Genomic DNA, 288,358 nt, shown 5'->3' with positions numbered 1-288,358 from the left:
TTATGGTCATATTTATTTAGTTTGGTTTGGTTGATTCTTTATTTTTGATCAATATTTAAATTGGTTTCAAATTTTAGATTTCTTTGTGTAAAATATAGTTTAAAATAAATAAATACTGGACCAATATTCTAACTTTATTAACTGCATCTAAAGATTGTTGATTGTTATCGACAGTGCGTGGGTTACTGGTTCTCTGTGCTGTGTCCTTTGTTTCTGTAATCTTCTAAATATTAATGTCTGTATCTTGTAAAACAAGACGGAATGAGACAGAAAGTCTTGATTGTTAAAAAAAAAAGATTGGAAGATTTTTTGAAAACAAAAACTGTTAAATCAGAGATGATTTTCATGTGTATCTAACACTTCAATTGCAGTTGCAAAAGATATTGTTTGCAGTCATAAATGGGTGTGATGAATAATACAGCTGGCTAACAAAGCCTAAGATTGCCTGGAATAAAATCTTCTCTCCCATAACACACACACACACACACACACACACACGGCCACTGCCTGTCACACGTCGTCTTCCCCTATTCTCAGGAAAGTGAGACATAGAAAGGTCAAGGATATTGCTGGTGTCGCTATTTTGTCCTATTGTAGAGAAAGGCATGAGGTGGGGGGGTGTGTGTGTGGGGGGGGGGGGGGGGGGGGTGTATGATAGAATAACTCCCAGGAGGAGGGCAAGAGAGAGAAGATGGAGTCCACTGTGTGAAGAACGGATGGATTGATATTCTGTTGGAGCCGGCAGAGACTGAAGGAGACATCACTGTCAGTCTGTCAGGTCATAAAAACCCCGGAGAACTGACGAACACTCACTGCAGTGAGGCAGTTGAGCTGCGGACAGCCTTAGTTTATTACTGACAGCTACACACACACACACACACACACACACACACGCACACACACGTGCAGTCCGAGGTCCGCCGGTCTCCAGAGGCGTTACCTTTTTTTTTTGCCATTCTGTGTGTGCAGCCATCTGAGTCCAGAGGTTGTCATGGTCTCGGGTTTACACAGCTCCAGACACACACATGATGAAGACCCCGAGGTCCCGTTAGCGTGTGTGGCCACCATCCAGCTTTTTATTTCCCCCGCGTTCCAGTGACCTGACCAATCCCGCGTGTCACATGCAGCCTGCTCAGTCGTGTGTCTGCAGCGCTCCGTCCTGTCGGAGAAACACTAGCGCTTATCTCTGCAACTTCACTTTACGATTCAGCCCTAGAAAAAGCCCAGAATAGGGTTAAATATATTGATACCGTTGGTCAGTTTTATGGCAAAATACATTCACTTAAACAAATGGCATCACAAGCACCAGGTGTCTGCTACCTGGCTTTGAAGACGGGTCCTCGGTGTGCTGCAGAGGGAGCAGTAATTGCTGCTACAGCACTGCTAAATGTCACAGTATGCACACTGAGCAGGTATGTATACACTGAAGATGTACAGACGGTTGTCAACTTCTTCGACGTATGATTTGGTTTAAAACAAATCAATATCTACTTAGTTGTGACCCTTTGTCACAGGTAACGTCTGCTGGTCCAGGTAGGGGATTCTCCAAGATTCATTCATTCATTCCTCTTATAGTTCCTCCCTTACTGCATACGCCAAGAAAGACTTCAGATTCCTGAATTTCCGAGCCTATAGAGCAGTGTTTCTCAAATGGGGGTACTTTGGACCACAGGAACATGAAATGTTAATTTCAAAATCATTCATGAATCCCAATATAATTGTACTATAGTAGGTTCAATAACAAAATGTAAAGAAACCTCTTTTTGTATTCAATATTCCTATTTTTTAATGCAATAGTTTACTGTCGTAAACAGTCAACTGCTGTAAGAAACACTATCAGGTTTACAAGAACGTTTGCTCTAATATTTAAAATATCTGAGAACCTCTGTTATAGAGCGTTAGAGTCGTCCTCCGGCTGAGCTTCTGGAGGCTGATGCATCCGTTGAACTACTAACTTCATGACAGGCTGCTTTTTATTTTTTATTTATTTCAGAATAACACACTGGAGCCATTAAGGCTTTAATGAGCACCGAGTGTATCCACTCAGCTGTGTTTGTCTTTCCTTCCAGCCCCGGGCGTTCGCCTATCTCCTTCGACCATGAGATCGTGATGATGAACCATGTGTACAAGGAGAGGTTCCCCAAGGTTTGTACTGCAGAGACACACTTCCTGTACAGAATGAAGGCGCTGTGGAGGTAGCAGAAAGAAAGGGGGAGGAAGGGAACAGGAAACAAGTGCTAATCGTCTTAGTAATGAAGTTTGAGACTAACACCATATTGTAATCAGGATTTACAATATGGTGTTAGATCTGCTCACAAAAAAGAGTTGATTTAACTTCAGATTGTGTAGCTTTAGACATAAAAAGGCTCGATTGCTGCTCTTTCCTGAAAGGCTTTTACTGTGAAGCAGCTGCAGGAAGTGCTCAGTTTTCAGTAACAGCAATGTTTTTGAAAACAACAATATTACGGTGGTTCTATACGTGATCTGGTGCAGTCCGAAAGGGCTCATTTGAAAATGTATGTCTACATTTTATAGATATTTATTTATGTTTGATATATGTGTGAATATGGTGTTCTGACTGTATCAGGATGCGTATAGAGTGTTCTCTCTTGTGTTTCAAACAGGTGTATAAGTAAGAATGGATTTACACTAATATATGACATCATCCTGTACACATGCAGTTTTTGGTCACGTACGTTCCTCCACTGTGACTCATCTACCACCCCCACCCCCATTGCCTCCCCCCCGCTCCCCTCCGTCCCCTCAGGCGACGGCTCAAATGGAGGAGCGTCTGGCTGAGCTGCTCTGCTCCTCGGCCCCGGACAAGGTGTGCCCGCTGGCCGACGGGGTCCTGAGCTTCATCCACCACCAGCTGACAGAGCTGTCCAGAGACTGCCTGGTGAAGAGCAGAGAGGGCCTCGTCACCTCCCGCTACTTCTACGAGCTCCAGGAGAACCTGGAGAAGCTGCTGCAGGATGTAAGTGGAGCAACAGCTTGCTTATTTACTGCCGCCGCAAACAGATACTAATGTGTTTAAGGTACAGCAAAGAGTCAGAGAGAGAAAAGAGAAACAAAAATAGCACTCAAAGATGGAATATTTGAAGAAATAATTGTAATACTTTTTAGAAATTTGAAACAGCTCCATGTCAAGGCATGCTTATTTATTTGGCACCAGTACAATAAAAAGCCATTGAAAGTGCTTTGGCTGAGGCACAAAAGGCATTAAAACAATATTTAAAAGACAAACTCAATGAAGAGAAAGTGGAATTAAATGAATTAATTAATCAAAAAACTAACTAAAAAATACAAGGATTTAATGTTTAAAACACAAAAAGTACCAGTTCAGATTAGATTAGATCCGCCTGGGGTGTTTTCATCCTTTTACATTTTTGATTTTATGACTCCCATAGTTTCCTAATTACTTCCTCGACAATAACCGGTAATTCATGTGCAGGCTCCTGTGAAGGATTAGGTAAATTGGTGTGTTCAATTTGGAAAACTTCCAATTAACTGCTAATTTAACGACGGTTAGTCAGTGCAAGGTCAGCTGAACATGTCAAATTCAGCACATATGAAGAACCGCTTTCAAAAATGAGTCGATGTTTAAGTTAATGGAACATCAAACCTTTGTCTTTTTTAAATTCTGCGATGTGGACCAAACTCCCTCCAATATCATTAGGATGTTACAGACCCCTAAAATAACACGTCCAGATGTCCGCTGTGTAAAAAGTCTGTCCTGGGCTTTGATGAAGCCATCATGATGACGGCAGCCTCCCGGTCACGCTCGGTTTACCGCGGAGCAACATCACGGTTACGAACCGCCGCTGCCGTGTGATGTCATACGAAGGCACAAAGACCGTGGCCTCAGCTCTCACACACATTCCTTCACACGCGCTTGCATTGTTTATTACTGACCAACAACTCTGACTCGCTAAACGCTGCTTGGCGTGATGGGGCCGCTTCGGACAGGTTTGGCGTATTCACGCGTGTGATTGTATGCGTGTGAACACAGAAATATATTTACATGTGTGTGGCGGTGGTGACATCTCTATTAGCTCAGTTTTCCAGTGCCGGGGGCCTGTTATTGACCTTCTGTTCTACTGGGACACACACACAAAATATCTCTCCATCATAGACAAACACACACACACACACACACACATATATATGCAGGCGGGCACACACGCACACACACACACACACCCTTCTCGATTTTAATTTCACACTCCAATAGTCACCGGGGGCTGACAGATGACTCTCCCAGACGAGCAGGAGGGGTGACGGAGGTGCAGTCGAAGGGTTTTTGGGATGGGAGGGGATTCAAGGGGATTCCTCTGTTTCCGATTGGCCGACGGGCCCAAGGGGAGGGAGGTGGAATGTACGTGCGTGAAGCCCGTTCGAATGCTTTTGGAGGGTGTGAGGAACTGGACTTGAACACATCTGGACCAGACGCCGAAGCTGCAATGCAGGGCTGGATGATGACATCATCAATTAGGAGGCGTTAGGCTGTTTTGTTTTTTGTTTTTTTTGCCGGGTGGCCAAGCAGCAGGTGGAGCAGACCCACAGAGTAGAGGAGAGGATGGAGGCCATGAGCGGGTGGACGGAGGAGTGAAATCAGCCTCCATGCCTGCGTTGTTTTATGGAAAATCCTCCGTTTCGTGGTTTTGGGCTTTTTGGTGGAAACATGTCTCGCATCTCGTGGCAGAGGAGGCTGGAGGAGGAGGAGGTGCTGGAAGATGTGATGATGAGGAGCAAGTGGAAGGTGTTCACTCACAGCTGGGAGGAGGAGGAGGAGGAGGAGGAGGCGGCAGACGCAGACTTTACAGTTGAGTCAATTTCGGTTCGATTCTGTCAGGCTTTATTGACACGTCGGAACTTGTTTACGCTGATGATGACAAAGACGAGGAGCCTTGCAGCTTCTCTGTACTTTCTCTCTGACTCCTTTTTAATGCTGTTGAATAAATCGTTACAGTATATCAACTCACTCTAACTTTGAAGTCCGTCTCAGCTCAGCTTTGGTTCTGCTTGAAGTAGTTTTGTAGGAGCTGCCTTTAACTGTTCGGGGGTTGTTACTTCCTGTCAAACTCAGGCAAAAATAACAGACTCAGAAAGTCCTCAGAATTGTTATTTTATTATAATTTACTTGAAACAAAAATCGGCTGAATAGACGTGCGACCGCTTTTTGAAAATGTTCCAAAGAGATAATTTTCCAGAGTTTAATGACGGATACATGAATTATTAAATCTTCTTGTAATCAGTCAACTGCTGCGGGTGTTTGTATCTCTGGCCTGTTAATAATTCAGACTTTATAATGAGTCATCAGTGCTGGTGGCATGACAGTGTGATGTATAGTATTTTGATAGATTCTTTTGGATCAGTTATTAATGGAATAGTAAAGAATCAAAATGCTTTTGGAGTACACTTAAAACGAGTATACGCATTCATGTTTTATTTAGCTCTCTTGGATGTTCTGCAGCTCAATAGGATGCCCGAGATGTAGTTTGTGCGTCTTTGGGACATTACGGGCTGATGAATGATGCCTTCACTGCTTGGCTGTGTGGGTTTAGTTGGACGACTCTGAGATGATTGAGATTTCAGCCCAACTCTTCAGTATCCGGACCGTGATCTAAACTTGTGTCTCGTATGCTGGTGTTGATCAGGTTAAAGGGTCATTTCACCCAAATCACATAAAGAAGTGATTTGCTCACTTTCCACTTGTGGTTTCAGACCATCACATGGACATTCTTTGTAGATCTCTAACGTCTTATAGTTTATCATGGTAGATGTTACTTTATACTGTATCATGATATTAATATATGTGATATGGTAATTTTTCAGAAGATTGCAGACATTTATAGAAAAAATAACCAAATGTCTCATTTTTAATATTCTTAAGACTTTAAAGGAGCAGTTGTCCCTCGGCATAAACGGTGTCAGACTATTTACATAATCATTTGGTAACTATTGTCACATATCAGCCTCTCCAATTTAATGGAAGTAGTGTTAATGATTTGGGTGAACTGACCCTTTAAGTGTAAAGAAAAACAAAAAGTCTTCGAGTTTCTCTGTGGTGAAATGTTGTTAAAACACACGTTTCACACATGAGTTATGATATCTGGTGTGTTTTCAGTGTATAGAACCGTTTCATCAGTCCACTCCCTCTTGTCTTGGAACGTCTCAGGCCTTTGCCTTTGCCCTTGTTGCTTATCCACTCCTTTATTCATCCATCCGTTCTTTCTCCCCTCGTGTCATGACCCCATTACAGAGCTCGCAGGAGGCCGGCTCACCTCTCCTCCTTCCATCCTCCTCTCGTCCTGGTCTCGTCTTTTATCTCTCCTCCCCCCCTTTACCCCGTCCCATCCTTCGTCTATCTCTCTCTCTTTTCTCTGCCGCTCGTCCTCTCTCCCTCTCCCTCATCCATCCCCGTCAGGGGGCCTTAGTGACCTGCCTGGCGGTTACCATGGCAACCTGCATCCAGGCCATCCTCCGCAGGAACCCCAGGGAGACCCTGTTAGACCCCCGTAGGTCACCTGAGGGCGGAGGGCTTGGCAGAATGCTAACTCAGCTCTGGTTATCGGTCAATCGGTCAGTCTGAAACTCCAGCGTGTTCATCAGGGCTCAGATACAGCTGCTAACATCTGGGCTTGACTGGCTCTCAGCCGGACGCAGGAAGTGATGAGGCTCTGCAATAGGTCACATGTCGTCGTGCACGTTCACATGGCTGTGTGAAAGAACGAGTGAACATATTTTTACCTTTGACCATAAATCAAGAGTGTGTACTGACTGTTTTTTCAGTATAAAATACATAAATTAATAATCATTTTTATCCTCTGTGGTTTGGACCTTAACCCATTTATTCTAACGATATAGGTTTAATAAACTAATGAACAATAGAAACATTGATGTTATTTATTTTAATATTATCTAAAATGCTAAACTATCACAGTTCACACTCGTACACCAGGTGTGACAATATTTTACAAAAAGAAAATCTGAAATATAGCTAATCGTGTATGAAACCCATTCATAATATGAGTTACCGAGCGGGACATTTTAAAATAGCTACATTAAAAATATGTTTAAAACGTGACTAACAGCAAATACTGAATTAGTTTTGTCTAAACTGTAATCTTCCTCAGAAATTAAATTAGTACCAATTAAGATTACAAGACAACACAAATATAAAAAGACTGCTGTCTTAAAAACTCAAACTCAGTAGCAATATTACATTAAACTGAACTATGATGATATCAGACATTAAGTCATTTGTTTTTGAATTTGCCTTTATTATGACCTTTCAGTTATTTTGATAGTTAAAATAGCCTTCATGTAAAAGTTTATCCTTCCTTTACAGATTTTCTTGTGTCTAAACAATGCAAGGAAAGCTTTTTATGTGGTCGTATATTTATGTCAAAACATTGAACTCTGATTTACTCCATGTGTCGGTTTATACCACACAGTATACACATGCATAAAAAGCTGTTACAGCACATTTTCTATACTGTGTAACTCACCAGGGAATCTCTCTCACATTAGACATGCAGAGTGAATGAGAGTCTGTCTCTCTCACACACACACACACACACTCACACACACACACACACTCCCTGTCTCTGACTGGTTAATTAGCCGCTGTGCAATGGGAGTCTGTCCCTCAGCTGTCCATTACTCACCGATCACTGGCCTGTACAGTCACCTCACACACACACACACACACACACACACACACACATTCAGTCTCTGTCACGCTTACATATATACACCCTATTGCATATTTAGCGTGCACATGCAGTATACAGACACCCCGCCCCCCCTCCAGCTCTCATTACAGTTATAAATAATTCAGGAGGGGGTCGGGGCCGGCGTCTGTCAGCACAGCTCTGTTAGACAAACGGCAAGGAGCTGCACATGCTTTGTTTATGAACCACCGGCCAACTCTATGTTAGCCCGTCTGCCACATACATACATACATACATACATACATACATGTACATACATACATACATACATACATACATACATACATACATACATACATACATACATACATACATACATACATACATACATACATGCATACATACATGCTGCATTCATACACACACACACACACACACATTACCCCCCTGAGAAGGAAACATATTTTACAGTGGGTGGTTTGTAATTGTTACAGCTTCCACTTTGCACTCACACACACACACACTTTACTTCCACCCCATTTCTTTCTGGGGATCAGTGTTTGCTCCAGATGCGTTTCCAGTCGGTTACAGTGGATTGCTGGGTAAATTGCTCTGTCTCCACACTGACAGACATTTCACGGTGGATATCAGGGAGCGAGGCGGAGGTCACTCTGATTTAGATTACCTCTCAGGTGTCACCGCGGGAAGGACTCCAGCATCCGTTTGTCCTCAAACTGTTTGTTTGTGAAGGGCAAACACAATACAAGTGACATTCCCTGCACAGCTCCAAGGACAAAGAAGACTTCATGATGATGAATTATTAAAAATGGGATTAAAGATAATGAATGTATATATTATTATGAGGGGTCAGACGTCTCCCAGAGAGAAGCTTCCTCGGGATAGAAATTAAAGGTGAAATGTTTTTCCAAGCTAACCTTCCTCCTGTTGCTCTGTTGTCTTTGTGTGTCCAGGCTCACGAGCGCTCAGAGAGCGTGGAGGTGACCTTCGTCACGCAACTCGTCAGGAAGCTGATGATCATCATCGCCCGGCCAGCGCGTCTGCTGGAGTGTCTGGTGAGAGAAACGCACACAGTCGATGAATGTCCCGCACTCACCGACGGACCGACACTAAATATCTGCAGGTGTGGAGTCAGAAAGGAGTGAGCTCACCAGACTTCTGTAGCCCGCTCCTCACCTCTGCTGCAGGCGTCGTCAGCTGCTACTAGCATAACGCACCCGAATCTTTGACCAAATCCAGTTGCATTGTGGGTAATGTAGCTGCTAGGTTTTAACTATGCGTGGACTGAAAAAAGACAACATCACTGGTTCTGTTTCAGCGATTTTAATACTTGGAGACATTTTCTGCCACTTAATAAATAATACAAACATTGTACTTTTTGCTACACTTCATTTATCTTTCAGCTGGAGCCAATAACACAAAAATATTTGAATCGGCTTATAAATATATTATAAGAATATATATTGTACATTTTTACAGATGGAACTACCAACGGTATAAAGTACTTAAAATGAGCTCCATCTCGGCCAACTGCTGCTTACATATTTATGAATCCACTAATAATAATGCAGAGATATGATGTATTATTATATACAATCATTTTTCTATGTAATACTTAATTATTATTTTTTAACAATGCATTGTGGTAGTGCTACGTTTACTCAAAAGTATCTGACTACTTCTTCCACCACTGATATCATTATGGTGTGCCACAGTAAGAGGAAGACAAACAACATGAAACCATGAATAAAGTAACCCGGAGCATAACACAGGTATGTGAATTCTCACATTAAAGCAGCAGAAAACAAGAGGGCTTTTGTATTCATAAAAAACACACAGAAATCATGCAAATACGTCTTGTGTTAGATTTACGTGTTAAATTATGTTTCAATCATGCGTCATATGGATGTAGTGTGGTTACATTTTCTTGACAGTTTTAATCAGCCTCGTTCTGGTTGGTTATCCTCAACGAGTAGTTTTTGCATTTTAATCACGCTTACTGCACTGTGGTGTAAATTACAGTCTGTTTGAAATAGCGCCATGAAAGATATGACCAGTATTATCTGGAATAGCTTTTTCATATTGTACAGCTCCACTGCACGCATGGTTAATAAACAATTTAGAGCTTCCTGCTCCCTGTTGTGAAATGATTTAACCACAGCAATTCATTTATGGACTTCCTCTGAGCATTTTAAATCAGCCTGATGTAAACACACACACACACATACACATTAGCACCTCTCAGCTGGGGGGCCAGGGTTTTATATATGAATTGCAGAGGCACTTTCTTCTTCCTCCACACTGAGCTCCATCCGTTTGGGTTGAGATGGTGCAAATTTGGTTTGAAACAGGTGAATCCAACCTCGTCTGAGCCCAGAAATGAGGCGAGGAGGGAGACGGCGAAGAGGAGAGAATAGATAAAGACTGAGTGGAGAGAAAAAAAACAAGTGTGGAAGACAGAGGGATAATTGGAGAGGCAGCGGAGGGTGAGGAGGAGAGTGGGAGGACAGTAGGGGAGGCTGCCCCGGTGCGCACAATGGTGGTTTTGACTAATTGTGTGGTACTGAAGCCGTGACAGCGTACAGGATGGGTTTTTACAAATGGAAGCACACAGATAGAGGAGAGGGCAGGGAGTGTGTGTGTGTGTGTCTGTGTGTTTACATGCACTCTGTGTGTGTGTGTGTGTGTGTGTGTGTGTGTGTGTGTGTGTGTGTGTGTGTGTGTGTGTGTGTGTGTGTGTGTGTGTGTGTGTGTGTGTGTGTGTGTGTGTGTGTGTGTGTGTGTGTGTGTGTGTGTGAGGGGAACAGCAGTAGTCTACACGTCTTTGCTAGAGGACACAAACCTCGGTTCACTTCTCATATTGTTGTCTATCCAGTCATCCCCTCTCACTCTGCTGTTGTTCTAGAGGCCACAGTTTTATTCTTGGACGCTGCGATCTTTATGCATCACATCTATGATCTATTCCTTAGTTGAACATAATGTAGCTCTACTTGTAATCAAACAGTGACTGGAAGTCACCACATGACTTGCAAAATGATCCACGCTGGAGCTTGAGGAGATAAATGCTCCTGTCACTCTATTCATCTTTCAACATAAAACACTTACTTCTCAACTGTTACAACGCCCAAGACCATCTGCCAACAGGGATTTGCACATGGGCCAAACAAAAAACAAAAAAATCCACTTTGAAGTGAAGTTAAAGTCAGAGTGGAAACCGAACTAGTAACATACTGCAGCATTGCTGGTAATACACTTAATTCTAAACAGTTCAAACATTTAAACAGCCTTGAATCCAGCTGCATTTCAAACAGAAGCACCAAAAAGTGATGCAAAATTACGTTCATGACGTTAATGCTAGGGTTTTCATTTTAGTAAATCTTTATCGTTGTTTGTGGGGTTTTTGTTGCCATTTTACACGCTTAAATCTTTGCCTTTCCTTCCTTCCTCCTGTCTCCCTTCACTCCATCCCTGCTGCCTCCCCCCCGTCTTTCTCCCCTTCAGGAGTTTGATCCGGAGGAGTTCTACCATTTGTTGGAAGCAGCAGAGGGCCATGCCAAGGAGGGCCAAGGCATCAAGTGCGACATCCCCCGATACATCATCAGCCAGCTGGGCCTCACCAGGGATCCCCTGGAGGGTATTTCATTTTATTTTTATTTCATCTTTTTTATTTTATCTTATCTTAAGTTTTATTCCATACATTTTTTTTGTGTAGTGAGACCTTATTTAAACATTTTAGTCTTTCTTTCTTTTCTTGTTCTGCTCAGTGTGGTAACTTGTGTGTCTCTCTGTAGAAATGGCCCAGCTGAGCAGCTATGACAGTGGGAACCCAGAAACCCCAGAGACTGATGACTCCGTGGACGTGAGTACATAATCTGATCATTGTCATGTTTAATAGATGTTGTGTCTGTAAGCATGAAGTTATTAAAACACTCTATCTGCAAAAGGAACCGATGTAAAAGGTTTACTTTGTCTTCTTTCTTTTTATAAAGTAAATTCTGAACAAATATAAAAGGATGGTCCTAGTTGGTGCATGAATGAATAAGCTTGTGCCTTCCATCCACTTATTAATTATGAACACGGCTGATGTTTCATGTGTTTCAGGGTCAAGGCACCCCAGTCCCAGCAGCTCCTCCACACTCTAAAGCCAAAGCACCTCGTGAGGAAGACTTTGAAAACATCAAGCTCATCAGCAACGGAGCCTACGGGTGAGACAGAACAACATTTACATCTTTTGATGTTCTAATATTAATACATAATTGCTGCAAAATAACAAATGAAGATGCGAAACGAAACTGTTCGATGGTTACACATGTTTGGACTGAAACCTCTTGACCTCTTGTCTCTTCCTGTGTAGCACCGTGTTTCTGGTGCGTCACAAGGAGACGCGTCAGCGTTTCGCCATGAAGAAGATCAACAAGCAGAACCTGATCCTGAGGAACCAGATCCAGCAGGCCTTCGTGGAACGGGACATCCTGACGTTTGCCGAGAACCCGTTTGTCGTCTCCATGTTCTGCTCTTTCGAGACCAGGAGACACCTCTGCATGGTGATGGAGTACGTGGAGGGTAAGCTAATCGTGATGGTAGTTTACTGTTACTGCTAGCAGCTGTGTTGTGTTTAATACGGCGGGTGTCCTCTGTAGGTGGAGACTGTGCCACGCTGCTGAAGAATATCGGAGCTTTGCCAGTCGACATGGCCCGTATGTACTTTGCAGAGACCGTCCTCGCGTTAGAGTATCTTCACAATTACGGCATCGTACACAGAGACCTCAAACCTGACAAGTAAGACCAACTCATTGTCACTTAAATGCATAGCCCACCTTTATTTTATATTCACCGCATTCATGAAATGTAAGGATGTGTTTTCTAATTGGATTACGTATAATCACAGAGGTATGGTAAATGGCCCTGGAGCGCTTTTCTAGTCTTGCTAGTCTAGTGTTTCTATTAACTCTAAACCTTTCTTATGCTCTCAGTCTTCTCATCACCTCCATGGGACACATTAAGCTGACAGACTTCGGTCTCTCAAAGATCGGTTTGATGAGTTTGACCACAAACCTGTATGAAGGACACATAGAGAAAGACACCAGAGAGTTCCTCGATAAACAGGTACGAGCTAACGTCTTCACATTGTGTGTGTGTGTGTGTGTGTGTGTGTAATAATTTTCGTTATTTTGCGATAAATGGGATGATAATTCAAACTGCATAATTGCAGCTGATTAAAGAGATGAAGCTACAGATAATCATAATAATCATTAACCTGCTAGAGAGTTAAAAGCACCTCTGTAACTTTGCCCCCTGATGTGATTAGTAAAATTGATACGCTTTCTTCCAGTTTTCTTGTTTTTGCTGAAAAATTGCAAGATCATGTAAATATTTTGGGGATTGGTTTAATTTGCCTTAGTTGTGACGACTGTGAGCTGATTTCCTGTGTGCTGATGTCTCTCCAGGTGTGTGGCACTCCAGAGTACATCGCCCCAGAGGTGATCCTGCGTCAGGGCTACGGGAAGCCGGTGGACTGGTGGGCCATGGGGGTCATCCTGTACGAGTTCCTGGTGGGCTGCGCTCCTTTCTTCGGAGACACACCGGAGGAGCTGTTTGGTCAGGTCATCAGTGGTGAGTCGCAGTTCTGACAGACTATCACTGCAATTAAACAACAAATGCTGCTTTTCTACAATACGGATTCAACCATTATCGCAATCAGTTTACGTAACATTTTACGCACTAGCAGCATCGTTGAGCAGTTGAAATCCACTTGACAGCCCCCACACAAGACATCAGGAGTCTATTGGTACAAATACATTACTGTCCGCAGTTAGCTTGCCAGCCAGAAAAGTTCACCGTTATTACAGCAAGTGCTAATGATCTAAAGCAGCGTTTCCTGAGCTGGCGGTTGGGGTTCAACCACGGAGTCACAAGGTAAATGTGAGGAGTCGTGGACTAATGGGATCTGAAAAATCACAAAGCATATTGTCACTTGAAAAATTTAGATTTCTATAATTATCTGTAATCTTTTTAGCTTTTTTTATTTACATTCTTTTAAATCAAATAAACAGAAAAGGGAAAATCACTTGTTTCAGATCTCAAGCAGACGTTTAATTTAAGGGGTTACAAACCAGAAATGTTGGCCACCACTGATGGAAAACAGTTCATTGTAAGATTCAATGAACTGCCCATTACAACCGCTGCCACTGTAATTCTGAATAAACATTTACACACAATAGAGCTAGATTACAGGTTCATATAACAGTTCATATATAAAACTTCATCTATCCTTTTTCCCCAGAAGGAGTCGTTTTCATCACTGGTGTTTTCTGAACTTTAACTCATTGTTTGCAGAAAACTTTGTTGTGCAGAGAAAAAAAAAGAGAAAGCATTGTTATAATCATCACATGATCAAATTCTCAATAATTGATGTTGTGTAGTTCCTATTCTCCAGTGGAGATGCTGTTACAGTATGTCTGTGCTGTATAGTGAATGTTTTATGTTGGAGCCTGAGGGCTTCCAGGCTGACTTGATAAGATCATCACAAACAGACAGATAGAGATGTTGCTCTACAGCAGAGAGGCGCAGCCTTGACTTACAGGGAATGAAATCAATTGTGATTCCTCCTCTGCGTTCTTTTCTCCCTCAAATTCCCTTTGATGAAAGGGCAAGTCAATGATCATAAACCTGCATTGATCCCCGCATATCTCTTTTATGAAAGTCCGTATCGTATCGATGCGGCGTGGTGATAAAGAATCGAGGGCCTCGTGTGCCTTGAATGTATTTCTCTACCCGTCTCCAGGATGATCATCAGTAGGGTGCATCACGTAGGGCAGAACTCTCGGGTGCCATCTGTGGAACCACTGAGACTAAATGTGGCAGGATTAATGAACACAAACGACATGTTAGTTGGTTGATGTGTTTGATAGGATAAAAGAGAGATTTCTGAAACTGGGAGCCAGTGATGGAGGAAATACTTGAAGGATCATTTTTTCCAACGTGTCTGATTGTCTACTATTGTCTTATTCTTTCTTGACCTGTCAGGCCAGGATGATGCCTTCATATCAGGCATCCAAGCATCACATTCAAGACATGTTTCATGAGGAAGGATGCTGTTATGTGTGTTCTTACAGTATATGACTCTCCGATGCCATTTTGGCCGGGTCACTCCTGTAAGAGAGGTGACCCATCTCAAGACACTTGAATATTATAATGTCATCAATGTGAAGCAAGTATGACGGCCACAACCACAACATTTGTGTATTTGCTATATGTAGTCCTATATATTAGAAATGGGTGAACAATGAATCATGTCTGTTTTTCAGCTTCCAAGCAGGGCTGACAGCAGTCAGAGAACCAGCGTGCTCCTGGATCATTTCTTATTTGTTGTCTCACTGATGAAGACACCAACGATCCATGTGTTGACGCTGTGTTGGTGTGTTTGTGTTAGATGAGATCATCTGGCCGGAGGAGGACGAAGCTCTGCCTCAGGACGCTCAGGACCTCATCACCAGACTGCTGAGACAAAATCCTCTGGAGCGACTGGGCACAGGTAACACACACACACACACACACACACACACACACACACACACACACACACACAGACTAGGGTTTCTAAGAATGTAGTAAACCTTATTGATGAAAACTTTTTCCAGGACCCTGACTCTCTTTGTCCACACTTTTTACTTGCCCTATTGTGTCGGAGTTCGTACGGTCTTCCTCTTTGTGCTGGATGGATTCTGCAGTCTTGTGGTTAGCTCTTTGAATCTGACGTTTCTTTGTTTATTTTACACCAAGAGTTTCAAAATGAAGGTGCAACCAGACTCCACCGGCTGTTTGGTCCAGAGCTGCTCAAATCAGATACTGTAGCTGCCGCTGTGTGTTCTCATCTGTTTCCTCCCTCTCTGTTCCTTCACTTCTCCTCCCCCTCATTTCTCCACCCTCTCCTTCATCTCCACAGGAAGTGCCTTTGAGGTGAAGCAGCACTCGTTCTTCACAGAGCTGGACTGGAACAGCCTGCTGAGGCAGAAGGCCGAGTTCATTCCCCAGCTGGAGTCTGAGGACGACACCAGCTACTTCGACAGTATGTCTCTCGACGGCTTCGTCCAAATCTCATGTGCTCATACTGTAATCAACACACAACCTAATCGCTGCGTGTGTCTCTCTCTCAGCTCGCTCCGACCGGTACCACCATGTAGATTCAGAGGAAGAGGATGACACCAACGATGAGGAACATGTGGAGATTCGGCAGTTCTCCTCCTGCTCGCCTCGTTTCAGCAAGGTACACCCTAGTTAATACATCCAGACAGTCACAGGTCCAAAAAGGGGGCAGCTGTAAAGGCAGAGAGTGGCACAATGTCCGGTAATGACAGTACCGCCATGTTGTGTGCAGGTGTACAGCAGTATGGAGCGTCTGTCTCTTCATGAGGAGAAGAGGACTCCTCCTCCCACCAAGCGCAGCCTCAGTGAGGAGGGAGGAGATCGCATCGACAGCCTGTGCGGACTCAAGTCCAGAGATCGATCCTGGCTGGTGGGATCTCCAGAGATGTGAGTTCTTCACCTCCGTGTGTAGCACCACACAGCAACAATCCCCTGTTCTTTGAAACAAAAACAAAAAGTATACTCTTGTGCAGTTGTTACCTGAAACAAGCTGGGGTAGTAAAAGCTTGATTTAGGTAGTTTTGTTCTCCCGCAGCCATATAGGAGTTTATTTATTTTCAGGAGCACCTCCAGAGTCCATTATGGCTGTGTGTTAGAATCCTCCTCTATGGTTTAAGGTATGCTGATAGTCAGTTTAACCCATGGTTAGTCATATAACTGCTGTTTTCTTTGTGTTGGCTCGCTGTGTTTTAGACGTGTATTTCGGTTTCTCATCCCATCTCCAACTTTACCTCCCCAGCCTGCGGAAGCGTCTGTCTGTCTCGGAGTCGTCCCACACAGAGAGCGACTCCAGCCCACCACTGACCGTCCGGAGACGCTGCTGTTCAGCCATCATTGAGATGCCCCGCTTCGCCATCTCCTCAGAGGAAGAGGGGGGGCAAGGTAAAACGCAGGAAGGATGCTGTGATGGCCACTACGTGCCTTAAACTCCTAAAATGTACAGGCGTTTAGTTGAAGAAAAGCAGGGGATCCCCCTGAAGTAGTAGCCAGGACATACAGAATATCATGAATGAGCTGTAACACAAGTCCTGGGTCTGTCTTGTTGGTCTCACAGGTGCAGCTGGAAGCCGCAAGAGTCCCAGCCTGTTTGGTCTGAGTGCAGTGAGGGGCCCGCGGTGTGACGAGCTGCCCCTCGCCATCCCAGAGCTCCCAGTGGAGAGAGAGCTGAAGCTGGATGAGTCTCCCACCACACCGAGCTCCACCTGCAGTCAACTGAGCAAGGCCACGCTCACATGTCAGTACAAACGCACACTGTGGAGACACAGGGATCATGCAACAACACAAGACAAAGGTCTAGGTGTGGTTTTCACTGTTAAATCAGCGGATGAAAACATGCAGGTTGACCAAAATTAAAATGTGAATCTGTGAACAGCAGTTCTACGAATGTTCTTTAATAACAAATACTTTTTTATATGAGTCATTAAATTGTCTAATTTGAATTACAGTTTATTTAGCTGATTTCATTTCTCTTTTACACTGATCCTGAGTATTCTGACCTTGATACTTCACATCTGTTCCTCGTGAAACTGTGAAACTTCTTTGCCTGTCAATTCAACTTCAGAGAGAAATCAACTGATAACTTTCTGCAGGATTCGTCCAAAAATACGTCTTGAATTTGGCCAGAAAGAGTATAAAATGGAATATTTGCTGTCACCATTATTGATTCTCTGAACTCTATTTTAACTACATTTTTTTTGTATTTGACGGACACGCTGTCTGAGCTTCCTCTCTCACCTTCCTCTCACCCTGCAGCGGGTGGTTCAGGCGACGTGACTGACCGTGGTCACAGAGGTAACGGCAGTAACGGCGGTGCCAGTGCAGCTGCTAAAGGTGCAGCAGACAGCGACTCTCCGTCCACTCCAAGAGCCATCAGCGACCTGGCGGCTCGCAGGGCTCGCCATCGGCTGCTGTCTGGGGATGCAGACAAACACACGGCGCCGCCAAGCTCCAGACCGCTCAACAAGGTCATCAAGTCGGCGTCTGCCACAACGCTGTCACTGATGATCCCTGCAGGTCAGTGTGTCAGGCTGGGAGCATGAGGGAGGAGGTACAGCTGCTGAATGATGAACACCAGGATTTAATCTTCTTTTTCCAAGGTTAAAGGAGTTCTATGCACAAATATTGTGGCTTTGATGTGCTCACTAGATGGGATTTACTTTACAATCTAAATGTGATTTATTGGAGAAAAATACAGAAGAATAAAATAATAGAATAAAACCAAAAGTAAGAAAATAGACCAAAAGACAATTAAAGGATCTCTGGATAATCATTTATGAAGTATGATCCTTTCCTGACGAGGAAATTAAAGTCTGTGATTGTACTTAACGGGCTCCACATAGCCGCCAACCTCACCGACCCAAATGTCCATTGTCTGTCGGCCTTTAGACCACCATGGAGCCTCTCCATTGGCCAGCCCGATGTCGCCCCACTCACTGTCGTCCAATCCGTCGTCGCGGGACTCCTCCCCGAGCCGCGACCTGTCCCCAGCCGTGACCAGCGTCAAGCCCCCCATGGTGATCCAAAGAGCGGGCAAGAAGTATGGCTTCACCCTGAGGGCCATCCGAGTGTACATGGGAGACTCTGACATCTACACTGTGCACCACATGGTCTGGGTGAGTCCCGCAGAGAAAAACTGATGCTGACAAAAATACTCAAACTAACATCTTTAATACATTCAGTACAAAACAGCATGTACTGAATGTATTAAACAGAGGAGGTCAGATATCAGGTGCAGTGTATATTTGATTCAGGATGCCTGTAGTCAGAGTGGGTGCACTGTGTTGGGATTCTTGTTGTTGACAGAAGATGGCAGTAAACACCAGAAGAACAGGCCCATGGGTCTTAAATACATTTCCATTCCTTCCATCGTCCTGCTTCTCTCCTTCTTTTCTCTCTCGACCTTTCTTTCTATCTCTCATCTGACCACCTCTCTCTGCTCGCCCTCAGCATGTGGAGGTGGGCGGTCCGGCCCACAATGCGGGGCTGAGGGAGGGAGACCTGATCACCCAAGTCAACGGAGAGCCGGTTCACGGTCTGGTGCACACAGAGGTGGTGGAGCTCATACTGAAGGTACAAACACACAAAGCACATTTAGTTCTACTCTTTGGTTTCAGAAATTCATGCTAATTAATGCTAATTTTGAAAAAATAATGTGAATTTATCCTTCAATATTGTTTATAATGCATGATATACGTACGTATGTTGGTGACATACAAATAGCTGTCCTGAAATATTGTTCCACTCCTGCCAAAAGTGGTGAATAGCAAATTGTACAAATTACATGAATTAAAGTGAAAAACATGAAACATATAAACATAAAAGTAAGTAATATATATATATTACTGTGAGGAGCTTTTAGCTGGTCATGAAACAGTCTTGATTTAATATGATTGCAGTCCCAGTCTCCATTGTATCTCTGCATCTAATTGGTCACAATGCTCGTCTTTGGATAAACCGGATATCACTCTGACACAGACGCCAGGTCTGTTAGAGGTGGTCATCAATCCGCCACTAAACACTTCTCCACTACATCGCCGCTACATTTGCTTTGAATTCACTCCATCATTCTATTAGAGACAATGTGTGTTTGATAGTCAAACTGTGACAAACAGCTCAAAGACACTCGTTGATCTTAATTGATTAAAACATGATGCGATCATATTTAATCACACTGCTGTGTTTACAGAAGAGATATAATGTAGTTGTATATAATATGAGCAACAATTTGGACCTGCTCAAAGATCTGGAGCCAAGATTAGGGCCCACTGTTTGTATATTAACTGTTAAATCACTGACAAGTAGTTAGTGGATGAAAAAGTATTCAGATCCTCACTGCAGTAAACGTACTAATACCATACTGATGAAACAATAATCCACTACGAGTAAAATACCTGCATTCAAAATCTTAGTCAAGTATGTTATTATCAACAAAATGTACTTTAAGTGCAGAAAGTAAAAGTACCCGTGCAGTAAAATGTACATTATTTGCCCCTGACCTGTAGTGCAATCTGAAAATCTCCCCCTGACGTCTGTGTCAGAGTGATATCCGGTTTATCCAAAGACGAGCATTGTAACCAATTAGATGTAGAGATACAATGGAGACTGGGTCCGCCCACTTACTGTCAAAAAGAAAATCTACTCGAGAGCGAGAGGAAAAAAGACTTGAGAGCGGCCAGAATAAAGTTTCGCGAGCGAACAGGTTTAAGCTTCTCGAGCGACTTTTCGCTGAGTGATATAAAAGCGCTCGTCAAAGTAAAATACGCGCTCGCATGGATCTCATTTGCGCTCTTGGATTTTGACAGTGATTTGCCTTCATAGGTACGGCAGAACCAGAACAAGGACTGAGCAGGGCAGTCTGTCAAACCCTGCTGCAGTAAAATGAGACGTTTTCTAAAAGGAATCATGTGCTCGTAAACACTACCACTTTTGTCCACAGGGACCGCCAAAATCAACACAAAATGTATATTCCACGTGGTAGCTTTAATATATATTTGCACCAATAGCTGAGTAAAGTGAAACTGAAACAAAACATGTACATCAACATCTGTAATGTCTGTCCTCCCTCAGAGTGGTCCCAAAGTCTCCATCTCAGCCACCCCGTTTGAGAACACAACCATCAAGGTCGGCCCCGCCCGAAAGACGAGCAACAAATCCAAGATGGCGAGACGAAACAAGAAGACCAAGACCAAGGAGGGACAGGACAGGTGGGGGACTCACCTGTGTTGTATCAAACATCACTTGTCTGTATTTAATGTGGGGCTTCCTTGAGTGAGCTGTTGTGTGCTTTGTATCGCAGTAAGAAGAGGACGTCTCTGTTCAGGAAGATCACCAAGCAGGCGTCTCTCCTCCACACCAGTCGCAGTTTGTCCTCTCTGAACCGCTCTCTGTCCTCTGGGGAGAGCGGCCCCGGCTCACCCACACACAATCTCTCACCACGGAGCCCGACGCAGGGCTACAGGTCCACGCCAGACTCCGCCCACTCAGGTGAGAGACAAACACTCACCTGTACTGCAATAATAACTTGGTAACATGTATTCTGTAGACATCAGGGGTGTCGGTCTCACAGATCAGTATGATATTTGAAAGTTTGAACTAAGATTTCGATCCAGTTTTGAGCTCTATGATGCATCTTATCTTTCATTTATTATGAACAAATGACACACGGAAAAAGACTGATTGAAAATGAAAAATATAGACATGTAACACATGTAGATATTTACACACCAGGATATTGAATATGATATTCATATATGTTGTTCTTCCTCTCTGCCCGTCAGTTGGTGGAAACTCATCTCAGAGCAGCTCTCCCAGCTCCAGTGTCCCAAACTCCCCGGCGAGCTCCGGCCACATCAGGCCCAGCTCCCTGCACGGCCTCGCCCCGAAGCTCCAGCGCCAGTACCGCTCACCCCGACGCAAGTCTGCCGGCAACATCCCCCTCTCCCCTCTGGCCCGCACACCTTCGCCCACCCCTCAGAGCTCCTCGCCACAGCGCTCACCCTCCCCTCTGCCCAGCCACACTCTGGCACAGTCTGCGGTGGGTCAGTCGTTCCCCGTGAAGCTCCACTCCTCCCCTCCCCTGGTGAGGCAGATATCCAGGCCCAAGAGCGCGGAGTCTCCACGGTCTCCGCTCCTCAAGAGGGTGCAGTCCGCTGAGAAACTGGCCTCCTCACTCTCCAACCCCCCCTCGTCTCCGTCCGGGGTGGCCGCCGTGGGAGCGACTGTGGGGAGCCGCAAACACAGTCTGGACATCTCGCATTCTGAGTTTAAGAAGGAGATTCTGCAGAGAGAACCGAGCCTACAGAGCCTTCAGGTATGAGTTCGGCACGCAAAATACAAGTTGCCAATAAATGTATTTCATAATAATGTCTTAATGTCTTAGATTAAGAAGTTATAGTTAAAACAATGACATTTTAAGTGTTTTGTACGGGTTGTCAAACACCTTATTCTGAACGAGTGTTATTCCTCACTAACCTTCAGGAGTCAGCCAGCGAGGGGCTGCTGTCCTCAGCAGGACGCAGCGTGGAGACGGGCAGCCTGCAGAAACACTCCTCCTCATCCAGGAAGTTAGGGCGTCAGGAAGGGGACGGCGCCCTCAGCACGGTGTCCGGCTCGCTGGGCCTGGCCCCCGGGAAGAGCAAGCTGAAGGACAAACTGTCCGCCATCCGGCAGGACAGAGCCGAGCGGAGGGAGTCGCTCCAGAAGCAAGACGCCATCCACGAGGTCGATTCGTCTGAGGACGAGACGGATGAGGGCTCAGAGGACAGCCAGGACGGACGCAGGGGGGCGACTTTCACCCCTCCTCCCCTGCTGAGGCCCACCACTGTGAGAACGGGCCCCGGAGGCACCCTGCCCTCCCTCTGCCTCTCCCCCTGCACCCCTCATGCCACCTTCACCCACACAGGGCCCACCCAGATAGGCAGGCCCACTCCCTCGCACACCCTCCCCTCTCTTGCAGAAACGAAGCATGATCAGAGCACCCCCTCTCTGGGAGTAAAAGACGCACGGTCTGCTTCATCTACGGAAGACAGTGCAAAACAAGAGAGGAAGGTTCTAGAACCGAGAGGTACCACCAAACCCACTCAGGGCCCCCTTCCCTTCTCCACCCCAGGCAGTGCGTTCATCTCAGTCAGCAAGGACACTTTCCTCAAGCCAGCTCCTCCACAGGGCTCAAAGAGTCTCGGGGGGAAGACTGCACCATCAGAGCCCAGGGCAGAGGACCAAACCCTGGACAGCCCTAGCACCACAGTCCCCTCTACCACGACCACCACAGATACTGCAGAGTGCAGAACCAACATGAATAGCACAGACTCCAGAACTGCCACCAGTGCTACTGACTGCCAAACTCCTGACAGCCAAGAGACTCCCCGCTCCTCCTGCTCCTCTCCTAGCATCCCCAAGGAGAAGAAGGAGGCAGACAACCGGAGACTCTGTGCTGCGGCTGCTGCGAGTCTAAATGCGTCGCCCTCGTCCACTTCTGGCTCCAGCTCCAGTTCCAGCTCCCCAGTTCCGGTCCCTGAGAGTGCCGTGGAGAAAGTTGTGTCCCAGCTTGCGACAGTAGCTAAGAGCGTTCTGGGTCCCGTCAAACTGAGCACCGCCGCAGACAAGAGCCAGAAGGACCAGAAACCATCCACAGGTGGCACCCCAGAAGTCACACCAACTGGCCCCCTCTCCTTCCCCTCTAAACAGCCCCCAACCCCTCAGTCCCCTCACCCTTTGGAGTCCCAAACAAGACAGACAACTGAGCAAGTTGCCTCACCAACCCCCTCACTGAGGTCGCCCAAACCCTCCACCCAGAAAGACTTTGCAGCCCTGCCGCCGTCATCCCGCAAGGATGTCCCAGAAAGGCCCACATCAGGGTCTGCATGTAGGGAGAACGCTGCTACGTCTGCATCTGCACCGCGGCCGGTCGCAGCAGCCGCTCAGCCTGCCCTCAACACTCACCCAAGCTCCTCTGCAGCATCTGAGCCACAGCGCAAGAGCTCCGAACCCCAGACGACAACTGCCAACGCCGTGTCCGCCTCCGCCTCCGCCTCCGCCTCCGCCTCCGCGCAACAAGACAAAGCAACCAGCAAGAAGACGTAGCAGCGAGAAGTACCAGAACAAAACAGATCACACACCTTAGTGCTGGCTTGAGGTTTTAGAACTCACACAAACTGCATGTTTGGAAGACATATTAGTAACTTGGCACCAATCAGAGACTTTCAAAGCAAAAGAAAGAGCGAGACGCAAAGACAGATGTGGTAATCCTAGTTCCATTCCAGCTGTTCTGTACTCCTCGTGTTCATGTGAGTTATATTGGTGTCCTGATTATTTGGTTCCTGATTTAAGACTAAATGCCACGAGGAGTTGGCGTTTTATTTTTATTTTTATGCAAACATGTTCGGGGCTAGAAATAAAGAGCTCGGTGGTCCGTGGACATCCAATATATGACGCAGACACTTTGCACACACCTCTCTCGCTCACGATCACGCTTGTGTGGCCTCATTACCTCCACGCATGTTCCTCTAACGGATCAGGGGGCGCCTTATTGAACACACACCCTTTTCCCTCCTCCCGTCCCCTCCTTGCCCAACAATATGGAAGAAGATTGTGTCTCAGCAATAAAGTGCAGCGTATGTTTAGCAGTCTGTATAAACGCATTACAGTGTTTTTAATAGGACTAAATCTGCACCGCCAATGTACACTCAGCACCCAGCTAACTAGGCCAAATTAGATTCTCCTCTTCGCTGTGGTCCCCGCTGATCCGACGCCGCAGGCCCACACAAGGGGAGATGAATTCCCTGAGCTCAGATCCCAGACATGGTTCGGTGATTTGAAGAGATTCCTTGGAATGTCAGTGCTGGATTAGATTAGTGTTTGTGCTGATTTATCGAGTCCGCGCTCAGGCGCAGAACTTCGACTGATTCTGCAGTTCGATCGTTAACTCGGAACGACTTTCCTCACTCCTCACCCCGCTGCAGCGCCGTCCCTTCCTAGTTTTTGAATGCGTTTTTCCGAAGGCCCAGCTCTACGAACGTATCCATTACAATGAACAATAGGGTTCATGCAATCTGATTCAATTCTTTCCAAATTGATTTTTAAACATTTGGAAAGCTGTGAGCTGTCTCATTTTACTTGTAGTCCAAGCTGCAGCTAATTAGTTTCCTAGAAATGCTGAAAGCTAAACTAAATGCATTCAATGAGTCTTCATAGTTGTGGTTCACTTTTATGCCACCGTTAGCAGCCAGGCTTACCGGATATGTTTTAACTCCGAAACTTGAAATGAAGCCAAGGATTTGAATGCACACCTGATTCCATTGGTCGCCCGCACACACCTCCAAAAAGCTTCACCAACATTCAGCTGAAGAATCCAAACTGAGCACGCTCAGACCGACTGTGGTCGTTTTAGAAACGCTGTTCTGTTTGGACCGCCGCCTTTTTATTTCTAGCTCCATCAGCCTCTGAAGGCTGCGCTCGTTTTATTTTGGTATCTGGACCAACTTGCTGTGTTTTCTTTTTGCCTCTGATCCTGTAAAGTCATCAGACTTTACTTTGTGTGTGTGTGTGTGTGTGTGGGGGGGAGAGAGTGTTCATTGATATGTGCATGGTTATGTGTGTACATACATACAGTACATATATATATATATATATATATATGTATATATATATAAGAATATTTAAAGTTCTGTTGTGCATCTGTTTTATACCCTGTGTGTGTGTGTGTGTGTGTGTGTGTGTGTGTGTGTGTGTGTGTGTGTGTGTGTGTGTGTGTGTGTGTGTGTGTGTGTGTGTGTGTGTGTGTGTGTGTGTGTGTGTGTGTGTTTTAGGATTACCTTTGTTGAGGACACCCTGCTACCTGTGTATGTGGCCGGGCTCTGCACGTGTCTGCGTCAGGCTTCGCACAAATCTTTTATCTCAACTGTCAAATGAAAAAGACAAAAAAAAATGGTGCAAAGGAGAAGCCGGTGGGGATGTTTGACGGCTGAGTGTTGGGTTGGAGCTCACTCCTGCTTCGCTCGGTAAAAACCTAAACGCAGTTAGCCTGTTAAAATCAACTCCTCGTGTTTTTCTTTTTCTTGGATATACCACCTTTAATTTCGTCTGTGTCATCCTGAACTCTTCTCTGATTCCTACTGTACATTTGAAAAGCGAGAAAAAAGAAAAAGAAGTTTTAGTTTGTTCCTGTTGGTTTCTTAGACATTTTTAAGAACATCACCTTTCATTGAACGCGCACCGAGCCCAGCCCTGGTGTGAGTCCACTGGTGTCCCTCTCATGAGCTTCAGGTGAACTTAACCTCCTTCAGTGTTCTGTGTCTCTACTGGGCTCGCGTGCTCACCGATTTCAGTTAAATGACGAGCTTTCAGGCTCAGTTTAAAGGACACTGTTAAACTGACGCCAACACTGACTGTGGCAATCTCTGTGATATGTTTACATGTTGTTGTTTTATATCTATGTGTTTGTTTCGTTTGATGGAACTTGTTGCCTGTAGCAATCAAACCTCCTCTGACAGGCGATGATAATTACCAACAGCGTGTTGAGGTCACTCCGGATCGTAAATGTGGTGTGTTAATAATATTTAGCTGTGTGACGGAAGAGGTTAACCTGTGGTGGAGGACGTGCGGAAAGACCATCTCCGGTTCTCTCTCGTGCGCTGTCCAGATGTGTGTTAACAGGCATGTGTGTGTGTCTGTGGAACACATCAGAGTTCCTCTGTTGGGAGGAAGCACCTCCCGTCTATCCGCAGTATGCTTTTGGCCAATCCAGGCGGTCGGGAAGCCGACGGCTGATCCGTCTTTGGTGGCGTCAGACTTGAGTAGATTCGTCGATTAACCGACCACGTTAGCGTCTTGCCTCTTAGCGCGGTTTCACCAGGAACAGGAGACGAGAGAGCCGAAACTGGACTGCAGCTCAGATTCGTAAGCACTGAAGAAGTCTTGGAGCAATCGACGACAGAATTGTGATCGACTGTAAGGTTTCAGATTCAACGACAATCGAAGAGGAAACCAAGCAAAAGGTTTCCTCTTTTACCGCTTTTCTCCGGTTCAACCTAGAAACCAAGTGTTTTCCTGCTGAACTCCACCTTCTCAGAAACCAGCGAGTGCACGAGGTTGTGGAATTAAAGAGATGTTGATACTTTGTGCTCAAATGTTCAAAATCTGAGCGCTGATTTCAAACTGGTGGCTCCCAAAATCTTATCTTGAACTAAGAACTAAGACTTGAACAGGGCCAATATTGTCAGCTGAATTTGAGCTCATCACAGATATGTGTGTGTGTGGTGATAATTTACAAGAAACTGCATCTCCCATTACATCGTTTTAAGTGGTACTTATCGAAAAGAAACAAATAGTGGTTGATGTAGGATACCAACCAATCGGATATCAGTACCTCGTCGCTGGTTGCTTAATGGATTTGTCCCTCTGTGCTCTCGAATCCTGACTAATTCATTATTAAATCCTGAAATTTGGTTTCTCGCTCAATAGTTTTGTCACTAAAAATCTTTCGGTTGGAGTCGCGATCGACGCTTTAATCTCTTCAGGCTGTCACAGTTTTGCATTGTGATTAAAGCGCCGTCGACTGCAGCTGCAGTTGTGATTTTCTGTGTGTAATTGGAAGCTGAGTGTGTGTGTGTGTGTGTGTGTGTGTGTGTGTGTGTGTGTAATCGCACACACACACACACACCAGTCCATCTGCTCTCAGCTGGCTGCTATTAGTGCTACATGGACTGCTGCCTCACACACACACACACATTCAGATCAATACTTGTGCCATCTAATGTGGCGGTGCCAGTTTCCCCGTCTCCACTGACATTTTTAACATACACATACATACCAACACACACACGTACACACACACACCTTCTCCCGTGTGTAAACATGATGGTCCAGCCATCTGCTGGAGAGTGAAGCATGTGTCAGGTTCCCTGGTGGAGTCATTAATCTCAAGCCCTGAGCCTGTTGACCGCGCACACACACACACACACACACACACACACATATGTAGGGTCAGGTTGGCCAACACAAACACTACCCATGCTCCCACAGGCTCCCCCGTCCAGTCCCGGTCCGGTCGGTTCAGCAGATACATTATTAGCAGTTTGTTCGACCTCCAGCCTGTGTTTACCCATCATGCACCTCTGCTGCACTCTGGCAGAGGCCCGCAAACCGCGTCGCTACGGATGTTCGTTGGCAGATGTTCGTTAGCCAGCTGAGAAGTCAAATTGGAAGTCAGGATTGGAGAGCACGTGTGGCACCAGTTTTAGCGAGCTTGCTGCTCATTAGTAACGTTTGTGCCAATACGATACGCACGTTTCGGTACAGACACATTTTTAGTTGTGAAATTTCTCAAATGTTAACCATCGTACAACACAAACATCTCAAGAACACATTTTCTGAAACAGAATTTAAAATCAAAAACCATCTGATCAAAAAAAACGAAGCACTCAAGATCATAAATCTCTCCTGATCATTTGACTCCAGCTCCCAGTGCTGGACCGTCAACAATACTCTGTGAACTACCGTTCTCACACTGTAGTTACGACGTTAATTAACTTCCTTACATGTTAGTGAGTCCTGTCAAAACGGCTGTGGCAAACTCTCCAGACTGAAAGTTGAAACTTAGTTTGAGCGTGGACCAAATCAGGATTTTGAGCGTTGAAAACGTGTGCAGAAGACTCTGTCCCTGCCTGCTACCGGATATCAAATCATGGAAGCTTATCAGTGGTGGTGTTTGCCACTGATAAGCTTCCGTACGCCTCTGACTCTGAGCATGTAGAGTAACCAGCTTCTGTCTATGAGGCACATCGATGATTCAGAACATGTGACTTTGGGTATGACGAGGTGAAGCCTTATTACCACTAATACACACACACACACACACACACACACACACTCTGAACCACGTTACATGAGATTCAGTGATGTTTCAATGTGCAGTCCGTTAAGCTCGTATCTGTCTGACGGGGTCCAACCGCCTTTCATGGACGTGACTCTTGCAGACGAGGGCAGTGTTTTGTGTTTGTCTTTAAAGAGCGATGATGAGGAGGAGGAGGAAGCTTGAGAAAGACGTCAAGAGAGAGAAAAAAAAACATTGCTAGAGTAAAACCAGTGCAATATCTTTTTATTTTTTATTGTGGTAAAAGCATGTTGTTGTCAATCTTACCTTACAACAATAATAAAGGTTTTTTTATGTACGCTTTGGTTTCTGCAGCGTCTTGATTGTGTTTTATGATGTTTTTTCGTCACTCTGCTTTATGTGGCACATCATGCTTTTAACATTAAGGCAGCATTTTTTTTTCTAAAGCAATTTCTGCCGCTGAACTCGCATTAAGTCAGAAACAATAAATGATAAGTGGCTCCGGGTTTAATCCACGCCTGAGGCTGCTGCTACACTGCAAAAACATCTCTGTCTTATCAAGTCACCTCTATCTGTAGTCGAGTCTTTAATTTGATGACATTTTCCGGTAATAGTCAGATTGACTCTCCGTGTTAATTGCATTAGTTGAGATCCAGGAGCACGGACACGATGCTATGAAGAGGCCCGACTCCATCAGAAACACTACGAGAAATACAACTAAAGCTAAATAAAGACAAGTGCAAAATAATTGTACCGGTTTCCACAAATTCTGGAGTAATTTTGTCATATTCGAAACTCGACGCCCGAGGTTCCCTCTTGCATGCTTGTATCTCCCTCCGAGCCTCACCTGGTAAACTCACACAGCTCACTCAACACACCTGGTCTCGATGCTGGATCCTCATCAACCACATGTGTACAGCATAACCTGCAAGTAAGGTAAACTGAGGTAAGCTCTTTTCATCTAGCAATGTTATCTTCACCATATCAACTCTGACTTTAAGTGAGCTAACTTTAACTTTTTTTTTGGCTGACGTGCCAAATACATTTTCCAAATTGACGAGGCAGACGTTTGTGCAGTAAAGAGGTGCCTGTGAATTGGTAACTAGTAGGCAGGGAAACGTACAGCGACAGTGTCTTGATGCACGACAGGCTTCACCGCTGTGCTGCAGCAGCAATGCTCGAGAGAAGCAGCGATGTTACCCCCACACATTGTGGCTTCAGTGCTCTGTGTGAAACGTGTCTGAGTTTAAAGGTACCCTGTGTGGTTTTTATGAAACCAGGCCTAACAAACGCGTTGAATATATTGTACTGTGTTCCAGTTGATGTTGTATTGACCTCTTTCAAGGAATAATAACCCAGTAGCTAAAATAAAGATACATATAGAATAGATTGGTAGTGCACCAGAATGCTTCAGTTACATGTTAGAATTGTAAAAATAAAAAAGAGGTTCTTCCCAGGGACAAACTATATTCTACCGAAAACAATGGTCCCAAGCAAAGCTGTCCCTAGTGTGTTTTTCATGTAAGTGCGTCAGTGTGTGCCCTGGACTATTATGGTCTTGGTCTTGACTCAGCCCTGCCCTGCCTCGGTATTCTTGGGTGAAATCAGTATTCAAGAAAATCTAATTCAGGTCTCAGTCTCAGAGTGAAATGACTTACGGTTTCTTTTCTTTCTTTTTGTTTTACAGTGTATTACACCTTTTTGTTCTCAGGGGGGAACCGTAGTGCCTCGCTCTCTCCAGTTCTTCCGTCTAATAAACGTGATGTTAAATTGCACCCCCCTCTTTCCTGGTTCATGCCGTGCATTTGATTCTCAGTCATTTGTTCTCATCACGTCCCGGTGTCCGTCTGGAGAGTGTGAGAAGAAAAGTGGCAGTAAATTATCTGTAAACTCATTTTCCCTTCAGTTCTGCGTGCTATCAGTAAAGTGGCTTCATCCAGTCAGTTAAGCTGTGGTTTTGCAGCGCCGGGCTCCCTAATGGGGCTTCAAATGAGCCGCTCGGCTGCTGGATGTGTGTCCGCCGTGTGTCTGTGTCTCTGCGGGAGATTTCTGGCATCTTAATGGTCTTGAGAGACAGCTTCAGTGGGGCTTGCGGTGCTTTTATGGGGGCTAATGGCTAATCTGTGCAGCGCTGCAGGGCCGCCACGCCTCAAGGAAGAGATGATGGTAAAATGGAGCTCCATTAGCTTTCCTTGCCGCTCCTGCAGCAAGGAAAGCTTGCTAAAGCACCTCACTCTTGCTAAAGCACCTCACTCTCCCGCCAATGGACTGCTGAGGTCAGGGGTCACACCGCCTGATTTAAACACCACCTACCTCTGCATTCTGGGATAATTGGGTCCCTTTCCCCCCTTCTACCTTACCCTACTTCCCTGTCTTGATTCCTTCCATCCATCCAGGCGTCCGCAGGGAGCTGTCAGAGCGGAGGAGGAGAGCGAGGGGCCTCTCTCAGTCTTTACTGGGGGTCCTGAGGGGACGGGGGGGGGGCACATGGTGGTGGTGAGGAGCTCTGACAGCAGGCAAACAGCCGTCCTACACACACAGAAAAGAGCGCGGAGGAGCAGTGACAGGCAGGCAGCACAGGGTGATGAATTGCCAGCTTCGCCTCGCTCTGACACGGCTCTACATGACCGGGCAAATTCATTCCAGGCTGCAGGGGAGGGAGGGGAGAGAGGGAGAAAACTAGGATGGGGGAGAAGGGCGGATGGGGAATGTAAACGGAGAAAACAAGACCCAAATATATGGACTTGGCCTGTGTGGGCCTCCTGCCATCGGTCAAACGAGACAACTGAAGCCATCAAGATGCAGAAGTGCCTTTAACTTTAGAATGACTGCTGCTTGTCATACATTTTGCAAAATATGAGGGGTCTTCGGGGGTCTTTGACCCAAGAACCCTCGAAAACCATCAAATCGTAATAGTTCTCACATATTAGGCTACTCTTCATCTATTAACCAATGCTGTAGTTTCTTTGCACGTTGAAACGAAGGCTGATTACTGCAATCCACTTAATTCTGGTTCAATTTTTTTCAAACTTTTTTTTTTCCCCTCCACAGTCTGATACAAATACAAACCCACGAAAAGAAATAAACTGTTGTCTCCAGATCCTCATCTGACTGAATAAGATGGATGACGAGAGCTGAATGTTCCTTTGCAACACACTGCACCATGAAACTGGATGAAGCCAACAACTGACACCAGAGGGAATAAAGAGAGCCGCGTAACATAAAGGTGTGTGTGTGTGTGTGCGCACGCTTCATTGATTTGATTTTCATGTTTTCCACTCCAACCTGAAGTCCATACTCTGTGAGTTTACGGTCTCCTGCTGGTCCACTCTGGCCCGCTGGGATTGAGGGAAATAAAATAAAATAAACAACATTATCATGCAGCTTTCAAGCCGGTTTTTCACCTAACAGAAACTGAATGCTGAAAGTTGAATCTTTTGAAGAAAAAGCTTCAAAGAAATACTTCAAGATTTTGGAAATGCACAATGGATTTAAGATGAAGTTAGCCTAGCTTAGCATAAAGCCTGGTAGCAGGGGGATACAGCAAGCCTGGCTCTGTCCAAAGTTAAATAAGACATATCGACACCTTTAAAACTGACTGGAAAAGCCTGATGTATCATCTTTGTTTGACCTGCACACAAACAGAAATGTAAAAATGTGGTTTTGGCAGTAATATGCTGCAGTTTTTCGAATGGCCACTATGGGCTGTGCAACAAAAGCTGTGAATGTAGACTTCCAGGTCAGTCTCTAAATGCTTTGCTAAACTAGAGACTGGGTTTAGGACTTTAGGGCGGCCCTTCATATTGCAGCTGTGACATGCAGAATTCGTGTAGCAGAAACACATGCACGGACCTGTTGCTGCTAGAGCTGCTCTGCTAACATACTGACAAAAACCTGGTTTACTCACAGTTGCTGCCGTTGAAAGGGTAGAAAATGTAAATAATCTCGGCGTTCTCCTCCCTCATGGAAATGGGGACGAATTTCTGGCTCATTCCCGGCATAACAGCCTGTTATCCCCACGTGGCAACCCCGCATGTTCTCACGCATGTAGATGAACAGTTGTGATTCGCCTGTCCAAATCCAGGAGGTGCAAGGGCCCTCGGTTTGTTAGCGGCCCCAGACGATCGGAAGGTCTTAAGGTTTTACTAACTAAATTGAACAAAAAAACATAGAAATTTTCTCTTGAATGCTTATTGTGTCTCAATTAATCAACCCGAGTTGAATATTCGTCGAGCCCTGCTTCCGTTACTGTTGCAACACCTGACGTGACAAGAGTATAACATTTACAACACGCAATGTGTGTACATTTTTAACCAATGGTTTAAGCCACAGCTGCAGTGTCCATGTTTTTCTCTATTTTGTAAAAGTTACGTCGTTTAATTTCTTTGCACTCGTTTTGAAACCAGACCTCCCCCACCTTGCCCGTTCATTATCAGCCACACGGGAGAACAAAGAACAAAGTTGCTTCAGCCTCAGCTTCCTCACCCTCATCATCATTAATGAGCGGACTGAAGTGATTAAATTGTGATGTGCCGGATCCTGGTCGAGAGAGATTACATCCCATTGCTCCCGCTGATCTAATTGGTCTCTGTAGGTAGCAGGTGCCAGTTACTTAATGAGGCCTGTTGTGGCTGATGTATGGCTACTGTAACGTCCATCCCACCGCACCCGATATGATGATACCTAAGAGACTAATAGCACATGAAATAGCTGTCATTGTCGGGAGGAAAGGAGAAGGATTGTTGGAGAGGAAGAGCGTCCATTTCTGTTCAAATTGATAAATCTGTTTGAAAAGAAAGACAGCTCAAAGTTTCTTCTTTGTAAAAGGTAGTGGCGATAAAGAGAAGTCTTTCCAGGACTGAGCCAGTTATTGGTGATGTCATCTTCAATTTTCTGTCAGTACATTAGTGCACCTCCAACACATCCTCCGACCTGGTCTCCCTCGGACTCTTTTCATTCACCTACTCCCCAAAACTCCTGTCCCGTTACCTTAGAGTCATAAAGAGTCAAAGTAAATCTGTGATTCAATCCATTTATAGGTCCATATTCTAAACAGCAGCACTTGGCATCAGTCTTTGAACCCTTTGTGAGTTCAACAATAATTCATTTGTAACCGTTTAAAAAAAAATACCGCTCTCATTAAGTTTTTTTTCAACGTGGCAGTGTGTGTATTTGAAGTCCTCTCCCTTAAATACCTCCATGATAAGGGGATCTTTACCTGCGATGGTCTTGGGCTTCTGGGGAAGATGATACTGAGAGCCCCCAGGGGAATGGTATGGTATGTGAGTTTCATTCCCATTCATTGTCTATGGAGCATTTTCACACTTTATCCTTGATGTCACTTGATGACTTAACTTACTTCTCTGGACTTTGAGAGAGAGAGGGTATCTAATTTTCCAAAATCATGATTGGACTTTACCAACACATGGACATACAGTAGCAATTTTGTCCCATTTTAACAACTACTGAACTGTTTTGCACCCATGACCCTGCAGTTTGAGACAGTGTAGGTGACGTGACCTCTTTAAAAACATCACATTCAGACCGTTTTATAACTGAAAAATGCTTCTTGTTGTTCATCTGACGTGACCTCTGTGAGCTGTTTACATTACTTTATTCCCCCCGTCAGATTTAACAAAGGACATCATTAAAGATTTTACCAGGATCCCCCCCCCCCCGAGGACCACACTTGTTTGGAGTAGCGTGATAGTCCACTGTTGGTGATGTAGGTATGGATGCATGTGTGTGCGTGTTAAAGGTGGGAGCACAGACACACAATTGGCACCTGACAAAGACCTCCGTCCTGACTCTGTGAACAAAGAGGCTGCTGTTCGACAAAGGACAGATAGGAAAGGGTTAAGAGCTCCAGATGTGTGTGTGAGTGAGGAGTGTGTGAGGAGTGTGTGGGCACCCTGGGTCTCCATCAGTGTCTGGCTGATTGATTGGGACGTCAGCCAAGATAAAAGATCCCGTCCTCACAGCGCGGCTACGCAACGCCCCGGGGAGAGAGGGGCACACACACACACACACACACACACACACACACACACACACACACACACAGAGGCATGCACTTGGATACCTGTACTGAATACAGATCTGCCTCCCTCCCGCTGTCCTGGCTGTGTTTACACTCCTGGGGCCAGGTGCTGTGTTGGTGCATGACTAAATGTTCAAGACACAGAGATATTCATGTGCATTCTTTCATCAGATTCGTAAGGCATCTGCATTTTATAAATCTCATAAACCTATCACATGTGAAACCTCATATTACATCATATGACCACATGTGGTTTGGACATTTTACAGGTGGAATGTTGAAGAAATGTGAAAACATACATACATCATCTGACATGACATTTGAAAGTCCTTTCAGTGTGATACATTCAAAATGTGGTTTTTCAAATGTAAAAAAAGCATTTAACATGTGAATAGTTGAGTATATAGTATATATATATGGGAGTGTGTAGTTTTGGGACTTTTCACTCATGATATCGTTTTTAGAAGATAAATTACCATCATCGGCTGAACATAAGGGAAACGGTAACAAAGTAATGTCTCTATAGTGAATAACACTAATACAACTGAGCACACTAAAGTGTAATAACTGAATCAAAACTCGGTTTATAAATGTGCTTGTTACTGTCTCAGACTGCTGTGTAAACTGCAGAAATCACAGGCAGTCAAATTGGCCAACAATATGAACAAATTTCACTTTTTCCCGCTGCTGTCAGTCAGATCATCTTTGGAGTAATTACGCCCACACACAGGTGTGTTTTTGTAGTTTGTCAGGTTTTTTGTATGCCCTGGTCCTGTGAGAAACAATATTTCAGCTTGCTTCTCTATGGCTGCAGTGACAAATTAATATTTCATTATTAGACCAGCAGTTCCCCCGGTCAGTCAGTGTGCGTAAAAAGCTCACATCCTTACAGCGTGACCTGGTTTTATACCAGTTCTTGAGTGGAAACTGGTGTCTGCATAATGTTAATGTGGCCGCAGTTCTTGCTTCTCCAAACCTGATCCATATCTGATTGATTTATCGCCCACTTCTTCAGAGAGGGGCAGGGAGAGATGTTTTGATTCCCATGTTTTTCACCCTGCATGTGTGTAAAACGCATCAATACAACTAAAGCCAGTGAAGCGTCTGAACTTTGTCATTTTTAGTGGGCAGTGTGAACACGAACCTCCGACAGACTGATCATCTTCAGTTCACTGTTTGACCGGCAGGGGCTGCTACTGGAGCACATTTCTCTTTGTTTGGACTCTGTTTTCTCCTCATTCATTTTTTCCCCCCACTCCAGACATCTCATTCTGCTTTTCAGAGGCCACTCTATCATTCTCTTTATCTCTTTCTCTCTGTGTGTTTTTGGAGCTGTACACTCACACCAGCCTCCGACCCTCCACCTCCTCCACCCTTCATCAATTCAAACTCATGTTTGCTTCTCTCCCTCTCCCTCTCCCTCTCCCTCTCCGTCTTTCTGACTTCTGTTCGTTTGTCCATTCATTTTTAACCTCCCTCCCTCCCTCGTTCCTCTCTGATCATGCGGTGGAGGAGCTGTTTCATGTGTCTGACATCTCTATCAGAGAACCAGCGAGGACTTCGTCTGCGGGGAGCAACAGCCTGAAATATAGGAACTCTTCACACATATTTAAGTGCCTGCAAACACACAGATATACCAGAATATACCAGAATACGTAGAGCACACAGAGCCCAGAACTCCGGAAATGATTTATATCCAGAAATAACATATGTTGTCATATTTATACCCTTAAAAGTAAACTTTCTTCCACGTTTGAGGAGTAATGGTCTCAAAATCCTGTCAAGCATCATATATGCATATCAACCACACATTTGGCTCAGAATCATGTTACATTAAGCTAGTTAAGAAGAAGAAAAGACCTTTAGTTGCACAAAGACTAAAAAGTGTCAATTTCTGATGAAATGATTCGACAAAACGTCTAACCTGAAAAAGAAGACGTGATGGACTTTTAAATTAGTAGTTCGATTTAAAAAAGATTGTAAGTAATATTTTGTTTTGGCAACTAAGGATTTTTTTGCCGGCATAACCTTCTAAACATCTGACTCTGTGTATTTTTGTAAAATCATCTGAAAATACATACACTACACGCTACCCTAGCTAGGCTGCTACTGTATCGCTGTGCAGTACCTAGTAGGTCTACGTCAGCTGATCATCAACCTCTTCATCATCATACCATCACATATATGTGTAAAACTTAGCCTTTATGTATTCAGGGGGGAGTTTCACTGAGAGCAAAGCTCACTTTTCCAGGACCGCCCTGATCACTTGGAAGCCTTCCAGCACAACCACAGTCCGACCTGGTGGCCACGGAGCAGCTCCACTGGAGCAGTTGGGATCAAGGGCCTTGCTCATCCTGCTGGTCCCGGGGGGGGATGATTGAACCGGTGCACAAGCTCGCTTCTCTAACCTCTAGGCCTCCGCTACTGCCCCCCTGAGGGCTCAGCACGCTTCAAAAGAAGTGCTTGTTGGATCGCCTGGAACCGTGTCCTCTCACGTCTCAGTGAGGCTGGAGTCAGAAGAGTCTGCATCCCTAACTCTCCTCCGCCGCCAATCCAACAAGCGCGTCCGCTTCCTGCAACGACCGGTGGCCATTCAGAACGGGCTCAAACACTTCGGGCTTTAGAGATGGACTGATACCACTTTGTACATTTGAAGAAGCATGCCCATGAAAACAAGTCTCACGCACACACACACACACACGCAAACCTAGCATGCACTCAGTCATCAAAACACGACATACACACTCCTGCAGCTTACAAACACACACACACACCCTCCTGCAGAAAAAACAGCCTTGATGTAGCAGAGACTGTGTGTGGTGTGTGGTGTGTGTGTGTGTGTGCGTGTGCGCTGGGCTACAGTGATCAATAATTCAATGAGACTGTATAGACCTCAGTCTAGCCTCTGGCTTCACACACTGTAATGAAGGAATAAGTTTAGATTTTTCTCAGTAATCGCTCCCCACCAGCCCTCTGAAAACTTTTGTCCTCCCTCAACACATTCTCTTTCTCTGCTTTTTTTTCTTTTAAATCTGCTTGTTTTTCTTCCTCTGTCAGTTCAACATCTTCTTTGTTGTTTCCTCCGTCCTGCTCTGGATCCAAATCAGCCTCATGAGATAAACAGAGAAGCAAACGCTTCGAGATCAGAACAGCAGATCAGCATGTTTGTTCTGTGTTTCTCGCTGCAGCTCTCCCTCGTCTCGGATGTGTTTTTTCTCCTCGGTGCAGCTGAGCTGGCAGTCCGATCATTACCTCCACGCCTGCCGCTGTTCTCTAACTGTAATAGTGTTGTGGCAACGAACTCTCGCCCTCTGTGCTTCATCAATGTCACTCACTGAGCCGGAGAACAAGTAGACATTCAATTACCAGCAGGGGTATTGGTGGCGTTGTGAGCATTAAAATGTAGATTACCCAATTAAGCCATAGGAGGGCACTGTTTGATTAGATTAAGACGCGCACGGATCGTTATAAAAGATGATGCTTTTCAAAAAAAGATTATTAAAAAAGCGCATTTGCAATCCGCTGTACATGCAGGACTGCACTGAAGTGGTTTATTTTCATCATTTTGTTAGCTCTACATCATTGATTCGTTCATTTTTGGAAATTATATTCCAGTTCACTCAATTAACCAATTTTGTGGGCTGCAATAACTAAAAAAAAAGGTGCTCAGAGGTTTGTGCAGGAAATGTAAGCAGTCGTTCCTGGTTCGGGGGCCCTTTAGCTCAGATGAAGGGAAATCTCCATGTGACATCACACGGTGATGTTTTACACAATAAAGAAATTGTTTCCCCAGGTTGGTGTGGAGGAACTTTCCACAGAGCTCTTCTGACCTCAACCCCCATCCAACACCTTGAGGATGAACCGGAGCCAGACCTGATCACCCAACATCAGTGTTGGTCCTCAGTAATGATCTCAGTAATGATCATGGTGTAGTAATCACATGTTGATTGATATTTGGGTTTATTGTTTGGATGTCCACATGCTTCTGGCCATTTAGTGCACAAAGTAGAACCGTCTTCATCAGGTTAGAAATGAATAAAAGTTCAAAAATGTTCAGGTTGTGTGTCCGCTGCACACCTCGCTGCCTCAGCTCATATCGGATCCCTTATTTACTCATCTACTGCTAAAAAACATATCTGACACTTAAACGTGACTTGATAACTGTCTCTCTTTGTGTACTTTAAAGCTGTTGCAGCTGTCTTTCCTCTCATTCTGTCATAGTTTGTCTTCTTATGTAAATCTTTGAGATGTATTTTTATGTTTGAAGAGTGTAACTAATGATTCATCTTCCTCTCCTTTTGTGTTTTCAGCAGACATCAGCAGAGTATCCTCGATCCTCATACAGGTTTTTTTTCTGCATCAATTCTTCTTAAAACCAAATAACAGACCCAGGTGCATTTTGACTGCACACACACACTCACACTCCAATCTGATCTGTATCACTGCAAATAAATCATAATCCGCTGGCTTCATTTCACCAGGTAGTGTGATGCATCGTAAGAGGCCATTGTTACCCCCCTGGTGGACATCAAGGGACTAACACCCTCTGACTCCTTTGTCTCCACTGATTGCGGTCAAACCACAAGCACATCTGTTGCTGTATTTTGAGTTTTCCCTCCGTGCTTTGGTTGGTGGTGAAGTGACACAATTACAGATGTTTGTGAATGTGCTTCATCCTGCTGCTGTTTATTGAATCCTGACTGATTATTCTCAACCTCATGATCCCTCTCCCGCTCTGTGTCTTGACTCCTTGCTCCTGAGAAAGCAGTTGTAGAATACCTGCATGAACTTAAACTCCACTAACGTAGAATCACAAATTAAAACAGCAGCCTCTGAGAGCTGCTTCCAGATCATTTCTACAGGTACCTTTCCCCCCAAGCGCTCATAACAAAGACATGCACACAAGGAAAGGAGAATTAGAGTTTTCAAATGCCTGTCTTCCCCTAAGTAAAGAGAATAGTTAAGGTAGTGGCATGTTGAGATTTGCTGTCACTAAGTGAAGCTCTTTGGTGACGAGCCTTTGGTAAATCCATGCTTCATCTAAAGGAGGCCACAGCTCTCAGGAGAAGCTCAGGGAAACAAAACCTCCCCGGCGAAAGCTAACTTTAAAATGCCCCATTAGCTGCCATCTATATGCAGATTAGATTCACTGGGTGGCCTCATTTCGTACAGTAGATCATGAATTGATCATGCGTGGAGAGATTGTGCAACGCTGCTCAAGCTACAGTCAACGTGGAGCGTCACAGCAGAGCCCGCTGCACGTGTTCACATCCGTGTTTGTGTTAAAATGTGTCGTTCACCAGCGCTGTTTGAGCTGCTGAGGATACGGAGCTGTGTCGCTCACGCAGTATTGGCTTTGAATCCGACAGTATCATTCTTGTTTTCTTGTGTTTTTTTTTGTACCACTTTGAACAAAGGTCCACTTTGAACTGTGGAGATGTGGTGGATGGAAGTGACATGTGAAAGTTGATGTAGTTTAGTCAGTTCTAGTATTATGTTGGTTGTTAAATTATTGTTTTGTTTTGGTCTCTTTTTTTTATCAGGTTGTTTCTTTAAGGTCTACTGAAACTTCCCTTTTTAGATGATCGATATCTGCAACAATTTCGATAATCAATGCATTGTTCATAAAACAATAGAGGCCGAACATTCTTTAGCTCTTTAGTGGGAGGACTTGCTGCTTTTCTTTTATCACGTTACTTTGACTATTGTTGGTGTTTGGACTGTTCAGTGGACAAATCCAAGCAATTTGAAACTGCCACCTTGATCAGTAGGATATACAACAAAAAAAAGAATATATTAATCAATAATGAAAATGATTGTGAGGTAAAGCCCCAAATTCGATTGTCATTATGAACCTTTAGTTTCGATGACCTCAAAGCTTCAGACACTGCTTCTGTCTTCGATGTGGACAGTTACCTCGTGTGCTGGTGTATTCTTCTTTTTGTCCCGACTCGCCTCAGTGTAGTTGTCGTTACGAACTCTGGCTGTTTGAGGAGAGTCTCGCTCTCTCTCTCGTTCCTGCTCACTTGACATGATGTTCTCTCCACTGCAGAGCAGCTGTCTCTGCTCACTTGTTCACTAAGATGCACTGCCTGGGTTTAGATTGACATGAGCAGCTACATTTTTAATGCAGAGCTTTTCCTTCAGAGAACACGCAGAGTAAGATTGGGATGGATGGATTAATTCTGCACTTATTCCCACTGATAGCCTAAAAAAACGTGAACAATAGCAAACTGAACTTTGGCCACCGTTAAAGCTTTCCTCTTCATGAACATCGCTGTACGTGCTGTCCTGCGTGTTCTCCTGATTAGTTCCAGCTGTTTTGTTAATGCTTCTTTAATTTTCAGTGGGATTGTGGAAGCTTTCAGCAAATAAACCTTTTGTTCTTTATAAGATCTGCTAATGTTGGTGTTCACTGCTGGCAGAGATGAAACGTTGCTGAAAATCAAGATGCTGATTGTTTAACAGATCACAAAGTAACATAGACTTCTGAAGTAGATCATGATGGTATATTTCTGAAGGTGCATTCTATTGAAACGTGAATTACTTAATTTGTCAATTTTTCACCCAATTTAAACTGTAATCATACATTTCAGAATGTAGTTTTGGTCGTATCACCATATGTTTTCCTCGTGGTTTTCGTCGACCACATTAACGCTCACGAATCATCGTAACCACATGAATCATCTTGAGGATGTTGAAATCAGTTGAGTTGCTCTTTTTTTGCACGAAGCCAGAACGACTCCCGGCTTCACTCTGTTAAAGAGCGCCGGCCCAGATTCACTCTTATGTCACATGCTGTGAGAGCATTTCAGTGTACATATTTATATACCTGTTTACTGAAAGCGTGTGCAGAACGATTTGGGCGGCTCGCTGACGGCTGTGTTTATGAAGATACATATTCTGGGATGTCAGAAATGTGTGTTTGGACGTCTGTTCGTGAGAAGCTTTCTCACTCTTTGCCATCAGCAGATTATACAGAATATTTGATTTGCTTCTCCAACTGGCACTCGTGGGGATTTGGTAATGCTGTCAAAAAAGATGTGAGGAGAAGTTGAGAGAAGAGATGGAGAGCGATAGCAGGAGAGAGACGGCCTTTGATCAACAGATCTCACTGGCTCTTTGGCAGCCAAAGCTCGCTCTCCTGAAGCGCATCTCTTACTCTCTTTCTCTTCCTGTTGTTCTCATCGTCCTTGACTTTGCCTTTACTCTCAAACGTACAACTCTTTGCATTCCGATCTACAGTACATAGACTCTGCTTTTAACTCCCGGCTTCGTTCTTTGTCTTTTGCCTCTTTGTCTTCCTTACAACTCCAAACTCCTCAGCTCAAATAAAAGGAGAAACTGTCACCCAGCTGAACAGTCCCACCTTCTCAGCTGGAAACCGTTTTTTTTCTAAATGACATCGCATACTTTGGTTTTGACAGACTGCAGCGTTACGGAGCCTTGTGGGACTGGATTGGCATGGAAACATTCATCCCTAACATACTCTGAGCCAGACCGGGCTATGAGCCATTAGACTGTCGCTGGTTCAGAGTGTCCCTCTTTGATGATGAGCTGTGGGGATCTGGACGGGTAACTCCAACATTACAGTTCACTTGGAGGTTGGAGGAGATATTTGGATTAAATTAGATGTGAAACACTTCTTCCTCTCTCATCTACAGCCCATAGAGCAACCGCCTTGACCAAAGCTTTGGGCGCTGCTTCTATAGCGAAGGAACTGACACTTTGTCAACTCCACCAGCGTCTATACTGCCTTCCTGTTGTACGGGAGTTACCCTAACTCCCATCAGTTCCCAGCATCAACAAATGAGAAGACAACATTAATTTGGCCTTTGTAAACTCAAACAGTTGCTTATTTCCACATTCAGAGCCAACATGAGGCCAATATTCTCTCTTGTAGCTTTGTTTTTGATCTCTACCAACTGGCTCTTTAGCTGCTAAATGTTCACCAGCCGGTCCATCTGTTTGCTGCTGAGCAGGTAGTGTGTAGAGCGAGTCTCTGACTGCCTTTCCTCTGAACACTATGAGCGCTGTATCGGCTGAAAATTCTCCGCAGCTCACGAGCGAAGCCTCTCGCATTGTTCCGCCCGTTGTCATTTCATACGTTTTTTGTTTGTATCCGCTTTTAGAATATGCACCAAAAGCATGATTGTAAAGATTTTTAAGATTTTGTCATGGGGTCCCTCTATGAGACTCGGGTTAAACAGTCGATCAAATGACTAAAAAACTCATTTCTAATCTACACAGTGAATGTTGGGTGTGTGGGGGTCCGGCCCGTTGTACAAGGCAGCTGTGATGTATGGCAAGTGCAGATATTTGAGCTAACCACAATTTGGGTTTAGTTTTTTACATAAGGAACAATGTTCCCTTCACCTAAAAAGTCAGAAAGCGCTGTTCTGCAGAATGATCAAAATGTTCTCTCACTCACACTTAACAGTTAATCTGTAGATTGAGGGCATGTGGGGGAGGCTGCATCTCTGCAGCGTGGAGGCAGCAAGATTGAGGTCGTGCTCGTCGATACTTGACTGTGGGAGTGTGTGAGTGTGTGTTTGTGTGTGTGTGTGTGTGTAGGTGTTGTTCTAGTTCTACTAGGTGCTCGACTGTGTGTTGATGGGCTGAACTCCATCTGTGAGTTCACAAGTGCTTGTTTGCTCTCCAGTCAGCCAGTCTGTGATGTGAGATATACCTTCTTTGTCATTCTCCCCTGAAAGCACCTCACAAATTAAGAGTCTGCTTTATTATTTAAGACTATGGCCCACATACACAGTGTGGTAAACTCAGAGCATCAGCCGGCACTGTGCTGTGCCGCATTTCAGCAGTAGCTGTTAATTAATTCAGTTACATCATAATGCCACAGGGCATGTTGGCAGATATTCTTTCCTATGCATTGTGAATAGAGGTCATTTGCAAATGGCATAATTTTATGTAAAACTAAACTACTTTTATTGTTTGTATAAATTCTGCTTCTGTACATCCTTGTTGTGTGCTGCTGGACGTGACCCTTCTGTGGAAACATTTCTGTTGTTGACAGTCAGGGTTAGAAGAGGCCTGCTCCACTGGGTGGGTCAACCAAACACAATCAACCAAAACTTGAAAAATATATTAAGAGAGTATATTGACGTTTTGTGGCCTTTCAACGCCATGTTCCCTTGCTGCTATTATGTCATATTGGGGCTTTTTCATGGAAGATGTTTTGACTTATTGCAGTAGGAACAGCACAGGTGTCAATAGTGAAATGAGGACAGTTTCCTCCTGATTGTAGTTGGATTCAAACAACCCAAAAAAAAAAAAAATCATATTTCTTCACAAACCTGAGCTGTGAAAAATGATGTGTCCAGCTACATCATGTTGAAATATTGTTGTATGCCTTGTTGGCCTTGCAGAGACGGGAGAGGAAGGACAATGGCCAACTAAATCCTTTCTCCTTCCCGTCCTGTGTTTAAGAGACAGCTGTGAAATGAAGGTGTTAATTATTCATGGGGTAATATGTATATATTTAAACTGCAGGGATGGAGACAAGCATCCATTATTCAGCACGCTGGGGTCTTTTCTGATATTAATCATTATTAAATGAGACTGCGTGGGTGGTAGAGTGGACGCAGGAGCATGAGTGTTAAGATCCACGTATATATATATATGTGTGTGTGTGTGTGTGTGTGTGTGTGTGTGTGTGTGTGTACGCTGGGTTCAGAATCATAAATCACCAAGTTGATCTCAAGTGTGTATTTAATTACATTTTACCACTGTTTAATTATTGCAGGAGTGTCTCAGTATTAACATTCAAAGCACGAGTGATCGTGTTTTCACAGGATGTATGAGTTGCTTATTTGCACTTGGGAATATTTTGTGTGTGTGTGTGTGTGTGTGTGTGTGTGTGTGTGTGTGTGTGTGTGTGTGTGTGTGTGTGTGTGTGTGTGTGTGTGGAGCTCGGCAGTCAGATTACCAAACAATCAGGACTGCAGTCCACTGATCAATACTTCCTCTTACCAAGCTAGTCACACCTTACTACCTCCTTAGTGTGTGTACTTCTAAGTCTATAGAAATGCAAAATTAGATCCTGTGTGTATGTGCATCAATAATTGGATATCCCTGATTGGGCCTTTTATTCAGCCGTGCAGAGCAGTAATGAATTTACTGATTTTGTAATGCATGAAATACTGTGTACTGAAATACGGCAGTTAAAGGTTTCTCTAAGTTTTAAGTGTGCTCTTTCCTCCTTATTGTTATTCAGTGTTTTATTTATTATTATTTTTATAAACGAACAAGAAGAAAACAAGAAATACAATAGTTTTCAGTTAGAGGTGAATGTATTTTCATATAGTCCATAAACACAGATGTTTCTGTTGTTACTGCGACGGCGTATGGCTGGTATTGTTTTTACTGTGTGTGTGTGTGTGTGTGTGTGTGTGTGTGTGTGTGTGTGTGTGTGTGTGTGTGTGTGTGTGTGTGTGTGTGTGTGTGTCATCATGGTGAAACATGGATCTACTACAGAGGTGGTTGTCAGTACTTTGCCAGTTGTTTTGTCTGTATGTCTACGGACAGATTTTGTGACGGCAATGAGCGTCTCGACTGTAAGATGCAGTCACAAAACAGGTGAGCAGTTGAGATCAGAATGACTCTTTGAGTTGGAAGGTGGGTGTGGTCCAAGCAAGGGTTGCTGGAAGTAGGGGGGGGTAGGAAGTGAGAAAGGGGCCATTGCCGCCCCCCCCCTGACTTTGGCAGATTTAGTTGGATGTGAGTGAGCGCTCACCTTCGTGGCCCACATGGGGATTTCATTTGCTACAAATCAATTTAGTCAGCTTTTTGGATCGGCCAGCCGATCAGTCAATTGATCAGGTCCCCCATCAGATAATCAATTCATCAATGTGTGAACCTCTGACCTTTTTATGGAGTCGTGTACAATGAAGGATGAGCCGACAGCGGGATCCATTGAGAAACATGTCGGATACTTCTTTCTACAAGTCCCCAGACAGGAATCTCTCTGCAGTCCGATCACAAACGAGCATCAAATCTCTTCTGAAAAATCACTGATTTCTCTCAATAACCCGTGTCAGCTGAATTTTTAATGTAGATGGAACATCTTAAAATTCCCTGTTTATTTCAAAGTGGAAAGAAAATGATTGACTTGATTTAAAATTTAAATAGCTTTCTGAAAAACACTGCTGTTACTCTACTTGCTGGTGTAGAGCCTGAGTGACTCTTGTCCCTCGGAGCAACAGTTACTCAAGTTGTGATAAAATATTCTGGGTAATTTTCGGCCTCCGTAATGAATTCAGAGTAATTGGTTCCTCTAAGGAGAACCTGTCATGCGGATCCGGCTTATTTATGCTGAAACCTTCAAAGAGTGAATCAACTTTTGTTAATTCTGAGCTGTGGAATAGTACAAGTTGTGGAATCGCTATGAAAATTAAAAGTGACGGCGCAGACTTCTGAAACTTCCACAGCTCAGGACTCCAACTAGATTTTAAGACTCTGGCCCCCAGGACTGAGGTTTATTAAAACCGGCTTGTTATTACTCATGTCATGTACCCGACTGAGAGAAAAAAAGCCTGGATCTGAACCTGAAGTGAATATAAAGAGATGAGAAACAGTATTCATGCTCCTTGTTTCTAGGGGCTGATAACGTTCGGTTTAATTCTCACTTCTTATCGCTGGTCTTGAATTTGTGGGAATCTTGTGAGAAGTAATACAGGTCATTTAAGTTTGTAGTTAGCATCACTAGAAGTTCAGTGGCGGCTCCTAGATACCGCAGCATCCAGTACATACGATGACTACGTGTTTCCAACAAGCACGGCTGCGATGCGGTTATGTTCCGTTTTCTGCACGGCCTCATTCCTCACCGGAGGCATTGAAGAGCGTGTCGCCTGCGCAACTTGCAGATTTTGTTGATTTGGTCATTTTTCCTGGATATTGGTGCTTCCGCCAGGAGGCTACTAAAGGCTGGTTAAATGGTTCCTTCTTTGAAGCTAGATTGTACAGTTTGTTTTCAACATGACGCTAAAGGAAAGGTCAGGAGGCCATTACAATGAAAATGGATCATCTGCTGAGGTTTACACTTCTTCTCGGGTTCACTATTTTGTTTTTTGGTGTCTGCACAACATAGATTAACCTTTAGTACCCAAGCGAGCCCCATGTGGGGTTCAGAGCGAGACATTTAATCGAAGAGCGTCGTAGAAATCAAAGTTCATAAAGAAATTTAAAAAAAAGAAATTAGTTTTATTATTTATTTTTTTCGAAAAAAGTCTCAGCAACTTAATCATGTAAACCATTTTACACACTGCAAACACCATTATAAACTATTCTACTAACTAACTAAGAAGATCCGCCACAATATCATGTATTTTACTCCGCCGCCGGCGATCTAAGAACTCGGAAAATGCTTCTGAAATGCGGCCATTGCATCCCCACCGGACAAATAACGCATCAGGAAGCATGAGAGTTCCACACAGATTCCAGCGATAACATCCAAATTTCTCTCCGTCAAAGCATTCAAAAGTTACATAGAAGAATCCACCACAAAGCACAACGCCAACACTGCCACGATTAGAACTGCACCATACCCTGAGACGGTTTTCAGGGCGAAAACGGAGAAATCCTTCCGAAATACATCCATGTGAGAGATGTTCGCTAGCTCACTGTGAGTGTCTGGAACCTAAAATGGCGATTTTCCGTTCATCTGACACAAGATGGAGGTCAATATGCTGGCCGGCGAATCATATAGGGGCTTGGTGGGGTTGAGTGGCACGGTTTTGGAGTTTTAGTGGCTGAAAATTCTGTCAATCACTTCATGGAACTTACTGATGTGCTCGAAATAACCACCCGGTTCGAACAAGATGTCACATGCTAAGATCCGCCCACCATAGGCTTATCAAGGGCTCCATACACACAGAGACGAGGAAATTGCATGGAGGAGAGATATGATGACCCCCAGAGAGGTCAAAATGGCTCAAAATGATGCCAAACAGCTCTGTTATGATAGATTGTACAATATGAGTGATAAACAAAGTGAAATATAGTGAAATATATAGTTATATAGTATATAAATGTACAATGGAACAGCTGCAACTCCTGGTTCGAAAATGAGAATTTGGCGTGTTTTTTCGTGCATAAACTTCTATAACTGGGGTTTGCTTCACTTTATTTACACTAAATCTTTTTGTGAGGCACCTGCACCCTTTGTGCTATGAATTGGGAATGTTTTTAGGCTAGCCAGGGCCTCATTTAATACATTACAGTGCTTTTTCTTCAGGCAAACCTGGGAATTTTCCCTGTTTGCTGTGTTCTGTCTTCAGCTACTATTAACCAGTAACATATACACAATATTTACTCATCTCAGCAAATCTCACAATTCGTAGTGTTATTCAACCATCTAAATTATTAATATAGACCTTGTAGTTACAGAATTACAGTCTCTTTTAGTATGGGTTACAATTTTTGAGTAGAGGCCTAAAACTAGGCCTAGGGTTCAAGAGGTTTTAATACACCACTTCTGTGTTACGCCATCTCCTTATCATAGCTACGAAGCTCCGCTAGAAATACTCAGTGATTTATCGGCAAACCAACATGTTTGGGGGAGATGAAGATTTTTTTGCTGAGGTAGTTTCTGGGGATATTTTGTTACTGAAGAGATGCATGGATTTCTTTTGGCTGTGACACGATCATCCTTCTTCACATACCATCCTGCTTGCTGTGTGTAGCTCGAGGCCTAAAACGTAAAAAAAATTACCGGCACCAGAATATTTTCCATTAGAACTGATTTTGTACGAGGTAACATGTCGCTGTGTTTAGTTGCAGGTCTCAGAAAAGAAATAGTGCCTTCTAAATTCATGAATTTAGAAGCGTTTTTAGCCTTTTATTGTGAACATGCACTATTAAAGTTAATCATGTGCATCCAAACAATTTAGAGTATATATCCCCGGCTTAATCCAGCATATTGAAGCACTTCAGTTGGTTGCCGCTCTGACGGTCACCAGTACAAACTGGGATTCCTCTTTTTGTGTGTGTGTGTGTGTGTGTGTGTGTGTGTGTGTGTGTGTGTGTGTGTGTGTGTGTTAAACTCAGACAAGTGACTCCGTCTCAAAGAGGTGTGTGTGTGTGTGTGTGTGTGTGTGTGTGTGTGTGTGTGTGTGTGTGTGTGTGTGTGTGTGTGTGTGTGTGTGTGTGTGTGTGTGCGTTCCTCCCTGCCTGCAGTGTGTCATCGTGACAGGACTGTGCTCTGCGCCTGGCTTACGGTTTGTATTCTGAATGAACTACAGGAGGATGTTTATACAGAGTGAGAAACTGCAGATGATGCACTCGGGTCGGCAAGGCAACCGTAGCGTTTACCACCTCACCTTGAGGCTAACAGACGGTAACGTATGCAGGAGGGGAAGACGGATATAAAGTTAGGTCGCCCCTCAACTGTTCCCAACAATATGGGAGCAAGTTAAATCACACACACACACACACACACACTTGGATGGGGTCACATGATCCATCCAATCTGTCATCATTGGATCAATTGCAGAGCAGAGGTCAATTACTCTACACCTTTCTTGATGGTCACAGAACTATTACTCCCTCTTCATATCTCCAGCCAATGACGGATGATGCCTAGAGTCGACTGTGTGTGTGTGTGTGTGTGTGTGTGTGTGTGTGTGAGAGAGAGTTGGAGAGGTCTTGTGTGTCAGAGATTTTATTTCATTATCTTTTAACCTTTCCTTCTTTTCATCCAACTCTTTTTTTTGTGTCTGAGCAGCAGGTGCCAGTTTAATTAATCTGCAGTGTAACTGTAATGTATCACTGTCATACAGTCGACATGGGTCCAAACCTGTACAAGAACCGAGACCCCCCCGACCTGACCTTTTGTTTTTATTTGAGACTCAATCCTGGATAAAAGGCTGTTTGCTGCCATACAGTAACACTAGCACCAAATCAAAACGACCGGAGGCATGACACAAACTATTAATTTGTGTTAATTAAAACGAATAATTTCACTCGTATTGATGCAAACTCTCAAAGAAACATTGGGATTTAGAAATCAAACCGTTAAAAATTGTCAGCTGTGCTGATCTCATCCACGCTTATCACAATTAATTCGTCAAAAAGATGCGGTCACAGACTCGGCCCGCTCCAAAATTGCAAAAACCTTCATGTGATGTTGAGTTTTGTCTCCTGACTACATCAACCGGCTTTGTCTCGTTGCACTGTGAGAGGTATATGCAAATGATGTTTGGCTTCCTTCTGCGTTAGCGGCGACACAAAGCCGTTTGAAAATCAGTAACGTTTCCCTCAAACAGTCCGACCGCAGTCTCTGAGCAACAATCCTTATTAGCTTTCTGGCTAATCGCTCTCGTATCTACATGCACGGACACTTGTCTTTTGTTGCATCCCAGATTATTAAAGAAGCTGCCAAACAAACATTTAATCGGTTTCAGGCTGAATTGCTAATTAGCTTGTCACCTGTGGAACATTTACTTTGATTAATTGAAATGCTCCTCAACACCAGTTCTATCAAAACTCATCTTTGTTAGCAGCTTTATTAGAGGGTGTACAGTAGAGGGAGGTCATGTGGACAAGGGCCCCAGTCAGACTTGAGCCAGGGTTGTGGTCTATGGTCAAACACTTGAGCATCTCTGATGTTTGTCAATGGAGCTTCTGTTCTTCCTATCAATAATAACAAATATAAACAATACATTTGTCAGTCTGTGCACGTTTGTGAAAGTGTGCACTAGTGACCTTACTAATGATAATCAGTTGGCACACATGTAAACACAAAGGAGCTCCAGTTGTTAACTCCCCTACAGAGGCACATTTAACTGTATAATAATCAATACAGTTACTTTCATTATAGCCGTGTGTGTGTGTGTGTGTGTGTGTGTACATATGTATATATTTTTTGTCTGTCTTTTAGTGTGTCAGTCAGGTAACAATCCCTTCCGTCGGTAAAGTCACCTCTCCATATTGATCGGCTTTCCCTAAAAATGTGTTTTCCATTGATTGACAGAGGAGTAATTAAATGATGGAGAGGGAGCCTGTGGCGCTCCGCATTGATTGGCTCCAGTAGGTTTAACAATGAACTGGATCTCAGATTGCGAAGGCCTATTTAATAACCTGAGAAATTGTATTTTTTATGGCACATCATTGTCAACAACCGGTAGCAATCACTCCCCGGTAATTGCCACTTCTGGCTCTCCCCGTTGGACTTTGCCCAGACTTCAGAGCCGAGAGGATCAGATAGAAATTCAGAGAAGGAGGTAGAGAGAGAGCTAGTATCCAACCTGTTCCTGTCTCTCTCTCTCCTCTCGTTATCTCACCGTCCTCCAAATGAACCCGCGTTCACAGCATCCTCCAAGAAACATGTTTTTTTTTTTTTTTTCTTGCTGGGTGTCAAAATGTTCAGTGTGTGGGGAAGATGAAATGAAATGCAGCAGATCGGATTTGCTCTCGCAGCACTCCCAGGCTCCCGCTGCTGTGGAACTAGTGACCGGAGTTTGACTCCTGCGTTTGTCAAATCCCCCCAAATAACCAATTTTTACAAGGAGATGAGAGAAGAGGGACGGGGAGGGGGGGGGGGGGGGGGGGGGGGGGGGCGGGGGGGATTGGATAATAGTAAGCAGTAAAACAAGATACCGCACTACAAAAGTCTTTCTTCACAGTACTTTATGTCTCCTGATTTGAATATATATTGTCTTGTCTTTTCATTTATTCCTCCACCCCCCCCCGCACGCACGCACGCACGCACGCACGCACAGTCTAATGCGATGCATTGACGACACCGTGTCTGTGTCCGTCTTCCTGCTGAGCATTAGGAACCTAACAAACGGACAATCGAAGAGAGAAAGAAAGAAATCTTTACACTTTGAAAATAACAAACTCTAACCGAACCCAAACTTTATCGTACAAAATGATGAGTTTGCAGAACGCAGGAAGCATCAAAAAGAAAAGATTTAGAAGTTTGTGCAGTACAAATGTAATTGACTTGACTTTAAAATGCTCCTGATAAGCCAAGCAATCATCTTGTGATGATACTGGTCTTAAAGCTGATCAAGAGAGTAAGAAAGACAATTAGAAAGAGTAATAGATAGAAGGGTGCAGCCCAACACCATGGCAGCTCTCGAAATAGTAACAATATACAATCTATTAGTTTCGTGTACAGGGACAGGAATTTTCCATTTCTTTTATTGCTTCACACAAATGAATCCTATCCAGCTAGTGACGTAGTATTGCATATCGAGAAAGACCACTTATGGTGCGAGGCAGGACTTTCAAACAGACGACCCCGCGTGTCCCACTGCCGTGAGACTGTGTTGTAGGGGGAGGTCGGGGCGTAGCAGTGGGAAGAAGAGTACACGGCTCTGTCAGGGATGGAGATGAAGAGGAAAAGGGTGAGTGTAAAACCAGTGACGGGAGATGGCAGGGGTTACTGCAGGTTACTGCGCGTCCCTGTTGGCAGACCTAATGAGCCGACTGCATGCCTGCTCCGCTCTCACAGGGGATAATTAAAACTGGAGCGGAGTAACGGCTGGAGCCAGAGCCGGGGCGGAAGGTTTGAGACTTGAAGGACCTCTCGCTCTTGGATAAGAACGACCCGACTCGAGCCTGTGGGCTTCCTGTAGCAGGCGGCTGTCACTACTGCCCCGCTGGCTCCCTTTTACTCCCCCCTCACCTCCACAACAAAACCCCTTCTTCTGAAAGGGCCCGGACTCTGATCAGAGCATTAGCCGATGAGAACGCTGTGGAAAACGCTAGACGCACTGACCCGGCGTTCACCCCAACCGCCGACGAGGCACGTCTGTCTGACAGATTCATAGAAAAGTGGGGGAAATGCTCCGTGACGCACCACTCGCTGCAAAACCTCTCTGATGCCTCAGTGCCTCGTCAGGCTGTGACAGCCGTTGTAAACACATCGTGGCATAGATGATGCTGGGGATGGTGGCTGCGATAGTGATGCTCTCTGTCTGTGTGTGTGTGTGTGTGTGTGTGTGTGTGTGGCTCCTGGATAATGAGGGTGACTGTGGGGTTGTTTTAACATCATGTGAGAGGACCCAGGGTTGTACTCGGGATACCTCCTGTGGGGTGTGAAAGGTGCGCAGCTCTAATCAGTCTCTGCAGGCGGCTGCTCTCGATCTCTCTCTGTCTCTCGGGGTGAAGCTCACCAGTGGGGCTTTTTACAGCTCCGACGGAAAGAGAATAAAATATTTAGAGGTTTATACACTGGCAGCTAAAAAGAGATGATGATTGACATGTAAACTTGTCTGTGTGTTTGTGTCAACACTGACCTGAATGTGAACTGTGCCTCATTCACAGTGTCACAGTTCTGTTTAGCTCACATAACTGTGAGGCCGCATGTGAAAAGTTGAGCAGCAACTGATTATATGTGACTGGAACCTGTTCAAAATATATTTACGTACTCCCTAATTTACACCATTAACAACCAAGGAAATACGGCGTTCCTGCACATGTTATTCCAAGGGAAGAGGGATGGGTGGATGAATACCTTAACACTGGTCAAAAAGCAAAGGTGTTGGTAAAAATAAAAAACAACTAGAAACACTCAATGTCTTCTGTGTCGCAAGCTTGAATTAATCATTGATTTTTTTTCTTCCACCATTTTTAAAAGCAACACTAATCAATATTTGTATGTTAACAGTGGATTACATGACTTTGTATTTGAAATGGGTCACTTCATGTGAGAGTTTTCAGTCAATCCAAGTCCCCCAAAACAACATATTTTTACATTCAAAGAGCTCTAGCAGCCGTAGTTACGGCAGCAAATGAGGAAGTCGTGTGAGGTTATTATAGATCAACAATGTCTGTGTGGGGAGGAGGAGGTCGAGATGGATGGAGGGTCTAGAAAACAAACAGACCTGAGCATGGGAGGTCGTTGTTCGTTTCCCATCTTGAACTGACGGTCAATGCTTTTTCCTTTCTATATTTTTTTACTCATGACCCTGATCGTCATGTGTTATACAGGGAATGCACAAACAACATATTATGTTGTTTTTAGAGGACTTTTCTGCAGTTTTTTTGTAGCGTCTCCATGCCTTTCAGAAGACGTGGTTCATGGTTTTTGATGTACCGGCAAACAAATTTCCTGTCGGGTTCACTCCATCGGGCATCTGTTTTCATCCAACAAGCTCTGATAAACCCACCGTACATTCCCTGCTCAGCACCAAACGGCAGACGGACACAGTTACAGACTAGTTGGTGGTGAAAGTGAAACATTTATTAGCTAAAGAACCAGATATTCCTCTCGGGTAATGGTGGAGACCAAACCAGGTTTGTCAGGTGGCTAGAAACACAACTTAAATTCTAACAACTTTATGAGGTGATGATGTGTCAGTGTTGTGTTTACATCTTATTCTGCTGACCCTAAGTAGTCAAACAGTAATCAAGTTGGCTGAATGTTTACATTTTATTTTTGCTAATAAAAAGAGATGAGGGAAAAAACATCTTACAAAATACATTTGAACTCAGAGAATCTGGGTATTTTTCCACCCTGGAACCAGATCCAGAATGAAACCCCACGTGCTAAATGCTACACGTGTGATGCGTTTAAACACGCCTCTCTATTTTCCTGCTAACACGTGTCAAAGCTGTCTGACAGGATGCCGATTCAGTGTTTTACCTGGCATGTTTGTCAAAGAGTCGCGCCAAAGTACTTCTCTATTGGCGTGTTTGCTCTGCAGCCTGCTGCTTTTACGTCGCACATTTAAAGGAGCACTCATTTTATTTCCAGCACTGTTTTTTTATTATTATGTTGCAAGTGTCCTCGCTGGATATTTGGAGACAAATTCCAAAGCCCTCTATCTTACAACATGGTTCTGTCCCAAGACTCCCTCAGCACATAACTGCTGTTTGCAATTTAGAAGCTATTGAAATGTCATCTGTGAGTGTCATGAAGTCATCTTTTAAAATAACATGCTGTGAAAGTAGAATGTGTCCTGTGACACTGTGACCTAGTTTATTGTTTTCGATGCAGCAGGCAAACACATTGCAAAGCAGCAGAAGCTTTACAGAAAGTTCAGAAAGAAGAATAAATAAAAAAGCTCACAACGGAAACGGTTTCCAAGGGACACTAAAAAGTGAACTGTTAACTAGGGGTGGGGGGAATACAGCATAGTATCACGGACACTAAGTATTGATCTTTTATGATATAAAACTATTCATATTGCAAATACAAATTTAACCTTTTGCTTTTTCAGAACAGTTCAGTCTATCTGCTCGACTGACAAACCCATTGTGCTGCAGTAAAAAGAGATTGAAGTGTGATGAACCGAGTGAAAATGTCTCTTATTAGATTAAACAGAGGTTGGCAAACTGCATAATTCGCAGCCTTTTGCTTATTATTATAGTTTCTGGATCATGTGATCATGCGAACGAGCGCCGGGTGTCCCGCCCGTGTGCATTTAGTGTTAACCTGTTTTGCTGTGAGCTTCTATTTTTTTAATGCTACCGATGTCGTGGAAATGTTTTAAGTGTTGTCAAGTTGGCAAAGATGTTTCTTCATTTGCTTGTGTTGTGTCTATTTGCATGTTTTTTTCTTTATTTGCAGTGCATTGAACTGTCAGGGCCACCGTAGTTCCATCACCATTTTGTTGAAAGGTCATTAAGTGCATTTACTAAAGCAATGTACTTAAGTATTACGATGTACTTCATGCTGTTACCCTTCACTATGTTTTTTACAGATACTATACATCACTAGTAACTGTGCATAAATATTTAAAATGATCATAGATTATAGTACTAAACATTATATAAAGTGATTAAAATTACTCCACCATGACCAGTTACAACATTAAAATGGGTTTTAATTATTCAGGAATAATAATATCATTGATATGGCAATAAGAGACCCTGAAAGGCTCTGCATAGTGAGTAGTTTTACTACTGCCCTTGTATCTACATAGCTTTTTAGCCTCTTTTAGCTCGTAGTCTTGGTTCACTCTGTTTGCAGCAGCAGCAGGCAATTCATTTCATGAAACAAGAAACTAGCTGGTGAAGAAAGTCAAACATCTAGCAGCTGAAGAGTCAGATATTTCTCTCAGGAATTGGTGGAAACCAAACCAGTGTGTGTTTGTGAATGAGAGGCAACATTGTAAAGTCCTATGTCCATAAGATAAAATTGAGCTAGTCTAGAACGTTTTCTACTTGCCTAGTTTGCAGTTATCCTGTACAATGAGAGATTGTTAGCAACATTTCAGGTGAGCTCACTTTCAGTTTTGCCTCCAAAACCTCGACAAACTGCTGCCTTCTCTTTCACATTGTCTAATGTGTGACTGCTAATTGTTCTCCCTCCATTTCTGGACCCTTTACACTACACACAGCGTTTCACTGTGGTAAAGTAAGGGTTAAACCCAAACCACATCTTTATGACTGCGCGTTACTGCTGCTGGATGCACTGTATCGCTTCTCTTTCACCTCAGACTAATTATTCAACTGCAGCACAATCCCACATTCAGAGCAGCAGGGACTGGGCCTGTATTTTAACTGGAAACACATGAGGCTTAATGTAGCTGAGGCGTGAAACGACACGGAGCGGTAGCAGAGCAGGGACAAAGAGAAAATGACAGTGGTAAAGCTAACCATGCGATACGACCCTGGCTCGCATGTGGGGCGGCACATGTACATAATCCACAAATGAGACATTCATGTCCAGTGTGTTTATGGTTTCACGATTGGGAGAGAGACTGGTCACGGTGCTCTGTCCCTCGGCTTTGTGAAGCTGGCACAGGAGGCGGCCATGCGTCTGATGGCCTTTTTAATCGATTCCCTGTGCATTGATTTCTGCCTGGCCCTCCTGGGGTCAAGATTTCTCACAAGCCTGCTGTTGATCCGGCCTTAAAGTGTTGTTAATGCATGAGAGAGGCTGAGATGTGAAGCCTTTGGTGTGAAATATAGGACTCTAAGCTGTTGCCAGCGCTATATGAACAAGCCGACCTCACAGACCGCACCGTGCTACGAGAGCCAACCCTTGTTTAAATTTCACAATGGCTGCCGTTTCTGTCCCAGCTGTCTTTAAACTTCTTTTCTTTTTTTTTTTTTTTCATTTCACTGACGATTTATAAAGCATCCATTATCCGTGCCAGGCTGCTGGAACAGCAGATTTTTTTCTTTCTACCCGACTACAATAAATGGAATTTTAATTAACAGTAAAAACCGTGCAATGACTTGGAAAGGCCCATAATGATGTTTTTTACACAGCCTGCAATTTACAGCGTGTGGTTTGTGTGTTTCGATGATATAATCATGGAGGCCGGTTCGCATTCCAGACACAAGCACAACAGCAGTGCCTTTGTTTGTTCGGCGACGCGCCAGAGGACAAATGAAGAGACCGTTGGGGGAACAATTGAGCAGATGTAAAGCATTGTGGGTTCGCCATCTCGTCGCTACTGCCGGCTCAATGAGATCGGAAGTGAAAGGCCGTCTCTGCTGAGTCCAGACAATGAGCGGAGCGGTTCATGACTCGACTTTTGTGTGCGATCAACAGAGTCTCGTGATGAAGATGAAGCGTTGCACCCTGCAGGTGGACACAGATGGAAGGTTCTGACGCACGTCTATCTCTGCTCTCTTGCATGTTCATCAGCTGCAGCGGACACAAGCGAGAGAGGGATCGAGGGACCACGTTTGTGCTTTAATTGGGCCTCTCCATGTATTTCTGCAGTCTTTTGGCCTGTATCAGGATTTCAGCAGGTTCGTTGTCACCGCATGCGAGTGTGGCTTTCGCTTGCCAGGATATTTTCCCGTGAAGACGTCTGTTCTCTGTGCTGCATTTGTAGACGCCTGGCAGTGAAACTCCATCCTTGGTACAAGACACGATAGCCGTGTCCATGTCAATTCTAGAAAAAGTGGGAAGATTATTTTGAAAATTCACCACATGCAAGCAGAAACTGTACCTTTCCTTTAAACCCCGAGGTTTATTTTGAAAAGACATTATGCATGTAACGAGTGCAAGTGCCGTCCCTGCAATGCTAGGAAGTGTAGAGCCGCTGACTAAGCGAGGGTGTTTGATGTGTTGTGAGTGAGAATGTGTGCTGTATTGTACAGAACCTGCTATTATAATTGGTTCTTTCAAATTTCAAAAATATAAACAATCAATTTGTAGTTTTTTTTTTTTTCTGATTTTCTCCAAGAAACCTTCTCCACCATGATCGAGACTCAACCAGAACACCCCCACCTCCTCCCTGCTGGAAGAGAGTGAATGAGTGATTTGGTGGAGGTGCGTGTTGGGGGGGTGGGTGGGGGGACACGCAGCATGAAAGAACATCAGAGGGAGAAATCCCACTGTGTTGCCATGTTTCATCCCGCAGCACAGACACACCACATGGTGCGATAAAGGGGGCACTGGGCGGACACCTGTAGCTCCCCGCAGAGCAATGAACTCTGGGAGGAATGGAAAAACGCAGACAGTGAGACAGATGGATACAGAGAGGAGAAAATGACCTTCTGTACTGCTTTTTACAGCAGTTATGGCGACGAGGGGAGTTGAGGACATTGAACCCAGCACACAACAGCAGCCGTTTGTGGTGTGTGTGTGTATATGTGTGTCATGCTTTGTTTGGCTCTTTTGTATTTTTAGGTGCATTCATTTCATTCCTTTATTACTCTGATACCTGCTATTTCTCAGAATAACTGCAAACACCACTTGAGTCCGATTACACATAACACAGAGCTCTAACATTGACATAATGTAGCAAAAAAGTAGCACAAAGCCAACAAGTAGAGCAGTTGAGGACACATCAACTCGGTGCACTTAGTCCTCTTTTCTTCGCCTGCTGTGGATGTTTCTTTTCACTGCTTTCCTTTTGTACCCGACCTTCGGGAGAATGTAATGTACAGAGGAGCGTATTGTATAAGCTGCTGCGTTAAGTGACTCATATGTCTGTTTTACACGCTGCTGAGGAAAAAGGTGGATCTCAGGTCACATCTCCTGCAGAACGAGGCTGCTCAGTTTAACTCGGCCCATTAACTCCATCACATGGACTTTAAAGAAACAACTTTGATTCTTTCAAGGAGACGTTAAGGCACGTGTTGCCCTCCCTCGTATTCATTCAGCTCAACCACATTCATCTTTTGCTGGCGTTAAACTAGCCTTGCTAGAGGGGAGGGGAGGGGAGGGGAGGGGGGGGGGGGGGCTACTCGATAGTTTGTGAATGAGGAGTGAGAATTCTCCACATTTACCCAGTTGGTGTAGAGCTGTGAATCAGTGAGCATTTGCTCGCGGGCAAGGTTGTCCAATCGTCCTGAGTGACACGTGGGTTGAGGATGGATGTAGAATGTGCTCAAAGTTTCATTAATGGATTCTTTTGTTTGGCCACTTAGGGGCAGAAGAACTCTGTAACGAGCTGACAGACACAGAGTCCGGCTCTGGTGTTTTCCACAGGGCAGGAGTGCATGGACAGATCGTGGCTATGCTTAAGCGATAGATCTAGTTTATCATGACTTGGGTCTTATTTTTAGTAGTTTTTCACCACGTTTGATAAAATTGTAAAACTGCTAATTAATTGTTGAGATGCGGGAACACCGTGACATCACCAAAGGATCCAACGTAGCAAGACACACAAGCAGTCCATCATCCAGATGATCTAAACCACTTTACTTGGAGGTAAAACTGAAAAGGACATCTGAACCTGAGGTGTTTGTAATAATCCGACTTCGTCAGAGTCATAGTTGAGATGTTCGATAAGTTTGGAAAACATGGAGAGTTATCTGATCGTCTGACTGCTCGTGTTTCTTGATGCAACAGGTCACTAAATAAGATTTGAATTGTTATAAACCTTAATGATCCTTTAGGACATCGCAACTATGTATCGGTTGGTCAAGAAAGCTGAGATGTCAGCATGTTATTGGATAGTTTGGCTCGAAATGTGGAATATGGAATGGATACAGGATCGGGGGAAGGGGCGGATCAGTTGGAACAACCTGCTGCAACTTCGTGTCCGAATTTATTTATTCCGTGATTCCTGCCAACATTTAAATGCGTCACTCCGTGGGCATGTGTGAGAAATACTGCTCATGTGCATCAATTTCTTGGAGAAGATGCTTTTGAATGCATCATTGTGTGTGTGTGTGTGTGTGTGTGTGTGTGTGTGTGTGTGTGTGTGTTGACGCCAGGTGGTGGGAGTGTGTGAGTGGTCTTTGTCGGTGAGTTCAGAGCTAAAAAGTGAAGTGAAAAGTCGATGGCGGCGAGTCAGCGAGGATGCAGGTTACATCTGAAGTTATATAACGTTGACTTCACTGTGAGAGGCTCAAGCTGCACATATAAATGAAAACATCACAGCAAGTTGTCCGGCCTACTGAAGCCCTGGAGTCTGCTGGCATGATTCACCTTCATGATGAAAGGGAAGCTGTACAGTATCTCATCCAAACATCGACGTGGCAGCTCCCACAGTGAAAAGATGACGCATCATATTCTTTTAACGGTTTCTGTGACACCATGACCATGTGGCTTTATTTTGTGAATATGACAGGATAACAAAGTAAATACATTTAAGATTGGTTTACCAAAGTTATATTTTCTTACCTTCCCTCTGTTGGTATCGCTCCTTTCAGATATTTCTGGTTTTGTTTGCCCAGGTTTTGAAATTCTGCCTCAGGTTTCTGCCTCCACTCCAACCGTAACCTTACTCTAGCAGCAAAATGTCAGCAATGTGTGAGCGTCCATCCGTTCACTCCGCATCGACTCCGACCCCCGATAGAAAGCACAATCAAATAGTAAATTAATTTAGGCTGCAGATTGTACTGTTAGATTTATCAATACCATAATGTTACGCTTTCCCACGCCATGAGCGGTGAATGTTACAGCATTTTAAGCTCTGTGATCGGATGTTCTTTGCTGAAATGCACCATGGGAGTCATAGTTGACTTCTTCTACAAAGACAGACTTGTACATTTTTTTATTAAAGTTAGTGACTTTGTAACATGGTTGTTCTACTCTTACTGATCATTCAGCTTGGAGAGTTTTTCATGCCGATGCAAGCCTTAAGTGCTCCTGTGAGTCATGTAACATTGTCTATGGAAAGAGTGAGTGGGACTCGACTCCCGTAAAAGTCAATTATGCTTGTTAATATGCAAACATATAGGCTCTTAGAAGACATAATTGTTCCAAAACCTTCCACTTCAGGGACAGTAATATGAAAAAAAGCATCCCCAGACAGAATTGAAGTGGTAATAGGGCAATAAAACCCCGTTCAAGGTGTTACACTAAAAATGAATAAGAAATTACAGATTTTGACTTACTATTACAATTTACTAGAAAATAATGAACTTAATAGGAAATACTAAAACAGGTTCAGCTTAAAGTCTGTCTTTTTGAGAAAAAAAAAAAGAAGAAGAAAAATCAGGGCTTTAATATTGTGATACAGATGGCAGACCAATGCAGGAGCTCCTTTTTACTGGAAGCTCTGGTCTTAAATCCTGCTGTCAGCCGCAAACATAGAATCTGGCACAACTATCACTTCTCTTCCACCCCTCTTTTTTTCTCCAGACAGTTGGACACACACACACACACACACACACACACACACACACACACACACACACACACACACACACACACACACACACACACACACACACACACACACACAACTTTCCCAGAGGTGCAACACAATGAAATAGTGTGATTATGTTGAATCCCTGTCACTGGCTTGGTAGAACCCAGTAATCCTCCCATTCTGGCTGAAGTTCCTGACTCTCTGCCACAGATCCACTCGGAGCAGAGTCAGAAGAATATCTAACTGAGGAGATTCTGAAGGCATCTGTTCACAGCTCTGAGACTGATTTACCAATACAGGTATGGAACCCACCAAGCCCTGATTCCTGCTCGACACCTTGAAGGTGTGATAGATTAGGAGGAATGATTATCTGTTATCTATATGTTTGAAGCCATCGAAATGGTTAATCTAATGTATCGAAATCGAGGCAGGACATTGTGCCAAAAAAGTTTTAGACTAGTATCTGCTGGCCACAAGACCAAATTTAAGCCAGACACTAGGTTTATCATTGAGCTTCCACATAAAACAGGAGACCTGTCACAAAAAGAAATCATAACATGGCGACAGATGAGCCGGCGGATCGCAGCCAATGGTGCTAAGAGTGGAAACACTGGCCAAAGTGCTGACACCAAGAGCTCCAAGCTACAATTGTGGCGTGTGGCCAAAGGGTGGAATAACTTCCAGGTCTGAACGTGATGCCATTCGGTCTAAAACTACTTATTCCTGTAGAAATACGTCTATTTTCTGTGAGGAGAATACACCGGCCATTTTATTAGGTACACCTTGCTAGTACCGGGTTGGACCCCTTTTGCCTTAATTCTTCGTAGCATAGATTCAACAAGGTGTTTGAAACATTCCTCACAGATTTTGGTCCATATTGACACGATGGCATCACGCAGTTGCTGCAGATTTGTCGGCTGCACATCCATGATGCGAATCTCCCGTTCCACCACATCCCAAAGGAGCTCTATTGGATTGAGATGTGGTGACTGTGGAGGCCATTGGAGTACAGTGAACTCATCGTCATGTTCAAGAAAGCAGTTTGAGATGATTTGAGCTTTGTGACATGCTGCATCATCCTGCTGGAAGTAGCCATCAGAAGATGAGTTCACTGTGGTCATAAAGGGATGGACATGGTCAGCAACAATACTCAGGTAGGCCGTGGCGTTTCAACGATGCTCAATTGGTGCTAAAGGGTCCAAAGTGTGCCAAGAAAATATCCCCCACACCATTACACCACCACCAGCCTGAACCGTTGATACAAGGCAGGATGGATCCACGCTTTCTTGTTGTTGATGCCAAATTCTGACCCTACCATCTGAATGTCGCAGCTGAAATCGACTCGTCAGACCAGGCAACGTTTTTTTCCAATCTTCTATTGTCCAATGTTGGTGAGCCCGTGAGAATTATAGCCTCAGTTTCCTGTTGTTAGCTGACCGGAGTGGCACCCGGTGTGGTCTTCTGCTGCTGTAGCCCGTCTGCTTCAAGGTTCCACGTGTTGTGCGTTCAGAGATGGTATTCTGCAGACCTTGGTTGTAACGAGTGGTTATTTGAGTTACTGTTGCCTTTCTATCATCTCCAACCACTCTGCCCATTCTCCTCTGACCTCTGGCATCAACGAGGCATTTTCATCCACACAACTGCCGCTCACTGGATATTTTCTCTTTTTAGGACTATTCTCTGTAAACAAAAGTCACTTTTATTCAAATAGCCCTCACCAAATCACAAATGATTCATTTACAATCATGTGGTCTCACTCTCGCTCTCGCTCTCTCCTCCCTTCTTTTCTTTTTTTGTCCAATTTTTCTTTTCCAAATATGTATTGACCCACATCATATCCACGTCGTTGCTCTCAGCCCATCTCTTTCTTTCTTTACACTTCTCCTATAAACAAAAGGGGCTTTGGTCTCTCTGGCTCATGTCTGTTTCACACTTCCCAGCAGACCTGTAGTGTCTGGTTAGTATGACCACACACACCTACACACACACACACACACCAGTTTCCAGTTCAGGTATTACAAACATGTCAGTGAGAAGGAAGTTAAATGCATCTATCTCACAGCAGCAGTCTGGTTTCCTGCCTGTGTTCAGCTGTGAACTGCCGTGGACTTGTATAGTCAGGTGGGTTATCTGCAGACTCTGTGGCACTTAACTACAGGTTTAAAGTAATGAATGAATTACATATATTTATATTTATTGATCGAAGTGTTAACTATTACTTTAAATGAGTAGTAATGTGTAGTACCTGACCACATGCATACAAACAAATAGGGGTCCATACGATCTATATTTAGTCATGCTGACTCCCAGAGCTGCATCCCACTCTTCTCCTGAAGACGCAGCCTCTTGGCGGCGGAGAGGACGACACAAACATACAGGTTGTGTTCTTGCCACTTTGGATTTAATCAAATCAATAAACTATGAAAATGTACACAGACCCAACGTCTGATTGACAAGCACTACTTCATCCTCTCATGTTGGACTGAGGGCAGACTGGACGCTACAGTGACTCACTATCGGCTCTCGAGGTACAAGTGGTATTACAAGACTAGCTGATTAGCAAGCTCATTTCAGATGGATATCTCTGCAACAAGTCTCTGACATAACGTCAACACTGTAACCCCTCCACTATCTGTTAATAATGTTCATTTTTTTAATGTTTTCAGCCAAAGATTTGTCCGTAACTTACACATAGAACCTTTTATAGATCACAATGATCCTGTGAATATATTGTAGCCTCGTAGTTACTTCTGAATAATCTTACAGAGTTTACAGTTTCCACAGTCTGCCTTCTGTCCGCTTCCCCACTTTTTTTTTTACCTCCTGTTGAACTCAGATGCACTTACATGTTGGTTGTTTAACTGCAAACATCTTCCTTTTAATTTATACTATTCTTTGGTGCGTTTGTCCAAGGTTGGAGTGGTTTCAGTGTCTTGTCATAAATTGTGAACTCTCACTGTGTACGCTCTCCGTGCAGATTCTCCTCTGTTATTTTACTGCCGTTCGAAGTTTCCTTTGATTTCTCACATGACCAGCCAGGCGCAGAGTCCCAGTAGGAGAAGTAGGACTGCCAGTACGACTAATGACTACCAGCTGACTGCTTCTTTTCACTAGACAGACACAGACAGATATTTTTATTCGGCGGACAATGAGCTGAGTGACTGTCCTCAGTGTTGGGCCTCATGGAGGGACCATGTGAGTCTCAGCTGTTGCCAGCTATAGCTGAGCTACTAATTTAAAAAGGAAAATGGGCAGCTGGCAATCCTTTTACTATTTCAACTGTTTCTCCAACCTGGTGGCCGATGGGGGGGGGAGTGGTAAAGCAGAATGAGCCAGGACTTACAGTCAAGTAGTCAGCTTATTTTCAGTTTCCCCAGAAAGAGTACAAGTGAAAAGTGACGTACTTGATTAGTTTGTTAAGCTCATGTTTTTTTTTCCTTTCAGCCGCCAAAGTTCGCGTAATGATATTTAGAAAAGCAGGAAATCCTCACATTTTAAATGTTGTCATCTCTGCATAGCATTATCTGTCTATTCTGGACACAGGTAAAAATGTTCTTGCTTCCGGAGTTAGAATTAAGGCACATTGGCATTTGTGTTCCTCCTTTTTAAAGGAGCAGTGCGTGGGATTTAGTGGCTTCTAGTGGTCAGGTTGCATATTGCACAGCGTGATTACAACTCCTCATCCTTTCCTTTCCAAGCGTGTCGGCCAACTAAGGTGGCCTTTAGGTAACATAAAAACATAAAGTGCCCTCTCTAGGGCCATTGTCTAGTTTGTCCATTCTGGGCTACGGTAGAAACATGGCGTGCAAAGTGGCGTACTCTGTGAAGGGGACTCGCTCCCTCTGTAGAGTTGAAGGGTTCAGTCTAGGGTAACAAAAACATGATGATTCTTGCCCTTTTTTCTGAGTTACCGAGATTCCTCGAAGTTCTGCATGAAGCTTTCACATGCGTTGACAACGGTTGCTGTTGCTAATCAGCCTGACCCTTCAACAGTGCTATATCATTTCAAGTATAGGGTCAGTACAGGTAGATATTTAAGATTTGATTTCAGATGAATCATCTTACCTCTGTGACGCAAGCTGTATCGATACAGCTTGCTTCACAGATATAAGATGATTCATCTGCTTTGATTTATTTTTTATGTGGAATGTAGAAGGATCAGCCAACAAGCTAAAAGAGATCCAAATGAATATGAAAAAACAAATAAAGGAAGATTTGGACTATCCTGTGCAGCACATTGTCTTGTATTGAATTGATGTTGCCGTGGTATATTGCGATGGGAGGGTAGGGCCTCCAAAACTTCCGTAGCCCCAGGGCCTAAAGTAATGTTAGGGCACTGGCTGTAGTCTATTGTTTAGCTGGCTGTTGTTGTTTCTCAGGCCCGTTGGCTGGTCTGCGTGCGGTAGGCGAATCAAGGTTTTATGGTGGCGGGGTTGTATCGGTAATGATGGTGCGAAATAACATGAATCTATCTTTTTTGCTCACTAACTCACTCTCTGAGTGGACTTGGTATGTGTGCGAGTGGGAACTTGTAGCCTAGAAGTGCCCGGGCAGTTCTTGTATAATATATAATTCCTACCGGTGACTCTACCGCCATGTCCAGCGGTTTACAATGGGCTTTACATCCAAACAGCAAAGTCCAAAGGTACCTGCGCAAAGTCGACAAACTATCAACAATACCATCTATATTAGTAAAAGGCACAAGAAAGCTATCTCCCAGTTTCTCAATTAAACTGAAAAGTCGGGACATGTTTGCTTCCATGAAATCAAGCTCTCAAGAAAAGATATCTCCTCTTGGGATATTGAGGAATCTCATTAATTTGGAAAAACACAGAGCAGAATTATTTTCCTGAATAATCATGTTAATCTAGTTAAACAGGGCAAATATGTTGACCCTTCTGTACTAACCCTGTGCAGAAGTACTTCACTTCTGTTAGCAGTTCCGCTAATCAGTGATTTCATTGAGATGATTTGGTTTCAGTCAGATATTTTACCATTTTAAAGCAAATGCTGTCGTGAGCCAAAGAGCAACAAAGTTATTTCTCCATTTTCATCCATCCAACCAATTGTTTTTTCTTTGTGGTAAAATAAACATTAAAGCCTCACGTGGTCTTTGCTTCTGTTGCTTTGACGTTGCAGTCCGAAAAGCCGACTTTTTCAAATTGACACGAGGCATTTCGACATTTATTCACATTAGTGTGAACATGGGCTCAGAGTGGGGAGGGCAGAGGGATTGAGAAAGACAAATGGAGAGGACGGAGAACGACTGAGGAGTGAGGATTTGATGAATGTGTGGACAAAGGGAGCTGCTGTTGTTTCTCTTAACACGCGGACCGCCGCAGAGCTCATTGAGCAGCAACCGGTTTCCCTATGCTATGTTTACCCTCATTTATTTTTAATCCATCAATGGAGCCTCAGAAGCCTCACCTCAAGAAAAGGTCAGGGAGGAAAGAGACGGAATGATGAAGTTAGAAAGGATGAAAGGAGGCAGGGAGGAGGAGTCACCTAATGAACACATTAGCAGTGGACATGACATGGTCACTTCTTCCACCCAGTAACATGTGTTTTATTTCTAGTAAGTACATTTCCATCCTGTCTTGTTTGTGTGATTTCTTTTTTTTCTTTTTTTTTATAATTTTCTAAATATTAAATATTCCATTTGCTCATTTCAACCTCTGCTGTCCCCGTCCTCTGATTGCTCCTTCTCTCCTTTCCTCTCCTCTCTGGCACTAGGAGGTACTCTCCCAGATGGAATTGCTGTCACCTCCAATTGAACAGGAACCCCTTCTCACTTCCCTGTAGTTACTTTCTCTCTTTCTTTTCCTTTAATCTGTTGGATATTCTTGTTCAGAATTCTAAGTGAGCTCAGCCTTTCTCAGCTTGAGGTCTCGCTCTTTATTTCTGTGCTCCCTCTAAAGGCCACATGTTTCACAGGAGTGCACATTTCTGTCTTTAGGGAAAAGTTTAACAGGCACTGATTTCTTTTTTTTTTCTGTAGCTCAAAGCTCCTCGGAAAAAATGACAATTTGACTCCGGTTAAGTGTATTTTTAGCAGTGTGATTAAACTCCACATTACAACAACAGTGGAATTTTGCTATGTAGCAGCTACACATGTACACATGTTTAAACTTACTGTAATACGCTGAGTTACTGTTAATTATTTCTTTGCTTCTTGTCATGGCACACACACACACACACACACACACACACACACACACACACACACACACACACACACACACACACACACACACACACACACACACACACACACCACTCGGCAGCATAAACACTCTATTCTCTCATGATAATTTAAAACACATTTACAACACAGTGATGCCAACAAGTTGTCCAGTTAATTGTTGGGACTGTGTTGGGACTCTATGAAGACTAAAATGATGTCAGGGAGAACTAAACAGTCGGCAGCTTGTCATGCGTTGACATTAACATATTGGTTCCGGTATGGGGTTTTTGTCTGAAAGCTTTCACAACAATGAATCTGGGCTTGAGCCTAAACTTCTGAACTCCAAACTGCTGCAAGAAACTTCCTCAGAATGCAGAAACCGCTTACTGGATGTTACACTGCCTTCAGCGCTCGTCTGCTTCAAAGGTTACGTCAGGAGAAAATTGGCTGCTTCTCTGCATTCGGTGACATTTCTCTTGACTTTGAAGGTGACAGCCATTCTTTAGCTGCTAAGAAACCCCGTGGAAATGGAGGATAAATATACCCTGCTATAGTTTCACAAGCTTTCACTGTCATACTCCCAGCAGGAGCTGCAGTTTAGCAGGCGGCCCAGTCAGTGGAGCTCTGAACAGACAGTGGAGAAGCAACAGGGACAGCAGCAGCAGTGGGTCAGTACTCATGTACGCAGTATTGGCCCAAGTAGTTATTGCATACCACTACTTCATGGTGAACTCAGGTACACGTACATCTCTGCATTTCTTTGCTGAAATGGAAAAATGAAATCAGAAACAAAAACATGAGACATTAAGGAAACTCCATCAGCATTGAATTTAGCTGCAACTTCCTCATTTCTAACGAGTCTTCTTTGGCAACGATTATGGGCTGTATTTAGTCTTTCTCATTGTATTTACATGTTAGGCCTTTTTTTTTCTAGTTGCAGACCTCTGAATTGCCAATCACATCTCCGATTTGTTCAGTTATTCAAATCTGGTGCTGTGTTCATTGACGGCTGTTTACTTCACTGAATAGAAAATGGTGACATCATCTCTCTGTGTCAGAGCCAGAAAAATAGCCAGAAAAAGGTGACAAGCGTAGATTGAATTGTTGCAGCTCTACAGGTTGTTGACAGTCAACCTACAATACATATTCAACATATTTCTTAACTCCTCCCAAAGAGAAAATGGCTTGCATGAAATGGAAATGGCTACTTAGACTGAATATCAGGCTATGCACTGTATAAATATATTTGTGGACACTAGACAACTACATAAGAAGCTAACTCTACGTGTATACAGAACATTAAAGTTCCAACTCTGAGGGAACATGTATTTTCATACAGGAATAGATTTCCCATAGGATGTACAACAGACATACAGAGTATGGTCTTTAAGATAAAAGCCACCATCATAAAGCTGCTGGCTCAGAGTACTGGCACCTTACTCCGTGTGTGCGTGTGTGCGTGTGCGTGTGCGTGAGCGTGTGCGTGTGTGTGTGTGTGTGTGTCAAAGTTTGTTTCATAAACCCAAATGGCCACCAGATATAAAATAACTTTTCCCGTCTTTTTCTCTCATCCTGCACTTCTCTGTGTGTGTGTTGGTATAACAGTGCACGACCCCACCCTGTAATACACTGGTCTCCATTCAGGTGTGTGTTAGTGAGACAGGCGGTGGTTAACAGGGGGGCCATTGACAGAGGTCAGCTCTATCTTTACCAATATTACTTAGCAGATTTTGTGAACCAGCCTGACCGCACATCCTGTCATTTGCTCACACACCCCTGACCTAGCTCTCAACCACCACTCGCCTTAGTCAAATATAAACACACACACACACACACCTTACTAAGAGGCCACATGCTGCAGGCTTAAAAATAGCCACTGCTGACACACCATATGAACTATTATAAGCCATGACATAATTACTGACCAAGTTTTTTTTTTTTCTTTTTAAGAGTGACAATGTTATTCCTATAAAAATGCATTCTGTTTCTGTTTGGCCTCAAGTTTTATGCTGCGACTATAATTACAGGCGTTGGTAACAGCGCGTGTCCAGTTGTGAAGCTCTAATTTTACTCCTTTGGCACCTGCTCACATGCTGCATATGTTGTTAAATGCAGTATATTTAACACACTAGAACAATTGTCCCTGACTTTTTCACGACAGTGAAGTGTCTGTGCTCAAAGCCTTCACAGTAGTTTTCCAGAGCGTGATGCTGACAGGAAAAACACAAGTCGCCTTTGCTCCGTCCCTCACTTATTTTGAGCGTATTTTAGTGAAAGAAGCTACAAACTTTTATTTAATGTTGAATCAGAGTGACGACACATTGAGAGGACTGTTTGTCCTTACAGTACGAATGTGTCTGAATTTTACAGAATAGTCAACTGGTGAGCTGTGGAGACCGACTTTTTTTAAAACTTTTACAGGAGCTACTGTACATTGGGTCAGTTTCAGTGTTTAAACAGAGTTTGGATTACATTATTAGTATGACGTTCCCACTGTCTTTGTCAACATGCTCAGATGTACTGATGTACAGGATATCTAAATGTTTTAGACATGACAAAATGAGTCAACATTGACGCTTTGTTTCACATGGGACACAAACGGCAGTCTCCTCAGTGAAAGTCTCGTGTTCCGGCCCGTCCAGTGTGGACTACCTCGCACTTATACTACAAAACAGTTGCTCTGTGCGTCTAATAATGCTGTGAAGCTAAAGGGTGCGTCAGTCTGTTGGTATCAGACGGGGCACCGACCGAGCGTTGATATACTTGACGAGCTGGGAGTGAGACTGGTTTGGGTCGTTAGCCAGACCTTATCACTGCACGTCAGCGTTGGACCCTCACTAATTCCCTTGTGTCTGAATGAGAGCAGATCAGTGCAGCAGGTTCAAAACATCCGGTGTGAAGACTGAAACCAGAAGAGTGGAGAAGCTGTTAGAGCGGCAGAGTGATGCCCGTGGTTTTGGACATTTGAGTGAATCACCTATTGCTGGAAATGTAAAGGTCTCTTTATGCTTCTGGCCACGTAGTGCATCCATTTGTGAAAATGAATGGTCTAAAATGAGTAAACATGACGGTCCGCTGTCAGTGCTTTAACTGAATGCACCACACAAACACCCCCCGGTAGGTCAGGTATAGCAGCAGCTGGTCTCACCTCTGTAGCAGTCTGTTCTCTCCGCTGCCAAAACCAACATCCTCACCTCAGCATCCCCTACCCTCCTTCTCTCAGACTCCCCTTTCTGTGTAAACAGCGTTCAAAGTTCCTGGGTTTCTTAAAGTGCAGCTCTCCTGTGTTTGACAAGTGCCAACTGCATAAACACGTCTGTCGTTTAATGTTTGCAGAGTCTGCAGGTTCCTCTGCAGTCGTCAACCGGCGGTAAACAGTCCGCCCGCCAGCTCGAGTATGAACTGACCATTTCATAACTTTGAACTGTTGAACCAGCCGGAGAAAGAACAGCATTTCTGCGAGAAGAGCAGAGCCAGCCGACCGCTTCGCTGCTAAAATGTCCAGATCAATAAAACATGAACCGGAGTTTGGCCGTATTTGCTCACGAAATATTGAGTTGAATGTGTTTTTTCGAGGATGCTCGGAGGATGTTGATGCACTTCTCAGAACTCAGTGTATGTATTTATACGATTTTATATGATACAATTTACACAACCAAGTGAAATATCCAACTCAAAGCATCCAGGTTTGAGTTGATGCAGATGCAGGATGAATCTCTACTGAAGCTGTAGATTACATATTTTAACTTTTATTTTGTGCTAATTTTGGTGGTCCCTATGGACAAAAGCAGTGGTGTTTCCAAGCACCAGAATCCTTTTGTCAGAACCCGCTGCAGAAAATGAGGTTTTCTAGTCTGCTCAGTCCTGGTTCTGGTTCTCCCGTGCCTTCCTCTCCTCTACAGCCTGGGCTTACGGCAGCGAGGTGTTCGTGCACATGCATACATAAATAACCATCACTGGAAACGTAACGTTTCTCACCTGCAATTTCTTTCATGTTAATGGCCGTCGAAACGGCAGTAAATGTGTAATTAGCTCAAATTGATTATGAACATGAAAATTACAGCTAACGTAGTCTGCCTTCAGCTATTCTAACCGGCAAAAGTGATGATCACTGTCTGCTCAAAAAAAATGAGACCTGTGAATGAGTGTTTTCTACACTGCTGATTGCTACTAAAAAACAGAGAGAGAGGAGATAAACGACTTGATAAGAGGTTTGTTGGCCTTGAAGCTTCACAGTTCTGGGTATTCAATCAGCCTTGAACTGGATCCAAAACAGCACTGGCTATTGGCACCTGACTCTACATCAGAGAACAGCCTTTAATCATTTCTCAGTCATTTGTTGCCTAATTAATACTATGAAAAAAGCTTGGAGTGCGTAAAGCTTTGCTGTCTGTGGAGATGAGTCCTCAGGCTTTGTCTTGTTTGTGTTCATGGTGGTGGACTGCTGCTGCTTTCTAGCTGCTAGATGTTCCACTTCTTTTCTCTTACTTTGTCCGTTTGGTGCTGGGCAGGTTGTGGACAATGGATTTACCAGCTGCTACGTGAAACAATGCTGATGAGATTGAACCAAAATATCAATTCTGGTTTGTTTTTTGTCACTAGTAAAACCTTTTGAATTTTGATTAGTGCAGCTTTAAGCATTTTGTCAAAGCTCCAAAGGTCTTGGCAAGACAAGGATTTTTGACACGTACTGAGCATATGGTTAGACGGAGGAGGAGCGTATTATGCTGCAGGAGTGGTTTGAGAGGTTTCTGCATATGCTTTGATGCCCTTTCCCTACCATGAAAACATGTTTTTCTGGGTGGAGTGTCACTTCAATAGCACCTGGGAGAGAAAGATCTTTTTTTTCCTGATGTATAAATGTACTTGAAACAGCCCAAATTAAATAAACCTTCAACATAAGGTGTCATGGAAAAATAACAAAAAACATTCCAGAAACGGAGAGTGCGACTCTGTTCTGCCATGAAAAATCCCGTCATCTGGTGTTTCATTGGAAGTGGAAAATGCAGTGTGAGACCTGTTCAGCTGGGTTTAGATCAGGTGACTGAAGCTGTGATGACGAGTGGTTCGTGCACTTCTCATCCTCATCAATCTTAGTGACCAAGCGAGGCCCATGTTCTCACTGAGCGTGCTCTAATCAGGCCTGATATCCTCAGGATGAATGATGATTATATAGAACTATGTTGTATTCACTCGTGTTCATTTTGCCCTCAGAGGAACCTCGGCCCCTGCCAGGAAAGTTTTACCTCACAGGTTTAATGCTCTCTGAATCCTTCCATTGCACAAGTGTTTCCTTGTTTTGGCAGTTATCTACTCTTTCAAGTTTCAGTTCTGTGTTTCTTCCTTCAACACTTTGAGTTCAGATGGAGGTCAGTGGTCGAGCTGCAAAATGTCCAGCTGGGAGGAAATAGATTTTAATTTAAGATAATATTTTAGCTGCTAATTAGGCCTACATATTGAAAGTCTGTATTCACGTGTGTGAGATGTAGTTGCAGTTTTAGTTTTATCATAAAATACTGTTTATCTGACAGTTTGGACCAGCAGCCTGTCTGCAGCTTTTATTTATTTAACTCCACGTACAGAAGTGTAATTCACCATTTAATCGACACATTTAAATGATTGTTTTTACCGCTAAATTGCAAATGAAAGTGATTTGTTTTGGAAGGTGTGACATGAGATACAAGTACATAATGTCACTGAAGTCAGTGACTGAAAACTGAAATATCAAAAATGTTAAAGGAATTGTTCCATATTTTGGGAAATATGCAAATTGTCGTAGTTAGAAAAAAACTATTTTCTAAAATGTCATGTCATGCTTCAGTCATTGGTACTAAGCGGCCTATCAAACAGTTGTATTCCTGACTCTGTTCAGTTTCAATAATATGCTCATTAACATATCTAATTTGTTCAACTTATGTTCAATTTAACATTTACATGATTTTAGGCTAATTGATGCTAGGACTGTTGTTTTTTGAATGACAGTTGGTGCAGAGACTGTGAGGTTGCCTGGTTTCGTACCATCAAACACCTTGTTTTCTTTTCTTTTTTTAATCAAACTAGTGAAGGTGTTTCCTTCATTTCTTATAATAGTATTATTATTATTATATTATAATATCTTATAAAGCATTTGTTTGTATCAATGCAGTGTATCTATGCAGATAACCATTATAGATGACTATAAAAAATGTCAATGATGATATTTAGAATTCTTGACTTTTGGCAAAAAGAAGTGATTGGAGCATCTCTGAAAGTTACATTTCCTCCCTTATTTGATGAGTCACTCAAAATGTGAAATGATCCCTAAAAAGGACCAGGTTTCACAGAATAAATGGATGGGGATTCAGGCTGAAATCTATCTCTACTAAAAGGCTTATTCATCATGTTATAGTCCATTAAAAAGGTTCACCTCTGTTACAGTTCACAGCTAAAGCAGTTAAACTTTTCCTCTGTTGTGTTTGGATACACGCAGCATTAGGTTTTCATGCCAGTCGACAAGAACGATTAGATCTCAATTTCAATACAACTGATTAAACGAAGGTTATATTAGTTGTGTGTTCTGTATTTTATCAAAGCGTCTCTCACATTTATAGTTCAACCAGTCATACTGACTAAACTCAGCCAGCACGTCTCTGTCCTGCTTTGGTTCACACTTCTTAATCAGCGTCTAGTTGACACATCCCTGCCTTCTGCCTCGTCTCCCTCAGGACCTCCGTCTGAAGGCTGTCCGTCTGAATGCCCGTCGTGAAGACCTTGCAAAGATAGGCCACTCAGACACAAGTACACACGCAGACAGACATCCATATGCTCAAGATAGCACTGACGATTAGGGTTATCAGCCCTGGCATGCGGAGTAAGCGGTGAGCCTTGAGACGGATCAGTGTGCAGTGAGACGAGGGGGCGGCCAGTGTCATCGCCGCGTGGTCAGACGTGGGCCAGAGCCGAGTCAGCAGTTTGGCTGTGATCATGAAGGGAGAACATTTCAACCGTCTGTCCTCGCTGCAGAACCTTTGTGGTTTAATTTTGACACCTTTTTGACCTTCTAGTTGGCGGATGGTCATCAGCCGGTCTGTTTGTTCAACACTTAGTTCCAGAGTAAGCACAATATTAACCATTGACCGGACTAAAATCCTTTTTATTCCTGGCTGGATAAAGGACTTAATGTCTGCACAGCAATATTATTACTTTAAATAATTACAATGTGAAAGTATATGTAGTTGTGAAACTATATAGTGTGTGTGTGTGTGTGTGTGTGTGTGTGTGTGTGTGTGTGTGTATTTATTTTAAATAGTAGTGTTCTTTATCTTTGAGTCAAAGGTTTGTGTCACTTTCCTGTTTCAACATGACAATTTCCCAGTGCTCAAAGCCAGTTCCAATAAAAATGTTATTCCCACTTTGATGTGGAAGAACCTGACCGGTCTGCACAGAGTCTTGATCTCAATCCCACCCAAAATGTTTGGGATGAACTGGAACAAAAGCTGAGAGCCAGACCTGATCATTGTTAGACCAATGCTACACATTTGTCAGTTATTTATATATATATATATATGTATATATAACTGAGAAACTTGTAGCATTGAGTGCTGCAGCATTAAGACTCCCCTTCCTAGAAAACGTAGAAATAAAGACACCCGTGTCCCCTAGCTTATTAATCGATGTTCTTCATGATCAGTAAAGGTTTATTGAGGAAATGAACACCTTTATCCCTGATAGTCATGAAAATGAAAGATCTACAGAATTGTTCAAGGTATATAATAAAAAGAACAGACTGGTACCAAAAATGAGAGAAGGAGGAGGAGGAGGAATAAAGTGCAGTAAAGAGACGGAGGTGGGTAGTGTTGAAGGTATATCAAACAGCAGAGCACGTCTTTCTTTCTGCCACACATGTCCTTATAAGGCTGCTGGAATTGCCCGGTCTGGTCCGTGGAAGCCGAGGGTCTCATTAAGGAATTCAGCAGAACCAAAATAAAGTCAACATTTATTGAGCGTTAAAGAAAACTGAATATGAAAGGAAAGAAGTAAAGGATGAGGGGGATGGGGGGGGTGGGTGGAGGTTGGCTCGGCCTTCCAGCGTACTGTGCTGTTATTTTTGGGAGCTGTGAATGGAGCTGTTATAGTGCAGCTATGGGCGGTGTTTCCGTACGTTATGTGCGTGTATGTTAGAAAAGTACTGTAAGCAGAGCGAAAGGCTGACCTTCGTCTGGAGCGAGCGGCTGGCATGTGAGGAGGAACACCTGTGACTTTAGCTTTCAGACTCTACTGGAGCTTCGGGGGAGCCCACCTCAGAGAGAATGAGACAGAGCGGCCTTCACTGCTCAGCACATGCTGTCCAGATGAATCCCCATGCTGGAAACTCAGATCCTTTTACTTTTAATAAACGGGTAATGCAAGTGTACCACTGAAAGTCAAGGTCTTCATTGAAACTCAGAAAAACAGACGTTACAAGACCCATGCCGGCTTTCTTCCTCATCGTCGGAGATCAAAATGATATGAGGGGAAACTGCTAGCCTAGCGCCATCAAAACGTGTCAGCTAACAAGCTAGTCAGCAGTTCCTCCTAAAAGCAGGTGGGTTTAGTCAACCGTACAGCCCAGCAGTTAGATCCAGCGCTAACTGCTGTTTTTCATTCGGCAAATGAATAGTAAGGAAATGTGTTTGAATATCCGAGGGCTCTACAATGGGCCAAAACAAAATTAGTCACACAAGCAAAATCAGTGACATAAAAGGACAAAAGTAAAGATAAATTATAAGTTGAAGTCGTGATCAAAGTCTGTTTTGGTACTTGGCGCTCCCGATGAAGTAAATGTAGAAATGGTAGTGGTCGCTCACAGTGACAGTGTTGACATGCTGATGTTTATACAGGACTGTCTCAGAAAATTAGAATATTGTGATAAAGTTCTTTATTTTGTGTAATGCAATTTAAAAAAACAAAAATGTCATGCATTCTGGATTCATTACAAATCAACTGAAATATTGCAAGCCTTTTATTCTTTTAATATTGCTGATTATGGCTTACAGCTTAAGAAAACTCAAATATCCTATCTCTAAATATTAGAATATCATGAAAAAGTATACTAGTAGGGTATTCAACTAATCACTTGAATCGTCTAATTAACTCGAAACACCTGCAAGGGTTTCCTGAGCCTTGAAAAACACTCAGCTTGGTTCAGTAAACTAAATCACACGTATGGGGATTATCACAATATTCTAATTTTCTGAGACAGTCCTGTATATGTAATCTGTATGTTTGCCATGTTAGTTTAGTGTGTTAGCATGCTAGCATTTTCTATTTGGCGCTACATACAAAGTAAAGCTAAGGCTGACATTTTGACCCTATCGTGGGATCACCAAAGGTATTCATCCAGTGGCTGGATGGGGAGCTGCCATCCTTGGAGTCACACCTTTAGCGTGGCTAAAAACAATCTAACAAAGTTTACACAGCATATCACCGCACATTCTCACAACAACGAAGCAGTTTTCAACTCTCCAAAACTCTTCAGGAAGAATCCTTATTTGCCACGATGAGGTGACCGAGTGAATATTTTTTGTATCTCAGTTGTTTCATGTATTTTAATATTGACGTACACAGTACGCCTACATGAATAAGATAATACATATGGAAGTGGTACGTCGAGTCATACAGAGATATAAATCAGATGGTGATGATTCAGACGTATGCAGATAGAGTATGGAGATTCCGGCTGCTATTTGGGTAGTCAGACATGCATGTGCAACACATATATGCAAATTCAATGCAAATATACATATATGCATGCAACATAAATGCACAGTATGCGAATCAGACGCACACACACAAGAGGACAAGATTTTTAAGTGTGATTTAGCGAGTGTGTAAAAGTGTGTGTACCTGCATATATACATTACATAACAACTCCCTGGAGTGTAGATGTGTCCAGTCTTGAACACCTGAATATGTATGTGTGTGGGTCTATTCTGCTTAGTGTGCAGCTCTGCATTTTGACCACAGTACCTCCTCGCCCTCCGTCATTTTTTCTTTTTGCTCCCTCTGCTCTCTTTTTCTTCTGCCTTCTCGACGGCCCCCTGCCCTCCCTGGCACGCCTGCTGATTCCGTCCTCATCATGACTTATTAGCAGGGTGTTGAATATTCGCTGGGCTGTGCATGGTGGCCAGCTGCAAACTCATTATCACTTTATTATTCTGTGTCAGCCTCTAATTTATTCCCCTGCTGTGCCGGCCTGCTGTGCCTCGAGATCATACCCAAACCCCCCCCCCCCCCTCCTCCCCCCCCCCCCCTCCCCTTAATCACCCCTTTTTCTGAAAGGCTGTGGGAAGATGCGATGCGGTGAGAAAGATTGAGGGAGGGATGGAGAGAAAATACTTGTTGTTGGGGAGAGATGTGCAGGGACGGATGGAGGTGTATAGGCAGAGCAGGAGCTCATTACAGTGAGGCTGATGGGAGTTGAGGGAGTTAACCCGCTGCAGGCAGTGACCCTGAAAGTCAGTTGTACAGCTGATGACTCAGCATTCAGTTGTTGTTTTTTTTACTGTAAGGCTTCTGCTGGAGAATGCACTCAGAATAGAGTGTCTGTCTTCAAGTTGCCGTACAGCTGCCAATCAACAGGTAATTTGGTTTCCACGTCTTCCTCCAGCATCTCGCTAGAGTTCACGGAAGATGATGATGATGATGATGATGATGATGATGGGACATTATAGCCACAAGTTGTACCACCCGTCTGAGCAACACAGGCTATTAGGTTAATTATAGCCATTTAAATGACGTATCACCGTCTGTCATTAGGGATATGTTACTCTGCCATTATATTTGAATTATAATGTAAAATAGCAACAATTAGCCCATCACTGAAATATTTGTAACAAATAAGCTCTATACTAAATCTACTGTTTTGGTGATGGTATGGTTTTAATTTGTCACCCAGTGATGAAAAGTGTGATGGAAGACTTCAAATGTATGATCAAAATACACTTTATAAATTCAAGCATATCATTTTCTCTGGGGTTGAACGGAGCCTTCACTTTCAGCAGTTAGTTTACCTCGGAGGACGCTTGGGTCATGCCCTTTTTTTTTTTTTTTATTGGAATTTAAGGGTTTAAGCAAGCCTGGGGATTTTAGATTTAGATTCTACAATAAAACATATTTTAAGGCTCAGAATTTGAGTGTATTTAGTCGTAGTATCTTTCCACCAGGAATTTTCCGATACAAGGGAATAAAGCCCTGTTGTTTCAGTTTGTTTATAAGCAGCAGCGGATTTTCAGAGAACTGCTCCACTTGAATAAAACTTGGAAGTAAAAATACTTGTTTTGGGACATCAACTCATTACTTTAGCATTTCTAAAATCCTGGCATCGGTCCTGAGTCTCGGGTTTTATTTCATAATTAAAATCCCTCTCTAACTCTGGCTGCCCAAATCCAGGACACAGAAGCTCTGAGTTGATAAGAATATTGATACCCTTATCTAGGTCACCTTCAGTTACTACAGTGCTTTATGAACTTTTTTTACTCTGTTTCACCTCTCAAGCTACATACAGACTGCCCAATATACCCTCTGATTGGTGATGGTTGTTCAGGCCGAATGCAGCCCGAGGGCTGAAAAACAACACTAAGTCTCCCCACCTCTAAAACCCAGCCAATACCCTTAATAGTTTGTCTATTCATTATATATTGACTGACTTCTCTATGGAAAGTGCAAGCACTACCTAAGAGTCCCTTTAGGGTGGGATGGCATGTTAGTTATCAACTCCTTAAACACAAACATTTAGCTTCTTTTAACCAACACATTCTCACCCAAATGCGTAAAATACTGCTGCTAGGTCAGTGCTCTTAAGCTTGAAACTATGACGCACTATGTACAGTTTTGGACATGTCAGGGACACCTGTCATATATATATAAATATATATATATATATATATAAATTAATTAATATAGAATAGAATATTAAATGTCTTATTCTGCGTTCGGTTTTACTCATCTCCCCTTGCTCGTGTCATTTCTGGCTGCAAAAAGTCAAGATGGTGAAAATGTCGAACTCGAGGCATCAAAATCCAATCCACAAGCCGGTGGGTGATGTCACGGTGGCATCCACTTTTTCGGTCTATGCTACATTATGGATATTTCAACATATCTGAATACAGTGTTCCAAGATGGTGCCTTGTTCATTCATATTAAAGTTGCTCACTGGCTCGCTAGATGAGAGCATGTTTGTGTCAATGTATACATTGCTATATAACCAGACCGTCTGTAATGACTGTATATGGGGAATTCAGTCTTTTGGGGCCAGTAGGTGTCATCATCCTATAATCCTAACAGCTGTTTGTAGGGGTTTTGTTCTACATCTGCAGTTTTAAGCTGCAGCTGCTGTTACTTCCTATTGATGTGGGTAACAATGTTAAAAATAACATGAGAAATCCACAATAGGACATTATGTATGTGATATAAATGAAGTGGTAGATGGTGATCTCAAATGATTTAATGCTGCAGTGTGTCTTCATCTTGACTTCTCATGACATAGATCATGAGCACACAGATGGGGAGAGGAAACTAATGCCTGCATGTCTTTATCTGCTCATACATACATTGAGCTGCTGTCTTCTTTATGAAGCTCTTTTGTTCTCTGCCACCTGTCCGGGTCTAGATCTGTAGATTAAAGTCATTAATCTTGTCAAACAACATACATGCAGATATCTCATTTTCATGAGGCTGCAGATGAAGTGTATGTGACGGGCTCTGGATCCCTCTGAAGCCCTGATTAAGCTCTGTTAATTGATATGCTAATTGGGTGTGTATCATGGTTCCTGCATGATCAATGCAAGATGAGCCCGTACGAGGCAATTAACTTCTGTGATGGTGCGGAGACACTCTGAACAAAAGGCGTGTGTGTGTGTGTGTGTGTGTGTGTGTGTGTGTGTGTGTGTGTGTGTGTGTGTGTGTGTGTGTGTGTGTGTGTGTGTGTGTGTGTCGAGTCACATGCATGGTTTAAAACAAGACATTAAATAAATAACAAGACATTAAATAATGAAGCTCCTAGTAGGGTCTGATTAAGTATTTAACTGACTTAACGGGCTCCTTTTTTTTATCATTTATCTAAATAAGTTTAAAGCTTAAATAGATAAAGTTCTTGAAATAGTAGATGAACTGAACCACTGTCTATTTTAGGTCGTATGTTTTCTATCGAGTTATCTCAAACACTAAATTCTGAAAATCTGTTGAATAAAAAAACAGTACTCAAATAGCATGAACAAATATAGGTCAGTTACTAATTAAGTTTGGGGAACAAACAGAGAGGTATACCTCTCTGTTTGTTCCCCACCTATAGGTGGAATTAACGTCGGGGGAAATTTGGTAACATTTTCATATTTGTACATTTCCACCAGTACAACAGAGTCGTGCAATACTCTCTACTCTGCTGCTCTCACTTTCTTTCCACTTACAGGATCATTTTTCAATCAATCCCAGTTGCTATTACTTTTGTGTTTTCTCTTTATTGCTGTTAGGCTACTGTAAGTGAAACTCAAATGAAATGTTTTCTAGTAAAGGGCAGTACTTAAATAAAGAGAAATAAAGCATTCTTCTTTACCTTACCCCTTACGTTTGTTATTGTGTCAAACCAAGTCTCACTCTGAGAAATCTCATCTGATCTCTGCCAGGCCAATAAAACACGTTTAGATTACACTAAGCTTTGCTTTCTGTACTCCAATACAACAAATTCAACACCGGTGGCCTGTGTCCCTCCTCTCTCCAACTCTCACTCCAAATTGCCCTTTACCAGCGGTCCAAAAAAAAAAAAAGAAGCTAACTTGAAGCAGCTCAAAATAACTGGTGAATTAAAACAATATATCAAAATCAGCTGCAGTCAACATAAGTCTTTGTGTTACTGATATATTACTAATAGTTGACATTATTTTGAAGCAAAACAACAGTTACAGTAGGAAGTGTTGAGTTTGCATCTGTGTTACGTTAATATTTAGCTTGTTAACGGAGCCAAAGATATGACCGCCCCGCTGTAATCTTTCCACATAACACTACAGTATATGTGGTGAAAAAAGGAGAACTTTATGAGAACTTTATTAGAACTTTGTCCTCCGCTTCTACACATTGTCCTGTCATTACACTATAGGGAACATTTTTCCACAGGATTTCTAGGGTCAAGTAAGTGTTCAAAATGTGTTGGCCGTGTCACAGCAGAGCGCAAAGGAAAGATAGTGACGATTAATGGGGCCCTGAGCTGCAGACCATGACGGGTCTCTTCCATTCAGAGCAGTTAGTCAGGTGTAGAAGACTTGTAAGTATTCCTAATCGCCTGTCTCACTGTGGACTCTTTGTAATGGTTTAGTTTTGCTCTGCGGGGCCTTAGAGGGATAACTGCAGCTTTAAGCGTGTCTTTAAGTGTTCCACTTAAATAACATGTGATTTGATTCTCTATATTTTTCCTAAAGCACATGACGAGCTGAAGGGTAGACTTTGAAATAATAGTCTTTGACTTCTTTCTTTGCACTATGACAAAGATCTACTATGATTTAAGTCGTACATAAAAGTTTCTAAGAGTATCCAAACTTTCTCCGAGCTATTTGTGGATGCCCTGTGCATTACGGACTTACAATCCCTGACTGGATACAATGCTCCATCTGTGTTGACACTGTCCCTGTTTGCACTCACACTGCAGCTTTGTTAGTCCCTGCTTTCCCTGTACAACTGTTTCTCATTATGTCATGTCAACAGAACAAGTTGATTTTAAATGGATTTCCTACATTCTGTATATACATATAGTATGTACTTGTAAACAAATGCCTATGGTCTGGATGACCAGACCTCTGCAGGACAAACAGAAACAGTAACACCATTTCTCAGCTCTGCTGTAGAAGTGTTGCCCCAATGTTCAGATACATGTAAGAAGTTGTTTTGTATTCATAATCTCTAAATTATTAGTTGAAAGAGGACAATAACTGTTTGCTAAAGCAAAGATAAACTATGAGGACGGAGGTTTTACCTCCCAATAAGTGGCACTATGTCTTTTTCAACCTCAACATAATTGTGGCCTGTTAGTATCTGTGACTATGACAGGATGGTCCTCTGCTTTCTTTAGGTAGTTTTGGTGACAAGTGATGGCGATGTTGGCATCTATTGCACTTTTATACATATTTGTGTTTTTTTATGTTGTTCATTGCTATAATTTTCTGTATTTCTTATTTTTTTGACCATCAGTCCCAGTGGGATGTCTGCATCCTGCCTACTGTTTAGCCGAGGCTTGTTCATGAACGTGTAAGTACGTCGAGGTGCCAGTAGCTCTGATTCTTACGAGCAAAATGAACCATCATGTGTGGTTGTAACCCCTCCGTTTGTTGTCATGGTGGTCCAAGCAGCAAGGCTGGTTTCGATCCATTCTCATTTATAGGGGAAGAGGCCCCAACGAGTTGTGAGTTCTTTCATTTCACATTCCAGATGTGGACACTTGACCCTGTGAAGTCAGAAAGGTTAGTGACAGAATTTAATTAGGAGTAAAAGTTCAGTAAAGCTTACTTTACTTTGACTTTACTTTTATTTATTTATATATATATATATATATATATATATATATATATATATATATATACACATATATATATATATTTATATATATATATATAAATATATATATATATACATATATATATAGTAAGTATATATATATATACATAGAATTTACCACACAGGACATAGAATTTACCATTTGAGTTCCATCCTTAGAAACAGAAGAGGAGATGATGGGAGCAGATATTCCCACTGGATGCCAGTCTGCCTGCTCATTAGATAGAGCTCAGTATAAAGCATTGCTCTGATGCCTCATTTTGAAAATTAGAAAGTGTGTGGGGTGGTTTTCTCGAGGTCCGCACCAAACCGTGGAGCCATTATCGTCATTACCCCATCCACGACCCCCCCAAACCAAGTCTGATGAACCCTCTTAGGCCAGTACAGGCGGCTCTCTACACTATTGTTTTGTCTTACACGTACTTCTAGACCTGGATGCACGTCTGTTGAGGCCTCCATCAAGTCTAGCTCACAAGGGGCTTGGTGTATTTTTGAGTTTCAGTCAGGGTCATTTCAAGTGAGTAGACTGAAGCCAGAACTCTGAATCCCCTACCCAGTTCAGACAGTACTGACAAGTCCACAACCTTTGTTGACATGTTGTCTGTGTTTCAGACTCGGGTGCCAGGAATTCAGCATGTTAGAAAGTTTGTAGAAGTTTTTTCTCTGCTGCTTCATGAAATTGACATTTGAGTCCGATCTCCTTTCTCTCTGATTGCTGGTTTGTGTCCATCAGGGCTGAAGAGTGTCTAGTAGAGAATGACCCAGTGGGAGAAACACGAAAAAACTAATGAAATAGACACAATGCCCCAAAAAAAGACACCGCTCGAACACAAATACATATGTCAAATAAATATTGATCAAACAACACAAGCTGTCACACAATTCATTGTGTCTCTTACAAACGTCAACTGTATTTTGCTTCCTTGTTATTCTTTGACCTGCTCTCCTCACCACAGCTGTGCGTTTCAGTTGAAGACAGATGTTATTTTCAGTGATGGAAACTAAGTTAATTTATGTACTTGTTTGTGTTGAGTGTTTCCATTTAGCCCTCATTTAAACTTCTATAATATATACTCATTTGAATGCTGCGGTTCCTAGTTTATGATGCCTTGTTAAAGATGAATCTACCCAGAAGTACATTAAGTAGTTCCAGGGACCTGCTACTGTACAGCGTTAAACTGTTTGCATCTCAATACATCATGCATATTGCTATAATACTCAGAAAGAGGCAATTCACCATGATAAGTACTTGGTAGTTTGCAGATACTTTGCTAATAAACCTGCATCAAAATGATTAAAATACTTACCTGAATTCATACGTGTGTTTCATTATCTGAAATATGTACGTGTGAGTCAGCAAAGATAAATCTCAGCCATTTAACAGGCTGTATTTGTATGTAATATATATATTGTGTCTGTGTGTGCTTAACTATGTAAGGTAGATCTATGTAATGACAGCCACTGTATGTGTGCTCCTCTGATTTGATTGGCATGTGTCACGCATGTCTCTCATTGAGGAAAAAGAAAAATGAACCATTAAAACGCGGTGATTCATGCTGCGCTGCTCTGTTTAATGTCTCGCCGAGATCTAATTACAGCCGCTCTGAATCTCGCTCCCCGCTTTTAATTAACACGCCCAAGAATAGGGAAATGGAGCAAAAATGTAAAATTAATTGAATGGAATTTGGAATTCAAACTGCGAGAGTGAAAGAAGAAGAAGAAGGAGATCAAAAACGAGCCTGTACTTTTAGGAGTTGGCTCCCCTGGGGTTCGTGTTTCAAGGTTTGTGTATCGTGAGTCTACAGAGGGGCCACGGCCTCCATTTTCAAAATGAAGAATCGGATTTAAGCTTTATATAGAGCAGAATAATGATGTGGATTCTTGCAAAGAGAAATAGTCTTTTAATAAGTGGGGGCTGGTAGCAAGGGCCACTCTCAAGGCTGCAGAGGCGGGATTAATGCAGCAGGCAGGAATCATTTATAGAGGAATCACTCAAGCTCACACATTATTGATTTCACCCAACGGGTTCACCAAAACATACACGAGTTAAAGGACTTTATTCCGTTCAACTTATGTTGACAAAGTACAGTTTGTTACATTTTCCAATAATTAATGGAAATAAATACTACTTTGAGAAACATAAAATACTGTCTTTACAACACTGATATCAATAAAAGGGTCCGAAGCATCAATAGATGTGCTTTGAGAGGACTATGAAGTGTATGAAACCAAAACATCACTGGTCACAGAAACGGTGTCATTAATATGGTTATCAAGTAATCAAAGAATGACAAACTGCATATTCAAGATCATTTAATTTTTTATAGCCACATGTCTGGTTCAGTCATTACGCTGATGTATTGGTCAATGCTGATAAGAGGGACAGTATATTTGTTTGACTATTAGTAGACATGCTGAAGTACAGCATCAATCAGTGTTGGAACAGGGTTTAAGATATGATGGCAGTAAAAGTAGCAATACAACAAAGTAGAAATACATTTGTTTAAAATTGGAAGTGCTGTACAGTATCTTAAAATGTAGTATGGTACGTCATTATTATGTCAAAGTTATGCAATTATGTTATTGAAAAAAATGAATAATTGATATATTTTGTCAAAAAATATATTGTATATGTCAAAAAAGTAAAAAATGTATCATATAGTATTTAGAAAATGTATTTAAAAAGTCATAGTATTTAGAAAAAATGGTACAAAAAAGTTTTAGTATAGCATGTAAAAAAAACATTGTCTTAGCATGTTAAAACTATTATAGTATGTCAAAAATTCATAAAAGTCATAGTATATGGAAACATTTTTTAGACATACTATAGCATGTCTAAAAAATAATGAAAAATGAAACGGTATAGAATGTCAAAAGAATTCATAGTTCGATAAAAGTTATGTCATAGAACAGCAAGTTTAAAAACAGTCATAGTCATATGTCGTGAAAAGTTAAATAAAAGTGAAAGTAGTCACATAGCATAGTTTGTCAAAAAAGTAATGAATGGGTCATAGTATAGAATGTTCGAAAACATTTTTTTAAAATGTCAGTTATAGCATATAAAAAAATCATGGTATAGCATATGGAAAGTCATAATATAATATGACGTTACTGGTAAAAAAAAAAGTCACAATATAGTATGTCGAAAAAAGTCATAAAAAAATCATGTTTGGTACATTTTTTTAAAATGTCAGTTATAGCATATAAAAAAAATCATGGTACAGCATATGAAAAAAAGTCATAGTATGAAGTAAATGGTAAAAATAGTCACAGTATAGTATGTAAATAAATGTCATAAAGAAGTCATAGTTATGGCATATAAAAAATCATGGTATAGCATATATCGAAAGAAATCCTGAAAAGTCATAGTATAGTATGTCAAAAAAGTCATGAATGGTAAAAAGACATAGTATAGCATGTCATAAAAAGTCACTAATAGTATGACGTAAATGGTAAAAAAAAGTCACAGTATAACCTGTCAAAAGAAATCCTAAAAAGTCATAGTATAGTATGTCTAAAAAGCCATAGTATACAGTAGCATGTCTAAATAGCCATAGTATAGTATGTCTAAAAAGTCATAGTATAGTATGTCTAAAAGTCATAGTATAGTATGTCTAAAAAGTCATAGTATAGTATGTCATAGTATAGTATGTCTAAAAAGTCATAGTATAGAATGTCTAAAAGCCATAGTATAGTATGTCTAAAATGTCATAGTATAGTATGTCTAAAATGTCATAGTATAGTATGTCTAAAAAGCCATAGTATAGTATGTCTAAAAAGTCATAGTATAGTATGTCTAAAAAGTCATTGTATAGTATGTCTAAAAAGTCATTGTATAGTATGTCTAAAAGCCATAGTATGTCTAAAAAGTCATAGTATAGTATCTCTAAAAAGCCATAGTATAGTATGTCTAAAAAGCCATAGTATAGTATGTCTAAAAAGTCATAGTATAGAATGTCTAAAAAGTCATTGTATAGTATGTCTAAAAGCCATAGTATGTCTAAAAAGTCATAGTATAGTATCTCTAAAAAGCCATAGTATAGTATGTCTAAAAAGTCATTGTATAGTATGTCTAAAAAGTCATAGTATAGTATGTCTAAAAAGTCATTGTATAGTATGTCTAAAAGCCATAGTATGTCTAAAAAGTCATAGTATAGTATCTCTAAAAAGCCATAGTATAGTATGTCTAAAAAGCCATAGTATAGTATGTCTAAAAGTCATAGTATAGTATGTCTAAAAGCCATAGTATAGAATGTCTAAAAAGTCATAGTATAGTATGTCTAAAAAGTCATAGTATAGTATGTCTAAATGTCATAGTATAGTATGTCTAAAATGTCATAGTATAGTATGTCTAAAACGTCATTGTATAGTATGTCTAAAAAGCCATAGTATAGTATGTCTAAAAGCCATAGTATGTCTAAAAGCCATAGTATGTCTAAAAAGTCATAGTATAGTATCTCTAAAAAGTCATTGTATAGTATCTCTAAAAAGCCATAGTATAGTATGTCTAAAATGTCATAGTATAGTATGTCTTAAAGCCATAGTATAGTAAGTCTAAAAGCCATAGTATAGTAAGTCTAAAAGCCATAGTATAGTATGTCTAAAAGTCATAGTATAGTATGTCTAAAAGCCATAGTATAGTAAGTCTAAAAGCCATAGTATAGTATGTCTAAAAAGCCATAGTATAGCATGTCTAAAAGCCATAGTATAGCATGTCTAAAAAGCCATCGTATAGTATGTCTAAAAAGTCATAGTATAGTAAGTCTAAAAGCCATAGTGTAGTATGTCTAAAAAGTTATAGTATAGTATGTCTAAATGCCATAGTGTAGTATGTCTAAAAAGTCATAGTATAGTATGTCTAAAAGCCATCGTATAGTATGTCTAAAAGCCATAGTATAGTAAGTCTAAAAGCCATAGTATAGTATGTCTAAAAGTCATAGTATAGTATGTCTAAAAGCCATAGTATAGTATGTCTAAAAAGCCATAGTATAGCATGTCTAAAAAGCCATAGTATAGCATGTCTAAAAGTCATAGTATAGTATGTCTAAAAGCCATAGTGTAGTATGTCTAAAAAGTCATAGTATAGTATGTCTAAAAGCCATAGTATAGCATGTCTAAAAGTCATAGTATAGCATGTCTAAAAGCCATAGTGTAGTATGTCTAAAAAGTCATAGTATAGTATGTCTAAAAGCCATAGTATAGTAAGTCTAAAAGCTATAGTATAGTATGTCTAAAAAGTCATAGTATAGCATGTCTAAAAAGCCATAGTATAGCATGTCTAAAAGCCATAGTATAGTATGTCTAAAAAGTCATAGTATGTCTAAAAAGTCATAGTATAGTATGTCTAAAAGCCATAGTATAGCATGTCTAAAAGCCATAGTATAGCATGTCTAAAAGCTATAGTATAGTATGTCTAAAAGCCATAGTATAGCATGTCTAAAAGTCATAGTATAGCATGTCTAAAAGCCATAGTATAGTATGTCTAAAAGTCATAGTATAGTATGTCTAAAAAGCCATAGTATAGCATGTCTAAAAGCCATAGTATAGTATGTCTAAAAGCAATAGTGTAGTATGTCTAAAAAGTCATAGTATAGTATGTCTAAAAAGTCATAGTGTAGCATGTCTAAAAGCCATAGTATAGTATGTCTAAAAGCAATAGTGTAGCATGTCTAAAAGCCATAGTATAGTATGTCTAAAAGCAATAGTATAGTATGTCTAAAAGTCATAGTATAGTATGTCTAAAAGCCATAGTATAGCATGTCTAAAAAGCCATAGTATAGCATGTCTAAAAAGCCATAGTGTAGCATGTCTAAAAGCCATAGTATAGCATGTCTAAAAAGCCATAGTATAGCATGTCTAAAAAGCCATAGTATAGCATGTCTAAAAGCCATAGTATAGTATGTCTAAAAGCCATAGTATAGTATGTCTAAAAAGCCATCGTATAGTATGTCTAAAAAGTCATTGTATAGTATGTCTAAAAAGTCATAGTATAGTATGTCTAAAAGCCATCGTATAGTATGTCTAAAAGCCATAGTATAGTAAGTCTAAAAGCCATAGTATAGTATGTCTAAAAGTCATAGTATAGTATGTCTAAAAGCCATAGTATAGTATGTCTAAAAAGCCATAGTATAGCATGTCTAAAAAGCCATAGTATAGCATGTCTAAAAGTCATAGTATAGTATGTCTAAAAGCCATAGTGTAGTATGTCTAAAAAGTCATAGTATAGTATGTCTAAAAGCCATAGTATAGCATGTCTAAAAGTCATAGTATAGCATGTCTAAAAGCCATAGTGTAGTATGTCTAAAAAGTCATAGTATAGTATGTCTAAAAGCCATAGTATAGTAAGTCTAAAAGCTATAGTATAGTATGTCTAAAAAGTCATAGTATAGCATGTCTAAAAAGCCATAGTATAGTATGTCTAAAAGTCATAGTATAGTATGTCTAAAAAGCCATAGTATAGCATGTCTAAAAGCCATAGTATAGTATGTCTAAAAGCAATAGTGTAGTATGTCTAAAAAGTCATAGTATAGTATGTCTAAAAAGTCATAGTGTAGCATGTCTAAAAGCCATAGTATAGTATGTCTAAAAGCAATAGTGTAGCATGTCTAAAAGCCATAGTATAGTATGTCTAAAAGCAATAGTATAGTATGTCTAAAAGTCATAGTATAGTATGTCTAAAAGCCATAGTATAGCATGTCTAAAAAGCCATAGTATAGCATGTCTAAAAAGCCATAGTGTAGCATGTCTAAAAGCCATAGTGTAGTATGTCTAAAAAGCCATAGTATAGCATGTCTAAAAAGCCATAGTATAGCATGTCTAAAAGCCATAGTATAGTATGTCTAAAAGCCATAGTATAGTATGTCTAAAAAGCCATCGTATAGTATGTCTAAAAAGTCATTGTATAGTATGTCTAAAAAGTCATTGTATAGTATGACGTAAATGGTAAAAGAACAGTAATGTCAAAATAAGAAAAATCTTAGCATAGTATGTCGAAAAAAGTCATTGTATAGCATGTCATAAAGATTCTTAAAAAGTGATAATATAACATGTAGTAAAGACTTAAAAATTCAAAGTATAGCATGTCGATAAAAGTCATAGTATAGTATGTTGAAAAAAGTCGTAGTATAGTACAGGGGTATTCAATTAAATTTCAATGAGGTATCAAATTTAAATGATATATTTTTCTCATCTTCTAATAACAGAAATGTGTGTGCAGAGACACAGAACTGAAACCTCTTGTTTGCTCTATTCTCCTCTGTTAACATCATTGTTGGGAAGTGAATTACTGTGTTAGGATTCTGATCATATTGGGCTCTTAGATTGTTTATCTGTCTTCATTTCGGATGTGAGTGAAATAAAGAAATAAAAGATTATGTTTTTATCTATTAATATAAATGTCATTAGTAGTTTTAAAGTAATTTAAAAAGTCCTCAGAGCCCAAGGACACCCTGTATAAAGTACCTAACTCTGTAATTAGGTGTGCATTACCAACCACAATAAAATACAGATCCAAAAATGTTTGTATTTGAACAAAATATTTTCTTTATTCTGCAAGAGAACTGAATATGGTGGAGCTCCACCGATAAACGTACATTAGTTCAGCTCATAAACAAATGTAGAATCTACAACCAACAAACGCTTGCAACCAATACGAGAAAGTAAAGTGAACTGTGATTGGCAGAAACCATTTGAAAGACAGAATACCAAGAGAAGCCGTCAGCAGGTATGGCAGAAGGCAACACTGAGAAAGAGGCCGACTACAGTCATTCAAACAGCTGTACAGGAGGAAATCAGTGTCTGAATTTTGAGTTGCTGGGTGTTTGGGCCTGTTCACAGCAAAGTTAAAATAAAGTTCAAGTCGTTCAAATGAAATCAGACGATAGTCATCTTCAATGTAGGTTTGCGTCAAGATCAAATTCTGGGAACTTTACACAGAAATCTGTGCCATTGAACAGCAAACTGCCTCGACACCTGACCTTTTGAGGTGGTGATATAACAGTTAAAAATAAAGAAATCTTTAGCTAATCAGTGTCGCAAAGGTCTTCTGCAACGGTGCGTAATGCACCTGAAGAGCATCGTTCACCACAGTTTAGTATATCTGCTCCCATTTGCTGCAATCAGACATGAACTACATCTGTGACATTTGGAAAACGTTTAATAATGAGGACAACAATATTCCAAGCCCAATGTTCTCAAAACATGTCTGTATTCAGGGTCCTCTCTCTCAGCATTGCGTTGGTATGGCATTATACAACTGACACAAACAGAACTGGAACTTGTTGCGGCTGTAAGCAGCGATGTTAAACTTGCTATATCAAATTCAGATCGGAATACACCATAAACAGACAAATAACAGTTGTTTTTTCAAAGACATCTTTTTTACCTTTTTTCTTTTATACACAAAAAACAACAGTCAAGAGTACCAAATATGCATGCTGGATCTGTACGTATGTCAAAAAAGGGGAAGTGGGGGAGGGGGGCATATACACTTTTTTTTTTTTAAATCTTTTTTTTAAGTTAGTTTATTTTAAAAGTCCTTTTTTATTTTCATATATAAGAAGTTGTTACTCCTCGAAGCTGTGCTGGGTACTGTGATCAGATAAGCAGTGGTAAGAACACAACACGACTCCTCGCTGAGAATCACAAACCTGGCTGCAAATAAAACTTTGCAGAACCGCTTTGAGGGCGAGTAGCAGTATTTGTAGTAACGGAAAGTAGTATAACGGTAGTAGAGGAACAGCAGACAGTTGCTATTTTTAACAGTCCTCGGGTGGTAGTGAGTATAAACACTCAGAAAAAGGTAACAGTCGGCTTCTTGTACCAGAGACTGCACCTTTTGTTTGAACCAAAGGTTATCTGTACTTTCTGAGAGGTGAACCTAAGCCTGTTTCCTGGAGTTATTTGAGTTAGAGTATTCCAATGTGAAAACTCAACTTAAACAGTCAGTAAAAGTAAACTTGACAAAACAGACATTTTGGTTTGTCCCACTAACTCTTTCTGCCTGATCTTAGTACTACAACTACGAGTGGAACCCTGCCCATTCAGAAATCTCTGGGAGTGGATGCACCTGAGGGTAAACATGCGCCCCTCCATCAAGAACCCCTGGCTGACGGAAAAGGGAATATTGCATGTTGTGGTGGAGTGAGACACGGAGGGAAATCGTCCTGCAGAAACCTCAAATCTGTAAGTGTTGAATTCATCTGCTTTAAAAAATAGTTATTACAAATATGCTTGTCTGGAGCAAGCTGCTGCTGCTGCTGTCGGAGGGGAAGGTTTTGCCTTCAAGATAAAATTTGACTCTGGTACTTCTTTTGGAAGAATCATAGTCAAACATATTAACATGAGGATGGATAGGATGGGGTTTTAAAAAACACCAAATGCAGAAGGAAGTTATTCTTATCAAATCAGTGTCGAATCAAACCGTTAAATGTACGGAGCCCCCAAGGTTCCAAAAAACAAAAAAAAGATTCACATATTATTAATGATCACACAGGATATTAACTTGTGGATGGTGTCCTTTGTTCCAAACAAGATTTTTTTTTGAATTGCATTGCCATCCATTAAAAAGAAACTTAATGTGACAAATTCACCAAAATACACGTTTGTTCTTGAGATTGCTGCAGGACATTTTCACAACAGATATAGAAAAGTTTCAAATTGCAAACCAATCCAAACTCCAGCTATGGCCATCATGTGCAAATATATGAAGTAGCATGAGTGAGAAAGTTGTGACTTTTGGTAAGTTTTCTTTTAAATCCTCAAAAGAAGTCAGTTCATACCAACGGCACACAAACTGAAGAGTGCAGATCACGTTACATCTGATTGATTTTTACATCGGGACATCATTGAACAAGGATTTTAAGGACGCATCCTTCCTGACGTGTCACAAAAGTACCTGTTTTAAAACAACTGAACAGATCAACCAACAATCCTAGCTAGCTGTACGGGACACTCATTCACACGACATGGTTTTATCTTCTGAGTTGTGGTGATATCAAGGCAATGGAGATTAAAACATCACTGAAACGATGATCAACAACTGAAGGATTAAGAAGAACTGAAATCTTTGGTCTTAATGTTTTGGGGGAAGATGAAAACAGTCAAAAGAACAGCGACTACGACTCAAAGCAACCCTTCAAAATGTAACATCTTTTAATATATATATATATATGATAGATACGACATCTCCGTGTAAATGTGACTCATGATGCACACGCAGACATCACAGGTTAATATGAAAACAATTCTCTTGTAGATGATGATGTGTGCAATTTCAGACAAAGCCCTCTGTGAAGGAAAAGATCCGAACATATCTCTGAGAAGTTTCAAAAAGCGCCTCCTTCCCTCCTAAAGTAGCTCTACGTTTGCCTGTAACCAATACTGTACATCTGTCATAAAACTCTAAAAACCTCGGGCCCCTGCTCACCATAAAACAAAAAGGGAACTCTTCGTTTTACGTTGTTGTTTTTTTCTTTAATAAATGTATTTCATATAAAGACATTCAACAGTGAGCAATGCAATATACTTCAAGTAATAAAGTTAGGGATTTTTTTTGGAGTTCCCCGTTAGAAAAAAACCAAACAAAAAAAACCTTCAGACTGTGTGGTGATGGAGGGGGAAGGAAAGACTAGAACATCCATTTGGTGATGATGCTGTGTCTAAGCTACAGGAAGCAATGAGGGACAAGCCTCGACACTTCAGGAGTCAAAGACGTGGGAATCTAGCTTAATCGACTGAGAGTGATTGAAGTATCGATGCAGAAAAAACCCTGATTTATTTATATTTTTCTTTTCTTCTAAATCGCTGGTTTTGTTGTGTGATCGTTTCCACGGTAAACTTGAAACACCTGAGGGTTGATGACCAGAAACGTTGTGAGGGAGACGTTAAATGTCTGCCAAATCGAAACGGGCCTGCATTTCCAATAGCACCTTGAGAGTTGGGATCACCGTGTTTCCGTTACGGTCAAACATGACTTGTGGTTCTTAAAGAAAACAAAACCCCGCTTTGGACCCGGACTGATCCTTTTTGTACATTCAAGATTATATCGGCAAACCCCGCCTTGCTGTCCCCCTGTGAGTCCAAGAGAAAGAACAAAGACCACCGTCACCGAGGGACAGCAACAGATACAAAAGACAAAAAAAAAAAAAAAAAAAGGCTGTGTCCCAAGTCAGAGGCAGAGGAGCTTATAGGATGGCGGCTACATAGAGGAAGCCTAAACCTGGACGACCTCAGCAAAGATCGTGTGCAGAGGATTAACCACAGTGGGAATGATACTTCTGAGAAAAACACTGGATTTGATCACCCTGAAACATCACGCTAATACTTATAGCCACAGTTTGTGCGGAAGGAAAATAGGTCAAGTAGCAGAAAACTATGTAGGAGCAGCAAACGTTTGAGAAACTCCCTTCAGACAAGAACAAAGCAAAGTCGACGACATGGAAAAATTGTGACATTTATTTACCAATTCTTGCGTGTCCAAAAATTGGACAAAAGAAAGTCACATTTCTCGCCTGAATTCGACAAACGGCCCCTGAAATAGGACACAGCCAACATGTCACCCTATCCGCTGCAACTGTTGCGTCCCGCTGTCGATGCAGCCTTTCTTCCAGTTCGGGAGGGACGACCGTCAAGCTCAATCGAATTTGGCCCGTCCTCGCACACAAAACCATCCTGTTGTTTTCTGCAGTTGTTGTGCCGTCAAATAACAATTTGCTTTGACACAGTTACGCAAATGTAACTTTGTTTACTTTTAGTTTTTCTTTCGTGGCATCAATTTGAACAGATATCACCAAAAGGTTTTTAGACAGAGTTGAGGTGGGACCGTTCGCAATGGCGTTGTTTAAACCTCATCTGTATTTGGGGTGGGGGGGGTAGGGTCTCGAGGCGGACATTGGAAACGGGGTTATAGATAAACACATGGTGGGTACAACCAAGGTTGTATCATTCATTCAGACTCCTCTGCAGCTCAAACAATGGCCCTCTTCCTACAACCTGATCCTTCAGACATACCTGTGTGTGTGTGTGTGTGTGTGTGGCCCATACACTGATGATGGCTTATCATACCGTGAAAAACACTGCTGACGACAGAGAGAGGGAGAAAGCTTTGTCTGACTTTGTAACCAGCGTTTTTAAAAATAGTCTTATTTTTTGGTAGAGGCCCTCACAAACGTTATCCTGTGTAAAGCAAAAAAAAAAAAAGTATAAATCAGTTTGAGTGAATTAAGAACAGCTGCCTTAGTTTGCCATGAACAAGGTCAAGCTCGCATCTGCCATTCCTCGCAGCTCTGCTAACCTTTTCATCCTCTAAATAGCTGCAGATTATGAGACCCCCCCCCCCTCCCCCCCCCTCCCGAGATGCAACGCTGACCCCGTTCATCGCCTCAGAGATGTCTCTCCAAAGGAACAGCCAATGGGTGAGCATTATCTTATCGTAACAGCCAATCAGTGATACAGAATTTCTCATTTCTAAGAAGAATAGAATGCAACTTGTTTTTTTTAAGGTTTTTTTTTTTTTCCTCTTCAGTTTTTTTGAAGACTTTTTATTGTGTGATGCTCTTTAGTCTTTGACAGAAAATGCTTCCACTGGTTATAAAGTCAAGCACCGGTAAGAAGTTCTGAGTTTAAAAAAGAAAACTAACAAAATAAAAAGAGGCAACGAAGCAATCGGACAAAGAAACTGGAAACGCTTCGCCGTGCACGTTGATTATCTGTGGGGCCTTAGTGCGTCGCTCTGCTGGACGACATTAACAAAACGCTAGATTGCACGTTCATTCAAGTTTTCAGTATTTTCTTCTAAAGCCTGCGTCTTCAGCTTGGGACATCGCCTCTGTCTACCTGCTTTCTGTGTTACACATATCTTTTTTTTTTTTTTTTTTAATCAAAGCTTATTATTTCTGAAGGTTTTGAAACAAAAACACAAACAGTCCCAGTTTTTCAACCCACAGTCGTTATATTCATGTTTCTTTCACAACCACACATAAAATGGGTTTCAGGTTCTCTGGTCAGACTCCTTCGATTTTGGTGAAACTGACCATTTGTTACCCTTTAAAAAAATGTTTTTGTCTGGTTTAAGTGTAGCACCATTTGCGACCTCAGCACTCTGTATGTTAGGCCGTGACTCGGTTTACACAGTTCCTCCCTATAAGCGTCGGGTTTTGCCGGCCTGGTCCAGCGTTTGAACTTAAACCGGTCTGATGCAAACCGCCGAACCGGCATTTGTCATTATGACGTGTTCCGGCAAATTTAAAAAGTAGCCTACATCAGCAATCTATGCCGACGGCGTCACAGCGCTAAATCCGGCTTGTATTGCAACGTGATTACCAATATATGTTTGTTGATAAAAGGACTAAATAAGCCAATGTGCAACTTACTGCAGAGGCAAGCCCATTCCTGGGCTCTGAGCCAAGTGGGACACCTAGTGGAATGTGTTGTACAGGTCCGGTGTTTGGCTTCGTATCAAACCGGTTTGAACATGTTTACACTGGCCCAACCCTTGAGTGTTTAATAAAATCCAATGGTTCCACAAACTGCCTGAGCTTGCCAGCGCACTTATTGCACATCCAGCAAACAAAGTCTGTGAAAAAGTGGATTCAAACGTTGAGCAAACATTCAGAAAGTAGACGGTTGAGGCATTAGAAGAATCACTAACTGGAAAACTGGTACAAAAAAATGTGTCATTGCCCAATGTGGTGTCGTAAAATTGCTTTGTTTTTTTGTCTCCACATGAGACAAAAGATGGCAGGAAAACGTCACAACCAAGACTTGCCAATTATTTATCCGTTGGCGGACTGGCTACTTTATTGATGAATCATTTAGACTTTCTTAGCGACATAGGGAAAGCTAGGTGAGCAAGGTACAGAGTGCCGAGGCCACATATGGGACTCGTTTAAGTGCTTCATCCTCCACCATCTGTATTTACAGAAGGTCTCTGCGTTTCTGTTTACGTACCATTTGGTTTTCCAAAAAGGCTATTTGGTGCGCAAGCACGTGGCCCAAAACTCGGTTTTATGTGTGGTCTCAAACACACCATTCATTTCCTTTTACTTCACTCCTTTCTCCATTCACAAAAAGAACAAAAAGAAAACACACTAGCTGTCTCTTTCCCCTCCACACCAACTTTGGTCTCTGGTTCTGATCTGTGACGTTGCCATTTAGACATTGGCAAAAAAACAAAACTATGTTCCAGCAAAGCAAAAATAATACAAAAACCCTCTACAGTTAGTATAAAAGCAAGCCTTTTGTCCTTCTTTTTAGACTACAAAACTGATTTGTGTCACTCCCACCCTCCCCCTAAACCCTTCAGCAGCAGTCTACATGGAGGGACACTTCATAGAATGAGTGTCCGTTGTCTCGTTATGCTACATTATTTTTGCTTTTCGTACGGAGAGGGACAGGACAGAAACTTGACATCATCTCCCTCTTGCATTTACCACAAACAAAGTCACGATAAACAAGAAGGAAACATGAAAACTACTCCAGAAACAAGCAAAAGAAGTTCGTAATATAATCATCTGAGGTGCAAACTGGAAAGGAACCAAAAAGAAACATTAGGGAATGTTTTGTCGTCTTCGTCGTCGTCTTTCGCGTGTTTTTTTAGTTTTCTGTGTTGAGTTTCCCGTAAAAAGTCTGAGCTGGAGTTTAGGTAGCAGCGGGGTCAATCTGAAACTCTGAAGTGTCCTACTCCGTTTCCTTCCTTCCTTCCTTCAGTCGCTTATTTTGTTTTTTTCACATTCACAAACATTTAAAACTTCCTTGTGCAAATCAAGCAGTCTTTAGAAAGAATGCCCTCCGAAATTGTTCTTGTAAAAATATATAACTCCAAGGTGGCTGACGTGTGTGTTGCAGCTAGTGTTTAATTTCTTTCTATCTTTATCGGGTCTGGTGTTGGGGTTGCTTTGTATTTCAACCAATCTCTCCCCCCCCCTCCCCTCCCCCTTTCTTCAAGAGGGGGTTGGTTTGTTGTCTATGTGGGGGGTTTGGCCGGGGGGGGGTTCATCTGCGTCCGGAGGGCATCTGTGCGTATACGGGGTATGCGAGGCGCACGTTGAGCGAGTCGTTGTGCTGCACCAGGGAGGCCTGGTGGTAGTGGAGCACCAGGTCCTTCAGGCTGCTGTACAGGTTGTACGGTTCAGCGAAGCCGAAGCCGCGCGGTGTGCTGTAGATCACGCAGTGCTTCACCTCGCCTTCAACACTGAGGACACAGAAGACAGGTTCAACCAAGCTGGCTAGTCAGGGATGTGGACCTTAAAATCATTCAGGATCTACAGTTGGATCTGTTGAATGTAACTAACTAGAACACTGCAACCTGGCGGCACTCTTGCCACGAATGATAAAACAGATCTCTTTTTTTTTTTCTATCTTTTTGTCATGTTTATAAGTCGATCATTTGGTAGTTATTACAAGGAAAATGGTGACAGTTTAATTGGTACACTACCTACATATTGCTTCCAATTATGTCTCAACGTAATATCTTTTCAATGGACAGTCAAGATGCTGCCATTTCTGCTATGCAACAACAAATAGTAATTTGAATTGAGGGGATACATGCTATCTGCGAACCGCTAATGCCAACTGAACATAACTGTTACAAAAAAATAATAATCTATACGCGTCTCTTGAAGGTTGACAATAAATGAACAAACGTCTGTATAATGTTGTGTATATATCCAAGTTGTACTCACTTCACAGAGCAGGCGTAGCAGCCCTTTTTGCTGCTCTCTCGGATGAGGAACGCTCCGTCTGGCTTCCCGGTGAGCAGCTCCTCCGCCTGCGTCCTGTTCAGGTCCCCAACGAACCAGCTCTTCTCCTCGTAGTGAGGCAAGTTCTCATCCTCCTCATTCACGAAGTAGCCTCTGCACACACACACACACAGCGAGAAGAACACGGTGAACAAGGACTTTATTTAAAGACAGATTCAATTAACGCAGCAGTTGCTGTACAGCAGCAACGGTTTGGTGGAGGATGGGATGAAAAACTGGTAGTAGAGACTCACTCGTCAGTATTTTCGTTCTTGATTCCCAGCCAGTCGTTGATTCGTTTTTGACGAACTCCTTTGTGATTGAGCCAGCTAGAGAAAGAGAGAGCGAGAGAGAGAGAGAGACATTACTACCAATAGGATTCAGTTCAAAAGGTCTCTTTCAGTCACAACATTGTTTATGACGCAGTGAGCAAACACGAGACTGAGCAGAAACGGAATTAGCGAGCCTCCGACAAATGTTTTCACAGAATGAGGCCGGCTCTGTTGAAATGCAGTTTGACTCGTTCCAAGATATAAAGCAGAACAATCTCTGGGAGAACCAGACCTTCAGTGACAGTAAACACAAGTTTCTAATCAAGCAGCACGACGGTCTCAAAACGTCAGTTGTTGGTTTTTTTTTTTAGAGCCGTGGGACTAAAATGTGGTCTGGGCGATGGCGTGATCTTAAAGTCTGTGTAATACTAAAATATAACTCCTGAAACCTGTTGTAGAGCTGATGTGGAGGTTCGCACAAATCATTTTTGGGTTTTCCTGTTTAGCACTTGCTGTGACATGCGTTACCTCAATGAGTCAACATGTGTCAGGAGACCCAAGTTTGACCCGGGTCTCCACACGGTCTGATGCTAGTAACAATGACATTTGTGAGTGTTTCATGAAACCCTCATGAAATGACAAACACTTTGTCTGACAGCGTCAAAACCAAGATAACATGAGGTGCTTTTTCCCCACCAGGGCCATTGATATTTGTCAAGCTCTGTTCAATAAGCTGGGCCTGCCTGCTGTAGTAACAACCAGTTCGGTACTTACACTAGATACTGGTCCCTGATCTTGCGGAGCTGTATGAGGTCGGGCTTCAGGCTGTTCATCTTTTTGTCGGTCTCTCGGTTGTCCATGGCTTGCGTCTTCAGGTCCTGCTCCAGCCGCACCTTGCTGTCGTGGATCTCTCCGAGCCGAGACTTGAGCTTCTCGTAGTTCATCATGATCCTCTCGATCTCCTTGTCGTTGCCCTCGCGCCGGAAGCGCTCGATGTAGTCCTTGCTGTAGCGCTCCTGCGTGTGGCACTGCTCCTCGAAGATCTTGATGGTCTCGTTGAAGGCTTCGATGGCTGTCCGCTTCATCTGGATCTCCTGAGGGAGGAGAGAGAGGAGGAGGTAAGCGAGTGGACAGGGCGGCAAACGTGCGTTCTTTCCCGTTTGTCATAACACTTAAGGGCGTGCGTACCTGCGACGTCTTGGTGTATTCTTCGTACAGTCTGTCGTACTCTTTGCTCTTCTCCTGGTACTGATTGTGGTATTCCTGAAGCTTCTTCCCCACAGCGTCAATATTATCCTCCTTCACCAGCTGGTCCTGAGGGAGTAGAAATGAAAAACATTAGAGAGCGAGCGGTGCACAGGAACTCCAGACAGGAAGAAGTGTGCACGTTTGCTACCTTCACCCCCGATTCTGTTTCGCGAGTGCGACTCATTAATTAACCACCCACGATGCCCTGGGTGTATGGCAAGGTATGCACGCTCGGAGGAGCTGCATCGCTCTGAGTAATGACTCGCCCGGCAAACGAGTGGAGCGAAGGAATAAATGCAACGAGTGCCCTCTGACACCGCGGATGTGTGCAATTATTTTAGGGAGCGTGGCACGGGGGCCCGGCAAGCGGGGCTATATATTTCAGCGAGTGGAGATCTTGCTGCCGCTGCAGTTCGGAGTGGAAACACCCAGCACGAGCCACCGGGTACGGAGGAGGAGGAGGAGGAGGAGGAGGAGGAGGGGGGGGTTAGAGAGGAGACTGGTTGGAAAGGTGTTTCCAATGTCGGAGAAACTCACGGATTAGTAAGAGTTATGCCCTCAAGATCATGATACAACAACCTTCCAGATGAGTCCAATATGAGCTACCAGAAAGATGTTAAACTTATGCTATTTTTAATTTGATTAAACAAATTCTCCAGAAAACAAAGTGAACACACCTGAACTATCCTTTAAACAGGCCACCCAAAACTTTGACTGTGCACATAATATGATGGCTGCACAAAAAAACCTAAATTCTTCTGGTTTCAGGCTTTCCACCGGATGGTGAACCGGCTGCAGGGATTTGCTCACATCAACAAGTCCTTTGTTTGTTTTTCTACGATAAAACTAATGGCCTCATTGATTGAAATGAGACACAGGTTGTAAAGACCCTGAATTTTCCTTTTTTTAAAAAATAAAGTCATAACAAACACACGGTGTGTGTGTGTGCATACCTGCTGGAAGCGGGAGATGGGGTACATGAGTTTGACGTCCAGCTTGGTGTTGTACTGAGCCAGAGACTCGTGTCTGTAGTGGCTGATGAGCTCCACTACCGAGCTGAACGTCAGCGGGTCGGAGAAGCCGTACTTCCCGTCCCGATGGTAGATCTTTATCAGCTTGTTGTTTCCCCCTTTCCTGGACGCAAAAAAAAGAAAAGAACATGAGAAGATGTCGGCACCGTACTCAAACACTTACGGTGAGAATCAGATGATCCTTCTTAACATTCACCCCCCCCCCCCCCCTCAAGCACTTTATATTTCCAGGGCAGTGGGCGATTTGCTCCAATTTACCAGGATGCGGTGTAAGCAAAATGCTTCTCAACACATGATTTCCCTCAATCTGTAGTTAACTAGAGGGATGGCTGCATGAAAGTGGAGCAGGAGAGGTAAATCGACCACGCTTTTCCAGCCTCCGTAAATCCCCCTGTGGTTTTAAAACACTCCCGACACACTAAAGCGAGACCGTACCTCAGCGTGAGTGTGTAGTCGCCCTGCATCTTGGTGGAAGCATCCCGAACCAGGAAGGTCCCGTCCGGCATGTCTCTGAGCTTATCATTCACCTCCTCCCTGAAGACAAAAAGTGAGTTTGGACTGGTTGAGTGATCTGTGTACAGATGGTGTGTATTTGAAAAGTCTGCCTCCAATTATCAGCGGCAGGCGATGAGGGCTCTCACCAAAGCCGTACACCTCAAAGTAAATAGTCCATCAATTAAACCATGGAGGGAGAGACTGGGCAGACTGGTCCTAGCCAACAGCATCTCTACCCTGTGTGTGTGTGTGTGTGTGTGTGTGTGTGTGTGTGTGTGTGTGTGTGAGAAAGGTGGCAGACTGGCTGTCTGCACTGTAGGTGTGGTTATAGTCCTAGTATGTGTGGATTGTGGCTGAGAGCTAACCTGCACTTAGGAGGGTAAGGCAGTGACAAAAGCCTCAAAAGCTCAGACTCATCACTTTTACGTTACAAAAACACTGATTTTATGAAAAGGATTTCTGTTGCTGTTCTGAAACTCAACTCTAAAGGACACTGGGAAGCTTGAGGGCTGGGCTATATCAAGAATCAGGAAGTATATCTTTAAAGTATTTACTGAAACTTTACAAGAAAGTGTATACCACACAAACATGAATACATCACCCTTTGTAACAACAGAAGTTTTGGTGATTTTAAGGGATCAGACTTAGATTTTTCAGTGTAGAATATTTACAAAATCAATAATTTGAGCGTAAAACCAACAACTAATTTGAACATTATCGGTTGATATAGTATATCGGTACAATCTGCTCAGTCGCTATGTGTGTTACCTGGATATGTCGCCCCAGTACCACTCGGCCTCTGGCAGTGAGCTTCCCGCTCCTCCGTCCTTGGTGCCATTGCTGCTGCCCCCTCCCAACCCGACGGAGCAGGGCTGCTGTGGCTTCGCTGGCTTCGGAGGAAGAGCTGGAGGAGAGAAAGAGACAATATGTTACTATTGGGAAAGAAAAAAAAGAGCTAGTGTACATATGTATATGCACTGTGTAACTTAAACTTTGCTGCAGAGCTGTAGAGAAAAAAAAAAACCCCGAGGTCAACCACCCAACCATGACTGCTGATGGAGAGGAAGCGAAGCAATGTCACTACTCTCCCCATATTTCATTACTTTACAGCGTCGTGCGACTAATTACTGGAGAATGTTTTCTATTCATCCCCAAACATGCACACACACACTTCATATGCAAATTGTAACACAGCAGCTGTTTTTTTGTTTACACCTCCACACAAATGCAGGAGCGGTGCAGTTGGTGAGCATGTTGCTATTAATCACACAGGCCCAACAGTGGAATGACAAGTACAGTCCATACATCATCACAGTAATTATTCTGACACACACACACACACACACACACACACACACACACACACACACACACACACACACACACACACACACACACACACACACACACACACACACACACACACACACACACACACACACACACACACACGAGCCTGTGAGGCGTTTTAGGTCCTGAGGCGGGAGAAGGAAGTTTGTTACGACTGCAAACACTTTTGTTTTCATGGAGGTTCTCTTGTCTTTGAACTCATCCTCCCACTGAGCGGCTGCAGGGAAACCTCCGAATCATCCGTCGTTGATATCACAGCAGACGATGTTAAACTGGACTCTTCTGGTTTGTTACTGGCTAGGTTCGCTCGTTAAAGTGACTAATGGAAGATTGTGTAAGCCTAATTATAAAAAGGATTTTTTTTTCAAACAGTACACGTTTTTCTCGAGTTTATTTTTCCCCCACAAAAAGTACAATGATCTCTAATCAGAAATGCACATGGCCAGCAGTCTGAAGGTAATTTCCGCCTGTTTAACAGCGTTACCGGGCCTGTTGGGATAATTAGGTTATCGAAGTATGGTACCATATATGGACATGACCTCAATCATTTTTACTGACCTCGACATTTCCCTTTGTGATTACACGCAGTGCACAGACACTGCACTTCTTATTTTTTATTTACAGCGTTCAAGAGTCCATGCTGTGTGCCAAACAGAGAGCTAGCCTGAATATGACCCACAGTACCAACAAACTGTATCCAGATGTGCCTGGAGACTTCTAAAAACCTTGGTGTGGGTGTGTGTGTGTGTGTGTGTGTGTGTGTGTGTGTGTGTGTGTGTGTGTGTGTGTGTGTGTGTGTGTGTGTGTAAGGAACAGCAGTGTGTGTGTAAGGAACAGCAGTGTAATTACTGGAGAGCTCCTATATCAAGAGGGAAAGTCCGCTGATGAATGTACCCTGAAATGTCACTGGAGGAGCGTTCTCCTTCAGCTGGAGCGTCCCGGAACATTCTGGCACCACAAATTACTACACGCTCACACGGATGACAGAGACAGACATGGGGAATTCCCACAATGCACAGGGAGAGATGAAGAACGCCACAGAAATGGTACTCAATTTGTGATGTTATTAATATGGCGACAACTCAAGGGAACTAGTATTTACTCCACTTTTAGCTCTGGTTTGGATGTTGGTACAAATTGCCACGAAGTTTAAGAACAGATTAAAAAGGGTGCTTAGGGCCCCATAACCACCAGAGGGCCATAACACTAGCTAATGTGTAGTACGTTATTTCGTCACAATTACACTTTAAAGAACATTGCTCTCGAGTTGTTTAACATATTTAAATGTCCACATAAAACTAGATTATAGATCAGGGTCCTCTTTGTTACGTAACAATCTCGACCTGCGGTCTTAAAGTGGAGTGATGTCAGTTACTAGAGGATGTTGTGCGTTATGAGCAGTGAAACACTGAACTACAACAGCAGCCAGCAGCCTTGGACCTTTTGCTCACTTCACGCTGCGAAGACCTCATCAAATAGGTTGGACTGCTAAAAAAAATAATTATTGGCACACACACACACGAGTAACAGTGGCAGCTCTTCTTCCTCTCCTGTCTTTGTTCTCCTTCAACCCTGCTCTCTCTTCCTCCCTCTCTCTCTCACATCACCACAGCAGTCAGTTACTGCAGCCAAAGCTGTCATTCTGCAGCTGCACTGTTCTGTCATCACTTTATATAAACACACACACACACACACACACGCGCGCGCGTGTAAAAAATAAAAAGCAGTTTAAAATGTTCAGGAGAACAGAAAAAAAAAAAATAGGTAACAAAGAAAAACACTGCTCTAACATAACTGAAATGCACTGTGTGTGTTTGCATGTTGCTCCCAGTGTGGAAGTACATGGACCCCACAACGTACGGTATCATAAAGGACAATAGGTGGTTCCTTTGTCATCTTCATTAACAATTATTCTAATCTTTTTTAAGGTTTAATTGATGCCTCAATAAAATGTTAAACATCTTAAAATTGCTGAAGTCATTTGAGCAAAAGTTAAAGAACTACATCATTTACAATAATATGAAATTGCATAGGTTTAACCAGGAAAATGATCCTTTGTTGCAAAGGTCCATTGGGAACTTGAAGCATTAAATCAAGCAGAGTGGGTGACCTCTGCAGCATCGACGGGGCCGAACCGTCCCACTCACTGGACAGCGCTCCTTCAGACCTCTGTCCTGCTTAAAACAAGTCAAACTCACTAATGACAACCGTCCCACTGAAGAGGACGGAGTCTGAACACGTCAGGAAACATGAGAACTCACACAGCGGTATTGTTCTAAATCTGTAAAAATGAAATACACACCTCTCACAACTACTGCGTACAATTCTGAGAGGGAGCAAGAGGGATGGTGAACAAAGGCGACCATCAGCGCAGCCTGCCTCCTCCTCCTCCTCCTCCCCCTCCCCCTCACCAGACAAAGGAGCAGCGCTCAGCTACACACACACACACACACACACACACACACACACACACACACACACACACACACACACACACACACACACACACACACACACACACACACACACACACACACACACACACACACACACAGATATCACTGGTCATCACACATGCAGCCCACAGCTCTCCCTGAACAATGCCTGTCAGCACGGACTGACACACACATGATAAACACTCGCACGTGACAAACAGAGTGTCAGACAGAGCATCAACGCGAGCCTCGGTCATCTTTTGGCAAAACTGGCGAGCTTTGAAAGTTGTGCGTGCACGCAGCTGATCGTGACAGCGCGGTAACAAAGATCTTTCCTGCAACACGAGTTTACATGCAGAGACATTACGACGTCCACTGCAGAACGTAAGCAAAAACACAAAGCGTGTGAACGTGAATGATCTGTGCTATTGCCACGACTTTACATGTGGACAAAGTGAGGAGCTGCAGGTGGCGTGTGTGAGCAGTTTGTGGGTGTGTACCAGCGTCACACACACCTCTCACACATGGAGATGCTCTACAGCGCAAGACTCTCCAGCTTTTTGAATCAGAGTCCAGATTGCTGCAACATTAGACATATCCAGAGCTATTTCTACTTTTGTCAAATCCTCACATTTGAGAGACTGGGACCCGATAGTAATTGTTATTTTTACTATACAAGCATCTTTCTGCGAATCGACCAATCATTCCCCAAATTGTCGAGACAAAAGCAAACTCTGCAACAGAGAAACAAGGAAGACAAACGTGCGCACACACACACTCTGATAGCGTTAAGTCATGTGCTGCAAGGAGAATCAAAGAGGGGACTGCAACAGCATGAAAGAGGAAAAATACGAAAAAGAAAGTGTGAAACTAGTCAACATTGCAAATGAATGTACACAGATTGGAGGAGGAAAAGTGAAGTATGAGAAAGAGAAGACAAACAAAGACAGCGACAAGAGAAAATACAGCAAAAGATCAAATTGGTCTCTGAGCCTACCGTCCTCAATCATCGCTCTCTCTGTTAGCTGCATGCTGTCACTCGTCTCTCAGCTGATTCCCTCCCCTCTCTCTCACTCACTCACTCACTGTCCCTCTCTGTGTTCCTCTCTCTCGCTCGCTCTCTCTCCTCCTCCTCTACCTCCTCCTCCTCCACCTCCTCCTCCTGCTCTCTGCTCAGTCAGACTGAAGAAAAGAGCAGAGCGAGGCTGCTCCTAAAAGACAGCCGACGCTCTGACTAATCCCTGCATAGAGGCCCGCCCCCTCGGCCAATCAGGGCGAAGCGAGGGGGGCGTGCCTCGCGATAGAAAGAAAGAAAAAGGAGGGGGGCGGAGCTACCTGGTGGTATATCAATTCCTTCTGGGACACCACACACACACACACGCACACACGCACGCACAGCGGTGCAGCGTCGAGTGCTCAATCAACAGGTCGTCTCCTATTAAACACAGGGCGGCTCGCAGCTCAACGTGTGTTTAAGAGTCTCATTTAAACACACAACTAAAAACATACACGCAGTGATCTAACAAATTAGCTCCCAACAGTCTATAACTTAATAGATATTAAATTTACAATGGTATAAAAACAGAGAAAAACAGCAAATCCTCACATTTGAGAAGCTGCCTGGTCTCTTTTTGGAAACAGACCTTTTGGGACAAAACATGAACACACAGCCCAAACCCAATGCACCAACCGCCAGACCACTAAAATAAAATGGCACTTATCAAGTCAAATTACTTCACACCCTCACATTTTCTTAAAATTTCCCCCTTGACAATACAAAAATTTGACTCAACATACAAGTCTGCTTTTATGTTGGCGGACAAAGACCGTGCGATACGTGATCCTTGTGGTTGAAAGCCCCGAAAGAAGCCAGTAAGTGGACCTTGAGTCGGGATTCTTTTGTCAAACATATAGTGTTATAGTAGTGTTGGTATAATAGTGTTGGCCCATACGAGGTTTGGTTTAGCGTGTGCCTCGTTAATGTGCAGGTTATGATCCTGATACAAAGCTCTAATCACTCAGTGACATACGGACAGGATAACAATACGGCTCTTAAGGACGACATGTCAATCTGATCCCGCGAATGGTCATTACGTCCTTTATGTGAAGAGGCTTTGACGTCTCCGCTGTGCAAGTCCTTTATGTCCAGAGAGGCGGGTCTATGCTGCTGGTTCTGCATATTTTAGCCCAGGTAACAATTTCTGCCTAACGTATGCACTTTAAAAATCAAACTGTGCTTGAATGAGTTAATTGAGTGCACCCATGTAGAAAGATCTATCCTCATTATAGACTGATGCAGGGCTGGTTGATAGATTGTGATATTAACAGCAACATTGTTCCAATATATATATATATATATATATATATATATATATATATATATATATATATATATATATATATATATATATATATATATATATATATATATATATATATATATATATATATATATATATATATATATATCTCACAATATGGCCAATGTGGGCGAATTATAGTTACAAATATTGAAATTGATGCTCAATGCAGTGACAAAATCATTTAGCAGCTCTACTGCTTGTACCGTTGTCAAAGTAACATCCCTGTTGCATGGGAATAATCTGTGATAGAAATGCAGACTGTGACAAAGAGGAAGTTTCAAGCCTGTGCATGTTGGTCTTTGTGCCGGGTAGATGTGAATAGAAGCTAGCTGGAGGGAGGGAGGAATGGGAAGTGATGTGCAGTACATGCGAGTAGCTGTAAATGAAGCAAAGACATGCAGAAACCTCTGGCATGGTCCTTTAACAATAATGTCAGTGATTTTCCATCGGAAGACGAGACTCATCGTGCACCCCACATCCACAGATGCACGTACACACACACACACACACACACACACACACCATCCATTACACAAACACTAACCATCATCATTGAGGCTTCCGCGATTCAATTCAAGCGCAAGACATAATCTCTTCTGCAGGACGCTTGTCATCTATTCTCCCTACGTCTCTTCATCATCATCCCTTCTTCCCTCTCTGTCGCTTCTCCCGCTTCTCCTCGTCTCTCACCCTCTTTCTCGCGTCTCCTTAGCTCGTTAGATTACATGTCAGTGATGTCAAAACAAAGACACACGAGGCACACAGCGAGGCGCAGACAGGATGAGCTCATTCAGGCAAAAGAGGTGACGCGCACACGCACACACACAAAAAGACCTACAGTAGTATAAAACACACTGCAGGTATGAACCAGAGATAAAAGTGCATCTGCATTGTCAAAAAAATCCAAAAGTACAAAATGCACCTTTTTAGTATGTATATATATATATATATATATATATATATATATATATATATATATATATATATATATATATATCTTGTCTTTGTGGACTGGATTATTCACAGCATGGAGGGAGCACAATTGCTCATTAAGCTGTGATGAAATGTTGCTTCTTTAAACATTACTCTTTGTCAACCATGACAATGAGCCTATGGGTGAGAGAATGAATGAATGAATGAATGAATAGCTCCGGGTGCTATGTAAGCAAAGGTCCAGCGGCAGTTAAGTGTGTGAATTGCCAGTAAAGAGCCAGTGTGTTGGATTCACACATCCGACGCATTGAGTCTGAGCACTGTCCATTCACTCTACTGTAGCTCCAACACAACGACTGTCAAGCGCAGAGAGAGAGAGAAAGACAGAGAAAGAAAAAAAAAACGCCAGACACGAAGAAAGAAAGACAATCGATGCCTCTCTCGTTCAGTCGGGAGCCCCCCCCCCCCCCCCCCAAAAAAAGGAGGAGTTAACTTTAAAACCAGCAGAAAGAGGAAAGTGGAAACACTGCATCAGTCCACTTCACATGGACTTCAACGCACCTCAAAATGAAAGAAGCAACAAAGCACTTCAGGTTTTCACCAACCCACCAGAAAAATGAAGCTGCGCATGCAACACATTCTCATAACTTCACACAAAAGGTGAAAACACCATCCTCCAGTTTAAATCAGTCTATTCTAATGCTTGAAATACTTTTGTTTGATAAAGCCTCTTCACCTTAGGGGATTTTTTTGGATTTTTTTTTAATGCATCATCTCTGCAACATGCCAAAGCTGGGACACAATGCTGCACTTTATGGGGCTGCAGAATATACAGCACATCTCAATGGATAAATGGGGAGGAGAGAGAGAGATAGATAAAGGAGGGGAGAGGGGGGGAAAGGGACAGAGCTACCGGGCAAACTGCATTCAACAGCGCCTCCTGGAAACAACACAACGTCCCACATCTGCGCCATGATCCATTCAGTGCACCGGGGAGAAAGGAGGGGGGGGGGGGGGAGAGAGAGAGAGAGAGAGAGAGGAGGGGGGGGGGAAGAGAGAGAGAGAGAGAGAGAGAAGGAGTCAAATGACACGGGCACAATTGCCGAGGAATTATTGAATGGAGGCAGGAATGAATGTAACGTATTCAATTCTGGGTGACAGTTTGCTAGAGATGGAGCACAGATACGTATAAGTGCACGTCAGTAATTGAGGTTATGATTATGAAACGCTCGGGACTTTATATTCCCGGTTCCCCTTTCTGTTCTCGGTGTCCCATCCCCCCTCCTTATCCGTCGTCGGCACCGGACAGAGCTAATTCCGGGTTGATTCGGTTTCATTCATCAGAGTTTGATTGTGTAGAAACGTTAATAACAGAAAATGAAATGTGCAGGTAGTTGGAGAAATTAGAGACTGGCTTTCAAGAAGGAAACTCGGCTGCAAAGAACTGCGTTGGTGGGTTTTTTTTGGCTTTTTTAGTCCAAAATAATTTGGGCTGCGATGTCTGCCATCGATGTCATTTATTTACCAGCACGCATTATATGCAGATGGTCAGAGGATGATATCGGCTACCTCTGTGTACAGACTACATGGGACTATTGTCTCCTAAATGAGTCTGCGAGTGCAGCTTAGGAGAGCTGCAGCCACGGTGTCACAGCAGAAATATGCATATATACATGTACACAGGCGCATTACTGCTCCAACGGGTGCGCTGGAGAGCAAGAAACACAAAGTAAAATGTGTTTAAAGCATTGTCATTGGTGCCGAAAACTGTCACTTAACAGTTAAATCCTTTTTTTTTTCAAGCTCAAGTTACCTGCTAACCACTACAACTACAAAAAAATATGATGCGAGGCCAATGTTGAAACTGTGGCAATGATGACGCACTGCAAAAAAACTAAAACTAAAAAAAAAAAAACACCACCTAAATGAGCAGACACAAGTGAAATCACTCGAGAAACGACGACCTGGATGTCGGCAGGGACCCATACAGTCTGCACCGCCGGGGGACAGGATGTAACGTTACGCTTTAAAACTTTCCGACGATTTGAACGGACACCAAACACAACACCTCTCCGCCTCTCCAGCCAGCCCCAGCACAACTTTCATGTCCGATATTAGGCTCCGCCGTCACAGGCCTCCTTACCTGGCGGCTGGTCCATCTCCAGATAGAAGATCAGCTCTGTGGAGTAGGGCATCATCACGTCCCTCCAGTCTCCTTCCTCACCGGCTTTCTCCGTGGTCCAATCTGTATTATACATTGCTTGCGTGTGGCTTAACCCGACACTCGTTCTCCACAAAACGGGGAGGAACAAAACCGTACAAAATGCGAACGGCTGGCAAAAGCAAACCGACGTATTAAAAACTCGATTGGATAAGCTAATCTATCTATCTACTTAGAAGTCTTCTATCTGAATTCCTGCTTCAGACTGGAATAAATAGACGAACTGTGTACAAAAAGCACTGCTCCCTCCGACATAATAATAGAGTTAATAACTTGGGGCTCTTCATGAAGGCCCTCTATATGTGTATATGTACACATATATATAAAAGCGTCCTTTAAACGGTGGAAAGTAGATGCCAGCTCTACATTTCAGTCCCCTCTCCTTTTCCGCCGCTGGTGCCGCCGGCTTGCTAGCTTCATTTTAAGAAGAGCACTGACAAGAGGAGGCTGGCTGAGGCTGACAACGGCTGGGACGAACCACTACGCCGAAGTATACGGGGGGGAAAGGGGGATTTAACTTCCCTAACTGTGATACACCAAAACGAAATACGAATAGATCCTTGTGGTAGTGGATATTGACAACCTGTACCAGCTAGTAAACATTACTCTAATCTAACCTATTCATTCTGCTCACACGTTCTGCCTGTATTGTATTAATACAACCCCCCCCCCCCCCACTTGGTTGGACTCTTTCTTTCCCAGGCACGACGCCGACAGAGCTCTTTGCGCAAACTCAGAAGCTGAATTTGAAAGCCAATAGGGAAATTACTTCAGCCTCTGAAGAGCAACTTACAAATTCTGTGGTTTTCCAGTCAGATCCTTACCTTCCTGCTGCCTGGCTGTATGTAACTACAAACTATTGGCTGCTACTGCACACCATGGCAGTGTTTTTGCATGTTTAGCCCACTTTTTTACAAATTACATATGCTTTACGTTTTCCCAAAGCAAACCTGAATGTTTTTACATTTGTGAATGTGCCTTTTCAACCATACAACTAAACCAACAATAAATGTATCCTATTTACAAGTATTGTGTATGTATCCAAAAGCCGGATACATCTTATTATTATAAGCCACACTCTTGCACTGGGGGACATGTTCCTTCATTACCATGAACGGACACACACACGCACGCTCACACACACGCACGCTCACACACACACACACACACACACACACACACACACACACACACACACACACACACACACACACACACACACACACACACACACACACACACACAGTAGTTTATTTGACTCAATCCCACATTCACCGTCCTGCTGCCCCAAATACTCACAAGAGCACCAAATGTAGATTAATCCACTGATGAACAGAGTCCAATATATGCACTGTTTGCTACACATTACAGTGCTTTAGGAAATTACAGAGCCTTTAAAAAAAATGGAACAATGCATGTGCAAGCTGTTCCATAGGAACCAATGAAATTTGTTGATAATAAGAAAATATTAAATAATGCCAACCTGGATACTCCCCAAATGAATAAACAAATCAAGCATGTTTCAAGTTGATTTTCATGCCATGGTGAAATTATTTCAAGCAATGGCCAACTGAAAGGTGAGGAAAACATTAAAAAAAAAACAATCACTGCAATGTGGTTTGGATCATGATTAGTGGCAGTGTAAAACATTAAATAAACTATCACATGGTAATTAGCTTTCCGACAAAAGTCACCCTAATGTCCTTTTCCACTGCAGCGATGTGTCTGGGGCTATAGTTTGTTTGTTCAGTGGGCTTGTTTAACTCCAGTTGAGGAACATTTTCTGTTTACAACATGAACCAAGCCCCCTACAGTGTAAGTAGTTACAATAAATGATATGGAAGCTTAAACATATGCTTAGGGATGCTAGAGAGGTGCAAACATGTATTTTAAGAAGCCTATAATACAGGGATTACTGCACACACACGCACACATCAAAACACACACCTGCTAAAATAGATATTATGCATTTACGGGATTGTAGGACCGATGTATCGTATCGGGCCTATACTGACTCAAATAGCTGGTAAGTCAAGTCTGAATGACTCCACTCACTTCCACGCAGTGACGCATACAGCTTAATCAAACATTGGTATCGGATCTGTATCGGCCGATACCCAAATCCCAGATATCTGTCTCGGGACTGAAGAAGTTGGCTGGTGCTTCCCTAATGTCCTAATGTCCTCATTCTTTGACAAGGTATGTTTGAAGCTGCTATCATCAATATTCTAATCTTTACAATGGATCAAATGACCACGTTTTATGGGAAAGATGTCCCCCGTAGTGACAAACGCACAGATAATTATCACCTGACTCTGCAGTTCTAAGAGCTTTACAGTGTCTTTGAGCTCATTGTTTTCATTTTACTGTTTTGATTCACTCTCATGGCGCTGTTTTTCGGTCGAAGCAGGCAGCTATAGTCAGCAAAAAAAAAGCTATTAAACCAGAGCGTTTGCTGCTCAGCACCAAACAGCAGACACACACAGTTAACGACTATAAATAGCTAGCGAAGAGAGCCAAACACAAATCGCAGCTAAAGAGCCAGACTTATATTATACTATTATAGATCATCAACTTAGAAGGTGATTCCAGTTCAGTGTTGTATTTGATTGCCCCAAGTGGCCAAACAATCTGTTACTGCAGGTTTATGTAACAGTTAAATGGGTTCTAAAGATCTCCAACTGATCCACAGCACAATCCTCTTTTTCTCTCCTTACTTCACAGCTCAAGTCGGTTCATAGCAACGGAGCAAAGTCATATTCAGTGTGACTGGGTCTAGATCTATTGCCGTGCGTTTTTGTCAATATGTCTGACACTGGAGTGGATCATCATCACAGGGGGAAAAAAAAGTGTTTTAAGGCGACTTTTCATTCATTCTCAGGACGCATTGCTGCTCTTTTCGACTGCACCTGCATGTTAATTGGTATCGGATTATGCTGCTTCCAGTGTCGGTGCTCTCTCGCTGCGTGGCTCTATTTGGGTCGACAGCATTTTAGATGCGGTCTAATAATCCTATGGCCTTTTCGGATGGGACTCTCTGTTTTATTTAAATGTATTTTTGCATGTCGTGTTTTGGTTGGTTTTCCAGAGGTCTGTTTTTTAAGTTACATATTTTTATTTTCTATGCATAAGCGTGTTCTGCATGCGCAAACCAAATTGAGATGACAAGTTTGTTTAAGCTGATTAACTCGGGGGGGTTTTGTGTGAAAACTGGTAAAACAAAAATAAAATGAACCCTATTACTCCGTCGCTCGGCTTCTATTCCTGTGCCAAGAGCAGAAAGTAGAGCACTTTTAAGATTAGAAAAAAAAAAAAAGAACAATGGCATCATCATAATCAGCTGCCCCAAAAGCACACAGTGGAGACCCAGACTGGCCCAGACCCCCAGTCATCCACATGGTAATCTCCTGTTAACAGCCTAATATCAATACAATATATTCAGATGGGGGCTGCCGCCACCAGTAATTACAGCTGCTCTGTCTATCTATGTGTCTGCCCGGTGTCCTACTTCAGGGAGCAACGATAAATGAAAGGTCTGCTCCCCAATCTGCCATCCATCCGTTCTGTCCTCCCTCTACATCCACCTGTCCGTCCGTCCGGCCGTTTATCCATTCGTCCGCTCACCCCCCTTTAACCTGACTGTCTCTTCTGTCCATCACAAGATGAGAAGAGAAGGAAGATGAGAAGAGAAGGAGGAGGAGGAGGACGCTGGGTTCTCTTTCCCAAATATGAAAAGTAAAAAAAATAGAGGGGAACTCAGCAATGTCAATGTATGAAATCTATTTAAAACACACACACACACACACACACACACACACACACACACACACACACACACACACACACACACACACATCATGATTGTATGTGTGTGTGTGTCTGGTTGTTTCACAGATGGCTCGTGCCGGACACACAGCCCAAAGCTCCTCTCTGTCAAGTGTGTCAAACAGGTTTAATTGCTGCCGCCGCTCTGTGTGTGTGTGTGTGTGTGTGTGGCTGGGCAGATGGATCCTTAACAATGACACAGGAACTGACTCTGCCCCTCGTCATACAAAAGATAAAGAGAGAGAGAGGAAGAAGGAGGGGCAGACAGAGGGAGGACGATGGGAACGGCAGTATTAATCTGCGCTGTCCCCGGCCATCGGCACACTGCTCCCCATTTAACCTCCCCAACAATAGAGCCGAGGCATCAAGTGGCCTATTTGCATAGCGTATGCATAATCACATATGAAGCATAGTCACATATGAATCGACCCCTCCCACGACTCCAAATACAACTTCAAATTATGTACGGTTCCAATTATGTACGTTTCCATCCATGTGTTTTTAGGTGCATTTTGAATATGCGCATACAAAAAGACAGAATGCCAGAAATAAACAGAAAAAAGCCAAAATGTCAACGTAACATTTTAAGCTTGGCTGAAGATGCTGGCAAAGTGATTAGGGCTGTCAGCAAATGAGCATATTTCACAAAATGTTCAGCAATACCTTTAAACTACTCAGAAGAATAGTAAAGTAGTCAGATGTGGCACCAGCTGGACCAGAAACGACATGACACATAATTGGTTACAGGTTCACACATCAATAATTTAGCGCTCTGGAGGGCCCCATTGTTCAGGCACACCACTAACTACTTTGGATACTTGGATACATTCTACTGATAATACTTGAAACTGAAATAATAATCCTGAAAACATTGCAAATAGGTTTCAGCAGGTTTTCTTGTAATACTTGTGCAGGTGTGTGTGTGTGTGTGTGTGTGTGTGTCTGTGTCTGTGTGTGTGTGTGTGTGTGTGTGTGTGTGTGTGTGTGTGTGTGTGTGTGTGGGGGGGGGGGGGGGGGGGGGGCTCGCAATTCAAAGAATCTGCATGTGTGCTTGAGAGACGTTAGCCCAGGTGAGCTCTTGAGAATCAGGTGTTGAGTTTTCCATTTCTGTCGCCATAGAGACGAAAACCTCCAGTGAGGCGCTAACATTGTCTCTTTTAAGGGGCTTTAAGTACAGACAGAAGCCACGTCTGGAAGCTCATATCCCCTGACACCTAGTTAAATTCAGCGGGGAGGCTTTAAATCATGAAGGCATGTCAAAAGCCAAACTAACACGCAGTTTAACCTCTTCAACTTTGGTTTTCCTATAGACAAAAATGGCACCTCGAATAAAACATTTTCCACATTGTGCAACATTACACCAACATCTTGCGTATATGGTTGTTCCAACACTTCATTTTGACTATGAAAGCTTACCTTGAGGGATATATTAAAACTCAGGACAGGTCGTCGCTGCACAGTTCCATCAAACAGAGATAATGTTCGGCATCTTTCCAAAAAATTAACATAATGTTGAGGCTGAACATGTGGCCATGAATCATACATTTGAACTCATGGACCCATCTGCTCGTCTATCAGGGTTTTGTCTATCATGTCTGAGCAGAACAAGCAGTTCAGTAAACTAGATGTAATCTGTGAGATTGTATGTGTGTGTGTGTGTGTGTGTGTGTGTGTGTGGGAGTGTGCACAGATGTTTGTGCCCGTCTTAAGTTGTGAATTATCTATCTGTGCATGTGTGAAGCACGTTTAAGGTCAAACGCCACCTGTGCCCCAAACAACTGCTTCCAAAAACCCCGCATCAGAACGCGGTGTCGTTTTCCCCGAGCACAGAATATAATCATTTCACTCAAACGGTCTTTTTTTAGCAGCTATTGTGCTTTGCGAAAATGAGATAGAAAGCCAGACGCCACGAGCACGGCGACACACATGCTGACACGGCTGAACGGACCCCCCCCCCCCCCAACACCTGTGAACCACCAGCTTATCTGCATTAATGTGTGTGTGAAGGAACAATGATATTCCAGACAAGTGTTTCCTGTTTCATCATCTCGTGCACGAAGCTGGCTCCATACACAAATTGCTTTTTTCCCCAGTTTGGTATAGAAGAACTTGACTGAGTCGTGACCTTAAACACATCCAGCACTTGTGGGATGACATATGATGCTATTGTGGCTGAATGGGTTAAACGCCTGAAATCACAAGAGTGAAGGCTATGTGCTGCATGGGCAATAAAACAATCTTGAAATATTATTTTATGATAAAATCTTTCATGATAATGAAGATACATTTATGTACTTTATTTTCTAAAGTTATTTTTGAATCCGTTTTCTTCTACTCGCGAAAACACGAGACGAACACCGCCGTAGCAGCGACGGGGTATAAATTGTTTCAAGCGCACAATCAAATTATTTTATCCCCATACAAGTTAGCATTGGGCTAACCGGAAGTCCCTCAAGTGGCTTGCAACAAGACGTGTTATATATACTGTAACTAATAGAATCAACCCTCAAGGACCGAACCCCCTCTGATAATAGATCATTGCATATTATAAATCTCCTGGTTTCTTTAGGGTTCTGTCTGAAGGAGAATACCACCCGAATAATTCTTGAATTTCATCCCATGTCATAATGTGAATGTGAATTTACGTACATTTATGATACATATGCAATTATATTAGTAATTAGATGTAGATGTGTTAGGAAATGTGACATTTCAGTTACTTGATTTTTATATGTCTTCTACTTGAATAATGCTAAATGGGTAAAAGCATTGTTATTATCATTAAATATGTATGCTGATAGTTACTGACATATATTACTATTATTATTATATGTGATAACATTTGTGGCTGTATGGTCCAGCCCTAGTGAAGGCTGTTAAATAATCAGATTAATGACCATGGTTTAGTTCAGCTATCGTAGTATATACTGAACTGTGTGATGTTGTGTTGTCAGCATGGGTAATCGTGTGACAATAGCTGAACACATTGGATCGGCTACCAAAAACAATCCAAACATTTCACAAGAGAAACATGATGTGAACACAACTGTACCAGTCTGTGTCCACGTGTGCCATGTGTTCCAAGTATACACAATACCAAGTGGGAGGCAGGAAAACGATATAGTGAAGCCCATGCATTGCATTAGCCTCCATGGCGGGCTAATGGTCAGAAATGAAAACAAAAGATATACAAATACAGGTCGACTGTGGGTCTTAGACATGAGGATACGGGCTTGGTGTTGGTCTAACTAGGATCCGAAGATGCTGAGCTGTATTGGATCCATTGTTTTTGGAGTTTGACACATACTGTAGGCCAGGGACTAGAATTCGGGATATCTGTTGCTTCTTAAATGAATCTTTGAATGCTGAATTTCTTTGATGTCGTCATTCAACATCACTGTAACGTAAAGCAAAATACTGCCATTTTTATTAGTTTCTGCTCGTCTTTGTGTTGCGAGAACAGAATTTGAACATTTGGACTGAAGTGGCGTTAGGGAATAGAGCACTTGGGCATCTCTATTTGACTTCAAGAAATCATCTTCTTCTTCCCCTGCTTGTGTCAACAAATGGGCATATGTGCAGTTTTCAGTATGGTGTTTTATAGGTTTAATTGGTCCCGTGTGGGCATCCGTCTGTGTGACTTTGTGTGTGAGTGTGCTGTAATAAAGCAGTGATTTAGAAAGAGACACAACAGTGTTGTATATCTCTCTGACACGTTCCCCAGTGTCAGTGAGTCACTACTGTACAATCTATCAGCCACTGAGCGTGTGGATGAACCTTCTTCTTTTTTTTTTTTTTTCCTTTTAAAAGGAAGAGCCTACTGATTGAGCATTCTCTGTCATGGGAGACGCAGAGGCGGCAGACAGAGAAGGGTGGATAGAAGGAGGGGGAGGAGAAGAGGGGGAGGAGAGATCCTCATCCGCCCGGCTGCAGAGCGAGACCCAAGCAAGCGATGCAGGAGGGACAGAAAGAGGACGCCGGGAAGAGAGGCCAGGGAGACGGAGTTCTATTTGTCCTGAAGTTTTGGTCGGGACATGTCCGTCCCGTCGAAATAGCGGCCCATAAATATATGAGTGCGTGTGTGTGAGGGGGGGATGTTTGACTGTACAGTGATGATGAGGCTGCGGTGTGCTCCCTGCCTGCTCTATTTCTGTGCTTATTATCCGTGGCCCTCAGCGCTTTTCATATTTCGTCTGCCGCTGTAATAACTAGAGTGGAAAGTGCAATTTAACTGTAGACACGAATAGGCTGCTAAACATAGACATTGGTGGAGTGGGGTCTTGGAGAGCACACACACACACACACACACACACACACACACACACACACACACACACACACACACACACAGCGGTTACGTAACATGGCGTGGCACTTTTGTATATATTATGAATAAGCATGTTTTTGGAGGGCGCAGGGACGTACTTAGTCATCCGCCTCCATCACTGCTACAATTATCGTTAAAAGGCACAGTGTGACTGAACAGTTGCATTTTTCTGTTGCTGTTAATGTGGCAACATTCACACCGCAAGCCATAAAAACTCTGCCAGAGCCATCATCGTTACAGACTCCATGTTCTGCAGATGGTCCGTCAATTTTGGGGGAGATGTGTCGGAAAAAAAGACGCACAACATATCCAGAATATCTATATTTGATGCGATGGTGCACCCAAGAGGAGTGCCGGGTTTCAATAATGAACTGAACAAAAGTGTTTGCCTTCGTGACAGTTGGAGCTCCGCGTTACCTATGGGCTGTGAGCTCTTGTATTTCTACCTTTGTGAGGACCACTTTGAGTTGAAAAGTGCAAAGTTCTGAGCCATGCGGTGGTCATATTTTCTGTTGCTGCACATGGAACACTGAATGAAACAACCTCACCGGTACTGCTGCTGACGTGTGAAGGACACAAATATTCAGCCCCTTTGTGCTGACTGACTGATGGTCATGCTTCATGAAAACTGGCACGAACTAGACAATGAACTGAAAAAAAAAGTTACAAGGACATGCAGCAGTGTTCTTGTTGTCGATAGCAAGGGCGTGAGCTCTTCTGTTGGCCTAACATTCAACTCAGCATATTGAAGACCACATTAACTTGGCATTGTTGGGGGATCCTTGATTCCTAAATAGAGCAGTCCAGATGATTGTGGCATTCAAATCAAATATAGCAGAAAATGTATTTTGATTGATTTTTTTTTTTACAGGCGACGATCATGTTTTTCCCAAATGATGTAGAGATGTTCAGGCATTCTATTATCAAATGGCTTGAACAATAAGCTGCCGTAGGTTTGTTTACAACGTATAGCTCTGTCCAAATCCATCACTTGGCCGTGAAGGTCTTTTCCTCAGGAAAATAAATGAGGTTTTCTTGTGTGACGATTTCTTTTTGTTTTGCACATATTTTCCTTCCTGAACTTGCGTGACCCGTCTTGTGATGTTAACATCTGAAAGTGATAAGAAAAACTCATGATGCTAAAAATAATGACTTGTTAGAGTTATGTTGACAGCGCCCAAGTATCCTTGTGATCACGAGATAACAATATTGAATCAAATAATTGTATCAATGTCCTCTCTAGGCCTTTAATCCAAGTGAAATAGTGAACTGCTCACTTGTTTCAGAAACATTCATGCAGTTCCCAGGTGAGAAGTAAAAAAAAAAGAAAAGAAAACCTCAGCGCTAAGTTACACATTCAGAACAAAGAAGTTCAGGAGACCCCTGCTAAGTACATTTCTTCTGAGTGAATGAACATCTCTGGGGGGTAAGACAAGGCTTAAACATCATGGACTAGACACTGTGCTGTAGTTCACATCACAGAGGCTTGGTTTGATCGGGCCTTTTGAAGCATGGCTACCTCCGCTGGATCCTGCACATTGGATTTACATCGGCTGCTTTGGTCTTAGCGAGCTGTGTGCTGGCAGCGAGTCATGTGCGCTCCAACTCAAGCGCACCGATTAGCTTCGCCGTCTCAAACTTTCCAGCCAGGCCGATTCAATGAGGAGCTCTCCTCCTCCTCCTCAGCCCTCCTGATCCATCCTCATTACTATTCAGGGTGAATTCAGTTGCTCTGCTGGCATTGATTGATCCTCTCCACCTGTGCAAACTCAGGTTGTCTCACACTGCAGGCAGACAGGCAGAAGTAAAGTCTTGCAGTGACTAAAAGGATTTATATCAATTATTGAAAACACCCTGCTGAGAAGCTTGTGTTTGTGTCTTGCCAGTCTACTGGCACAGTCTACTGTAAAGCAGCCGATTTAAGTTTTTACTATACATGAATATGTAACCACAATGCTTTTTGAAAGAACCACTTTCTCCAAGAAAGGCTGACTTCAGATCAGGAACCCCACAGGATCCTTCAAGGCTGCAACCTATTTGTGCTGGTACGAGTCACTGGGGTCTGGACGGGGGAAACAAAGGAATTCCCATGCTATAGCTCTATGATGGGTCATTATGTGCTCAACTGGAATAGTCACATGGGAAATAATTACAGGATCAGAAGAGTAAGTAATATGGTTTTGTGAGGGCCAGACCGGAAATAAAAAACTGCAACTGTAACATGGGATCATGATGAGTGATTATTTGCTAACATTGGACTTTCACCCAGGAGACTGCTGTTCGTGTCCCGTGTGAAACCAAAAGTCAACGTTGACTTTACGCTTCCTTCTTAACTCTGTTACGTCAGAGAGTTTGCTACGGGCAGTTGTTGCTTATTTACAGTGGTTATCTTGTTATGGTTGTTACATTACATTGTTGTTATTTCAACACAAATTTTTTTTTGGTTGTTGTTTCAAATCATTTTTCTGTTGCCTAAACCAAACCAATGGTTTCACAACGTTTACCATGTGCCATTGTGAGTTTATGCAAGCCTGATACGAGGCTGATATGAAGCGTATTCATGAGACATATTCTTGGTTCAGAAAAATCAACATTCAATGCAATTTTAAGTGAAGGGCCATGATGTGTGATTATTTCCTCAGCTTAAATTAAGTAAAAATATTCATATTTATCCAGGGACTTTCAACAGAGGCTCTGGAATAGTCAAGGGGTGACATGATTACAGGATCGGGGCCAAGAGTAACGGGATAGGGTAAAGGCAAGATGTTAATGACAAATGACGTTTTAGCATGGGGGCCATAACTTGTGATTATTCGCTCAATTCAAATTCAGAAAATCATATTATTCGTACCCTGGGACTATGTAGCGCTTGAATAGCCACTTGGGAAATAATTATATATATTAACAGGATTGGGTGAAGGCAAGATTGAAAATGACAAACGGCAAATTTTGCCAGACAGGAAGACATAAACCGAGCGAGAGAGGAAGAAAATGTCACTATCGCACGTGTCACCCTCTCGTGACATGTTTGCCGTTAAAAGGACTGAAAACATGATTTCTACTGTTTTAGTGAAATGGGTTTTTGCTGTTGCAGTCAAAAGTAGGGATGATGGCTTGCCTCTCAACCTGCTCTCTCTTTCTCTCTCTCTGTTTTTTGGGTGCAGTGTTCAGAGAGCCAAACAGGGATACAGCTTTTGAGCAGGCAGCAAGGGAAGGGCCGGAGATAGATGACATACACAGACACCAACACACACTTTCCAACTGAACCAAATCCAAATCTCTACCCCCCCCCCCCCCCCCCCCCCACCCCCTCTTCTCTTTATTCAGACTGCAATTTCATGCAGGCATGAGACTGAAACTCTCCACGAACACTCGTGTCTTTTTGCCTCCCTCCGTTTATGTCGGTCTGTTCATCGGTTGATCTGGCTCTTTGTATCGCTTGCTTTGAGATGAGCAGTCAGACAGAGAGAGCGACAGACAGACAGACAGACAGAGAGACAGAGCGAGCAAACATCTCTTTCTCCCCTCCTAGGCAGAGCCGACAGAGCCAAGCAGACAAGCGCTGACTCTGAAACAGGTGATGTCATCCTGCAATGTGAGCGTCCCCCCCCATGGTCCTGATCCCATGATGCAACACTCTGGTGACACTGTGAAACAGGTTGCTACTGCAGGCGGCATCCAAAACTGCTGAGCCGCCTCTCTTCCTCCCTTTTCGGTTTCTCGCTCTAATCATCTTGTCTTCTGATGCTTTTCTCCATTTCTCTGCCCTAAATAAGGTATTCCCTTATTAGTCTTTCTCTCTGCCCTACATATCCATTGTTTCAGTGTTTTCACTTGATCAGATCCCCCCAGCACCATCCTTCCTGCCCCCCCCCCCCTCCTCCCCCTCCTCCTCTCCTGCTTTTCTCCCTTCTATATTTGCTCTCTACCCACACAGACCTCCCCCCTCCCGCTCCCGCTCCCTCCCTCCACTGGTTGTCAAGGCAGCAGGGCACCATGGCTCAGCATTATTCATGCAGCAGCACAGTCAGCCAGCCGCTCAGACAGACAGACAGTCAGACAGACAGGCTGTCAGATGGGCAGGGAGCCAAGTAGGCAGGCTGCAAGGCCGCCAACCGGTCCAGCAGAGTCAGGCAGACCTGCTTTGGAAATACAGTTAACTCCTTCCTCTCTCCATCGCAGAGGATAACTCCATCTTATTACCAACTTCAATCTTAAAGTGTAGTTTTGGTTATAATTCTGATAATGATAAAAATAACACTGTACTCCATTTGGTTATGGGTAAGTGCTAATATCTGGTGACATGGTGACATCATGAATAAGATGTCTGACATGCCATGAAACACGAGCCAACGGTCTCCTTTTGCTGTTGCAGCAGTTATGGTATTTGGCATGTCAGTGTCATTTGACAGCAAGTGCAGATTCATTTGAAGAGTCTGCATCGGATTACCGCTCAACAGATTTGTTAGTCTGAATAAAAACAGGCTGCAATGGATTCATTCATTAGTAAGTTTAGGTCTATGAAAGTTGTCTTTTATAGTTTACAGAAATACATTGAAACCAATGGAAGAAAAGGGAATAATAGCCTGATAAAAGTCTACAAAATACAAATAAAGTGCACACAAGCCCATTTAAGCTTGAGAAGAACCGTGTGGTTGTGTGTGTGTGTGTGTGTGTGTGTGTGTGTGTGTGTGTGTGTGTGTGTGTGTGTGTGCACTCCCTATTCAATTCTTTGAGGGCTTGTTTTATCAACAGCTAGCGAACAAGCTCTCAGAGAGACAGCAGCAGCAAGCAGAGCAGCCCTGAACAAGATTAGAGAACAAACACTCTTTATCTGATTTCTAATACAGTACATCAGTCAGGAGGACGACCTCCCATCTTCCCCTGCTCCACCCAGACCTCTCCCCCACGGACTCTTTCGCCTTCTGCCTCCCCCTCGCTCTGTTGCAGTACATGTGGACGGGCTGAGGTGTGTCACATGAAGCTTCCTCAGTAAAGTTGAAACAATGTGTTGGAGTACTAGCACATGTGTTACTGAGGACCCATCTATCACGTAGTGTTACTGCAGGTCTAATCTGGCAGATTAATGTGGCCATTGTACCAGGCTGTCACAGTAAAGAGGAAGCTAAGCACAAAGACGAAGACTTCAACCAATTGAATATCATTTAACATTTTTAAATGGAGGGCTAATTAGTATAGTAAATTCACTGAAACACTGTTAACTGTAAACTTGTAATTTCAGAGCTGAAAGTTTCGCCATTTCACCGTTTTATCATCTTTACATCCCTGTGCGATAGGCCGCCTATTATCTGTTGTTTGTCTCATCCAACGTGCAACACGATGGGCTGCAGTCAGATTGATTCACGGTAGAGCTTTGCCGTCAGGAAATTGAGAGGTTGTGCCGGAGCTGTGGCTGCTAATCTGCTACCAAAATTATTAGGCCCAGATAAGCAGCCCGAAAAACAAATGGATGGATGGAAAACCTGTTGTTGTGTTACCCGTGTTATCAGTGTGCGGAATACCCCGTGGCAATCGGGGTGGTACCCCACGCATACAAGATTTCATTGGATGTAAGCCAAGGCAATACGCTGCACACACATCAACAAGGCTAATATTGTTAAAAATAAGGCCACTCAACAACCCAGCATCAACTACGCCCTGCAACAGAATCCACACAGCACACTCGCTCGTTTCTGACCCGACACACAAACATTGGCTCAGCTTCTTCTCATTGCCGTCCTGGTACCGCCGTCCTGCTTTAAACCAGGTTCTCACCAACGGTGCTGGATACAATTTGTCTGTTTGAGTCCACAAACAGGAGGGATCAATTGATTATTGATATCTTTGAATAAATGTCAATTTGAATTATGAATAGCCTACTGCTAGATATAGTAGCCTAAGCTTTTTAAAAACATTTTCATTGACAATTGCAAGTGACAGAAAGAGACCCCCTCTGAAATGTTGCTATTGAGACTTTTTAAGGGTTCTCCAATGTCAATGCCCTTCGAGACCCCCGTATTTCGCACACTGCATGTTAAAGACATGTCTGAAGATGACAAGTTGGAACAGTGGATGCTGGTGAGATCCTCCTTTGACAACACTCCATTCACAGGCAGTCATTCCAAAACCCAACAGCCAACAGTTTGGACCCTATTTTGTCCAGAGTAGACATGGTTGATGTGACGTTGGAGCAATGTTGAGACATGAGTAAATAAACCATTTTTTTTTACTATCACTGTAGATGTAGCCGACTGGCCAGTACCTCTCCTGTGTCATACTAGCTTGATGACCCAGTTCAGGCCGAGGAGCACCACAGTGCTCAGGCTGTAGCTTCCTAAGAATGGATACAGAGCATTTGCAAGCTGGGGGTGTAAAAGCAAAACAAGCAGGTCATTTGAATGGACAGTGAGAGCAGCAGCAGCAATAACCCCCAGCAGCATATACAGGATGTGTGCGTGTGTGTGTGTGTGTGTGTGTGTGTGTTGGGGTGGTGAGGGAAATCTGTGGCAGGTGTACAAACAGATTCACCCTGAGAGTCAAAAGGGAGGACAGAGCCTTTGTTTGTCACACATACATACACACACACACACACACACCGCTTGCTGTAGGGACAAAGGTGGAGGGTCACAGAGCATGCAGGAACATAGCAACCACACACACACACACACACACACACACACACACACAGACGCAGTTACTTTACTATTTACACCAAACTAAATGAAACACCTCCGAGCGTGCCAAACGGGGCGACGCCGCCCGACATGAGAGGGATTCCAACACCACCGGGGTGGAAATGGAGGATCTGCTGCCAGCAGAAAGGAAAAGTCAAGGGGGAAGACGAGGAGAGGTGCATGTGGGGTAAACATGGTGGTGTTGCGTTGGATAAAGGTATATGAGGTAACGCTGCCAACAGGTCTGAAGCTGGGGCTACTGAAGTGTGGGTGTTTGAGACCAAGAGCAGACACCTCTCTCTCATGAACTGAGCTGACACTCAGAATGTGATATGCGAGGCAAAAACGTTCAAGGTTTTAAGGTCAGAGAACTGGCTGTGCTGACCTGAGCGGGTCTGTTCTTCTGTGTCTGCCCTTGAGTCAACCCGGGAGAGGTTGATGGGCTGACAGAAGAAAGGAGGACACAAAAATACAGGAATAGTCCTTCTCTGTCCAACTTCAATGTTGCTCAAATGTCAATGTTTATTCTGAAGCTTGAAAATTGTTGAACACACAATCTCAACTCAAGGCCCACTTACTAGCTTTTTCAAGAGTCTTAAACTTCATCCCATGGTTGTAATCCGCAGATGAAGTTTGCTCAGTTGTCATAACGTTGTTGCTGTGTAACAATCTCTTCTGGGATTTTTTTCCCCCCTTTACAATTATTAAGTATTATATTATCTCATCTTAATCTTTTTACTTTATTACTTAATTTGTCTTCTGCTTATATTAAAGACATAAAAAAAAAAATCCTAATTTCGAGTATCAAACCCTCACTTCTTGAAGGTTAAAACTCTGTGGGAGAGCTGATGTATCTCAGAAATTCATATTGCTAAGCCAGTTGAATGAATAAACCATTACAAATCTGTCATTTAAGAACCAAGTACTCGTCTCCCTGTATGCTTGAAATGTGGCTCTGAACAGTGCGTAGCTGTAACTTTTTAGACCTACAGGCACAGGAGTGTTTGACAATCAACATACAGGTTTTGGTTGGAGCATTCCATTAAAGAAGAGTTGGTGGGTTTAAATCTCATGTAGATCTTAAAACTTCAAATGTGAAATCTTTCTGACATGACTTCAAAAAAAGGACTTTTGTTCATCAAAGGTCAAGCCTGCTTTACTGGCATAGAGAGGCTGTATTCTCCTCTGGTGCAGTACGCTAATATCCTGTGACTCGAGCACAGCCTGGTCTGTAGTCTCCGACCCTGCAAAGAGTTAACTCTGCCGTGCCAAACAGAGGGTGAACAGAATGTCTAACTGAGCATCTGAATATCATTGTGACAGGCAAAGACCGAGATAAAACAGCAGCAAGCCTGCTGTCCCCCCCCCCCCCCCCCCCCTCCTCCATCACCAAACACTCCACCTAAAAAAAAAAATCCTGGGGCTCCAGCTGCGCTGATCGGAGGCGCTGCCTTTAAATGAAACCCCTTGATCTTGTTTGTAGATTTTAAAGTTTCTCACCTCATTACTCATCAAATGTCACGAGGGCCCTTTGGCAAAGCAGAACAGTTGGACTGTGATTCACTGACAGTGAATTTGAAAAGACCTCGAAATACTTTTTAGCCTGACATAAAAAGGGCCTTTGGTGTCGGGTGCAAAACCGAGGCTGCTTGTTCCAGTCAGGAGTGCCACAATAATCTGTGCGGGTGTGTGATCAGCTTGTGATCCAGTAGTTATAAGAGGGGGAAGCAGGGTGGGAGCCTGAGAGGAAATATGGACAAGACTGATTGGTTAGTAATGAGGAAGTAGCTAAGAGGCAGAATACCTCTCTTTTTTTAGCCCCTACTTCACCTCATCTCCCCTGTCTCCCCCTCAACTCGGCAGCCAGTCCACGTAACAGGATGGGAAATTTAAAGCGCAAGAAAAACCCCCACAAATGCACAAGGACAGACAGTTGTGCAGATATGAGAAGAGCTCAAACAGGCCGCGGAAAAAGGCAAATTCAATCAAAAGTTTTTGCAAAGGCTGACCAAATAGAAGATAGAAGGAAGACAGTGGGCAACCTCCGCATGACTTGACACTTCATTACGTTTCATTTCTTTCATTTTACGAAGGCTGCTGGAGCAGATTAAACACACAGAACCATGAGAGAGCAAACTATTTGATAACAAACCCTGCTCACACAGTGGTTTGAGTTTCATAGTTACTGCTTAAGCAATTTGGATTTTGCTGGATCATGCTTTAAATAGCACACGCCACAAGACGAGGTTGAAAAGGAAACGGAGAGGATGAATCATTTAACCTGCCTATGCAGGTACCACTGAATGTAATTCAGTTCATCGTCATGTTGCCACAACATTTTGTATGTGTCACTGTGGTCAGTCAGTGGTCAGTTAGGCGACTGAAGCCGGTGGTGACATACCGGTGGTCACAGTGCCACCAGGGCAGGATGTCAGTCAGTGTATTTGTGTATTAATTTTGAAAAAGTGCGTATTATAGAACTGCAATGTGAAAACGTAAATGATTGTAAGAAAATGAGGGAGAGCTGTGGAGCAGAAACTGGATGGTTTAGCCAGCAGCCACATCATCCATCCACTCAACCAGTGAGTTCCAGTTACGTAAGCTCTCCATACAAGGAAAAAGAGCAACGTCAGAGCCTTCTATGAAAAGACTACAGTACAAATGTTTTATTCTACCAACCGGTGTAGAATACCCTTTGTGGCTTGGATTTCCATGGTGGGTCGGATCAGGAAGCTGAGACGGACAAGAGTTTACTCACAGGACGACAGAAAAGGAAATCCCGGAGAGCTTGGTCCACTTTGATGGAAATGTGACGGTGTATCTTGTCAATAAAGTAACGAATGTGACACAAAGGCACAGATATCACATTCACAAACACACTGAGCTGGGGTAATGAGAGCTGCTTCGCCAGACATTTAATTCTAATGGGATTGAAGTGTCTCCTCACTTAGTCTGATTAAGACCTTTTGGTGGGGGAAGCTGTTGGTCTGTCTGCAGGGTCTTCTTATTCTCAATTCAAAGAGGGATTGTAATAACAATCTGACTTTTTCTCCAGTGCCATCATCAAATCAAAATGAGTATTACTCCAAATGTTTTCACGACTGAATACTTGCGAAACGAATAACAATCCCATCAGCCATCCTTTGTGTTCAGTGCAGAAGAGTTGTTTATCTCATACTGTGTTTTATACGAGATATCATTCGAAGTAAATCTCCGCAGATCATTTTTCAGAAACCAAATCAATATTTTACACGGCAGTCATCTGATGACAATTTGTATTGCCCCCATATGAAACTGGTTCAAAACAGAGAACAATCAATTATCAAGCAATTGATTTTTGACCATGGAAAGTAGTAAAACATATTTCACGTTAAGATTATAATTATTTTGAGTACATTTTCCTTTAATGTTTTGTTTTCCAAAAGATGGGATATTGATGCATAACGCTAACTTAATTTATATGTAGCTAGATGAAGTGTGTTACTTATTAAATACTTTAGATATCTAAGAGTTGATAAGAAATGATGCAGAGCTATCTGTTGGACACGTTTTGGATTATCTTGTTGTTTCATGTCTTTTCTGTGTTTTTTTGTTGTTGTGTATTATTGAAACTTGTATGGCTGTCAGATGTGTCATGTGTTTTTGAAATGAAGCTAGCGTAAATTCATGCAGGACACGGAAGTTATACGCCCCAGCTGTAACCAGCTGACAGCCAGCCGATTGAATCATAGCTTCCGATCGGCCACGCACCAATCACAGCCCACTCTCACTTCACGGAGGTTTATTTAAATATGGCTTCCTTCTCACTGATTCATTCTACATCTACGCTGCTACAGACCACACTGCTGGCGAAGCTTCGCCTCCTCCACCCCAGCCTCCACCTCTTTGTTAGTTCATCTTCTGGCAAATGTTTGAAATGTATTTAAAAAATGTACCTCTGTCCTGTAAACCCAGGGGGGTTATTGCTCGTACTCCCGGTCTTAGCTCAGTAGCTGCTGGCTAATCCGGGGAGCATTCAAAGAGCGGAGCCATTATCGCCAAGTTTAACTGTATTCCATTTGTTGCAATAAATGGTTAAAATCTATAACGAGAGTGTTCCTGACTGAAGTATTGTAAATACATGAAGTGGACCCAAAGAAGAGTAGCTGCTGTCGTTATTACAGCAGCATCGGGATCTAAATGAACTTAACTGAACTGAAAGCTGGGTTTTATATTAGTCGTAGGCATTAACAATGCTGTACTGTTTAGACTCTAAACAGTACAGCATTGTTAATCCGACCTGTTATCTATATAAAGCTTGCTCTAAACTTTAGAGCAAGCTTTATATAGATAACAGGTCGGAACTGGAACTTGTTTGCTGCATAGCTTAAAGATACAGTACGTTGCAGTTTGAAACAATTATCTTTATGTATTGAAGATTAAACCAAAAAGGACCTAATATGGATCCTTGTGGGATACCTTTATCAACAAGTCTTATCTTTAACAATTGAACGACACCGGAAAGATATGACTTGAACCAGCTGTAGGCATAGTCATTAAACCCCATGGAGAGCAGATTATTTAACAAAATGTTGGGATTGACAGAATCAAAAGCCTTGAAACTATTCATGTAATGTTACTTTATTCATGGCCTTGGTGGCAAATTTCGATAACTTGTGCACCTCTCTTCTTCCTTCATTGAATTCTCAGTTGTTGCAAATGTAGAGAACTGCATTGTTGTGAATTTGTTTCAGTGACCTAATTCTTCTGCTGGCTGCTCTGGCTTCAAATTGGATGAATAAAAGCAGTTTGTGTATCTCACAAAGACACGGATGTGACATGGGATCAACACATCTCATCCTTCCAAACCATTGGACAACTGCTACTTTAGCCCCGGTCATTTACTGTGGCTGCTAGCCAATCAGGCTAAGAGGCTGCATGCCACCAAGGAGACGTACAAAGCTGATACAGTAAATATCAGAAAATTAAAGACCTGTCTGCTTGGAAATTCCACCCAGTCTTTGTTTCATATACTGTTCTTCCTCCCCCTCTCCCTGATATACATTCTGTCCCTCTTTTCATGCGTCTTGCTCTTTGTCTGTACTGCACACAGGGACCAGGCGGGCGGCATACTTCACTCCAATCTAGGCCACGCTGTCGCCCACATGTTGTCTGCTGAATAATTATAGCCGGGGCGTAGGCCGACAGTAACATCCACAAATCCTGGGCACAAATTAAAAAAGATAAATGTAAACCGAGGCACGCACCAGGAAGGAACACGGGGGCAGGACTGCTTCATCTGCTCACTCCTGCCCATTAATATGTAATGTCTTCAAACACATTAAAAAAGGACCATACAAATGTTTCTAGCATGTTTGTAGAATTTACATTTCTACCAGCTATTTTGAAAGCATGGTGTAGTGTTTTAATCTGTTATGCAGGATTCCCTACTGTTCTTGCTTTGACTTTCTGATGGTTTAGAATTCATGCATTAACTAAACGACTCAATAAGATAAAGATCTTCACAGTGGGTGCATCCTAGAAAACCTAGAATCATTTCACGCAATGTACGGCCATGGAGCAGCAAAGCTACAATTTTGTTCCAGGATTTTACCAAAAACAACCAAAACTTGTGAATTTAATGTCTCAAGTCTAAAGTGAGTCAGCTTTTACAGCAATCAAATCCAAGTTCAGTCTCAAGTCTTGTTTTTGTCTTCAGTGTCGTAAGCGTCACAAGCTGAGTGAATTTGAAATCTTCCATGCGTCAGTGTTGTTTTGTAACACATCCCCCAGAGTGTTCATGAATACAACTGAACCAAATAAACATGTATTATTCTTAAAGTTCAATTCAAAGTATGCCTAAATGATGCTTCAGACGTTGCAGTTTGTGCTGCATTCAGGCAAACATGTCAAATTATTAAAGCCACTTATTTCAGGATTAAGCCTGCTGCAGATTTATTAATTTATTAGAGTGAACATTGTGTGTGTGCGTGTATTGTTGTGTCTGTGTGTGCAGTGAGTTCACATCCTCACATTTACCACGTGCGTGTTGATGCCGAAAATGCAGGTTTAGCTTCTTCTCTTTGGACAGATTGTGTAATGAGATTAGAGGGGTCAGCTGTAACATGTGTTAATCAGGATTTACATATAGAGAGTGACGCCACGCACAGTGTGTGTGTGTGCACGCGTGTGTCTCCCTTCATACGACACTCTTGTGAGCAATTAAATACACAAACATACACAGCTTTTAATCTGCTTCATGGGAAGTTTTTGTTTTCCTTGTATGGTCACTGGTGTTCAGCCTTTCGTCTGCTAATATAGTTAACTTTCTTCCGATGATGATCAGTTTATTTTGCCTTTCACGTGATTGCTATTCATTTTGATTTCAACACATCCTCATATCTCTTTAGAGTTGAAAACTAATATCCATGTTCTCATTGGATTCTGGATGAGAAGGATAACCTGATAATGTTGTTACGGTGTTACTTTAAAGCAGTTGTATTCGATATTCAGAGCATCAACATAGCGACAAACAAGTAAATATATTGCTCTGTAAATATATATTGGTGTAACGTCTACCTGAGCAGAGACTGAACACGGCTAGCTCTGTCAGCACTGTTGCCACAGATTGCACTGTTAGCGCCGTTTGCCGACAGCTGCGAGCCAGCGGCTCGAACGCCGCCATGTTGAGAGCCATTTAGAAGCAACAGAAATGCTCCCAAATAGCACCTTCAACATATTGTGAATACCGCAGCAAAGACTTTTCTCTTCTCCTGAAAGCTAAGTGAGCTATCAGCTGGTTTGCTTGTCTTATTTTGCCTCAAGCTTTGTTACACATTGTGATGTCAGTACAGCCCACCAGAGAACTGACTGAGCTCAGGACGAGATGATGTGTTAATCTAGACACACGTGATTTTAAATGGACTATGTGTGTGTGTGTGTGTGTATGCGTGTGTGTCTTATCAGGTTAAGCAGCTGTTTCCTGCTCAAACCCAGTGGGCAGTAATGGCAAACCACTGAGTGACCACAGGGCACATACATCATGTGTGAGTGTGTGTGCGTGTAGGAAAATATGTGGGTTCGTAGCTCTGAATGCAAGTAAATGTATGTGCGTGTGTGTGTGTGTCTGTACAGTGTGCACTAGTGTGTCCAAAATGATGGATTAGTGGTTGAGGTTTGGAGGATTGGTGGAAATGTAGCATGAAAGCTCTGCCCTGGGGCGGAGACGCCACGGACAACTGGTGACCAGTGGTGATTGTGTGTGTGTGTGTGTGTGTGTGTGTGTTGTTTATGTGGCTCATTGAGGCATAATCTGTGCATCAAGATAATCAGCTACAAATGAAAAACCTGGACACATTCACACACACACTTACAAGATGAGGCTGGCATTATTATTATTATTTGTTTTTGTCAACAAATCCAATGAAAACACGCAAACCAACAACATGTGAGGTCGTCTGTCGGTAGAATTTCTATATAAAATACTCAGTCATTTCCTGAAACAGCTGGTCATTGTAGTTTTTAAAAACAAGCAGGAGAAAATCCATTTTTGGATTAATCCATGCTCTAGGTTAGCTCCGGTGAGTATTTGGGGCAGTGGTATGGGGAATTGAGTCAAAATAAATCACTGTGTGTGTGTTCATGGTAATAAAGGAACATGTCACCCAGCGCAACAGTGTGCCTCACTGATGTGTTTTTAATAGTTTTTGGACAACAATGGATCTCTATGGCACAGAGGAAGCGCACATTTAGAACCAGCTCTTCTCTCATGTTGATAAATGAGGACTCTGGTGAACCAGAAATCATTTTCATTCTGTGGAACATTTAATAAAACACAAGAGCAGAAGGAAATAATGAACTTCTTTGGATTAGGTTTGCCACTCTCTCTTAGCTCTCTTTCCGCTCCTTCTGTCCCGAAATACATTTGTGTGCAAATCTTTCAAAACACAACCCAATCCCAAAGAGGTTATGAAGAAAAACGGAAGTTAGTTCGGAGTATTTTCACAAACCCTGGGGCTTTAAATGCTTTAATTTAGGTATTTTGTGGATTACAAAAAAGCTGTAAAGGCAAACATGCTGCTGCTCTATCAAACTGCAGCCCAACGACACAGCAGGGAGGAGTTCTCATATGATGATTTTGATTCCATCGGGTTTAACGTTTGGATTTTAAATTTGGAGTGTTTCGGGTCCACGCTTGCCTGGTTCTAACCAGTGTGGCAGGTCTCTTTATGGCACATATCTGATCTTTTCATGGCTGTCTGAGCTGGAAGAACCCTGACAGAATCTGATTTCCCCCGTCCAGACAGCCGTGAAGAGATCAAACATGAGCCGCGAAAAAAGAGTCAAAACACCAAACTCAGTCAAAACTCAGTCTAATTACATTTGTGCTGGAGAATGCAGAACGAAAATGTTCCTTTGAAAAGTGAAAATGTTTATGTGTAATGTGTCCACTATTACAAATGTATTCAAGTTTATTGCGGACTACTTTTATGCTTTTGGAACGGATTGTTTAACAATCGGTTGCTTTAAGGTTCATCCTTTGTGTATTGTACTTACATAGCAAAAGTTTGAATCTCCATGATGTCAAACGCACATTTTATTAGACTTTCGCAATCTCTAATACCAAATATTACAATGATAAATAAAAAATAGATAAATAAAATAACCTGTTCGGGCTTGTTTACATCTAATGCGTCGCAGCGTGGATGAATGGCTATGAGAAGGTGTCCACTTTGGACATGTAGGAGAAACCCGCTTCACACAGGTGCGTGGTTGGGAAGGGCAGTGAAGTCATCACTGTATGCTGACAGACAGCAGGGCTACTAATAGCTTTAATGCACGGCAGCGATGATGAGAGAGGCTGCTGAACTGAATACGCTGTCAGGAGGGTTTTCTCCAGTAGCCAACACTGCACGGACCAGCCGGTGAGAATCAATTCAACACCCAGGAGCAGAGTTCCACACACGTTAGATTTCATGTACTTCATGTAGCATTTATTGCAGCATTAGAAATAGTTTTTTCGAGACATCTGCTTATTTTCAGTTTCTCAATTGTTGTTTTTGTTACGACAGTAACAATAATTGTTAGCTGCACCACGACAGTCTACAAATCGATGTTTCATAATAATGCTACACGTATTGTTTCTACTCCAATAAAGAGCGCATGGCCACAGTCTCGTTGGTTGGGCCAGAGCTTTTTATGGTTTGGGTTAAACTCAGTGATACTCTTGACCAAAACTTGCTTTCATTATGATGATAAAAAAAAAAACTGAGTGGTTGAATCAATGTGCTTCACAGTTTGTCATAAAATCAAAAAGTGCCATTAGTTCTTTACATTTCTCTCTTTGTATGTGTGTGTGTGTGTGTCTCATTTGATCTCTCTGTCAGCGTGTCACAAACCTCACTGTGAGAACATCAGCCCAACATTAATGACAATGACGCGCCGGTGACATCTCTCACTCTGACACCGGCCAGATGCACAAACGCCTGCGACTTCAATGAATGACAACCGTGTGTGTGTGTGTGTGTGTGTGTGTGTGTGTGTGTCTGAGAGAGAGATCCCCTACTGTGCCCGAGCAGGAGAACGAGAGGGATGACAGAAAGGAAGCAGAGTCATCAGAGAGAGACAAATAGACAGAGGGCTGTGGAAACAGAAGAGATACCAATAGGAAAAGGAGGAGGAAGAAGAGTGTTTGGGGGGGGGGGGGGTGCTAACAAAAAGAAAATGATGAAATGGAGATTTGCCATTGAGAACAGGAAAAAAAAGGGGAAGAGAAAAGAAAAATAGAACGACATCTGCTCTTGGCTCCCTTCAAACCAATGTGACACATGAGGGAGGACGTCTGCCCAACTGCCTGAAATGATTAAACTAATAGGATTCTCCTCAGTGCCGTCCCAGTGCGCAGTGTGTATTAAACAAACACTGTCAGAGCTGCTCGACAAAAATCCATTCTGAGACTCCCAAACTTTGGTGTCTTTATCGAACATTATTTTAATGACTGTTTGCCCTTGGATAGTTCTGAAATGGGAGAGACTCAGAAACTTGGTTTAGAAGAAATCATGTTTCTTATCTTCTTCTATTAACAGGAGGGAGAAAAAAAAATCATTTCAGGTAACTAGAACTTCATGAAGCACAATTTGAACCCTAGACTTTTTTGAATGTTTGGAGGAAAGTGGTTCAATAGGGTTCAATATGCTTGAAATGAACTAGTTCAACCACACGAACAGGCGTTTTGTATTGTTTCACACTTGGTTGTACAAAAGTGGCACAAAGTTGTGTAACAAATACAAAAAGTGCGAGAGACCCCACAATTCCAATGCCGGACAGACATTTAGAAGAGCAGAGGAAAACTTAGTTTGAAGCATACTGAGGCCTTCAGCATTCAAGGGACATACAGCAAGATCCTTGTTGATAGGATTCCATATGCGACCTGGGATTAAATGGTCAAAGGCCTAAAAGATTGGGAACCATTAGCTAAATGAAAAGCGATAAATACAACTTTTCCCTTTGCTACACAAGTACGGTGGCAATGTACACCACCCTCGTCTTTCTGTTGTTGGCTTCTACTTATGTGTAAAAGTTTCGAGTGGCATCTTGTAACATACGGGATTTAGTGCCTCAGTATGCTTCAGAGGAAGTGCTTGTCGGGAAGCATAACACCCTCTCCTACTTTCTCGAGGTGTGGAAATAACAAGCTCTCTTTTTTTTCCCATTGTTCACACAGCTACTTAAGACCCCTTTCATAAAACTACAGAGTGCTACAGAATGAAAGCCTTCGAGGAGAGACAGTCAGAGAGTGAGCGCCGTTCTCCCCATTTGCACAATTCCCAGCATCGAGACTTCACAGACATAACAAAGACACACGACTGGAGAGAGACCGAGGAAGCAGCCAGCAGGAGGTTATGACAGCAGGCTGTTTCAGCCCATCTCTGGGGGTTGACATTCAGAACAGGTAGAAACTATTTTGCCTTTTAGACGTGGTTGGATGATGCCTTGTACAATCTCGGTTGTTTGAAGCATACCGGGGCCTTCACTGTACCACAATCCCTCAGGAAGGTTAACAGGGAAACCTGGTAAAAGGGGAAACTATATCAAATAAGTTAGCTTGAACACAACTCCTGAGACGCGACACTCATTTGATGAAGCCGGGGACTGTCCGGCTGACTCCTCCCACTCCCACTGTAACCAGTCACGCAGCCTTTCCGTCCTGTCCCGTCTCTTGACTTGATCGGGACTGGCTAATTAATTGTCAACAGCGTAAAAGAGTGACATGCAAATGAAGCTAAACGGCCCATTGTGGTGTTGTGGGGATAATTAATGACGAGCGAGGAAAGAAGAAGAGTGGGTATTAGAGAACAATGGATAACAACACCAGGCAACAGAGGAGAGAGAACAAAAGCAAAAATATAGAGAACGAGCTGAAGCGTCCGCCGTGTGGGAGGGGGGGGGGGGGGAATGTGTGTTTGGGAGGGGGACTGGTGAAATGGCTAAGAAGACATGAATGAGGAAAAATGGTGAGGGCTCAGGCATTAATAATTAAGACACACACACACAGTTGGTAAGCCATGACACAGATAAAGGATAACCCCCGCTTTTCCTTCCCCCCCATTTTGCTATAACTATATTGGGCTTATCGCCTGGACACAGGGCACCATTCACCACCACAATATCATCATTATTTACACCCAGATGGAGAGGGCCTATTGTTAGCTGGACCCGTGTGTGTGTGTGTGTGTGTGTGTGTGTGTGTGTGTGTGTGTGTGTGTCGTAGATAGGGAGGGAGGCGGGGGGTGAGCGGATGGAGGGGGTGGTGGTGGGGGTCGGGGGATGGATGGCAAGGCCACAGATTTATGTCCGCCCGTGTCTTGACCTTTCTGCCATCGTTGTCCATGGGAAGCCTCCTCAGGTCTCCGTGAGGGGTTGAGTGTGGGAGGGAAGGGGGGAGGGGGTTAGCCATTGCTAACCATGGGCCGGACAGTGAGAGAGAGAGAGAGAGAGAGAGAGAGAGAGAGAGAGGTCTGCAGATCACATATGGAGGCTTGAGGTGGGGGCGTGAGGTGAGGTTTAAGGTTGGGGGTGCAGGGCCGGCAGACAGACAGAGTCCATGCTCCAAGTAATTGAGGGATCAGCATTTGGCATTTTCAATTAGCGTTCTGACCTCGGTGTTGCAGTCTGGTCATGTTCTTAGACATAAGAACCTTCTGACAGTAAAGCCTGGATACAATTAAGGCCGGCCTGAGGCAGGTGTGAGGCGAGTGGTCGACCCACAAAGTCTAATAAAAGTGACATCTGCTGTACAACCTGACACGTACATCGGCGTGGTGGATGTTATTGATATGTTTGAGGTCATTGAGGAATAAGGCCGGGTATCAACCTCAATATTTCTCGGAGCTGACCAAAAGAGTATTGAAAGCTTTCATGTGCCTTAGAGCCGATATCAAATGCTTTCTCGGACTTGTTAAGTTGGAAAATGTTCCCAATTTGATATAATTAATTAAGCAAAGTTGTTGTAAGACAGCTTGTGCTTAAACTTTGAGAACTGTGGCTTTTTTATATAAAAGAAAAAAAGGTGCAGAAAGGTATGTACATTTATATTTATCATATGTATATTTATAGTTAAGGACAAATAAGGTATTATGGTCATTTACTGACAATATTATTATATTTTTTTAATAAGATGTACTGCTTAGTACTCTACATATCTCGGTCACAATTATTTATAACCACATTTATGACTCCAATCTGTTTGTGTGTTGTTGTCTGTGTAAAAGAACACAATCAGTGTGGTTGAAAAATGTTCGCTCTAATCTGTAGTTGGAAAGCCAACGGACCCAAATGATGACTGGTTTAAATGTAAGGCTGCATGCTGGAGCCGCCCACTCTGAGCTGCACTTGGGCTCTTCAGAAACCTATGGGTGACGTCACAGAGGCTACGTCCATATTTGATTGCAGTCTGTGGTTCTTCACCATGCACTATAGTTACAGAAGAACCAGCTTTAAAAGTGACATATTTGCTTTTTAAATAAGTGCAGTGTGGCGAATCTAATTCATGCTGTGTGAAGAGTGGTTCATGTGAATTTTTTAACGGTGAATGATAGATATTTGCCCCAATCCGTCAGGCTAAAGCAGTTAAGTTAGGGGAAACAATGTCACGAATGGCTTTTTCAACAAAAAATGAGCAAAGGAAGAGTCTGCGTTTTGTAAATCGTTATCATGAAAGTGTTTTCATAAAGCTGTCCTCTGCAGCAGCCATACAGCTGTTGTTTGTTATAGTCCTGTTGAGTAAAGCTCGCCGGCATTTCACAAGAAATAAAATCAGAAAAATATGTTGTCGAACATAAATATTTTTTTTCTTTCATTCTTTGCAAAAGAGGCTTTGATTTATCTTGAAACCCCTTTGAGTGGGTCTTGACACTGGTCTACGGAATTCAAAAACAAATTCAAATGTATCTACTATCACTGTGGACATAAAGGACAAGAGCTGAACACGATGAGAGATCCGGAATTTGGCACATTTCCCATTAAGCCATGTGTCTGTAATCTCTTTCTGTGTCTTTTCCTTTCCATTGGTGAATTTTGGCAAATGAGCACATTTGCGCCGAGACAATTGTGAGCAGCGGGCATGGGCCGGCAAGGTTTTAAAGATTTCCAGGCCTCGGGCGATCTGCAGGGACACGTTAGAGGAGTGCTGTAGAATATTCAATGTGTGCTGGATGGAGGAGGAAGAGCTCACATCTGTTGAGAATTTTTAACTTCTGCATCAAATGCCTCATTATTTTTTCTTAAATGTCCAATACATTCAAGTCGACGATGTATCAAATCAAATAAGAACATCTTCAGTGTGACTGTAGATGTTTTCATTGCTGCATTCAGATCTCACCCTGAAGTGATGTTCTTATGCTTCGAGTGTCTGAGTGCTTTGGGGACGGTGATTTATGGATAAAACGGCCCCCGGAGGACCCGGCCTATATATTGTGGGAGCCCCTTATCTGCCTGAGCACAGTCCACATGTGAAATGTGGAAATAAATGTTGGGAGAGAGAGTGAGGGGTTATAATCGAAGAGGCGACGAGAGTACTCTGGGAAAATCCCACAACTTTGCAGCTCGGTTCATCATGTTCTCCCTTGAATTTTGGGGGCGGAGTGGAATCCCGGAGCGGACACACACATTAGCCGTGTCTCAATTCAGGGGCTGCATCCTTCGGAGGCTGCATTCGGAGACCGGTTACATCACAGTCCTTCAAATGCAGCCGACGAATGCAGCCTTCAGGTCCCAGATTCGGAGGACACATCTGATGGATCCTTCGCGGTCCACCGTATCCCGAGATGCATTGCGTGCCGATGAAAATGTTATTTGAACCAACATGGCGGCAATTGATGCGGGAGCTGGAGAAGCGGCAGGATTCACTTTTAAATGTAAGTATTGGGTTTCAACTCAGTCGAATGTCACCTGTCAGAGAGAATCTATGGGGTTTTGTCAAGAGGAAGATGAGAGACACCAGCCCCAACAATGCAGACGAGCTGAAGGCCGCTGGCAAAGCAACCTGGGCTTCCATAACACCTCAGCAGGGCCACAGGCTGATCGCCTCCATGCCACGCCGCATTGATGCAGTAATTCATGCAAAAGGAGCCCTGATCAAGTATTGAGTGCATACTGTATACTGTTCATGGACATACTTTTCAGTAGGCAAACATCTGTATTAAAAACCCTTTTTTTAATTGCCCTTATGTAATATTCAAATTTTCTGAGATACTGAATTTGGGGTTTCCATTCGCTGTAAGCCATAATCTTCAAAATTAAAAGAAATAAACGCTTGAAATATATCACCCTGTGTGTAATGAATCTATATAATATACGAGTTTCACTTTTTGAATTGAATTACTGAAATAAATTAACTTTTCGATGATATTCTAATTCACTGAGATGCACCTGTATGACGTGTAAACAAACGCCATAGACCATGAGTGAAAAGCTTCATTATCCATCCTAGAGGGATGCGTTGCATGTATCAGGCTTTAGATTCCAACAGAAACCCGGAATAGGCGACTACTGCAATTGGTGTGTTTGTTCTTTCATTCACTTTCATCTGAATAAAGTGATTTAGATAATCAAAATCAAATGTTGGTTGATTGTCTGACTGCTCGTGTTTCTTGACTTCTCTTTAGTTAAGTCGTCATGTTCCAGGACTTCAGCGATTCACTCGGTGTAAACAATGTTATTATAAGAAATGATTCGACCCTGGTTCACTTGTAAGCTGTCAGTGTGAGTCTAAAGAATGCAAATCCAAGTCTGTACAATCCCTCATGTCCATTTATGACCAGTGTTTATCCGTCTGCCTGCTTACCTGTGAGCAGGGATATGTGGAACAGTGATTTCTGTAATATCCGTCTCTCTCTCTCCCTCCCAACCCTGAGACACGAGGTCAGCAATGTAAATCTGGACACTTTACCCGACAAACACATTCAGAGCGCTCTGTGGGCGGCAGTTGCTTGTGTTGCGCGTCGCAATTCGATTACACAGATTAGATTTACGCAATCTTGCCCTCAATAATGAAAGCAATTTTGATTTTGGAACACGGAGGGGAAATGGAAAAAAAAAAAGGAGGAGGAATGTGAAAGAAAACGCTCTGCAGAGGAGAGCCTGCGGGAATCAGGAGGACGGAGACAACTCGGTGTGGAACCGTTACATTCATCCTGGAAGGCGATGATAAATGTAGAGTTCGGACAAGAAGGAAGAAAAACAAAAAACAGCAAAAGACTTCCATGAGAGTAAAACATATGTATATTCATAAAGAGGATAGCTTTGAGCTCCAGTGATAACCAACCTCTTTGGCCCATTATGCCTTGTCCCAGGGTCCATGACTTTTCACCAGACCATCAAAAAAGGATCTTTACTTTTCCCATTTATTTTCTTTTTTAATTTGAAGGATTTTTAGGAGGCCAAAGAACTAAAAGAATCCAGAATTTCATGAGTAAAAAAGACAAAATTGGAGAAACAAATTCGACACGTAACAACCACTTTGTGTAAGAGAACTAAGAGGTGAAAGCTGTGTGACCAGTGTTCTGTCAACAAGATTAGACTAGGAAACCACCACTTCAAATTGTAGGATTTACCACTAAAGAGCCTCGTAACATCTCTCACTGCAGAACCCCACATGAGATGTATGAATGTAGTCGTACAGTATTGCGTAGACACAATCATTTGTGTGCGTGTCTCTTGCACAAGTGTGGGAGTGATCTAATTAAATAGAAGGAGAGGAAGAGCTCCGCTGACAGGAAAATTAATGGCACCTGGGGAAGAATTTCTTACATTGGAGGGTAAAAGCGGTTGAGTCAGCACATGTACACAACATGTAAAACACACTAACAACACACACACACAACACACACATTAGGCAGAGATATTCTTTACCTCTGCATGTGTAGTTTGTGAGTGTTACACCCATGTGACATGTGACTGTCCAGATGGGGTGAGTAAGTGTGACACACTGCAGGAGGTGGAGTTCTCTATCAGAGGAGACGCCAGCATGAACCGGGCCATTGTCTGAGAGGTCAAAGGTCACGTGAGAGCTGGGACGTCTGTGTGTGTGTCACTAAGTGAAATGTTTGAATATCTTTAAAATGTGTGTGAAAATAGAGATTTCTAAGCTGCAAAATATAAGTTGTTTTCATTATGTATGATGCAGGACGACAGATTACTCTTAGATTTTATTGGGGATCCAAACATTTTTTAAATACACCAAATGTGTCAATTAAGGGGAAATATGAAGACATTTACAATATTCAAATTTAAAGTAATGGTGCAGACAAACAAACAGCACTTTAATAACAATATGAATTAAATTTTATTTGTTTTTTATTATGACACTGGTAAGGTCTCTGTCAATCAGATATTGTTTTTTAAATTATATCATGATGTAAAATAACTTACAAGATAATAGAGTCCTTGCCTTTTTGCTTTATGTGTATTTATATCGGTGGGTTCATAATTTAAGGGGAGGTTTTATTCTCATGCAGTTTTAGCTCAATACCTTTGAGTCAATGTCTTTTTCTGTAGCAGCAGCGGATCATTATGCGCAATTCAATAGAAAAACATGAAATATAAAAGAATTATATTATATAAAACAAATGTCTATATCATTATTATTTTCATGTAAAAATGTAAGATGATAAGATGTAGTCCCATGAAAACTTCATGCATTTTTCACTTTTCATTTTTTAAAATAGATTATTCATTATTTTAATTTACAATTTCAATACTTAACTTACATCATATCAATTTCCTTTCAATTATTTTGTTGAATAAACTTTTTTCCTATATTTTCTTTCTCGGTGAAACTGTCCTGCCTCTCTGACTAACCTGCTGCTCAGTGTGGAAGGACCTCAGCTCAGTCTACCACAGACAGGTTTACATTTTAATCCAAGGACAGACATAACGAGAAGGAGACAGGCTGTACATTTTAATTAGAGACTCTTCAGTGAGACAGACAGACACACGGGCAGAGTTAATATTCCCCCTCAGGACCCCCAGCAGGCAGTCGGGCTTATAACCGACCGCCTCACTGCCTGATTGTCCATTTTATAGGCCTATTGATTCCCTATCACCTCCCTGCATCAATACACCTCAGCTCATCTCTCCCTCCTTAACATGCATGGAGGTCATGATAAAAGATCTAATGGATGGAAATCCTATTAGAGGAAGAAAAGGATGCAGGGAGGCACAGACTGAGGGCGAGGTGGAGGAGGTTCTGTGTGTTTCTATTGTCTGCAGTAAAGCTGTTCGATACAAACTAAGAGGGTCAAAAGCACCATTTTGGTGTAAATAATGCTAGTTTAGAGGATGCTAGCCTGATCCAAAAGATCACAGGTCTTTACATAATGAGCTGTGGAAGTGGGGTAAGTGAGAGAAACCAATGTGCAGCAGAGCTGGGTTGAAATGGATTTTCTTTGACAAGAATAATCCACCAAAAGATTTTCTGCATTTAATTTAAACTTAATGCGATTAACAAAGCAGCAAACAGCTTTTTTCCTACGTAATGATGTAGTGGAGTAATGTCTACCTGAGCAGAGAATGAAGTCCCTCTGTGTGTGTTGTTATACTAGCGTCTCCTTGCTCTGCTGACAGAGCCGGGCCGGCTGTGCTTGCTTTTAATGTATGATAGTGCATGTGAGCGTGCCACACTGGTTAGCTCGTGGCTGCTGCTCTGCACGGCTAGCATGCGGCAGTTGTTTAGCTGATAAGGCCGTCCCGACCGACAGCACAGTCGCGAAAACGTAGCAACCCCCCTCCAGTTGTCCCTCAGGTAAACACTGTCGGCACTGTTGCCATAGTTTGCACTGTTAGCGCCCTTAGCATCATTAGCTACGGGTCGCCCGCTGAGCCTTCCTTCATTTTTAGAGCCGTTGAGAGGCAATCGAAATGCTCCCAATCTTATATGTAGCACCTTTAACAAAGTGACTTCCACTAGATCCAGGGATGTAAAAGTCCCGTTCATCTTCTTATAGACAATGTAAGGTGATGGACAGTTGGAGCACTTGAATCAGAGTTGTGTCAGAAAATGTCTGATTCTTTGATAACAAAAGTACAGACATGCTTACGACTGTGTTAAGCTGTGAGTTAGCATGCTAACAATTGCTAAGTACAGCTGAGGCCGATGGGAATTACATTGGTTTAGCGGGTAACCAAAGTTGGCTATTGGACAAAATCAATTTTGACCTGATGAAATGTCACTGGACCACATTAGTTATTACAATTCAAAACATTCCACGCGTATTAACCATACCAAACTGAGACAGACAATGTGACTTCTTAGTCGCAGAAAACTCTATTACGCCCCCTGAAATCCCATAATATGATCCCAGCTCAAGCGGTCAATATTGTGAAACTAAATGTGATTGGCCACTAAAACCAAATCCAGATTCTCTAAATATCTGCTGGTGCCATAAAATGAAAAGCAGCTGAGTTTATTCTTTAGTACGGAGGAATACAGGAGGATGACACTGCTAAATACGTTGTAATCAGAGACATCTGAGTGACTGCAAATGAAAGAATGACTTCATCATTTCCAACAACACACACACACACACACACTCGGTACTTCTGTCTTTGTGAGGACACTCATTGAGATAATGCATTCTCTTGACCCTTACCCTAACATTAACCATCACAACCAAATGCCTAAGCTCAACCCTTATCTTAAGCCTAACCTGAATCTAATTCTAACCGTAACCTTAAAAACACTCAAACAGGCCTTTGAAGAAGTGAGGAGGGGGAAAATGTTCGCCTCTCAAACGCAAATTGGTCCTCACAAAGACAGATATGCAAGTACAAATACACACACACACACACACACACACACACATAGATAAATACACACACACTCCACGTCTGTCACCACCTCATCCCCCAAAACATGAGTGTGTCCTTGAGAGGTTTAAGGCGACCCGGCCCGGCACGCAACATCAGAGCACAGCATGAGGTTTGCTTAATGGGAGAGAGAAGAGAGGAGAATACAGAGAGAAAGAAAGTAGAAATAAAGAAGATATGTTTCTATGAGCTTCCATTTGTAGCAAAAAAAAAAACAAGAGTCCACTGTTTTATACTTAAGCTGTTGATTTGTCGTCAGTGTCTTCTTGTGTCCTTCTCCTTGTTAAATGTGTTTATCCTGCTGGCACAATGCTTACATTACTGTAAATTTAGGAGGTCTGTGTGTCGTTGTATATTTACACACACATACTGACGCAGACACATTAGGGCTGAATACTAGGGAAAGAGATCCTGGTGTTTCCTACTAATTCACGCCAAAATCTGGTCCCAATTCACAGGAAAAATAACACTGGGAACCTGGGATTCTTAACATATGTGTGTGTGTTTACGTATTGAGAATTATCAAATGTAATGTAGAGAGACTCCTTCTCCAAACCTCATTAACACTATTACACAACTGTCTGATGTGAAATGCCACACGGTATTAAGAATGGATCGACTTTGAGCTGCAGCAACTTCTGTGCAAAATCTTTAAACAAAAGACTGTGCAGGCAGTTCCAACTGGGTTCTACTTTACAATGAGATGTTGGGGTGCAGAGGGAGAGGGATGAGGCAAAGACCCCGTGTGAGGTGCATGCAATGAACAAGTGTTCTAAAATCAACAAGAAGTTAGTTTGGCCCGTTCACCAACGTACAACTCATGGAGGACATCAAGGCACTTTAAAAACCCTTAGCGCCTGATTGCTGCACTTTGTGTCAAAAATAGTACTCCTCCTCTGAGTCATAACTCAAGACAACAGATACAACTGAGCATATCATTATCTCTGAGCGTATCATGATTAAATTAGCATAAATTCTGCTTTCAAATCACAGAAAAGAACGCTCTCAACTACAGAATCTGACTGAGAATAATCACATTTTTTGAGTATCAAAGTAATACAGTGATCGTTGCCGGCACATCCATGGGTACGCCGCAAACAAGTGCCGCAAACAAGTGCCACAAACAAGTGCCGCAAATAGCGAATTTGGTATAGATTTACTGGTGACAATTTTGAAAAAATGTAAACAAACTGTTTACTCTGTCCAAGAGTAACTAATCAAGCCACCTAAAGGACATGCCAGAATGCCACCAACTCAGTAATAACATCAGGTCAGATGTACATTAAAAATAAATAGAAGAAAATTATGATTAAACCATTCCTAATGGTGACATCGTGCATTTTTCATCTCAAAGATATTTTAAGTACTAAAAGTAGTAAAGACCATACTATGATTAATTACGTGTGCTTAAAAGTCAACTTTATTTGTGAGATCAATATTTTTTATATATTTATATATATTCCAAGGAAGTCCTTTTAAAGCCACAAGAAAACATTAAACCCTAATGCGCATATTCACAACGGTGGACGGTTGGTGACTCACAAAGGCAACATCTGTGCTGAATGCAGCTCTGGTGTAATTGAGACATTGATTTCTCTCCTGGGCTGCTTATAATTTTTCAGGAAACACAATGTACACCTCATCTGCCAAAGATGCACTCACACTATGAGCATTATCATTAGGATAAGGCCTTGACCGTCTAGTTGGGGACAGGGGTCCACCATGACTGAGACGAGGGTCCATTAATCTAACAACCCCCAAGCCCGGGTCCACCTCGCTCTCTCTCCACATACATAAGATTCATGTCTTCCAGACCAGATGGCTCCCCTGTGGCTCACACTCTGCTAGTTAGCACTGTGGCTAATCTTTTAGCCGAGGCCTTGTGGTGTCACTACCTTCGCAGAGGTTACAGTTCAAACTCATCATCGCAGCGAACACACTCACTCATTTCTAAGTCTCTTTTCTTTCATTTCATCCCCATGTCTTTCTTTCTTTCTTTGTCTAAGCTAGGCTTAGGTTAGCATTTTAGCGAAGGTTCTTTCCTATTTTCCTTTGCTTCCTTTTCTTTTATCCCTCTGCCTTTCCTTCCCTATGCTGTAATTTCACTGGATTTTCTCCTCATTGTCTATTTTCTATATTTCTATGACTTTGCCTTCCCTTACCCCTAATCTCTTCCCTTCTTTACATCCTCTCCTATACTTTTGTTTCATCTCCTTCTCTTGCCTTCATTCTACTTGTCTCATTTCCTTTTCTTTCTCCTTGTGTCCTACCCTGTTGTTTTCATTCCTTTCCATCCATTTCCCCCAATTTCATTCCTCAGTTTCTTTTGTTTCCTTTCCTGTACTCCCTTCTTATCTCTTTTCTTATGCTATTGTTTCCTTCCTTTCATTGCTGTCTTCTCTGTCCTTTAATTTCCTCTTCTAGTTTATAGCTGATGCCCAACTAGCAGCATCATTACCTCTGCAGGGTTAAAGTTTAACGTCATTGTCACACTTTTCTGTATATGCCGTATCTATTAGTTTCCCCTTTTCTTTTTATACCTCCTCTTCTGCCCTTCCTCCCTTCCTTCCTTCCTTCCCTTTACAGCTAATTTGCTGTGCGTGTATCAGAGCATCATTACCTCTGCTCAGGGTCACTGCTGAACGGTCATTAACAGCAGCCTCTTCATCCAGATCACTCCTTTCCAACGTGATGCTATCTGTCTGTCTGGATGACTGCCACGACCCTTTACTTGTCCCTTTATTTTCAGGACATCTCCTTTCCTTCTCGTTCTCTCCTTCCCCCTCTCGTTTCCTCCCCCTTTTCTTTTTCTAGGTTAACCCCTTGTCAACCGGAGACGGAGTATGTTGAGCTCAGATTAAACAAAGGCCAGACGGCATTATGCGGACAGCTGAACTAAGCCCTATTAGAGAGAGTCATTACCCAGTCTGTCTCGTCATGCACGCACACATACAGAACAAACTATCTGTAAGAAAGAAAAAATAAACCCAGTGAGTTCAAACTAAACTGCCCGAGATCGTGATCAGACTTCCACTGTTGGTTCGTGTGGATACAAAGGAAGAACACATATTTCAATTTTCAAAAGTAAACAAGAGAATTAAGGAGGCAAAAAGCGAGGATGGAAGCAAGGTTGAAAGGAAAGATTGAATAAGGAAGGAAAGTGGAAGGACAAAAGACTAGAAGGGAGGAGGATAGCCTGACAATCAGACTGAACTGTCATTTTGTTTTCACTCAACCATTCAGTCTTTTTCTATGTTTTCTGTCTCTCAGCCGTGTCCCGATAACGAGTTCAACCAATCGGTTTTCTTGACGAGGTGTTCATCTCGGCACCTCTGCAAACCTCCAGGATTTACTGTTGTTTTCCCGACTGCAGGAACAGACGGAAATGGGCACAACACCAGACCCTTTAAACTGCTGGAAAAAAGGAGATGTTGGTGTGATTCATGGGTCTGGAACTAATCGGTGTGTCATTTATTTTGCGGACATAAACTTATCCCATTTGATTACATTTCAAGCATGCTTTAATCACGTAAAGGCTACACTCATGGGTGTGCTAGGTTACAGATCAGAAAACATTCATATTAGTCATATGGGTCCTGTTTGAGATCAATCCCGGAACCCATTGGCTATCGGCCTGATGACGAATTTAGCCTCTGTGGGAAACTGACAGTATATCGTGTATTCCGGTAGACAGCGGATATCCACATGACGTATATCCGGGCCAAGACTTCCTCTTCCCTGCGCTCGGCATCGTTTACAGTCCGATTCGCAACTTGAGAATGAAGTTGGAGCTAATATACAACGTCTACTACCGGATTATTTCACAAGTAGACAGTTAAGACTCAGTGAACAGTTTATTTGTTAGCTAACAAAAAGCTAAATCATTGTCAGACGGTAGCCGATGGGTTCCAATATTGCATTTCGGCCAATGCGTTGGCCCTCTTTTGTTGTATACCTGCATGCAACCAAAGCCCGCTCAAACTGGATTGGTCGATACTTCTCGGACGACAAATGCAACCCAGAGTGCTTCCGATACCAAAATCTTTCCCTTTTGCTCACAGACTCTGCATTCATATGCAAATATCTGTTGTTTAGCTTGATATGCTTTGGTATGATACAAGAGTATGAACTAAAATGGGTGGACTTGGGTTGAAATCTCTCATCTGTCAAGAGACAGAGACATTTTGAAAAGAATTTTGAAAAGAATTTAAAGACAGTTGGGGGCTGCTGCAGAATAGATTCTGTCGACAAGAGTCAACATTTGTGATCAGTTTGTAAAGCTCTTCTCCAGCATTACAATATTAGACGTGTTTAAGGTTATAAGGAAATAGATATTGCAGTGCATTAGCAACATTGGTACCTAACATGCTGCATGCACACACACACACACACACACACACACACACACACACACACACACACACACACACACACACACACACACACACACACACACACACACACACACACACACACACACACACACACACACACACACACACACACACACACATTCTGGTTATAACGGAAAGGGGAGATGGAATATGGATCGATGAGTTGTGATGAAAAACCATCAATAAACTTTAATCCAGTAATAGCTGAGCCTCCTCTGCTCGCCTGCCCTGCGTCTAAACACCCGTCACTCACACATTCAGCCTACATTGCATTCTAGCAATTACTGCATTGTTCTGCATTTAACTATCATCACATTTATTGAAAACTGGTGCATCTGGTTCCACCGTTCTGTGCAGGAGCAGGACTGAGGATCTCGCTCACGTCAGGTTATTGTGATCTTGTCACGGTTTCGCTGTTAGGTTGCCGCCCTGTGAGCCCGGCGAAGCAAAGACAGAGAGTTGACTTGTCTCATTGTGGTTTGGCAAGGATCGAAAGTTATTTACTTTGGTAAGAGGGCGTTGCCAGGTCACGTTACAGGAGAATGGTTTCAGCATTTAACCAGTCGGAGCTGCAAACCAAATACAGCCTTCGAGGAATATTTTTCCAGACTTCTGACTCCTCGTAGCGAAGCTACTTTTGGTTGATGTTACAGAAAAGGTTCTTTGATGCAGATACAGAAGATTTTACTGTTGTAACTCTGGCGACGAAGCTCCCAATAACCTTTCCGAAATAACCATTTAAACCTAAACCATGAGGCTTTAACTAAACTTAACCAAGTGTTGTGTCTAAACCTAGCCAAACATAACCATAGGTCTGTTCCAGCGAGAGTGGACATTTGGTGTGCAAATGAACACCAGTTTAAAGAAAGTAAACTAATTTAGTTGAAATTCTTCATATTCTATTTAATTATTATATCTGAATCTTCAGCATTCATAATTCAATCCGGCCTTTTTTCCATAAAGGTTCTTTTTGTGGTTTTTGACGGCATGCATGAAAATGGAGCTCAAGCGCAAGTTCAGTCAGGAAGACACTCACTCGTAATCTCTGTCTCTCCTCTCCTTGGAAATACTCTATCAGCTGATTGAGTAACCAACCATTTAAGTAACCAACCAGATTCGGCACAGTTTCCTGAAGCCAATCATATCGGTGCGGTCAACTTTAAAAGTGTTCTCTCTGCTGCTGTCAGTTGTCATTTCAGCTAAGCAGACGTGACCCTCCTCCACCTCCAGTCAGCATCACATTCATGCTCCTGATTCATCATCAGATTGGAGCAACTCCCTTCACCACCACCACCAGTGTCTGGACTCCAGGGGGGATTAGGCCTATTGGACCTCGGTATCCCTACCCTTGGTGATAGTACTTCATGATGGAGTCCAATCGCCAAAGACTTTGCACTTTTTAGATTTGCATGTGTAATAAATCATTGCTAAACTATAAAACAAGTCTCTCCTGATTGAAATGAACACTTAAAGCATCCCGTGTCACAGATCGTTTTCTGTTTTAGGTCACAGCCACTCACAATGTTATCTGAAGACAAGCACACTATACATGCAGATTAGGGCTGCAACTAACGATTATTTTAATAATCGATTAATCTGTCGATTATTTGTTCGATTAATCGATGAATCGGATACAAAAAACAAAAAAGCATTAATTTCCAACCCTGAACTGACAGTGCACATTCACAGAGCAACACATCTTCACAAAGTGCACAAACAGGTTGAACATCCCTGAGCTGTTAAAGTAATTATTTAAAAAATAAGTGGACTAATATCAGGAGTGGGGTTCAGCGGGTTTACCCACGCCTCTCAGTGAAGGGTAGACACGCGCTGATCCATCAGTGAACGGCTTTTTCAGGCCGATAAGCCACGCCCCCTCTCCAGCGCGATGCACGCGATGCACGCGAATGGACACAATTAGTCCCCGGAGATACCGGCCGCGTTCATCGCGTTCGTCACGTTTGGTGTTCACACACCTGTGTGAATAGGTCCCTGGCGATCGCGACCAAACGCGAGGTCCCCGGCGGCGGTGGCGCGAATGACGCGAAAATAATACAAATCGTGTAAATCAACTTCCGGTGTTGTCATGGCAACGTTTAAACGCCGGTCAGCGTCAGCTACAGAACCGGAGTCCTGTTCCGTTATTCACTCAAACATCTCCGCCACTTATTGAGTGGCGTAATAATCGCCGACACAACGAATCGATAATGAAATTCGTTGCCAACTCTTTTAATAATCGATTTTTATCGATTTTATCGATTCGTTGTTGCAGCCCTAATGCAGATGCTTTCCTTGACGCAAACTGTGTCACAGCCGTGTGCCGTGTCCCGACTTCACCTTCCTAGGAATAAACCCAGCAGCACTTTCATCTGCTGATCTGCAGCGAGCTCCACTGACCCGTAGAATTAAGATGTATAGAAAACGCACTTCCTGCTTCATCACAGTAATCTCCTTTGCTACAGATGGCTGCCATTAAACCCCAGCATATTTGTCATGGAAGTGGATTTTATTTCACACTTGAGTGGTTCAAGAGTCTAAAGACAGTGATTATTACGTGCTGGATAAAACCCTCACGGGAAAGCCATTCAGCGATTCAACAATTCAGACTTGTTTTGGTGATCTTCAGCAACAATTTAGGAATACTGGGATTAGTTAGCATTTAGTAATCCTAAATGTTGGGTTTGTTTTTTTAAGTATTGGCCTATTCTATGACTCATTTATAAAAACATGATAAATAGTTATTTCACTGTTTCTTACTGAAATTAATTGTGACTCCTTCATCATTTAAAAAAATAAAAAATTCTTGCATTTACACCACATTCATATGATGTGCATACTCTTCCAGTGCAGGAGATGTAAGAAGTGGACTAGTTCATTAAAACATTGCTCCATAGTGCTACTAGTGGTCAAAAACTCAACATTTGATTTGGGTCATTTCATTGCAAACAACTGGCGCTCCTCAAGGGACAAGATAGGTATCAAAGTATGGGACAAATATGACAAATTTGCCGCTTTTCAGGAGTGTGCAAGTGCGTCGGCGCTGGGAAGTAGGACAGTGGCGTGTCCTCACACCTTGGCGAGTCAACCGTCATCAAGTGGTGCGTGTTGCAAGACAGCGTCACCCTCCGCAAAACACCAAATGATGGGATATCTTTTCAGAAGTTCAAGAAACATGGAGAATCTACAGGAGCACTGAAGCTGTTCCTTACTAAGACACTTAAAGTTGCCTTTTCCTGACATTTGTCACCCATCTGTACATACATGTGAGTGCAAAGAAACAAGTTGGAAACAGTATGTTAAGTCTAGGGGCTTCAGCAGGGGGGGAAAAAAAAGTTATATTTAAAAAAAGTATCATAATGAAAAGCCCCTTCCTGACTCACTGGCCGCTGTTCTGCTCTCCCCTGACACCACAGAAGGCTTTGTGTTGGCCTCAGTTCAGCTGGGGACACCGAGTGGCTGCTTGACTTGACCACAAGTGTGAACATTTAATCAGCTTTAAATAACATCCCCGCGGCCCTCTCCTGCATCTAAAACCATACAGCAGCGCTGAGCCATACCCACTGACCCACACTGATCTCTGCCTCTCACGCTCCCTCCGTTTACACTCGCACACAACGGTGCATTCACATCATACCGCATATAATGTATCTATACATAAGGAAACATGCACACACACAGACAGCTGACACAGCTGAAAGCTTGCAGAGCTTATAGGGGCAGAAAACACGAGAGACACGCTGAATCCTATTTAGCCGATGCTTTTAGTAATGTAAAGTGCACGAGAGTGCACGTAAAAGCAGGGATACGTGTAGCGCTGTGGGAGCTTAGGCGACGTTATGAAACCGAGCTTAGGTTAAAGTGCATTAGAGGGGACAGATTCGGAGAGAACATAAGTCCACAACGAGAGGCAGGTTTATTAATTCAAGTGATTGTGTGTGTGTGTGTGTGTGTGTGTGTGTGTGTGTGTGTGTGTGTGTGTGTGTGTGTGTGTGTGTGTGCGCGGGGGGTAAAAGTGGAAAATTCCCCAGAGAGGGATCTGTGGGCCTCGTGTGCATTTGGCAAACGAGGCGCCGTCCAGTCGGACAGGACAGTATATATTTCTATAAGGGTGTACAGTATAGATAGCTTGACAGCTTACTGCACTGGTTTATGGTTTACCTTTTGAATCCTTTGACGTTTTCACTTTGAACAATGTCGTCCAACTCATGTCTTAAAATATGAACTTTTGTGTATTAATGATACCTTCTACCCTTTTTCTTCATTGAAAGGAGATATTGATTGCCTGCTTTTCTGATGTCATTTTCAAGGATTTTTGACATCCGGTCTCCTTCTTGGTGAAGGTAGGTGGCCAGTGAGAACGATAGAAATCAGTCCTGACAGAGTATGATAAGTGTTTTATTCTATAAATCTTTGGGAAAGTTGTTGATTAATCAAATGAAACCAAAAAAATTTAAAATAGTCCACGTTTGGGACTGAAACACTGACTTGGTTGGGTTTGGATAGGAAAGTAGGCCAGTGGTTCGAAGCATTTCTGCCAGCCAGCATTTATTTCCCCCAAGAGATTATGAAAACCAGCTTTAATATCTTATGCATTTTACACAGCCCGTGTGAGCCGTTACACTGTGAAGCATTGCAAAGGCAATGTATGACTACAACACTTTATCATTTTATAATCAAGTAGATGCAGAATAGAATTGAAGACAGATCCGAATATGAATGGTACGTGATAACTTTCAGAGCCAGGAAATATATGAAGTAACCAATGCCACATTGTGAATGCGATTGCAACCACTTTAGACAATGCTGGTGAAGTGCCTCAGAGCACAACAAGCCGCGGCTGGTGGAATCCCAGTGGTACCGTGATAAGAAATGATGCACTAAGCATTGCACGGGGAAGATGTCCATTATTACACTATGGCCATTTATTGTTGTCAGACTGACTTTTCCATATGCCTCACTTGTGCCTGTATATAAATACACTAAATTAGACCAATTTTCTCTGAAATGACAAGAAAAAGCAAAATCCTCACCTGCAAATATTATATATCTAGACCTTTTAGTGTGAAAGGTAAGATCTGGCATGCGCTGTCTTTGTCAAGGTTGACAGGAGTAATTTGCTGTCTTGGTTCAGACTACGAAGCCTCTGACTTGTTGTTTTACGACGCTCAGGGCCATCAACTTGTTCCCCACCAATGGGATTGATTGATGTCTTTATTCGCGATGTGAAAGCTCAGGAAAAAAATCAACCTTGTTTCGGCAAACACCTTTTGCCGCATAATCCCACGTTCTGTGTGAAAGTATTCATGAATCAGTTCAAAAAAATACATTGACAATAAAATCAATAGCAATGGAAAAAAACCGCCCTGTGTCGCATGTCTCTGATTAGGGGGTGTTAGTTTCGTCCCACACAAGTGGAAGCCTGCCAGAACCCAAATGATATATCACAGCATTGATGTAGCACTTTTATGTGAAGGTGTCACAATGCTTTTAAAGTCATAAAGACATAACCTGTTAAGATGCTATAATTTAGCATTCAAGACATAAAGACCTTCAGAGATAACGAGCACAATAATGCTGTTTTTTTCGGTCAATGGTCATAAACTTTGAGTGGTGAGCAAAAGAATGAGATCTTGATTAATAAAAATCTAAATGAGTTTTGCATCTAGCTTGGACTGGAGCCATGATGTCTCCGGGCAACGTATCCTCGTAAAAAAACGGTTCGTAGGATGTCTTACAAAAAGTTACTCCTCGCATACTATCTTTTCAAAATAAAACTTCAGTTTTCACAGTAAAACAAATTGTAAAAACTGTGTCACAGTTAGGTTTCAGCAACAAAACCAGTTAGGTTATGGAAAATACTGCCCACGGAAGTTACGTGACAAGAACACAAACGTTGATTCCTCGGTTTACATAGGAAACAAACAAGTGGTCTCCTCGCTGAAAGATCGCTGTTTGACGGACCCATCCACCTCATGTCGCGCCTGCCCTGTATGGCCTTTTGAGGTCTGTATACTTCATCATTCATGATTACATGGATAGCATACAAAGTCATTTCCTGAGAATGCCTCAGAATAGCCCAAGAGGAGTAGCAGCACATGGCTGGGGAGGACGGAGTCTGAGCTACTTTGCTGAGCCTGCTGCAGCCACCTGGGTCAGGGTATTCCCACACCAAGTCTGAATTTATCTGAGTCGTGTCTGCAAGAAACCAAGCAGACAGTCAAATTCTTTTTTCTATTGATTCATGCACAGGCCTTTGACATTTTGCTTTCTGAAATGAGCGCTTGGCCACTGAAATCCATGTCCATTCAATGGCATCACAAGATTTCGGGGCGAGGTTCCTAAAACTGTCTCGTTTCGAGTTGAAGCGATTGGTGGAGTTTCAGCATCCTCTCGCTGCCTCATCAAGAGAGGTTGAAGAAGCATGAAAAACAGAAAATCGTATTTACGCAGCTTATTATTGAGGACCACCAGTTGCGTGATCAGAAGATGAAATGGAGCATGAAGCGGTGTACTGTACTGTCAGACGTGGTTTTGAACACACTTCTTTTCCTTCTTTATACATTTTGGCATTTGGAATACAGTCCGGGCAAGCTTCTTTTTTCCTATGGTCGTCAAAAGCTAATATACGTTTCCTTGGTGGCAAGGATTTGGGATTTGAATCACCTTTCTACCGCAGCCTGAGATGTAATAACACAGAAACGCCTCGACTACTTTGGTTTCAAGAGAAACAGTGAAAAAAGCCATAGAGGGAGAAGACAAAGAGCTTCTGGGAGAAAGTTCAGCTCGCATTCACCGGCGCGTCCTCTTGTCGCGTTGTTTACTCGCCGTTTATGCTGCTGTGCAAGCAGGCCGAGTCGATCAATCTACATCCTCTGTCACGCACGCAAGCGATGTCAAGAGCTATCCCTCCGCCCGCCGCCTCCCCCACCTCGCTCAGTGAGAGGAGGACGAGAGGGAGCGGTAGCGTGAGAGGGAGAAGGAGAGGGCACGCAATCCCACCGCCTGTGTGTGTGCTGCTTTTCACACCCCAACACACATAAACACACACACACACACACACATTATGTCAACCTTTCTCTCTCTCTCTCTCTGCTTGAGATAGAACTGCAGAGAAGAAAAACACATGCGCGCTGAAGTGCTCTTAAGACTTTTTTTCCCCCCCAACAAGCTTCCAGCTTTACACACACACACACACACACACACACACACACACACGCGCACGCACACACACACGCACGCACGCACACACACATGTGGTTTTTCGTGTCCCCGTCTTTCTCAAACACTCCTGTGAGGCTCCTGTGGGCCAACGAGAGATCTCAGAGCTGTCAAGACCATCGGGGCCCCAGAGGGCCATCCATCACTACAGAGAGAAAGAGAGGAGAGGACAAACAAGGTAAAGAAGAGGATGAAGGAAAAGAGAACAGGAGAAGAGGGAAGAAGGAGAAGATGGAGGAGAGAAAAAGGAAGGAACAGGATAGAGAAAAGGAAAGGAAAAGATGAGAGGCAAGGATAAGGAAAGGAGGAAAGAGAGGAGATGAGAGAAGGAGAGAGGATGAAGAGGGGGGAAAGAAAAGAGGAGGAGAGAAAGAAAGAGAGGAGAACAGGAACAAGAAAGATAAAGGAAAGGGGAGTAGATGAGAAAATAGAAGGCAATGTTAATGTTGAGTGTGTTAAGGAGAGGACAGAAGGGGAAGAAGGAGAGATGAAAAGAAAGGAGAGCAAAATTAGAAGAAAAAGGAGGAGAGATAGAAAGATGGAATACTGAGAGAGAAGGGGGGGGGGGGTTAAAGATGGGAAAGTGAGGGAGAGAAGACTCCTGCTCTCCAGGGAGCACTGGATCTACGATGCATAACCAACACCAAGCTGGTCTTTTATTCCGTTTTTTACACACACACACACACACACACACACACACACACACACACACACACACACACACACACACACACACACACACACACACACACACACACACACACACAGAGTTACTTTTCCTGGGCTGAGTGAACTACTCTAGCGAGAGAGGTGACATATGTCAGGCTCTGTCACGCAACAACACTACGAGAGTACAGTGTGTGTGTGTGTGTGTGTGTGTGTGTGTGTGTGCGTGCTCAGAGGGACTGTGTGACAGACCAAACATTCTTCAGAAATAGAAGGTGGCACATGTGTAACTGTTTGCGAGCTACAGTTCATCACTCTGCAGAGTGTGTTACCTGTGTTGTGTGTGTGTGTGTGTGTGTGTGTGTGTGTGTGTGTGTGTGTGTGTGTGTTTGTGTGTGTGTGTGTGTGTGTAGGTCAGTGTTTGTTCGGTTGTTTCAGGCCGTTTTACTTGCAGGCTTTTGTGTCTGTATGTGTACAAATGCCATGTATTTTCACGATAGTTTGGGCTATTCAGAAATGCCCTCAGTTCAGTGGTACTTTATATGATCTGGGACAGTTTTTTATAAAGAAAATGTTTTATTTTTTTTTGCCTGCACGCCCAAAGGCTTTCAACACACTACAGATATCTATATATGACTGGATAGAGGAACTATGCTAATGGGGCATTCTGAGCCCCAATTCTGTCAACAAATAAACAAATAAAAGCTGTAATTTTTTTGGTGAAAGCGTAATGTTGCTCCGGAGTCAGTGAGCAAGCTGCGGCCTACATTTCTTTGCATTTTGGTTAATCTGCATGAAAAGTCCTGCTGCATTAGCTGCTGGCAGTTTCGTTTTTTTTGCCCTGTAACCATGGATACACACAACAATCATGCAACTACTGCTGTCATGAGAGAAATGGGGAAAGAGTAAAGTAAATGTTAAGAAGTCCCTCAGACACTTTAGGATTCACTTGCACCAAACGTCACCAAGATTCCACTGACATTTGTGAACAAGCTTTGGAAACTTATGCACACAAACTAATGAAAGAAAAAGGCTCACTCTGTCTCAATGCTTGAATGACAAATGTTTACATTCATATTTTGGTTTCTTTCAAACCGCCGCTAAACTTGGGCCAAGCTATTTTTCGGTCAGTGATGTCACTTCACGTTGATCCGCTTTCGGGAGTCTGTTTCACTCAAACATTCAGCTGCGACCGAGGCCTCTGAGCACTTCATTAGCATGCAGAGTTTTTTTTTTATGAGCTAACGACGGAGCGAGCTGCTGACGCTGTGGAGAGATTAACGCCTCGTAACCGGTTTATGTATTTAGGCCAGCAAAATGTGAACAATGTGAAAGTTCTGACGAGAGAGGGAAAGGATTTCACACGGTGTTTAAATAAACGTCGGCCCGTGGCACCGGGAAGACACCACTATTGACACTGTGTATGCATATGTGTGTGTGTTTACTGTGAGCTAATGTGCTTAAAAAGATTTTCATCCAGCGGGTTTATTTTGGGAAACATCTTGAAACCGAGGATGGGTTTTTACCATGAAAGACGTACAGGTCAATCAATAAAAAATATATATTTGCAATTATTTTGATGATTCAGTAAAGCTAAAATTCCCTAGTTTCAGCTTCTTAATGTGAGAACTTGCTGTTTGTTGGACTGCTATATTAAACTTCATGTCTTTGGGATTTGGACTGTTGATTGGACAAAACCAGATTTTTGATTATCTTTAGAAAATTTTAATCAATTTTAATTAATATCTTTTTTTTTTACATTTTATGGACCAATGCAGCTAATTCCTCCCCTTCCCGTCTTTATTTGTAACCAACCTTTATTTGTCCATGCTTCCACAATATCATCTGAATACTGACTTTCATATGACAATTGATGTTATCCAAAACCAGGTAGTGCACAGCTGGCCTTACATTCAGGCCAACACGGCACCCTTATGTAACATTTAAGGGGGTATGTGGAGGGAAAAAATGGGTGTTAAAGAGTGAAGAGCCCTTTAGTGTGAACCAGCAGGGTCAGCAGCTGTGGAACGGAAACGCTCCTCTACGTGCCGAGTTCAGACACTGTGGTGACATAACAGACTCTGACATGTCCTGTCATAATGTTTGTGTGCAAGAAAACAACCAGAGAGAGAGAGAGACAGAGAGACAATGAGGGAGAATATGTGTCTACAAGAGTGAGAGTGAGATTATTGGGTGATGTGCGTGTGTCCATGTGTGCGTGTGTCCCTGTGTGCATGTGTGCGTGTGTCCCTGTGTGCATGCACGCTTATTGACGGTTGGGCTTTTATTCCAGGAAATCCCTGGGTGACGCAGGCGAAATGGAATTAAGAGAAGAGGAGGACGATGTTTGGGGATAAACACACTGGCATGAGCCCTCATAACCAACCTGGCAACCAGACAGGATGTCGCACTGTGTGTGTGTGTGTGTGTGTGTGTGTGTGTTGGGGGGGGTTATGACAGACATCCTCTTTTAAGAAAGAGGAAAGAAAGTGAAAGAAAAAAGAAAAAAAAAATCAGTATAACAAAAGATTTCATGAACAATTCCATCCAATAAATAATACAAATCTTGCATATTCATGGTTTGGGTATGAAAGAGGACATGCTGGCGTGTGGGTGTCAGCCAGAGGGCAGCATGAATGAGTTTGACATCAACAATACTGCGTCTCTGAAAGGAGCTTTTCTACCCGCCTGGCTGAATGAGGAGGGTTTGAAGTGGCCCTTCCATCGGTCCTGACCCAAACAGCAGAGCTGCCAGCGCTCACAAAGACGACATTCACACGCAGTCGGAGCAATAATGAATACCGAAAAATGATTTAGCTCACTTAAATGGTTAGTTTGTACCCCGTTAATTAGTTCTCAAATGTGTCTGAAAAGCTGAAAGATGAGTAGTTACTAAATTGGGTTTAGTTCTGCCGAGTTCCACATCACATCACATTTTCAGGGATTCAAATATTTAGGATTAATAACACGAGGCAACTTCAACAAAGTCAAGTAAAACAATACGGCAATTCCGTCCGAATGTCAAACGAGGGTCAGCTGGGTTTTGAATGAGTCTGTTCTCAAAAGAGAACAGCAGGCAAATACAAATGAGGCAAACACTAACGCTGTGTTACTTTAAAGGTAAGCAAGACTAACAGTCTGCAGTAATTGCCAGTTATCTGCCCGAAGTAGGTTGTTAAGCCCCGAACTCTAAGCTAAAATGTATACCAATGGATACGATATCAATCCCTTCTATGAATATGTTAGTTATGACCACAGAATAAGTCCGGAAGTTATCTCAGGGGGCGTTTACATGTAGTAAACTGGGACCCTTATCATTGCAACCGTTGTGGCGGGCTGACTTCCTCATCCGACTCACGGCAGGTCGCAAACTCATCGAGGTGAGGCTTTGTAGCAACGACCGAAAGAGCAGTGCGCAGCATGGAGGGGGGTCTTCTCCGTGTCCTTGCTGCGAGAGAGGAATTAAGGATTGCTTCATTGCGAGAATCGACAAGAAAGAGACAAAAGAAAAACAGACTTCTCAACCTATATGGCCCCAACTGACAACAATCGCCATTTTCTTTGAACCGAGTCAAATGGTGAGGATCACCAAAGGAATTAATATTAATCCTAAGGAGAACATGAATGTGTGAACAACGTGTGACGGCAATCCATCCGATAGTTGTAGCGAGAGTCCAAACTCCGAATTTCTTCAGGTTCGGATCACACAGCAAAGCACCGTGGCCAGGGTCCAGACTGTCACAAGTTCTGATCCGGCCCCGCATACAAATTAGGGTTGTAAATTCATTCCGGCCCTTCTGGTCGCAATTAGTGATAATCTCAGTCTTAGCTGCCACACTGAACACGTTATTGCCTGCTGCATATCAAGCAGCTGCAGCTCTCGCTCGCCTCGAACATCGACACCAGGCAGCTCAGAGCTCAGGAGGTCGGCTCAAAACGGATCAAAAAAACAGAAGGAAGGTTGATGCTGGAGGCTGCAGGTCTCACAGCAGACGATGTGCACACACACACAAACTGAACACACTCCGGTAAGTTCGAAGGGTGCGTTTCTCAGCTTTAAAGCTGAGAAATATCAGCTTTAAACTTTTTTGCAAATCCACAAGCGGTCGTCGCGGAGAGCACGCCAGAACCTTTCCAGATGGAGCTGCGTGAGTTACAGCTCAGAGAGCTCACGGAGCTCACAGTTTGAATCTGATCTGGACGGCTGTGTTTGCTCATTTAAACTCAGGATATTTAGAAGCACTAACTAGTAAGTGAGGGTGTGAACAAACACCGCCTGTGGTGAAGACAAATCTTCTTGTCTTGGGCTTTGGCCCAGTTCTACTCCTAAACCCTTTTCCCGCAGTTAAGGAGTCAGTTTCAGAAAAGATTCTTCGGAAAAATAATGCGAAGACGTGGACATGAAATGGGGCTGCACGGTGGTCTAGTGGCTAGCACAGTTGCCTCACAGCAACTCGATTGGAGTTTGTACGTTCTCCCCGTGGCAGTGTGGGTTCTCTCCGGGTTCTCCGGCTTCCTCCGACAGTCCAAAGACATGCAGCCCAGGTTAATTGATGGCTCTAGATTGCCCGTAGGTGTGACTGTTGGCGTGTATGGTTGTCTGTCTGTGTGTGTCAGTCCTGCGATAGTCTACCTATAGTCCAGGGTGTACCATGCCTTCGCCCAATCCTTTAACTTCCACAAAAAGTTTCCCAAAACTTGTTTTTATGGAATTCCTGCCCATATATTCAAAGCTGAAGTGGTTGACAGTTTGACACATCCATTGATTTATCTACTGGTTATTTTGTTATTATTATTATCTATAGGAAGACTTGATTCAATGTTTTTATCTCCGTCAAAAAGATTAGACGCTCACATTTGACTGTCCAGTAGAGAAGTACATACCAATTTATAAAATAAAATAAAATATGGACAAAACGCGTACGAAAGTATTTCATCTTTTTACAAAGTCCTATGACAGCAACAGTCTATGAAATGCACATTCAAAAAAGATAAGTTGTGGAACGGAGGCTAATTCTGTAAATGGGACGGGACACATGCCCTCTTTTATGGCTTGTGTGTCGGTGGATGAGGCCTGCGATTGTGTTGGCTGTGCTGTGGTTTGCTCGGATTGTTAGCTTAGCAGGCTGTGACATGCAGGGCAGTCATGACCCAGCAGAACACCCGGAGGTCATCCCGGGTCACACCTGCTGCTTTTAAAGCTGGTTAGAGTAAAGATGGAAGAGGATGAACAGGTAATACGGTAACTAAGAGGAGTTCAGATGAGGATAGTGCGATGAATGAGGCCCACGGACCTCGCGGCAGAGCGAAAGGAAAGAGCGGGATTTGAGCAAGGGGGAATGATAGATAAGGCAACTTGGGTAAGACGACAAAAAAAAAAGATTAACAAGAAAGAAAATCTCCGGTGGAGAAGGGATCACCGCGTGAGCTGCAGGACTGTTTCGGGTAAAGTCACTGCAGTCGCTTGCCTGAACTCACTCTCACACACACACACACACACACACACACACACACACACACACACACACACACACACACACACACACACACACACACACACACACACACACACACACACACACACACACAGTTTGACCTGATGTGTTATTTCTTGTGTGTGTGTGTTAAATGTTGCCAATACGTCAGTTAGGCCGTGGCTGGGATAAGCTGCTACCACAAAGAACGAGACTGACAGGGACAGCAAGCTCTCTCCTTTTCCCTGGTGTGACCTCGCCCTGCCGGGAGCTCCAAAATAAAGCAAAAAAAATGTAGGTTTCCATGTGGGGAAAATTCCCAGGATTGTGTCAGTTTGTCAGCAGCTGCTGTGAAAACATGAACATGAGGAGAGAGAGAGAGAGAGAGAGGCTGACTGTGTATGTGTGAGAATGTGAATGGGGATGTTTGTTTGTTTGGCTGTGTAGCCAGGGAGCTGCGAATGCTTAAAGGACGAGACCATTTATTTATTTTTTACCCCTTTTTAGTTTAGTTTTAGATTTAGTAGGTGCTATTTTCATGGTTTTGGCAATTGTAATCGGCAATTGCTGCGGTCTGGAGACCAACCAGAGTTTCAAACAGACAACCAGCCAATTCAAGTATTCTGATGTCAGTAAAGGCTATCTATAAAGCAACACGGCATGATAGTTTCCTCTATTTTGGACTTTTTGGGTCTTTGCTCCCTCAAATGTCAGCATTGGTGACAACAGAGTGCTGTTCAACTGTACGTAGAAGCTCTGTGCAGAGTCACTTTGCAGTCCTCAAGTGAATCCACTCATTCCAGCTGATGTCAGAGGTTTTGCCGTTACGAATGTGCCCCGAGCATGACTTCTTTGGAGGCGGGCCTGTTTGCTGTCCTAATGTTCCTGTGGGCGAGGAAAGACACACGCCGTCCAGTAAATCCAAAAGTAAGTAATTGATTACGTGTTCCAAAGTAGCTTGTCAAACTCGAGTCGTCACAGCAACAAACACTGTGGGTGAAATGTGCGTGTGAAGGTATGAAAACAAAAAGCTGGGTGCAGACAAAGAAATGTGCCCTTCAATCAGATGATGGGAACAAACACAGACTCACAGAGAGATGCGGAAAGTTGCGAAGAAAACAGCATCTGTGCAGCACCACGCATGCTTATTTCTAAATGTTGTGTATTTCAAGCTTTGTTCTGAGTCATTGTCCTCCTTTCAGGAATAAATCTGTGTGTGTGTGTGTGTGTGTGGACCCGTGTGTGTTTCCATGTGCGTGCAAAGAAGCAAAACGATCTTTTTGCTCCACATTCCTCTTTGACAACATCATTAGCAGCCAGGCCAACCTGGCAGGGAGGGACAGGCTGGGCGAGACATTGGCCACATGCACACACACACATACACAAACACACACGGACACACACACACACACACACACACACACACACACACACACACACACACACACACACACACACACACACACACACACACACACACACACACACACACACACACACACACACACACACACACAGTCGTTGTTTTCATGACTTTTGGGGACATTACATTGACTTACATTCATTTCCTGAAGATTTACTGTAACCATAACCGCTACTAGCCTAATCCTAAATGAACCTAAACCTAACTTTAAACCACGTCTTCACCCTATAATGTCATGTTTTACGTTACGTGGACGTGCATTTTGTCCCACACAATATGACTGTGTAAACAACAGGTAAATGATGCCCACACACACTGCCACGTTTCCACTGTAGGGACTAAACAGAAGATGGAAGCTCGTGCACGGTACAGAACACTGAGCCCACCTCTGACCTTTTCATATCAGACTGGGGATCACAGGTAAACACCACTGTTCTGTACCTGGGTCTGCAACTGCGTTTCCTTAAACATCTTTCTGCCAAACAACAGAACTACAGAGGTGAAGAGAAGGTGAAGCTGAGCGTTTGGAAATGTGTGTTGTTTTTTTTTACATTTCTTTGTCGCAGCTGGAAGCCTATGAAATGGTAATTGGTAAACGCGTTCTCTGCAGTACATCAAGGTCTCTCTCAAAAAAAAAAAATGTTCCTCTTCATTTCCACCTCAACCATGCAAAAACATTGCTTCGGTTTTGTCTTTAAATTCTAAGATTTCTGTGCAAATCGAAAATGTGCATACAAAAACTAATGGATTGCTCTAAAAAAAATCTCTCATTTGACCTCGATTTCTCTTTCTTCTACCTTCTTCTTTTACATTAGTTACCTCAAAAAAAGATCATCATGTCTCTCTCTGTCTCCTCCTGAGTCACAATCTTCTTCACTTCTCACTATGGTGAACAAAGTCTTGCACTGGAAACAGTAATAACGCTGTTACGCCCCCTGACTTAACGATGCCTCTTTTCTGGTAGAGAGCTCTTGTTTGTCTTGCAGGTCTGCCACGCCCCTTGACGATCACTGAAGCACCCACACCTGAGAGTCCTCGTCTCATCAGTGGAGCTGCATATTAACCCCCGACCCCCCGTTTTGTTCACTCTGGGCCTGAGGCGCTGTGGGTTTGCTGTTGCTGCTACCAAGAGCATTTGTGCTGCCATACCTGGGGTTCAAACTTAATGGAAGCTTTGTCGGGGTTCTCTGCCTTTTATTTTGTAACGTTTTCTCCTGTTTTGTGGCTAGTTAGGGAGTTCAGTATTGTATTGTTTTGTTTGTTCGTAGGCCAGCTGACCTCTTCTTCTCCCGTTAGCATGGGGGGGTTTGTTTACCATGTTGGCCTTAGAGACCCTGACGGCTACGCTTCCTTATATACTGTGTTTGTTCCTGTTCATCTATACTGTGAATAAATGTATGTAATTGCTGCTGCCTTATCCTCTTGGTTTTTGTTAACCTCTTGCCAAGGTGTTCCATCACCTTTTATGTTACTTCCTGCGTACCCCTGGGCACACTATATAGGCCGTAACAAAGGCTCTAAGAAAAGCTACTTGTTCTTATTAGAGCAGGCTCAATAGAGCACACACACACACACACACACACACACACACACACACACACACACACACACACACACACACACACACACACACACACACACACACACACACACACACACACACACACACACACACACACACACACACACACACGCCTAATCTAACCCGTGTTACTGCGGTCTGTATGCAAACAATAATGAGCAGCAGTTATAGTATAATAGATATTAGGTGCCAGGTTTATAGTGCTGTAGGACTGTGGGGAAGTCACAATGCAGCTGCAAGGGAAAAAAAGAAGAAAACACAACAGTACTGCTCACTTCATTCCACTAATGCAAACCAGACTAGTTTGCGGAAATTGCATGCTTTTCTTTCTTTTCTTTCTCATATGAGAGGCTTCAATATTGCACATCTCATTCCAAACCATGTTAATTGATCTGCTGCTCAATCCGGCTTCAGTCTTCCCACCAGATGTTGAACCTGGCTGCGAGGGTCGTACTCCCGTTCAGACTTCTTGCGTCGAGGTGCAGAAACTGAGCAGAAAACTCAAGTGTTATCTAAAAGATGTTTAATGTCACGGCGGTGACTTCAACCATGTGGATGTGATGAGAGATTTCAGAACGAGACTTCTCCAAACGGGAAGAGAAAAGGTTTTATTTCTCTGTACGGTCCTTTCCATAATTTCAATTCAATTTTAATTTATTTGTATAGCAAAATATCACAAATTTGCCTCAGCGGGCTTTACAATCAGCACAGCATACGACACATTTTAATAAGAAACGGTATTCACTAGAACTAATACAACGAAGGCTGACCTGGAGAGTGCGATACTTTAGATACGATATTATTGAAGTATTTCACCTTCAAAACACCGACCTCTCCAAAACAACTACATTTATAGCTCAAGATTTTGTGATTTTTTTAAAATGTTCAAACTATGAAGGTTTTCAAACTCGTATTAAATGGATTTGGTAATTTATTGGTTGCCAGTCTGGAAAATAGAATTAATTCTTAATTGCTGAAGAGCTGAGTGTTTGCAGATACCAGTTCTTTTAATTTAACCAAAGCAATAAAACAAAGGACAGATCAGAAAGACAGACCTCAGTGTCTTCATTTCATTACTTTAAGATATGACATTTCTAAATGACATTTACAACGAATACACAGGCACCTAATTGACATTGAGGAAATAGGGGGAAGTAGACCCCTAATAAGAAAAGTCCCAGTTTGTAACACACACACACACACACACAAACAGCAGAGCACAGGCGGGTCATGATAATTAACCCTTATAATCAGGACTCGGTCCTTGTGTTATCACTGAGTAATTGCAGACTTCTAATCCTCATTTAGAGTAATTAATCATATGTGAACACAGAGCTGCTGCCAATTATGACACATAATGAGAGCTCATTTGGCATTCTTCTACAGGACCCACAATTTACACTTAGCTCTTCGTCGTCATGATCGTCAACATTTTTCTCTTCCCCTCTCTCCTCCTCATCTTCATCGCCATCTCCATCAACAACATCATCCTCATTGTCATCTTTTTCATCGCTGTTATCCTTTGCTGTGAGATTTCACCGTTCCCTTCTTCATCACCATGATCATCAATGTCATCAACATCAACATCATTATTGTCATCGTGGTCAGTGTCATTGTCATCCTCATCACCAGCATCATCATCATCATCACCATCACATCGTCCCGGTCATGTGTTCCCATGGAGATCCAGGGTGAGCACACACACACCGTTGTCCGTATCTCTATTTGCATCTGATCAACCAAGTAAATCCTCTGTATCTGTATCCATACTAACAATGGGCGGGGTTTAAACCAGAAATGGGCGGGGCTTTAACCATACCGAACCATACATTGGTAGCTCTAGATCAATATTCTTTCTTCGTGCGGATATTGACATATTATACTTGGATGACAACACAGACTGTCGACAGGAAGTTGACGTAGTCACCGTGACGTCCCCCAGTGACGTTTTCAAGCCTTGAGTTCAGCATTTTAACCATCACCCTCTTGGTTTTTAGCCGTCGCCATCTCGGCTCGGAGCTAAGAACGCTGAATAAAACATTTGTAGGCGACTCATGCATGACATCTGCAGGGCCTGCTGCTTTACATAGCAGCTATAACAATTTCAGTCACGGCGCACAATTAAACTTTCTTTTTTATATGAGCTGCTTATCAGAACGTTATATTCACATTAAACCCCTCAACAGAGGATCCTCACAGCCGTAAACCTCCTATTAAGTCTGTGAATATGCAAGTGCGTCATGTCCAGACATTTGGATTCAGCCTTTGTGCGTTGTAGTCTACGAGCTTGTGACGATGCGGTACACACTTCTGTCGACCGCTGAGGACGGCGATGCGTGTCAGCATTTGTTGGCTGTAACGTTGCTTAAAAACACAGCAGCGGGCAGATAAAAGAAAAGCAGAAAAAGAAGACTGTAAACTGATGAAAAGCAATGCAGGTATCTCAACATTGAACAAAGGCTTTGTGGGTGTTTTATAAGGAGCTCATTTGTCTTCATGGACATTTCGGCTTGTGTCCGTGTGTCTCTGCAGTCTTATCAGATTGCTGTCTCAGTGACTGCATCTTTGCATTTTTCTAAGTTATCTTCTATCATAATGTATGCTGCTCTAAGTAGTGTGTGAAAGGGACAGTGTGTGTGTGTGTGTGAGAATATGATATCAGATATGGATTATCTCTATAAGGAGGCCTGGCCACAGTCGTCGGCTGCCTCATCACTTATTAAACAGCCTCACTGTGGATCTCTGAGATGAAAGCCGACTACCTCAGAGACTCCACGGCAGCCAGCTCAGTCAATTCTCAGCCTCGATCAATAGGAAAGTTCTCAAACTTTTGACTCAAGTACAATTCAATAGGAACTATTGATACTGAAGGAGTCGGCGAAGCGCACGACAAGGCAACAGAACAACATGTGTGGCCGAGGGGCAAGGAGCCCCGTCGTTCTTGTCCCGGGGTGAAAACTGGCCCGCCCTTCACCTTCACACTCCTCTTTTTATTCCTTTACTGCTCATCTTGAATAATAAATACATACAGAAATAGTGTGGGCTGCCAGCTCCTCTTTACATAAAACATTGATGCTGTCTGCAGATTGAAACTAAAAACAGTCACTCTGTGAGTCTTTACTGACGCCCAAAGGATACGGCTCGTCTGCAACCCGTGAAGAAACAGAAACGACGGAGCTTCCACTGAACAGTGACCTCTACACCTCCAGGCTTTATCGACGTCTGAGGGATGCTGCTCGGGCTAAAACCGTGAACACCTACAAACTTTCACTGACGTCCAAAAAAGCTTCAGCTTCCCTGCCAACTTCTCTCCTCTCTAAGCCGCCCTCATCGCTTTGACCTCCGGTGATCGTTGTGGGATTTGGACCAACATGGACACATTAAAGTGTATAATCAGCTTAACTGGGACAGTGTGACACCCTCAGAAATTTGGACAAACTTGGTTTTACAAGACTCACAAGTCGGTCTCTAAACGCCTCGCTCAACAAGAGACTGAAGACCGCTCTACTTTCGTTGCTAAAGCTTTGACAAAAATCCACATTTATGCAGACTTTGCCTGAGGGAATCACCCACAATTCATAGCTTCGTGACATTAAACACGGGGTTATCAGGGGAAGCCCAGAGGTGTTAAAATAAAAGGTAAACAAAGAGGACGGCAGATGGGTATTCAGCCTGGCATATTATATTTACACAGAAACATTAACATAAAGGATTTCAGATGGTAGATAAAAAAAAAAAAACACATGAAACGCAAGAAGAACAAGCACAGGCACACCTGGTTCATTCGTTAGCCATGTCTTTTCATTTTGATTATTGAAGCTGTTTTGACACGGAGAGTATATTGATTATTTGACAAATACCTCCCGTCTGGTAAGGAAAGAGTTTGGACGACGATGAAAATCCGCATTTTTACATAATATGTTTTGTCGTCGTCAAGGTAGCGTGATATGGTGCCGCCAAGTGCTGTCCCGTTCATATTTGTACCAGTTTACTTGCAGCCTCTCATACTCAACCATTTACCAGGTGACATCACTTGAGTCCCTGAGGGCCTTTTGGGCGGGGGGGGACGGACATTGGGATTGGGCACGGCTCCCTCCGCTACCTCCTCCGTAGCCGCGTCATATATGATGTCGACCAATAACAGTGAGTTATCCCCACGTGTCCCGACGCATGAAGACAAACAGTCCGAATCCAGGACATGTCGGCCATTCTAGCAACAACTTTGCATTTAGAAAACCTTAGCCGATCTGTATGTGGCAATCCCCGAGATCAGGTTTCACTAACTAAAGTGATGCGGGTTCTATTGACACAGCATCACCTGCCCGAAAGAAGTGACCACCAACAACCAGTGGTTATCAGAAGAGAATTGCTGCTACAGTGTTAGTCTAGACATTTTTATATATATAGCCCAATATCACAAATAACACATTTGCCTCAAGGAGTTAAACGGCAAAGAAGGAAAAAGGTTCCTGCACTGGCTTCCAGTCAGTCTAAGGACAGATTTGAAGGTTCTGATTGGTGGGCTTTAAGGCTCAACTAAAAACTCACTTTTAACCAGAATCTGTTATTTTAGATGTGCTAAATTATCAAATTGATTGAATTTTCCTTTTTAAAAATATGTATAGAGTATAGATTTGTCTTTTTACTCTTGAGGTTCAGCACGTTGAGCTGCATTTCTAAGATAAAAGACAATCTTTAAAAACAGTCGAGAGTTCTTTTTCTTTCTTTTTTTTTGTCAAAGAAACAAGGGAAAGGAATGTACACACACAAAAAGGAGACACATACATTTGCATTGCTCTGCTAGTCTCACTTCTTGCAGCCCTATCACACTCCAAACACAAAGAGACACACACACACACACACACAGAATACTTTAGCACATTAAAGGATAATGTTCATCATCCCTTAAAACATAAAAAACTGTTATTTTCTGTTTATCTAGACAGCCTGCACCGTAAGAGCCTTCATAAAATAAGATTACTCGACCTGAATAACATAGAGCCAAAGAGAATAAATGAGCTGTGTGTTTGTCTTTGTGGTCGATACCAGACATTAACAACAAACAGTGTATCGTGTTGCTGAAATCAAACCGGTTGCACTAGCTTTTCCTAAGTTCAAACTTAGGCTAGTTATACAGTATGTGTGTATTAACACATATTAGAACAGGTTGCACCACACAAACAACCATACAACTGCTATTAGTCGCCCCAGCTTTTATTTGATTCAATTACTGAACTCAACCAGCCTATATTTGGGGAAGGCGTTTATAGGGACACGCCTTTAACGGTTTAAAGTAAAAGTAGAAGGCCTGTGAATATTACTTGTATTTAAATTAGGCTGTTAATTAACATATGAATGTTAAATTATCCATATGATGTGGCACTTCTTTTTACGGCACCTGGCATAGCTACACAACAACTCTCTTTATCTGGTAAAAACCCACCAACCAGTCAGCGTTGAACATATTTAGCATACTGAAAAGGAGGGAAAAACGAAACAGAGAGAGGTGGGTAGACTATGTCCTTGCAGCCAGCAAGTTAATGAAAACCAGCATACCCAACAACATGGTGCTGAAAGAAGCGGAAATATTGTGCGTCAGTTAAAGTGCGGTTTTCGTTTGACAAACAAAGTGAAGCAGACCGTGAACAATGGCCTTTACATGAGAATATTCACAATTAACAATGGAACAAATATATTCAGACTTTTTGTTTCTCTAGCCTTGCCGGTAAATCTGAATAATGCTTTGATGTTCATGGTTTGCGCAAAAAGAACGATGGAATTGTGGAGAATCTAACCGATGTAACAATGTGTAGCATGTCCACATTGACAAAAGGTTACTCGGCGTCGAACTGACACTGACACGAGTAGAAGCTTTTAATTGAAGTTTTCATGGTAGTTGTAGAAATTAGTGTAACTAATTATCTACACACACACACACACACACACACACACACACATACTTCCCCAACCTGAACCACACTGTTGTTGCCATGCAGAGATGTTGTAAAACAACACATTTGTTTAAATGTTGTCACTGAATGACTCTTTGCTGAATGAATTTCCAATTTCAACGTTCTTGTCTGGCAACATATTTGGTCTCCAGCCTCACTGTTCTGTGCATAGAAAAGCTTCACAGTGCCTTCTGGAATGATCTGCCAGATTCCCAGTGAGGCTTTGACTCTTCAGTTTGAGAGTCTGCTCAGCACCGCCGCAAACTAAAGCCTGAAGTGACATCAAAGCCACAAAGGAGCATTCAGCCATGTGTGGAGGAGCAGAACCTCTGCATTAGCACTCTGTGACTCTCACACACACACACACACACACACACACACACACACACACACACACACACACACACACACACACACACACACACACACACACACACACACACACACACACACACACAGTCCACTTGTTTGATTCGATCCACAGCAGGAACCTCTCCTTTTTGGCTAATTGACAAAAGAAACTCCTTTAGTCCACTGTTTTGTCGATTCTTGCGTCCGTGTAGTCGTCTGTCGATGTGCGACTGTGTGTGAGCTGTGTGTGTGTGTGTGTGTGTGTGTGTGTGTGTGTGTGTGGACGTCGAGGGAAATCCCTTCAGGTCGAGCGAGCGCGTCGAGCCAGAATGGAGCTAATGAGATCAGCCATAAAGTCAGGAATTAAAGTGTGCACACTGAGCTCGTTGGGAAGCTAATTCAATCAGAGTTCCTTGAATGCAGAATTGGGCTCGGGACAGATCAGCCACTCTCTGCCACCTGATTAAAAGTTGCAGCACCGTGAGGTCATTGACCGAGGGCCCGGTGAGGACACGCTCTGATTGGTTCACGTGTCACAGAGCCGCTGAAGGAATTCATTATGTCTATCTGCGGTTTTACATCGCCTGATTTGGGAACACCACTGCAGTTGTTTTTCAAATGCTTAAAATAATGACGATCTATGTTATCAGATTTTGATCACAGATTTTTTTCAGCGGTGGATTAATATGCATGACAATAGATGTCCTAGGATGAGATGGGGGGGCCACCGAGACTGCATTTGCACAGAAGCCAGACTTTGGTGCCACGCTGCTGCCTAACTTTCATCAAACCTCAACCATTTAGATCGAGCATCAGACATCGCTCATATTGGTCTTTTGGATTGCCGACTGAGACAGTAAGATGGGAAAAAAGAAGGGATGGATGGAGGGATAATAGAGGTGTGGAAATGTCTTGATTCTAAGAGGCATCGTGACGCGGATGTGAACAAGTCTGCATCGATGCAGTGACAGAACATAATCAACCAAAACCGAAACCAAACTTGGTTACGTTTAGGCAACAAAACGTCTTGGTAAGGGTTAAGAAAAGATCGTGGTTGCAATAAGTTTGTTTGTTACATAAAATAACAATGCTTGTTATGTATCTGACAGTCCTCCGGTCCCTCCCACTCGCCCTAAGCTGGGTTTCACGCTCAAATAGCTTTACATTTGAGTTAGTTGAAAGCCCCTGCGCGTCTCATACAGACACTAAAGGGTGCATCGGTATCAGACGCCGAGGGGCACTGACCAAGTATCAATATTTGACGAGTTGAAAGAGAGAACGGATCGGGGCAACAACAGACAGGACGGTGGAAAAAGCAGCAGGAGGAAATCAGCTAGGAAGACAAAGCATGCCAGGGAGGGAGAGGAGGAAGAAAGGCAGCAAAGCAGGGAGAGATGGAGGAAAAAAGAGAAGAAGCGATAGAAGGAGAAAGGAGACAGAACGGACATCTGTCGTTAACTGCAGGGTTCTGAGTCCACGCCAGAGATGAGGTCAGCGAAGCCTGCTGGACACAAACACTGACCACCAGGCTGAAACACACACTGGGAAGGCTCATAGTTTTGCCAGCTTTACACATTGTTGCTGACAAAGCACTCTGATTTCTGAAACGGAATACATTGCGTTTAAACTGTAAGAAAGATAAAAAAAAACAAGATTACATCATTTCACAGATTTTCTTCTCTGCTATCACAAACAGATTCACACATCAGAGGATAACACTGCTACCTCTCCTTCTCTCACACAAAAGCACGCGCTCTCTCTCGCCAGCTCACTGGCGCTATGACCTCCTGTGTTAACGATGCATTATATGCATCTCGCCACATTTCAGCGAGCATTGCCTCCGTCTCGGCTGTCCGTCAACCCCTTTGAGCATGAGCACACCCCACCTTTGCTTCCTGCCTGCATGGAAACACTAAACCAGTTTGAACATTTTCCGCAGCACAAATAAAAACATGCCATAGGATACCGAGACAGATAATCCTCCATGTGAGATATTGCCATATGAAATGTGGGGATGTTCGTGTAGACACAACTTACATCTTTAGAAAGAACACTGCCTTGTCCTTTATTATTATTATTTTCCCACAGTTCGGCTTCTTTTTAGTCACCGTGTTGCCGTATCTTAGAAGCTAACTTGATGACTACAGCATCATAACAAGAATAAGACCCACGTTGTAATAAACCACAACTGACTCCAATGACCATGATTACGACTGTGAAAGTGGTCGTAATCAACTGCATATGTGTATACTACTGTATATGGTGCGGCAGATGTTGCCACCATAACTTGTATAACACAAACAAATTGAAATGATCGTGTAATTGATTATGTGGAACACTCAGCCTGAGCTCTCATTTCTTCATTTTTAAAAATTATTTTGTCACAAAAGACTCGTGCGAGGCCTGTTCGGTCATTAAGACAACCTGAATTACATCTCTATACGATATCTCTAGAGGCGACACGCTGCACCTCTTTAAGGTCACTTACACAAAGAGATGGAGCATTCCAGAAGGGCTGATGATGATGAGTGGGATTAAACCATGGATATCATTTACCGACGTATCATATCCAGGGTTTCCACCAGTGTATTGAAAGCCTGGCTGCCATTCTGGGCCTAAGTTGACTCCCTCTCGGTCCAAGGCATCTGGGAGTTTTTTTTTGTTAATGTATTTTTAAGATGGGGGAGAGAGCGAGAGACAGAGAGTGTGTGTGTGTGATGAGGAGTATGACGTTAGCAGTAACATTATAGCTGTACATGTAGCAGTGCAGTGTTTGTACATTTTGGGCTATTTGCCGGTGAATAAATGCTACAACTCCTTAAAACCAAGGTCACTGCTTGCCACCTGCTGATTAAACTTAAAGAAGCTAACTTAAGGTGGACTGATCTTTAAGGTCATTCTCATTCAGTGAAAAGCTGGTCTTCTAAGATTTGCTCAAGAAAAGAAAGCTTGATACACATCTGACTAAATGTCCGAGACCCTGTTGTGTCGTGCATATCACCACTGAGAAACCAGTTAAAAGTGAACCACAGTCTGCTTGATAATGTTAATAGAGCGAATGAAATTCTCCACAGTCTAATAATAAAATAAACAAGAGAAGGAGAGACATTTTTAATCATTCTTTTGAGAATACAAAACTCATTACTCTTTATCCCTCAAAGGCACCACAAGCATCAGAACATGTGTCCTGGCTTTGTGTGTGTGTGTGTGCGACTGTGTGTGTAGCTACAGCATATATACAGCCACATGTGCGTATGTGTGCCATGAGATCCAGCAGATTACCATCACCTGCGGTTCTGCTACCTCGAAGCCCGACCTGTCAGCCACCAATTACAGCTCCCCGGTCGCCCATAAACCTCCCAGCTTGAGAGGTAAGGTCTCTTTATAGAAACCTAAAGGAGGGGAATGACTCTCTCCCTCTGTCTCTCTCTCTCTTTTATCCATCTCAGACCTTATAATATCAGGCAGATTTCACATCTTTCATATAAAGTGCCCTTGACCTTCAAGCAATATGAGGGGCTTGATAGAGCATCATAATGGGGCTCTATAACTGTCCGTGTGGTTGGGCAAGCAGAGCACTGCAGCCGAGCAGGGCAGCTTGCTACAGATAAGCTGCTAAAGCGTGTTGCCATAACTCGTTGAGCCCGTAAAAAGGCATAAAACACAGTGGGTCAGGTGCTGGAGGCTGCAAAGTCAGGATGATGGGAAATAGTAAATAGAAGTCATTTAGTGTTTTGTTCAATATGAAGATGTTAAAACTCCCATGTTAAAGGCAATACATTCTCACCCCAATGCGCCAAATACGTGTGGTCAGTGCTGCTAGGCATTACAACGTGCCAGAGACCAAAAGATGCTCTTGATGCAAGTTGGGTGATCGTGGCTCACTGGGGTAGAGAGGGTCGACCGGTAACCGCAAGGTCGGCGCTCCGATCCTTGTCCTGTGTCGAAGCAAGACACTGAACCCCTAACTGCTACCCGGGCGCCTGTCATGGGCAGTCCACTGCTCCCTATACACAGGGATGGGTCAAATGCAGAGAGCAATTTCCCCTTCCGGGATGAATATAGTACAATAAAAAAAATATTCTCTCAAAATTCTCTTCTGTTTTCACTGGATGTTTAGGTTAAAGCAACAAAACCACTTCGTCAGGTTTAGAGAAAGAGCAATGTTTATATAAAACTTGACTGACTAGCGAATGAACCGACTACTAAATGACAAACGAATTCACGTGATTCACGTGACTCACTTGAGTCACACGACTAACGACTAACGGCTGCACTGGACACAAGCAGCAGTAACTCACCTCCCAGTACTACCCAAAGCCTTCCACTTAGTACTTATTGTATTGTATTAGCATTTATTGTATCCGTATTAGTTTGTTGCACTTATTGTATTTGTATTAGTTTGTTTCTGCACTGTACTTTTGCTCTGGTTTTTGCTCTTAGATGCTTGTGTAAACAACAGACTTATGACTTCTGGGTGACTTCTGGAGTAGTTCTCTTGAATACCTATGTTGAATACACTTATTGTAAGTCGCTTCGGATAAAAGCGTCTGCTAAACGACTGTAATGTGATGTGTCCTGGCTGAAAGTCCAGCGTTTGCTCGAGGATGTGGTTGAAATTTCTATGTCTTGTTGTTGTCAACAAATCCCATTAAAAAAGGGCTCAAACCAACAATGTGTCAGCTGATACTCAGAGAAGAGTAAATAGCGTGTTTCTTGGGGACTATTTTCAGCAGTGGATACATCCACATTTGGTGCTCGAGTGAATATTTGGGGCAGCAAGACGGAGTATGCGGGATTGAGTCAAAATACATTACATTGTGTCTTCTGTGTTTAATGAGGGAACCCAGTGCAACAGCAGTGGCTCACTGATGAATCGCTTTTGGACAACAATGAAGCTCTATGGCACAGAGGAATAACATACGACCTAACAAACACCTACTTATCCCTATATGCTCTGCCATCGATTTATTACGAAACTTAGCGTAAACAATCCGTCACCAAGGTTAGCTGTTAGTTAACAGTCAGCTAACAGAGGTCTAATTCACATCATCTGGAGTCGTGAAACCCCTGAAGCTGAATTCACAAAGCCTTCCGAGGCCGAGGGCTGCTCCAAACTGACCAATTTAGCAGTAAAACTCAACAAAATAAAAGGCAGCATGAGGCGCATGGTGCATACTGATCAGCCCACTCTGTGGCCAGCTGTTCCCAGAGCTGCCCAGAGGTATAGAAAACAGACTCATTAGTAATTCAAATCTGGCTGAGTCAGGAGGAGACAACAGTAGCTCTGATTTAAAAACAGAATTATTACTGCTAACAAAACAACAGATCCCCAGTGAAAGAAGGAGGGCAAGAGGAGAGAAGCTGTTGTGAGGCAAAAACAGACGAGGAGAGAAACATACACATAGTTCAAATGACTACCATGTGACTAGTGAAGTGCTACGCCGCCCAAAACCTCTGAGCCATGAGCTCTCATCTGTGTTCGTTTGTCTACAGATGTTGAATGTTCTTCTGGCTTCCACATATTTGGGATATAAAACAGATATTTGTTTTTTGTGATATTTACATTGGACCTAATGGCTAAAATTGTACAAATAAAAAGACTGTCTGACTGTGTGTGACACTCTGGGCTCAAGTGTTTCACGTGTAGTGTCAGCTATGACCACTACAACCACATCACCGCACAGCTCACCATTCCTTGGGGGCTTTGTCATAAGGGACGTGTGTCAATCCCATTTTCAGCTTAATTGATATGAGATTGCGTATTTTTGTGCCTCAAAACTCTTTTTGTGCAACTTCAATTCAAGACTTTTATCCCGTTGGAAGAAAATAAAAAAGCAATCTTGACCTTTTAAACTTTTAACAGTGCAGCTGATCCCTGATTCATCCATGTGTAACTGTAACCTGAAGCATCTTCCACAAAAGATCAATAGGAATGTTTTCTGGCAGCGCAACATTTTTCAATGCCAGCCGCCAGAAATGCTAAAAATCACAATTTTTTTCTTTCTTATATCTTCAACCTCTATGGTCAAAGTTTGGTTAGGTTTAGGTTTCTACAATTATTTTTCTAGAGGTGCTACATTTGAAATTCAGAGCATATAATTAAGGGGTGGTCTCCACACGGCTCTCAACATGGTGACGGCTGAGCCGGTGGCTAGCGGCTAACAGTGCTAACAGCACTAACAGTGTTTACCTGAGGGGGGAATCGTCAGCAATCGTCGCGTGAGCGAAGTACAGAGCGGAGGCCATTAGCCAGTGGGACTCAGGTGGGGACCAGCTACATAGAAAAAGTACAGAGAAGCTAGGATTTCAAAACACACAGAGGGAGAGTGGCTAATAGTTATTTGCTGCTATGTTAATGCTTTGAATTTTGCCCCTTTTAAGGCTAGAGAAAAATCATGGTAATCTAAATCTAAATCAACATGGACTCTTAGGTAAGAAAAGGAATATAAATGGCAATCCCAGATTTTAAACACTGCATATCGAACAGCTTTTGTATAACCGTCCACCCAGACACCACACTATTTCCACTGTAGCTACGGAGAGAAGACCACCAGAGATTCAGTGAAACACAAGGCACAGGTCAACGCTAGCATGAGTTTGCAGAAAGGTAGGCTAGGATTTGGGTATCATGTGTTTCTAGCTGAGCTTGGTCAAGCAGTGTCCTGTCAATCTGTGAGTCCTTTCTTACTCTGGAGCAGAGATAACACATACATTTTTTGAAAACACCGCTGCCCCGACTTCCCTTCGGGTGGTGTCATAGATAGAGAGAACGAGGCCCGAACACAGAGAACGATCCAGACAGAGAGAGAGAGAGAGGGCGAGGGAGAGAGAGAGAGAGGTGGTAGCAGACAAAGACGCAGAGAGGAAGCAGCACATTGGTATTCACGGCTGGTTTCAGCTCAGCCATCCATCCCCGCCTCATATTCTTTACATCACATTTGCCCTTCAGTGCAGCAAATGTCTCCCAAACAGCTGGTGGAAAACTGCACGTGCGCTCGCATCGGGGAGCTGGACAGCCGATCACATGCACGCTCACGCGCTGTCCCGCCAGGCTACGAGCCTCTCTTTTTAAATTGCTACATGGGAGAATCAGATGTTTCATTTTCATTTTATCACATAGTTATGTGCATCATTATAACTTTGGGTTATAAGTTCAATGCATTATTGATGGCTTGCATGGAGAAACATAAATCATAAACTCCCAGTGAAATAATTGCTGCTCACTCTTTGGAAGTTTGAGCGGCATTTCCATATCATTACGATTCTCTGATTGTAACAGATTCTACCCTCCGTGGTACATCGTCTCGTCTTCTGAGTACTTTAACATGTCCGGATACAGAAAGAAAAGTCTGTAGGGTTCCTACTGGTGAGACATGATGCAATATGAGCAGCACTCTGTTTTAATGAGGCTGCTCTGAAAGTCTGGTAATGAACAGAAAATGGAATGTGAAGTAATGAGTGCACTGTATTTAAGAGTGAAGAGCAGAGTGACTAACACACAGGGTAGAGAACGACGGAGGGAAAGTTTGGGATGTGACATGTATCCGGTTGTATGCTGTAATGGACGTACGGACAACTACATGTAGACTGTTGGATCAATGAAACAGCGCTTTACTCGCCAAGACTGATTTAGTTATTTCCAGATTAAAGGAAATATTTTATAAGCTTACATTCTTTTTTAATATAGACGTCTAAATGTATTTTCTTTCTATCTTTCATATAAAATAACCGCCAGCAAAACAAAATCGTAACTAACTTATTCTACGTTTTAGAAATATTAATACGAGACTCTAAACTGCCCAAAACCATACAAGACAAAGACAAAGTGGAGGCGGGGGGGCGGTGCATGGCAGGAAGTGTAGCTTCTGTGACCTTATGATCCTTCAAATTACATATGAAGGGATAAACATGGGAGCCAGGGGCCGTTTGACGTTAATTCAAGCTTTACATGAGCACATTACAGCAGAATTTGGACATTAACCAGGGGAGAGCTTCTTCCCAGAATACACCATAAAACAACTCAGCCAGAGAGCAGTGTGCTGCCGGATGATGGGCATTATAACATAATCTTCTAATAGAAACTGAGCCGAGGGATAAGGCTGTGCAGGGCTGAGAGATCGCGCTGTCTCGTGGGGAAGGGGACTAAACCGCCTTTTAAATGTTGTGCCACTTTTGTACAGCCAGGAAGGTCTTTAACATCCTGGCTTGAGTGAAATTAATTGACTTAAATGTTTATGGAAGAGAGCACTATATTGTTACATTGTATATGTTGTGGATGCAAGAACAACTTTTTTGCATCTCTAAATCTAAAGCCTGTGTGATGTATTTTGCACGCTATGTTCTACTGTATGTTCTATGTGCTGCTACTATCTTTGTCACTTCACTGATTGCAAAACACATGACAATCTGAAATGAGGTTCATAATAAGTGTCCGTAGGTGTTGGCTGATCAGCCGCAATTAGCAGCCAAAGACTCTTTGTAAAATGTGCTGAAACAAGATTGTGCACAGGGGCAGTTCATTGTCGAAATGGAGACAGTGGTCCACACACCAAATATATTGTAGTTGGGGAAATCAATAGTTTGATAAAAAAGAATTACAGATCAACAGTGTAAAATGGCGACATCATTAACCTTATCAGGAACATTATCAGGAGGTACTTGTTTATATCGAGGCTTCCACAATTTCACGACCTCCTGACTGCAGGTGTGTGTGTGTGTGTGTGTGTGTGTGTGTGTGTTATGACCCTCACCCCCCGACCTCCTGTTGGGATTGACCGCGCCACATGTCTCTCTCTGTATCCAGCTAACAAAGTCATTTCAAAGGCCATTACCTTCATCTCACGCCGATCTGTGGCCCCTGAACTCTTGATATGGTGAAAGAAAAAAGATGGGAAGATCTGATCGGAGATCTGTTCCAAGAACCAAAGCGGATCTCAGTAAACGAGACGCAAAAAGATCCAGGTATACTTTTTGTTTTGTGTGTGAGAATCAGTAAAAAAAAAAAAAAAAAATAAGCTTTTAATATTAACGCAGAGGGCTTGGATTTTATGGTAAGTAAAATATTACGGAGTCACAGAACAGCCGAGTAATGTTTCGTAGAGTGACGGCCTTGAACCCGACGTGGTCTGTCTGTGATGCATCTTTTGTCGTCATTTTGCTTCACGCCTTTAACAGGACACTGATTTTGAACTGAAGCAGATCATCAAGTTGATCTTTTTGTTGGGCAAGTGAAAGAGAAATGTATTTGCCTCACCGAACAAGTTAAAAGTCATAAAAAACACCTGTGCCTCTTCATGTTATCTGCCACGATTACTCTGCTTTTTAGTGAAATAAAATAAATGCATTCAGAATATTGATTTTACGTCATTACGACTGCACCGTACAAGTGAAAAAGACAACGGAAGTGCATCAACAGCAGGAGAGATGAATTGGACTTGGCTGCACCTTTGTCACCGTCAACTGGGGGAAACCCAAATTGTCTGCCAAGTCAGTGAGCCAGCTAGCTGGGGTTAGCAACGGTGCTGTTCACTAGGTAGCGATATTCACTAGGCAGCAACCTAGAAAATTGTGACCAGCTCTCACTGAATCAGTCGCATTGACCCAAACATAGCTAAACGGAGAGGGAGGAGAGCTCGCAGAGAGTCGAGGGAGGCGTGTCTCAACTGAGTGGCGCCTCAGCGGCACTTTGCTCTGCAGCCACGTGACGAGACGGGTGCCTCTTGCCGCATTCACAAACATTTTAAAAAGTAAATAATGTCATTTTTTCCCCAAACAAGTGACTTCCCCAAACATCCGTTAACAGTGTGTGTGTGCGTGTGTACGTTTGTGTGTGTGTGTTATTAGCTGGGTACACTCAGCCATGTAATTGTGTGCAGCTGAAGGAGCACAGGCTGAAAAAAAGACCCACAAAAATGCCAAAAACTAATAAATACACACGCTAAAAGCTGTGTATACTCACTTGACCTTAATCACATTATACAACCATGAAGCCCTAACACATATTCACACATGCTGGTGTGTGTGTGTGTGTGTGTGCACGCCCTGCTGCTGACCCCGTACAGTAGGATTATACTGGATGTTAAGCTGCGGCACTTTCCTCCCAATAGGATCGAGTCAGGACATGACTTAACTGTGAACCCCTCACAAACTCACACACAAATATATTATCTTTATTTGAACCCATACACATATGTAATATTTATGTATCTGACCAGCAAGCATACACGCTCTCATGCTAATCCCACACATACAAACATTCCCTCACACACTAACAGGTGCTCTCAGCTCTGACCGTGGCAAAGTGTGAGTGTGTTATTAGTTGTGTTATTAGTTCAGGATAAGGTCCAGGTCATTCACACATAAGCAGCTGAGTGGCTTTACATTTCTGATTACCCTTCATATGTTATCATAGCAATTGTTAGTCCAATGCTTTGGGAAATATGCATATCTGCTTCCTATGAAAAGGTGAAATAGATGGATAGATATCAATCTAATGTCTGTATGAGAACTACAGCCCCTGATATCCACAAGTACCTTGTTTTGTCCAACCAATAGTCAAACACCCAAATATATGCAGGTTACTATCATAAAATACCATAAGAAAACCCCAAAATATTGACAGATGAAACTAGCCAATTTCCTGAAAAATATATCCTGGAAAAAATAAAAAAAGAATCGATTGACGTCGATTCATGAAATAGTTTCAGTTTTGCAAAATAACTCTAAAGTTGATTTGATAATATGTTTCCTGTTTGTTTAATCTGAAAAACAAAAAAAACTAAATGTTTGGGTTTTAGGAGCATTTAGATGTGGGACATCATGTTCACTTCAAAGTAATTCATTTAAACAGAACACCGCACTATTGGGTAAAATAGTTTGTTCATATACAGTTGAACAAACACAACAAAGTGTGTTAATTAGTGAGGCTTTAGAGAGGTGTGCATTTGAACTTTGGCCACAGCCGGAGAGGCTCAGGAGGAAGAATTTGAACAGCGGACTATAATGATGTAAACAGAGGGAGACACTGTCAGCAGTAACAGCAGCCAGCTTTCTGATGAAGTCTCTGAGCAGAAGACTTTTTACCACCAAACCCTCCTCGGCTACATTACCAGCCAAATAAATGGACTAGGGGAGAGAGGGAACCAGTGTGTGTGGTGTAAGTGTCAGTGTGTGTATTTGTGTTAGTATATGTCATATTCTTGCCAAGCTGCGGGCACGGCTTGCGTGCCTGGGAAGGAAAACAGCTCATAACAAAAGCAGAGCGAGAGGGCCAGAATGTGAATGGGTGTGTTTGGGAGTTTACAATCCTCCCTTTTTCCCCCCTACTGATTCTATGCGTGCTGGCTGACAGATTGGCTGGACAAGACTGAGGCTTCACATGCAAGTGATGTGCACACAGAGGAACAAGCGCACACACACACACACACACACACACACACAGGCACACACACAGAGTCACATTGTGCAGAGATACTTAGCCGGAGCACTCAGGTGGAGCAGGACTGGTCGTATATTCAGACTCCATTTGGAGAACATGGCTTGGAGGGCAGCTCTCCTGAGAGGTGAATGGGCATCTACACACACACACACACACACACACACACACACACAGTCGCAAACCTCTCTTAAGGGGTTAACATACCGCCAACAGGCACTGCGCTAACCCTTGACCCCCACTAATGCTGTCTGGAGGGGTGGCAGGGGAGGTAATGGGTGAGAAAAAATGCTAGCACATGAACCTGACCTCTCTGTTTTAGCTTACCTCTCTCCGTCTCCCTCTCTCTTTCTCTCTCTCACTCTAAATCCATTCATCAAACAAAGGGAAGCTCAATCGGACAGGCAGTCACCCTGCCGGGCCACTGAAACAGCAACATGAGCTGAACACACACACACACACACACACACACACACACACACACACACACACACACACACACACACACACACACACACACACACACACACACACACACACACACACACACACACACACACACACACACACACACACACACACACACTTGACAACTTGAGGCATTAAATGACATCTCAATGTCCGTGCTGACTAGCATTGCTAGGTGCTGAAAGCAGAATAATTAAACAGACTCCTGGCGTGTTTGAGTACTTTGCCAGCTGTTTATATTTTGACACTGTGATTAGGATCACAACGGTGTAAGATTCACAAAACTTTACAGGTGTGAGGTTGAGATCAAAATAAAGGCAGAGTTCGATGATGCGTGTGATGCGATGGCTAGGTGGTCTCTAGTCAAATCTATATTGTGTTTGTTGCAAAGTTAAGGGACTGTTCCAGTGTACCTCTACTGGTCAGAGTTTCTTCAGTAGCTATAATATAGAACTACTGTGTCAAAGCTGAATTCACACCTGCCTTTTTAAACAGATAATTCCTGTCCGGACAAAAAAACCCCGATGCTCCAAGACTCATGATACGACTACATGTAAATAGGACACAGACAAAGATTCTGAGAGACACGACGACGATGGAGAACAGTGCAAGTGTGTTACATCAGTGCAGTTTCCCACATCATTCCCCTGATTACAAAGCACCGAGAGGGTTCTGAGGCTTTATTCAGACACCCCACACAGAGAGAGAGAGAGAGAGAGAGAGAGAGAGAGAGAGAGAGAGAGAGAGAGAGAGAGAGAGAGAGAGAGAGAGAGGTTGTGTAAGTGATATTACAAAAGACACACTTCAAAGAAAGCACAAAACAGCTCTCTCTGATACTTTTGTTGCTGTGATGTAAGCCTGTCCAATTCACTCACGCACACACGCGCACACACACTTTTCCTTATTTTTGAGCTTACTGACTTGATTTGACACATAACTTTTTATATGTGCATTTATACATGTTCAATACCAAAGAGACAAATGTGTATTTTGACTAATTATTTGAATTCCCAACCTGATGAAACACTCAAATGAGCAAATGAGGAAACATAAGCAATAGCAAGGAGAGTCTAAGGAGAAGGCCTGTTAAACGTTGACTGTGTTTAGACATTTGACCTGAGCAGGTTGGATGTCCTCGTGTGTGCTTCCCATCAGGCTAGACTTTAACGTTCGCATTTCAAAGATACTCTGAATGAGTAAAAAAAAATCACAAATCTCCAGTGGCCGCTTCGCCCCAACCCCTGATGGATCCATGTTATCTCCCCACACTGCAGGGCAGAGGTTCATTCCGTGACTTATTGATTGTCTTCCAGACATCCTCCTGTCCTTTTGAGTGTCACACACAAAAAAATGAAAATCGAACAAGTCCCACCTACGGTTGAGTGTGATTTGTGGCTCTGATGTGTGTGTTGTCTGCGTTTGTCTGCTGTACTGCTCTGCAGTGACCAGTATTTACCTGAAGGCCGAAGCCAACGCAGAAGTACCTTTAGATCAGGGGTGGCCAACCAGTCAGAGACCAAGAGCCACATTTTTTACTGTGTTACCGCAAAGAGCCACATCATACACATGGGCACACATGAACATCACCCTATCCCTTCCTCACACACACACATACCTTTGCTCAGCCAGATTTATTGTAAATGTCACACACCAATATGATAATGACAGAAATTGACTCCTAAGACCACAGGCCAGTCATTTTCAACAATGAACATTGTGTACACCAGGGGTGTCAAACTCATTGTCGCTCTGGGGCCACATCAGCATCATGGTTGCCCCCAAAGGGCCGGTTGTCGTCGGCGGGGAGGGTGGCTGCTGCTGCTGCTGTCACATACGCTGGTGGAGGTGTGCGCGGCGCGTGCGGATCGGGGAGGAGCTCCGCCTTGCGCGATACAACGGATATTTGTAAATTGTCCGACTTTTACATTTTTACTTAAAGCGGGGCTTTCAAACAGTCCGTCTCGGCGTTAAATGGGTCGACGAGGAACGTAATCTGTGGCCGCACATGCGCGTTTGACGAAAATACCGTATTTAACTCAAGCGAAGCGAACACGAACATTAAAAAAACACAAATACAAACTTCGATATGAACGTAAGAGCCGCATGAAACCGGGCAAAGAGCCGCATGCGGCTCGCGAGCCGCGGGTTGGCCACCCCTGCTTTAGATCAAGGACTACTAAGGGTCAGTAGTCACTGGCTCCAAAACAATCTCTGACCTCATAAATGATTTTAAATGTACAAACTGTTTCTCTAAAGTCAGTATTATTTTCTCCCACAAAGTAACATCTCAATTGATGGTTTAGCATCCATTATTTTTGGCAAGTGGCAATTTTGTGAATGATTGTTCCATTAAGATTTCTTAGTTTGATTAGAAATGTGTGTAAGAATTAAGATTTAGTCATGATTTTGGACATTTTCCTTAAACCAAATTGACTTGTCTATAAGCTACAATCTGAGTTTGACCCCATCAAGATGAATGTTACAGGATTTAATCCCAACATCAGACAGCAGGTTTACTACGTTACACAGCCTATTGGAGGCTAAACTCAGTATCATCAGCATGACAACAAATGAAAATGAAAATTGCTTTTAATTCTGAACACTTTTCTGACAAAGAAGTAGCGTGAATGGAAAGAGAAGAGAAATACCCAAGATGGTACCTTGTGGGACACCACAAGAGATACTAGTAAGGCAGATCAGAAATGAAGCAATTCAATAGAAAACAAAGGTTTTAGGTCTAAAATGAAACAATTCCACTCCAGCACTGTGAGAGTAATAAGAATGACATAATACAGAAAGCTTATTCAAAGTGTCATGATCCACCTATCTAACTAGTGCTGGACGAAGAAGATTTGGTCCAGATTCTGTCCTCGCCTGGTCGTGTTTTAATCATCTGCTCTCTAGAGCAACTTTACCAACATCCCTTCTGAATGAACCACTGCTCCATATAAAGATAACATAACCCCTGAGCAGCCACTACAATCACTGCTACAACCAATACGTTAACCCTGGCCTTAGCACTGTGGCCTTCAACACACCAGTACTACCTTACACACACACACACACACACACACACACACACACACACACACACACACACACACACACACACACACACACACACACACACACACACACACACACACACACACACACACTGACCCAAAGAAAACGACCTCAGCAGACTGGCTCGGCCCGTACAATCAGCCACACACCTGCTGTGTGACCTTTCTTTCGTCCTCGTAGAGGCTGACTGATCTTTCCACAGCATTTTATCTCTGAAAACATACACCAAAGGCTCACAAGCAGGTTAAAGCTACAAGTCGTCTCTACATGTTTGGGCCCAGATCTGTAACGGCTGCAGTGATCGTCAAGTTTTTACCTTTTGTTTGAAGGGGGATGCATAAACCAGAAAGGTAGACGATGTCTTGTTTACCATTGTGCCACCAAGACGAGCATAACAAGGGTCAGATCAGGCTACTTTTTGGTTGCCGTTTTAGCTAAATACAGCTTTTCTAGAGTGGAACTTCCATCAACGTTTCTCCTGTGGCCTAAATCTAAGAAAGGATGTTGGTTTTGGGAAAATATTGCTGAGGTCAGAGAAAATGCAAACTGTGCAGATAATATACACTAAACCCGAGCTGCCACGCTCACGTCCATACCCTCGCTTTCAGCTGAAATGGTGCAGCCAATCAGGAATGCATCAAGAAAAAAAAAAACATGAAACCTCTGTGTTCTGTTGACATGAACTCTGTACATCCAGACTGTAACCCAAACGGACAGCAAAGTTAAAGCAGTTATTTCATGCTTCATGCCCAATTTATCACAGCAGCAATTGGGCAAAAAGTTTGTGTTTTCCACATATTTCATAGACCAAACGTGTGTTTTCCACTGCAGTTTGCGGTGAAGCAGGGAGGGTAAAGGGAATGTCATGTTTCCAGTATGAGACATGTACGGTGATACACTTGAGAAACAAACTTCAGGCACAAAGCAGATAAGCTTTGACCGTGTGTCACAAAAGAGTCCAAGCCAAGTGACATCATCATATCGCACAGTATCAGGCCAAGATATACTGTATGCAACTAGAACCACATAGGGTTCTTCGGCTTGTCCCCATAGGAAAACCCTTTTATAAAGGTTCCACCTGCAACCCTTTCAGAGCGTTCTACCTATAACCTGACATAAAGGGCTATGCCTATAGCCATCTGTGAGAGGTTCCAGAACCCTGTCTAGAGGTTTTATTCAAAACCTTTCCACCAGTTAAGGATGCTAACCAGAACCCAACGATGGGGTTCTACCAAGAATGCTTTTATATTCCAGGGTTTCATATGGAACCCATCCAGGGTTCCTTCTGAGGCTCCCAAAGGGCTGGGGCTGATGTGGTGCAGCGCAACACACAACAATCATTGTTCAAAACCACAGTCTCAATGGAACCCATAGTCTTACAAAGAACCCTTGAAAACCTCTCTTTTTTTTCCCTAAAAGGGTTCTTCAGAAGCAAACGGTTCCGGTTAGAACCTCAGCACTTCAGGAGCAGAAGGGAGAACGTTTGTGTTCATGAGCGTTGTCCTACCTGGTGCAGGCTGCATCTCCATGAGACCTCCTGTTGCAATAAGAGCCTCCAAGATCCTGACGTGATGCTCCGGGTTCACGTCGGCGCTGTTGACAAAAACACAAGTACATTTGTTGTGGGTTTCGACATGAACAGCAGGACGGTGTGTGTGTGGGATTGACTCACAACATGCCCCCAAAGTGCAACAGTGTGACCTTCGTAGCCTTCATAGTTGCCCCCCCAGCATGCTGCAGTAAAGCCCAAAGGGTAGAACATATGTGCCTGTCTAAATATTTGCAGACTGCCGTGTGTACTCCAGGAACCATCGAGCATTAATCAACATTTCCACACGCATTGGAATAAGCTAACATGGGATCAGGTTGAAATGGTGTGAAATGCCGCGTCGCTCTTTATCCGCCCGCTGTGCACGTCAGAGGTGAATTGCTTGACCAGGCTATGCAAACAATCACTGACTGCCTCCACCAAATCCCCTACATCTCCACCGCACACAACGCCACAAGGAGAAATTCCTCCGTAATTTCTGGAAAAACAGACGCAGGCAATCTTGGGCAGGGTACAGAGAGAGAGAGAGAAAAAAAAACAAGACCATCAGCCTTGTTAATGCCATTCTCTCAAGTACCCAGCTCTTAAACTGTAGGATGTAGATATTACAGCTGAGCCAAATATCATGCTTCGCTTTCCTATTAGCAAAGGCAAATCTTTTACTACCAAAATATCAGGTCTTTGTGCCGGATCAAGACAATCCCGCTCAACTGATGTGAGGTTTGTCCTGGAAATGGGCAGTGGGTTAGTATGGGGATGGAGTATTTTATAAAGGATGGCATATTTAGCCAAAAAGTTAGTTTTAGCTCTTCGGCTGGCTGATTCACACATGCAGAATGAAACGGGTTCGCCCTCTCCACCCAAATGCTGTGAGACTCTTTGAAAGAGAAGTGAGTTTTTTTCTTTTTTTTGGACTGCAATCGTTTTACGTGACAAATGGAAAGAGAAAAGAGATGGTTGAAACGCTACAGAGCACACATCATATTTCACAGCTGTATGGGAAGAAGTACCTCTCATAGTTTCATCTTTTGCGTTTTTTTTCTGTTTTGATCTTTGAACATAATTCTTCAAACACCATAAAACATGAAGGCCACAGAATCAAATGTGCAAGAATGATAATTTGCCCGGCGTTACAATTTGCTTAAAAGTAATGGATGACTTCCTTTGTTCTACTTGTTGAGGAAGATTTAGGATTGAAAAAGGATTGAAATTTTCAGAAAAGTCACAGTGGGGGAACAATACTAACACAATCAGCGATTCAACAACAGAGGTTACCTCTTCTGTTAGTCAAGGTTTATTCCATTTCACCCTGCCCTTTAGAGACTCACACTGTGATTAACACCCATACATAAAAACCTCACTTGAATTTGAATAGAAGAAGCAGCAAATGAAAAAGCCATTAAGTAAGCAATGACACACAACATAAACTCTTCATAAAAAAAAAAAACAATGTACGGCGTAGGGGGTACAAAAAAAACAGCCGCAAGATGAAGTGGTGCTTCCTTCTGGATTGAATTGTTTTCTTTATACGAACATCTGGAAATGTGTAATATATCTTACACCACAGCCATATCCGCGAGTTACAAAAAGAGTGTGTTTCTGTAATAAGTGTAACACCTGGTAAGATTAGTTTCACCAGTCAGTTAACTGCTAATGGAGCCTGAAGCTGTTTGAAGCACCGTTTAAGAATGAAGGTTAAACTGCACCGGACTGGTCGAGGATTTGAACAGACACCAAACAGAAGTGTGTGTCTTCTGTGGCTGTGAGAATGCAATGGGTTAACGGGTACAAGAGAGTGTTAATGAGGGGTGAAACCCGTGTACCTGAGAGGAGAGTGCTTGAAGACGGCCTCGGCAAAGGCCTGTCCCAGCAGCCGGGGGCCGGCCTGGCTGTGCTGGCTGACCCGGGCCAGGTGTCTGCTGAGGTGGACCAGGAGCTGGTGGTTGGCCTGAGGGACGCTGGGAGACTCCAGGATCCTCTTCAGCCTCTCCCCGCACTCCTCCACACTCTGAGTCTCTATAAGACACCACAAAGGCTTCTTTAGACCAACAAACCAGGTGAATTCACGTTTCATCAAATGTTCATGTTCATTTCCGGTCATATCTGTTTCTAAGTTATTTTAATGAATTCCTTTTCTGTAGCATTTTTATCTATTTTATATCTATATATATATATATAATTGCTGTAATTATCTTGTCCACACTGGCCATGAAGTATCATTTAGCCCTTCCAAAAGTGGCTACACTGCAGAAGATGGTGGATGAAATCCACAGTCCTCATTTTCTGCTAAAAGGCATTCAAAATTGTAGCTACAACGCTAATGACCACTTACTCCCTTAATGAACATTGGGCAGAAAAAAAAATCCACAAAAAGAAATATATCCAAACCTAACCATGAAAAACATTTTCTTTTTTAAATAAAAGTTAGCAGAATCAAAAATCACATCACTAACAGCAGTCACATTTCACACTAGCATGTCGGATCTTCCAGCAGCTCTGGAGCTGATGGAAGGTGCATCTTCCCGACAGTTTCCCCCCGGTGTTCCAACATCACATTACGTTCAGATCGGTGGTTTTACAGAAGTAAATAAGACCATCATCATGTGACCAGTAATCACACAAAGTAAGATCAAAGTGCGAGCGTCTTGATGAACAGCTGAGCAGACACCCTGGATACCACATGCATAAACATCAATCGCATTAAAAGACATTTCGCCCTTCCACTCGTAACGCATCGAGCACCGAGCAGACGCCCCTGCTGTGCCGCCCTGCGAGCTGCACCTCCAGCAATATCCATCCGAGCATTGTAGCCAACGGGCTCGCTGACTTTGAGGAGATGTGTGGCCTTGGCAGAACATCACTGATCTGAATTCAGACCCCGTCTAGCAGCCAGCTGCGAGCCAGCTATCCTGTCAGACACTATGGAGATAATCACAGGGGCTTCGTATACGAATGCTTGTAAAAAAAGAAAAGATGAGTCAGCGGGAGGCGGCGCGGGGGGATAATGAGAGTCCTTTTCTTGTATTAGCCGGGGTTCAGACAATGGGCCATGTTTGAAGAGGACCAGACCTATTGACGAGCGCTCTCACCACAGGCCCTTCACCACCCCAAACAAGCTGCAAACATCTGTGCCTGAGCCTGCTGTGCGCTTGGTTTACGACGGGGGGGAAACTCAGTGGGAAAGCACAGCTCTGCTGCTGAACACCTGACGTATCGAGTCAATGAGTCTGAGTCTGAGTCCATGAGTCTGAGTCCATGAGTCTGAGTCCATGAGTCTGAGTCTGAGTCTGCTCAGGGTTTCCAATCGTGAACCCTTCTTTTAGATCCAGCGTTGTTGTGATACAAGTCTGAATTTATAATCGAGTTTCAGGACCATTTTTGGAAAATGCCCTGTCTTGCCATAAAAGCTGCAAGCCATGTTGTCACTGTGAGGTTGCCAGGCAACCGCCGGAGGCTTCCCGAAGTTACTGCTCACGGCCAGCAAACAGCCACGGCACAAAAATCTCTGTTAAACTGCAAATTTATTTTACACTGGATCCCAGCTCAATGCACAGCATCCAGTGTAACTATTCTATGTCATCTTAAATATGGTGCTTCAGATGTTTTTCTTATGCTGTTGGGTCCTCATAATATCCATGTACATACTGCACCAGTGTATCATCGGTATTCAGTCTGAAAGGTATTTATCTAAGTGTTGTCTGGTATGTTACACTCACAGGCTCCGGGCAAAGTTTCAATAAAAGGAAAAATACGGCTTGATAAGTGAAATGAATGTACTGCATTTCATAGAGTTCTGTTAAAAAATGGCCGACTTTTATTCAAAAGATTAAGAAAATGAGGGAGGAAGAACTCTTTTCTGTAGCATGATGTTTAAAGTGATTAAATGTGAATGACCTGGAATATTACCCTTAAAATTGATCATTGGAAACACAACAAAATCAGACGCGTGAACAGAAAATAAAAACTGATAGAAAATGCACGAAACTGCGAATTCTGTCCTTTCCTAACCTTCCAGTTTTCATAGCTACAGAAGACCGTAGAGCAGGACTGGTATTAATTAAGCAAAGGTCATGGAAGGTAGAAACTGGTCTTTCTCAGTTGGATGAAGAAGTGGACCTCGGCTTCTAGCAGAAAGTCAACTGATCGAAACTGACATCGTCATCCCGACACGCAGGTGGGAACAGCTAAACTGGACTGCTTGACATAAATATATATTGTCCAGTGATTTGTGTGATGCAGCGCTCTGCATGTGTACATGTTATATGTTTTCCGGGCGTTAGGAATGCTGATATGTATTGATTGACCACGTGAGGTACTGGTGTATTTGGCCCTCTGTGCAGGAACTGTGCTCAAATCGATCCCAATAACACAGAGTGCCAACAGAGAGAACTGACAGAACAACAGACATATATTTTGTGTATTTGACAGCTTGACTGATTGAGGAGATGGAGAAAGAGAGAACTAGCTGGAGAAGGGCTCCATATTCCCACAGCTCTGGTTGTCAGGCCTCATTTAAAATCACATTAACATTCATAGCATAAATGTATAAAATTACAGCCCTGAAACATAACTGTCCATAACATTTTGATGGCCTTTTTTTTTGAAAAACTGTCTCTGACATGAGTTCACCTCACGGGCATCATTTCTGTTGAAATATTTCTCTTTAATATTTACTCAAAAAAGATGTTTGAATAGTGCGATATCTCTCTGCATCCTTACTGCCACTGTATATTCTGGTCTTTCAATAAAGATGATTCAAAAAACATGGCTTGACCTTCTCTGTCAAAGATGCAAAAGAAGAGGAGCAACTGATTGCATCTGTTTACAGTGCAGCCAAAACACACGCTGGGCTGAGAGGATTCACGGTGCCGCCTTAGAAAAAGACGAAAGGATTACAATACGTGAACTCATGTATACAGCCGCTTTTGTCCACATAACACCCAGTAGAACCATGCATCATTTCCTGTCCCTTGTAAGTGGATTTTGCAGTTTGAAGCCCACGCAGACTGGTGAAGGAGAGGTAATTACTGAATGGAAAGGCTATTGATGAAAAATGACGGCCATAAATAGTATCAAACATGGGATCTGATGTTACGAATATCACAAGGATTTAAACATGTAGGGAGCATGGGAGACTCAACGAAGTTCAGGGACACTAGTGAGTGTGTGTGTGTGTGTGTGTGTGTGTGTGTGTGTGTGTGTGTGTGTGTGTGTGTGTGTGTGTGTGTGTGTGTGTTTTGCGTGGGCAGGTGGGCGGTGATGGATGGATGACAATCTGCTGCAGCCTGATGGGGGTCATTGAAGTCACCTCTCTCTGTCTGACAACCACTGATCATAGACGACCATCTCTAGCACACACACACACACACACACACACACACACACACACACACACACACGATGTCCTGCTTTCGCTGTTATTATGGATTGTGGTTGACCCTGAAGGTCAATAGAGGTCAAGGCTGGAGAGGGAACTTGGCCTGTCCATCTGGCCCCGCGGGACTCTGGAAGACTGGACAACTGGACAGCACGGGGGGGGGAGAACAACACTTTACAGTGAAAAACTCCCCAACCTTCTCACTTACTGATAGTTTACACTACTTATTTCATTTCATACGATATATACAGGGGTATATAAACAAGCACCGTGTCCCATTTCTTTAGAACATCTAGGCAATCGTTGCAATGTTGTTGTTTCACCGTTTGAATCCACTTCTCTTAAATGCACTTATCGTTAGTCGCTTTGGAGAAAGGTGTCTGCCAAATTAATTGCATTACACTAATTCCATTTCTATACATAGATGCTATAGATTATCCAATCAGATGACCCCGGGAATGAGGTCAGTTCTTGACTGAAACATGTCAGAGGAAACTGGAAGGTAAATCCACAGTTAAACTGTCAAAAGCTTTTAAAAGACAAATAAGATCTACACTTTAATTCAAGTTGTGGTGCTCTCCCACATGTTCCAAATGTAGGTGTGTAAAGATGGAGTTGCTAGTGTCGGGACGCAGGATAATACTGGACTCAGTATTCTCCCACGGTGCAGTTTGGTGATGTGCCAGCCAAAAGTGATGCCAAATTTGAAGGATAATGTCTCGGTGAAGGATGTCAAGCTGTCCAGGTGCAACATTTTGTTGGTGATGCTCAGGAGCATGAGAACATGCCAGGCCCTCAGAAAGCAGAGGCGATGGTTGACCCCTCTGATTTGTGTCGGATCAAACGGGATGCAAATTTTAATGTTTAACAATCTGCAAGTCAAAATCTGCAGTGTCGGTCTGTTAGTCGTTCGTGGGTCCAATATCATTAACTTTGGATGGGTTACCATGTCATTTTGTACGGTCATGTTCTCCAGAGGATAACTTATTCTGACTTTGACGGTGCTCTGACCTTTCCTCTAGCGCCACTAGCAGTTACAATGTTTACTTGTTCGGTACTTTGCTTTCGGACCAAATACCTGCAACAACATTCCCATCAGCCTCAGCTGTACTTTGTGTTTAGTGCTAATTGGCAAACGTTAGCATGCAAACACATGATAACCGCTAAATATAACAGAGCTACCAGTGTCAACTTCGACTTCTTATCTTGTAAGCAGAATGCTGTTACTGGATTTGAGGGGTTGACTGTTTGGGTGTCCACATTCTTCTGGTACTATTTCCAAAAATCCTCATAGGCAAAGAAAAAAAAAAAAAAAATGCTGGCTTATCAGATTGATAAGATGGTAAATTGATCAGATCCTTACAGTCCTAATCAACACAACAGTTTATGCATCTCATCCCTAATGGAGACAACGGTCCACAGCAGCTTCTCTCCTCTGAAGACCCAGATGGACAGTGGTCAGTCAGACTCAGACAGATGGCCTTTATCCTCACAGACGATGACCTCGTTGAGACCATTAAGGTTAACGAACTCTCGCAAAACTAATGAATGGGAAAAGACAGGGAGAGGACGAAAAATAGGCATGGGGGGGGGGGGGGGGGGGGGAGTCAGGAGGTGAGGAAAAGGAATGAATTAAATAGAAAAAGGGCAGAGGGGAGGAAGGGTAGACGTTCTCAGATGAAATTATTAAGATGAGTGACTCAGAGACCAAAGACAGAAGGAGGAAGAATAAGGGAGGCGTGGACTGTGACTTTTTAGATTGAGAAACTATAATGGGTTAAGGCGCTTTGGTAAATGTGACAGCATCACGACCCTCACGTCTTCCTTTCAAATAGCTGGAATTAATAAAAGCCCCAAAATGGCACCGCTCTGATATCAAAAAGGCTGATTGTAGTCAGGATGTTGCAGGATCAGATGAGAGGAGGATTAAAGGAGGATTACAGCCATCTGATGACAACAAATGTTATTATTCTTTCACTGAAAAAAAACCCACAACAAAATTGTGTGAAATGATGGTGACAGCTGTCCCAGCGGTGGTTCAACAGGGTTGAAAAGGTATCTGAAAATCCCGTCCAACTCCGGATATTTTCTTTCCAGCAGTGTAGGGGGATTTCACATGCTCAGCCAGTGACTGGAGAAAATGGACGCAGATCAAACAGATCCCAGAGAGCCGGACAGCCAGAGGAAAGGTAACAATTAAAATGGAATGAGAGGGGATTCAAACTGTTGCAACATCAACAAATCCCAGGGTTTAGACTGCGATGGGACAGACAGTAACTTCATACGAGGAACATTTTACTGATTCCATCCACATGGATATATTTATAAAGACACATCCTCAAAGTCTAGTGTACACAGTGCACAGTGTCACATGGATTATCATGAAGTAAGAACTGGTCAGGAAACAGTCTTAGTTTAATACTGATGCCTCTATATGACCTACATAAGTAAAGCAGACCATCAGCGAAAAGATTGGCTATTTCTATATAGTTATTTTTAATTATTTTCATCAGTGCTACCGGGTCTAATTCCAAGGCAAAAATAATGCAGGTTCACCAGAGACTCCTTCAGCTCAGACTCCAGCGGGGCATCTGGCAGCGACCAGCCCACCGAGGACAGACCCAGATTCCAGCTTCGCTGGGCCCTTCAGAATTCAGTAGGAGCTCGGGCGAGAGGTGGAGATGTCCGCGCCTGGCAGCAGCGGCTCCTCCTCTGGCCAAGAGCAGAGCTTCACCGCGCTGAAAGCCAACACCGGCAGCACGCTGCCAGAGGCCCAGGACTTATTGCTAGGCCCACTGAAGGGAGGGGAGGCACGGGCGAACCAGAACCAGGACTACGCAGGACAGACTGTGAGAAACACTGCTGCTTTCGTCAACTGGGGCTTCTTAAATCAACCATAACGACAGCTCCTCTTAGTAGCAACCTTTTCTTTGCGGCTGATGCAGCTGTTTGCTGGTCCACCTTTCCGTTCTTTGGGTTTTGGACTGTTTAAACAGAAAACAAGTCATTTGAAGACATCACCTTGGCTGTAATGATGGTCTTTTTTTCAGTATTTCAGGTCATGCATGTGTGCTCATTGACGGCTTAGAAAACAACCAAGCCAATTAAAAGCTTTGGTCGCAGGATTAAAAATGGGGATGTGATCTTTACGCTCTACAGCCAGGAAAATTACGGCAGAAATGGGAGACACAAATAGATGGGACCAACGCTGCTCTGCCGCTTGTCGTACACTTACGGAAATAAACCCACTGCTCTTCTAGCAACCGCTGCCACAGCTTCTGCGTCGACAAAGAAATGACGCTAAAGGGACAGAACTGTCAGTCAATGATCGGTTCAGGAAATATCACCTGGTGCCAAACAGAAAGCTCTGGTATGTAGACCTGAAGGCTGAGTGAAGAAAAAATCTTGCCCCTCGAGCAAATACTTTATTTTTCAGGGATCTCTCAATATTATCGCATGACTCATCCTTACTGCATAAGACCCTCTGACTTCACAGAAGAAACCTTTCCGTGCTCTTCGACTGACCCCCCCCCTCCCTAAATAAGAAGGTCAATTTCAATGGGCTTAACCTTGGACGACCTGCGCAAAATACTTGGTGCATCCTTTCGAAGTGGTTTATCCTGACTTAAAATGTTGCCATGAATAAGTAAGATAAAAAAAGGGCTGTCACTTAACGGGACGAGGATCACAAGAGAGAGAAAAGCACTTACATAATTGAGGGGGTTTTCATCCGGCGATCATGTCGCGGAGCTTAGCCGAGTAACATTTTGGGAGGAGGTAGCAGGGAAGCCAGTGTGAACTTCCTGCAAGCTCAGACGATGCACGACGCTACCACACACACGTCTGTCTGTTCGTCCGTCCGTCCGTCCATGCGTCAGTCTGTCTTTGACCTTCTTTTATGTGCACATACTGGCACGCACGCCACCCACGCAAAAGCTCGGAACTCCAAATGTCAAGGTAGGGTTCATTAAAGATAGATAAGAGCGTGAGAGTTCCTAAAAGCCAGGAGAGAGGAGGGACCTGCCGGGGCGAGGTGGGCGGCAGGTGAAAGGGTGAAAAGGCAGGTCAGCTGTACGGAAAATGAGAGAAGAGAGAGGAGAGAGAACTTTGGAAACGAGCCACATTTTTTGCTCAGTTTGCTTTCATTGACTCGCGGAGCTGTCAGGGGATTAGCAGAAATGTGATGCTGATGAGAGGGTACAGCCTTGTCGTCTTTACATCCAGATATGGCAGAAATCCGTCAGGTGTGACGAGTGTCGGCACTCATGCCAAGTGACAAGAGGCAAAAAAAACCCCACCCTCGGCTCAGATCGAGTTGAACCCTGCAGTGCGTGAGAACGGAGAGCATTTGATGCAGCTGGAGGTCTAAACTCAAACCAGTCACCAGCCATGAAAATGCTGCCTGCAGGAAAACTTACATTTTATGTGGGTCATCGTTGTGTTGGTAGTTAAAGCTTCCCAAACTATAACATTGGCCTTACCTAGTTTAACCACTTTCATTGTACAGGCAAAGGTCGACTCATTTAAACACAAATAAATGAAAAATGTAACAAAAGACTTTCGGTACAGATACATTTTTCTGAGTTTTGTTGTTTAAGTGAACTGACATTTAACACATTTTTTGCCAATGCCAACATGCACCACACTCACTGTACCTTGAGCAGTGTAGACCAGCTCGCTGTAGACTGTGGCTGGGATGATGGGGGCGGTCAGGTCCTGCAGGAAACCTCTAAGGGCATCAGTCAGAGACACCACATCATACTGGTCCAGGTCCACTGAGACTGGATCTGAGAGGACACACGATGGAGAGGACGACAAAAAGGGAAGCGTTAGAGATTGTATGTGATATAGTGATTTTTTTTTTTTTTAATCTGGTGTTTAAGCATGGATTGGTTTTTGGACAGGCCTTTTGGGCATTGGTGCACAATGACCCATCACCAATTAGTACAAAGATGGCAATATTAGTCAGTCCATTGGTCAGTCCGACACTTTGCTCTTAAACAATAGATCTCACTAACATCTGCCAGATTATTTGTTCAAATAAATGACAGATTATCATAAATCTTCGTATAGATTTCATGGTCCCATTTTGTTTCACTCCATTATTCACATAGTGTTTCACTGAAAATGTGGTCTAGAGAACTGGAACCATGCAAAAAAAAGAAAATAATCAAATCAAATGACTATTGGATCGTGACGACGTCATTTCGAAATTGAAGCACGTTTCTGTCTGAATAGCTCTGCTGATAGTCATGGTCCCAATAGGATGATTAGTTATAATTGAACTCAATTTACTAGCTGGGGTAGCTACTATGCACTGTAATCTGAATGGGGTCCTAGCTTTGGCCATAAACTCTATATCAGAGAAACACATGTGGGACGAGGTCAGCGGTAATCAGATCGCTCCGAGTGTGTCAAGTCTCAAGGCCAGTTGTCTCTGGGAAACAGGAATACTGTCACTCAGCAGAAGATAAAACAAATATGCTGAGATGTCCAACACAAAGGCAATTTACAAATCTATCTGCCGGTAGACAAAACAAACAGATAAGAAGTCTCCGTGCGTCTGCGTGAGCGCTACAGCAGATTAGCAAAGGACAAACCTCACGGAGCCACGGGACGTTTTTTTCTGTCCTCCATCTTTCACCTCAACATTACCTCCACTTGTCCTTCCCCCCATTTCTGCTCTCAACCTTCCTCCACCAGCTTCTCTTCCTCCTTGACCTTTTCCCTGTTATCTTTTATCTTCCTACACCAGCTCCATTTGCTGCTTCTTTCCCTACTTCTCCTCTTTCTCTTCCTTTCCACCCTTCATCTTCCCATCTCACCCCCATCCTCCATCTCCAGCCCCCCCTCCGTTCGACATGCACCAGACCCTCTGGAGTCAAAACGGCAGTTAAATCCCATTGATTTGCCCCTCTAACTAATGCCTGAGCAAACTTAACCAATCACCACAGGCCAGTAACCAGGCCATTCATATCAATGGATGACCTCTTCACATCGCAGTGCTGAGGCCTGTGTTATCGTGCAGTGATTTGTCTGGGGGATTCGATCGTCCCAACACCCAGACAAAGCGAATTTGGTGTTGCCATGGGACCCAGGCTCATGAAAAGATATTAATACACTTTTTTGTCTTGTGTGTGTGGGTGGAAGGGTATTAGAGCATGAAACAATTTGATTCCTGAAGACCAGATTGTAAATTGTTAATTTGAGAAGACTATTTTTTTGTATTAGGTTGTGATCTGTACTGGTGATAATAATGACGATGAGTTACACAACGTGAAGTACAAGTCAGGCTCTGTGTAAGTACTTTGTGTCAGACGACGACGTTTAGTTCTGCAAAACAGGATTTTTTTCAATAAAGCAGATAGTGTAATGTATGAATCCAGACAATGTTGTGGCTGGTCATGAGTTAGATACGACTTCAAAGAGTGCAGGGAGGCAGCAATGACACAAAACTGCTTGTTCAAGGCACATTTCGCTGAGACATGAATGTCTGGCTTTCCCACGCTAACAGCAAAATGGCACAATTGTTCCCAAGAAGCCCGCATGATTTCTTTGAAGGCAATGGTTTAATTAATTAGCGCATATGAGCAATCAGATGGGACATAATCGTGACACAAATAAATACGATTTTACAAGAATGAACCAAAGACCCTTCACAGATTGTTGAGAATGACTATTTTGAATCCATGATGGTAAACTAGAACAGTTGTTTTGACCAAAAGCAGAAGCAGTTATTTGTATTTGTATGAAATCAGAAACCACCATATACATTGTGAGTCTATTTAACCAGGATCTGTCTGTGCCCGAGTGGGGTTAATAATCCATGCTTCTTTTTTTTTTTTTTTGCCTTGATGACAATCCAGAGCTGTATGTCAGTGACCCAGTTGACTGTCTGGTCCAATTGGCATACAGGGAAGCCTGGCCAGGTAAAGATGGTCGGCCCAACACAGTAACCAAAAAGGAAGAGAAGAAACCATAACGAGCCGATTTGTAGCTAAATATGACACGTTAAGGAGTTCCTTTTAAAACATTTTATGTTCTCAGAAATGTCTTCGTTGGGTCAAATGTCCAATGTATGTTTCCCTGGGTCAATGTGTGGTCATCACACAACCTACAGCTGATGTTGAAACCGACACCCTCACATTTTTGGGAAAAAAACGGGTTTTCTTGAATTTAGACATTGATATCTCCACAGTGGCTGAATGGATTTTTACCATAAAAAAAAATGACTGAGCCCGGAGGAGTTAAGGAGTCTGCAGGTCTGTGTTCAGTGTTTTTCTGCAAAGAAGGACAGTACATCCCTTTGTAAAGAGAGGCGAGCATCTGCTGACTTGTTTACTGCGGGATAGGACCAGACAACTCAAATCATCCAGAGCTTCCCCCGAAATGGTTTCAGAAGATAAAGGGGAAAACAAATGTTCCGCCCCTTATTCTAATATCAACAATGGACGAATTGTATTATAAAAAGGCATAGCTTGTGGTGACCAAGCCACAGATAATTATTACTTAACTCTGCAGTTGCCTTAAGCTCTATGGATCTTTTTTTTTAGCTTCATTTATGGCGCCTTTTAAGGTCATACTTGAGGTTTTGGGGCACATTTTACTGCTAATTCAGTATCAGCACTCTCATCATCATCCTTGTTTCCAGCCGTAGACGCTCACTGTACTCTACATGCCCAGCAAGTGAGAGACTAGCTGAGGAAGAAAGTGCAACATCTACCTGCTAACAAGCTAGATATGTTTCTCAGGAGTAAGGTGGGGACCAAACCAGAGCTAAAAGAACAGTGACTTACATTCATCAGGTGGACACAAAATGTAACGCTCATGTTGCTTTCTGCTGGATGTGTTTACATGCATCTGTTATTAACATACTGCCTTACTACTGAATAAAGGTGCTAGTATGACAGCATTTTTAGCTTGTTAAACTGACCCTGTTCTTTTTTTGGGGTGGGATTTGTTTTTAGGTGGCTGAACAATTTTTTGCTGCTGCCCAAGTACTTCATACAACCCCACTTCAAATAAATCTGAACTATTTCTTTAGGACAAAAGTAACATTAGGTAGCAGAGGCCCGGCTCTGGGTTGAGGGATTTGGTGAGGTATGCCGGGCTGAATAGTCCAAGTCAGCAGGCCGGTTTTAACGACATCTGATGAAACGGAGTCGTGCTCTTGCACCACAGCCAAGGCAGCATCGTTACGCTGCTCACTGAGGGATTGGGAATGAGAAATCCTCAAATCAATTCAATCCTCTATCTCCCTCTCCCTCTTTCTCCGTCTCTCCTATCCAAAGTTTAACTCTAAATTCGTCCACTCGCTCTCACCTTCTAGTTGTTCTGCAGCATTACCTTTCTCCGTCTACATTTTTCTCACCTTATGCCACCTTTCCTCTTCACTGTAAAGCTTGTCATGTCCCTAATCTTTAAAAAAATCTTTTATTCAAATAATATATATAATATATAAGTGTAGTGGGGATAGCTCAACACACACACGCCCACACCCCCGCCCGCCCACACACACACACACACACACACACACACACACACACACACACACACACACACACACACACACACACACACACACACACACACACACACACACACACACACACACACACACACACACACACAGAGAACGGGAAGATTGTTAATATTTAGAGATTCAGATCCAATTTGTTTGTTCGGCTTAGCGTTCTACAAGCATGAGCACAAGACAGATGCGGAGAAACACACACACACACATCTACAGGCAAGTCTGCATGTGCACTCATACCCAAATAGGTCATTATTGATCATCACTTCCTGTTCATGTCTGTGCATCGACAGGTTTCCGACAGATTGTTCTGATCTTCCTCCCGAAGGAACAACCTTGACCCGTCACTTCACCTCCGATCTGTCTCCGTCTTCTCACTCAGGATTTTTCTCTGATATTCTTTTTCTTCCGTTTTTTGCCCATTTTTCCTCTGCCTCTTTCTGCTTTCATCACATAAGCTTACACACACACAGAAACACACACATGCACCTGGCCAATTTCCTCATCGTACTTGATCCGTCAGTCAGCTAATCAAGGCTTTTTTTCTGACATTGGACAAGGATCAGTTGACAGATGAGGAGATGAATGAATGGATTGAAGCCGGGTCAATAGTCAAGGGCAGGGTCTAATTATTGGATTGCATTTGGCAGAAACAGTTGATTGGCTTTGATGAGACTTGGTGGAGAGTTAGATGTACATGGATAATAGTTAGTGTCTACACTTAGAAATAAAGGTGCGAAATAGAACCATATAGGGTTCTTTGAATGTTCACTGTTTGAAGAAGACTATTGAAGTCTATTGTTGAATATGACAGTCTGCTCAATCCTAAGCAGCATATTTATTTTCTGTTTGTTTTTTTGAGTATTAATTAGTAAAAACAATGGAACTTAATTTATGTATACAGAATTTGTTAACAGAATTTATTTTTCTAACAGATTCGGTTTTCCAATTTTTTTTCTTAAATAATCAACAGGAAGAAAACCAACATCACTAGAGACCAGTAGGCAAGTACTACTAAAATGTATTTAATCACTAATGTCAGATTACTAACTACAGAAAACGAATTACATTATTTCATTCTTTACTCAAGCATGAAATAAATTGGTTACATTACAGGTTCCTTAAGCTTTGTCAGTCAGGTGTCGGTTCCGTGAAAAGTGCCAAATTTGACTGACATTGTTCTCTAGAGACCAAGCGCCGCGTTCTCTAACCCTCTGGATTTTCAGTTCATGAGAACGCTCGCAAGTCGTAAACATGGAATAACATCCATCCCACACATGAAGGCAGCGACAACACAGCATTGGTGTCGACTCCTGGGTTTTGTATTAAACACAAAAACAGTCAAAACTTAACTGTAAGCCAGGAAACCTTTTTTTCTCAGTCAATCCTTGGGATACCTGAACAATGTTCTGCTCATAGAGGTACATGTACAGGCAACATTACACAGAGAAATGCAGTAGTCAATACCAATACCAGTGAAATTCCACGATTGTCGATACCCAATTTAATACCACAGTGAAAAAGAAAAAGAAAACAATAAATCCCATGCACTTCAACATGCACTCCTTTATCAACATTTGCGTACCTGCCAACAACTAAATATGACAAGATTACATTTGACCGCATCATTATATTCGCCAAAAACAAACCTTTACTGAATAGAGCGTGAAAGCATCATAATGTAGCAGTGCAATTGTTGCTCAGTTATGTTGCCAAGCGTGACTCTGCTCACCATGAACGACGACGCTTCATTATATAGAGCCCGGATCCCCGGTACCTGATAGAACAACCAGCACCGTCACCTTATCAGAATGTTGGCATCAACTTAGTCCCAAAGCGTTGGTTCTCGTGACATCTCTAATAGATGGTCTCTGACAGCACCCACAATAATCCTTTTTTTTTTCCCTACAGTGAGCTTTCCAGTAACTATTTGGCCCGTTTGAATGTTTTTCACATTATTGTTGTTTAATGTCAGAACACTGAGTGTCTCTGTTATCTGGAATCATGTACAGTAGATGGAGAGAGGTCTTATCACAGACCTAAAAGAGGCTGAGCGAAGGAACAAGTTTCTTTTGAACTCAACGCCACCTCTCGTATTGCATGCCGTCCACGGCCGGGACATCCAGAACTGAATCAGAAGAAAGACGCACTCTAGCTGAACTTGAACCACAGGAAATTTGAAGGACAAAATCAATCCACTGTTCATACACAATGACGGCAGCATGGTTTAATCAGATGAAGCTGTTCATCTCTGTGCATTGTGTGTGTGTGTGTGCGTGCGTGCGTGCATGTGTGTGTGTTTCTGCCCGCGCAGCAGCATTCCAATAAGAATCTCATTACACTACAAAAGCTGTGTGATCATCTGCTCTAGCCAGCATTACAACAGTCTGGCTCAGTCCAATAAGCAATTTTCGGGCGAAAAACTGCAACGCAATCTCGCGGATTTGTGGAAAAAAAGTTGTCCGTGGCTAATCAAATGCCAGTTATTCAATTAAAGGCGAGAGAGTTAGAGACTGATAGAGGCCGAAATTGGTTGTTAAAGAATTTAGAGTACAATAGATATTCTCATTTAAATCAGTGCTGTTTGAGAGGAAAGCTGCCACTTTAAAAAAAAGGGCGGCTCTCCTGGAGATAAACAGTTAAGCTTCTTGAGAAATACAAAGCTGATGCAGTTAGGTATCGATAGACTCAGCATTGCCATGGATGCAGCCAGCATTTTAGCTCACACCTGAAATCATCATCTGCATAACCAACTGTTAGCAGCTTATACTCACTGCAGGGGATTACAGTGAGGTGAAACGTGGGTTTTTAAGTGATCAAAATAGAGATAGAGACTCTCTGACACAATGTAGTAGAAATTAAAAGGAGGTATTGTTTGCTTTGTCTGTTCACTGTGTCGCCTCATATCGGTCTTCAATTTGCATAGAGCAGAACTACTAGAAATATGCAATCTGAATATGAAATCTCTGTAATAGCTGCTGTGGCATGACATGAGCAGAGACATGAGACGCTCCAAGGGGAGGGGGGGGGTGGTGGTAACGGTAAAGCCTTGATGCGATTCCACAGACAAAACGGAATACAAATCAAACAAACCAGCAGAAATCAGCAGCAGCTCGGGTTTAGGAAATGTATCTGCTTGACTAAATAACAACACTGAGAACATATTATTCCAAAACTCCATGTTCACTTACAGCAGTACAGTGCACATCACTGACAGTCTGTTTTTTTGTCTTTTAGTGACAAACACCCATTGATCCAAATGAGAAAAAAGTCGAAATGTTCCAGTTGTCGAAACTGATGCACCCGAACCAGGAGCTGTTAACCACAGGAGCTGAATATCTACCGGGTTACATGTGATCTGCGTGGCCTGATGTTCTCATCTGACCTGTTAAAGAACATCTCAAAGTGGAGACGGTGTCTGTTATTGAGTTTATTAATCTTCGTCTTCCATCTCGCAAACTCACAGATCGATATCTATCGTCAGTTGAAGCTCCTGTTGTGTGTCTTCATAACACAAACAGATCAAAACACACACAAACACACACACACACACACACACACCCCCCAACACACAGACACACAGACACACTTTGGCTTGCTGCTCTCCTCATCTCCCTCTCCATCTGTATTCATTCAAGTCCGGTAAATGCGTGACACAAACATGGCATCTGGGGCAGCGTCCCCGGAGTTTTGTGCTTTGTCGTCTTGCAGGATGTCCGTGGACCGTGGCTGTGCATGTTGCCGTGGTTCTGCTCGCAGCCCACTGCTGCTATTTCTATTATTAGTCATATTTCTATCATTTTTATAACCGTTGTTGTTGTTGTTGCTGTGCATTTCTCACTCTCAACCCAACCGCTTGAGGCAGATGTCCATCAACTTCGACAATGTTGCAAACATCGTCGATGTAAACACAGAGTCCGCCTTCTCTCGTCCCACCTGAGTCCTGCGCTCTGTCCGGTGTACGCCTGTCAAGAGCAGCTTGATCTGGGATAACAAAATGGAGCCAGGTCTCTGTGGACACAACCGTCACTGACTTCCCGTTGCTGGGTTAGCCTGAAGTCTTTCGATCCGTCTTATTTTCCTTCAACCTGACATTAGCCAGGAGTAGGCTGGGTAGTCGAGTAGCCTTAAGTCCTAACTGGGTTAGCTGAGCTTCCATCTCGACTCTCCTCCCTCTCCTCCTGGGGCAGTCGACTCCGCTCTCAGCGGCGTTTGGTCAGGCCGGTCTGGCTGGGTGGTCGGAAGATGCCGCGGGCAGTGAAAAGGTCCGCTGCACTTTATACGCGCTCCAGTAATAAAGACTAAAAACATAACAAATTAAAACAAAAATGTAGCACAGTTTATGGGAGCTACATGCGCCGCTGCCGACATGACAATGTTGGGCCTCTGCATATTAAGAGCATGGTTTAGACCTGCTTTAGGAGACACCGACAGTCCAGAACCATGTTAACACACTGATCTACAGTCTGACACCAGTGGAGAATACTGGAGGTGACAGACAATGGAGGGATTTTTTTTTATATCACCACAAAGTAGGAAGTAACATATTAAACACATTGTAACTGTTTGTGATGAGATATTTCCGTCTAACACTATATTTCACTTTTAATGGACCTGTAGATATTTGGGCTTCATGCGTGTTTATCTACATAGAGGCATGTAATGTCTTTATTTCATCATTACTTCTAGCAACCGTTTATGAGGCACTTTACATGTTCTTGAGTGCGTTCTACCTCTTAAGCATTTCAATTCATTGGAGTTATTACAAGGCATATTTCATTTTGTTAGTTAGAAAACATTTGGCATCACAAAGCACTGAAGACAATAACACTGCACTTCCCACATAGTATACAAACCAGTAGGTAGTCAGTCAGTACAGGTGTACAGTATGATGAACAGGGAATTAGAATTTGAGAGCTTTTACCAGAATGTACCCTTCACATTGGTCCTTAATTGGCTATGTCACTTACTGATTGGCTGCAGATTTAATTAGAAGTTATATGTCTATGTGTGTCTTTTGGGGGTCATTTAGGGACATGTCTACGGTCTGTCTGGCTTTAAAAATGGAAAATGGTCCACTCCTTTCTAAGAAACAGGGAACCAAACAAGAGAGCGATGGGTTTAGAAAAGGGAAACAATAAAGAAAGAGGGAAACATTCATTCCTCACTGACCACAGAACGAAGTTTACAAGGTTTAGGGTGCAGGAATGTATGTGTGTGTGTGTGTGTGTGTGTGTGTGTGTGTGTGGTCATGAGTCTACGCCTGTGTTTGCTTCCCCGGGTGATAATCTCAGTCTGAACCCTCTGAATGTATCCTGTTTCTATACTGAATGTAGTAAAATATTCCCCATTACTGCTGCTGTGTAGGAGTTTGCTTGTGTATATGTGTGTGTGTGTGTGTGTGTGTGTGTGTGTGTGTGTGCGTGCGTGCGTGCGTGCGTGCGTGCGTGTGCGTGCGTGTATGTGTATGTGTTAGTGTGTGCATATTTGTATGCCTGAACCCGCTCACCTCTCTGTCTACCCATCTGTCCTTGGCATTCTGCTCACACACACACACACACACACACACACACACACACACACACAGATATCACAACATGGACTGAGGGAGATGCAACAGGAGGACTGAAACACATTAAGAAGTAATAACATACAGAGAGAAAGAAAGGGAGGCACAGAAATTCTCGAACTGGCAGACGGAACAAAGTCTCCAAGTTCATCCGAAGGCCAAAATGAAATAATAGTTGAGAGAGAATTAGCTTTAAAGGATAAATCAGCTCCTCTGAAAAGAATAGCACATTTGAATGCGGCTCTGTGTGTTTCATTTTTCATTTAAGATACCATTCTGATCTGACCGACCCCTTATAGTTTTTGAGTTGACACAGAGTGCAAGAGTAAAGTATAAAAACCACCAGTTACTGAGTCTGAATTTAAGATGTATAAAAAACATCGCACTAAGAGCCTTTGTAATAAATACTGCAGTTTGAATAGAAATACGACTGTAGAAGAAATTCTATTCAAAGCCATTGATCCATCGCTCCTGTACATTATTCATATACAGTATGGACGCACTGTATACAACAGGTGATGGTTTAGAGAATAGTATAGATCCGAGACAAAACTGACAGGAGGGCGGGTCTCAGAGAAAAAAGTTGCAATTACAAAATCCGTCGGCTCCTTCAGCACCACGGACAGCGCCGTGGATTTATCAATACACAGCACAGTCAGGTCACTGGTACTTCAGAGCCGTGGTCGGGCCATAGATTAGAACTTGCACAAACCTCAGTACGATAATTAAGGATCAATGTGTCAGGCAAACACATTCAACCTAACAAACCCCTGCACTCTCTCTGCTACCACGGGGATGGAGACGGGGACGGGGGGGGGGGGTTAACAAAGTGGCATGTTTTTTTTGTGCCCGCCCCCCCTCATATAGCCTACCGTCCCTGTGTATGTACTTTAACTGTATATCTTAATATGTTTGACTTAAAACCTCCACAATCTACAATTAGCTAATTAGGGACTGAGGGACGCAATTACCGGGGCTGTAATGGTTGACATGTTAAATTCTGAATAATATACATTTCCAAAGTACTGAGAGAAATACTGTTTTCATTCCATTCATTTTCATTCACTCCAATCATTTCTACTTTGCTTTTTTTTTTTAACATTGTTAAACTACTGTCAGTTAAAGTCCACAAATCCTTCAGATGTTTCAATATACAAACTCTCCAGGAAAGGGATCATGTATAGAGTGACTAAGGGACTTTAAATGTAATGCCAATAGTGAAGTTGCTTATAGTAAATGACAAAGATGCAGCAGAACTGACTCACATTAAGAAGCCAGCGTGGCCAATGAAATGTCTTCTCAGGGACATGCTTTGTGATGGTGGGTACCGGCTAAGAGCAGGTTAGAGAACGAGAAGAAAAGAGAACAAAGGATGTCCAAAGCTGAACTGTGTGTGTGTTTCGAACAGACGGTGAAGCCACATGTATCGCTTTACACAGCAACATATGGCAGAGAGAAGAATCTGAGAAGGGAGCTGAGCATACAGAGACGAGGCGCAGAGGAGAGACGGTACATGCAGGCTATCGAGGCATTTACATAGAAGTACGTAGTACATAAATCCAAACACCCTATTTGCAGACAGTGTGTCAGGTTGTGTGTTGTCACACCAGCACTGTGCAAGAGATGACATCATTGTATGAGATGCTGAGAGCTTGCTCGGTGTTCAAGGAGGAGGAGGAGGAGGAGGAGGAGGAGGAGGACAGTGCTGGAGAGAATTTTCTGTAAGTGCGATGAACATTTCCTAATGTGGTCGAAATCTGATGTGTCCTGCGATGTGAATATGATGGCTCTGTTTAACCTCTTTTTCCACAGGAGTATACGTTTGTTTTCATATTATTGTTGATATTATTCAGGGTTTCAGTGAAAATATTAGGTTGTGATATTATCACAGAGAAACAATGACTCGGTTCTGGATTTGTGCAAACATGTCATCAGATCAATCAGATATCTGCAACTTTGACCCTAAAGGTGCGTTCACACCAAGCGCGAGTAGATTACATACAAAGTCTATGCATAGACGCGATGAGACTGGACTGACGATGGCCCGCGAGTTGAAATATTTCAACTTCGGCGAAGAAATTGGTGTGAACACGGCATAACTCAAACATTCTGGTTTTGTTTGATCTTATTGTGATGCCTTTCACCTGTTGCACATTTCACCTTTTTGAGGTTTCCTAAACAAAGACATAAGCACCAACCCCACCCTATTTAACAAGGAGCCCCTACAAATTGGACAACTCTGCAAAACAATAACACAACGACCAAACAACTATAAAGAGACACAATGCAGCTGCATAGAGACAAAGACACTCGCAACATTCATGAAAAGGGGCAAAACAACCACAAATGATCTCAAAATGACTACAAAGAAGACACAAAGCAACTACAGAAAGACTCAAAGAAACATATAACAATTACAAAGAGACACAAAGCAAGTACAAAGAAACACAAAATGACTGCAAAGAGACACAAAGCAACCACAGAAAGACTCACAAATAAACATAAGAGACTCAAAACAACAAAACAGTGGCTGAACAACCATGAAGGCTGTGTATCTTGCTCCCACACTGGAGAGGTGGTGGGTGTTTTTGCATGTCTGTGCCCAGGGACCCAGTGTCTCATAATACGCCCATGTCTACAACATCCGTCAATGGCATGTACTGTACAATATGTAATGAAAAGTTATGGTTACGAACACACACACATAGATGCACATCTCTACATCTTGATTTCTCCCCCAGAACACACAAACTGCAAAATGAAATCACACAGATGTGGAATAAAAGGCTGCCGAGAGGAGAAGAGACGCCTCACTCTCACACTTGTTTTCCTTTTACACTGCAGAACACGGTCCTTGCTGCATTCGGTGACAAAGAGCCACTCATCACTTTTACCAAATACTCTCCCTCTATTAAGACAGGCTGACATCCCTCTGCAGCCAGATGCTTTTATGTTTCCTACTCACGTCCACTGTGCACGAGTTTGTTAATGTAGCATTTGTATTGTGTGTGCGCGTGTGTGTGTGTGTGTGTGTGTGGTTGCACTTCTTCGCTCCCCAGCTGACTGTAAAAACGCCGGCTTCTAATAGGTTATTGACGGGCGCCAGAGGAAGATGATGACATCACCTCCGACCAATAGCATGGCTTGCGACTGACAGACGAGAGGAAGGACGGACGTGGAGCACGGAGGGATGGAGACGGAGGAAAAGGACGGAGAGATGGAACGGAGGAGCTCTTTTAATTTGTGTTTTGCTGAACTCAGCGGCTCCTGTCACCGAGGCAGGGGGGGGGGGGGGGAAAGGAACGAGTGATGAATGAGTGAATAAAAAAAAAATAAGAAAAAAGGGGAGAGAAAAAGAGATAGAAGATTAAATGGGAAGAGAGGGGGAAAGATTGAGGAGTACATAAAGCAGGTGCAGTGAAATAAAAGATTAGTTAATGGTTCCAGGGCTGCAGATTGTTAGATTGGTTGTTAGCGGTGAGCAGTTAACGCATTGGATGGGAGGGCGGGAAGAAAGGAAGTAAGGCTCCATCTATCTGGTGGATGGAGAGGAGAGAGGGGTGAGAAGAGGAGGAGAGGATTCCCATTATCTCTGTTAAAGTTGGAGAAATGATTATAGGCACATAAAAGATTATCGACTGTGTGGATGAGCGGACTGAGCTGCAGCGTGTCTCTATACGTTTGCGTGTATACAGCTTGTGTGCGTTTTGTATGTCAGGGTGTATAGTTTGTGTTGAAGACAAAGTATATTCTGCTACAGTCTGAGCCAACATGAGTCATTGTTTCCAAAACAGAGACCGCCCACTCTGTGCCTGACAAGTAGGCACAACGTGTGTGTGTGTGTGTGTGTTTGTTAGTACATCCATGTAATCATCATATTCTAACTAGGTCAAAGTGTGCAAACAGACACATAAGACACTAACACAAATACACACAAACCCAGCAGTGATGAAAATGCCCATATGGCCATGTATGCATGCACACTGGGACATGTTTGTGTTTCCATACTTGTGAGGACACTCGTTGACATAATGCATTCTCTAACCCACTAGAACTCATTCTAAAAAGAAAAAAGGACTTAACCATCCAACAGCCCTTTAATGAAGTGAGGAGGGGACAAAAGGTCTTCACTTTGAAAACTGTCCTCGCTATCTTAAAAATACTTTCCAAAATCCAGTGGCACTTTTCAAATATGTTTCCAATTTCCAAAAATTGGCCTCACTGCCCAACATGTGCCAGATTTTGATAAACGTCTGTACAATAATGTCTCTATTCACTGGAATGACCTTGCTTTCCAAAAGTGTTCCTATTCACTAAAATGGCCTTGCCTTCCGAGAATGTCCTCACAGTGAAAACATAAAAAAAGAAAATAGAAATAAAATGTTCTCAAAAATGTCTTTACTTTCCAAAAAGGTACTTACATTCACAACTTGTGTTTACAGTATAAACCTGTCTTTACTTGTACAAATGTCCCCCATTTCCAAAAATGACACACACACACACACACACACACACACAGAGAGTTACTGGGCCAACACACTGAGTGATGTGTGGGCATGACAGAACCAACCAGCTAAAAAAGGCTAGCTATCACCATGGCAACGTCTGGGCCGTGTACCAATCGGAGGTCAACTCGATGAGGTAATGTCCTCGAAAGCTTTCTGAGCGCACACACACACACACACACACACACACACACACACACACACACACACACACACACACACACACACACACACACACACACACACACACACACACACACACACACACACACACACACACACACACACACACACACTTTGATAGGATAATACTGTACATATGCACCAGCACCGACACACACACAGATAAATTAGGCAGGATCTGTAAAACATCCTGAGAGCTCCTGTAGTGCAACAACTCCCTGTTACATAACATTATTCCATAACTCAGGCAGCCCAAACGCACAACAAAGAGAGACCGAGCACTGCGGCAGCCCTGATACTCTTCCTGCAGAGTGATTGATGTTGCATCGCGCTCTAATAATGATCCATGAGACATACCAGACCAGTTCTGCAAAACACTGATACAGGTCGTTAATCACCGTACCTCACGTCATTCTACATGGTAACAAAAGGTGATTATTCCCTTTTGTTTCTTTTTTGGGGGGCTTTTTTGACAACGATGATAAGAGGATTTTGAGAAACTGTCTGTTGAATAAATGTCCAGATGTGTGGATCTCCTGGTCAAACTTTGACCTCTGCAGTTGAAGGCGTCTTACGTGACGTAGAGTCCAGTAACGAAGTCAATGCTGTGATACAGAGGTTACAGGAATGATAACACCATCCGGACAGACAACCTCGTACTGGAAGCGTTCCCCTTAAGGTAAACACCTTTAGCTCTGTCAGCACGTTCGCCGTAGTCTGTACTGTTTGCGCTGTTAGCACCGTTAGCTACAAGCGGCCATCTTTGGCGTTGTCACGTTGGGAGCCGTTGAGAGGAAAACGAAATGCTCCCAATCTCGTTTTATGCAACGTTAAAGGTGGTGTGGTACTGGATTACATTATTATGACACCTCTAGATATAGTTCAGTCCAGCACTAACCATGACCTCAATGCAATTGAATATAATTGAACTAACACTGAACAGTATCGGCATATTAAAAGGAGGCGTTCGGGTTGAATCAAGTTCTAATACTCATCACATACTGTTGCTTTGTCAGACCCTTTGGTGTCACTTTCTAATCTGTGAATTCATCAAAAACACTTAGGTTAGGCAGTAAAACCCCATTACCTAGGTTTATAACATCATGGTTGGTGTAAAATAACTACATAAACTACGTAATAAGTACAGAAACAAAGACAAAAACATCACTAGGTAACTTCAAAATAACTGAACACCGGTCTCCTGGTTGAAAGTCTCCCTTTTCAGTCTTCATGCTACGTCTTCACACATTTTCTCTGAGCGTCTAATAATGGCGCGGATGGGTTGACATTCAATTTGAAAAGCCCGTTGCATCTCATCATACAGTTATAAATTACCTCAGAACATATATGGCATAAGGGTCCAGTAGAATGCAAGATTAGCCGTCGACAGACAGACAGACGCACACACACACACACACACAACCAAATAAATAATCTCCTGGCGGAGATAATGTAAGATAATGTGGTGCCAGAGTCAAATATCTTTAAAGAAAATAATTGAAAACCAAGCAAACGCAGCTACAAAATCAGAGGGATCATTTATTAATCCGAGATAATTGCCGTTGCAGTTTTTCTGCTGAAGCAACCGTTGGGTTTGACTGCTTTGAAGCGCAGGATAAAGGGACTTTACACACACAGCCAGACATTTCTTCTCAATACCTTCCATCTCATCTTGCCCGTGCAACTCGAACGGGCAATCTGACAGAAAAGACGACAGGCATCGGGCCATCCCTCTCTGCCCTCCGACATTCAAACTAAACTTTTCACACACGGCCGCATGTCAGCGCAAATCTGCACAGAAGCGACCGCTCTCCATATATATTCCATAGGATCCGTCCGTGCCTATCAGACCACCGGCTGTGCATAAAGCCAGTGTGACTGCAGGATGTCAGCGGCCGCATTTCTCTGCATTTCCACCATAACGTGCGTAGGATTTCTCTCATGCCGCAACCGTTCTGTCTCAACATATATGTGGGTTTGCGTGTCAAGGCTGCATGCTATATTCCTCTGAGTGCCTCCATGTCAGCTCCTTTCAGTCAATTACTTTGAGTTTGTGCATATCCTGGGCCCCCGTGCTGACCTCCCACCACTGCCCAAGCAAGCCAGGTGTGTGTGTGTGTGTGTGTGTGTGTGTGTGTGTGTGTGTGTGTGTGTGTGTGTGTGTGTGTGTGTGTGTGTCTGTGTGTGTGTGTTTGTATGTGCAATGTGTGTGCATGTCTCTCTACACTAAATCTATTCTTTATGCCCAATAAACTGGATTGGATTTGCAGAGATGCTGACGTTTTCGGGAGACAATTTGATGTGCACTGAGAAAAATAGCAGTCATAACAATTCCTTTATTTTTCAATGTGGGTCTTATGATCCTGATCTTCTGGATAAAACATTTTAAAGGGAAACGCCACTTTTTCATACGGCCTGGCTCTGATTTTCACAGTTTCAAACATCACTGGTGAACTACAAGTTGACGTTTAAGTCTCCTCCCTCATCACGATGTGAAAGTCCATTAAAGAGCGGACATCACGTTTAGATCAAGACCTTTTATGAGCGGACCCTTGGGAATTGTATGGGAATTATCACTAATATCATAATTACTAGTGATTAATTATTATTCTCAAAATAACAGAACTAGACATTTAGATTTCCCTCCCTCTCTTCGTACCTTTGGCTCCTTTGAAGTGATGGCAGACTGACAGGTTCGGTGCTTTGTTGCAATTTACTGATGTGCTCGGGGAATCAACATCCACACAGTGTTTGAACTGCTACCGCTCACAGCTGCCAACAGGCTGATCATCTGTTGATTCGAGTCATTATTTGAGGCATCATACGGACTTGTATTAACATTTTTTTTTTCCAACTGAGGGATTTAACGACTGTAACAGAATGACTGCCGACTGCTGCTGACTGCTCAATAAATCCTGATGAATACCCACTTTGACCTGTCAACTCAAACCTGCTCTATTACCTCCGTCACAAACTTATTAAGGCTCAGTTTGTAGAAACAACAGGATATCAATAGAATGCCTCCGAAGCCAAACTGGACCAACGGATATTTGTAAAGCACTGTAGAAACTAGCAATCAAAGATACACAGTACACCGGCACTTCTACGTTTTACTGTACCGTGACTTTTTCTTGTGCACCGGCACTTCTCACAACCTGCCGGTACTCTTTTCTGCCCTTCAAGTGAATCTAAGCGATTCATAATTGTGCGGCGCAGCGCCAACCTCTTGGCGCCGCACCTCATTAAGCGTGAACCGTCGCACTAAACAGCACGGGGGCATCTATAGCGCTTTAATAAAAGGGTACTCAAAAGGCACTTTACATGGTTAAAACAAAAACAATAAAAGCGATTACAATACAAACAAAAGAGATGACATCACAGTAGGAAACAAAGAAAACATACATTACTAGCATGGCAGGTTAAAAAGTATGTGGAACTGTTTAGTTTTGAGCGTAAAACCTTGAAATCTTCTATCTCCTAGTATCTTTTATTCAGTGTAGCAATTCAGAATGTAATAATAATTGCTTGATATTAATATTCACTTTTGAAGAACGCTCCCAGTGCGCTTCATTCTCCCTTGCTGGTCCATGTAGCGCTGATGATGCACCACCACCAAAACTGAGTGTGTGTGTACTTATCTTGGTTGGTTGGTTGCAATAAGGCACCGTGAACACAAAATGGACCTGCACTAAACAGCAGTAAACAGGAAATATTATTTTCCTGTTTGTGAGGAAAGTGAGCCGAAGTACAGGTCTGAGAGTGACATTAACAGTTGTTCATGAATTACTTGAACATGAGGAAAGTTACTCTACGGTCTTATTGAACCGCAAGAAACAAACAACTAATCATTACTGTAGGTGGTCATGAACTCTACCAAACATTCAAGAGTGAGAATGGAGACATTGGATGAGGCAGCGACGGATGAAATGCCTGCACTAAATAAACCTTTTTCTAAACACGTTCATGCTTCTGTCCCTCCTCCCTCCCTCCCTCCCTCCCTCCCCTCTCTCCTCCTCAGAGTGGAGTCTCAACTCTGATTTTGTGAGATCCCCGCCTCGCTCCCAAAAAATAAAGTACAGAGTCAGAGCACTCCCTGGTGGTGCCAAACCTGAACTTCAGCAACTCAAACTTGGAAAAACTTTTTTTTGTTTTGTCTGAGTGACTTCGGCTCCATTCAGTCGCAGCAGACCGACGCGGCCCGGGTCGGTCTCAGCAGGAGTTTGTACTGGTTTGAATACAAAGAGGAGCGCAGGAGACGAGCCTCGGCTGTTCCTGTTGAGCCACTTGTTGCTCCTCCAGCATGTTACTGAGCAGAGAGCCACAGAACTTCATAAACTGTAAGTGTCGCTGCATTTTACTGCATTTCAATGCATCCCATCACTCCAAGGTCTGTCTCTCTTCCTGTGAGTTTCGTACATTACAGACCTGCAACACTGCTGGCTTTGTGTACAAGTTAAATGAAAGGCTTTTTGTCGATCAGACATTTAATGTACATGTCCGTTATTCAAACATGAGAGGACAGTTACAGACAGAGCCACAATAACTACGTGATATTTGGCACCTAGTACATAAAGAGCGAGAGTCTTTAGTCAGTCACTTTAATGCTCACACTGTACGGATCAGTTGACCGGCCGGGGCAGGGACGCTCCATGGATTAACATGTTTTATTGCAGGCTCACACTAAACGTATGCATGGAACCTCTGGTCAGTTTTGTCACTGTCATTTCCAATTGCAGTAAAGGTTAGTCAAGCTTGTTTTTTTTGATGGCATTCAGTTGAGACTTGTGCCGTGTTGGAAGAGTTCCAAGTCCTGACATTGGCTTACATTTCTGTCCTTCAATGAATCTGCACATTTCATGGAGTATGTACCTGAGTCCAGAGCCTGCCGCAGCTCTGCGGGTCCACTGGAAGCTGGAGGAACTCGATACAGAGACTCGCTGTTCAACCCTGCAGATAGAGACGGGTAGAGGAAGAGGGAGGAAGTCAGCTGGGTGTTTTCCCTTAGGATACCACAAAAGGATATACAGTGAATCATACTCTACAAATAATGTTAAGTCTTTTATTACAGCTCCAGAATACGGATGCTGAGTAAAATTGGTTTTGTCATACAGTCGACATATCAAATATAAAACTCCACTTTAGAAATGGAATACTGTTGAAGACCTTTCCAAAAGCGAAATGAGAAGATGGATATCAATCCCATGTCTGTGTGTTGTATACAGAGCCAGAGTCAGGATGTTATTAGCCTAGCTTAGCATAAAGACAGGAAGCAGGGGGAAACTGGTAGCCTGAATTTCAACAATACACAAACAAACACCTCTAAAGCTCATTTATCAACATGCTGTATATTGTCCGGTCTATCGATAATAAAAAATGTAAAAATCACAGTTTGTGGTTTCCGGGGGAGTAACTGAATGCAACTTCCTGAAACCTAGTCATCACATTGAAGTAACCAGTTTTACCATCGCGTTTGCATAGAGACTAAAACCAAAACATGTGCTCACTGACCACATCTGACATTCTGCACTACAGTATAGCCCAGGGGTCGGCAACCCGCGGCTCTTCGGCCCGCTCTCTTGCGGCTCCCTGAGTCCTCTGTCCACACGGCGTTTAAGCATTGTTCTCGAGATGATCTCCGTCCAGACTTAAACGCCTGAAAACGAATATCACGTGACTATTCACGTACACTGGACATGCCGGTCCTACTGGTTTTCAAACCTACTGGTTTCCTTCCGTGCGTGTGTCGTGTTCGCGTAACAGCAGCAGCTGTTTTCTGCCTCTGTTGCCAGATTCGTCACACATTCACAAACATATTGCTGGAGATCTAAAAGCCACATCTCGTATATATTGCGGGGATTACGATTGTATAAGTGAGCACTACATCACAGCCACGTATGAAGAAATACATTGAAGAAAATATATTTATGGGAAGATCGCATTAACCTGGATTCGAACTCTGTCGAGCAAAATAGTTATATATTCAAAAACGGGCGCGGTACGCGATCCGCCACTTGCATTTTACGTCGTAATGCGCCTTTCCCTGCACCTAGCTGATCATGATCTGCAGAGCACCCCCCTCGGAATGTCAACAAGTGTCTTTATTCTTATTCTATAATTTCATAAATACAACAAACTATAGTTTTTGTATATATAACTATATATAACACTTTATAAACTGTGACATCAAATAGCTTTTGCGGCTCCAGACACATTTTATTTGGTGGAAAATAGAACAAAATGGCTCTTTGGAGAGTAAAGGTTGCCGACCCCTGGTACAGCCAGAGAGGCTGCACTAGAAGAACTGGGTGGATGGATACTTCTAACTAACTCCCGCTACAGTTGAAAATCGTTGTCTTTACAGTCCTGTCTGCGAGATGCAAAATGTTCATTAGTGAGTTTCAGGAGTGTAGATTGTGTTTCCCCCGCTATGCTAACCCTGACGTCACATTTGTACAGTAGCAGTCCTTAAAGTAAGTTGAAATTGAATGTTGTTCGTTGAATGAATGTGCTGGCTACACATCCGTGTTGCGGTTTGTATTTTCTCACCGTGTTTCTCTGCGGCTTCGATGAGTCTCCAAACAGCCACAGGAGCCGCTTCAGACAGAAGCTCCGCCTCCATTCCTGAGAGAGAGAGAGAGATTATGTTTTATTAATTTCCATAAAACAACAACTATGGTTCCCTTTATGATTTTCTTCGTTACAACACCCCCAACTATTTAATTATTAACGATGTACAGTAAAGTCCACAATTAACTTTTAATGTGCCAACTTAATTTTTAAAACAACATATTTCGGAAAGAAAATCATCATCTGAGGTGCTGTTTCGCTCCATAAACCGGTTTCTGCACAAGACAAAACGACACTATAGATTTTAAAAAGGGCTGAGACATTAATATGTCAAATGTAAATTCAAATTTCCCCTTGAATTAAATTAGTACCAGAAATCATCAGACAACGTTAACGTCAAAAGGAAAGATGCTTTGCTCCGCCAGTCATTCCACCTGCAAGACCCCGAGCATTGTTTCAGCAATTTCTACAATCCACCCATCTAAACAGTTGAACCAGAGTATTTGTGTGACTGCTGGTTTCCCCTCCAGGGAGCGTGTACTAAAGCCCGAACAACTAGTGAACACACACACACACACACACACACACACATGCAGTTGGTTTATTTGGAAGACAGTTTCACATGTGAAACTTATTAATAAAACATTAAGCATTACAGCAGCCGGTAAACTCTATTGCTGGAATTTAAACATGTGGCAGCCCTGCAATGAAATGAAAGATATCTGAATGGCTAAACTGGCTATGTAAATAATCAGATATCTGCATAGATTTCAATATTGTGCATGTGCTGCTGCCTGCAGCTAATTCACTGGAGTGGATGTGAAAAGGTTAAACAACATGTGGGACTTGATTGCAGCCCACAGGCTGCAGCAGCAGCTGTCTTAACATCCACTATTGGGAATCAATTAGAAGAGAGAAATCCCCAATTAAAGATTTATATACAAAGTGCCCGAGCCAATGTACAGAGAAGGTGTTGTTGAGGCGATGGAGGTATGAACAAACCCAATCACATGGTTGTATTTTCACTGCGGGAAGTCAAGTACACAACATGACCTGGTATCCAAGTCAATGACAAAAAAAATAGCCTTGTTCACCCCTCCAAAATATTAAATCCTTTTTAGCACTCTGACCTTGATGAGAAGCAAACACTGACTCTTGGGCACCAACATTTTAAAAAACATCAGCGTAAGTCACAAATTGTGAACTCAGAGCCATCATGATTTTCCCTTCATCAGGCATTTCATCTACAAGTAGAGTGGCGGTCGGAGGCGATGGACGGTGTCAAACAAATGCTGCTGTTCGTGTCATATGTGGAACCAAAAGTCCACCGTGAACTTTGAGTACTTTTGTTACCTAACTTGACTTATTTCAACCCAAACCAAGATCTTCTACTAGACCTAACAAAGTCGTTTTTTGTTTCAATCCACAAAGTATGTATCACATGGTAGGCACTTCTTATAATGCCTTAGCTTTAGAATAAAGAAACTAAGTTCCTCCCCTTCTAGTGCCCTTATTTTGGAAATAAATTGTACATCCCGGTAAGAAACACACAGGTATCCTAGCTTCAGTGAGAGATGTCACTTATGCAACCTTTGGGTGTGTAGTCATTCTAAGAACATATTTTTAAAGTCTTATATTTTAACAGTTGTACGACAAAATGCAACTTTCTTGAGGTGCGAAATGATCTTTTAGATTGACAAACGTCAAATGTGTAATTGATTGCAAAATTCAAATGGGATCAAAGAATTATTTGTCTCTCACCATTAACTACCGTACATATTATTTCCGAAATAATGTCCCCACGGTGGTCCATCGGAAAGGGGCAGGACTTTGCCTCTCTGTAGTAATACTTATAACCACTGATAAAGCTCATTCAATCTGCTGAGAACATTCAAAATGGGTTGAACAGAAGCAAAGAGAGAACAGGACATCGTCTGCATAGAGGGAGTCCTTCAGACATCTTGTTTGGTCCTGTACATTCTACAGTTTGACAATGTCATACATTCCTAAATAAACGTTGGTATTTAAATAATAGACAAGTATGAATGGACAAAAGGGGTGGAGTTAACTGTACTACAATATCTCACAAGGTCAATTTAGCATAATATTCCTTTTCACAGCACTATTTGTCCAACACGTTGTGCTCTCAGTAAGAAATACAGTTTTAATTCACTAGTTCCAATCTCTTGCATTAGAAAGCAGTTGAGCTACTGACAATTAAACTCAAGCCTACCAGGAAAGTGAGGGGCCTTCCCTTTAGGCAGAAAGTAGGGCTGCAACTAAAAACACACAGGTTACCATCCGACATGAAAAGCAGCAAACCTTCACATTGGAGAATTTGGAACCAGCACATATTTAGCATTTTTAGCGAGAACATTTTTTATTTTTTGTGATTAATTAATCAACTAATTGTATCCAGTTGGAAAGCGTTTTTTATATGAAACATCAGTTATATATATATATATATATATATATATATATATATATATATATATATATATATTATTGTCGGAAAGTGATTTCTCGTTATTGCACATTATAATGTATAGCCTTCTACTTTAGTACAGCATCTCTACAAGTGCACCGTTAATAACCTGCTCGTGTTTCTTTTCTTTTCTTTCTCAGCCTCGCTTCCCGGCTCAGCTGCTCCCTCGCTCTTTTGTTGACAGTCGTGTCGTACCACAAAACACACACTGCCGAGTGACAGTCACACCAAGTTAAATGAAACTTGTCCTTTGATGCTCACACCCTCTCACACACACACACACACACACACACACACACACACACACACACACACACACACACACACACACACACACACACACACACACACACACACACACACACACGCATGAGCCAATAATCGTATTAATGTTTTGTCGAGGAAACAACAACAAACGCATATCTGCTGCTTTTACAGGTGTACCGACCTGTATCTTCTGTACCGACTGCGTATTGTATTGTTTCCAGAGTGTGTGTGTGTGTCTGTGTGCGTGTGTGTGTGCATGTGTGTGTGAGCAACAAGAAGAGGCAGAGGAAATTCCAGAGATAAAGGTCATTAAATGTACAGTGCTTCCATTAACGTCACTGTCACAACCCCTCACAGAGGCAATAGCTCACCCCGAGGAGAGAAAGGAAGAGAGGAGAGGAGAGGAGTGGACAAATGAAAAGACAAAGGGAAAAGAAGACAAAAAGAGGATGTGACGAAGAAGGCAAGGAGATGTAGAGAAGAAAAAAAACACAGGAGGAGATGAAAATGAAAAGAGAAGAGGACAAAAGATGAAAAGAAGAGGACAAACAGACGATAAGAGACAAAGGTGAAGAATGTGAAAAGGGAGACATAAGAGGAGAAGAGATAAGGGGTCAAAAGCCATGAGGACAAAATAAGACAACAAAGAGAGAAATATACCAGAGAAGGGGACAAAAGAAAGTGAAGAAGAGGACATTGGAGAAGGAGTTAGATGAAAAGAAAGAGCAACATCGAAGGGGACAAAAAGAACAGAGGACATGAGAGAGGAGGACAAAACAGAAGAGAAGAGAATAAAGGAGGGCAAAGGACAAAAAGTGTATAAGACGACAATACTTCAGAGGACATAAAAGAAGAGGAGAACAAAGACTGAATAGTACAAGACAAGAAAACCGAAGAGAAGGAAGGGACAATAGAGAAGAGGACAACAGAGAAATACAGGAAGACGGGAAAAAGAGAAGAGACAAGGGCAGGAGAGAGGAGAAGAAAACAACAGAGATTAGATGAAGACAAAAGTGAAGAGAAAAGAAGAGGACAAAAGTGAAGAGGACAGAAACAAAACAAAAGGAAGAGGAAAAAGAAGAGGAAAGGAGGGACAATCGAGAAGACACGGACCAAAAAAAAGTGAAAGAAGAAGGAAAACAGAAGAGAAAACGACAAAGGTGATGAGAAAGGAAGAGGACCACATCGAAGGAAAGAAGGGAAGACAAAAGCAAAGAGGACGCAAAAAATGGAACAAAGAAAAGAGAAGAAGACAACCGACAAGAGAAATTAAAAGAATAGAACAAAGGAAAAGAGAGGGAAGGAAGAAGACAACGCAGAAAAGAGGGGAGACAAAAGAGAGGAGAAGAAGACAAAGGAGAGGAGAGGAAAGACGAGCTGCAGATAAGGAACAATGAAGCTGAGCTTCAGCTCTGCAGCACATCAGCCTCCCACCAGCTCCTATAGACGACGTATGGAGCTGCACACAAAGGCACCAACACCAACACATTACCACGCCAACACGCACGTACGTAACACATTCACATGAAACAGGCGGACACACTCCCATAAACATGCAGTAAAGACTGTGCATTCACAGCTGTGGCTCTGAGGGACAAAGAGAGGGAAATACACAGCGCGTGTGTGTGTTTGTCCTCCGTCACTGAGGTGTACCGTCATTAAAACATGCTCCATTGCATTATACTGCATAGACCCTATACTGCACCGGCATACACACATTCCACTACTCGCTGTCCTTCCACTCCTGCTACATGAACACAAAGAGACGGAAACGCATATGAAGACAGACACACACACACACACACACATCTGTGTTCCCCCTGCGGACAGCTGTGGTCTCCGATCAGCAGTGTTTGAAAATGATTTATTGATCAGAGGAGTTGGCATTATGAAGTAGACACTGAACCACTGCTCTTTTCAATATAAACTGATAACACCCACGCACGTACTGTACACACACACACACATGCTGAAAAACCTGAGCACCAAGATAAGAGAGCAGCGTTATAGATTGAGATGTCTGCATTACATAGATGTAACGTGTGGTGCCTATGGGGCTCTGCAGATCATATATTAGGATATTCTCTTGATGAATAATACATCACATTTAGGTCAAATACTTAAACACGGGGTATGAAAGGGGAAATTCATTTATTTTTAATGTTCACGGGAGATTATAAGCAAGTTCAATCTTCATCCGGAGTCCCTCTGCAGAGGTTTTAGAGTCTCTGATCTTTTCCCTTTTCCTCCGTCAGTCAGTCGGGGGGGGGGTGCAGCAGGCAGGGTTCCTTCCTGCAGTAGCATGGAGTGACAGCAGGGGGCAGCTGACTCCAGCCCTGACTGGACAGCACTGTGGCCTTTTATCTGAAAAGCGTCTGCAGAGGGACATCCTATTCAGCAGTGAAGGGTTCACTTCTGCCATTTCAGGAGGAGAAAAAAAATATATGTTCCCATTAAAAATTGTCTGACATTAAAAATGACTGAAAGGAGCCGAGATCTGCTGCCAGAATTTGACCCAAAGGTAAACCGACTGACTCGTGTACTACACAGAAATGATGTATATGCATGTACATGAGAACTCTTTTCAAGTACAGAGGGATTATTATTAAGCATGTCTATCTTCAGTTTACCTTTTCCAAAGTTACTAAAAGGACATTTTAGCTGATTATGATGACTTATTATAACAGTCTCAATTTTACACTGTTGCCTCTATATCAGTGGTCCCCAAACTACGGCCCGTGGGCTGGATGCGGCCCGCCTCCACATTTGGTCCGGCCCCCTGAACAATACCAGAGACGCATTATGATTTTTTTTTCAGTCTGCACAATTAATCGAATTTTAATCGCGATCACGATTTTGGCTGCCACGATCAAATGAGCATGATCGTCTGCGATATTGACGTTTAAGATACGTGCTCTGCTACATATCAAATCAAACGCTTCCAGAATCAGCCAACCACCAGGGGGCGAACGAGATGAGAGCTGTCATGCGCGCACCCTGTAGAAGTAGAAGAGTAGAAGAAGTAGAAGAGCAGAGAGACGGGAGCTTGAAGGACGAGTACTTGTGCTTAATTTATTTACACGCCGGCATGTCATGTCTGTCACTACATGGTCGCGCGTTTTCAATTCCCCTGCTCTCTGTATCGCGCACGGCGGTGTTCCGCCCCGATCCGCGCGCACGATGCAACAGTCGCTCACCTGCGAGTAGCACGCACTAGCACGCACGTAGCCCCCCCCCATAATCGTGCGGCCCTAGGTCAAACGATATGTTCAGTGATGTGGCCCTGACAGGAAAAAGTTTGGGGACCCCTGCTCTATATGATCTACATAAAGAAGATTGTGAAACCCTGTGGCAGAGGTTTTCTTAAAGGGACATTGGTGCTCGGAAACACTACCACTTTAGTCCTTCATTATTCCTCCTTTATTACATCTCGTCTCATCAGAGTCCTGCGGTCCGTGCTGCACCAAGGCTGTTTTACCACTTTGTGAACATTTTGTCTCAGCCTTAAATTTGTATTAATTTTACCTATGAAATTCTGGGGATAAGTGGACAACTTTACAGGAAGTGTTCATGGACATTCTGCCACAGCATTAAAAGTGACTTTCGGTCTGAATGTGAGACAGAAAGAAAAAAAAAGAGACAGAGCGCGAGATGAGGTGGAGAGCTGAGGTGACCTGCAGGCAGCTGGAGCGTGACGACCGTATCCTGTTACCAATGTGAAGGCTTGAAATGACAATCTCCTCTTTACCGCTGCTCATATAGGGCCTTTCCCCTTCCTCCTCCTCCTCCTCCTCCTCCTCCTCCTCTTCCCTTCTGCCTGCCAGTCGCTCTACTGTTCTTTGTTTCTTCTCCACTGTTCTCCAGCCTCTCTCCTTCTTTTCGGCTCTACACCGGAGCAGATGCAATTATTTTTGAGGCCTTAAATACCAAAGTTACAGGAAAACGAGAAGTTCTTCTTCAGTTTGTAGATAAGACAAAGATAACTACGGATGCCTTCCATCTCGCAAATGCACACGTTACATTTTACACTTGAGAAAAATGTCCTTCATGAGCTAATTCTGCAGCATTACAACTACAACATCAGACATCCAAAGACTTGCAGGAAACACTTTGTGATGTTAGACCACCTTGCTCGTATTTGGTGCAGAGATTACATTTCACAGTCTTTTCAAAAACACTTGAGAGCTGGTTTAAGTACTCTGAGTGTATTGGCATGCGAGGTACATGGACCTAACCCAACATCACCAGTCCAAATCATAAAATGTTCATTTTTTGATTTCCAAGGGGCGTTGCCATTTGGTCCAGCGATGCGATGCTACGAGATAGCGGCTACAACAGAAACATTTCCACAACAGCTGCGTTAGTTAAACGGTTGGGATTGGCCCGTCAGATCTCAAGTTGTTGGAAGTCTGTCCAAAGCGGAGGCGCACCAGATGCATCTGCCAGATCAATTAAAACAGGAGCTCGCAGATTCATCTGGTTCCCAGGCAAGCACGGACCCTCAGCAGGTCCAACATTTGCTGTCAAGGATCAACAAGGGGAATCCAAAAATCGTGCTTTTTTTTTTTAAATGGTCAGTTTGCCACTTAACCTCAGCTGTACGCCTTAAAGACTTGAACTGCATCTGAAACTTCTGCAACCCCAATACAATGAAGTTAAGCAGCTCAAAAAAAACTCAACAGCCATTACACAACAGCCGTTCCTGTGAAAACCTTTCACTTTAAAGCGCTGCTAGCTTTGCCTTCTCATCCCTGTTGGTCCAGACAGCCTGATGTCTCTCCCTCATGTGTGTTGAATCTTAAACAGCGTGCAGCGAAGACCCTCGGCGGCGGCGATATTAGCAGCTAAGCCACCATAAAAAGCCCGGTGAAACCTTGATCCTCCATCTCCTCCTGCCTCAAATCTCACCATGACAACCTCCCACTCTGAGGAAAACCCCGCTTCTCTGCTCCCCCGGGGGCCCCGACAAGACAACCAGGGCCACGAGGCCAGCACACTCGAGCGCGCCTACTGTATGTGCACACACACACACACACACACTGACATAGACGCGGATACACGCATACATTAGCACACATGCATACACATAAGCTCATATGTGGGCCTGGACACTGCCTCTGTCACCAAATTCAACTTTCTCTTTAAACGTCTCTGATGGTTAAAAGGCAGATTTACATTCAGGAAGCGGCAACAGTCAGACACAAGCTAAATGCTATAGATGGTGTCTCGCACACAAAGAAATGCAAGTCATTTGTCTTGCTTTGTGACCACACGCACGGCCGTGTTGCCCTACACATACTCAATGTACATCTTAAATGCACATTACATCCGTCTTCCAGGCTGCGAAGCGGCATCTCCCACGTTTGATGCGAGGCTCCATTAGTGCTAAAAATATGCTGATGCATGTATTTATTTCCCTTTCCATTGCCTTGACCTTTGGAAATCACGTCTGTTGTTTGTCTTTGTTCGCGGCTTCTGGCAAAGAGAAACAGCCCACATCAGTCTACATTAGAGGGTAAGGACGTCAGACAGATGCAGTTACTCATGCCGCGCGGTCCACACATTCAAACTGGCATGCACAGAACTTCATAAGCAATAAATAGCATCAAAAGAAAGCAAAGTAGAAGCTAAAGGACAGTATACAACAGTGAATAACATTTTGTAAATCTGAACAAATGGAACCTCCTGCATTCAAGTCGACTTCTATCTAAGTTCATGTACTTTAAAATACTGTTGACCAAATTCTAAGTAAAAGCAAAACATTTAAGAACTTACTTTAGTTTAAATTGTATTTTTTTCTTATCTGGCTTTCTTTGCTACATTGCTTGGCGTGAATCTGTCATTTTGAATGTGCATGGCCTGACGTTTGCATCCTGGTGCATGAGAGATACACATACAAGGTGAACAAATATGATAAAACCAACACACAGTTGTTTAGCGTGGCAAAAAATAAATCCTGCGTTACCTTTAATTGTGCATCGTAAACAAATGAAGTCAATGAACCCTTTCAGCTGCATTTTCATTGAAATAAGTAGCTGGATGGCTGCACCGAGATACATTCAATAATGGAAAATGTCTGGAAAACAGACAGCAGCAATGTAAGATACGTACAACGTGTGGTAGATAAATTAAAAACTGACCAGTGATTCAGGTTCAACCTTTAGAGGGGAAGCCTCCAATAAAGTGTCTGACTTTGGGGATCAATGCTGATTACTGTCTCCTATCAACAGTCAGTGTTGGTTTCTTCCCTCAAGTCCCTTCGCTTAAGAAAAAAACTGCACCTCTGAATGTGGAACTGGTGTTTCCAATCAGCTGTCAAAGGCAAATTGCATGCTGTGACTCAGTGATTATGTATGAATCAGCCCAGTGGGATTTCTATTACTGACAGCCATTTTCCAAATCGTACTGGAGGTTTTCAGACGGGTTCTCCCTCCCAGCAGCCACTGGGCTCAGATCTTAACAGAACTACGCTATGGAAATCGACTTACACAGAAAAGCAATCCGTCGGATAAAACATTTTTGTCACATTTACATTTCTTTGGTCAAAGTTGTTTTGCTTTGTGAGAATGCAGTTGTAAGCGGAGACTTTTTCAAACACGCCCTGAGCCAGTGAGCTGCAAGGAGACACTGACGCAAGAGAGACAAACGCAAGAAACTTTTGATTCGACCTTTTTCTAATATTTAGTTTTGTTCTCTTCTCCCGGACATTAAATATCTAACGGCCCTATCTTTTTCATTTAAACTTACACGACATGTATTCTGTCTCTCATTACGTCTTCCACTGAATAATATTAAAGCAGTTAATCACTGCATGCATTTGGTTAAAAGCCGACTGAATGTTGACCCTCATATTTAGTCTGTCACTCTCTGTGACAGGCGAGGGACCCTACAGAGCCCCTCTAATTCATCCTCCTCTTCCCTTCCTCTCATTTATCATCTCCGATAGATCCCCCGCCTCCTGCTCCTCATCATCACACAACATTCTGCTCAACAGGGTCTTGAATACATTATTAATGCCACAGGTTTCGCATTCATCGTCTAACAGACTTTTCCCACAGCAAAGTTACTTTGTCTGCTGGGCAGGTAATGTACAGCGGGTTTATCAACAGCTGCCCTAATCCTAAACCCTGGAAACATCAAGAATTTGAGTTGTACCCTTTTCCTTTTTCAGGATCCGTAACTGAGTCCCTTTCCATCCAAATTAAGTGGTGAGATGGCCTCTTGTGCTCAACAGGACGTGGAAGAAACCAACTGTTTTGTGCACAGCAGGGGGGGGTGTAGTGGTAAATAAACGCATACCATCTAATCACAACGTCCCGAGTTTGACTCTGGTCAAATAAATGCTAAATGTATTTGAGCTTCACATGTAATCACATGTAAACCAAACGGTTTGTTTCAGAGGGTCAGCTCTCGCCATTAAATATTAAACCCATTTCACATTTCAAACACCAGCCAGTGGAGGTTCGTTCTACTCCTTCCCAAATGAGACTTTCTACAGATGATTCTTCATCATCACCATGTCCTGCCGGCACAGCTCATCAAAACTCACATTGCGCCTCATTCACCCACATGTTCTCAGAGGTAAACACCCCACCAGTCCAAACTAAACGGCCTTAGACTCTAGGGCTGTGTGCACAAAGGAAATCGAAAAAGCAGTTGAGACAATAATGGCCAAACAAGGTCTAAGGAGGGTGGAGAATCAGTCTTAAAAAAAAGTCTCTTTTGAATATTCTTCAACAGCTCTGAAGTGGAGGTACTTCTGCAGGAAGTGAAGGCCAAACCAGCGGTCATCTTAGTAGCGCAAAAAAATAAAAAACAGACTAAGATGCACGGAATGCTATTACTGATGAAGTCAAAATGAAGATGACGTAAAAGAAATAAAACGGTTTTGAGTCAGAAGCATCCGGGTCTACCGCCACAAAGATAGAGTTAACGTGTCACATAAATCATAAGGATGCAAAGGAACTAAAGAAATGAACTCAATTATGAGATTTGCACTAAAACCTACAATGGATTCTGGGAATCAGACGCAGGCATGTTCAAACCCAAATCTAACCTAAGAGCTAAGGTTCAACAGTGCAGATGAACAGAGAGTCATTTCTCAAGATTATGGTGAGTTAGTCCCTTTATTCTGTTGACATTAATGAGTGTGTGTGTGTTCATGCGTTTGTGCATATTGACTTTTTTTTTTTAATACTTGCATGCGGGCACACGGCTTATGCATTCTATGACTGATTTCATTAGTGTGTGTGTGTGTGTGTGTGTGTGTGTGTGTGTGTGTGTCTCCCCTGATAGCACACTGGCCCTCGCTGCTGTGAAACGTCTCAGTGGCCTCAATCGATCCGTTGCTCTGTCTGCATTCCTTTAGGAATAAACTCCACATCACTCAGATCAATGAACAATGTGTGTGTGTGTGTGTGTGTGTGTGTGTGTGTGTGTGTGTGTGTGTGTGTGTGTGTGTGTGTGTGTGTGTGTGTGTGTTGTATGATCATTTTACTGCAGGCTTAAGTGATGACATCAGGAGATAATTGTCCATCATAGTGGATTGCATGCACAGCCACGTACTACATTTGTACCCGTATACTTGTGAGGACCTATTTCCTGGCCCCTAACCCCGACCGTGAGCTAATTCTAATATTAACCCTAAAACCAAGTCTTAAAGCTAAAACAGACAATTCAAGGTGTAAGGAGGCCAAAATGTCTTTCCAAAAAACCCACCTTTCAAATATTTGCCCTCTGCTTTGATTTCCTAACATGTCCTTACTTTCCAGAAATGTCTTCATTTTTCTAAAATGTCCTTGATTTTCAAAGATGTCCTCACTTTTCTATTGTGTTCTCACTGTATGCAAGCTTTTCCAAAATGTGCTCACTTGCCAAAGTTACCCTCCGCTAGCAGGAATGAGCTCACTTTTAACAAGTTGTTCTTACTTTCCAAACATGTTTTCACTTTCCAAAATATTCTTAGCTTGAAGAAAGAATGTTCTCACTTCATATAAACATCACCCACTCTCGAGGTTTTGGTCCCCACAAAGACATCAGAGGAGAAGCAATGACACAAATACAAAACAGAAGAAGACAAAGAAAAGAAGCAACATTGTGTGCGTTTGGATCCAGATGCATTTGGGGCATGAAGCATGAAGCTGGCTGCCACACTGACCTCTGACCTTTGCCGTGTTTGTGTATGCATGATGTGTTCACACATACATCCAGACAATTTACATGCATGTATGCATGCAGCAGCTGCCCATACATTTGAATATATATGTGTGCGTATGTGATTTTTCATACTAAACACAGAACGCAGAGTGTTTCTGTGTGTGTGTGTGTGTGTGTTGTAGAACCCAACCCAACTCCAGCCTCTGGCATAGACTCTGGTTATTTCTGCCTCAAGCTTTTGCCTTTGGCTGAACATGTTGTCTTTGGTAAACTCCCATCATGCCTCGGTCTTTTTATTGGCCAACAGCTGCGAGAACAAACTAGAACACAGTGACACAACCAACCAGAGAAACAGCCAAGGGGCCGAGCCCAGAGTGAGGGTGAAACACAGGCCACAGGGTGTGTGTGTGTGTGTGTGTGTGTGTGTGTGTGTGTGTTATTGTGGAAATTCTTTGTTTTTAACACAGCCAGCCATGAAAGACGCCCCACCCAAAAAAATCCTGACCTGATATAGAAATCATAAATCAGGGGACCTCCAACAAACTTTCGCTAAACGTATATTAACCTGCAGGTGACCATAGCAACAGTGTTGATGCTTCAGACTCATTTCGAGCTGAAACAATCCCTTCTGGCTACACTTTCCATGAAACGGCAAGTGGAGTGCTAATTGATTCTACATATATATGTTTTTCCTATATAAACACTAAGCAATGGCGGGTATTTATTGGCATGTACGCTCTTCATCCCACCGCTCGACACATTTCTGATGGACAACGGCTACCGGCACATCACGGAGGACAGCCGGCTCCCTGCTGTCGAGGAATTTATTTCAAACATGCAACAAATGAATAAAAAACAAAACGAAGCTCGGCCTATCATAAATAATCAAACAGTAAACAAGCTAAATATAACTGATCCGGCTAAATTCACATTATTACACGTAGGAAACGTTGATATTGAACAGTTAAATTAACATTGCACATGAATGAATTGTCAGTTTTAGTTTGTGTGTTCTACTGGGAGCAGTGCTGATTGTAAAGTGGGACAGCAGTAGTGGTGTCTCTTCTTCACCCATCGCGGTTTCATTCAGAATGTACGGCAGCAGCGTAAAATGCACTTTTTGTAGTCCAACTTAGATGTAGTTTTACCGGCACATCATAATTACGTAGCTTAGTGGAGTCGGATTCTCTGAGCACCACGGTTGTCTTTTCTTAAATCCTTATGAATTCTCCGTCACATCTTTCCTTGGCCTCATGACGTTGAGGAAAAGTGGTTCAGAATAGAAATTTGGAAGTCATTTTTTGAACTTTTTTGACCGCAGCCTATGTTTGTGAGGTGTCTTCAATAAGAACCGGTGGGCTGCGAGCAGAGGGCCACGGATAGGGAAGGTAAGTCAGAACCTATTTAGACCGACGACCACATTGTTGATTTTGGTCTTTTCAAGGGATGTGGTGAAAACCAGAAAATTATACTGTAGAATAACATCAGTTTTATTCTTTAAGTCAAGGATCTGAATGCTACCTACTCCATTAATGGTAACCGCACAAAGAGGACAAAGAGCAAGAGAGAGAGGAATCCATACACCCAGTAATTGCCAGCGTTCGGGATTAGAGTGCAGAGACCACAACCTTGTTAAATTATTCCTCCATAACATAGACAATGCTGCAGAGCGTGCTTGTGCATGTGCATACACAACCTTAACATCGCCTCCTGTACCATTTGTCTGTATTATACTTTAATGAGAGCACAAGAGCTGGTGTGCTTTCACATATAAACAGAAACGCTGGTAAAACGATATCTCAACACTTTTCCACTCTCGAAAACACCCCTCAGCAGATTCCTGTCGTTTTCATGAATACAAATATGCGCGGTGGCCATCACCCTTTAACCATTTTCACTCACCTTCTGCTGAAGCACAAAGCTCAGAAGGACTCTAAAACAGCAACAGACTCGTGTTTATGTGGAGGGTGCAGGCTGGCCTTGAAGGACAAATGAGAAGATGCATGCAGTATGTCTCAAGAGCGTTTCTCTGCAAGTGCTCTGAATGTAACATAATGTACGCTCGATGCCAGGAGAGGGAACAAAGAGGAGATGCACGGGAAGAGGAAATGAGAGAGGGAAAGATGAATCACGAGAGAAGGGTGGGAAAACAGAGAACACAAAGCAAAACATTCTTCACACACAAAATACATGTACGCGCAGGCAGACACATGTTGGTATTACTGTACCTTAAGAGGAAAAACTAATAATTGTTTAGCTGTTGAAAAATATTGTAACCGACGACTGAAATTCTGAATAATTTTGTGTTTAGATGTCTTCCCTTGAAGTTTCGGGAATGGAGACGTAACGTTTTCTCTCTTTCTCTCTCCGATACGGAATCTGATCCGATGTATTTACTAAAATATCCGTAGGATACGAAATTGTGCTTGCAGGCCGGGTCGCACGGCGACCCAACGACTACAATTTTTGTCTCTGGAGAGTAGCTCGGGGACACAGTTCCTTGGTAACACTGCTAGTAAGGAAAGACAAACGACTGTAATGAAGGAGCGTGTCAACGAGTTCAACAGTGTGGCTCGGTGATGTGGTTTTGATTTTTTGGAAAACAATAGAGCACCGGGGCACAGAGGAAGAAGGTTAGAATGTCAGACTTTGGATACACAGACACATTCATTGTTCCATATATATATTGCTATTGAACCAAGTTACAACTCTAGAGTAAACAGATTTAAACAGATGGGGGGCTGTATTTTCAGGCCTCAGGTATAAAGCCAGCCCCACAGAGAGAGCGTGTAACCAGATCTATATCCCAAATGAGGGATATAAACAAATACAAGAAAACTAATAATAAAATAATCATAAATGAATAAAATATAAACACAGCAACAGAAATCACATAAACCCAAAAGAAACTTGCTATCAACGAAGAACACATAGGCTCAGACCGCACAGCCGCCCTCCTCATGCAAACACACAGTTAAAGCCTAAGCGTCAGCTGCCAATTGAAGTGTGTATAATCCTCTATAGTGAGCCGTGCTATACAGTAATATTGTCAGTTATTGAGGGGCCGAAAACAGCAGCAGCCCGCTGAGAGCCGACATACGAGACTCGCATTAATATTTGACTAGGACTGTTGACATGCTTAGAGCGTGTGCTGGTCTCACGCACACACACATACACACACACACACACACACACCTACAGACACACACACATAAAGCTTACAGAGAGCCTCAGATCTTCTTCACTCCAGGCGATCTGTCGTTTTTATGTTGGAACAAAGCCTATTAATGGAGGCGAAAACAAGACAAATCTCTGTCTGAGATAAATTAACATAGTTACCAACACACACACACACACACACACACACACACACATGCACACACAGTGTGGCCATACACTTAGGCAAAAAAAAATACAAACATGTCCACACATGTTTTGATGAACCTCAAACTAAACTCCATTTGCTTTCATTGTATTTGGGTGGAGGCCAACCTTTATATTTACTTCTGTACATCTCTTCTCTTCTTCCCAGCAGATTTCTAGTAAAATGTCTCTTTTCTTTCTGTCTGCAATTCATTTTTGTTGTGTCTCCCAATTCTTCTCCCCATATTAATTGAACACAGTCCTCGTTCTCTCCGTCTCAGCACGACGGGACAATGACAGATTGCTGTTGACCCCCATCACAGCTCTCTGACCCCGTCAAGTTTTTCATGAAGGCTGAAGACCAGCAGGAGAGACGCAGAGAGAAGGCAGAGTGCAGACCGCTGATCTCAAAGAATCCGTGGAATAAGTAGTATGTGGCACAGAATGAGAATTAACGCGCGTTTCCATCCACTGCCGGTACAAACGTAGGAATTGGGTGCATTGAGATAAACAGCTGGTGGAGCTAATTCTCCAGTCGGTTCCAATAAACCGCAATGAGGTGATGTAATTAAAAGAGTTCCAGTCAAAGCTCAAAAAAACATGATGGAACTATGACATTCCTGTTTCTTTCATGTATTAATGTGAGGGAGGTTACGGTCTCCTCATCGCTCCACACAGATCCGATGTTTTCAGCTCTTCAGTGGAAGCTTGAGTGACATTTAAATCATTTAAATTCATAAACGCATTTGTTTGGCGATATATCAACTTTTCTGCCACAGCCAAAGCATAACATTTTGTTTTGCAATATTTTGACATTTACCGTGTTTCCACTCAGAAAGTGAACATTAATTAAAACGGGGGACATTTTCAAGAACAATGCGCATTCAACGGCACTGTACATTTGCCAAAGTGCCAATGTAAGCAAACACATTCTTCCGCTGGTGTCTGTTGGCCAGATAGATAGTAAAATGATTAATTTACCACCAAGACTTCTGTAGCTGGATACTGTAAACGTCAAGAAAACACTAAAGCTGCATTTCAGCAAGCGTGGTTTAAAAACCATGCCAACATCTGAATATTATAAAAACAACAGACCGAACTACTGCACACAGAAAATAACTATTGTGTGCACAAAGGTAAATGTCACATCAGCAGCATAAACCTGAGCTACAGAGTAGGAACGGAGTCTAGAAGAAAGAAAAGTCAGAGAGAAACAAGGTTACGGTCGGAGCGCAACCCTCCACGCTGTAGTGACAGTTTGGACTCACACACACACACACACACACACACACACACAGTGAGTAAATCCCAGAGGTGTGGACAGTTGGAATGTGACCTTGATTGTCATGGTGTCACGATGTACCGCTGTTAAAAAAATCTCTTTATTTCTGCACCTGCTGACACACATGCAATGCTCAATGTTCCAGCCACAGACTGTATCTAAGAAGTGGACGTGGTCATCGGGTCGTGACCCGTTGGTTTCTTCACTGCCGTTTTGAAGCCTCGAGTTCGAGTCTTGGCCATCTTGGCTTTTTGCAACCAGTGTGAACGGAAGTTACAATATTGAACGGCGGGCCAGTGACGTAGAGACGTACGGCTCTGGTAGCATTAGCAACCTGTCAATCACAAGGTAGCCCCGCCCTAAAGCATACTCCGCTATATGGTCCATTTGACTCTAAATGGACCATCGTTTACTAAATGAACATCATGCTGTATTGAAGAAGACTTGATACTAGCGATTGAAACCATAACCTCATGTTTACTGAGGTAATAAATCAAGTGAGATGGTCAGTAGAGAGAATACAAGTTTAAGAATGGATTTGAATAATTGATCAGTTGTTTCACCTGAGGGAAGGTCTTCAAATGTCTTGTTTTGTCCGACCAACAGCGCACGGCTAAAGGAGACTCTTCACCATCATTGCAAATAAAGGAAACCAGCCAATAAGTCAAAATATATCAAGTTTATCAACATTTTTGCTGTTTATTATTAATTGACGTTTTATCAGTTTTTGATATTTATTCCATGAAGTTTGCTTTAAAAGGCACTGACATTACTTACAACCACAACACAACTGAATGCAACATAAATACTGTATGCATCCTTATCTAACCTTAGAAACATGTTTTGGCAAAGGGGGTTTGGATGCAAAATGGTAATAGGAACAGGAAATGAAAGGAACAGGAAAAGGCACTAGTTTCATTATGAGGGAGAATGTGATATGAATGCACAAACATAAATTATACATACATCCATTCCTACAACGCTCGCTATGACCTTTGATAACCAGATCCGAGACTGTAATATTTCCAGGAGGCAGGTCTCGATACGAGACAGGAACCACGGCGAGAACAAAGCAGCAGCAGACAAAAGAAGCTGTGCGGTACGTTTGTGTCACTGCACCTTGGAGACTGCACTCATGAATATTCATGGCTATAGAATTGTGCGTTGACGTGAAGGGTGGAAGAGTGTGAAGTTGTGTAGGCAGTCGTTTGGAAACACACTGTAAAATGGTGCGAGTGAAATTGCGGAGCCCGGAGTCCGTTGAACCAAACGGTCCGTCCTGTGACGTTGGCGTCATGCTTTTCCAAGCTGTAAAAAAAAGGCTGAAACACCAGCCCAGCATACAGTATGTCACCCAGGGGTGCAGTGGAGCAGAAACCTGCAACACCTGAACTCGACGCTCCTTTTTGAAAGCTTGGATGCATTTTCAGAGAATAAAACAGAAAAGAAGCGGGGAGGCTGATGTACCTTACATAAACACGCGGTTCTATCAAGGTAATAATGTGATTCTTCACTGATCCCTGAAGAAAATTACAGTTTCCACTCAGTATCCCGGAGCATGAAAACATGAGGTCAAGCCCAAAGAGTCGCTCTGTTAAATGCGGCAGCAGTTCGAGCGCCTTTGCTCGACGGCTAGATAGCCGTCGAGACAGGTTCAGAAATGCAAGACTTCTGGTTGTGCAACAGTTTCTCTGGTCTCACAATACGACACATCATGTTGCCGTAATGTGATCAACATCATGACAAAAGGTCGTCTAAAGCTGGAATAATAGTTCCCATGTACATGTAAACTTACATTCATACTCATACCTTATTATTTTCTCCAAATAGGATGTTTTGAGAGGTTTGAAAGGCATTTTTGCATGGTGTTGAAATTCAGGTATCACATCGGCACCAGGATCTGCCCTCAAACATTTTTCATTTTCCACCACGTAAAATTCAATTGAGACATAAAAGGCCAAACATCCCTCTCAGCTGTGCTTAACCTGTTTTACAGTTGAGGGAAATCAGAGACGGTCCGTCTACGGACAGGTGATTGTTCTCCTAATGTAGTACGTCGCGTTACCGAGCACATAACTGGATCCTTCTTCTGTGTAATTCCACTGAGATGGTTTTGGATCAACCAGCAAACACAAGCTGCGACTCTTCTAGCTGACATGAATCCACCGTGTAGCAGGAGGCCATTACACCCGCTTCTCGTCGGTTCACTTCATTTACATTTCCCTTCCCTCCAACCTCGTACAGTTAAAGAGCTCCAGCAGCTTTCCCGTGGACTGAATCACCCCCAGGCTGAGCTGTGGATTAATCTTTTTAGGGGCCTCCTCTGGCTGGCCAATGGGCCATTAAATTGAGAGTGAGATAGATAGAAAGATGTGGAGGAAGGAAAAGCTTCATTGTCCTCTCAGCGGGGAAGCAGCACAGCAGATGGAGTCATCTGTGCTTAGCGGTGTTATTTTATTATTTAGTTATATTAGACATTCATAAACGCATATAGAGATCAAATACACACACACACACACACACACACTTGCGCTGTAAAACAGAGAGCACTTATAGAGCCCATACGTCCTCCACGGGCGACTTCCTCTAAATGTCTCTCGACAATACTGTCAAATGATGTTTTTTGTGATTGAAAATGTTCAGGAATTTTGGATTAATGCAGTCGATTTTTTTTTTCCCATCAGACCAAGTGCATTAGCTCATGAGAAAATTACAAATGGACCCATATTTTAACGTAAAAAAACCTTCTTAAAAGCGCATAGTCTAAACCTTAAAAAAAGAAACACTTGGTCTCTCACACAGTTGAAGTTTGAGATATTCTGCCAACTAACAAGCGTCGCCAGTTTTTTTTTTGTATCAAACTTGTAACTAAGGGGGATAGGGCAACTGTATGGGTCCACATTTCAACAATAAATTCCGCAAATAATTTTGCTCGATTGATATTGATATTTTTCTCCTTTGTTTATGCTTAAACGTCCGACTGAAATTACGTAGCATGTTTCTTATTTACATTTTATTATCTTATTTACAAGCATGAGTCGTGTCTGTACATCATGTCCTTTTTTCATTTTCAGTTCCTATAATTTGATTTCATCACAGTGACCCCCGTCTCTGTATTAACCAGCTTGAAGGCTGTTCGCTCAACATAGAAAGAGATTTTTTTTCTTTTTTTTTTTACATATAGCCAATGGAATTCTTTTTTTAAACTGTATTTGCATAAAGCAGTAATAGTCACAGTTCTTATCTTTGGCCAGCGGTGACACTGACAAAGAGCCAGACAGCAGCCTAATACGCAACATTACACATTAGCATTCCAGTTAATGTCTCCTTCTTATCTTCAAACATGGACGGATGTCTCATGTTGCATGTTAGCTTGATGGAAAATACGCCAAGTAGTGCACTGCTCCGTCGTATAAAAATCCAAAATAAATAAGAACTTTGAACATATTTGACTGTAAAAATGGTTTAGATTACAGTTGGACTTTTGGTTTTGTCTGAGCGTTGATAAAAGTGTCTCTGCTCTCCTCACTGAGAGGATGAACCTTTTCCATATCGCTCTCCCTCTCTTTCCCAGCTGTCCTTTCTCTCGCCACATCAGTTCGCCGGCTAATTCCTCTCCTGTAGTGGCTACTGAACGTAATCACCCCTTCAGTGGAGATTACACAAAGTGCTCCCTCTCCCTCCGTCCAGCAACCTTGAGGATCAGAGGAGCGCTGAGCCTCCTCCCTGCCCTGCTCTCATTAGCTAATTGAAATGACTCTGGCTGGGAATGGGAGCAATATGTCGGCCTAACGAGGGAGCTGTTTGGAAGTGATTTGGGGGGGCAGACGCCGTGCTTCGGAGGAAGCGAGTGGACCGTAAAAAATGAAAGGATTCTCAGGAAACACATTTCATGTGCAGCCAATGACATTCACACTCTAATCCCTTCTTCCGTGGCTTAAAGTCCATTCAAAGGGGAGATAGTGAACTTCAACACAGCACAAAATGCCAGATAAATCCTCCTTGTAGGTGTTTTCACCTTTAAAGTCCTGGACCGTCCATCCAACAGCTCACTATGAACTTTAAACTTGTTTACAAGAAACAAAACAGCATTTTCATTATACTGCATCGAATGCAGAGAGGAAACATAACCATCTAAAAACCTTCCAATGCTTTAATAATAACACAAGACAGGTGGGGACATTTGTTTAGCCTGAACATTAACAGCTGAATGTCATAATTCTAATCTTGAACCTAACCTCTAGCGTTCCCCAGATGCAACTATGCGTCCCTGCTTTTCTGTTGTACAAGCAAACTGAATAGATGTTTATAGCTTCATCATAATCAATCTGGTAACAGACACTTTACTAGTGAACTCATTAATTAATCACAGCACACAGTATAGCTCCCCATCTTTATCATCTCCACCAGAGGGACGATGCGATTGCGTGCGCGTGTGCATTTGTGAGTGAGCGTGGACCTCTGTGTCTGTCCGCAGCTAATCTCGCATTCTGCTGCAGCAAACTGTGATATTTTGTGGGGACCCGTTAAGGCTGCACGCTCAAGGACCTCTCGTGGTCGCTGTGTGACTAACACTTTCTCAAAGCACCTGTCTTATACTTTAACTGACCGCTTGCTGATTTCTCAGCGGCTACTCTTGACTGGCCCCTGGTCCGTAGGGGCAGCTAGTGACGCAGCTGAGTGCACCGCCAACCCCAAACCACTGCTCTGCGGCCAGAGACACAGCGGGGCTGAAGCAGTTCACTTTTAGTGCTTTGGACGGTATGTTTGGCTTATAACTAACAGCTAACAGAACTAGCAGTACACGCATGCTGAGTACCTCGCTGCCAGTCGGATTTCGTTGTTTTCATCAGCATTGTACTGCGTTTATAATACAACGACTTTGAGTTTGAATGCAGTGTTTTACGAGGCCTTAAAGGCCATTTGTGTCTAGTTGGGGGGGTTAGCCAATTGTGGGTTGTATTCATTTAATCACACAATACAGCGGCGGTCGTTGCGGACACACCAGGTGGAGAATTGCACTCTACTGAGTGCACCTATCTAGTTTTATATCTGCATGCCCTTAGCGGTGTATAACCGCTGGTGTAACCAGCAACAGAGCATCTTTATTACTTGAAGCAGAGACACTGAGGAAAAACGGACAAAAGAACACAAAATGTCGAGGATTGAAATTCGTTCAAACGCTGCACCGGGAGGATCTGTGAGGGGTCCGGTGGATGCCGTCCTGCTATAAACCTCTAGAACCCTCAGACAGAAAGATATTCATTGGCTCTGACTGTATTAATACTGTTCGGCAAGCAAACACTTGACCCCAACTTGATTGAAATCACTGAAACCGTCTGCAGCAGCACTGGGGTGTGTGTGTGTGTGTGTGTGTGTGTGTGTGTGTGTGTGTGTGTGTGTGTGTGTGTGTTACACTGCCATGCTGGCTAAGACAGACACCGAAGGATGGAATGAGGGAGAGCTGCAGGAAAAAGGAGGAAAAAGCAATTAAAGCATCTTCCCTCATGCTCGCTGCTCACCTGGTCTCGTGGGACGGTACCAGCGCACCACACACACACACACACACACACACACACACACACACACACACACACACACACACACACACACACACACACACACACACACACACACACACACACACACACACACACACACACACCAGGGGAAAATGAGCTGATTAGCGGTATCAGACAGGTTTATTAGGTCTGTGCGGACAAATGTGTGTGTCTGTCAGTGGTCACTGTCAGACGTCCGCCGCATGGCGAGCAGCACAGCTGGGTCATCGTGTTTATAATTAAGATAAGACTAAGAGGCTGCTGCTATCGCTCCTCTTTAATTTCCATTCTCTGCCCCCTCTCTCCTCATCCTCCCTTTGTCTGCTCCTTCTTCTCCTCCCTTCCCTCCCTCCCTCCTGGTCTTCCCATTTCTCCCAGTCTTCTCCCAGTCTGCGGTTACTACAGTTACAGGTTACCTCAGACAGGTTACACCTGCTCTGATCACCAGAGTGAAAACTTCGAAAACTTCAGCTAGAGAGGCCGGTTGTGTATATGGTCCGTACAAAAGAGGAGAGAAGGAGACGACGAGAAATAAAGAAAAAAGATGAAGAAACAAAGAAGATTAAACAAAAGAAAAAGGGAAAAAAGGACAGAAAGACAAAGAAACAAAGAATGATGTAAATAATTAAGGAAAAAGACAGAAAAGAAAAAAACTACCAAAGAGAAGAAAAACAGAAAATACAGACAAAAAGAAAGAAAAGGACAGAAGAGAACAAAGAGAGCAAGCAGCTAATTTTTCATGCAGGTTAACAGCAGTTGCACGGTGACATTATCTGCTTAGCCTGACTGTATGGGACTGTATGGGAGACAATAAGAACAAAAGGTTGTGAGAGTGTGAGCAGCTATATAAGCAGTGCTGTAGTGGAATTTAAGGAGGTGGTTCTCAACATTCTGAGCTAAGGATGGGAGTTATATCTAAATGGTAATCTTAATGGTGTCCTTTTTAGAGGCAGAGCTGGACGCTGGGAACCTGCAGAAAGCCTCAGTGATGTCCCTTAAGCCCGCATAAATCAATGTTTGATACTGAAATTGAATCAAATGACTGTGCTGTGTGTACAGCTGAACCCACTGAGAATCAACAACTGTGCAGTTCTTTGTAGCCTTTAGCCTCGTTTTAGGTCATTATTTAGTTTTGGTTGCCGCTGCTATGTTTTGGCATTAATTTGTCAATCACAAAATGACACGACAGGTTAAAGCCAAAATGATACTTTTCACATCCTTAAACTGTGTTTCTACTCGGTCATACTTAACTAGCTTTAAAATATCCTGAACATTACTTTGTATGCCATATACTGTGTATGTAGAGTGTGCACTAAGTAGCGGTATATCTGTGGGGCTGTTATTATGCCTGATTTATACTCCTGCAACTGTGCACCTTTGTGTTTTTAGCTGGCAGATGCAGGCACCTCTGGACCCGCTGATTTCAAATCCTTTAAGAGGCCGTCTTTGATTTGTTTGATAGGCGTGATTCAACAGTTCCATACAAGATTGGTCCAACACAACTCAATGGCTGGAAAAACAATCATGGAAGAGTTGGATGATGAGGAGCTCCTGTATGTAGAATCAGTAAGATTGTGCGGAACTCCCATCTACCGGTTCTGATGTCCAATCAATCTTCTGGGGCGTCCGCAGTGCCTGACTCTTGGTCACATGTTTCGGGAGGAGCTCTCTGCAAGCTCCGCAATCCTTCTCTGCAGCTCTGTGCAAGCGTTTCCACAGAAGTATAAATTAGGCATCACGCACAGCTGCTCTTAATCTAAATGCTATTGACAGACTGCTGATGTTAAACTGTGTACCATGTCTGATCTCTTAGTGTAGCGCGTTAGCATGCTAACACACGTTTTCTTGGCACTTGACACAAAGTTCAGGTTTTGATTTTTCTCATTTCACATCGGCGTTTCGGTGGAATCAGACCGGCACTAAGACCTGGAAGTTAAAGAGGAAGAAATATTCCACAAAAAAAGAACAACATATTCCAGATGCAACTGATAACATTCAGACACCTTATAAACTGATAAACCCTAATCCCCTCCATTTTTCCAGCACAGTGGTTTACACATAATGCCAAACAAATCCTGTGTATTTCTTCACCCTGAAAAATTCTTTGTCTGGTTAACAGGAACAGGAATGAACTTTAAAATGTGTCACAGCAAAAACCTCCGTATTGCTCGTATTCCTTGTGTTAAATCACAGCAAGTGAATGAGCTTTAATGGCATTTTAATTACACGACCCATTTTAAATTCTTTGCAAAAAAATACCCTGGAAACCTTTCGACACAACCCGCAGTGCTTATATGCAAGACATTCGCCTCGCTGCAATAGTCGTCATAATGACACGATCGCTCCTATAGTTCACACTGTGAAGAGTTTTGTGAAGGATCCGTGAGATCAAAGCTAAACACAACGCGCTCTCATTCCATCAAAGACGCCCGGCAGCGGCATTCTGCACTCTCGTCACCAGGCAGACGCAGCAGGGTACGAGGGCGAGGGCCAGACAAGTAAATGGAGGTGTTTGCTGCTGAAATGATTTCCCCGACTCGCTAATTGGCTCAGCTTGTCCACGTTGAGAGCATTCAACTCACATAATTACTGCCGGGGCTTTTCAACTAACGACAAAATGGAATGTGTGACTGAATGTAATTATTCCCTGGAAACTGGAAGCTCCGCAACTATTTGACTTTGTCACTTTGATAGCAGTTTTTTTTTTTTTTTTTGACGTGTTCGTTTTACGTCCGGCTCGCGTAAATCATCCGCCGCTCGCCTCGACAAACAAAGAAGAGGCCAAAGGAGCACGAGAGCGCTCCCCCTCATCCCTCTCGCCTCATCCTTCCTCCCTCTCTCCGCACAGCTTTCAGCTGGGTGATTAATGAAACATGTAACTCATTTATCATCGCTAATGTCACTTTCCTTAAGACCTGATTTTAATGCTGACCTAGTGGAAAAGACATCTCTGTGGAAGAGAAAGGGGAGGGAAAGGAAAAGAGGGAGAAGCAGCTTGCAGCACAACCTTGAAATGTCTGTCCCTGTCATATGTGAACGAGTGTGTGTGTGTGTGTGTGTGTGTGTGTGTGTGTGTGTGTGTGTGTGTGTGTGTGTGTGTGTGTGTGTGTGTGTGTGTGTGTGTGTGTGTGTCTGTCCTAATGGGGTGATGTTGGACTATTAAAACCATTAGCGTTGATCTTCCTGTCACAGGCGTTCGTTCAACTCTGCAGCTTTTGATTCAGTTCAGAGGTCTCCTACTCCGAATTTTTGTCCCCATTATTTACGTATGCACATTTTGCTGAACGAGTATGTTGTCAGTGGGCCACTTCACACTCAATGAGTGTTCACAGCACATTGTATCTTTACTGTTGAACGTGTACCACTTTACTACTCCGTCATACTTTACATCGCAGCCGATCATTTTGTAAATCATGCTGCCATTTTTTTTTTGGGATATGAAACTTAAAAAAGTCATCATAGAGGAAATTCGTTAAACCTTTTTTAAAGAGGGGTATTGCATCATTATGAGGACATTTTTGAATACAATAATTAAAACACACTACCACGTATCCATATTGTGACATGTATCCAGTAATTCAACCCTTATTTTGACTCATCGGGGACACAATGAGCAACAAGAACTGTCTTTTACAAATGTGCAAGCTTTTACAAAAAATATTTACACAGTACTATTGCGTGGGAAAAAATGGGCAATAACACATAAATCCAAATGTCTTTAAATATAGGGTGCATTTAAAAATTGTCAACATTTCAATAAACGTGGAATAAAAAAAGTGCGATATTCTATATTATGTGAAATGAACATGTTACTACAGCACATGTGGGTAGTGGCGTGCATCCCAGCATCCCAGCTCTGCTCTCTGGTGGGTTGGTAGGAGCTCTGGGATCCTAATGGAGTCAGAAAGAGGGGAAGAAGAAAAGGCGACAGTGTGTGAACAGTCTCTCTCTCTCTCTCTCTCTCTCTCTCTCTCTCTCTCTCTCTCTCTCTCTCTCTCTCTCTCTCTCTCTCTCTCTCTCTCTCTCTCTCTCTCTCTCTCTCTCTCTCTCTCTCTCTCTCTCTCTTAACAAGATGCGTCTCGCTCTCCTCCACCCTCCCCACCTGCCTCTGTGTGTGTGTGTGTGTGTGTGTGTGTGTGTGTGTGTGTTTCTGTGGTTATTAAGCTGCTGTCAGTGGGTGGTATGGCGCTCCATCCATTAACCCTGAGCACCTCTGGGCCCCTGGCCACCCTTTGTACACACACACACACACACACATGCCAACACACTGACACGCATAGGACCACAGGAAGTCTTGTGGTACATACGCTGCTCTGATGGAGGGCATCTTTTGCATTACTGAGGTCACCGTTCACCTGCCTGTGTGTCACAATCACACATGGACCGTACAGTGTACACGGCAGCAACACACGATGTAAAGCGCAGACTGATGCATTCATGCATGAGCAACAGAGGGGGGAGCTGGGCTGCTTCACACTTTTTGCTCTTAGATTTCTGAAAATAAATGTATCTATTGAGATTAAAGGGCCGGTGTGTAGAATTCGTTTGTATTTTCGTTACCTCAGAATGAGCAGTTGGTATCTGCGGTTCCTCTTCACGGAGTCCACTATGTCGCACCGCCATGTTTCTAGAGTAGCTTAGAACAGACGAGCGCTGGCTCTAGATTGGGCCATTTGCTTCCCACACAGGAGAAGTTACAGTTGGTTGCAATCTGCAACCTCGCCGCAAATCCTACACACTGGCCCGTTAAGATCAACATCTTTCATACTTCAACTTTGATTTACAATATTAGTTTTTGAAACATTTCCCTCTAGAACAAAGTGTTGGGCAATAAGACACAGACCTACCAGCACTACCATCTTTGGAACAAGCCGCTAACACAGCTAATAATAAAGTTGCCAAAAAGCCTAATGTGTGTACTTCCACCTATGAAACACTCAAATGTTTATTATTTTTTAAATGAAGTGTGATTGCTCAAAATAACAAGTTTCACATTTGGTACGAAGTTCATTTAAATTGTTATGGCTGAAAGAGGCACTGCGACATGCGGCCCCGGTCTCCCCTACATGTATCCACAGAGACACTTGTATTACTAACAGGAAGACCTCTGCACATTTTGAGAGATGTTGGCTGTTACACGGCACGCCTGTAACAGTTTTACCGCACTCACGTAGCGTTTCCACAAACGCTGAAGTGTCCTCATCTTTCAGTGAGAAAGAGCTGAAAGTCAAGTGGTATAAATCAGATGGAGAGAGAGAGAGAGGAGAGTGCAGGGCAGCATGGGACAAAGAAACAGACGATGCTCACAAGGTTAGGGCAACATCACAGGGTGGAGAGCAGGGCGGAGCAGAGACGTACAGTATAAAGAGATAGGGCAGAGTGAAGCTGGTAACATTAAATATAACATGATCTACTATATTTGCTTTGCTATTGGTAATGGGGTCAAATACTGGGGACGATTGTACAGCAGAAACCTTGCAGGGTGTTCGCTACGAGATTCAAATCTGGAAAATATCCCCCGTGAGTTAAATCAGCCTGCTACGATAACTTGTCGACCAATCGGCAAAGGATTTAGAAGGCAATGGGACTCAAACGTGCTTCAAAACTCTCGACACAATGTCCTGCACACCAGACACAGACAGAAGAAGCATCAATGATGCAAGACAAGCAGACGGAAGCAGGGAGGCCTGGGAAAAAAAGGAATAAGGTCGTCGTATGAGAATAATGATGGGCTCGTTAGAGCTAAAACTGTAGCCGCTATCAGAGTGTCGACACATTAGTGACTACTGATCAAAAACCCAACAGTCCTCCGTAGGGCTGCAGGTTTGACACAAAGTCATTCGATCCAGTTACAATAAAAAAATATATAGATTAGTGGAGCTTTAAGAAAACAGCATCAATGTACTGTTTAAAGACCGCAAAGACTGTATCATCACTCTAGCATGATATCATGTCACGATCCCAAAATTCTAGTCGGTATCTGGTCACAATATAGATTATTTGGCAATATACTGCAGAGCCCTATACACTCGCTCGCTCGCTCGCTCTCTCACACACACACACACACACACACACACAACACACACACACACACACACACACACACACACACACACACACACACACACGGTACAAACACAAACCTTGAAAGACTCTTTGTCTCCAAGGCAGCCAGACAGTGAACAAATGCGAATGTGTACCACCTGAAATCTGATCACTGTACGTGTGTATGTATGTGTATGTGTGTGTGTGTGTGTGTGTGTGTGTGTGTGTGTGTGTGTGTGTGTGTGTGTGTGTGTGTGTGTGTGTGTGTGTGTGTGTGTGTGTGTGCGTGTGCGTGTGTGTGTGTGTGTGTGTGGCAGTGTTTTTGGAGGCAGAAGACCTTGGACATCAAACATTTATGGCAGTTGGCCGTGGCGTCGGGAGCTACATGTGTGACAGCAGCAGGCGAGGCTTCAGGAGGAGAGCGGCATGAAAAATGGATGAACCTCCGCGGGAAAAAAAGGAACCATCTATTCTGAGAAAGAGATAAGGAGGCCGGGAGGAGGTGGAGGCAGGCGAGGGGTGGGGTGGGGTGGGTTCACCTCCTATATGTCTGTGCATGTACTATGTGTGGGAGGATGTCAGCTGTGTATTCTTGTGGCAACCAGTTGGGAGTTTCACACCTTTAGGAGTCAGAGGACGCCGCTGCAAAGAGAGGTCAAAGTGTTGTTGGTGGGAAAGTTTGTGTGGGTACAAGCTGAGGGTCAGTGTGCTCTCTCAAAGACCATTCCTTTCATCCATCTTTCTGAAGACCTGACACTTGTTTCTGAAGGGGGGGTTTCTGTTAGTATCCCATCATATAAATAACTTTTACTGCAGTGAATGGGAAAATCTGAACACGTCATTTTATCAACCTAGACGTAAACTAGCGTTTGAAACTGGGCCTGAACTTCCTTTAGTACAGTGGTTCTCAACCTTTTACGGACACTCACCAGGATAATGAAGGTAGTGTTCAAAATCAGTAAATGCTTTTTTTTTCTTATGCTTATTGTTATCTAAATGTGTTGGCATATGACGACTTGAAGTCCTACAGTTAAGCGTTTGTGCAACGCAAGGGTGGAATGAATATGCTTAAAGTAAGAGGTGGGTGTGTAGGTGCGGCGCTGTCCACAGTGCTGAAACACACACAGTAAATCTATTCTGAGGCAAAGTATATCACTGGTACTAAGTGATGTAATGTTTAAAACATTTCATTTAATTTGTACTATTTTACTTCCACCTGGCGACCCCTTTGAGGGTCCCGACCCCCAGGTTGGGAACCACTGACCGAGCAGATGGTCAGTAGGAGGAACAAAAAGTGCCGATAGCGGATGCTGAGAGCGACAGCCTGACAGTGATAGTTTGGAGGATAAATCCAGAATCCAGAAACCCAACTGGGTTCACCTGTTGAGGTCCTGGATTTGGAGCAGAAATTACATTTTTTGCTGAACCTCACTGAGTCCGAGTCATGCCTGCAGTGACGGACACAATCAGACACCAGGATACTGTCGAATGATGGATACAATGAGAAGAATAACCGGGCTCCTCATTTTAATATATCATGACCAAAACCACAATACTACCGCATGGAAATATACAGAATATCGGAGCACTCCGGGTAGCATATTCAGCTTTTACAAACCTGATATAGGGCTCATCCAGGTCTAAATCTAGCTGCTAATGCTAATCATTTTTACGGTTTTAGCTAATCTTACTTGCCCTGAATCAATATTATTGTCTTTGTCTTGTGATTCTTTTCCACAATCACAACATGAGGTGCAATTAAAAACCCTGGAGAAAGACGGGGCGCCCACGTTGTGTTAAGTTAGCAGAGATCTGAGACGGCACATGTTAATCAAAGTCACACCGGGTAAATGGACGTGCTCAAGTCCAATTACCAGTGGTCAAGAGACAGGAAGAGAAAGGGGGGGGGGGGGGGGGGATTGCCATTCAGTTGAGTATACGCAGGTGGATGGAAAGGTGGGCGAGGGGGGGAGGGGGTGTTGGTGGAGGAAGAGCTGGAGTTAAGTGGCATTAATGAGAAAAAAAAGGGATCAGAGCGAGGGAGTTTGGCTCGGAGGCAGCCGAGATAAGGAATTAGCAACGGAGTGGCAATCGTCTGAGCTGTCAACCGCAAATGGGGAGAGGTAGCATGTGTGTGTGAGTGTTTTTGTGTGTGAGAGAGAGTGCACTGAGCTGGAGGATAGGATGAGTGTGTTTGTGTTGGCTGGGTGCAATTAGTCTTATCAGGTATGCAGTAGAGCCGTAATGAATGCAGCTGTTTGGCATATTTAACAGGCTGGCTGGCTGACTGACACCTCCGGGTAGAGAGGCAGCTCTGAGGGGGCTTTGTGTTTAACCTTCCGATATGTACAACTTTACCATGACTGTTCATTTATTTTGCCTGTTACATTTTGTACGTGCTGTTGCCGTGTGACGGCTTTCGTCATTTGGAAACAGGGAAATAGGTTGAGGCAACTGAACTGAGCGTCAAAGGGAAGAAGGTTTATTTGGGGCAATTACATTTAAAGGGTCATTTCAGTTGTTTTGTACAATGAAGGGAGTATATCCAATAATTCAGGTGGTCTAACGTTCAGCTTTACCTCCGCATCAAATGGTTTGGGTAATTTGAATTAAACTGTTTGTTTTCAGACCCGGGCTTTTCATTTCTACATATACTGTACATACACACAGACATGCAGGTCTCTGCGGACAGTATGCGCTCTCACTATATGTGTATCTTTGAAAGGACGCCCATGTGTGTATGTTTGTGCAGCTAAATATCTGCAGGCTAGCATCTCCAGCTGAGCCGCCCTCTCTCACAGCAGGGGGGTCTCTGTCGTGCATCCTCCCTTTTTTTTCCCCCTCCGCCACTTAAAAGGGCACAAACAGCCCTAAACCCTGAATGTTTTCCACCAATATGGTTGCATAACGCATTAAAAAAGTAATAATAATAATTGAGAACATTTTTTCCTCAACTTGGTAAACAAGTGAAAAAACATTTTGAGTTTATCGTGAAGGTTTTTATGTATTACAGAACACTGCTTGGCAAGAATGTAGAGTTTCCTATTAAATCGTAATGTGAGGGAGTGAAATGAAATTCTGCTTCAGGGTACAGACCGGCCCTGCATCAGTTAGCATTGCAAAGTTAATCATACGCATTTGTCCTCTAATGAGTGAAACCTCGTATGCAAACAGTTTCTAAATGTCTCATTATCAGTATTACGTCTGCTGCATGCAGAGTCCAACCCGTAATTACAATATCAAGTGCTGGAACACAGTTATGGTGCCAGGGGGCCCGATCAGCAGGGGGAGAGTGAAGAAAGGAAGAAAAACATGCAATGGTCAGTTTATCAGCTGCCAATTCATATTTCTTCTTTATTTGTTTCTTTAGAGTAAGATTTCTCTCTTTTAGTTCAATCTATCAGCAAAACGCCTCCTCTTGATATTGTACAAATTGATTATTAGAAACTAGAAATAAAAGAGAGAGCAGAGGAAAAGAGAAGGAAAGTAGAACAAAGGAAGAAGGAAGAGGATACACAGTAAAGTAAGAGGATACAAATGAGAAATATGAGGGAGGATGAAGAAGAGGAGGGGAGGGGAAAGGAGAGGGCAGAAGGTAAAGTCATTTACAGTATATGTGGACAAGTAACACACACACACACACACACACACACACACACACAAACGTCACCTTCCTTGACATCAAACCCGCAGGGACAGCGCACGCTTGCAGACGTCTTGGCGATTAATGCGTGTATCCATGACCAGTGCTGTACCTTATTTACATACATATTACATAGAAACACACACACACATATATGTAATGTAGGCAGCGCACAGCACCAGCTCAAACACACCAATTCAGGAGGCATTTTTTCCAGCAAAGCTTAACTTTAGTTTGATATTCATGCGCCATCCTCCGTTTAAACATGCAGCACCAGTGCAAGCGTGTGTGTGTGTGTGTGTGACAGGTGTCCCTGCCAGAGATAAACCAATAATAACTCACACTTCATTGCTTATCTGTTTGGAAATGCTCGGAATGCAAACACACAAACACATGCTGACAGACTGATAAGCTCTCATGCAACACCGCTGCCCTTCCAAAATTAAAAAAGAAAAGAAAAAAAAAACATCAACACGTTTCACATTGATAAGTTCTACTGAGCCCTCACGGCGAGGATCCCCCCCCTTAAAGGCCATCACCTTTCATACATAAACAGAATCAAATGAAGATGCAGCTTTCTGTTGCTTCTATGCTGAATGCTAACGATGAAACCTCTTTTACTAACAATAGTGGAGACAATGGTGATGATCCCCCAGTACACTGACCAGTCATCGTCCAGTCCATCAATCGCTTGCTAGCAACGTGCTAGTGAGCAAATTAGACAGACAGGTAAGCGAGCGACCTGCTAAACTGTGCACTGGGATTACAGCGTTGGATTGTGGGATATGTCAGTGTTGCAGAGTCAGCGCTCAAGAGATCCTCCATTCATCAATCCAATCATTGATCCAATTTAAAAAGCAGCAGCAGCTGGCTGAGCTGCATGAAAACAAGGAAACTTGGGCACAGAGGACTCAGTTATTAATTATTACTTTCATTATATTCATATTTTAGTGAGACATCTCTCTGTTTTCTGATCTGCTGCCATTTCATTTGCTGTCAATGCCGTCCTCATATTCTTTCCCGCATGAATTACTTCCACCTACTTTGCCATTTCTCGGTTATTTAACCACTTATTGAGATATATATTTACTTAGCAATTTCAAATATCTTTACCGCCACGGAGCAGAGGAGTTTGAGTTTAATTGACAGTGACTTCACAAACGCGATATAGTTCAGTCTGTACCAAAGGTGTTAACCAACCAATTTAGCTATCACTACTAGAGGTTAAGCCAGGAAAAATACACAATTCTACACCTTCATTACGTAAACAAACATACAGTATCTTATCATCAGATCCTTACTGCCTGTTAAACTAAAGCGGTGACGCTAAACATCCCAAGTTTGAGTTTCTAAGGCAAGGCCAAGCTCACCCCGAGCCACAGAGGACAACACAGGCTGAGAAGCACTAACCATGAAAAGTTAAATCGGAGTCACGTTTTGCGATTCAGGACACTGAATGATTGGGCTTCATCACCTACCACACTGTGTGCCCACCATCCCTGGAGCAAATTAACAGCATCATCTTTTTTTTCTCTTTGAATTTGAATTTGCTTTTCCACTTGTGATTCCTCAAAGGATTGCATGATTCTTCTTCAAACAAGCACATCGCTCCCCCTCATCCCCTTAAATCTCATCTCTGTCTTCCCCCCTAAAGACATTCGTGAAAGTAAGTAACACTCTGGATATCTTCTGCTGCAATTAACAAAAGAAAATTGGCCACACTCCTCCGTGCGCCTCTGAAAGTGATGTGTTCTGATTTCAGTAAGAGAGGACGGAGGGAGGCAGAGAAATCCGCTTGGTACCAGGTTCCCCGTCTCCAAATTTCTAAATTTAAACTACAATCCTAATCACTCTGCCATCCTCTCTCTCCCACAGGCTTGAAACTCAACACTGCACGCACACACTTTCAAAACCGTCCTACGCCTGGAATCCCCCCGCCTGCCGTTTCATGTCCACAAAATCCTCCTCCTCCCTCCCTGCTTCTTCTTGCCAGCGCTGCAGGAATGAGCCAATGTTTCTACTTTTGATCTTTTTTCTTTTTCTTTTTTTTTTTTGGGGGGGGGGGGGGGGGTCTTCTGCTGCTGTGAGAATCAGAGGCAAACTTTTAGCCGCCAAAGAGCGTGTGTTTGTGTTTGTGTGTGTGTGTGTGTGTGTGTGTGTGAAGGGGAAAGGGAAGAAGGGGGAGCTGCAGGGATGCACAAATGAAATCATTAGGATGGAGAGAGGAAGAGGTTACATAACTCCTCACAGCTGGAAGAAACGAGTGCAGCAGCAGAGGGAGTTTTTTGTTTAATTCAGAGTAGAATAATAAATGTGAAGGAGTACGGCAGTTTGACGGAGGGCTGCAGGAGGAAAAGAACATCAAAGATAAAGTAAGACTGGCCAAAAATCAAAAGCAAAAACTCACTGACTAGATACAACCTCGTATTCCCCTATGTAGGCATCTTATCCGAGCATGTCAGTTGAGGACATTTTCCTCGGCTTGAAATCCTCTCCGAACATCACGAAGTAACAAAAACTATTCATCCTCATGAAGCTAAAAACAATGCTGTTTGTCTTGTGTCTTGTGAAACAATGGCGGGATATAGAGAAGAGCGCCATAACTCCCTCTGAAACATTGAGGAAGAAAAGTCTTCCGAAGCACAAACACATGCACGTACCAGAAGTCACTTGACTATAGGGAAAAAGAAGAAAAGGCTAGCACAGTTCAAAGGGGCAGTATTTGGTAGTTCAGGTTGGACATTTTTTAGAACGACTTGGACAAAGAAATTCTTCCCTCCTCTGCCCGTTTGTGTAATGACCTTTTCTCTTCATCACCCCGCTCTCGTATGACAGCGATTACGCCAAGAGAGAGAGACAGAGAGGAATCCCTCCGTCTTCTTTTTCTCACGCTCCCTCTGTCTCTCACTTGCTTACTCCAGTAATTGACGACGATTGGCCCTTTGTGGAGAGCCGGAGCGCTTCAGGGTCCGTAATGACTTTCTCTCACCTCGATCCTCTCTAATACCTCGCTCATTTTCTCTCGTCTCTCTCTGCTGCCAGTGTCTAATGGCAGTGCAGCTGCTTTTGAGGAAGAAACGCCACCCTTAACTGCTTGTGGATTTGCGGGGGATTTAGCGTCTGCCGGTTGAATCCGAAGCGCAGGGCTGCCAGTGTTGACATCAAGGCCGCTCCTCGCTCAGGATGGAGGTTGTCAGGTTTCCAGCCTGAGCCATCTGGGTCACGGAGGAGAAAAACGCAAGAGCTTCCATTTTCAGAATTACCCACAGATAAGGCGCTCTGAAAGATGGATTTAAAGATAGATTTACAACTCAAGAGACTAGATGAATGAGATGAAAGCGAGGGAGATGAATGGATGTTGCTTTTCTAGGGTTTAAAGTTGAGGGGAATCGTACAGTTTGAGGTTAGAAAATAAGATGGCTCTGGCTTAGATATTGCTACTGCTTTTTTTATTTATAAAATCGAGGTCAACAGGTCATTTTTCTACAATTGGATCCAGAATTAAGAACAAAAGAAGCAGCAGAGAAAGAAGGAAGAAAGAAAAGAGGAAGGGGGGTTGCTGCTTTAAAAGCTAAGTAATGAAATGATAAATGGGAAGGATAAATTGCCGAATGCAAGATGTATAACAACATTTTCCACAGAGAGCGAAGACGGGGCTGGAGGTACGATTAGATAAGAGGGCGAGGGAGGAACGGAGGAGAAAAAGATAAATGAGGAAGAGATTGTTTTAGAGGTAATGGGGAATTGAAGTGGTGTTTTATTAAATGAGAAAAGTAAGTGGTGGAGGGAGTGTTCGGGCGGAGGGGGTGCGGGTGGATAACATGAACCAGAGAGCTTCAAAGTGCGTGTGTACAGACGTTTGTGTCCTAAAACCGCGCATAATTGAATCTCTCGCGGACGCAGTGGGCGTGCGCGCAGCAGAAGACGCATGGGTCGACTAATACAGGGTGACAAATGCACTCGCACATCAAAAAAAAAGAAGAGACTACTGCATGCAGCAAACATGCGTCTAATACAAAAAGACACCGCTCGAGTTTAAACGTCACATTTAGAACACGTGAAGAGCACAGTGCACTTTAAAAAAAAATACATTTTCTGTGTAAAGGGGTAATAAGCAAACAAGAGAAGCAGAGAGGAAACTCCCCGCTGAGCGACAGGAAACAGAAAATGGGTTAGAGGGAAAGAGAAACCCCAGCGGACCTGAATAATTAGCGGAGGAGAGTGACAGAGAGATGGCTGCACAGAAAGATGGAGGCAGTGAAAGCGATGAGATGGGGGAAGTCAGGGATGTGAGAAATAGGGTCAGATCGCGCAAAACGAGAAATGATGGAAATGTGAAACAGAGGAAGTGAGGAAGAGAGAGTTGGGTAAAGCACAAGAGACATGTCTGAAACTCTGTCAGTCTGGGGTTGAGTACCACCGATTGAGATCCTGTGATTTATGGGGAATTCTCAGCTAAATCTACTGCATACACTGAAGAGTATTGCATGCGGCGAAACCTGTTGAACCGCCTGCAAAAGTTTTCATTTACTGATCGTTCACCATGTTTTGTTCCTATAAAATCAACAATAAGTTAGATTAATAATAGCAAGATCTAATGTCAGACTTAGTCGTGAGAGCTGAATGCACATGCTTACTTGCTCAAATGCTAATTTTTAGCAGGTACAATCTTTACCATATTTACGGTACTAGCCTAGCACGTTAGCATGCTTTCATGTGCTAATTAGCGCTCAACGCAAAGCACGTTTGTGGCATTCGATTTGCAGGTATTTTGGTGAAGTATTGGACATGCTGAAATTTTCACCTGACGACGGCACTCGACGAAAAGTCAGTGTTTTACTTTTACTTGTGAAGCCATCTACTACCTTTTCCAGTGAGCTCAAACTAGTGCATTAACATTTGTTCTGGTTCCCATCTGCTGTGGCACACTGCCCTCCCAATAAGCCAGTAGAAGTGCACTAAAGTCTGAAGTAATTGCTCTTTCAGACCGCAGCCAAGCTCTTTCCCGTCTCAGCGTAGAAATGTCCTTTCCTCTTATTTGTCTTGGGTGACAGAGGAGAGAACAAATCCAAACCTTTGTTTTGAACTTCTGTTCTCCTTCAAAATGCATGGCCTCAAATGGGCAAAAACACATCTTGGTAAGACTGTGGAACTTCCTGATGGAAGTCTAAGGGAACAATCTGCAGCATTTTAAGGCACGGAAGGCCGTCCAAAATCTTCCCATGAGCCAGTTAGAGAGGCCCGGGGATGGATTATACTGTAGAAACACAAGGTTGACTCGAGCCGAGTACCTGATGGGTCGAGAAGGTATAGAAGCAGCACAACAGGACAAATGAAACTAAAGTCACTCATAGGGTTGGGTGTTGTTACAACTGTTTTCATAGTCCTGATAATACAACTGGGTTTCAGTACTAAAAATATATGTTAACAGATGTTAAAAACATTTCTTCTTTAACAAAAGAACTTCACACATGGCTCTGTAGAATTATGTATTAAAGGGGAACTCAATCCCTTTTGCACAACATAGACTGTTGGAAATTGTTGGACATCTGTTGAAAGATCAATACAATGACATTCAATGCAAACTTTTGAATGCAGCTTTTGGTAATTGGTGTTCACGGACACATTTCCATGCCTTTTCCACGCCTACACCCAACACATAAAAATCAACATAACATGGGTCTTCACTGCGATTATTGACATACATAAAATCACATTAGAGGGAAAGGCCCACGGGCACTCTTAAAACAGAACGATGGGGATTTTCCCCCCCCCCTTCTATTAACTCTCCACATATATGTTTTATCTGCACACAGTCGGCCGCCAAAGTGTGAAAAAGACACCAGAGGGGGAAACATGATGACAGGGAGGAAGTAGAAAGACTCAATGACATTGAGGCAACAAGAGAGAGAAGGATGGAAGGGGGGAGCGCTGGAACAGAAGAGCAGAGATACAACTTAGCAATGACCAAACGAGCACAGTGTGTGTGTGTGTGTGTGTGTGTGTGTGTGTTAGAGTTGGTGTGGTGAGTTCAAGGGCAGTTCAACTCTACCCTGGCGTGCAGCAGCAGCGGCGACTTTACACCAAGTTATTATGGGAAAAAAGAGAAAAAGGAGCAGAACAAAGTCCCCAGAGATACAGAGGGAATGAGAGGAGGAGAGAGAAGAGGAATGACTAATGACCGGACGGTAAATATGTCTCTCATCTGCGAGCTCCTCCATTAATAAAACATTAGACGGTCTCTACAGAACGTTACTTTTCATCTATAATTATCTCTTTGCTCTCGATTACGGTCCCTCTACTCTGCTAAAATAACGCATTTTCTCTCCACAAAGCCGACTGGGCGTTGTGTTCAGGTGTTCCGAGGAGCGGGGGGGGGGGAAGAAGGGAATAATAATGAGAATGGTCAGAGATAGAAAGGCACGAAAGTGAGATTGGGAATACAATTTAAGCACGGAGAGAGAGCGGGGGAGAAAGAGGGAGCGAGCACACATCTGCCTGCATTGCAAACAAAGACGGTAAATACAGGTATTATCTGTTATCTGCTGCCTTGTCTCCGGCTTCACAGGCAGATTGAGAGCTGATTGCAGAGCTGAAAGGTGACGTTTTTCCCACAGATTACAGAAGAAGGCAAAGATGAGTCTACAGCCATGCAAGTAATTTTGTGAGGCTGTTATGCTCACTGTAAAGACAATCACGTAAAAAGGATACAAATTGTGCCTCACAGGTTGTTGTTTTTTATCCTGAGCAGTTGCGGTAAAGCACACGTAGAGATAGCCGATTATGGTGCCCGATGAATCCCCAAAGTCATTAGGATCCATTCAGTAGGAACCATGAATGTCTGTGTAAAATTAAGTGCCAACACATTACATAGTAGTCTAGCTTTTTCACTGAATAATTGAGAAGTTTGAACTGCTAGAGGGACTAGAGAATTTGACCTCTGAGGACCCAGAATGTCTGACAGAATGTCATGACTATCCAGACAATATTTGTCAAGGATTTTAACATCCTTAGATGTTTCTAATGTAGCCTGATTGATGCCAATATCAATAGCTGAAGATGAAAAACATCATATTTTTAACAAGGATTTGGTAAAAAAGTGGATAAACAGGTGACAAGATGTTTCCAACCTTAAAGCTATTTAAAGGGAATATCAGACAGCTTAATGCATGGCTTAATGGCCCTAATAGCTTCTTGAGGAGACAACACATTTTTCAAATTGCTCCAGAAATGTGTTTTCTTTCAGCCGTCCTTGCACAGAATCACGCGGTGTGTGAAATAACTAACTTAACTAGAATCAACGCCGAGCAGAAGTTTGCGTCCGCCAACCAGTCACGTTGCAATATACTGTATATCCATGTGACTGAGTGACTGAGGACCACCGAACTCTAACCAGGACGTCCTTGAGTCCAGGTGGACGTTCGTGCCCAATTTGAAGAAATTGTCTAAAAGGCGTTCTTGAGGTATCGCGTTCCACGAGAGCGGACGGACGAGGCAGAAATACAAAGTTGTGCCAATACTTGTCTTTGTTACTGTATGTTTAGATGGAATAGCTCTTTACTGCTTTTAAAAAGGCATTAATACATTGTTCATGCGTTCTGTAAAGATGAGCGTGTTAATACACTACTTGCTGATTAATGCATTAATTAGTAGAATGAATGAGCGTGTTAGCATAACTGGTTATGTTTTATAAATGATGGTGATTATGTGACGACATCAGTCGGCTGCAGAGTGTGAAAACAGCTGAGAGTCATTAAACTTCCATAAAGACATCTCGTCTCTGTGTGACAGGCGGAATAATGGAACTGTGGTGCAAACACACACAGACAAACACAATCCCCCCCCCCCACACACACACACACACACACACACACACACACACACACACCTGCCTCCATACATGCATCAGTGTAAAGCCGCACAGCGCGACCAAGAAAAGGCAAGGTAAGGAATTTCAAAAGGCCAGCAGGAAAATGTTTCCACTCAAATTACAGACGTGGCAGGAACGAGGAACAAAGGACGGAAAGAAAGAAATCAGTCAGGAGGAGCAAAACGCTGACCTTGGAAACCAAACAAACAAGAATGTGTAACAAAGCACCTTCCGCCATAAGGCATCAGTTTGTGTTTATGCTTTGGTTTTCACAAACACAAGCGCACACCGTTTCAACTGACACTGCAGAGCTGTCACGGGGAGGCTCTCGCAACCTGCGGCACCCACGTTTCCCCGACCCACAAGTCAGATAGTGCACTATATCTCTGCCGGGGATTTATAACGAAGAGATAAAAAGACAAAGTGACAAGCCACTTGTGAGATGACGGACGATGAAAAGGGCTTTTTTAGAAGCTGCCGTAGGAATGAATAATGATTGCCACACTGTGATTCCAGTCCGTTTGTTTTACTGATCCACTTCAGAGTGATTTATTAGCGAAATCCACACCAATCTCCCGAAATATCGGTCTTTTGTGCTGTTCTATTGAGCTGAAGAACAGCGGCGTTTGTCAAAGTCTTATAGCATTACACCTGTGATTTCCACGGCAACAGGGTATCATTGATGACAGGGCTCCAATTAGGCGTGTCAGAAAGCCAGCGGGAACAATACAAGGGGCCCAAAAACTGGAATAGCCTAAATAGGATGCAGACATTATCAGTGTAAGTAGTTAAACCTGTGTTAGAAAATAATAGCCTTTCACACGGTAAATACACACGTGCCGCTCTATCGCTCCAATCTAAGAGGCTCAATATCATTTAACAGAAGATGTGATGGTTTTGCCCAATGTGAAAGACTTCCTGAGAAACAATAAAAAACTGGTCAATATGACTTGTAAGAATATCGACATAAATTCAGCGTAAGAGTGATACATATTTACATATTATAAAATATTCAAATTGAAATTTCTGTTTAGCAATCACGCCCATGCATCCACAACTGGAAAGAAAGAATTCAAACAATGGAGCGAATTATATATAATATAAGAAAGGGGAGTTGAGAGGGGATTAACATGAAAGAAGATGGGGAAATGTTTCAAGAAGAAAAACAAACACACAAAAAAAGTCTTTTGATATTTTACGTCTTGCCTTTGTGTTTTAATCCTAATATTTTTCATAAAAGGTCGACTTTAAGCTTACTAAAATCATCACAATTATTCTTTTTTCAGTTTTGTATTTTTCAAGATGACATAAAAGGAAAAGAAATTGCACATAAAAAAATCAATAGCCTTCTTGTGGCGTGCCTGTCAGACTGGTGATGACTGCTGCACGAGTACACCGGCCCAAAGCTGGGCTGGCTGTTGCTGAGTGGAGATGACTGAAGCTTAAAAATGGCCAAAGTCCAGATTCATTTAGAACCTAACAGAACCTGGCAGCCAAATAAGGGGCGAGAGCCAACCAGTCCCTGAACCGAGGCCCCAGGAAAACGTCAGCAAAACAAGTGTAGAATAAAAACCATGCTACGTACTGTAGCTGAGAGCATCAGTATGAATTACAGCATGAACAAATCCATCTGCTGGAACGTGACAACTGTCCGCTGTCAGATTTCCCTGCTTTAGTTTCAACTGTACGCCACGACAGATCACGATGGGCAGAAATGAGCCTCAGGCCGGTGATTTGTCTTTTGTGCACAGAATATCGTTTCAGCCGCCAAGCTTTCCGCTCCACACACACACACACACCATCACACACACACACACACACACACACACAGTGTAAACTCTGACCTGTGCGTTTAACCTCACCCGCCTCCACAAACGCACACACACGCGTGTGGGGGGTCGCCATGTCAAAATGGGTCCCGTGTAAGCAAACACACTCTCACTGTGCTCGAGTGTGTTCTCGCGTATTGGATGACCAGCTTGAAACACTTTCAGGTCACAGTGGAAGGCAGCGGGATATAAATGTTTGGAGGAAGATATATAAACCTTATGTGGTGTGTGTGTGTGTGTGTGTGTGTGTGTGTGTGTGTGTGTGTGTGTGTGTGTGTGCAGACTTATTGCTGAATCAGTAACAGTTTTCTGCCTGGGTTTCGAGGACCTGAGCAGATTTGTTTTCTCAGTGGAGATGAAAGCCGACAGGAAGACGAAAACAGCGTTTGACCTGAGGGCTCGATGTGGGCAGAGCAGGACAAACCGCTGCACCAGGCAAACACTGACCTCCTTTTCCTTCTGCACACACATGAAGAAGAAAAACTGCTCCTCTGGTCCAATCTACACAGACACACAATGGAGTCAGGACCTCATATGAGACATTCTCCATCACTGTGACCTGCCTGAACATGTATCCTCTCAAACTAATTATTCAAGATTCTTGGGAGGCTGGAACCGACCCCCTAATTTCAATGGTAAAACAGAAGCTTGTGTGTCATATTTAACCTCTGCCCCTACACACTTATGGTGTCTTTTCAACTCAAAAGCTCTCCAGTTGGCTAAACGTTATCCGAACTGGCTTCTGTGGCTCACACACGCACACACACACGCACACACACACACACGCGCACACACACACGCACACACAAAAACACACTCTCTCTCTGTACCAGCGGTGCCAAGCACTACAGTGCTCTTCTCGTCAGCTCAAATACCAACACAATAGCTCAATTGTGAATAGAGTTTTGGTTTATGGATGGCCTGTGTGTCTGTGTGTGTGTGTGTGTGTGTGTGTGTGTGTGTGTGTGTGTGTGTGTGTGTGTGTGTGTGTGTGTGTGTGTGTAGCCCCGTTTAGTCTGATCCCTCTAAATCTGCTGCTCTGTACGACTTTTACAGCCCAATTTATCACTTCCCACACTTGTCTTTGTCGGCTTAAAGCCCCTCCACTCATGATGACCAGTATGAGCGGCACTCACCGCAAGGCGTGGTCTTGCATAACCAACATGCACCAGGTTGGAGGAAGGCACCTTTGTTTTTCATCTGCCTATACTCAAGCCTGACGTACCGACTTCCTGCAGAGAATGAGATCATGTCACAAGCATGGCTCCGGGCCCTGTTATTAATAAAAGCATCTTACGGCAGCAAGGTGTGAGATGCAAGCGGAAATTTGATGTGTGTTTATGTTACCATAAGAAGAACGACATTTTCAACAGAATAAATGTGATTTTCTGTGGAAGTACCTCTGTAGTTTCACTCTAATGTCTACCTCAGAAATGAGCTCTAGTGGAGGCAGTAATGCGGTTTTGTCTTTGACTAGAAATAAAAATAAATGATTAACTAATGCTCGCAGGTCATTTTGATTGCATACGATTCTGAGGATCATCCCATTGTTGTTAAAAGGTAAACAAATAAAATAAGACTTGCAATCATGAATCATGATTAATAAAAAAGGTGTTTTCAAAACCTCTCACATACAGCCACTTTGCTTTTAATGAAGTCATTATGTGAAAACGTGTTGCGGTAGCCCTTATAAATTGCTCATTAATACCAACACCGCAGTAACCTGCAGCTGCATAAATGTACTGGCTCGAACCAACCCCCCGAAACGCATTACTGCCTCGGAGACAAAAACGAGCTGCTTAAATTATTTTTTACAGTCCCTCCGATTGCTGAAATTAAAGCGGTCAAACGACTTGTTCCCCGAGTCTATCGAGAGACTTCAGAGGACATTAAAATGCAGCGAGGAGGAGGCCGTAAAAAAGCAGTGTGGTTTTATAGGTGCCCATAAACAGGCCGCAGGAGAAAGCACATCTCCCATGGTCAGAGCGATTTCTTTCACCCCGTCATTCCTTTTTGAACATAAAACCTGGTCCCGAGTCGCTGCACACAAATCAGGGAGGAAGAGGATTTACAGGCGGAGTCTCAGCTCCTGGCGGCTTCGAGTGGCTACATGGTGTCTGCAGGAGGAACCGGGAATATCCCCTGTTCAACAAAGCAGCGGGTCTGTTTTTACATCGTCCTTTACGGGTAAAAGTTGTTAGAGCTGTAGCTACGAGCGAAGACACAGAGGTCATGTTTTATCTGGGATTTTGGGGGGGGGGGGGGGGGGGGGGGGGGTTTGGCAACTTGGGGGAGCAAATGTTTTTTTCATTGTCCTGCATAATATTAGACTAAATGTCTTCAAGAAACTCCAAAGGGCATATTCTTCAAAGAGTTTTCTGACATTTTATGGAAGAAAAGGTTTTTGCCAGATGAATCAACAGTAAAGCCAGTTGTTAGGTGCAGCCAAAAGGAGATATATATATTCTACAGTTAGGGACACATGGTGGGTATATTGCATGTATTTGTATACAGAATATTTCTAAATTTTTAAGGCCAATATCATAGTTTTTATTTTCAGCTATGTGGTGCTTTTTAATACCTACATTAACTACGTTGACAATTAAAATGATTACAGCTTTATTTTACAGGTTTGTAATTGTCTTCTTCTTTAATTCCCAGAGGGTTTATAGGAAGGAGCTATGTAGCCTGACGCCATTTAACCGGAAATATGTTCTGACGCAGTGATTTAGGTAAGAGTTTGGGTAGTTGACTTTACAAACAGACGTTTATGTTGGGAAGAGGTTTTCTTGAAAGAAAACTCATTGAAACCAAAGTTGCAGCAAACTGAATATATAAGGAAAAAATCCAAAGAAGGAGAGTACAGGTCAGTTTATAAAGCAATTTCACCACAAGGTCCACTTAGCAGCTTTCAGAGCTTTCAATCGTATCACACGAGCTTCAGCACCAGCCGTTTCGCCCAATAGTCATGGAATTGAAGATCTTAAACTTTCCAGTTTCTCTGAGCACTTTGACCTCACGTCCACGTTGGATTAATAAATCTGCTACTCTACCACAACAGACTCCATTTGCTGATGATGATGAAGATCTTGTGATATAATGGCTGCTGAATGGACTTTGTGGAGGGAAATGTTTTCTCATCTGCTCTTTCTGAGGTCAAGAGTGAATGTTGAGCCCCAGTGTAGAGTTCTCCTGTAGGGTGAAAATCTTTCTCCACAAATTGAGATTATTTGGGGTTTTTAAATCCAGCTAAATCTAAGTTTATACTCGCCGTAGTGAAGCCGTCACGAGGCCATCGTGAGCCAGAAGTTGACGTAATCACGGCCCCGCAAGTGGTCGCGGTGCTTGATCGTGCGAATAGTTCACTGATAAAAACACAATTTACACGTCTAGGGATTGTACAAACGCAAATACATGTATTACAAATACAAAATATTATAAACGTCTTTATTTAAATATATATTCTGCAGGCAAATCAAATTGTTTCCAGGATATTCATCCTTTGTTTCTTCCTACTGCATTTAATACTTGACTCGTTTCTTGGGCCTGTACAAAGGCAAGAAAGTAGTCTTTTACACTCGTCTTTTTGACTCTTCGCAGTTCATTTAGTTTGCACACCCTCTAGCGTTTGGGAGAATAATGCAGCGCACAGCTAAACGCCTCCGTTCATGCTCGGAGCTCACGTGCCACCTGCGAGGGCTCGCGCTATAAACAAAGCTTAAGGAGCTAACGCGGGTAAAGGAGGAGGAAGAAAAGAAAGGAGCAAGGTAGAAAAGCAAGACAGGGCAAAGAAAACCGGTACAATATGTAAACTAGCTCAGTTTTCCTTCGCTCCATTTAGCCTTCCAGCTAAAAACAAGTTTTTGTCTTTGTTTCCACGCGAATAGAAATCAACACGGCCTGTTTCGGTTTTGCGGCTGTTGGGTGTTGCGCGCTTATTCTTTTACTGCTGTCAAGTAAATCCTCCTCGGCTCAAGAGGAGAAGCCTCCCCCGACTCAGCGCAGTGATTCCAAGGCCAATTAGGCAGCCAGTAAAATAAAAGCTTTATTGACAACAGCTCTCCCCGACGGTCCGCCTCGCTGAGCCTCCTGCAGCTCTCCACGCTGCGGCCTGAACCTCTCACAGATGTATTCCCAGAACCGCGGCGCTGCAGTCTGGACCTGCTGTTTAACTGCAGGTCCAGACTGCAGCTAAGAAAAGAGTCCTCGCGGTCTCCCAGGACCACCTGCTGCTCAATCACCTTCTCCTATCACTGAACGACTCCACAGTATTCATCAATACAACACAGGCGCTGTGTGGACCTCCGTCATTTACAATCAAAACAGGGACAATAAATCTCCCCTCCTGCACAAACAATAACACTTCAGAGATTAACATAAGCATGTGTTTTATTTTTGTTTGGTTTTTAAAGTAAAATGCAAACTACTATCTACAGTAAAAGTACTTATTGTGAGGAACAATGGTGAAAATGGTATACATCTCCAAATGTGGGGATGTTCTTCCTTTATAAGAAGGAAAGAGAAAAACACATGAAGAAAGATTAACATATGTATAATATCACTGAGATGAAAGAAAGCTTTTACTTTGGCTTAAATGTTTTTTGTAAACCTGAATCTGAATCGTGTCCCTTCTCTCTTCTTGTTGCTTTAATGCAGGATTAGAATTCAGATTGGGCTCATAGGAATAGAATAGGAGCAAACACCGAACTGTAGAAAAGATGATGATTGTTGTTAGTTGTCATGGTGACAAACACAGTGGGGCCGTAAAGTGGCGGCGGGGAAGTGAGCGGACGTGGCTCCACAGATTGAAACGTGGCTTTTCTACGTGTTCACATCATGCTGACGCTAGTTGAGCAATGATGCATAATTGGCTTTCAACTTGAGACGGTTTTATTGCACTCACAGTAACGAGCGTAGTTGTCGTCCACTCCAGTTATCTTGGCGTCCACTTCCCTTGGTTCACCGTCTCCACTACAGCATCTCTGCTAAACTGTTCGTTGACTTGTGTGTGTGTGTGTGTGTGTGTGTGTGAGTGCATTTGGAGGAGCTCAGCCCTGACACAGAGAGCAGAGAAGATGCTTATCAATACTTAATAATTAAGCGCAGATTCCCGTTTAATACCGGGTTTCAGCGCCCACTCCTCATTACACATTCATCTCCTTACACTTTAAAAGGCTCTTGTATTTATGTGTTCACTGGGTTTGACCTTATCATTGAGAAAGTGTATTGCCAGTGTGTGTGTGTGTGTGTGTGTGTGTGTGTGTGTGTGTGTGTGTGTGTGTGTGTGTGTGTGTGTGTGTGTGTGTGTGTGATTGACAGAGTAAATTGCAGAGTGCAGACTCTCGTTACGATACTCTAATTGGCATGCAGCCCTGCATGCTACCGCATAGAGTCGCAGTGAGTGCAAAGCTGACTTTAAAGCAGGGAGCAACACATCAGCGTGTTTGTGTCAACATGTGTGTGCATGCGAGTCTACCGAGTCTCAAAAAACTCTTGTTTTTTCTTTAACCAAGTGATCGTCTAAACCTGTCTCCAACACAAATGCACTTGTTTTAACATTTTTTTCTTTAATTCAGTCACTTTCCTGAAACCAGTGTTGTGATCAGAGGCCAAGCCACTCCACGAGCTTCAAGATCAGCGTGCAAGGAAGTCAGATTTGTGACTATAAAAACAGACTGAATGACTTGTTCAGATGGAGGCCTGAAGGAGAGAATGAAATCAAAGACAGAGCGGAAAAGAAGAAGAGAGCAGCCAAAAGATGTTCTGCCAATTCACAACTCCACATTTCCACATGGGTGACACATGTCATCTCCACACTGAAAAACACACACACACACACACACACACGCACGCGCGCGCACACACACACAGAAAAAGGTCAGTAAACAAGAGCCCATGAGTATCTGAGACAAGGACTCATCCTGCTCAGTTAGCTAATTCCCGAGTGCCTCGACACAATCTGTCATCCTTACTCATATTCAGCCTTCAAGAATATTTCACAAACTCCAGAAAAAATAAATGTGCCAGTGGTTTGAGATAATTCCATGTGTGGGTGTCAGTATATTGAATCAGGACAGGGTGAAGCAGATGGAAACCCTTAAAACGCGTTGATTTGTATTAAACAAAGCGAAATACTGTCAGATTTCTTAATTCCCCAGTGATCCAGCTAAGTCGGGCCGACCGCGGCTGAATGTGAGCCGTCGTCGGCCCTGCACATGGCTGCCATGATTTGGTTCGGTATCGAGGGTGCAGAGAATTAACTCCACCTAGCAGCAGTCAGATCAGCTTTGCACCGGTGTTAGCGCACAGAGATGGAGATATTATATCAGTGTGCGTTCATTAGGAGCCCGGTTCGTTGCATTGGTTGATTCCGATTGCAATTATATGATTATCATCATCAAAGAATGTTCTGATTATTTTAATTTCATTAAGTATGTAAGATAATCCAAATTGTAATCTTTTATCATTCATCAGCAATTTGAGGAGTCATGTTGGACCGTCTCCCTCTCAAAATATAGTTATGTCACTTTATTCTCCACAGATCAATTAGCAAATGTCTGGTTCGTTGATGTTAGCAATTAGTTCCAGTTAAAACATGTTTCTTGGTGCAAAACTCGATATGAACGAAAACAAACAAAATTATTCAAACCAATATCTTTTCAGCACCACATCACTGGAGTCTGGTCACAGTCTTAATCTTGTTTATTAATTCTTTGATCAGATATTTCCTCATTTTAATTTAATTCATTCATTTTGTTTGTGCGTGTGTTCAGAGAACATTTGAAAATGTTGGCGTCTTCTATATCAGTCAGATTCCTAATCATATTTTCTTATTCTTTGATCAGATAGTTACTGATTTACCATCAAAATGTGTCTCATTCAATTTTAGACTAAGTTTCGTATTGGCCCTAGTACGGCAAGAAATTCCCACATCGTGGTTTGTATCACATCAGGCAGATACGTTGGTCTCCAGTGATTGGAATTGATTTGAGTGGAGGTGCTGTCAGGCTGAAGATATAAACTGAGATTAAATTCTGTCTGATATCCGGCAACACTGCTCCCTTTTTCCTTCACAAAAAAAAAAGCATCTAAAAACTGATAAAAGATGGAGGGAAAAGTTACTGAAAGCTCACTGGGGAAGACAAAGAGACAGAAAGGTTCACTGACAGAAACAATGCAAAGCTTCCCTCCCGCTGTCTCACTTCACACTACGCGCCTCGGTGCCTCCTCTCTTCACTGTACAGCATTTACACTCACACAATCACACACACACACACACACACAGACAAACACAGAGTATCCATTAGAGCCTAAACAAAGAGCTCAGAGTCGAGCTAAAAATAAACCCACAAATGAGGCCGTTTAGCCAGGTTGCTAGGCCGAGGCTGCGCTCATCGATCCCCTGAACTCATCGCACAGCGGCGGGGGGCAGAGATGATTCCCGGGCTGTCGACGCCAACACGCACCTCGGTGAACACACACTCCCTCACCACACGGACGGACTCTGTGAGGCTGGCAATTACTGCTTTGTGTGTTTCTTTTCCTTTCTGATGTCCCTCCCGTGTCTCTCTCTCCCTCTCATTGCATTTGATCTCCCGGTCATTATCCAGTGCGGCGGCGTTTCATCACCTCCCCGATCACATTGATCCGTTGTCCCGCTCGGCACCGACACGCCTCTGAAGACACAGTGACACTCAAACCGCCTGGCGCTCAATTAAAAACTGGGATTGCTATCGACAGCTTCTGTTTGATATGCATATGTGTGTGTGTGTGAGTGTGTGTGTGTGTGTGTGTGTGTGTGTGTGTGTGTCAGGTGAAACATGCACAATAGAGCAGGTCAATCTGAAGGTTATGATGAGCTCTTTGCCCAGACTCATCTCCTATAATAATGATATAGGAAAATCTAACGTAACATGTTAAAAGAAAACATAATTTTATAGACCATTGGTCTTATTTCTTTAGTCAATCCTATCGGCTTTGACGACAACAGAACAGATAACAGAAATGCTCGTTTTTACTTTGCCACTTCTTTATCCGCCCTTCTTTGCTGTTTTTTAGTCTATTGCTGCAAAGCCATTGTCACTGAAAGTCAACACTTCCTCCTGTGCAGATGTTCCATATTCAAAGCCCTCCGATGGCATAATCCCTCCCTTTCCTGGCACACTTGTGCCGGAGGTGTTAACTTTCGTTGGCAGCAGCTAAACACCAATCGCAAGGGAGAAGTGATTAAAAGTGAAGTGAAATCTTACAGATAATGTTCTGGTAGAGGGTCACCCGACGCAGCTCATTATTTTTCGGTAGACCCGGCTTCTCAGCCTCATTACCGCCGGCTTTGAGCGTGTCATCGTCGACCTTTTCCCCGGCACATATCGACGTAAAGCTCGAGGCCGGAGTGCACGTGTTTGGTCTCGTGCTTCCGTCTTTGCCAGTACCTTTTTGAGTTTCGGACCTTTCTTTCAGCGGATGTTTGAGGGTTTAGACTTGGCTTAAAGATTCAGGTTGGAAGGTGGCCACGCCAAAAAAAAAGAACTGAACTTCCTGCTCTGAATTCAGGTCTCTCAGTTCTTGTCAAAGACTGATCCTCTCCGCGCTGACGACGTGGAGGGGTTACATTTGTTTTACTTGACCAAGCTCTTGCGATCCTTTGGGGAGAATGATCCCGTGATGTCTAGTCTTCTTAACATCCAATTACATAGCTCATTTACATAACAGAGGAGCAGAGTGCGGCGAGCTTAGGACGCGAGCCGCCTTATCACAGCAGAGCAGTGCTCTGCACGACATTAGCCCGCTAGATTCAGCCTGAACTCCGATTACCTCAACCTTTCTCCTATGTACCTGTAGGTAGATAATGACGGGGGAGACCATCGGGGATTCATTAGCTTACCGTCATAATTAATGTTGCATGGAGCTTGTAAACAGGGTCCCTCGGGGAAGGGTAAGGCGTCGGGTTGGGAAATGTAGGACGGCGTTCACAATCGCACCGTGTCAGATAGTGTTACGCATTGATTAGTGCTATGAGCCCTGTTAGAGCTATTAGGTATCACACCTGATTTAATCAGCACGGCTGTGCTGGGAGAGGTACGTATGTACTGTTCAGGCCAACAAGTGGAGGAAGAGGAGAGGGAAGAGAAATGTTGCTCCACTTTGGGCAACAAGTTCATTTCTACTAAATATAAACGGAGCCATTGGCGGGAATGAATGTCATGGCTTTCGATTTGGTAGGAATCTCTAGCTACCAGGTTGCAGTTTTTTAAAATCCGGTTTAAAACATTTCTTTGCATGGTCTTATACTGTTGTTAAGGTCAGCGGAGTCCAACTATAGCACGGCGTGAAATGCATGCCGCAAAACCCGACCAACACAGCGCCGGTTTGTGCTGGTTCGGCCTGTTCTTTACACCATTTAAAAAGTCAGAAAGTACAATGGCTGCTTGTGCTGAACTGAAACCACATTCAATTGAATTGGTATCAATGGCTTTGCAACGGTCAATCTATGTTTGAATCTAATCCGTGGAGAAATCCTTCGCCTTGCACATAGCGAGACGATTCATTAGGAATATGTGTTGTCACATGCCTGCACTGTCAAACGCTGCACACTCACTCTATCTGAATTGACCATTGATCAGTCCTGTTCCCAGAAAAACAGAGCAGGGCGTGCCGGAGTGTCAGCGGTGATGGAGGCCGCAGATCAGTCAGCTACCCTCCGCAACGGCCTCGCTGTTCTGCTCTCTGCTACGCAGACACTGCTGCCGAGGATTTGTGGAGTGCAGGAATGTGGCTTGTCATGCCGTCGGTGCCTCAACCAATCAATTATTCAGGACAAACGGCCTTGTGTGGCGGCAGTATGCTGGATAGATGGACGGATGGGATGCAGAGAGGGATGAGTGGCTTCGCTAGCACTGATGCTTTAACTAAGAGCATCAACCCCAGCGAGCAGAGACACATAGAAATGAGATATTTACCCGGAGGGGTATGGATGTTATTTATAGAAGACGGACCAAACCCACTCCAATAAAACAGACGGGCAGCCAGACAATTAAAGAGAGCAGAGAGGCGGCAGAGGAAGAGGGGGGAGAGAACATTGCTCTGCGTCTGACCTATTTAGAAAATGAGGAGCCATAAACACAGCAGAGCTGAACTCACTCTGCAGCAGACAGCCAGGGCTAAAACAGAGCTAACCACCCCGACCCTGTAAAAACACTAATCAAAGCCTGCACGGTTTCAGAATAGCTTTTCAAGTGGGGCAGCCTGTTTCGCAATGCGTTTCGCATTTTGCTCTCAAGTCCTTCCCGTCCTCGTCACCGCCCGTTTTTTTGCTCCGTCCTAAATAAATCATGAAAAATCCAGCCGCACTGAACGAATACACACAACTCGCACGCTAGTGTACAGTATGTACTCATTCTTTTAACTGGAATCATTACCAGGAAATACCGTCAGAAGTCAAAGCAGTTAGAAATGAACACAGATTCAATCAAAGCGCGCCGGGACTCAAGACACAACATCTCTGAATGTGTCTGGAAACTGCACTGTTAATAGGGAATATGGGCATTGGTCTGCTGCTCCCGGAGTTCATGCAGCACTTTGTGGAGTGCCAAGGTGCTGTGCCATAATAATTCAAACTTTTCAAAGTCTAATCCTGGTTTGTTGACACTTAGTTTTGGCCATCATTTCTACCATTAAGTCACAGCCCTCGGAACATCAGCAGCAAAACCAAAAAAGCAGTCAAAAGGTGAAAAAACTAAATGATCGGACAGATAGTAATCAAGCAAGAGCTGCAAATACCAGTTGTTTTCATTATCGTTTTATCTATCTGCGGATGAATCGTTTGGTCTGTAGCCATGAAACAGCTTGATGTATCTGAGTAACAATCCAAAAACCCCAAAAGGTACACAATAACATAAGTAATAGTAGCAAATCCTCACAGTTTAGAAGCTGGAATGTGTTGCGCTTGGCATTCAACGATTATTTGATTCTCGAAATAGTTATTTTTCTGTCGACTGACCAAAAGGCCCATGTAACAGCAGGGTAAACACAGGTGTAGGTCTATTTAGTGTGTCACAGCCATTCCAGTGAGCCAGCATGCACAATACCAGGGCCCTGGCCCACCTAAATGGAACAGGGCCATAATTCATGTTATACATTACACCTGTGTTTACCCTGCAATGACATGTCATAAGGGCTGCTGTGAAATGGGCAGATTGTTTCAGCGCTGAATCAATGTTACAATTTAGTCAAACTTATCCATAGACTGTACATAAGTGGGCGCAGTCATCGTGGCGTCACACATCTTGGAATGCGGCCGTCACCGTTGTTTTTAATTCACAACCGATTAACGGAAGTTACCATATCTGGAATGCGGAGGAGAGACTTAAGGGTGCCGGGATATGGCTTTGGAAGTAGCAGCAACCTGTCAATCACAGTAAGCCCGTCCTAAAATATCCTCCGCTTTATGGTCTATTTGACTCTAAATGGACCATAACTTACTAAATGAACATCATGCTGTATTGAAGAAGACTTGAAACCATAAACTCATGTTTAAAATGTTGACTGAGGGAATAATTTAACTGAGAAGTAGGGTCATTTTCTCATAGACTTCTATACAATCTGAGTTCTTTTTGCATCCAGGAGGAGTCGCCCCATGATGGTCAGTAGCGAGATTGCAAGTATAAGATACTTCCGCATCGGCTTCACTCGGCAGAACCGGAGGTTGCCGTCTGAACTTATCTAAGAGAGAAAATGGTGAACTGTAATGGGTAATTATTGTCTAAACTGTCGGCCAAAGCTACTAAAACATGACCAAAGTTGTAATGAATGGGAATCATCTTTTAGACAAAACTAAACCAAGGTCCCAAGTGGATCCTAAAGGGAAATCCTCAACAGCGACACATTAACACTGGCAGCTCACTTCAGTATATTTGTAATATGAAAACTTTTTCACAGTATCTTTCAAAACCAACTTGCTACCGCCGGAAATGTTGTTGAAAGACTAACGCATGCACACACACACACACACACACACACACACACTGCATGACCTTAGGCCAGTGAGGAGGAGTACTTAGGCCTGGTGGGTTTCATGCAGGGCTGGTATTTGTCTGGACTGGTGCTGGAGGATCAGTGTAGATCAGCTCAGCAGCAGACACAGCTGCAGGTTATCAGCTGACCAGCAGCCTGATGAACAGGCCTGCAGGCAGTGAGGCTATGGAACAATGCTCTATAGTTTGTATACGAGAAGTATTGTTTTGCACCGCTGAGATTTCTGTCAGTTCTCCCTGCTGTGAGCATCTTAGATTAAATCAAGGCTAGCATGTCATAACCTGGACAAATAAAACCAAAGCTTTCTTCATGATTAGATACTAGTGTTTTCTGCTGAATCAATTCTTCCAAGTGTTGTACTAACAGAATTGCAAAGTACAGTTTATCTGCTTTGAGCTCCCCATCCTCTATTGTGCACTACATTGAGGAACGATAAAGCCTGTCAAGACCACACACAAAAACAGAATAATTCTACTCTGAACGAATCATTAAAAGTACACTCTGTGTTTGACCCATGCATGGGCAACATGAAAGGTGTTTGTTTAGCACACAAGGCAACCACCTCGGGCCTCACACTTTACTCGGCCATCCCGACGCACAAAGACGTAGAGTCAGTGTGTGATGGTTTTGCAAATGGGTCAAGGTGATTGTGATGCAGATAGAATTTCCACGGCCAGCCCCGATGGGCCCACATACAACCGCAGACAGTGTGGACACTAAGAACTGACTTGCACACTTTTGAGTTGCACTTTTCATTTCATTTGTACAGTGTCAAAACCACAACTCAAGTTCATGGTACACAGTGACTTTGTAGTTAGATCAAGCAAGCGAACAACACCAACACGCGTCATAGCAACTGAACCAGACACTCGATACCAATACCGTGCGCACACAAAATACTGTCTGAGCAGAGCAGCTCACACTGGTAGACACAAAACTTACAAAATGTTACGCTTTTGTTCCGTTGATGTGGATTTCATAAAAGGCACAGTGCTACTGATTACAATCCAACTGCCAAGTCAGCATGAAGATCCAACCAGAGAACCCAAACATCCTCACAATGTCTCTGTGTGTGTGTCCGTGTGGGAAGCACTCACCTGAAGCAGCAGCTGCTCCGGGAGGCTGAGCGCCCACATCGGCCTGTGGTCCCCCGGGGGTCCGTGGTACAGGCCTGGACCAGGATTTCGCCGCAGGAGGGCCGACCCTCACCGCCCCGAAGTACTCCACAAAGGTCCCCGGAAAGTCTCCCTTCTCCTTGGTCCTCTCGTTGGTGCCGTGCAGCCAGCCTTTGGGGCTCCGCTCGTCCCCGTCCTGGTAGTCCAGCCCCGGCCGAGCCATCAGCGAGGCCTTGGGAACGGTGAGCAGGTCGCCCGTCTGGAGGCTGATGTCGTCGCCGCGCTCCCGCTTGTACTCAAAGAGCGCCCGGTACTGGAAACTGTCAGATGCCATGGCAACGGGAGTTCATAGGGCGGTTCTAAAGCCAAAAATACAGATTTTGCCTGAGATTTGCTGTGTTAAAAGTGAAGTCAGCGTCTTGAAAAATACCAAAACGGAAACTCTGTTCGTTAAAAATCCCTGAGGTGAAACCGGAACTCAACCTAAACCTGGGAAACCTGTGATGGCGCCTGAGATTTGCTGTGTCGTGATGACACGGTGGAAATGGTAAAAAATCTGATCCCTGAGGTGGAATTTGACACCCTTCGAAGTCCTACAACCCCATGAAGAGCAGGTCCAACCTTCTAAATCCAAAAATATAAGTCCTTTAAGTGAAACTGAATTGAACAGTCAACTTTTGCTTTAATAAAAATCCACAGTATGAATCCACCCGACAGTCAAAGTTCTCCAGTCGGAGGCCTCCAAATGGACAGGAAGACTACCCAGCCACCACTGTGTGCCTGCGCCAGAAAACGAAAAAAAACGTAAAAAAAAGAAGAGTGGGTAGATTGAGGGGGGGGGGGCTCGATGGTCTGGAAACTGGAGGGTGGCACAGTTTTCTAGGACGGGGCGACCTCCAGACGATCCCCCAAAGCTTCTGCCGGGATCTTCCAATGTTAATGAGAAAGTGTGCAGAGCCAAGACAGGGTCTACTGTCAGCCCAGACACCCACACACTTATACACACTCACACATGTACACACACACACACACACACACACACACCTGAGGAAATCCACTGCAGTGCAGGATTTGGCTTCTTATTGGGAGCGTCCCCGTGTGCACTCTTCTGTATGCAATCCTGCTGCTTCGCCTTTCTTGTCTGTGCAGCCTCCTGCAGCAGACAGACGCACCTGCAAACTTAAGATGAAGTTCTGAGCGTTAACATCACACTTCTATCCAACTATTAGCATTTAAATGCAACAACATAGAGATATAGCTCAGGCCTGAGAGTCCTTTTGAACGTCAGATATCAAATTTAGTGCACAACATGACTAAAGCTTCACTTTAAGTAGATCACATTGATAATGTTACTGTAGTGGAAACATGCCTCGCCACTCTGCTCAGCGGGCTGACAGAAAGACACCGAGGCGATCAGTTACAACAAAGCGTGACTAGGCGAATATGAACTTCAGCCAGACGGCGTGCCCGACTGAGCGCGCCCTGCGCCAGTCTGCCCCACTGTCTGCCGCCCCGCTAAACACAACAGCACAACACTCACCCGCTCAAACTGCACGGACGAGCCCCGCGTGCTCCGCCGACGCCTCGGTGCGCGAACCGATCCGCTTCGAAACAACCCGAACCCCGCCGAGCGAGTCCATACATCCGCGAGGCGCGTCAGGATAACTGGATGGCGTGGCTGGTCCGAGGCAGACAGGCAGCCTGCTGTAGTGAGCGGCAGTGTGCTGATGTCAGTAAACCCCTCCCCCTGCCGTCTGCGAATTATGCCAGCCAGCGATGGAGACGGGACGGGTCGGTGTGGCGCACCCGCCGCTGCTGAGCTGCAGCAAAACTCCGCGTGACCCGGTTATGGTGTCCTTAGGCTCTGCTGCGTTTGTGTTTTCTTTGGTGTTGTTATGTTCCATAGGCACGAGGATAAGTGAAAGGATTGGATGCAGAGAACTGATTAATTATAACAACTGGAGTGACCGGGGGAAAGAGTCGCTGCATGGATTCCCGGTCGCATTTTAGGAAAGTAATATATCATTTGAATAATTTAAAAAAAAAATAGACCATGCAGGGATGAGACTTGAGGTTGCGGATAATGGGAGAAGAGCGCAGGCTTGGTTGCTGTTGTCTAGTGCGCACATGACGCAGCAGCAGACAGCGGTAGACTGCTGCGTCATCAGGTGCGCACGTTTTCCGTCTGGAGCTGCATAGAACATTTAGGTACAAAGTGTCCAGAACAGGAAGAAGAGGGCTGCAAGCCTTAACTTTGATCTGACTTTTTAAGGCTGAATGACAAAACGAGAAAATGTATTTTTTTTTAATTTTCTTACTCAAAAAAAGGCAACTGAATAAGGGTTGGGATAGATGGCAGAATTTGTCTTTAGTGTATTCTAATCTGTCAAATAACTGTATTTACTGTCTTCCCTTTTTTGTGATTATTCTGGAACTTTATGCTAGAATGAAAGTATTGATCTCATCTTGGTTATTAATATATGCTGCCCATTTCTAATTAATTAATTTAATTAGTATCTCAGTACATATGACAAATTATATTTTAAACATGTTTTTAAAAAACTACAGCGTATTTGAGGTTTACAGGGACATACGTGGCTTAAATGCACTAAACTAAATAAAAACAACCTTAATGGGAGCGCCTTGGTACAGTGCATGCCATAAAACCGTAACGTCCTGGGTTCGATGGATCTTTGTTGCTTGTCATATTCCTCTTTCTCTTCCTCCAGTTTCCAGTATCCCTTTACGCCGTCATCAGAAGTAAAGGTGAAAAATACCAGAAAAAGTCATTCTTACAATGAGGATGAACCCTGATGATATAGGGCTTTTGAGTGGCTACAATATATTTAGCTTAAAGCATCTTTCCAGTGTCAACATATTTGTATATCTTCTCTAAACATAACCTGGTTTGTATGAAATCTTTCTATTTTTTAGAGCGGGCCTGTTTTGATTTCCTTTTTTTAATTGGCCCGTGTGTTTTGAGAATGACATGAACACAAGTAAAGATGCTATTTTCATCTCGAGGCACGCATGATTAAACTCTCTTGATGTTATGAAGAATGTGAGCGTTACCAGAATAAAAAGAATTAAACCCACAGCATAAATCATTATCGGGCAACTGTGCGTGAAAAGACAAAAGCAAAAAAAACCCTGTGAGGATTGATCTGGAGCTTGCCTGAGGTCTGTATTTATATTTGCTGATACCCACAAAGCACAAGAGAGATACTTCACGGATAAGAGAGGCACTCAAACTTAAGTACTCTTTAAGTCTAGTAGTTCAGGACGACATCAAATGACAGCAATAACAAATAGCTCCAAAGCTACCTGCTAGCTCTTTACATCTCTGTTTCTGCGCCAGTCCAATACAGAAGACACAACATGTAAATCAGAAGGTGTATTTTTTTTTATCCTTTGATGGAGCCGGTCTAGCAGTTTCCCCTTCTCTCAGTCTGTTTGCTGTGACGATATGTCCCGGGGCTGTCTTTGTGTCGGGCGCACAGAGATTATTGTGGAGACAGTGAACATGATAATGTTTTCACCAATAATCAAAGTGTGCCTCTGCTGTTTTCAGATTAAATAGCGATAGCATGTTCAAGTATGAGAATTTGCAATCTTTAACCATCTCGCGGTTGTTTGCCTCCTCCAACCAGTCATGTTGCAGTACATATCCATGTCCGTCCAAAATGTCAGAGGAACGATCAACAGATTTTAATACTGAAGAAAAGGAGAGTCAAAAAATGTGTAACAAAAAAATCAAGAAAATACAGAACGGGTAACACACAAAAAACAGAATAAGGAATTTAGACAAAAAGCACGAGGGATACATGATAGCAGGGAACACAGCAGGACAGGACAGGACAGGACAGGACAGGACAGGACAGGACAGGACAGGACAGGACAGGACAGGACAGGACAGGACAGGACAGGACAGGACAAACCACCACTGAGACAGGGGACACACGTGGTTTAAATACACTGGGGAGGTGCAGGTGATTAGACACAGGAGGATTCAATCAGGGGAGGGGCAGACAATCACACAGGTGGGAAAACATACAAAGGCAGTGAAGTAAACGCAGGACACAGAGGCAGAGGGGAAATTCAAAATAAAACAGGAAACAACCTAAACAAAACCCAAGACCGTGACAGAATCTGCGTGAGAGTGATATTAAACACACTCTCAGACTGACAAGAAAAAGTTGTACACAATTTCAAAGAGTTTTTTTTGTCTGTATGTCTACGTACGAATCAATAGAGGAGGGTGGACACAATGTAAGAACCGTGTCGACTGGACATTCTGGGTCTTTGTTCGGTCAAAAAATACATTTACGGTGTACATTTTTCTGAGTTGCTCACATCGTGGTAAAGCTGCACCAAAGAAAGTCTTGCTGCAGTAGTGACTGCACACGTTCTGTTCTCATGAATGTACAGACAAAAAAAAAAAATCAACCGGATTACTTCTGCAATGCAGAAAACCTGCTTCAATCGTGTTAACGTGCATTAAATGCCCAAACGACTGTCATGACAGCTTCGTCCACTCCTCATCATCGCCTCATGGTAAAAGGATCTCTCGGCCATGTAATGCAAATGCACAGCGACAGGAATCTATAAAGCCCTCGCTGAGACACAGAGAAGATATAATCAGGGTATTACAGGCGTTTAGTCATGCCTGTGTCTCGGTGTCAGACAGAGATTGCTTCCTCTGTGCCTCTCGAGCTCACGTCGTCCTCTTTGTCATATATCTCTCTCGGCAACCGGTGAATCAGACGCAAGATAATCTTTATGAGAGGAGAGTGTGACTTCCCAGAGGAGATGGAGGCTAGTTGTTCCAGAATAAATGTGTCAGGTTATACAGACCTCATCTCCCTCTATTGCACTGGGAGTGTGCAATTACTCATACATGCAAACAGTCCGTGCACGTGCAGTCCGTGTAGACACTTCCCATGGAAGCATGAGTGTATGTTTGCTGGAGGCTGTCGGGACCGAGTTTTTTTTTTGGGAAAACCCTTTATATTACCTGAGCTATGAAAAGGTCCAGGATAAGGTTGGATACATAACTACTTTTCCTGGAAAAATACAGAAGGGTCATTACATCATTGAGGCAGACCTTTTTTGTTTGGATTTCACATATATTTCACACTAAATAGACAATATTAATGATTGTAATAATAAATAAACAATGAGTCATCAAAGGAAAAGAAACATTTCACATATTTTACACATTTAACAAAAAACAGTCTGAAGAAAAAAAGAAAACAATTTCAAATTGACTGGGAACCTGAATATCCAATAAAGGTTTCTACATTTTTTCAAATTCTCCTGCTTTTTCATTTAAGTCAGTCTCTCCAATACAAGATGGCATCTCCTTCACCCATACATGTGTTGAATGTATATACATGAAGCTATCATGCTCCTGGCCAAAGATCATGTCAGACTTTGGTGCCAGTTCTATTAAACTGAAAGTGGCGGGCGGGCATGGGGAGTCCTGCTGTAACGCATCATATCTGTGTAGTTTCACCTTTGACTGAAAAAGTCTTCCACAAAAAAGAAAAAAAAAAAAGTTTACGTATAGAGCTCTGGAAGCGGTAGCGACCTGTCAATCACAGGGTAGCCCCGCCCTAAAGCATACTCTGCTTTATGGTCTATTTGACTCTAAATGGGACCAGAATTTACGAAATGAACATCATGCTGTATTGAAGAAGACTTGAAACTATAGCGATAGAGACCATGAACTCATGTTTACAATGTTTACAGAGGTAATTAATGAAGTGATTAATATATATATTATTATATATATACTATATTATATGACATGACATGTGTGTAGTTCAATTAAATACTGAGGTTATTGACATTATTTCACAAGAAAAGAAAAGCCTGAAAGGAAAACACAATTTTGTGAAGCTGAATTTCATTTTTCTTCTGTATTTACATAATTTGCTTCCCGATGATTATTTCTCCACCACACCTTGGATTCCTCTTGTGATTGGCAACCCAACTCCTTCTCGGATAAAATGAAGAACGCATCTGTTTTGTTTGCCTCTCACCCTAATCGCAAGGTCGACGGTTCGATCCTTGGCTGGGACGTGTCATGTGTTGAAGTGTCCGTGAGCTGAAGACACTGAACCCCTAACTGCTCCCCGGGCGCTTTTCAGCAGCCCACTGCTCCCTATAAGGGATGGGTTAAATGCAGAGGTCAAATATGTTGTGTATGTGTAAATGTATATGACAATAAAAAGATATTATTATTATTATTAATAGGTCGAAACTAAAGCACAGTCTGCAGCGGGATCAAACCATTCATTGCCATGGCAACGTGACATGGTCAGAGTTCACTCGCATGACCTCACTGTCTGTGTGTATGTGTGACAGCGGCACTTCTGAGGTGGCCTCGTCCACCTAGCCGTGTTTTGATCCCATCTGCATGGGGGAAGCGTGTTTCTCACGTGAGCGCACGCTGTGACCTCTCCACGGCACGCGTTTAGCAGCTATAACTAGATGCCTTCCCAGACGCATGAATGGCCTGCGGATCCACACACACACACACACACACACTCACCTCATGTCTACAACCCTTCTCCGTGCAGTGTGTGAGGATGTGCTCCAGTGAGCAGCAGGGTCAAGAGCTCATTGGTGGCCCAGGAGCGTTTCCCGCACCACGGGCTCGCTCGGCATGCCGCTCCTCTGCCATGCCGCTCCTCTGCCATGCCTGGAGAAACCCGCCAGATAAGACCTCGTTATGTTGTCAATTCAATTACTCCCCATACCACTGCAGGGAACATTGGATTTTTTTCTCATCAAAGTGAAACATGCATTTTCGAATTTGTGTTAAAAATAGGGAAAGACATGGTCTAATGACAAACCTCTGGCCAAATTTGTTCCCAGTTTGAGACGAGCGGCAGGAGGATTACGGAGTTTTAATCTGCGGGATTGTGTGTACATTTAGCTGAAGGCCATGAGTGCAGACAGTCCACCTATAGCAGGTTTATTTGTGGACACACAAACATGTTTTATACAGTTTGGACACATCATTGAAGGGTAATGCGGGTTACTACAACAGGAGTCATATATGTGTAGTAGGCCATTGTCATAATAACGCTGTGCTAACTGCAGAGTCCGACGGGGTAAGAAACAGCAGCAGTCAGACAGGTTGGAAACAAACAAACCGTTAATAGATTTATGTCTTCAGTAGGAACCAATGCCCTTGAGAGCCTCAGACGGACTTTATAATCTTCATGGGATTTGTTAAAGTGGGAAAATAAGAGCAGACTGGTTCTTTACGACTTGGACAGTGACTGTGATCGTATCATCTAACAAATTAGGAACTATTCCTTTAAAGAGCAAATTGTTTGTGGCACTTATAGCTTACAGTGGATCTAGGAGCTAATGTTCTTTAGTGAGGGTCACATCACGCTCCGTGTGATAAGTATACCACAAGTTACTCAGGGTGTTTTTTTATGGAGGACCTTTGTTGGATTTTTATAGAAACGTGGAGAAACAACAACCGACATATGCTCAAAGCTGGAGTCCTGAGAGCATCGACGTCGGCGCTCATCATGCATAGCCTTCCCTTCATGTGATTTATGTCTGTAACATGAGATTAGACTCTCTTCGTGTCATTGCTGCTTCCTGGTGATCCACTTACACGACATGATTGAAGTATCGGGAAGCACAAGGATGTATAGCTCCACCGTCACGTAGAAACTTCACAAACTCTCAAACTGGAGGAAAAGTGATTTCCCCCACACGTATGGATATACATGTTTGATATTTCATTTAAATATGCAGAGGTTATGCCTTGTTCCCAGAGGCGTGAAGCATTCGCCACACCTAGTCGACGACGCTGGATCTCAATTTTTGAAGGAGAAGCCGCAGCCTCTGGAGGACATCAGCCCCGCCAGGAGCGTTCAAGTGGAAAAAAATGAGTGGCAAGTGCTGCTTGAAATTGGCACAGGCTCCCGACAGCATCTGAATTTCCCTCGCTCCTTAAAGGCCTTCAATCTCCACTTCCTGGCTCATCAAATGCCAAACAGCAGCGTGAAGGACTCATGCTGAGTGTGAGCCTCTTCTGATTCACCGCAGACGGGGAAAACAGGAGAGCAGAAGGTGGGCAAGAGGAGGGAAGAACAGCGAGATGGAGAGCTGGAGGAAGGTGATGAGAGGGTGGAGAGGATGGAGAAGCGGAGAGGATGGAGATGATTGAAGGAGAAGAGAGAGTGGGAGAGCTTCTTTTTTTACCTCTTCTAAACTAAACTTGAGTTGACTTTTTTCATTTATGCACCATCGCCAGGCATTAAACTCACAATATAAAACATCTTCATACTTTAGCCAAACGCTGCAAATACCTGCTGAAAAATTAGTCAATGGAGTCACTTCCCAAAAGCCTACGACCATCATCTTTAATTGGCAAAATGAGGTGAGCAATGTATCTCAAGCTCCACAGAATAGAAACATAAAAATAGGCTACTGGATGGATACAACATGAGCAAAATAAGAATCAACAAGAGAAGTTCAATTATAAGCGACAGACAAAAATCAATTAAGATGAATGTCTTCTATAAATATTTCTCTATATATATATACATATATCAGTGGTGGGCCATCAGGGCCAGCAAGGCCTTCTCTGCTGGCATAAACAGAATCACAAAGTTATAGCTATTTTATAATTTATCATAAATACACTACATGTATTATAATTATTTTTTCCATTATCTTATTTTCTCATTGCACAGCTACTGTCTTCCTCAGTTGCTCTGCTTCCAGTGCAGCTTGTTTTAAGTAGAGCTTTTATCCAATCAGATTTCACCTCTGTGTCTCTAGGTAAGAAGAGAGGCCCCAGGCCTGCAGACTCACAAGTGCCTCCATGTGCAGTTTAAGTGAATGGGGACGATGTTGTTGATTGACATAGTCTTCAACCAATCACATCTTTAGTTTGACATGTTGGGCGTATTCTTTGACGTGTCAGAGCCTGCTAGCTGGCCTACAAGTACGTGATTGGTCAGTGGGCTAGCGTGACATGTTGGGCGGTGACAATCCCAATATCTGCTGCCTCTGTGGAGCGGACATTTTCAGCCTCAAACGCATTAAAACCTATTCAAGAAATACAACTGGGGAGGCTCGACTGTCTTCACTGGTGTCCATGAATCGAGAAGGACTTCTTACTGGAACTGAACCGCACTGATGTACTGAACAACTGTGAGATTAAACTCTTTGTAATCAGAGAAAGGAGGATGTACTTTGTTTTTAAGTGAACCGTTTTGGTAAGTTAACTGATTTGTTTTTGCATCTGCAGTAGCGTTACTACTGTGTTAATGTTTCTATGGTGTCGTTTTTATGATATGGTTAATATTGTTCCCTCTGATGTGAATAATATTTGAATGGCCCGTGGTCTTGAGTGTGTGGTGGAATGTGCAGAGGCCTGTTGAATCGTGTTATTTGGGTTTTATGTTATTCTACCTGCTTTGTTGTTATATAAATATATGTGACTGACAAGAATAAATTCACAAGAACCATTGTGTTAATTGCATTGATTTTGACTATATGCATTGTCCATCAATGACGAAGCATCCCGTCATGTTGGCGTCATAATGAGGAGGTTCAGCTGTAGTAGGACAGCGCTGAAGGCCCAGGTATAAAACAGACCGCACGCCACTGATATATATATATATATATATATATATATATATATATATATATATATATACATTTTTGTCATTAGGGGTTTTAAATTGTTGTCCTGTGAACCACTTTGTGATTGGATTAAAGTGTAAGAATGGCCATTTATTATTATATATTTAATTTGTATTAACTTAGCGAATGAAATGTGATGACGGAAATGGTTATGGTGTTTTCAATAACAATGGTATTCTATCAAACACGTTTTGAAATGTTATTTAAATGCTGCAATATGAATGCATTAACCTGGTTTTAAATCACATTCTACCACTTCAATTTCTCCTTAAGGCGGCCAAGGCTTAATTCCTCCTAAGGATGTTGCCCAGAGTCCCTAAAACAAAGCATTCGTTGAGGGAAAATGTTGAGACATTTACTGCATTGACAGAGATTTTACAGCGGAAGAATTCTAGTTTCCATGGAGACATTGTTTCACTTGCAATTGCGCTTGTTATACCTGTTATGGGCTTACCTGTCAAGATCCTCTCACAAAGTTGCCCTGTATATAGGAACTTACTCATGGTGTCTCAGCAGACGGGTGAGGGCGTTTGAAACTCTGCGAATGGCGCGACACACCGGTGACCTGTGGATATGAAACACCTCGCATAATACTGACGGAAAGATCTCGTAGCATGAATCATTAATTGCAAAGGGACTGGGGGAGCACAGCTGCCGTAGGTAGAGTGATCCAACTCGGTTGAACAAATCATGAATAGACTGCCGCGCAAATCAGGGCGACCGTGGATAAGTGGAGAACAAGGCCGTCCTTCAATCAGAGCATCGACGGCTCGATCCCCGGCTCCGGCTCCGCTAGTTGCACGTCGACGTGTCCTTGAGCCAGACACTTAACCCCAAAATTGCTCCCGTAGCTATCTATGGTGTGATAGAATCTGAATTGTATGTCGCTTTGGATAAAAGCGTCCGCTAAATGACTGTAATGTAAAGCAAATTGCTCAACGTTAAGCATTTCTATTGATTGCGGAACACTCCTCTCTGGATGCGTTACTTTTCTTCATTTATTACCATAAACTCAGCCATGTTGCAGTTCAGATACAGTCAGAGGTTTTTCCTTACTTTGGTCGCTAAGGTTTACCTAACGTTAAGGGTATCCTTAAGACCAAGATGAGGACAAACCTTAATTACTTAACGGAACCTTTTAAGAGGACCTTAAGGGCGTTTTGTGCAACCGATTTTTTTTTAAGAAAACCTTAACTCAGACTTAAAAAGAATTGAAAAATCCTAACTTAGGGTGTTTTGTGCTACCGACCCTTGCATGATGCCAAATGTTGTATATGCATCAAAAATAAAACATTAGAAGAGTTGTATATTATCCTCTGCCTTGTGCCATCGTGTGTGCGTACTCGTGTGTGTGTGTTTGTAGGTTGTGTGGATGACACAGACCAGACTGTGTGACAGACTGATGACACTCTTCCACGGGTGTAAAAAAAAAGGACAGGGACGGTGTTGTAGTGCTGTTTGTTTCACTACAGGAAAGAAAACATCTATCTATGATTAGCCACCAACACATTCAGGAGGCGTGAAAAGTGGGATGATGTCCACGTCGCTTAACAGAAGCACACACTGAGTGTATTTAAGTCCTTTAATGTGAGGGACTCACAGTGAGTCGTAACTATCTGAACCACTTGAAAAAAATGATAGTTCACACAGACACACACATAAACCGGCATAAACTGTCTCATCCTTCAAATGTGAGCAGATGGCTGCAGACTTTGTGGATTTATTTTGATTTATTTAGTCTTCTAAGGCCAACTGGGACCGAGTCAGAGCCTGAATCAGGATGCAGCACGCATGTCCAGTCCTAATCCTATAAACAGTGCAGAATTATCTTTTTTCGGTGTCCAGCATACACTGTATTTAGGCTTACTATCACTCTCTGCAAAGACCCTGAAACGCCAAGGATGACGGGAGGGATGGATGAATCAGAGGGATGAAGGATAAACAGGACAGATTTGTCTGAAAATCCTGCCTGTGGCCTACAGCTGACTGTGTTACAGACTGCTTAAACAAACAAGAGAAACCTAGCTGTTATAAAACTGTTAGGATGCTGGGGCTGAAAATACAAAAACCACCAGACTTCAAATCCCTGTTTATGTTGTACTGTCACAAACCACATTTAAGGTTACAAAACAAACTGTACTATTACAACTATATGCTTTGAAAACGCAGACAACAGCATGGAAATATGCATTGAGCAGTGTGTGTAGTGCTAGTTTCGTTAGCTGTTAGCCAGACGCAACCGTATAAAACAATAAAAGTGAGTCGCAGAGCAGCGGCAGAGAGGTACGGAGCAGTGTGACTCCAGTGGCTGTAGTAATTATGACTGGGGCAAAGGAGGAAGTCTGTAGGCGAGGCATAAAGAGCGACAAAGTCCACCTGGAGAGGCGGTCGAGGGCGCTGGATGGGTCAAACAAACACATGCCTGTCACCCAGGAGGCTGTTGTTCGTGTCGCGTGTGAAACCAAAAGCAAAAACAGCGACTTATCTGACCTTGTTTTTGATACCAAAAGTATTTGGGCTACCCCTCTCTCACATACTTTTGTGTGATTTTCATGGTTCAAACTAGGCTCGCTAGTTCCAGTAGAGGCAGATCTTGTTTCCAGACAGCATTACAATACATTACATTCATTAGGCAGTTGCTGTGAACGTGACACAGAATCAGAATCAGAACCAATGAAGCTGATTCTGATGGTGCGGTGATTCGACTGACATTCAGGTAAAACGCCTCCATCAACGATTGCATCATCATTATCATCCAATTAAACTTTAGGGAGACTCCAAAAGGTATACCGGCATGAGATCTGTACATTATTACCACGTTGGCTGATTTATTATTCATTACCTCTGTTTTTATTTCCTTCTAGATTCTTTCCTTCTTTCTTTCTGTTCTTCTTTCCATCTTTTCTCCATTCTCTCCTTTTTTCATGTTTGAATTTGGTTTTTCCTTCACACGTTACTTCCTACTGCTTTCCCTCCTCTCTTCTGTCCTCTTTTCTATTCTGTCTTTCCCTCTACTTATTTATTTACTTCCTCCGGGCTTCCCCCCTCTTTACTTCCCCCTTTCTTTCTTTCTTTCCTTCCTTTCTCTCCGTCTGTCTTTTTTCTTTCTTCCTTCATTGTTTTTAGAAATTAATATAAGTACAATTATTAAATATGCATACTTTTTTTGAAATATTACACTTTCTCAGTGATGATAATTTCTCTACCAGCCTCCTCTGTTCTCTTAATCAGTGTTTCTAGCTAAACATACATACACACACACACACACACACACACACACACACACACACACACACACACACACACACACACACACACACACACACACACACACACACACACACACACACACACCACACTCTCTTTCTCTCTCAGTGCTTCTCCCCCTGCACAGATCTGTCAGAGTGGTTGACCTTAATTTCTTTTTCTCAGAGAAGCATAAACACGAGGAGAGCGCATTGATGTCTGGAACATTATACAGTAATGGCAGAGGATATTTTACATTCCTGCTACATACGTAGCAGAGTAAACACTCTGTGCATATGGAACAGAAAGATAACAGGGATGCACTTAGAGAAAAGCAGCCGAGCTGATGCTCTTATCTCTACGCAAAGTGAAGGGAAAAGGCTCGAGGCAACTTTAAAAGTGTTTGGGGGCTGAAAGCAGAGAGGCGCGTATACCATGTAATTAGTGTAAGGAAAACACATTTGGTATGTACACAACATCCATATTTCACAGTATTCTCTCCTTCTGATAGCAGCACTCCTCACTTGAAATATCAAATGAATTAGCTGTGACACTGTAAGATCTCTCTTTAAATGAGTTCCCCCCGCGGTTGTAATCTGACAAGCGAAACCACATGAGGTTCATTAAAACTTTATGGGCGATAGAGCTGTTTGCTGCATCTCCATTCTATAGATTCGGCTTCACTTTGGCAGCAGGCACAGAGTCTGTGTTGCTGTGAGCGTCATCAGAGCACAAGAGAAACGAGTGTTATCCCCACAAAGCCTGCTCCCACTGCAGCTCCACGCAGAAAGTACCTTTACCCAGTTAGTAAACCTTTCAGGTACTTGTATTTTACTTCTATTTTATGCTACATTAAACTTCTACTGCACTATATTTCTCCTTTTAAAACATGTAGCAGGCCTTGTGCAGGGTTCGTGACAAACTGATGTTTCTTTGCAAGTGTACAAATAATTGAACTCTCAGCAGTTCTGCCATTTTTAACATATTACTGAAAAAGAAAACTTTCAGAGATTGTTTACCGTAACCAGCAACCTACCAGCATATTGACAAATTATTGACATCAATTTACATGCAGAACAGGTTTTATTTAATATATTATCTGAATTAAATACAGGCAAATATACTTTACATTGTCTTTTAGTTGAAGTCGGGGGAGATGGATTTGCCCCGAGTTCACACTGTCTGGAAAGGCTGCATTACATCATTGGTCAGTCAGGTTGTATTTCCCCCCATTGGCTGTTATTCTATCAAAATGAAAAGGCGCGGCGATGTTTCAGCAGGTAACATCTTTGACCAATCATGTGATTCACTTCCTCAACACGTATGCGGTTGCTGTGCAACAAGTCTGTTGCAAACGTTGCAAACGAAAACAACTGCCTACTCTCAAATACTGCACTCATTTCCCTCCAAACTGCAAATTAGTGCATGTAGTTGCATGAGATGCAACGCTAGGTCTAGTCTGTTACCAGTGTAAACCATTGCACTCCACTGTGCAAGTGACTGAAATAAGACAAAAACACTTGAATTTATTCAATTAAAGCAGTCTGACTCATCTGATTAAACTCAAACATATAGCTACACCATGTCATATCATATTCTACTTCAGTATGCTTTAAGAAAAAAAATTATCATATCTTTTTCTTAAAACGACCTCACCGTACATAAGGAAGTTGAATTTCGCTTCATCTCATCTGGTGAGTGGCATGCCTCTGTGGATGGTGATGTCGCACGAACGATCCACCACTTTGATCCGGAGTGAAATAGCGTTACATA

General features: G+C 43.0%; 2 protein-coding genes across 8 annotated transcripts in view; one reads left to right on the top strand and one right to left on the bottom strand.

Moving 5' to 3' along the window:
* The window catches only part of mast2 (microtubule associated serine/threonine kinase 2), a 149,347-nt gene extending 120,837 nt beyond the window's left edge, over nucleotides 1–28,510 (top strand). For 5 of the 6 annotated variants that reach the window (XM_079157663.1, XM_079157661.1, XM_079157665.1 and 2 more), the window contains 23 exons: nucleotides 2,070–2,145; nucleotides 2,768–2,977; nucleotides 8,651–8,752; nucleotides 11,199–11,331; nucleotides 11,489–11,556; nucleotides 11,799–11,902; nucleotides 12,052–12,260; nucleotides 12,338–12,476; nucleotides 12,671–12,803; nucleotides 13,145–13,310; nucleotides 15,130–15,231; nucleotides 15,643–15,765; nucleotides 15,854–15,963; nucleotides 16,075–16,229; nucleotides 16,582–16,724; nucleotides 16,897–17,076; nucleotides 17,595–17,855; nucleotides 18,228–18,454; nucleotides 18,789–18,911; nucleotides 20,409–20,545; nucleotides 20,638–20,825; nucleotides 21,119–21,651; nucleotides 21,819–28,510. In XM_079157663.1, the coding sequence (XP_079013789.1) occupies nucleotides 2,070–2,145; nucleotides 2,768–2,977; nucleotides 8,651–8,752; nucleotides 11,199–11,331; nucleotides 11,489–11,556; nucleotides 11,799–11,902; nucleotides 12,052–12,260; nucleotides 12,338–12,476; nucleotides 12,671–12,803; nucleotides 13,145–13,310; nucleotides 15,130–15,231; nucleotides 15,643–15,765; nucleotides 15,854–15,963; nucleotides 16,075–16,229; nucleotides 16,582–16,724; nucleotides 16,897–17,076; nucleotides 17,595–17,855; nucleotides 18,228–18,454; nucleotides 18,789–18,911; nucleotides 20,409–20,545; nucleotides 20,638–20,825; nucleotides 21,119–21,651; nucleotides 21,819–23,423 (5,227 nt within the window). In that variant the 3' untranslated portion in view covers nucleotides 23,424–28,510. The remainder of the gene's footprint in view (nucleotides 1–2,069; nucleotides 2,146–2,767; nucleotides 2,978–8,650; nucleotides 8,753–11,198; nucleotides 11,332–11,488; nucleotides 11,557–11,798; nucleotides 11,903–12,051; nucleotides 12,261–12,337; nucleotides 12,477–12,670; nucleotides 12,804–13,144; nucleotides 13,311–15,129; nucleotides 15,232–15,642; nucleotides 15,766–15,853; nucleotides 15,964–16,074; nucleotides 16,230–16,581; nucleotides 16,725–16,896; nucleotides 17,077–17,594; nucleotides 17,856–18,227; nucleotides 18,455–18,788; nucleotides 18,912–20,408; nucleotides 20,546–20,637; nucleotides 20,826–21,118; nucleotides 21,652–21,818) is intronic. The other variant, XM_079157662.1, reaches the window with a different exon arrangement.
* Nucleotides 28,511–96,761: 68,251 nt separating this feature from the next.
* Nucleotides 96,762–273,986, bottom strand: pik3r3b (phosphoinositide-3-kinase, regulatory subunit 3b (gamma); the record flags this gene model as incomplete). Of its 2 annotated transcripts, XM_079158517.1 has the most annotated exons (14): nucleotides 96,762–97,625; nucleotides 98,116–98,286; nucleotides 98,427–98,501; nucleotides 99,219–99,538; nucleotides 99,633–99,758; nucleotides 100,646–100,826; nucleotides 101,159–101,257; nucleotides 101,987–102,122; nucleotides 188,228–188,313; nucleotides 190,093–190,285; nucleotides 198,302–198,433; nucleotides 217,306–217,383; nucleotides 218,983–219,057; nucleotides 273,635–273,986. In XM_079158517.1, the coding sequence occupies 14 exons, from the start codon at nucleotides 273,984–273,986 to the stop codon at nucleotides 97,427–97,429; spliced, it is 2,223 nt and encodes a 740-aa protein (XP_079014643.1). In that variant the 3' UTR covers nucleotides 96,762–97,426. The 2 variants fall into 2 exon arrangements, with proteins under 2 accessions (XP_079014643.1, XP_079014644.1); XM_079158518.1 differs by lacking the exons at nucleotides 188,228–188,313; nucleotides 190,093–190,285; nucleotides 198,302–198,433; ... (1 more) ...; nucleotides 218,983–219,057; nucleotides 273,635–273,986 and adding an exon at nucleotides 110,443–110,761.
* Between the last annotated feature and the right edge of the window lie 14,372 nt (nucleotides 273,987–288,358).

The sequence above is a fragment of the Pholis gunnellus genome (genome assembly GCF_910591455.1).
Source record: "Pholis gunnellus genome assembly, chromosome: 4".
Taxonomy (NCBI): Eukaryota; Metazoa; Chordata; class Actinopteri; order Perciformes; family Pholidae; genus Pholis; species Pholis gunnellus.
The sequence above is the reverse complement of the archived record's forward strand: the minus strand, read 5'-3'. Positions and strand labels throughout refer to the sequence as shown.